General features: G+C 40.6%; 4 protein-coding genes and 1 long non-coding RNA gene across 17 annotated transcripts in view; 3 read left to right on the top strand and 2 right to left on the bottom strand.

The window, feature by feature from the left end:
* Positions 1 to 51424, top strand: part of VPS54 (VPS54 subunit of GARP complex) — a 54439-nt gene extending 3015 nt beyond the window's left edge. For 2 of the 12 annotated variants that reach the window (XM_041125086.1, XM_041125087.1), the window contains exons 3-24: positions 7682 to 7843; positions 8905 to 8949; positions 10474 to 10552; positions 13536 to 13570; positions 14910 to 15041; positions 17716 to 18101; positions 22691 to 22817; positions 23880 to 23987; positions 27184 to 27239; positions 29094 to 29190; positions 29670 to 30007; positions 32511 to 32640; positions 33090 to 33271; positions 34071 to 34183; positions 35515 to 35578; positions 37749 to 37854; positions 41221 to 41308; positions 42980 to 43101; positions 43213 to 43293; positions 46942 to 47049; positions 48013 to 48107; positions 50122 to 51424. In XM_041125086.1, the coding sequence (XP_040981020.1) occupies positions 7682 to 7843; positions 8905 to 8949; positions 10474 to 10552; positions 13536 to 13570; positions 14910 to 15041; positions 17716 to 18101; positions 22691 to 22817; positions 23880 to 23987; positions 27184 to 27239; positions 29094 to 29190; positions 29670 to 30007; positions 32511 to 32640; positions 33090 to 33271; positions 34071 to 34183; positions 35515 to 35578; positions 37749 to 37854; positions 41221 to 41308; positions 42980 to 43101; positions 43213 to 43293; positions 46942 to 47049; positions 48013 to 48107; positions 50122 to 50227 (2760 nt within the window). In that variant the 3' untranslated portion in view covers positions 50228 to 51424. Of the gene's footprint in view, positions 1 to 1513; positions 1590 to 7681; positions 7844 to 8701; positions 8950 to 9453; positions 9535 to 10473; positions 10553 to 10971; positions 10991 to 13535; positions 13571 to 14909; positions 15042 to 17715; positions 18102 to 22690; positions 22818 to 23879; positions 23988 to 27183; positions 27240 to 29093; positions 29191 to 29669; positions 30008 to 32510; positions 32641 to 33089; positions 33272 to 34070; positions 34184 to 35514; positions 35579 to 37748; positions 37855 to 41220; positions 41309 to 42979; positions 43102 to 43212; positions 43294 to 46941; positions 47050 to 48012; positions 48108 to 50121 lie in introns of those variants that run through there. The other 10 variants (XM_030021306.2, XM_041125085.1, XM_041125090.1 and 7 more) reach the window with 9 other exon arrangements.
* A 1-nt stretch (position 51425) lies between these two features.
* UGP2 (UDP-glucose pyrophosphorylase 2) lies at positions 51426 to 72217 on the bottom strand. The gene is made up of 10 exons (XM_030021312.1): positions 71883 to 72217; positions 66058 to 66185; positions 65401 to 65508; positions 58404 to 58589; positions 56805 to 56938; positions 55832 to 56129; positions 54543 to 54740; positions 54113 to 54355; positions 53534 to 53638; positions 51426 to 52538 (listed from the first exon to the last, which is right to left on the bottom strand). The coding sequence occupies exons 1-10, from the start codon at positions 71899 to 71901 to the stop codon at positions 52431 to 52433; spliced, it is 1527 nt and encodes a 508-aa protein (XP_029877172.1). The 5' UTR covers positions 71902 to 72217; the 3' UTR covers positions 51426 to 52430.
* A 737-nt stretch (positions 72218 to 72954) lies between these two features.
* Positions 72955 to 77417, top strand: LOC115344816. The gene is made up of 3 exons (XR_003924656.1): positions 72955 to 73450; positions 75834 to 75972; positions 76965 to 77417. It is a non-coding gene; the product is annotated as an uncharacterized LOC115344816 (long non-coding RNA).
* Positions 77418 to 115126: 37709 nt separating this feature from the next.
* Positions 115127 to 127179, bottom strand: MDH1 (malate dehydrogenase 1). The gene is made up of 9 exons (XM_030022150.2): positions 126974 to 127179; positions 121466 to 121564; positions 121150 to 121246; positions 119990 to 120165; positions 118485 to 118607; positions 118176 to 118352; positions 116431 to 116544; positions 116125 to 116214; positions 115127 to 115762 (listed from the first exon to the last, which is right to left on the bottom strand). Exons 1-9 carry the CDS (start codon positions 126974 to 126976, stop codon positions 115637 to 115639), a joined length of 1005 nt encoding a protein of 334 aa, XP_029878010.1. The 5' UTR covers positions 126977 to 127179; the 3' UTR covers positions 115127 to 115636.
* Positions 127180 to 127265: 86 nt separating this feature from the next.
* Positions 127266 to 287642, top strand: LOC115344590 (WD repeat containing planar cell polarity effector). 2 transcript variants are annotated; one of them, XM_041125277.1, is made up of 20 exons: positions 127266 to 127418; positions 130608 to 130689; positions 180809 to 180893; positions 181130 to 181150; positions 182609 to 182653; positions 183599 to 183649; positions 186155 to 186225; positions 186476 to 186535; positions 195766 to 195880; positions 199533 to 199666; positions 204171 to 204362; positions 213103 to 213712; positions 217898 to 218086; positions 220652 to 220775; positions 239118 to 239181; positions 244977 to 245079; positions 270483 to 270618; positions 278655 to 278755; positions 280302 to 280330; positions 286627 to 287642. In XM_041125277.1, exons 3-20 carry the CDS (start codon positions 180833 to 180835, stop codon positions 286675 to 286677), a joined length of 2157 nt encoding a protein of 718 aa, XP_040981211.1. In that variant the 5' UTR covers positions 127266 to 127418; positions 130608 to 130689; positions 180809 to 180832; the 3' UTR covers positions 286678 to 287642. The 2 variants fall into 2 exon arrangements, with proteins under 2 accessions (XP_040981211.1, XP_040981212.1); XM_041125278.1 differs by lacking the exons at positions 127266 to 127418; positions 181130 to 181150 and adding an exon at positions 127453 to 127533.
* Positions 287643 to 288358: the final 716 nt, after the last annotated feature.

The raw sequence follows: 288358 nt of genomic DNA, 5'->3' as shown, positions 1-288358 counted from the left end.
GCTGTGCCTGCTTTTCGATAATGCCTGGTTTCAGCTTTTTGCATAATGTCAAAACTTAAATATTTTTATTTTGCTCTTTTGTAGCTACTTGCAGTTGTTTGGGGCTTTGGTAAGGCTTTGGAAAGACACGATTCTCATGAAAAATCACATTTTTAGAAAATTAGTTTCAGATTAACAAATTGAGCCTAACCCTGCTGATGACAGCAAATGGAGAGCCTGCACATGGAAACTTGCTCTTGACTCAAATTGCCATGAGCTTCTGTCGAACTCCTTTCATGAAGTTAGGACCTTAGCGTTACAATTTTTGCTCTGGCTGCACAGTTCTTCTGCCTTTCCTCAAAATGTCACTTCTCTGCGGTCTCTGCCTTTGACAGACTTCTAGCTGGAATGCCTGCCGGGGCTCCTTGATCTTTGATCAGCTGCATGTACCTCTGTGGGGCTATATGAGATGCTCATATTTCACCATTTTCCAAGGGGATAATGCACACTGTAATGCTGATGCCTGAAAAAAAAAAAAAGAGCGCAAAAAGATTTCACTCTCATCCTGTGTGATAGTGTGGGCAACTAACCACAAGGCCTTTTCTTCTCTGACGTACATTTTTACTGCTTTGTTAGTTGTTTCTGAATGATACTACCACCCCTGGCATGGAAGAACTTGATGCATAATGACCTACGTAGCTGTAGGAAGGTCTGTTCCTCCAGCCCAGAAGCTGCCTTCTGATTTCAAATTTGTGTTCAGCATTGGGAAGTCAGGTTTCCAGATGAGAGGAAGTGCATTTGGTACATTGAGTATTTCACAGATGTTTCATTTAATTGTTTTATTCAGTATCTGAATAAAAGTGAAATATTACTTTTAAGATAGTTTGTCTATAGAGAGATAAATTCCTTCCCAATTTTTGACAAAATGTTTACACTTGTGTAGTATTCTAAACAACTTGTGCATACATGCATTCAAATAATGTGTTATTCAGTGATGGGGGCTTTTTGGGGTAATTTTTTCAGAGGATCTTATTCTTGTATTTAAAGAACTGAAGCTCAAGTAAAGCTTTTTTGCCCTTTTTTTTTTTTTTTAAAATCTACTGTTCAGGTGACTTCAGCTGGAGAGGGGAAAAGAAACTGGTACAAAATGTAATAATATGAAAGTCAAATGCTGTTTTACCCTGGCCTTGTGGTCTACCCACAGTGCTTTGCAGTGGGGATGCAGCTGTCCTGTTCTTTCTTTGTAGTCAGATTACTTTTTTTCTTGCCTGTTTCCCCATTTGAGGAGAGCATTTTGAGATGACGTTATGAAAGAGACAATTTAAGGGGAGGGTGGTGGCATTACTCTTTAAGCTATTCAAGTGCTCTTGCTTTTCCACAGTTCCCACGATGCAGTTTGCTAAGAAAGTAGTGCAATCTGGCTCAACTCGGCACTGTCCAAGGAATTACAGAATATGCTGGATCATTAACAGTATGTGTGGCTAAGCAGGGCTGATGAGAAATGCAGATAACTCATACATAGCTTCCTTGTCAGGTTGCTTTCATCCCAGAAAGGCTAATCTGGATGGTCATCACTCATGCTAGCTTTGCAGAGAAGGTACACCCTCCAGTTGGGAACATGAGATTTGGGATCCTATTAAAAGATGTGTGGAATGCACTAAAAAACATGTGTGTTTATGAATACAAATGTATGTATATTTATTAGGCTGTCAGAAAGGCTGGGCTGACACAGGCTCCTCTCCAAGTTGTTTAAGGAGATCTGATGTTGGAGTGTGCACCAAATGTAGATGGCTTGCCATGGGGACAAGTCACAGCTCTCCTCTGACTCTAGCCTCGTTGTCCCCCTGACAATCATCTTCTTCCTACTCTAAAATTCCAGGGTGGAAATAGGTGTTCAGAAAGAGCTTGGGTTAGCAGAACAGCTTCTGCATTCTTAACCTCATTCTCTGAAACTGCTTAAACATTTCTGCTGAAAGCTAACCTTCTTGGCTCCCCTGCTGAAAGAGGGATGTCTGTCTTGGGGCACAGGGACAAGCATGGAAATTTGAGCCCGAGGAATTAGCTGGTTGAAAGAAATTGAAAGCTTGCGTTAGTTCAGGCTGGTTCACATTGTCTTACAAAGGTGGTGTGTACTTTGCTCATACCGTGGTTTCCTTGTTACAGGGTTAAATCCTGCTGATTTAGCAAAAAGAGCAGTATAATAATAGAGTGGGAAAGCTAACAGAGTAAATATATTAGACCAGTAACAGGCATGTTGTTGGCTCTTGAGGTCCTGGAAGGAATCCCTTGTGCATTTTTCTCTTGTAGTTAAGTTTCGGGTATCCATTTTCTTTAATAAGTATCTTCGGTATTTATCACTTGTTCTAGAAATGGTGAAATATTTTGATTTGGCGTGACTTGTGGGTGGCTTCTGATGGTTTTCTATTCCAAAGGGTATTGGGTAACCAGAACAGTACTTTCAAATGCTTTGATTTCACTCTGTTGTTGCCAGACAAAGCCATGAAAAGCAGCAGGGACTTTAGCATGCCATTCATGTTCACAGAGAAATTTATCCTTGCCTTACCTTTGGGATGTGGAGTGTACTTCTTGATAATTACCTAGTGGTGTCTGAGTGTGGCTCATCGTGGACAGTGTGGAATACTTAAAGGAGAACTTGCTCAGTGTTGTGTGGTCAGTGGAAGTCCTGGGCACTTAGTGTCTCTTCTCAGATGTCACTGTTTTTGAAGCCAAAATAGAGTTTGGAGAGCAGATTCTATGAATTGTATGAATAAGGGCTGGAGCTAATAAGGTCCATGTTCCTGGGTGCCCCTTGTAGTACCAGGTAACTTATCAAAACTACCAATTTAACTCGAAGGTAATTACTAATATGTTGTAGATTTATTTTCATTTGGGAGGGAGAGCACAGAGACAGGAGAAATATGTGTCTCTAGTGCATAAATTGAGACTTACTTCAGGATTGTGCTGGCTTCATAAATTCTAATTTGTATTGTTAATACAAATTACAGCTTTACAAACCAAAGTGTGCGCACATGAAAATCCCCAGTAAAAATGCTTAACTCATGTAAATCTGTTACCTTAAGTAAGAAATAGAAAATTGGTTGATAATGCTAATGGAAAACTTCCTGAAAATGAGGAAATACAAAGTTAAGATGTACGAATAGGTGAGGTTTAGTTTGCACCTTCTCTAACATTGTGTTTATATAGAGATAATACTGGATGTAGTGAAGACTTATGATCTGAAAAACAAAGTATGCGGCTAACGCTCAGAATACGGAAAGGCAGTTTCTGATGAACTTCATGCAAGTCTTGATACTTACAAAAACAAGCACATGCTCAAGAGTTATAACCGTTCTGTGCAATTACTTCTGAGTAATAAGCTTTGTTGTGTTACTCTTCTAACTGCTAAAACCTTGTTTATGAAACTCAAGAGTCATAGCGTAGTCATCACAGGAGTAACTTCTTAAAATTCATGTGATTAATATGTTACTAACTGTGCAGATCTACTTTGCTGACTGTACAGTATCCAAGCATGTGGTTATTACATTTGTCATCATGGTCATTTCATTCCATGCTGTACCTTGTACAACTGTGTCATATCATAGTTGCTGAGCATGTTACTGAGCAAGAATTTTTTTTTTAAAGATGAAGCTGTAAGACTGTTGAATATGAAATACTAATCTTCATGTGTTCAGACCGTAAGAATACCATAAATTCAAATAATCGAAGCTATATTCACTGTTGTGATGGTTGATTTTTTAAAAAAAATTTTTTTACTGTTTAGCTTCAGTAATATTAAGTCATTACAGTGACAGTGTAATTTAATGTCATTTTTTTTAAACTAAGGAAATTAATAGTGTGTGCAAAATAGATTTAATATATTGAAGGCATGTTGCAAATATAGTTGTAATCCTGTAAGTACTTCTGTCATTACTCTTGTATCTAACCCCTAAAGTTTTTTTCATTGCATTAATTTAATACATGTTGCTAGACAAAATGTGAATAAATTATGGTGATTACTGGAGAGAACAGAGTTAATCTAACCCGGTTTTAATTGTATATCATTTAAATATTGATGTCATTAAGTTACGTAGTTGCATATTCTTATTGCTGCACATATGGTTTTCTAAGTAGGAGGCTCAGGGGACTCACTGTTTCATAATTCATTCTGCACAGCTTGTGCATTTAACTACATTTACCTGCATTTCACTTGCATTTAAAGTTGAATGAGTTAAAATATTCTGTAGCCATTTTGTTCTCCGTTAACACTGAGTTTCATTTTTTTTGCTATGTTTAAATGAGCAAATTTATGCATTGTTGCATATTTAAAAATGCTGACTCAGAAGACTAGTGTTAGATTAATTTGTCTATAAAATATTTAGTAGTGTAGCACGAGGAACGGCTGTTCTATCGGTGAACAAATGAAACCATTTTTCAGTTGTGTGCAGGGTTAGCATACACAGAAGGGCTCAGGTGTAGGGCAGGATTTTTGTCTTCAGATAGACTTGTCACATATTCCTTTGTAATTCGAATTTAATTCAGGTAATTCTGTCCAGTCTTCTTTCTCTCTCTGAAGCTATCCTTACTTGACTAATTTAAGGACTGCAGTTTGAGGAATGCCTGGTTTTGGGCAGATGGGTTTATTCCTGTGCAAATGTGGCTGTTCATTGAGGTTAATTATCCATAAGGTCCTGACTTACAAGGCTACTAGAATAGCTGTTAACTATGAATAATTTAGTACAGCATCATATTGTGTGCCACTTAAGAAGGCCTTTGCCTGAGAATCCTTATATCTTGTTGAAAAACACTCAATAGTATGAAGGTTACTGCTTGCAGTGATATTTTATTGTACTCTTTTCATTCTATTTTAAGATTTGTCAGTGTACAAAGGCAAAGTGAATATTTTATGGTGATAAGTAATAAAAATACCTGTGCAAGTGTAGGTATAGTTTGGTTTTGAAAAGCTGAGGTATTGAGCTAGACTTTAGTGTTAAATTGTCTTTTAAATTTATTTTAAATCTTGGACTGGCATAATGCAGTTAGCATTTTCTTCACTGAGATTTATGTAGAGACAATTCACATCTTAGAATATACTTTTAGGCAATACTTGATTATGGGGAAAGGAGAGAGAGATGTCTTGTACTTATGCTAGCAAGAGTACAAGATTTCAGTGCTTTCTATGAATTGCCTTAGTTGCTCATACATCTGGCTAGAGCAGACTGTCTCATATTACAGAGGCTTTTTCATGAGAAAAACTGCAAATACAGAACTTTGAAGCAGTTCCAAGTGCAGATAAATTTACTGTACACCTTTAGGAGACTTGATCATTATAACTTAGCTCTGGATGTGTTTTTTAAGAATGCTAAAATGATAGTGTTTTGTCATTATCATAAACTAGATTTTTCACAAAAACACCCCAAAACATTAGGGAAGAGCTTTATGAAGAAACAAGTTGCTTTGGAAACGTCAAGGGAAGAATGTAAGAATATGAACATGCAACAGAAGTAGTAGAGAAGAAGTTTTCTTTGGGGCTTTTTGGGGAGACAGACTGATGCTTTACGGCATTTAAGGAAGGTCTGTCAGATGTCTGGAAAGGTTTTTTCCCCTTTCTGACTACTTCCAGATTTCTATTAGTGCTCCCATTCTCTACCCCTACTGTTAAGTTTTTCTAGTATAAGAAAGAAAGGAATCCCCTCCAAAGAAAACCTGGGAGACTGATGTTCAGTCCTTGTGCAACATTTTTAGAAAGGGTTCTGCCAGTCTGTTTTTACCTCTCTTAAAAGTCACTTTTAAAAATACGGTGGAAGCACATTATCCTCCTTGTCTTGCTGTGTTGTCGGATAGAAAGGGAGAGAGGTAAGTGAACATCAGGAATGGTACCCAGTGGGCAGAGTTTTGGCCAGAATACATGTTTGTTAGTCATTGTGGGCCTGTTCATTGGGGTGCTCTGTTATAGCTGTACATATCTTAACTCGTCTTTAGAATTGTTTTGTAGGATACTTCCAACCTCATTTAGGAAGTAGAACTTTTTTTTTCTTTTCCAAATGAGCTTTGCTGTAAACATGTGATGCTGTTAGAAGTTGACGTGGTGACGTACAGTCATCCCTTGGTGCCTGCTTCAGCGATTGAAGATAAAATAGGCCTTTTATCTTTTTGTGTTCCTTCACAGGGTAGTAAGTAATTTAGGTGTCCCTTAAGGGTTGGTAGTTAAACGCTAAGATCTTGCTAGATGTGTTTATTTCTCCTTAAAGGCGAGGATTCAGATCAGTCCCTTTGAACGGGCACTCTTTGAGCTGTACCTTATGGGGATGTTTTAATAAACTCTCAAACCTCTAATAGTTCTGCAGTTTACTACTGACTCAACTGATACTTTGATGGAAATGCAGCTTTGTTTACAGATGGAAAGAACTCATTATGTTGTTCAGCCCTGGCATAAAATTTTTAAGGCTGTTTATTTTCAAATTGGGAGCTTAAAATTCAACTGAAAATTAGTAGGGCTTTCCTTACTCCAGAGCTTTTTGATCTACATTTTAATTGTCTTCTTTCTGCAAATACTTTTTATGCTGAAATAAACTGTAGCTTACTTTAGTAGGCAGACATGAAAAGTTGAATTGTCAATTTTCCTGATTCAAGTGATCAGATGTTCTATGCATAGTATGTGTTCGTGCTTTTCTGGTATGCTCATGCTCTTCAGATTCTGATTTGTCTGAAATCCAATTATTTCAGTTACTATAAATCATTAATGATATATTGTATCTGTGGGTAGCTGTTGCTGGGCTTGTCTGAATCATGAACGTAGGTTGCAGACCTCCTCCTCTGGAAAGGAGCACAACAAAGTGAGGGGACAGAATAGCCTACCTGCACCCATTACCTTTTTCACTGCAGCGTGTAACGCACCGTGATTAAACCTCGCGGAGCGTGGTGTGCCTTTGCAGACATCTCACAGGATGCTCTGCCCATGTCTCGAGTAGAGCAGTTGCAGGAAGCCTCTTGGAGGTGGGCACGGGCAGCTTTTGTGAGCTCCCTCTGCTGTGGTTATGCACCAGTCTTCAGGCTTTCAATCCTGGCCTAAGGCCATCGTGCAGATGGGGTAGTTTTTCTGAGAGTTGTCTTACTGCTACTAGTTGCTGCTTTATGAAGCAGTTCTTTGAAGACTGAGATCATTTGTCTCTCTTTCCTTGCCCTGCCTGGGCTGTCATGGTTGTTGTGGAGTGGCAGCCCCCAGGACAGTAGAAGCACTGTGGGGGCTAGATGCAAAAGGCGATCTGCTCCCTGCAGTCACCAAAGATAGTAGGTAGCAGGGCAGAGGAGGTGGAAGGCTCAGTGTTGGTCTACCAAAGCTTCCTGATGCCTGTGAGGAAGTTCTGCTGAGAATGTATGCACTATGGCTGTGTTAGTTAGGCCATAGAAGGGAAGAAGTGCCTGAAAGACTTCTCTTTTTGTTAAACATATGATTTTATTGGTGCTGTGTGCAAGAACAAGCTATCCTCCAAGCCTAGAGGTGTGGGAGGAAACAGACTATGAAGTTACATTCTGCCTTTTTTTGTGTGTGTTTAAAATAAACTTTCCCCTGTTGCTGTTGAAATGTGTCAGTTAAAATGTTGCAGTTAAAAAAATACTATGTAGCTGATGGAGTGTCATTGTTTTGATACACTCTGTAACCAGAACTTTATTAAAACATTGATATTTATTGTTTTTTACTTAGCTTTCATCAAGTGGTGATTTTATGCAATGGCATCAAGCCACAGTTCTTCACCAGTGCCTCAGTCAAACAGCAGTGATGCTTTCTTTAAAAAGGAAACGGACACCACGAAACGCTTTCGACCTGTGCAGTCACTGCCTGATGTGTGTCCCAAGGAACCTACAGGTAATGTTGGTGTTCCAGGAGAGTGAAAATGCAGTTAGATTTGCCAATCCATTTACAATTGTTCAGTCAAATTTTCTCGTATACTAGATGTAGTGTACTAAGCCATAGTCTTATTTCAAAGTATGCTGTAATTCTGTTTTATACCACCCAGTGTCCCTTTGGAGCAGTGGGAAAGCTCTCCTATTTGCAGCTTGTTTTTAGATGTCTGCATTATAGGTGGGATCTTGCTTGTGTGATTCCACATTATAGCTATGATCCATACCACATGCAAGAAGAGGGTATATTCTGTCAGAGCCTGTAACAGATCTGTCCAGCGTGCTTGCAGTCTAGCTGCATTACTTCTGTGAAACACCCCAGCCCTCTTGCAGTAGGAAGTAAGAGGCCAAGACCTGTCTCTAGCACTGTCATAAGTCTCTAATGCTATCGCAAACCCAGGTTTTGGTCACAGTTATAGCTGCTGTGGTATACTGAAGCTTAGTTTATAAAAAGGAGTAGGTGGGGTGGGACCTTAAGTGTTACGAAATATAATGCTAATGAATTTCAACTGTCATTCCAGTTGAGTTCAGATTATTAAAAATGTTTGTGGTTGGAATTTTTTTCTCTTCAGTAGAAGCTAATGTTGTTGAGCTAAATATATTTAATGAGTGTGAATACACCACTGTGTTCACAACTCGTGTTGGTTACTCTGATAAAAGAAATGCAAGTTAAAATGTTGCAGAAGGAGAATATCATGTGTCTTTTGCATAGATAGTTATGATCCACTATGTAACTGTGAAAACATGGTTTGCTTAAGAACCACATTTTGGGAAAAATGCAACTTTCAGTTTCTCACCTTAACAAACTGTCTTGTCTTTTGTGCTGCAGGCAATCCTAATAATTTATGTGACAGCCCATCTCTAGTTGTGGATCAGCACAGATGGACTATTTATCATTCCAAAGTCAATCTCCCAGCAGCATTAAATGATCCTAGGTTAGCAAAAAGGGAATCTGATTTCTTTACAAAAACATGGGGAGTGGACTTTGTGGACACTGAAGTCACGCCTTCATTCTACCTCCCACAGATCACCAAGGAACATTTTGCATTATACCAACAGGAAATCACTCCGGTAAGAACCCAAAATATGATGCACATAGTACTAGGGGCCAGAAAGAGATTTGCGTTCCTTCTTCTAATTAGAGATTGTCCCTGCTAGTAGTCCATCATACAGTTAGCTGATAATTAATTTGCTCTTCACTGCTTGTTGGCTCTTCATTAGGTATTTCTTGTTTTATAAACTCAGTATTCGCAGTGTGGAAAATGCTGTCTAAATTCTCTCTAGGCAATTTCTTTTTTTTTTTTCATTTGTATTTCTGAATATTGAGCTCTGTACCAGGGCTTACAGTTCATATTTATTCTTTCTGATTATTAATCCTTTTTGTGTAAGGACTGTTTAATGATTGGGCTCTACAGTGCAATATAACATTTTCAGGCCTTTGGATCAAATATCAAACATGACTATGTGCTGCAAGGATTGCAGATATTTTTTTAAGAGTCTCTAATTTAAACATTTGTACATGAAGTTCTTAAACTATAAATAGGCCTATTATCTCAATGATTTCTTTTGTAACAGGAAGGTTTAAGCTACATCTAAGGACACCAGGACCAGTAGGAGACTTCTACAAACTCTTAAAATACAGGTGTCAGTAAGTATGTATGTAGCTTTTTTTTTTGGTTGGTTTTTGGTTTTTTTTTTTGTTTTGTTTTCTTTTTTGACTGAAAGATCATGTAGAAGTCTCCCACTGTTTTCTGCTTCCTTGGTTTGTAACTTTCTTATTTTTTTTGCTGGTACAGAATTGGCTGCAGGAAGTGTTACTTGTGTAAATCATAGTTAAAGTATGTGAAAGTGAATTGTCTGTAACTGAACTATTACCATTAGTTCACACATTAAACATTTAAAACGTTTAAGAGCTTATCTGTTAAAATTAGTGTGTAATGCAGTGACTGCTAAATGAAAGAAGATTTTGGGAAGAGGGAACTGACCTGTGATGAAGCTTCTAGCAGAGATCTAGCTAGCATCTGTGTTCTTTAGAAATGTAATTTCTCACCACTATGGTCTCTGGTGGTGTTTACACCTGTAGATAAAATTTGAAGCTCAGCATGACGAAACAAGATACGTGGTTTCGGCAAGGTACTTGTTAGTAAGATGTGGAAGCAATTTCTAGTTTGATTTGATTTAATTTAGCGATGAAAAAGCATTCATTGCACATTAGTGTAATTTCTGGATTAGACAGCAAATAAATGTTTGGATATGTAATTAGAATTTATCTATGGTTATATCTCATTATGCAGAGAAGTTATTATACCTCTTTAATAACTTTTGTCTTCATTTTCTCTTGAGATGTAAAGATACAGGAAAAAAAATAGCATATCGACTACAGGTTGAAATTTTTGGTACCTTTCACCTGGACAAACATCATCTGAGCTTTTAAGAGGAAAAAAATTCTACTGTGTACTATTGTGAACTTGTCAGAATTATTTAGTGTAACGCAATTATGTTTCACTGAAAATGTTCCAAATGTTCTGTTTCAAAGAAAAAAATTCTTTTTTTTAAGCCTCAGAATAATTCTTTAATATATTTTCTCTTTTACAGAGAGAGAAGGTTCATGAAAGATGCAAGAATGTTTGTACTCCTAAAGATACCTTCGACAAGACTCTATTACACACCCATGGTACAGTCAAAGCCTTCCTTTAGTCGTTAAAAAGTAATTTCTTTTTGTATCAGTATATTCTAGCATTCAATAGCGAATGCTATAACATACTGATCATCTCCTTTACTTGCTTGAGGCTTCATGTGCAATAATAGCTGCTGATGATTTCTTTGTAACAATAATTGAAAACCCAGACATGGTTGACTAGAAGCATTCATGACCACTGCTGATATTTTATAGGCCAAAATGCTTGTGATACCTGCTCTTAAACTTTTCCTTGGCGTGTTTGCATTCATGGCAGGTCATTATGTCCCTGGCAGTGTTTTCTTTAACTTCCTTTTATTTAAGATCTATTGAAACTGTCGCATCAAATTTCTAGCAGCTGTTGACTTTGCAGTGAAGAATGGCAGCACTGTGTCATTCCTGTCACTCTGCCATGAGGATCATGGAATGGCTGAGGTGGGAAGTGACATCTCAGGATGGTCTAGTCCAAACGACCTGCTCAAGCAGGGTCAGCTGTGGGAGGACAGTGTCCGGTTGGGTTTTGAATTTATCCACGGATGGATATTACACAACCTCTCTAGGCAATGTGTTTCAGTGTTTGACCACCCTCAGAGTAAAAGTGTTTCCTCATGTTCAGATGGAATTTTTCATCTATCAGTTTCTGCCCATTGCCTCTTGTCCTGTCACTGGGCACCTCTGAGAAGAGCCTGCTCTGTTTTCTTTATACCCTCTCATCAGATATTTTAAAATATTGATAAGATCCCCCCTGAGCTTTTCCAGGCTAAACAGTCTCAGCTCTCTCAGCCTCTCCTCCTATGAAAAATGCCCTGGTCTCTTAATCATCTTTGTGGCCCTTCACTGGACTCGCTCCAGTATGTCTAGGTCTGTCTTGTACTGGGGAGCTCAGAACGGGACACACTGCTCCAGATTTTCTCACCAGTGCTGAGTGGGGAGGGAGTATCACCTTCCCTGAACCAGCTGGCAGTGCTCTGCTTAATGCAACCCAGGATGCTTTGCCGCAGGAGTGCACTGCTGGCTCATGGTCTGTTATCTGCCAGGACCCCAGGTCCCTCTCTACAGGGGTGCTTTCTAGCCACTATACCCCTAGCGTGTAATGGTGCCTGTTATTCCTGTCCAGGTGCAGGACTTTGCCTTTTCCTGTGTTGAACTTTGTGAAGTTCTGCTCTGGCTAGTTCTCTGCTTAATATTTCTCTGATTACTGTTAGCAAAGACTACCTGACAAACTTTTTTAGTGTCCGCACCTGTAGCAAGGCTGAATTTCAAGATTTTATGGAAATGGTTCAGCTGATATGAAACGGGACAAAGGAAGGTGAGAGGCAAAATGAAAAAGACAAACGAAAGGAAAAGAAATGCTCATAACCTGGAAGAAGCTTTTAATATTTAATTTATTTTAATACATTTTCTCAAAAACGTTAGCATAAAAGGGTTCATTTGCCAATCACTGTTTGATCAGGCTTGTCTGTATTAATGTCTACAGTTAATGCAGCAAGAAGCATTCAGTAGTTTCCTCCTTTTGATTAAGTTCTTTCAATCAGCTTTCTTCCTCCTTTTCCACGCAAAAGGAAGCCCTTCTGTAGGGTTTCTCTGTGATTGGTGTTATTTTGGAATAGCCGTTCCTGAATGAGTCTGTTTGTGGCACATACTGCAAAATAAAAGTTCCTTCTTCAGGCTTAGCTTAATCCATTTTGAAAGCATCTTTTGTTTTTAAAAAGAGAAAATTACTGTCACCAAAGTAACTGGGAGCTTCTTGGGTAGATGGACAGCTCCTGGTAGAAGCACCATTTGGTAAACTGAAAGTATTTTCTATAATTTCTTTTGTTAGCGTTGCCTGTCTTCATCTAACTCCAGCCCGCAAGACTTGGCCTTTCACTTCCATAAGAGTTGGTCTGTCCAAAGATTGAGAACAGCAGGGTGATTCCTAGGTTGCCTTTTGTATTGCAATACAAATAAAGTAAGAACCAAAGAGGGAGAGAAATGTGGGAGGTAATGCTGATGTAGTGCTTACCATGTTTGTCAGGGATGAGTAGACCATCCAGCTGAGGTATGGGCTTGTTGCTTTTAAATTCCTCACCTTTTTTGGCCTCCAACGTACCCTCTCTTCATAATGCACACTAAGTTAATGAGTAGGAGAGGAAAAGGGGGTTTTGGCTGAACCACAAAAGTCTGAATTTGCCTTTTCTTCAAGTTCTGCTGGGGTACAACAATGCACCTCTTTTCCCATCTCAACTCTCTCACCCTCTGCAGTTGTCAGGTCAGCTTACTTCAAGGGAAGGGCTGTTTCTGTGCTACTTGCTCAGTGTTCTTGGGACTTTGTCCTGAGCCCTTGTTTGTCTTTTTTGCCAACCTTTGTGCATCCATCCTCCAAGTGCTGTGCAGAAGTGATTATATGGGCAGCTTCAATTTGGAGCACTAAAATTGGGGTGATGTTAGAGGGATCTTTTACTGGCCTTTACCAGTTGATTGAACAGTGCATTGAGGAATGTGAAGTGCTAAGTAGATTGCTTTGTATGACTAACATTTTCACTGTCAAAGCAGCCAAGTGTGAGCACCTTTGAATACTCTGAGCATAAGACCCAAACTACAAAGGACAACAGAGTGTTTGGAGGAATATTGCAGGTTGGAAGGGACTTTAGAAGGTCTTTACTGCAACTGCTATCTCAAAGCTAGCTCAGCTGTGAGGTCACGCCAAGCTGTTCAGGGCTTTATCCAGTTGGGCCTTGAAAACCTCCAAGGATGGAGAGTACCTAGCCCCTCTGGGCAACCTGCTCCAATGCTTGATTGTCCTCATGGTGAAAAAGGTTTTCCTTGTGTTCAGTCAGGACATTTCATTTCAATTTATAACCGCTGTTCCCTGTCCGCCCCCTGTGAGGAACCTGGCATTGTTGTCTTGAAAACTTCCTCATAGGATTTAATAGCGTTCAAAGTAATTGTTTGCCATTGTTTGCTCATGAATGATTACTTGTATTTTGTTTAATTTTAGATAAATCCAGGACAGATCTGGAACAAGTACCTAAGGTATGGTTCCTGTGCACTCTAAGCTTTTATAAGGATTTCTCACATGTAGTCTTGAATATATGAATGTACTCTCTTCTTTGTAGAGATTTTATGCAAGCTGATTACTTGAACTGATTCTCAAGAGGATCTACAGTGCTCAGAATTTAAAAAGACTTAAGAACAACGTGCTTTTTCTTTTTTTTTTTTTTGTTTGTCATTTCCCATGGTCTTGATTTTTCTCTTACTTAAAGTAGAATACAAATGTCATTACTTTTTTCATCTTTAATAGTTAAAACCTTAGAGCTGGGCAAAATTAGCCACTCAATGTTCTAGGAGGAAAGGGAAACTGAAGAGTTTGATAGAAGGTTGAATATTGCATAGTGTACAATTTAGCATTAGGTTTAACTCCTTGAATCCTTGAGCAAAGCCCTCTTGCATATATGATTGCAGCGTATATGATGTGGGTTTTTTGTGACAGGTTGACAAAAGACACAACTCCAGATTCCATTTCAGTCTGAGTAATTTTTTCTAGGTACATTAAGAAGTCAGAGTGTTAATATGGGTCAGCATCTCTGTGCCAGTCATGTAGGCTGTTACTTGAATAGCTGTCACCACAATGTTTGAAGTCCAGAAAACAAGAATGTTTGAGTGTGGTGTGATGCTATGGTCTATGTTGAACCTTTTAAAATTACACTTCATAAATACCAGGAAAAGGGTACTACTGTCTGCTTGGAAGCTCAAGGTTTGTACCAGTTTTGTCAAGTAAAAATAATGTTATCAGAGAGAATTTTAGATTAGTAGTTCTCTAAGATGTGTAGTTAATGTTGCATGTTACTGACTCTTTCCGTGACCAGCGTGTTTTCTGCATTGTGCTAAAGGAGATCAGCTTGAGGCTCTGTTCCCTCCCAGATAACACTTGCTGCACCCTGATGTCTGGCTGGATCCTCAGTCTGGTAGAAGCTGTGGCCCCAGAGATGAGCAGATCAGCAGTAGGATGCCCCCGCTATTGAAGAATTTTTGCTCTGATCCTTTAGAGGACCCACATGCAGTTTAATGCTACCTATGTTTTCACACACAGGATGTTTAGATCATCTTGGGTGCTTGATAACCTATGTAATTTTGGAGCTGTGCCTTCCACTTTTAGGAAGATAAGACTTTGTCAGATCACAGAAGGTTTTAAAGTGTAAATTGGTTGTAAGGTCTGGAATGAATTTGTTTGCCTGGATAAATGAAAATTTGGTTTTTGAAAATCAACAGATAAGGTCCCTGTCAACTTCATGAGATGGGAGGTATGTTTAACTGGGGAGGAAAATGTAGGGGCAAGGGAGGCGCATTTATTTCTTTTGTTTTTCTGTTTCAGATTTTTATGAAACCAGATTTTGCCTTGGAAGATTCCTTAACGTTTAATGCCGTTTTACCATGGTCTCATTTTAGTACTGCTGGTGGAAAAGGAAATCGTGATGTAGCTTCCTCCAAGTTACTTCAAGAAAAGGTACGACTTTGATACAGGATGTCGTTATCTGTCACAGCTGCTAGTTACTACAAAGAAACTCCATTGCTACTGTTCTGTACTGTTTGTTGAGACATCACTGTTGTGGGCTTTGTTATCTCTCATTTTACATCAGGCTGCAGATTGTTAGTAAGCAATGCAGGAAGCATCTTACTGAAAGATTACTTTTTTCCCTGCTAAATAAATCTATCTATCAAATCTGGAAAAAAGAATCTGTGTATGGCTTAATAACTGGCTGTTCTTGACTGCTAAAACTTACTGAAGCAGGTATATACTGGGAACTTCAGAGATGTGGAGCTGTTAGGGAGGAAGAGCAATTCTATGAGAAGGGAAAGCTAAAGGTTGTACACTGTTTAAGCCTATTGCTTTCTCACATCTCAGGAAAACTCCAGATTCAAGGCACTGTGGTTTCTGTACTAAATACTAAATCCTAAGGTTTTTTTATGTCAGGAGCTTCTTCTTACCTTTTTGTTGTCATGTCATCTGCACTGATCCATTTTTGCATTTCACAAAGGACTTGAGTGCATTGGACAGCATGAAAGCAGAGCTGTTTCTTTCATATTGGAAACAGAAGTCTTTACTTGGTCTTTTTTTGTTGTTGTTAGTTATGTAGTCATACTATAGAAAATCCGATAATGAATCATTTTTGTGGTATGAATACCTGTAAAATGCTTATAGAAAATCTGTATCATTTGGAGTCTGTTTTCTAACTTTAATTTTCCCTCCTGTTTAACCTATTAAAGCTTCTGGGAGCTGGGGGGGTGGGGAGAAGAAAAAAAAATAGTAGTGAGGTGCCTTGACTAAAAATAACATGAGATCCTCTGGAAGGTGTTTCCAAACTTCCAGGAGTTAGTCTTCCTGCTCTCCTGCCAGGTCAGGAGGAAGAGACAGGCTCTGCTGGAGGCCAACTTGATCCTTCATTGGGTTGTCCTCCGCACCTAAAGTTGGAGGAATGCTTCTTTGGAGTTTCTTGTGGCAGTTGCTGTCTGAAGATGAAAAAGCAGTGTCTGGCATATGCTTTAAACTCACAAAGTGTGCCTGGCAGCAGGAGGATGGATGCTCAACATGGACTTTGAGTGAAGGAGACCCAGAGCCCTCTCTGATGCAGTGGAGTGAAAAGGCTTTGAATAGCTGTGAGCCACACTTCTTTGGAGAGGTGATACAAGTACCTAAATAGTATAAAACAGTTCTGTTGCCTCCAAAGCCACATGCCTGACAAATTACTACACTGCTTCATATTACTGAAATGGGCCCAGATTTTTTGTTTTACTTTTTAAAGGCTCTGAACTGCACAAGGTTTACACTTACCATGTGTAAATAGGCACTCTGCTGCCATAATTATCCTTAGCTCCAGGTGCCATTTTTTCAACAGAATTTTGAAAAACCTGCCTTAAGCACACGTACTTAGGCTATTAGTGCTTTTTGAACTGCTGCTGGTCTACTTGAACAGTTTCCCCCTGATGTTTTTCTCTTCCTTACCTCCTTCCATGTCTTGCCCTACATTGGGACTGTAAGCTCTTTGAGGCAGGTACTATCATTTTGTTCTGTTTGTTCTACCTCTCTTAGCATTCTGAAGGGACTTGGGCCATCTGGTTGGTACAATCACATAAATAAATGATCATAATAACCCTTTCTCTGATTCCTATGTCCTAGTCTGTTTCAGCTTTTCCTGTGGGCTAGGTGTGTCAGCTGGCTGGTGGAGGATGTTTTTGATTAAACATATTGCGAAAAAAGATGGGTTTGCATATTGTATAAATCCCCAGTGTTAAATACCTGCAGGATGAAAATAACTATAAGAAGGGAACGTTCTCCAGCTGATTTTCTTTCCATCTCTGGATGGGCCTTTTGAAATTCAGCATGAGGTTTGAGTGCTTGGCACCTCTTAGAAACCAGGTCATCTGAGTATTAGCATTCAGATGAGCATCCTAATGCTTCAGTCCTTTGAGTTTGCATATTCAGCATAAGCCAGAACACAGAGCTTTTACAGCTCAAATAATCAGGCCAACCCAGTGGTCTGGTAACTGGTCGACAGAGAACTTGAATTTCAGATTTGAAACATGTAGGCATACTCCGTCTCTGGGACTCCCACAGTGCCTAATAGGAACTCCAACTGGTTGGCCAAAACCAACTGCAGGCAGAGATACCCTGAGGATTTTTCTACAAAGAAGATGCTACAGCCTTTTAAATGAACAGAGCCATTCCAAAGCCATGTCATCAAGTAAAGTCGGGCCACGTCTTTAGCCACTTTGGTGACCTGAAGTACATAGCGTATTTGCATGTGTATACTGTTCTTACATGCAAGCCAGTATCCAGAGCTGTCTGCTGGTTAATGGCCATATTCTAACAGTGTCAGTGCAACCGTGTGGTACAAAAGCTTGGGTATTTTAAAATTATTTGCTTTTCTGCCTTGTAATTTTCAAGCAGGAGAGGCATCAAGTCAGCCTTCCCAAAGTGATTTGGAGCTCATTTAAAAACAAATGATCAAACCACAACAGGTAGTTATTTGCTCGCTAGTCTGACAAAGGTTTTTAATTTTTATTAGTAAAATTTCCTCATGATACAGTAAGACAAATACCCTGAAAGTGTATTTGCATGGTGATAAACTTGCCAAGTCATAACAACACTGTTTGTTTTTCCTCCTCCCTCCTCTTTCTAGCTAAGCCATTATCTGGACATTGTGGAAGTCAATATTGCTCATCAGATCTCTCTGCGCTCAGAAGCATTTTTTCATGCAATGACCTCTCAGCATGAGTTGCAGGACTACCTCAGGAAAACCTCCCAGGCTGTAAAATTACTTAGAGAGAAAATCTCCAAAATTGATAAAGTAATGTGTGAAGGATCGCTTCGAGTTTTAAGACTGTCACTCACCAGAAATAACTGTATAAAAGCATACAACAAACTGAAGTTAATGGCTACTGTACACCAAACACAGCCCACAGTACAGTTGCTGCTATCCACTTCTGAGTTTGTTGGAGCTTTGGACTTAATAGCAACAACACAGGAGGTGTTACAGCAAGAGCTTCAAGGCATTCACAGTTTCCGGTAGGTAACCATCTAGGAAATTAATAAAAAGCAAGTAGAGCTAGAATGTGTTGAACATATTTTGTTGGCTGAAGGGATTTGTTTTATCTTTGTTAGTTCATTCCAGGAGGACATGGTACAAAATGTAAGTGTGGCATAAGCAGTGTGACTAATGCATATGCCAGAGGTAATTTTTTTTGTGGGGGTGGGGGGTGAGATTCTTTGTACTCCATTCTTGTTTACAGGTGTTTTAGAGGTGCAGAGATGAGAGCCAAGCAATGGCTGGACCTTCGTCTTGCAGGGCTTGTAGCCTGCAGCTGAGAGATGGTTTCCAAGTAGTGGTCTGCAATCCTCATGTATGCAGCACCCCAAAGATACAGTTCTTGCTACACAGCTCCACTCTGGGCCCGTGTCTTTAGTGACTGACCTAGGCTTGTGGTGTACAAGAATATGCATGGACCATGTGTTCAATAGGTAAGCCTCCAGCCTGTGCTTGTGCTGGAAGAAGCTTTGCAACCAAAACCCAGTGCAAAGCTATCAAACTATGGCTCAAAATGTGGCCTGAGGTTGACAGCTGGTCAGATAGGACGTATTCAGCCATGTCTGCTCTTGTAGAGAGCTGTATTTGCAGTGGCCAAGGGGTTCTTCCCCTTGCTCCATCCAACTCAGAAATCCAGTTCTGTGAGCTGCTGAAGTTGGAAAGGGAAGAAACAGTAGGAAGATGCTGCCCAAGCTCCTGTTGCTACTGCTTTTTCACCCATGTTTGCTACAGTGATGGGATTTAGTGAGTCCAAGGTCCTGTGCTGGCTGCTTCTGTTAATAGTGGATGCTTAGAGCTCCGCTTGGGAGATGCTGCTGCACTGGGCAAGGTCCTCTGTGATATGCAAGAGTATTAATACAGTAGAATCCTTTTAGCTAATGTAAAATAAGCTGTCATAACAGTCATATAGAGTTTAAAAGCGGTGTATGCAAAGTTGCCACTGTGGTATGATGCTAGCAGAAGTAGTGTATGTTAAATCATCTCTGAGACTTGAATCAGCCAGTTGAGGAGCTGTATACTTAGTTTTATAAGTTGATACTGAGGGGGGCTGTTTTTTAGAGGTTATGTGGTTCCTGCAACATGGTGGTTCCCAGCTTGCACAATAAAAGCATCATTGTTGCTCAGTAACTGTAAGATGAATGGTCAGAACTTTATACGGTTACTACTCTTGTCCGTCTGTTCTGATGAGCTCCTGTTCTAACACCCCTTCTACCTGGTTTGGAAAAAAAGACTCAAATTTTATGTAGAAAAGATCTCAGAAAAAGTCTTTTAAAAGAATAAATAAAAAAAAGAAATTAAAGAGCTAATAAACTATTGGGAGGAAAGTTGTTAGAAGCTGTTAGTCTTTTTCTTTTAGCTTAAATGGTCCATCTTCAGACACCTTAGTGCAGTTTTTTTCCTCTTTACTGTTCCTGCTCTCAACCACTTGATTATGGTGCACAGCCCTTGACTGAGTCATATTTGTATTTACCTTGATGATAGTGAGTGTACTTCTACAACCCTGTGCCAACACCAATCAGAATTAGTTGTGTTTTGCAATTGAGTAGCCTATGTGCTATGTCAGCAGAGAGTGCAATTCTGCTGTCATTGTGGTTGGTATACGTGATGTCCCAAGAATGTGCTATTATTTTAAAATTAGTCAGATGTAGAACATATTTGCAGATAAATATTCATCTTGCCTGTAAAAAGTAATTTCTATGAATAATGCTTAGTTGGTTGCTTTGGTAGAGTTAAAAATAGTGACGCGAGTGGGAAATGTTCCCTCTGCTTTGGATATTAAAGGTTCAGCAAAGTGATTTAAATGCATCCGAAGTCATCACCCCCAGCAGAGATGCAAGTGCAGTTGAGAAGCCCAGCACAGTTGTTCCCAAGTCTCACAGTGGCCTGTGTGTATAGCATGTCTGGAGAAATAATGTGCAATGAAAAGATGGAGATCTTGATAAAACTTCTCAATAGAATGTTGTGTTTCTAAAAATAAATAAATAAATAAAAATCTAAATTGATGGTATACAGAAATACTTCAGCTTTTCCCAAGAAATACCAAATGGATGTTCTTGCTTTGTTCTGAGCAAGAATGCCGCAATTGTCAAGTAAGTTAAATACCTGATTTATTTTAAGAAGAGATTAACTTCTAAATCAGTATCTCATTTTTCTGAGTAATTAGTATCTCTTTCTTCCTAAATAATTTATCTTATTTTTTAAAAAAAACTTGTTGCTTTAGTGTTGTGCGTGACAGCTTGTAGAATTTGCTTTTGAACAGTTTTAAATTGAGTAATGTCACAGATTGTTCAATATAAAGCAGTAAGAAAACTACTCAGATCATCCATATACAAAAATTTTTCTCTTCTTGTCATGCTATATGCAGAAAAAAATGTAATTTGATTCTAGTTATAGCAAAAAATGAAAGCACCTTAATGGTGCTGTGAAGTAATAAATTGGTGTCTTTAATCTAGGTTAATATCCCCAGTGATTATATGTATCAGTCCTAACTGTATGATTATTGCTTGCTACTTATATAGGATAGAATTAAAGTTTTAGAGCTCTTTAACCTTTTCAAGTTCATCTTTTTAATTTTATAAAAAAAAAAAAACTTAACATTTTAACTAAATTACAAATCTGTACTGCCCGTTTTTACATTGTTTTCACAGCCCTTGTTGGGGTGATGGAGATACGGTGATTTTTTTGCACAGGTATGCTGGCAAACCACACTTTCATACTTTTTTTTTTTAATACAGTAGAACAAAGATACTTGGAAAAATAGTTCTCATCTGTGTATTTTAAAAGAATTTTTACCCTGCAGTCATAATTTTACATCAGAGAATTGTAGTACTTAGTCATTGAAAGGACCTGATGTGCGACTGGTACGTCTTAAGAGATGATTGCCAAGGTGTTTTGCCGGAGTATGAATTAAGGTTTGACTTGTTCCTGCGTGTTTCAGGGTGGAGGGACTTTTTTTGTTGTTAGGGGCTAGAATATCTTGGGCGAAGTGGTGGCAGCAAGCGCTGGGAACTCTTATTGGACATTTCCGTACCTGAGGTTTGAGAGGGTAGGTTACGTTGTGTTTCAGTGTAGTTAAGCACAGTTACAGAAATAACTTGCTGAAGAGCATCTTTGTGCTTACCTAAGTCAGAGTCTTTGTGTTGTGGGTATTAGTCCTGCAGTAAGTTTTGCAACTCCAGTCATTACATTGCAAATAATAATCTTTAGTTTTTTTCTCTTGGGTTTGCTTTGAAATGTCCATGATGCAACTGGCTTGGATTTTCTAGAGGCCATTTTTGCTTAAATTAGATATTTGAAATGTGTCCACTTTATCCATTCCAGCCAATTCTTGACCAACAGTTTCAAAAGCAGGCACATCCCTGGTCATCTTAAGAGTGGAAAAAAAAAAAAACCATTAGTCTGCTTAACTCAGATCCAGCAAGATTCATTCAGTTCAGCTCAGTGCTGGCCATGTGGGCTTCTGCAGGGAGGAGCTACCCTGGCATCGTGCTTCCTCGCACCCTGGCACTGCCTTTGCCCTACAAGGGCTGTGAGGCTGGATCCTGTGGGCTTTGTAATGGTACAGCAGTGCTCCTACCAGGGAATCCTAAGACATTTTTGTTGCTCTACACAATCTAATGGTCCAGCTATGCCAGCACTGAATTAACAGGGGTGAGTTATGCAGGCTCATCCTCCCCATTTTGTATCCACATTTACCTAATATATCACAGCTCCTGTTAATTCTCATTGGCAAAGTGTCTATTTCTTTTTCTTTTTTTTTTTTCTTCCCCCACCAAAGAAAAAGTAGTCTGATTTTTACAGATATTTGGTGCTCCAGCTGTTGGTAGCAGTTGGAAAGCCTGGAGTGTTTGGCATCTCTGAAATTCTCACTTTTAATTTTACTCTGCCAGAAGTTGCTCTAGCTGCACAGCCCTTAAAGACTGGTCGACATTTCTGATGTGAGAAATTCTCTTGTGGTTCTGTATGACAACAGTCTGCAAAACATGGTTTAAAATATGCAATACAGGGAAAAAATATTTTTAATTTAGAGTAGCGTACAAATGGCAAATTTGAAAACTCTTCTGTGTTCTCTGAAAGCCATCCTGTCATGTAAAGCTATTACTGTATCTCAGTCACATGAATTAAATCTGTGACCACATTAAAAGCTCAAATGTTTGAAGTGGAAGAACTTGCAGACTGATGAACTGAGGAACTGGACGAGCAAAAGAAGTACTCCTTTTTAACACTTATACTGACAAGCACTGAGTATTCTTAGTTCTGGTTCACTTCATTGGGAAGGTAGATACTCAGCACCTTCCAAAAAAAAACCCCAAGCCCCCCAAACCCTCACTAATTCCAATTTTTACCCTCCATCAATATTCAAGTCCCTATGTTTTGCTGCAAGGTGGCAGTGCCTCTGAAAAATGCATGGTTTCAGCTGCTCTAAGAAGTGAAAGATTTGAGCCCCCCATTAAGCCAGCACTGATTGCATGGAAATTACCTGCTGGGTGGTTATTTTCTTCAACTGTGAACTAATGATTCATTTTCAGGTTGATTATTTAGCTCATATCTCAATGGCTGTTTTTCTTAGGCATCTTGGCTCACAGCTTTGTGAACTGGAAAAGCTGATAGATAAAATGATGATTGCAGAGTTTTCAACTTATGCTCGCAATGATTTAAATAGACCCCTAGAAGATGATTGCCAAATTCTAGAAGAGGTATGTCTGTTATTGAAATAAACTGTCTGATGAATATGTTTGCATCTTTAATATACTTAATTAGTACCAACTAATTCACTCGGGTCCCTAGTAGCAACATTATAATTTTATACTATTTCTCTTCTCATCCAAACTGCCCCCCCCCCACAACCCCCCTGCTTTTTTTTTTTGGTGCTTGATAAAATTAAATAATTGTAACTAAACTCATGGAACTGCAATCCAGTCCTACTTTATTTTTCAAAATAATCAGTTCTTTTTTCTCTGATTAAATGTATACTGAGTTCACTTCATGAACCTCAACACGTAAGTGAAATGGAAAAGAACATGGATTTTCCTATCTACTTGACTGTAAAATTTCAGTTATGCAATGAAAGCTGATAGTTGCACGTTGTTCTCATTCTGTCTCCCTATGCATTTATGGGTGCTCGTATCAAGCATATGGTTGCCCTGAATACATGCTTCATTTGCAGTGTACGTGTATATATATATATAATTCTTCTGAAGATCATAAATATCTGAAGACTAAACTATTATGGTTGCTTTCTAGACAGGAAAAGATTTTTCTGGATTTTGCCTGTACTGTTCTGCAGTAATTGCTAGACCCTATTAACTGTTTAGTCTTGTTTCATCCATGGGTTTCATGAAATACAGTGAATGGCAATAGCACTTAAATATTCCCATTTCTGCCCTATAGTTTCTTCCCATCTCTGCACTGCAATGTGATAGCCTCTCACTTGTGCTGGTGCAATTGTATTTAGTGTCATTCTTGCCTGGGGTAAGGAAACTCACTAATCTTTAGAAATATCCATGTTTTTAAGCACAGGTAGATGAGCACAACTGAGGAACAGGCATGAAAGGGGCTGGGAGGAAGGGACTTGGTTAGCTGGTATTGCCACAGGGAACTTTGTATAGTTGAAGCATGGCATTAGCCTCAAGGCACTGGACTGATCTAAATACTGTTCACCATGTGTTGCTGTGTAATTTCTTAAAATTGTTTCTTGTCCTCACCTTGATATTTCTAGTGTGGTTTTTTTATTTTCTTTTTTTTTTTCTTCTTGATAGGAGAGACTTGTATCACTAGTATTTGGACTTTTAAAACAAAGAAAGCTAAATTTTTATGAAATATATGGAGATGAAATGATTATTACTGCAAAGAACATAATTAAACAGGTAAGCCAAACACTTCTAACGTATCTGACAAGCTTGCCTCAACCCCTTACAAATTATTTTTTAAGTAGTTAAGAACAGCTCTGATGAAGTTTTTTGATGGCTGATGGTCTCTCATTTAGAGCAGCTGGGCTTGCAGACACTAAGGACTTCCTGAAGCACAGAGGTCTGTTTGCAGAAAAGACCTGGAAGGAGTAGGTAGCATAAGTACAGCAGATCACAGCTTTCTCTGTGTAATTACTATTGTTCTGAATCCCCTGATTTTTTAGCTTAGTTTTCTTCTTTCTTTTAACACATGGCTTTCCCAAATAGTATAGTTGTGTCATAACACTGTTTCAAAAAAAAAAAACCAAAAACCCCCCAAAAAAACCCAAACAAAAAAGCAAAATCCAAAACCACACCAAAAAGGCCCTTCCCAACCCTCTGAAAAATAAAACGCCCAAGTTCTTGGTGTGAATACATAAAAGAGAATTAAAAAACCTTGCAAGTTGAAACAATTGAATTCCCAACAAATGCTACAGAAAACATTGCTTACCTGAATCTTACTTAGCACAGACCTAGCATCGGCACATGATAAAAGGTTGGAAAACATCCTTGCCTTTTTCTGAGAGCAAAGAAGGTAGAAGTGCTTGCCTGTAAAAAATATATTTAAAAAATGAATCCTTGTCCGCATTAGTGTGGTTGTTTGCCATTTAGGGTAGTGTATCTGTCTTTTCAAACAAAAAATCTTTGTAGATAAAACCAGTTAAAGCCAACAAATGAACAAAGTTCAGATGACTATTTTGGCGGAAAACGCATGGACTGGTTTGGACAATGACATGATGGCTTTTGGTTGCAAACAAAAACTTAGACTGAACTTTGAGTGTGTGTTTGGTACTTTTAATTTTACTTATCTTGTTTGTTTGTATGCATATGTGTAAGGGGTGTTTTTCTTCCCTAAAAATAGGTGATTATTTTAAGAGTCATGTTTTGATGTGTTATGAGCTACCTCTGATTTGTATCTCAAAGGCTGGGAGATAAGTCAGGTGGTGGGTTTGCCATCAGATGAAGACAGTCTCTCCTGTCCTCATAATGTCGTATGCTGTTCAGAGCTGTGTTGTGAACCAGGTTGGGAACCCAGCTTCTAAAAGTTTGGATTTTCTTTTATGATTTTTTTTTTTTTTTTTTTATTTTAAGGTTTTTGTTTTAAGCCAGATTGGCTCTGCCAATCCACTTCATGTTGCAGCCCCACAGTTCTCTTGATCTGGTTGTGCAGGGTGGGTATAGATAACGCAGGCCGATATTGCTAGTAAATGTTGTGGCAGAATCAGAAGACAGTCAGTGATATGTGCGACTGCACCACTACTTCTTGTAAGGACTTGGAGATGATGCAAGTCCTTTCTCGCTTGACCCCAATACAATTTAAATTGGGTTAAGCACTCCTGCCCCTAGCTGCTTGTTCTCTCCCTGCCTGAAAGCAGTGGGATGCTCAGCTGGGTCATTGCCCTGCTCCCTGAAAGATCAGCAGAGGGTGTGAGTGAACACTACGTTCTACTCATGCTGTGTTACTGTAAGCCTCGAAAAACGAAGGCATACAGATGTGTGCAGCTGCTCTGGGCCTTTGCATAAGGCTTAACACCAAAAAAAAAAAAAAAAGCATGAATGAATAACACTAGGATAAAACTGTTCATCTGCCTGTCTCCATTGGCATTTCACTTGCCTGTATCAGCAGTAGAAAGGAGACTTTTTTTCCCTTCAGATTCTTTGTTTAGTCACATAATAGGCAGGTAGTGCTTCCTGTTTTCCTGTTCATTCTCAGTCATAAAGTGCTTTTCCCATTCTGCTGGAAATACTTGTCTTTATGTTGGATTTTTCAGGTGTCACCTCTGCTCAGTAATAGACGAAGTTTAATCAACTTCCAGTGTAAGTTTCTGTTGAATAGGGAAAATAAACAAGATCAGAGTACTTCTGTGTGGTTTGTGCAACATATTTGCATTGTGGCCGATTGTCTCAACTCTTAGGAATATTTTTCCTTAATAAAGGAAACTGTTTCCTTCCCACATCTCAAATGTGCTTCCCGTTCAAATGCATTGCTGGGCTGTTTTGGTCAGTACTTTAGTAGCTCCTTATTGCCAGGCAGATGAAAGAGCAGAGGTTTGTAAGCACTGAACACACTACATAGTTGAAGAACAAGGTATATTTTTAAGAAGCTTCTGTACTGACCGCTGTTATTCAAAACACGGGTAAAATCCACATAGCTCGAGATGGCAGACCTCAGTTGCCATCTGGATTGTACATATTCACTTAAAGGCAAGATGAGTTCATATGCTACTGACTCATTTGATCAGGTTATTGATTGGCATTTGGGAGAAACCCCCTAATTCAGTCTGAATTGAGTAGATTTGTACCTATGGCTTACATGTAACGTGAAAAGAGGTCAGTGGAATCGCTGTAAAACAACAGATGTGCTTAGAATGAAAATCAGTTGTTCTGGAGACCTGAAGAAACTGGCCAGTTTTGTGTGTACCAGTTGAAGAGCAAGTGTCCTTTGAGGAAAGGCCACAGAGTAGCTATAAAGATGTGGGGAAATCTAGGGACAGAGGCAGGCAGTGCTGTGGAGGTGAAGAGGATAGACACACAGCAAATACTATGTCTACTAGGAGAGCAGTTGAAACTGGGTCTGCCTTAACAGCTGAAAGCACGGGACTTCAGGTGCGTGCTTCCACATTTCCCTGGTGCTGTTCCTTCCAGTGTAGGTTAGTTCCTAAGTCCTGTATTTAAAGCTGAAAAGTAAGTCAGCCAACATTTTCCAAAGCCAGTCACTTCGGAAGGGGAAAGAATACGGCTTCTATTCTCAAGTACCTGACCTGAGAGACATTTTTGGAACGGTGCTTAGGATCCATGCTCAGAAAAGCAGGTCCCTTCGAAATGGAGCCAGTGTGTCCTCCAGAGCTTAGTACACAGTTGGGAACGTTTTGATCATCTGTATTTTGCAAATAGATGTTTCGGGGGGTGGCTTTTGGGGTTTTGGGGGGGGGGGGGGGGGTTGTTTGTTTTTAGAGAAACAAGTTGTTAAATGATACAGATATGCCTTGCCTTTATTATTTTACTTTCCTTATTTAACTTGAGGATTATTCTGTATGTTGTAAAACTCAGCAGCGGTTAGAAAGAAGCTAAGATCTTTTTTTGTTTTGTTTTTTTTCCCTTTTAAATTTGACAGTGTGTGGTTAATACGGTATCGCAGATAGAAGAAATAGATACAGAAGTGGTTGTTAAGTAAGTATACAGCCAGATCTTTTTTTTGGTGGTGGGTGGGGATAGGAGATGGATGTTTTTTAGCATAGATAAACTTACTATTCTAATTTGTGCTTAAATTGCCCTATAGTTAAGGATTATCCTTCTGTTTCACCTTAAACCTCTGCTTCTGTCCACCTCTGTGAGAATATTGTGTATTCCCCTTCTCATTCAGATTCTAATGTTACCTTAAACTTACCTTTAAAATAAATACTAAAATTCTGTGAATTTCAGTGCATGAAGTGTAAACTACTGTATTTAGGTGTATCTCTCTTAACTACTTGAAGGCATTCCCTGTTGTCATGATCTGGGATTTTGTATTAAAACGTGTCAGTGCTTTCAGTACCTCCCACATGAATGAGAATAGGAGCTATCCAGAGAGGAGACCAGACAACTTCAGACCCAAGAAATGGTCTGGCAGGAACCTCACAAAGCCCAACAAAGGCAAATGCTAAGTTCTGTGTCTAGGGAGGAGCAACCCCTTGCAAGAAGAGAGGCAGGAGCTGGCTGGCTTCAGGACAGCTTTGCAGGGTAGGACCTGGGGGTCCCTGGCGGAGAACTGGTTGGCCATGGATGAGCAGCGTGTCCTTGCAGCCACAGCCTGGGCCATGTTAGCATACTCAGCAGGTCGAGGAACAAGAAAGACACTGAGATCCAGCAGAGGCCACTGGGTTCGTTGGAGGCTGAAGCATGGAGTGTAGAAGGAACAGCCAAGGGAGCTCAGTCCCCCTTCAGCCTGGGGAGGGGAAAACTCTGGGGAGAACTGCCCACAGCTACCCAATGGGAGGGTTATAGCGGAGCTGTAGACAGAACTAGGCTCCTATCAGAGGTGTGCAGGGAAAGGATGAGTGGCAATGGGCACAAGATGAAAGATGAGAAATTATAGTTGAATATTAGGAAAAATGTGTTCCCTATGATGACGGTCAAACACTGAAACAGGGGACCAGAGAAGCTGTGGGATCTCTGTCCTGGGACATAGTCAAGCCTTGACTGGGCAGGGCCCAGGGCAACCCGATCTAGTTGGACCTGCATTGAGCAGGGGTTGGACAAACCACCTCCAGATGTCCCAGCTCTAGAGGCCCCTTCCAGCTTCTGTTTTTCTGTAGCTCCACGATTTGTTTGGCTCAGCAAAGGGTTGCCCCAAGATAAATGAAACCAGACCAGCTGACAAAGCAAAGTGACTGGCAGAATCTGCATGGGATTCATACCCAGATTGGAAAAAGACTGTACACAGGGTCATTTTTAAACATTGGATATTTGGTCGCCATTCTCCAATGTTTACTGTTCTGCTATTGGGTCCTAACTGTGTATTACAGGGTTTAACTTTTGTTCTATCAATGACTTTTCTGCCCTTTGCCCCAAACAGCTGACTTGCACTTTAATAGCAGAAGTGGCCTCATTGCAATGCAACAAAATGAACTTAATAACATGGCTTTTGTAACACTTGTAAAATATTTAATTTAATTTAAAAAAGAATTTTTTTTTTCCCCCCACATGATCTGTGAAAATGTTACCAACAAGGGAGAGGGGTTAATAACACATACTTATTCCAGGGAAAAGAACATTATGCCCTGGAAAAAACTAAATGGTAAATGTGAGGCTTTCATTTTTTCAGTATGATGTATTTTTATATACCTCCTTCCCCATTCCACTTGCATACGTTGTGTTGATCGTGACTGTTGTTCAGGTGAGGTCTGTTGTTCTGCCAGATAAAGACCTACAGAGTTTTCCTTATATTTACAATTCCATTTAAAGCATGGTTTTTTTAATTTATGTGCCAGTAGGCATCACAGCTGGTAAACATTTGCTGTTTACTGAATACTGCTCTTTTTTTAGGCTTGCAGACCAGATGAGGATGATGAATTTTCCTCAGTGGTTTGATTTACTGAAGAATATTTTTTCTAAGTTTACCATCTTCCTTAAGAGAATAAAGGTAAGACATTAATTTACCAAGAGCTTCACATAGTTGAGACATGAAATGGAATGAAGTTACTTTCCATTTGAAATCTTAAGGTGTTGGTTTTGCTTATAGAGTTCAAACTTTGATTGAAAGAAGGATGTGTGAATATCGGCATCCAGGGCAAAAAAATGATTAGTGCTAACAAAGAGAGCAGTGGGAAGGAGATAATACCTCTTGTTGTGTGATTTACATCCATTTCAGGCTGCTAGGGATTAGGACAGAACTTTTGTATGTGTTAGATTGCTCCAAATGAGGTTTCTTTCACTGTTCTCAGAAACTTCTGATATTGATTACCGTCAGATGGATGGGTCTGCCTCTGAATGCTAATTACACAATAGAAAATAAAGCCAGGATTTAGTTCAATTTTGTGGGTAAAAGAAAATATCTTTCTAGCACAAGCTTGTGGCACAGGGTTTTGGTTTTTTTGTAATAAAAGTTATATTTGATTCTAGGCTACGTTAAATACTATCCGTAGCGTGGTTTTCTTGGTTCTAGACAAGAACCAAAAAACCAGAGACTTGGAGGACACCTTACAAAAGAACTCTGCTAAAGACAGTACGGTGGACACAGAAGTGGCTTACCTGACTCATGAAGGCATGTTTATAAGCGATGCATTCAGCGAAGGGGACCTCCTGCCTGTAGCAGCTGACACTACCTCTCAGAGAAACACTTCCCCAAACAGTGAGCCCTGTAGCAGTGATTCAGTCTCTGAACCAGAGTGCACTACCGATTCCTCATCTAGCAAAGAGCAAACATCGTCTTCAGTTACTCCAGGGGGAGTAGAGATGATGTAAGTAAATGTGCTGCCTGTCTCCACTTTGCAACATGTCAGAAGCAAGGTGTTAGGTGCAGGCGGTTGTTTCTGATGATACAGTACAAAAATTACTTTGAAGGAATGCGCTCTTCTAGGTAAGTGAAGTGCAGTGGCTCTCTGCCATCGCCCCTAGAGACTGCCATCAGACTGCACTGTCCCCAGCTCACCTTTGTTTTGTTTATTTGCCTTGTTTTCACCTCGATGTGTAGTGGTACGGGGACTGATTATGTTACTTCTTACAGAAAAGGGGCCCCTCCCCATCTGTTCTGCTCGGGAGCCTGCTTCTGTAGAGAGCAGTAGAGATGCAAGTCTAGCCTACATGAAAGACAGATTGTTTGTCATGCCTTTAGCAGGCAGAAGCATCTCTGTTCCCGGTCTATGTTCTCTATGGCTATTTTTTCTGGTTGTTTTTTTTTTTTTAAGCTGGCTTTCTGGAATACACCTTGATAAATTCTAGAGAAAAATCTGCTGTTCATTGTCAACTATTTGGCTTGCATGGTTAAATAAAACCATCTCAGTGCTTTGGTAACATAGGCAGTGCTGCCCTGTGGTGCTCCAGAGTTGTAACCTTTTTGGCATCCTTTTATGCATACCTTATTTATAGCTGGAAGTCAGAGCTACATTTTTTAAAAGAACCAGGCATAGTGTGTGTGGGACTCGGGCATGAGCCATTTCAAAAGCCAGCATGTCTGGATACAGACTTCTGTGAAGCAAAATTGAAATACCCCTTGTTACCCTGCTGAAAGATGGAAGATAGAAAGTGGCCTGCGTGCTCTAGCTGATTGGTACTCAAGTGTCTATACTTGTGTGTTTAAGCAACTGTCAGTTTTGATAGAGACTTTCCCCCTCAAATCACAATGCTGGCTGAAGGAGATAGATTTAAAATAAATATGCTGTGCATAAATTTAGGCCTCTATATGTCCAAACATCTGTTGTACACTGGAAGAGAAATGCCATGTGAAGAGGGGTCCAGGGTTACAGTGAGGAGCAGGGAAGGAGAAGAGAGTTGGATCTGAACTGGTCTGGAGCACTTTGCCAAGTTTGCTAAAAATATACCACCCAGCTAGAGCTCTTGAGCAATCAAGTTGTTTCTGAGGCTGGTTGCATAACTTTGTTGTAAAATGAACTTGCTTCATCCCTCATCTGTTTTTTTTTGCACCTCTGCTCTGTGTTTGGAGCAGGCTAATAAAATTACAATCTGTCCTGGTTTCAGCTGGGATAGAGTTAATTTTCTTTCTAGTAGCTGGTACAGTGTTATGTTTCGGGTTCAGTACCAGAAGTATGTTGATAACACACTGATGTTTCCAGTTGTTGCCAAGTAGTGTTTGGACTAAGTCAAGGATTTTTCAGCTTCTCGTGCCCAGCCAGCAAGAAGGCTGGAGGGGCACAAGAAGTTGGGAGGGGACACAGCCAGGACAGCTGACCCAAACTGGCCAAAGGGTATTCCATACCATGTGACGTCATGCCCAGTATATAAACTGGGGGGAGTTGGCCTGGGGAGATCGCTGCTCAGGAACTAACTGGGCATCGGTCAGCGAGTGGTGAGCAACTGCATTGTGCATCACTTGTTTTGTATATTCCAATCCTATTATTATTAATGTCATTTTATTATTGTTGTTATTATCATTATTAGTTTCTTCCTTTCTGTTCTGTTAAACTGTTCTTATCTCAACCTGTGAGTTTTACTTTTTTTTTTCCCCAGTTCTCTGCCCTTTCCCACTGGGTTGCGGGGGAGTGAGTGAGCGGCTGCGTGGTGCTTAGTTGATGGCTGGGGTTAAACCGTGACACAGTTACAACAATTTTAGCCCAGTTGCTGCTCTGTAGCATCCAGGGTTTTCTCTCTTCTCTCATACTGTTGGTCCCTTGAGCATCCACACTGGATGAAAAGATTGTTATCCTAACTAATTAGATGAATGGCAGAGCTGTGCTATGGGCTAGCCTCAAAACAGTAGGCAAATCACAAAAGTTTTTTTTAAAAAGCACCAACTTAGGAGCCTGAAGTCTAAAGAGCTAATAGAATGACAGCCTATAGATTAAGGTGATGGGGAGTGCAGAGTAAGTATTTTAGGCCTTACACTTGCAGTGGAAGAAAAATGCTGTGTTTTATCTGTCATATGCTTGTGATGCTCAAGTGTTACAAGAACTGGGTAAACTTTAGCTCACTAAATGTTAATAATATTTATTGTGTTAGTAATGGCTATATTGTATTTTCTCTCAGACCATTAATAGCAATTAGAATGTGGATTTAAAACAAAATATAAGGATGTGCAGCTGTACATTTCCTTGTTACAGGGATTGACATGACATTGACAGCAGCTTAGAAGATTTCATCTGTACAAAGTGACTTTGGTGATTAACTGACTGTCTGCATTTGACAGTTGCTGCAAGGCTCTTTCTTCCTTCAACCTGTGAGCAGAAATATACTGGTTTTTTTTTTTTTATAAATTGATGCTCAACCAACTGGTTCTGTCATTTGTAGGATCAGTGATGACATGAAGCTGACTGACCTGGAGCTGGTCAGGCTGGCAAACAATATTCAAGAGTTACTTTATAATGCCTCTGATATCTGCCATGATCGTTCAGTCAAGTTCCTCATGGCAAGAGCAAAGGTAAGGAGCTTGGGTCAGACTGCTGTTGGTGTCTCATCCTTAAAGAGAATTTACTCCCAAGTCACTGGTTTAATGAGTGAGAGTTCTGAAATGGCATTCTCAATTGAAATTAACTGTTCCTGCTGCCACAGGTGCTTGATGTTAATGCCCAGAGCACACAGGCATTAACATATCATGTCACTGTTAGGCAATGTGGATTTCTGCTACTTTGGGGTTTTTTTCTTCTTTTTAATATTCTGGCTTGCTGTCTTTGAAACTCCATGCAGAGAATGCATATCTATGACAAGGTAGCTGCTTGCACTGCAGTCTGCCTTCTCTGTCCCATGTAGGGTTGAATAATGTGCCTCTTAAAATACTAGTAGACCTCAGACACGCTGATTAGTTATTTCTTTACATCTCTGAATTTTTGTAGTGTTATGTCTCCTTACAATGGTTTTGTTTGTATATAGGATGGCTTCCTAGAGAAGCTGAATTCCAGTGAGTTTGTTGCTCTTTCTCGCTTGATGGAAGGCTTTATCTTAGATACTGAGCAGATCTGCGGCAGGAAAAGTATGTCCTTGCGAGGAGCACTTCAGAGTCAAGCCAATAGATTTGTGAATAGATTCCATGAAGAGAGGAAGACGAAACTAAGGTATCTTTGGGTAGAAGATCTTTGTGTTCTTACATGAATAATTTTATCAATCATATGCCAGGCAAACACAATCTTTTGTTGCCTAGAACACTAGTAAGCCAGTTGTACTTAAGAGCAGGGGGTGAAAAAACTGTATTAAACCCCTATTATTTCCAATTGGTTTAGACTTTTACTGGTTTTGTAACAGTTCTTCAAACTGGATTGTTCTACAGTTACCTAAATAAGGACAGTAATAGCCACAGGAAATACTCAAGACTGACATTGAAGGGCAGGATTGCTCTGTCTCAGGGGTTAAGTAACTTCAGGATAATTCACTTCCAACTTTTTTTTTTTTTTTAAATCCAAACCAACAACAACACCAAAAAAACCCAACCCAAAAAACCTCCAACAAAAACAACAATTAAAAAAACCCCAAACCACTTGGGGAACAGCCTTCCCAGTAACATAGATCAAGTCTTTATGCTCTCATCCATCAAAAAAGCTCTTAGAATTCCAGTATTTGCACATTACTTCAGTGGCAGTGAAGTCATAAGGATCTTTATTGCCTAGTGTAGTCTTTTGTCCTCTATGATAGATTGAATGATCAAATTGTGAGATCTCTATGCCAACACGGTATTTTTCTGTTTTGCTACTGCCAATTGTTGGGCACCTCTTTCTAATGAAGATGAATAACATACCATTTTGGGCCACTGGCTTTTTAAATTACTGTAGTTTTGATTCCATGACATTACAGGCAGGAGAAGCGTCAAGACAAGGCATTTCATTTTCTCAGCCTCCTCTCTTTTGTGCTTATAACTAGCCTACTTTTGGACAACGAGCGCTGGAAGCAAGCTGAAGTTCCTGCCGAGTTTCAGGATCTTGTAGATTCGGTGTCAGATGGCAGAATTTCTCTCCCTGAAAAAAAACCAGCAGGTGTGTATCTTGCAGTCCTACTGTTAACTGAATTTATTATCAGCAAATGCTGCAATTGAATGTTGATGGACATATTCCGATGTCACTCTTGATCTGTTTGCTCGCTGTCTTCTGGGGGGATCAGAAGGAAGGTGATACCTTTTCTTTTTTTTTTTCTTTTTTCTTTTTCTTTTTTTTTTTCCCTTTTACTGGTGTTGAAACTTCTTGTGCTGACCTTTTAAAGTTTTTGTTGGTTTTTTTTTTGAAAACCCATTTAAGTGTTAGCACAGGGAGGGAGCTACTTTTTTTATATACGTATTCCCATTGTAGAGGCTTACAGTCTTTGCACAAGTTCAGTCTTTCCACAGAACGTACCACTGAAGTATTGCAAGGGACTGAGGAGCATGTGTGTGTGCTCGGCCCCCCCTGTGTTAAACAAAGCTTGTTCCTTCCCACTACTTCATCTGCGAGTTGTTCAAATGAAAGGCAGCGTGCTATGTGGCTGCTCATGGAAGTGAAAACTCATGTACATTCAATTATTTACCTTGCTACAGAAACCTCATTTGACCTCAGACAAGTTACTTTTTTCTCCTTGCACTCCATTTACCCATGTGCAAAATGGGAATGCATAACGTGTTCTCACCTTGTGGGGATACTCATCCAATACTGCAGTGATGAATGTGTGTGAACAGCTGGAAGAGGAAGGAAACATACATAGAGGGCAAGGAAAATGCCAGTAGATGAGAAGGAAGAGAATACAGTAATAGAGAAACCCCGACTCCTCAAAAGGAATATAACAGATACAGAGGGCATATTAGGCAATAATCACTCCAACTATGGAACATGACATCAAAATATGCTCATCAACCATTGCTCTTAAAATAGGCTCTTGCAGCTTCCTTCAAGAAGATAGGAAACTGGTGAATCAAATTTAGCATGAAAAGCTGCATCAGTAAGAGCTTCTGCTATGAAGCCTGAGGAAGAAGTGGTTTGACGCTAAAATATTAATATACAGAGCAAATAATTTGAGAATGTATAGTAACTTTTTCTGCTTTTCTTCTTCTATTTGTAACCTGTTGTATTTGAAGTTTCTAAGTCCATAATGACTGTTGGGCTTTGGGGGATTTTTGATCTAAAATCCCAGCAGATTAAAAAGTAACTTTATAGGTTGTAACAATTATGATGGGTCACCAACTATATAATAAATATTGTAAAAGAGAGCGGTGCTCCAAAGGTTGATTGTGGTTTTTTTCAAGCCTTAGCAAGTAAACACTAAATTTTTAGAAACTAGCATTTTTTGTACTTGTTTTTAGTTCAATTCATCCCTTTTCTTTTCTTGCTAAAACGTCTAGCTATTGAAGAAAGAAAGCCAGCTGAATTCCTTATTGTTGAAGGACAAAAATATGCAACAGTTGGGTAAGATGCACTCTCTTTCTCTTAGCAGTGGGTTAGTTGGCAAGAACTTTTGAGTAGAACTGTGATGAATACTAACAGCTTTAACAATCTTATTTAAATAAAAAACCCCCTCTCCTTTCACAGACTGGTTTCTCTCTAGTTCCCAGTTATAAAACATTGCAAGCTCTTCTGTTCATTAAAATGCTGTTTCTTCTCTGAATGACTAGGCTGAAATTTATGGTTTCATTTGAATATGGGGGTTTTTTTCCAGTTATTTCATGAAAACACACAGTCATGAAAATACAGGTTTGTCTTCACAGCACACTGTTATTTCTTGCAATATAGGTTGTCTCTGGGAAAATCATAGAATCATGGAATAGTTTGGGTTGGAAGGGACCTTTTAAAGGTCATCTAGTCCAACCCCCTGCAATGAGCAGGGATATCTTCAACTAGATCAGGTTGCTCAAAGCCCCATCCAACCTGACCTTGAATGTTTCCAGGGATGGAGTATCTACCACCTCTTTGGGCAACCTGTGCCAGTGTTTCAACACCCTCATTGTAAAAAATTTCTTCCTTATATCTAGTCTGAATCTACCCTCCTTTAGTTTGAAACAATTATCCCTTGCCCTGTCGCTACAGGCCCTACTAAAAAGTCTTATAAGCCCCTTTTAAGTACTGAGAGGCCACAATAAGGTCTCCCCGCAGCCTTCTCTTCTCCAGGCTAAACAACCTCAAGATACATGAGTCCAACACTGAATGATTGCTTACCTTATTCAGAATAAGAAATAAGATATGGGCTATCTCACAAGCTGCATGTGCTATTCCTTGGTATCCTGATTGCTTTGGATTGGAAAGTAGTTTCTTAAAGCTGGTTATATCAAAGACATTTTGAAATATATGATACTCACATACTTCTTCCGTTTAAAAGCAAGCTGTATTTCCAAAGACTATGAGGCTTAAGCATTAAATATGCATGAGAGTGGTTTTGGGGAGGGAGTAAAACCTGGAAGATCTCACTCCCCAGAGTCCTAACATCAATTTACCCCAAACTTAAAAGTTCTGATTTACATAATATCTTTGACCAGGTGTCATTTTATGAGTTGCTTCATGATGATGCGTCATTGTTCGATTAGAAACAGAAGCTGATGGCTCAGAACTTCTGTGCCAGCCAACTGATATCACTGCAAAAGAGCATTTCAGGTCGAGTAGGAGCATTTGAACATGCTTTAAAGGATAAAATTTACTTAATAGCTGATGTGTTTGATAATCCATCTCTGCTCATTTGAAATTTGTTATATTTAGCTCTGTGAAGCAATTGTGAGCTTCATGTTGGTCCAAGTATTTGTTTCAGTTCTACAGACTTCTACATAGTTTCATTGTAATTCATCAGATAAAATGTATTCATGAAAAAAAGCCTAGATGTTCTCAAAAAATTCTCCAGGTGTTTATTTTCAGTTGATTGTTCATCATCTTTCTGTACTCTACTGCCTGAAGGAAGAGAGAGATTTAACTTTTTGAAATGTTAGAATATCTACTCTGAACATTTGATCTTGCCTTAGTTTTCCTGCCTTCTGTGTATTTGAATTCAAAGGAACATACCTGCTCTTTGTGGAGCTGCCTTATTTCCATCCGGTAGCTCCCAAATTCTCCAGTGCCTGCTGAATTCAGGCGAAATTAGAGGTGTTGAGCATCTTTCAATATTGCTGCTGTTTGTTCACAGCTGTCTTCTCTGTTTGTGACTCCTTAGCATTCATTACATCCTTTTCAATGGTGGTTGCTGTCTACATTCTGTGGATTTTTATATTTGCTCAAAGTTGGCCGGAATTATACAGTAGTACAAGAAAGGAGCTTTGGATTTTTTGTCCCCTGCCAACATCTATGTGGAGACTTCTAGTTCCACAGTAGCTTTTTTGGAGATGAAAAAGTTGTACCAATGAACTTCAGAGATTTTCTCTCATATATGTTAAGTACTTTTTCCACACGCCGCCCTGTGGAATGGGTATTCTTTATAACCATCTTCATGTATATCTTCTTTTATGTTTTACTTCTACTTCAGATCAGTTAGTGGGTTTATTTAATGCTCTAAACTCTAGCATCAGGTGGCTTTCTATCAACATGATTGGCCTTTGTTTGATTTTTCAGCATTTTCTGTGCACTGAGATGACATATTTGGCTGTTTCCTCTCTTGTAGGACAGTATTGCTGTTAATAAGAATAATCCTTGAGTACTGCCAGTGTGTGGATAACATTCCTTCCATCACCACTGACATGCTTACCCGCCTGTCTGATTTACTGAAGGTATGACTCCAAATGTACCGACTGTGCTCATCAGGGGTATTCAGGGAGGAGAATATGGCTTACTTTCTGCAATGCTTCACTTTTATGATTTCATATCATAAATGATATAATTGTCTTAAAATGATGGCATTTGTTATTGTGCCATAAGGTAGCCTTTTAAGCTAAGGGCATTAAAATGCAATTTGTTGTGTGAATTAACTTCAGGAAGGCTGTTGTTCCTCTTGTTCACCTGGAATACTGGAAATCCCATCTAGTAGTGTTTGTCATAGCTGCCTGTCCTTCAGGCTGGATGTAGGATTAATGCTGCTGAAGAAGCAGCAATTTGATCCCAGATGCCACAGAGATATATCTATATTCAGGAAGGAAATGAGTCCCTTGCTTTTTACAAGTCAGTAGAGGTATAGCCAGTAGAAGCATGAAAAATAGTATGGGATGAAGCTTCTGTTGTAAAATGTAAAGATGATGAAAGACCAGGACCTTTTTGTCATTTATTCCTCACTAAGGAAGAAGAAAGCTGGTAAAGCACAGATACTGCAAGGTAATATAAGTAAACAATAATAAAAAATAATTTTTATATATATATATGTGTGTGTGTGTGTGTATATATTTATAGGCTCCAAAGTCTAACAGTTAATTTATTTCAAGGTTTTCCCTTGTGTCTTTGCCCACAAAGGTTATGTCAGGTATTAGGGTTCTGAACATAAGCATAATCATTGAAAGATGAACAGATTCTACTCTCTAAAAGTATATTTCACATAAGGTGAGGGATGGGGAAGGGAAACACACCCTAGGAGATGGACCTTTAAATAATCTTCCTGTTGGTATTTCTTATCTGAATAACCAGATACAGGAACACTCTTCCCTGCAGTCATCATTCAGATTCATCTACAAACCTGCCCCTTTGAAAGCACCATCTGAGGCAAATCAATCAGTCTGGGACTGGGGATGCCCCACTTCACCTGTCATTCTCCAGCTGCTGCTTCACTCAAGTATTGCAGCACCTTTTGGCAGGCGGAGTAGCAGCAGATGCCTCAAACTCGTCTAGATTTGCATCTCTGTATTACTTCTCTCTCCCTACCATATCTTGTTCTAGCTTTGTCATTTGCGTTTTACTCCTTGGTATTCAAACATTGTGTGCAGTTTAATTATTGTATTTCCTATCTGGCAGAAAGGTGCCATCAATTGGAGACATGACGAGAACAGCTAGCAAAAACAAAAGCTCATTTATTACACTTTGAACAAAATAAGAGCCACTCAAGGTGTCCTTGCTGGTCACTACGCTTCTTGTTTGACAACTGTCAGCTAGCAAGCTTTGAAGGTAGCAAGAGCTAGTCTTTATTGTGATGGAAATTGCAAAGTGTTCCCAGGTAATGAAATTCCAGGCCGTTTTGAACTGTGGCTGCAACCAGAGTGAAATGATGCCTGCGTATAGACAAAAACACGATCATAATTACCGGAGTTCTTTAGTTGGTGCAGATAAGAGAAAGCTTGCAGCCATGGTGCTGGAACACAGAAATGCTTTCCTCCAAGCAGTCACAAGGAGGGGGTATTGCTCTTTTGATGTTTCAGGCATGCTGCTTCCTCTCTGCTTTGTTTGCAACAGGCCATCCGGTAACTGAGTAATATTCACAAAAGGCAGGGGGAGAATGTGAGTGTCTGTCATCCTTTATAGAGCATGTTTTTAATGGGCTGCCACGCAGTCAATGAGTTGATGCTAACCTGAGCTAAATACATCAGAGGAGCTTAGGCTGTGTGGGATATATCTGTTTGTGGCTCAGTGGATCTACTTCTGAAGTCCACCAGGAGGCATAAGAAAAGGTCTTGCTTTTCAGGAGGAGATGAAGTGAGTGTCAGTTTCGGACCCTGACTTCCTTCTGAGAGCAGAGCAGATTATGCCTCTTGGGTCAGCGGTCACATGTAGCTCAGGTTCAGTTGTGGCACTAGGTCTGGGTTGCACTTCTGGCCCCAGATACACCACTCTGGCAGCCTAGATCGGCTGTGTGGAGTTCACGGTGTATCCTCTGGTCCTGGGTTTTGTGACTGATACCAGGCAATAGCCAGAAAAATTGTTTCCTGTTTTCACTCAAGGATGGTTGAAATTTCTGGTTTGTTCTTGCATTATCATGAAGCAAGACCTCTGAAGCAGGGCTGTGGCCCAAAACAGAAGGAGCTCTATGTGAGGGAAATCCTCTGTGTTGCAGACACAAGCTGCAGGCAACCTTGTCACAATTTCTTGTGAATCTTTCTTCAGGTGCATGAGAAAGGATCAGCTCTCTATAGGTTTTGCCTTCCAGTTTCCACCCCAGTGTCAACAGGATAGTTCTGTTCAAACATGAGCCCTGGGACTTCTGCTCTCCATTCAGTGCAGAAATTGGGGACAACAGCCATGGCTCCTCTGTCTCTACTGCAGCACCCAAGCCAGTCTAGAATATCTGGTGTCTCAAGCTGGGTGATGGAGCAGAATTCCAAAATAAGACAGAATATGCTAACAGGAACTGTCTTACTGTCCAGAGACTTTGCTAGCCTGTGTGCATTTAATGATAACTTCTTTTCTCCTTGAACTAAGTTAGGAAGATCAACTCATGAGTTGTCCACTATACCTGGCATTGTTACAGAATTGGTTTTTGATGTGGCTTATCTTCTGTGCATCATTTCTTAATCTGGGTATTTTATAGTGTTACAAACACAGATTCAGCCACCTCAGCAGCAGCGAGTTTCAGTGCTTTCAAGTTTTCTTTAACATCAGCAGTGGGGACGGTCTAGAGCCAGAGCAGAAACTCGTTCTTTTGATATTTTCCATTCTGATATGACACTTGTCTACTCTACTTAGCAAAACTAGTGAGATCCTTACCCTTCACTTATCCAAGGTCCTGGTTTGAGAAGTATGTTTTATAGATTTCTAGTACAAAGCTGTTCTTGTGTATGACTTTCAAAGTAAGGCTGAACATAGCTAGTCTGCAGCAAGTCTGACTTGCTGCTTTTCTTTCACACTGAGAGAAGCGTCACCCAAAGGTCTTGTAGAGAAGCAGAAATTAGTCCCTGAATTGAAATCACTGTGTAACTAACTGTGTTTTTAATAGCAGTATTTCTGCTTCCCTTTACTAAAACGCAGCCTTGAGTGCTTTAGCGTAAGCTGAGTCAAAAAATACTACGGGCCAGTGACTACTGAGAGTGGTGAAAAAGTTCCTTTTGTCTTACTAGTTAATAGTCACGGACTCTTCTGTAGTAAGCCCTATGTGAAACTCTGGTACTGGCCTTCATAATACTGTATTTAATCTTGCAAAATTCTATTGATGGTATTTCTCAACTGTGGTTATGTGTAGTCTTTAAGAGTCAGCATGCATTTTCGTTACCTTTTTCTTACAGTATTTCAACTCTAGAAGTTGCCAACTAGTGCTTGGAGCTGGTGCGTTGCAAGTTGTTGGTTTGAAAACAATCACTACAAAAAACCTAGGTATGGATTTCTATATTTAAAATGTCAAAGCTTGTTCTCCTGCCTGTTTAAAAAATACCAAACACAAAAAACCCCATAGCATTTATGAAAAGCTATGTTTGTGTCGTGGTGCTGTGCATGGAACACAGAGGGTGATAAGACCTTGCTGGTTGGGGGGTAAAGCATGTATAAAAGATAGTGAATTGTCTGATTAAGGGGCGGACTAAAATCCATTGAATTCCTTTGCTCTGTCTACTGGATGACTTTAAATTTAAAGGTTCACTGTGTTACATGAAGGAAGCATAAGAACAAATATACAGGCTAGCAAGTTTTCCATGAAAATATTTTGACTGCGGGAAGGCGTAGTTACTTTTTCAGCATTGACTTTGGCATGCTTGGGAGCTGCTTGGTGGTCAGATCTTGAGACTGGAAGTACGTAGATAGAGGAATGCAGCCAAACCCCTGTTGTCCCCATGCATTTCGCTGAGCTGTGCTGTCCTGTCTGCCCCGTGGTGCTGTATTCTGTAACGCCATGTCCACGTACAGCTCCTGTGGGTTATAACCACATGTCAGTAATGCGTGAAATTATTTCTGTGGGTGGCTCTAAGTCTAATAGTTAGTCTTTATGTGGCTGAATGTCCTGGCACAGTCAGATAACTTAGGGCTCTGTGCCTGTGTTCTGAATCCAGACTATGATTTGGGCTTTAGAGTGTCTCATTTTCGGTGTGCATCTATTTAGCTGAATTGCCAGCCCCAAGTTACCTGCCTGGACTGCTTTAGCTGCTCTGAAAAGCTGGGGAGAACTAGGTACCCAGTTCCATGTTACAGAAAGCCTGACATGCTACTAGAGCCCCCAGTTCTAAACTGTTTTCTGAAATTAAGAGCCTTTGGTTGATGGATAGAAGCAGGTGTTTGAACTGGCAGTTCCCATGTTGCAGGGTGTCCTGATTACCAGTCTGCATTTCCCTTTTAAAAAGGCAATAGCTTGAGGAGGACGAGTTGAGAGGCTTCCCTCACAAGGGGCCATGGGCCGTAGTGTTGGAACAGACACAAGTGAGCAGAGAAAAGCTGGGTCAGGTCTTTGTTCCAGAAGGTTTGGCCAGTGTGGTGACCATGCAGGCACCACCATGTATTCTGCTGTTGGCTTGGGCCCTGTTGGACACAGGAGAAGCTCAGTTTTGGGAATCCTGCTGGATTCCCAATTCAGGCAGGAGCAGGCTCTGGGCAGCTCAGCACTGGCAGGGGAGGGTGTTTATGTACACCTCCTGCAGAAGAAATATTGATGTCTTGAGAATGTGGCTGCTGAGGTTAGGTAGCTGATGAGTCAGGTCTTTTGAGATCTCTCTGATGTCTGTGTGTGCTCAGCGCTCAAAATGTCAAGTAGACACTTAAAGCCTCTTGTAAAATTAGTCCCTTAACCTGTATCTTACAGAAGCTGGGTGTGAATAGCTAGGTACTAATCTGGCATCTTCACTGCGTGGGGTTTCCCAGTGGAAACAAATGCTTACCTCCTTTTTTTTTTTTTTTTTTTTTTTTTTTTTTTTTTTTTTTTTTTTTTTTTTTTTTTTTTTTTAAGTTAAATTGCATCAGATCTGTTATCTGTGTTAAAGGAGATACAGTCTATACAAAATGACTCTTCCTGTGTAATAACGAAATTATTTTTCTTTCCCTCTCTCGCTTCTGGATTTACAGCCCTTTCTTCACGTTGCCTACAGCTAATCGTACACTACATTCCTATTATCAGGGCTCATTTTGAAGCTCGACTGCAGCCGAAGCAGTTTAGCATGCTCAGGCATTTTGACCACATTACGAAGGTAATTCTTTCAGCATTTCCTAATTAAACACAAAGTTCTGCCTTTCAACTGTGCTGTGAAGAATATGAATGCCATTAGATAGTAAATAAAACCTGCTTTCTTCCATTACAGGATTATCACGACCACATAGCTGAAATTTCAGCAAAGCTCGTTGCCATAATGGATAGCTTATTTGACAAACTATTATCCAAGGTAATGATTTATGGAAATAATTATACACTCTCTAAATTGCAATTGGAGGTCTCATTGTATACAGTCTAGATGTTTCAAATGGAGTCTTAAACTTTCCTAATCAGGACTTGTTTGAACTTCTTTGAACTGTATAAACAGAAAGCTCTGTGCTGTGCTTGTGAATGTGTTTTGTCTTAACATTTGCCACCTGGGTGTCATTCACCTTCACCCCCACAAAAAGAAATTGTTTACTCCTTCAGCAGTGACAGAAATGCTTTGGCTGGCACAGATGCTCTGGTGTTTAGAAACTGAAGTGCTCTCCTACCCTCAGCAGTTTTATCCACTGACAGCTCTTGTCTGTAGTCAGGCTGAGCCAGTTCCCGTTTCCTGCTCTTCCTGATGGTGCCTCTTTGGAAGTGGGGAGCGTGTAATTTCCTGCAGCTGAGGAAACAGCAAAAAACTGCGGAGGAGGAAGAGTTTTTGGAGGGGAAGGACCAGCCCATTTATTGGACTGCAGGCCTGGGGACTAGAGGTCTGCTCTTAGCAGTTCCCGCTGTGTAGCAGCGTTAATAGCTGTCCCATGAAGTGCTCTTAGTGTTCTTTGGTTTTTGAACACTCGTCAGTGGAACAGGTTGGTCCTGGGCTGGATCCACTCACTCTGACTCATCTCAAGGCAGAATACACTGACAGAGACTGCCCCAAGATGGGACCTCCTGGGCCCACAGATCTCATAGATAAAGTACATGAGCTTTTAAAGCTTAGTTTTTTGCTTTGGATCTTACGCTCTTTGGAAAAAGAAAAAAAAAAAAGCTATTCTATGAGAGAGAAAAAGTAATTCTTTAGTGACAGATTTGATTGATTGGCCTGGGCCAACCCCTTCCTTTTAGGAGCTCGTGAGAAGCACAGCATCTCCCTGGTGGGGCACAGGTTGGGGACAGGCTGATGGGGGCTGCAGTGAGGCAGCTGTAACATGCAGCATTTCTGTCTTCCTCACTGTTTCTATTGTTTGTTTTATGTTGTGCTTTTTCTTTTCATCTGTTTTTGGGCTATCAAATAGTGTTACCTACACTTAGGGGGGGAAAAAAAGCCAAAGCATTTAAATTAAGACTCCCTGCTTCCTGTTGTGTTTATACTTTTTAAAACATGTTTATGCCCTTTTCTAAAGATCCAAATATTGGTCTGCTGCTTTCTGTGCCCTAACCCCCCCCAAATACCTGTTCTGTGAAGTAACATGGCTTTTTGGTCACTTTACCTCTTATCGCTTGAAAATAAAAGACAAATGCAAGGATTTAGATTATTGATTCCAAGCAAGTTAGCCCACAAACCAGTAACACAGTTTATGTTCTTGATGGTAGTTAGTAAGTATCCATCCCTTACTGTTCTTCCATCTTTAGAGCCCATTCTCCCCTTGTGAGCTGCCACGAGATACAAACTGAGAATATTCCTGTCCTTTAGAGCTCTTAAAGGCTTGACTGAGAGTGCCTGGCTTGCGTGAATGCAACCCACAGAGCACAGGAGAAAAGGAGATCATGTGTTGATTTGCCTCTATTCCTAACGTACCGCATAATTTGGCTCATCTTGTTCCTGAAATAATGAAATCTTGGCGCTGAAGGCTGTGAAGAACATAAAAACAGGAAATTTGCAAATGGGCATGTCAGTGCAACCATGTCAGTGTGTTCTTTGTTTTATATGTCTTTATGAGAGTCCAAATATTTCAGTGCCTTGTGGATAAAGTGGTCACCTGCTTTAAAGTGTGCAAATCTGAATGAGCAAGCAAGCAAGTTTCATAGCAGTGTGTGTCCAGCATGCTTTAAAAACAAGCATTGCATGGTCTAGAAACCTGCTTTGTAGGAGACAAACAGTTTGGTCCAGTAGATGGGACATTGACCTGGCACTTGGGTAACATGGGCAAGTTACTTTTGGATTTTCAGGCTCTGCTTCCCTCTGGGAGCTGCAGGGAACAGGAGCTGTCTTCACACAGTGCCGCTGTGATGAGGCTGTGAGCTCAGCGAGGCATTTCACCACAGCATGGACAGTTCCCAGCATCTGTCTGTTAACATTGGCAGGGAGATAAAACAGGAACAGGGGTATTTAACAACTATAATTAACACGCGAAAAAAGTGTAGGTTTTTAAAAAGCGATAAATGTTCATGGAAAAAATCCAGTGTGAGTTCTTAGCTTCTCTTGGAGCTTGCTGTCTTGTGACTGTTTGGACAGAACAGCAGTAAATTTTTGTCTGATCCCTTGTGGTATTACACGCTGTTGACCTTAGCTGGAGGTAAAAATGGCCGGCACCTTGTAGGGCTGGAGCTCATGTTTCTTTCTGGTGCTGTTGCTTTTCCCCTGTCACGATGCAGGGTGTGATTTGTCTGTAGTCATGCAAGAGCCATTGCTGCAGCTTGCCAGTTCCCTTTGGCTGTACAACATACTGGTAAATTGTAAATCATTTGTTGCCTAACTTTCATGACTTGAGGCACAATCCTGTATGCTGTGCTGTTGTCCCGCGCAGGGAGCAGGGCTTCTGGAGCAGTAAGCACTATTTTTCTGCTGCTTCTGTCAAAATTAAGTCATCAATTTGGCTTTTCTGTAAAGACTTTCTCAAAACTCCTCATTTCTTTTTTTTCTCCCACACTTAGGCAAGCTTTGTTTGCTTTCACAATGCAGGCTAGCATAAGAGAGAGCATCTCCTCCATTGCATTTGTAAATAATTTAGTGATAATGATTCAGCTCTTCCACTGAATTATGCAAGGCTCTGTGGGGATGTATGACCCTACCAAAGGCGACCTACCAGTGTTTAACCCAGGCTTGTGCTAGCACAGCCTCTCCACCAGGAACTGAAGAGCTGGCTTCACTGTTCCTGGGATAGTTTTTCAAAGTGCTTCTGAAATCACATTCAGATCTTCCCTATCCAGGGTGGGGATGTAAGAATTTTGTTCCCTGTGTAGCAAATCTCTTGCCCTCTGGTGGTTTCCAGTGTCTTGGTTCTTGCATTTCAGTCACTGGGAGAAGGGACGTTTTCTACTTTGTTTTCCAAGGTATTTCTGCAATGTTTTTGTGGGGTGGTTTGGGGTTTTTTTTATGGCCAATATTGAGTTTTCAGGAGTTTCCATTTCTTTATGCTTTCCTTTCCTTGTTTCTTCAGAAATTTGGATGTATATGATCTTAGAGAAGTAGTTTTCTCTCATGAAGTACTTGAGGGGTATATTCATCAGAGGTAGAATTTCTTGTCTGTCATTGACGTATACAAATCTGAAGGAGAGGGCCAGCTAGCAGGCCACATGGCATGCATCTGTGTAGCTGGCACAGTGATTATTCTCTCTGCATCTGTAATTCATAGGGTAATGGAAGCCAACAAAAAGTAATGAGCAAAGAGAAGCAATTCAAACTAACAAAGGTGAATAGATCAAATTGGGAAATCCTCAGATTTCATACTGCTTTGAATGTTACTGTGTGCTTATAAAGCAAGAACTGCTAAAAGATTGTAGGATGTGAGCTCTTGGCTGAAACAGATGATGCCCAGCAACCATTTTAATTTGTGATATGCTAAATGAACCTTGATTCTAAGTATGTCATTAGCAATGCAGGGCTTCAGATGGCTGTTGGAAGCTCTCCTATACAAACCGTTTTAAAGTGGTAGAAAGGAGTAACTGGTTGTGTTTTTATTTCCAGTATGAAGTGAAAGCTCCTGTTCCTTCAGCATGCTTCAGGAATATCTGCAAGCAAATGGCAAAGATGCATGAAGCTATATATGATCTGCTTCCTGAGGAGCAAACTCAGGTGAATGTTATTTTTGAGATTCATGTAACAACTCCCTTGCAAATGCACATGAACTCAGTAACAAGAGAGACTTCTGCTTTATCTAGGGGGGGAAATTCTTTTTTGAGCCTTTGTGAAACCCACACATTAAAGGGGTTGGCAGCAGTCACGCAGACAGCTTGGTCTGAGCTGAAGTAAGTGTTTGGATGTGCAGGGAGAATGATAAGACACGCAAGAAGAACTGACCGATTCCAGCATTTTGAGCTGCATTTTAATGTCTAGAGAGGTGAATCTTCAATTCAGGAGTTAATCCTGAAATTCTACACAAATGGCAACACTTTGGGGCTTGAGTACAGCCCTTTTAGGGAATTCTTCTGTAACGTTGCTCAAACTTAGTGGGTTCCAAAGGTCCCTAAATGTATTATGCAGCCAAATTGTACCAGATGTATTATGCAGCCAAATTGTATCAGGTGTGCTTTTTTCAGTATTTTGCTGCAGTTATTGCTACTGCAGAGTTGTAAATCTGAGGACAGAAAGGACTGATCCAGTCACTGAATACACTAAATTGTAGTTTCTCTTTTGCACTAAATTAAATGGTCCCTTCAAACTGTTTTTCACACTTTCTCTTGGAAAAAAGACTTTAAGGGATTATAGTACAGGAAAGAGATTTGTTATCTTCTAGCCTTAATACAAGTGGCTAGATGCTTCAGACAACAGGGAAGAAAAATTCATGCTCCCAAGAACTTGTCCTCTAAGTGCCACACATAACAAATAAGTGAGCGTGTATACTGTCCTGTGTGTTAGAAATTGTGTATGGCCAGAAAGATTAGGAGGCTGAAGGATTGGCAGAAGGGAAAATCACATGAACTGCAAAAACAAACCCAAAGATTAGTGATTTTTAGGTGTTTGCAGTGTATTTCCTTACTGTAGGCAGTGATGCAAGCACGGGGATGGTTCGTTACTCTGGTTCTGTGGTTTCTTTAGATGTTGTTTTTACGAATTAACGCAAGCTACAAACTTCACCTGAAGAGGCAGCTGGCCCACCTAAATGTAGTCAATGACGGAGGACCTCTGAATGGGTACGTTTGGGCACTTTTTTTTTTTACTGCTTTATTTAAATAAGCAGACTTTGTCTTCTGCAAGAAAGTTGTGATTGCAGAATGCAGCCACGCTCCATGTTTTAGTATGTCCCATTTGGAGCTTTCTTACAGTAAAGGACATGACTTGTGCCTTTCCAGGATAACTGGGAATGCAGTCAGCTTGGTAATAGATTGGGAATTGGGCATTGTCCTACTGGAGACCTGCTGTAGGTTTCCTCAGTTTGTGGATTGCTTTTTCTCCTTTTGTGTGACAGCCACAGCTTAATTCGCAAGAATTGTGTGATTCATGAAACAGTTTTGAAATGTGGGTGATGACTCATGGTGCTAGCAAAGTAAAAAAAGGAAAAAGTGGTATTTCATCTGTGCAATGGGGAGCTTCTATAAAGAAATTTGTTTTAGAGCAGAACTAAATTTGAAACAGATAATGCTCACAGAGCTTTTCCCCTTTCCTGCCCCTGCCCAACCCTCCATCACCAAAACAGGTCAGTGGTACCACTCCTGAGAGAGTGTACCTGGCTGTGCCTGGTGTCCCACAGCTCCCAGGAAAGCGTACAGCCTCTTGCAGGCTGAATCCTATTGTAAGTTGGATTGTCACCTGAAACGGTGGGTTTTATAACCATTCTAAATGACCTGGGGGTGCTTATTTGCAGTGTAGTAAGGGTGAAATTAAGTCAGCCTACCCACAGGCAAGAAAGCATTGTCTTAAGTTGAAGAAGTCAGAGAAGGAAGTTTATAAATGTTTCAAACACTGCTGGAATGAAGAAGAGTTTTGTTCCTGTCCAATTTATTCTTACTTGTCCCACTTAAGCTTATTCATCCTTGTACTCTGTTAAAGAGCTTATCTGAAATGGTTTTCTGTACTTGTGGCGTATTTGCAAGATAACATCCAGTTGCCTTTGGTACTTACTAAGTAAGCCAACAAGCTTACTGAGTAGGAGTGAGGCCGCAGCATCCCCAGCTGAAATGAGAGCACCCAGAGTGTGTTCAGGAGTGCTTCATGCTTGGGTTTCTGGTCCTAGACAGTGTGCTGTGCTGTCTTCGTCCTGCTCTTTTGTTTTTGTTTGATGCTTGTGGCTGGATGGCCTAAATGGATCCCTTTTTGATAGGAGGGTCGGGGCAGGTGTTCCTGGTGACATGCTGGTGGTGTATTTCCCATCCTTACTGTCAGCTGGAAACAGGAATGCCCTGAGTCTGTTTCTTTCATGGCAGCAGTTACTTACTTGAGAACACAGCTCTTGGGGAGTGCATCGTTGGGGCTGTTTGAGAAGGGAAACATCAAACGCTGGATTTCACTTGCTGCTGTTCCAGCAGTCTTCACTGACCTAGTTTTTAACATGCTTTTCTGATCCTCATCCTATTTTAAACTGCTTGTTTCTGTAATAATAGTAAAAATACAGATCTGTGAACCCTGGTTAATTTTTTAGTATGAAAATACAACTTTCTTTCCTACATCTTGCCGCTTCCTAACTAGAAACATCATGATCTTGTTTCTATCATCCCCTGATATGTTTCAACAACGTATGAGGGATTTTAACTCTGTATAAACTGTTACAAACAATATTGCTGTTTTGCTGTTTGGTTGCTTTTACATAAACCTTCTAGAATACAGAAATTAATGTTGCAATAATTAATATTCTAAGTTGCAACGGAATTGGGGGTTTAAGTCAAGATAAGCCTGGGATTACAGCAAGAGAATAGAAGTTTTAGATGCTCAATTCCTGCCGAGTTTTCTGAACTTGTCATTTGATCTCCCTTCCGTATAACTAGTTTTACACCTAGCAGTAATCATTTACTGTCACTCCTGTAAAATAAACCACCTCCGCAGCATTGAGTTTTGAACCAATACTTAAAATATCTAATCCAGGCCTAGTACTTGAACATGCATTGCTGTAATTGTGTGCCCAAGTCATAACCAACCCCTGGCTGTTTTTCTGAATGCTCTAGGTGGATGGGACAGGCTCAGGTGCTAATCTTGTTGTCTGTTTCACTGCAGATTGGTTACTTCGGATGTAGCTTTTTACACTGGAAACCTTCAAGCTCTGAAAGGCCTTAACAACTTAGACCTAAACATGGCTGAAATCTGGGAGCAGAAGAGGTGATAACCCACTGGGAGCAGTCACTTGGCTCTGACAACAGACCGACTTTCTTCTAAGCAGCGTGACAACTGTGAGGTGAATACTTAAGACCGGCATCCAAGAAAGGACACTATTGATAGTCGGGGAAGCTAGGCTCAGTGAGCTGCAGGGAGTGATCTTTTCAGTGTCCTTCAGCAAGAAACAAGTGATCAGCTGTCTGTGCAATGTTTTTTCATTCTCTCTGGAAACAGACTCAGGTTTCTTTGGACCAAATCCAAAAGAACACATAGCTGTAACACAGCTGTAGTTGTCTAGAATGCTCTGTATATCTTTATATTAAAAAGATGCTTTGCATTTCTTCTAGTGCAATGAAATTCACATGGTGTCCCACCTTATTTAATGATGGTACAATATAAAAATCTTGCAGTTGGAACTCTGTAGAAAATGTTTTTCTCTATGAAACTATGCTGTTCTAAAATTTATTTTTTTACAGAACTTTATATAAATAAATGTCTTTTGATTGCTTGCATATAGGATTCAGATTTGTTAGGGAGCAGTCCTGTTTCAGGGGATTTCTCACACTGGGCTCTAAACTGCTGTCTGAAGATATGATTTTCTAACAAATTGTCAGTTCACTGAAGCTATTACCTACTGGATAGAGTTGTGAAATGGTTGTCGTTAGCAGTGACAACATCCCAGTGGGCTTCTGGTGGAATTTGAAGGTAGTAAAAAGGCTGGTGTGGGGATGGTTTCCTGCAGCTACCCAACCCTGGAGCAGCCGTGCCCACTGACAGCGGGGTACAGACAGGGTGTCGCAGGACTTACTTTGCCAATTCCTCCACAGTTCTAAGACACAAAGGGGTGTGTATAAAGACAGAGGAGGACACAGAAAACAGGGCAGGAAGAATTTTAAAGTTTTTAGGCTGCTTATAAAAGGTTGCACCATTAAGGAAGGTGCAACTGAAATTAATTTATTTAAGAGTTTTTAATACTACCTTTTAAGACTGGACGCTGCCAGTACTAAGTAAAAGTGCCTGTGTATTTCACCTCACACTTCTTTACCTAACCATAGTCCGAGTGCCTAACCCCGTGACAATTATGTACGATGGAATGGTCTACACAGTGTGTGCGTGTGCCGATGGTTTCTTCAGACAGGCATGCTTATCTGTTAGCATAACAGATGTCATTAATTGTCAGTCAAAATAAAGCTATAAAATCACAGTTGTTTTTAAAGACCAACTTCTTTAATGATACATACCAGTGTTATACTAAGCTTACAAAATAAAGTTGTCTGCATGTAAATACAAGAGAAACATTAAGAAATCAATAGTGATCAGGACAGGGATTTCATTTCCTGTACAAATTTAGAAATTACTCAAGAGAAGATAAATTAACATACATGGCTGTGACAATATGAACACGGGTGTAGTCAACATGATCCATTTATTGAAAAAAGAGGGCAGCTCAAGGATTTAAAGATATTAACAGGAGATCCAGTCTTAAATGGGATGTGAAAGAGCAAACACCACATGTGGATAGCAAGGCATTTTTCTCAAGTATTAGATTCTTTGGGCGAGTTTGGAACACCAATGATTCCCACTCACAATACAGAAATGGAGGTATTGACAGCCTTACCCCAGTATTTGACATACAACTGGGATAGGACATCCCACTTGTAGTTTGTGGGGGTAAAGAGGGCTATAGGTGGGGAGAGTTGTGAGCACATGAAATACAGGGTTTTTAACAGCCTGTTCAGCAGTAGTGAAACTTTTGGTTTTTAACTGTGCCTGCACTTACTTATACTTCATAAAAAGTCACATGAGTAGCTAACCATGTTGTCCCACATGTATTGCTTCACAGCTTTATTTCTGCAGTTACAAGCAATTCAAAACTACTAAATGTTAGAGGCAAGCCTCTTAACTTCTTATCAAAGAAGATCTGTCCATCTTACCGCAAGACAAACAGTATTGCACTTCAAGGTTATATTAACTGAGTTACAGAATCTCTTTAAGGACTGAAGCATTACTTACGCACATCCATTGCGCTATGTGTCTGCTTAAAAAGATAAGCAAGAGAAATTAATTTTAAATTAATACTGCAGGGTACTGTGAAGATGACAAAGCATAGGCCCTCTGTGTACTTATATTTCTAATGCTTAAAAGGTTCTTCCAGTACAAGGCTGGTTTAGCACAGCAGTCTACAGAACCAGCCGTGCCCTTTCCCCGACTCAGTGGTCCAGGATCCGAAGATTGCCAGATACGATTTTGTTCTCTAGTAGGGCTCCAGCTGGGATGTCAATTCTGTCGCCGTGATTTGCAATGATGATAACTGTTCCCTGGATTTACAGAAGAGAAAACAAGCGATTAGAAACTTTGTATTAACTCTTGTCTTGGAATGAGCAAGAGTAGTGTTGTCTGGAGGACCAGTTAGGCATCAGCTGTAATGCAGCCAGATCCTGGATGCATTTAGTGGTATTGTTTCTGCACAGACTTTTTTCCGTGCCCCCCACAACAAAGGTTTTCAACAAGCAATATTAGAAACACTGTAATTACCAGCATACTAGATACTATCAGCTTACAAGCACAGCTGATGCCTTCTTTGAAGATACATGCTTGCTGTAAGTGCTCTTACCACATCTGCTTGCTTTTAGGTGGAAAAATGTTACCCACATCAGTATGTCATGGCACAGCTCACCATTACAGCTGTAAGGCAAATACACAGAAAGAGCTAGGCACGCGTACACGTGTGTGAGTGTGCAGTCCGATAATAGCCTAAGCTGGGTCAAGTGCTGGTTGTTGCAGCCCCACCTTGCACCAATCTGCATCAGCAGCTAAACTGCCCTAGACTTACAGGACCATGACAATGTTCTGCTGGGATTGGCCAGATTCCAAGGAAGAATTTGAGAGAGAAACTAACTTGCTCAGCTTCAATGTTTACTAATAAATCAAGAACACCAAATTGATGAGAAGGGGCCTGTGGCTGTAAAGCCAGCCTGGGAGGTGAGGTGGTACGTGCCTTGTAAAGCTGAAGGACAGAGATGTAAGCATTGTTTTGAACAGAGATTCATGCAGTCTGTGGTGTTTTCAAGGTTTGTGGATAAAGCTCCGCTCTCCCGGGGACTATACAGAGAAGCAGCTATAGCAGTAACACCTTGCACTCCATATGGGTCACTGTTCAGTCTTGGCCTCTGCAGTCCCTGGGCCAGTTACTTAATTCCTAGGAGTGCTTCCATGGACTGTGCATAAAAAGGCACTGACTTAGGCAGGATCAATTACCAAGGAGCAGAGATCAGTCACATTTATTGCAGGAGCATCCCAATTACACACTCACCTTTAATGAAACATTCTTCCCAAATGTAACATCACCTGAAACTGTGAGATGATCCAGCTCCAGCATATCTGGAATACTTTCAAACCGCCGCAGGTAATCTTGAACCTTTTGGAGAGAGGAAAGAATAGAGACAGTTTTAAATCCAGCTGTGGATTAAGACATGTAGGAGCTTCTTGGAAACTCCTTTCAGGGACCTTTCTAGAATCTACATCTGACTTCATGTAAGAGTTGCTACTTTGAAAGCAACATGGTATTGTCATTTCTGTCAATGATAACTACGAGAAACAGTAAGGGCAGTATCCCACCAAAGTTGCACGAGCTCTAGAGAGCACACAACCCAATTCACCTTCTGTTTCCTCAGCTGATGGGGTAAAGGAGCACCCAACAGCAGGATGACATTATGCACGCATGTTAAGTACACAGTTTGTATTCTAACAGCCTAACAGTTCTTTACAAAGAGCAAAAGGGAATACCAGAAGGGCAGAGGTAGATGAAGTAAACCTCACTTTTAACTTATTTATTGCTACGGACTGTATTTTCATTCAGAGATAAAAACAAAGTATAGTTATAGGAGTTTACCTTTGTGAAAGAACTTCCCAGTTTGACAAGAGGCACTGTTGGAAATTCACGCTTCTCGCTCATCGTTAGAGATCCAGCATTAAGGCTATACAAATTAGACATCACAAGCAAGAGATCTGACGTGGTCTTAACAGGCAGAAAACGACTACGAGGTACGTTTATCCCCAGAGAGTTCTCAAAACTCTTAATAGCAGCACCAACTGCAGTCTCCAACTGGATAACATTCAAGCCTCCATCCAGAGTCTGGAAGAGAAAACTCATGTAAACACAACCAGCAGGTAACAGCACTCAGAACTAGAGATGAGCCTAAGTCAGCTCTGCAGTTACCAACAGACCAGCTCCTTTTCGAAGGTAGCAGTCCCTGTTCTGTTACCTAGAATCTAACAGTTCTTTTGAGTCCGTTTCCTCTAAAATCTTCCTAGCTGATTACCTTTGGGTTAACAATGATCTCCATGTCAATAGCATTCTTCTCTTGCAGCCTTTTAATTGCAGACAGAGCAATCCACAAATTGTTGGTATTGAATATTTTGAATTTTGACACGGACTTGAATTCATCCACGTGTGCTTTTGGGACCTGAGCTATCTCCACCAGCCTCAGCTTGTTTTCATATTGCGTAAGCGTGCCACCCTGCAAGGGTCAAAGAAAAAGTTTTAAGTCCTGTTCACGAGATGCCACAGAAACGCCCCGCTCACCCCAAACAGATGCACTGTTTTGTTGGCATTTAAAGTTGAACCTCAGTGAAAACATGTTGCTTGTGTTCAGCTACCAGGTTACTAATTATAGAGTGTGTTTAAAGTACAGTCAGAACTGTCAAACGATCATGTTTCAGCACTCCAAGACAGTTAATTCTTTTAGTGAAAGTTGTTGAGAATCTTTTGCAAGTGCTGCCGTTGTCAAGAATCACCTTCAGCAGTACTTTGCCAGATTACAGAGCAAAATCCAAATTAGATCTAATAGTTCTGTATTTGTGGCACTTACTGGAGGAACAAGTGGTACTTCAGTAACCTGAACTGAATTCTTACAGCACATTTCTGTGGTTTTATAGAACTAAGTCAGAGCTTTCTTAATATCTCTATGAGTACAGAAAATATCACGTTTCCTCCCCATCCTCACATTTAAAAGAATAGAGGCAAAGGACAGGACAAATTACTGCATGCTAGAAGTATTTGATACGTGCCATAAACATCTGACAAGTTGTTAAACCTGGACTTTGTACAAAGTCAAGCAGCTAGGGCAGGAGCAGACTGGCAGCCACCCCAAGCTGAGTTGTGCAATGCACACCTTGACAGCTGGGTAAGTAGCTTAGGCAGTTTTCAGCTAACAGAGATACAACTGCTGTATCCCACCCCTCAGAGCTCTACTTTAACCATCCCCAAACCTTTCCCCTGTGTAAATGACAGTTTGGAGAAGGTACGGGGGTTGTGACCTGCCCCCTGCAGAAATCACTTGTGTTTTCAGCAATCAGTCAAATCCAGGCTGTCCTTGTCTGCTGTTGACCAGAACCTAGATCCAATTTGTTGCATGAATTAGAACTTCATAAACTTGCTGATTTTGTGCATCTCAAATTAGATCACAGCTGATGTATTAAATGGTGCCTAAAATAGCTATAAGAAGATTTAATGTATGTCTGAGTTCATGCATACAGAAGAGAGAAGACACTGAGATTTTCACCAACATGCCAGGCATTCAGACAGACTTGCACAACTATTTCCCTTTACCTTCACATCTGCCCTGGTTTTGTTTGTGACTTCCATGACAAATTCACAACGTTTTCCATTGGGTGGGTTCATAAGATGATTAAGAATGTAAAGGTCCACAGTGGCACCCAAGTTATCTATATTGGATACAAAAATATATTCCTTCCCCTCTCCAATAAGGTTATCCAGCAGACCAGAGTTATAGAAACTGGCATAGATATCTCCGTGGCCTGGGGGATACCAGCACTCTGTATTCTCTCCTGAGTAAGATACATCCTTGGCTATTGGCAGCAGAGTTTCCTTGTTAATTCTAGGATACCTGGAAGACAGTGGGTTTTGTTGAGTTCTCACCAATGTCAGACTAGCATAAAGAAAAACAAAAGTACAACAGTAAAGGTGCAACTACCTGGGCTTTTTCATACAGCTTTTGAAGGTGTGCTTTCTAGGTTAGTGTAAGTACTCTGAATTGAAAGACCCATCCAAACACTGAGCTATCACTAAGAAGCTAGAGCACGCAATCTCTCATTCAAGGATCTAAAGCCACAGTTCTCAGACTGTGCTGTTGAACAGCTTCCCTCTGACATGCAGGTTCAGAGCATGCCAGGCACGCCTCTGACATCATCAGCCACTATAGATTAGAGTTTGTTCTTGATAAGGAAGCCATGTTCTGTCTCCCTCCAGAGCCCAGGTACCCTAAAAGCAAATTCAGGAATCAAGTGACCAGCATTCAGTAAACCATTATTCACACATTTCTTAGAAACTGTGTCCCACCCCCTCCACCCCCCCCCCCCCTAAATTTAATACATTGCCTTTGGCTCTGCTTAACACCCTGATGTTTCAGTCTTTCAAAGAGGCCCAAAATAGAGACTGAACATGGGTACAGAAGACATTATTGCTACCTCAACATCTCAAACTAAAAACCCACACCATTTGGAGTATGGAGAAATGCAAGCTAGTTTTTCACTTCACCCCAAGTAGAGAAGTTTTTTGATACCTGCTTTGATTAAAAGTATATATCTTCACACGGCTGTGACTGTATTTCTGCAAGATTTTCTTTGTGTCATCATCAGTGTTGAAGGAATTCATGAGAACAAGAGGAACATCAGTGTTGTAGGATTTGTTTAAATGCTGAGATTGGAAAGAAATGGTAAATTCAGCATGTATTATTAGCTTTAACGCCTGACACCTGAGATTTTGGGAGAAAGAGATTAGATAAAACAGACTGGAAATAATAAATGCATGAGATAAAAGAGAGATGCACTTATGTTGACAGAAAGAATAATAAATCAGGTAAAGGAAAACAAATCCCTGTAAGTAGTAAAGATAAGGCCCACATTAAGATACAATCAATCTTTGTTTTTAAAGCTGCATCAAGATTTAAAATTTGAAAAGCACGAAACCACAAAATTATTATTTTAAATTTCAGGCTACTGTTGATTACAAAAGGCACGTTTTCCCTCAAATTATTAAAGTCTGTCAGGATGAAGTTTCAAAACCTCTGCACAGTAAGCACTTTTGAGCCTTCTTGGCAGGCTACGAGATGGACAATAGTATCAAGAGTACATAATGAATGAAATGTCACCATGTTAATTATTTGGGAATCTATAGAATGGAGCTGAAATACACAAGAGCATTTCCATGCGCACAGCACAGCAAAGACAAAAATCAGAAAACATGACAGTGTTCCACCAAAAATAGAGTGTGCAGAAAAAAAGATACTTCAGTGAGTTTTAGGCTTTGTGTATCAGATCACCCTCGTCTGCTGGGGAGTGTTTGGGATCATTACCCTCTGGTGGAGTCTGAGACTTCCACAATGACCCTTTTGAGAAAGCGCCCGCAACACTGAAGGATTAGGACTGCATTAGTTGGATATAAATTTAAGTCTGCTATAGAACTAACACACATGGGAGAGTCACTCCAAACAAACACCACACTGAGGCAAAAATTGTTGGAGCTCCAGAAACTATGGAACAGGCACACCCAATTTCCTACTCTAATGACCATCTTAATTATCTGCTGTAAGAGGAATATTCTGCATTAAAAACATAAGCTGAAATGTCCTCTCTCAGCACCACCAGATGTTATTTTATTTTACTTTTCTTTCTTCAGAGGAAAATGCCAGCAATCACTTTCAGCATGAGAGTTTTAATTCAACAAGGAACCTGGAAGTGCTGTGAAGAGCTTTGTTCTAATGCACATAAAAAAACCTTTTAAAAAGCTAAACTTAAGCCTGCACCTGGAGGAGTCAGAAACAAACCCAGGAGTTAGCCATACCAGGCCAGCTCTACAATTTGATTGCTTGTGTTTCAGGACACAATCACCACTGTTTGGGTTGGTGTGCACAGGCTGAGTTACACGTGTGCTAACACGTGTGGAGTGGACAGAGTTCAATTGCCGACTGCACTGTCCCTTTCATGCCTATTCTTTCCAAAACAATTCTCCACTTCACCACTAGCACCGTGACCAGAACTCATTTCCCTCTCCTCTTCCTTTTGGCAAGCCTCCACTGTGATCTCTGTTAAACGGCCGTACAGGAGAAGCTCAGTGTGTCTTGCTTCCTCCAATGTAGAAAGAAAAGCCCACCAAAAGTTACCTCAATCTGCTGAACTGTCAGATCCAAGAAGGTGTTCTCATTCCGCACCCCGATAAGACTTTTGGGGCCTTTACAACCCATGCTTGTGCCCAAGCCGCCATTTAGTTTCACAACCACCAGCTTGTTCAAGACAGAAGCAATGTTATCAGGCAGTCCTCTGGCCTTTATCTTCTCATAAGGCTGGATCTGTAAAAACAAACATAAAAACCAGCAGTCAGATATCTGGAAGGAAATTTCTTTCTCCTAAAAACCTTCAAAACTTAAAATTCAGCAATAAGATCCATTATTTATTTATATGATTTATGACACTAAAGAACATTTGCAAAATGAGTCTACAATAATCTGATTTGTTACAATACAAATAACCCAATTTGTTACTACAAAAAATAACCTCTTTTCTTGAGAACTTCTACAGACTTTGTGACACCAGTCACAATCAGCTTCGTACAGATGAAAAGATGTCCCTGTCTACTCTTCCAGGTAGGGTGAACTGACTCGATGGTGAAGAGGGGTAAGGAAGAAGTCAGGCCAGTTATGCCACTTACCACAACCCTCCTCTTGTCCTGCAGAAAGAAAGGGGGTCTCCTTGTGAGCCATCTAACTCCCTTCCCCAGTAAGATGACCCCCTTCAGTCAGGCCACAATTTAAGAACACAGGCCCTGCATGCAGGACAAAACTTCTCTTCCCTGGGCAGCTTAAACTCACAGCAGATTTTTTTTTTTGATACTTCGCTCTGAGGTTGTCAGAGGCAACATTCCTGGCAAAAGGTTGGTTCTTTGACTCAGTCTAAACCAACTTTTATTCCAACTACTAGTCCAATATAATAATTCATCTCTCCCAATAGCATGCTACAAAGTGGAAGAAAGTTCCTAGTTCTTATCCTGCTATTTTCAGGATGTGTTCATCCAGCTCACATTAAACCTTGCAGAAAGTCTTCTACCTTGCTGACAGCTATATCCTACAAGTTTAAAAACAGAGTATGGGCCACGTTTGGGGCTAGTGATGGAGAGCAAAATCACGCTTGTAATGAAAGTGTGCCTTTCATTAGGCATTGCTCGTCCCCTAATCCAAAGCACCTAAGTAAAAAAAACAAAGGTAACAATGCAATGATAGGTATTGTGCCAAAACTGTTAGAGCAAAATCAATACAATTATTCTTTAGCCTGCCCTTCTAGAGATTTTCTTTTGAAGAAAAGCCTTGGTGTTTCAGTGCTGTGTGTATTCTAGCAGCAAGAAAATTATTTTAGTTCTGTAAGGGGTGTGTATGATCCACAGCTGATTTCCAAAACCAAATATATACAGAGTAGTTTTCGGAACAGTGTTTGCTTTGGGCAAGTCAGGCTGGGGTTCAAATGGAAATTCACATTGCACTGGAACAAGAGTCATATTTCTTACTCGGATGTACAGGGGTAGAGAGGAGAGTTTGCACAATTCCAGCATTCCAGTACACCACAGGCAGCAGATTAGAGCAGATCCCTCACATTAGGGAAATTCTGCCTTACACTGGATCTGGAAAGTTTATGGTATATATTTAAAGATAAGATCACTCCACATGGAGTTATCATGGCTCAGGCAGCAAGCAGTAACACAATCACTGCCATTTCACAGAGGACAGACGTGGGAACTTCTTTCCAAAGTTCCTAGAACTTTTCAGGAACAGAAGTGTGCAAAAAGCAGAATCTTGCTGTGTTTTGTCAACAACAGAGAGCGTGTTCAGGCTGGGTAGACACCTTGAAAAAACACCACTCTTCTCATTAACAAAGAAATGATAAACACTGATTTTAACATACTGAAGGTACATCAGAAAGCTTAATGAGGATTCACTACCAGCAGGATCTACAAAGATTTACACTCAGACATTTACTACCTCCCATCCGCTCTAAGGTCAATACCACTCCATTAGACTGCAAATGGATTTAAAACATTTAGGTTTGAGCTTTAGCTGGGTGGGATGTGAGTCACACCCATGATGTTCAGATGCCATCTAAACAGCCAAAAAAATGATTTCAACTTTCAAGTCTTACTACGTTCTTCTTGCATCACTCACAATATAGTTCTCCAAAAAGAAGAAAGTCTGCCCCTCAGTTCAGGGCCAGACTGCCTCAAAATCATTCGCTTTTGCTGAAGTGCCAACTACCCTTTCATGTCTTCACTACCATGCCTGAAACTAGCTTATGCAGAAAGCTCAGAGTAAAATCCTGATGAAGTTACAGTTCCATCCAGGCCCTCCATCAAGGACTTAGTTCATTGGATGTTGCATCAGCTACAACACAAAATTTATAACTCAGCCTCACTAAATATTTAAGTTTCTTCTGGCACAGGCATTGGAAATGACAACTTGGCAATGAAGCCCTGGATTTTGAAGGGTCTTTAATTCAGAGAATAACAAATGTCAAGAACTCAAATTCAAGCAGGATCGTTGCAGCATCAGGACTGCTGGATGCCAGTGCTATCATCTAGCAGTTCCAGTCATCTGTAGGCACTAATATGCAGAACTACCTCATCACCTATGAGCATATACACAAGTGTAAGAAGTGCTCCACAGTAATAAAAATCAATTCTTGCTCTAAGGATTTGGAACAGTGAACTTGACAAGTAACTGCTGATGGGGAAATACTTCAGGAACAAAAACGGGCAGGAGTGACATGGCTTACAGATGCATGACTACAGCGTTACTCATTTGAGACATCTCAAAACTGTGGTTTGAGCTTGTTCTAAGATGGCATATCTAGCTTCTTTGCAGACAATGTCACAGAAGTGATTTTCATAACAGTTTGCATGAGGCAACATTGGGAGTTTGACTAACAGATTTCAGAAGCATACTCCTACTGCAAGGAAGTTTGCAAGAATTTGTCAGAGACAGACAAAATGAACATCAGGGCTGTCATCGTGGGTAGGATGGAAAGGAATACACCCATATTAGTCAATAGGTACTTACAGAACAACAAGGAAACATTTACTCAGCACCAAGGGACAGTTTTAGAAACAGCACCAAGTGAACCTTTAAAACTTGTTTCCAGAGTTGAAGATAAGGAAGACGTTTTGCTTTTGAGTAAGAGCATGACATTCTTTCTTTTCCTTCATGATATAGTTCATTAAGATGACAACCTGAGCTGCAGACAAGAATCTGACCACTGGGGAAAAAAAAAAACCCAATAGACAAGCTCTTTTCACACTTACATTGCTTTGGATGCTCTCTTTACATCCAAAAATAGGTTTTGCATTGCTATTCTGCGGTTAGCTTGATCACGGCAGTTCTCTCAGAGGCCTCCCAGCAGGACTTTGCTATTGCTTCCAATTCAAACAAACAGATCGCTGCAACCTATATCAACAGGATTAAACTACAGTTGCCATGCCCACATTCTTTACCTCCCCTCCTCGTTAACTGGCACTCTAAGTATACTTTCTTCTCTGAAGACTGGGTCCTAACTATGCTAGCTATCACTGTAAGCCTTTGGACATATGAAAGCAAAGCATCTGGAAGGAAAAAACAAGTCAGAGATTTACCAATATAGAGTGAAATGGGTTCAATCTTCTGTTATCGTCATCTGGAGCCTACAAGTTGCTTACCCATTGGTATTAGTTGTTACACTGAAAACATGGAGGTCAGGGATGAAATCTCCCATTGCAGAGAAAAACAGGGGAACATTACAAGACAATCATTTCTGTTTCAATTTACTGACAGGAGCCTTTACTTGTCAGTAGATGCTTCAGGAAAGAACAGAAAGCTACATTCAAAGAACAAGTACAACAGATAACACATTAGATGATCCATGGAAGTCTGATCAGAAATTCCACTCCTGCATAGTACAGTCCCATGGCATTGGGCAAAAGCCTGAAACACCTTTCCAACCTAAACTGAAAGTCAGAAGTAGCTTACGTAAAATAGAAAATTAAAAGACAAAGCCTATAAATGCAATAAACTATTCATGAACTTTTTAAAGCTGTTAAAAATTAACAAACAAAAAAACCCCAACCACCCCACATTTTGGCACATTTTTGGGGTGCTTTTATTTTTTTTATAGATATACACACATGTGTACATCTGTATGTATACACACACACGCGTACATATATACCTAAACAGATACTTAGAGCTCTACTAGGTATCAGCTGAAGATTACACTTGCCAAAATTCTCAGGGCTTTGGGCCAATCAAGCACCAAACCAATTCTCCAAAACAATCACAGGCAAATAAATTCACACTGGGGAGAATAAGTCGTTGCTTTCTAGGCCATGATACTTGTAGTGCGAGATTCTCAAAAGCAGCCAAGCAGCCCACCACCATCACCACCACCTCATAAAACAAGGTCGTCCGTACGGGCAATTATAAATCACTTGCAAGATTACCAACCAACTTTCCCAATGAGTCTTGTGTGTACCAACCTCTGTGTTGTTCTAACAAGACCAGGAGGAGAGTACACTGTGTGGTTTTATAACTAGGAAAACTCAACTGGAACTGAACAGAAGCACTCAGAGAAAATCTGCATATATTCACAGATGGATACTTGTCCCAAAGAACTCAGTAGTGCAGTCTTTATTCTGAAGCCCTTCTAAAATTGTCACTCTTTACCCCTTCTAAAAGCTCATACTGTTCTTACCTATACTAGCTAGACTAATAATTCTGTAATTCTGGTCTTTAAGAAATCAACTTTTATCTAATAATTCCACAAGTCATACCCCTCAGCAAAGAATAATTTGGGAGGAGTTGCACTACAGGTCACTTGAAAAGGGTTTAACGTAAGACACATTCCTCTTTCCATGGTATGTCCCCTACATGAGTGACATATTAAAAAGGTGGTGGAGGCAGGGTAACTACAAGCAGGGTTTGAGGAGGGTGGGGACATGGAACTCATGATCAGCAATAAAAGAAAAGAAAAAAAAATACTCAAGAACGTTAAGTTTGCTTTCAGTTTTTGAGAGCACTCAACCCACCTCCTGTCAGATCAGGAAGTCTAAGAATCATCCAATAAATCCTAAAGAAAGAGATATTTATTATGAAGTGAATAAGGCATGGAAGGAAGTTTGTTTATGGGTATTTTTCCCTAGTTTTCTTCTGTGACATTTACCAAGTATGATTCTTTGATTTGGAGTACATGCTAGGTAGCAAAATTTCATTTTAAGATCATGCATGCATCTCAGCTGACCCAAAGTGACCTGATTTTGCAGGATTCTTACCTTTCTCTCCCTCTTGTCAAAAGTTGCTACATAGCTAAGGGACACATTTAAGAACGAGACAGTACAGGCCATAAGGAAGAAGAGAGATACTCTTTCTAATCGTGCCCTCCTTTCAGCCCTCTGTGACCTTAAGTTAGACCTTTGCCCAAGCTCTTTTTTAAACAGCTTGCCCTGCCTGGGAATCTCCCATCAGTCTATTTCAGTGTCTTATCATAACCCTCCTGTTTGACATTTCCTCCCAACTTCCTACCTGGTAATTTTCAGTCCTTTACAGAACTTGAAAGTTTTTCCACTGAAGATGTGCACAACTTTAAAAATAGACAATAGCTCTCCCTCTCCACGAAGCAGCCCATTCACTCGCATCAAATTGCTGTAATTTAATCCCAGGCCTTATCTTGACACAGAGAACAGTTTATTCCTTTCATTGTTGTAACTACCTTTTTACATATTTAAAAGACTTATCACTCCCCAGAGTCTCACCCCCTCTAGACTAAAAGTAACCCCCTTTTCTTCAGCCTTCCTTGTAAGTCATGTTATCCAGAACTCCAATTTCTCACCTTGGCCTCTTTATTGAAGGTAGATTTTTCTCCCCAAAGCAACACTGCATTCAGTGTTACAGTACAGAAGACAGAGAGAGACATCACATGTTTTTGACATTAAAAGAAAACACTCAACCTTGGAAAAACCCTATACTTGCTCTAAAACAGCATCATTCTTCAACGCTTTAGAGAGCAGCACTGCATCTGTTCTGGAAGTAACTGAACAGCCTGCCTTTCAGTTAGAAACAGAGCCTCGATTGAATCACCACAGAGAGGCTAAGAGAAACCACAAATGTGTAAGGACACAGAAGTCCTGCAATATGCCAAGATCACTACACTGGGAAAAGCAAGAATTTGTAGTACAACTACACCGTTAGTTACACAAGAGTCAAAAGACAGCCTAAGGCCACAGATGAATCAATAAAATGAGATTAGGTTTAATAGGAAGTATTTATTTCAGTACTAAACAGTGCTGAAAAAAATATTTAGTGCTTTTTCAGCAGTAGCTCAAGTGGCAGGTTATAAGTTATAACAACTTAGATGACATTAGAAAATTACACTCAAAAAAACCCCACAGTCAACTACTTGTTTCAGATTCGCTTCTACTTCAGAGTCGCTTTTACTGAGCTGCTGTAGATTACAGAAGTTGCTAAACGAGCTATATAACCCAGCCCACTTACCATATGTCCCTTTCAAATTATTTAGCAGAATGGATTGCTGGAAACAGTCTCATCCAAGATGTGCAACCTTCTTTCACGGGCAGGAGGGAAATGGGAACAACAAGGGTCCTACCTACTTCCCCTCTAACACCAGTTACCATTTACTCCAGAGAAGGTACCAAATGGTAAGATGGCATCTGTCCCATTTTGTTCCCCTGCTCAAAGAATAGCTAACAAAATAACACCAACAAACTTGACACATACATTAAGCAGGACCTGATGTTCAGGAACACATACAACATATGTCAATAAATAATTATTTTTCAGTTAGAACCCAAAGTGTTGTCCTATGTGATTTTACAGAACCATGGCAGATATATCCATTCTAGGAGCGACTACATAGAATCATAGAATCATTTAGGTTGGAAAAGACCTTCAAGATCGTTGAGTCCAGCCATCATCCATGCCCACTAAACCATGTTATGGAGTACTCCGTCTATGCGCTTTTTGAATACCTCCAGGGATGGTGACTCAACCACTTCCCTGGGCAGCCTATTATTTGCTACAAGTAGCAATTATCAGTTTTATGTTCCTTACAGACTGTCACTTCATTGGAACTTACAGAATCTTCTGGAGGTCTCTGAATCTTCCCCCAGTCCACAGATGGTCCCTTTTCTTGTAGGAATCTATGAAATAGCTTCTTAAATCCTTCCAGGTCCTTTTTAGTGTGCTACAAAGAAGAAATGCATTAGTTAATTCTAGTATTTAATGCATACCTAGTCAATCATGGAAGCGGTTCTACAAACTTGATGTACAATCTATTCACAAGAGTAATTTTATCAGCACTGAAGTAGACATGCTAAAGTTTAAGTAAAATTCTAAAAGGTACCAAAAGCTCATTTCCACTAAAACTCAAGGTACAAAACCAACTTGGATACCTTAAAGACAAGTCTTTAGTCAAAATCATAACCATTAGAATTTGGCCCAATCTTTAGGATAACAGCTTTACCCTCCCTTTCTGTAATCCATTAAAGATTACATAGAACCTTTAATAACTAAAGATGATTAAACACTTAATAACAACTCTGTCACCCAGTTTATATGGAACTGAAAGTCTCCTACTGACATTGTATCCAGGCTACTCTTCCACACAGGGTCAGAGCATGTCCTAAAAATAAGGATCATGGTATTCTGTGATTTGTCTCCATGTATAACATTCGCCTCAATTTCCTGCATCTAGTTTCTATTCTCTGAGTTGCGTCCACATCATGCTCCTTACCTCTAGCTCATTTGAAGGTGCAGTCGCAAGTATCTTATCAAGTTCTACTTTCATTGAATACTCCAGCTCTTGTCGAATGACTTCCTGAAACTGTGAAGTGCCAGCTTGAGACATTGCTTTGCTGAAATCTTAAATAAAAATAAAAACACAGGTTAAAGGAAAAAGAAGAAAACTAGCTTGTTTAGACTACAAATAGCCTTCAATTTTCTTTTAAAAATTAATAAACTCATATAATCTAGTCTTATTTTATTACTGTGCTAGCACTCCAAGAACGTAAAGGTTTTGTTCTTAGTAACTTGGAGAACAGACCTTAAACTGGGGCCACAGAACAACAACCCTTCTCTCAAAACTCAAGAGTCCCAAAAGACCAATGATCCATCTCAAGTAGTGTCCAAAAATCCACAGCAGTACACTTTTTTGCTAGAGAGCCAAAGAATTACATCCTACTGCATCAACACACTTTAGCAAGTAAAAGTGTGAAAAAGCTTTTCACTAAAAAAAATTCTTTTATGTAGAACATTGTGATCGAGGGTATCCTTCTGTTCACACAAGCAAATAAAAACATATGCTTTAATTATTTATACAGTGCGTTTTCACACCATCTTCAGCTTGTTCCAGTAAATATTCCCTTACTTTATCGTATGAGTATTTTCACACTACAGCATGCACTTCAGTTACTAAGCAACCCAGGAAATTCGTCTGTCTATCACTTCAGCATTTGTTTTGTTTTTGAAAGCGATAAGCTCCATAAATGTGAAAAAGAGTAAATATACAAATGTTCTATAAAGTCCACATCACAGAAAGAAACGGGAGATAACTTGACTTTATTTTCCAACTGAAAGTATTTGAAGCGAGTGTGTTCTCAAAAGACATTCTGAGTATGTTCTCTAAAGACCTCAGTTAATTTAATTTCTGCCAAATCTCTTGAGTAATCACTTCTCTGTAATACAGAGAGTGATGTATTGCCAAATATAGCTGGATTTTAGAAACACCCTGAATACTAGTGCAAAAAGGGACAGGCAGAAACTTTGCAAGTGAACAGAGTGATACTGCCAGAAAATATTGTTAGAAGAGGAACCTGCGTTTAAAGTTTACTTATTTAGAACATGCATTAAAGGGCTATTCTATTGAGAATGTCTAAGAAAGCCAGAGGCAGTTCATTTTAATACAATTTTGATTTTATTTTATTTTTTTAAGCAAAGTATTCCACAGCTTCAGACTCAGTGACAGTATCTAATCCTTGCTTTGAAGCCCACAGAAGCCATTTTCCTGACTGCACTGTTTTGCAGGTAGGGGAGGAAAAAAAAAAAAAAAAAAAAAAAAAAAAAAAAGACAGACAAGTGCTGCAGTGCACATACTGTGTGTGGTGCAACACAGGGGAAACGCCAGCTCAAGATGAACAGTAAAATGAACAATACGTTCTTTTTTTTAATCAAATGCTACATTTAGTAGTAAAAACAGGTAATAGTTGAAAGCCTGTTAAGCGTATCTTTGCAGGTCAAATATGTTACAACACGGACAGCTCTTCATTAGGAAGCACTTCCTCCTACAGAAAAATGAGGTCTATACCAGCTTAATACTTTCATTCCAAACTGCTGCAAGTGCTGTCTTTTCACTCACATACTTTAGGTTGATGAGTACTGAAACACTGTTTAAACTTCCAGAGAAAAAACTGCTAGGAGATACTTTCCGATGTTTGTAGTGCTCCCTGCAACATGTTGTAATACATGACTTCGGTTACAGCAACAACAGTGGCCATTTCTCACAGTTCACCGGCCTGTAAAACATCTGAGCTTCCCAATATGATGCAACGCACCTCAGAAGAAACTCTGCAAATATCAAGTATTCAACAGAGACTGTCATTCGTGCTGTTAAACACATTGAGGCTAAGTAAGGCAGAGCCATCTAGCAACCTTCCCAGGCTGCCATGTAAGTAGGAAAATCTTGTTTGCTCATATTAGCCAAAAGACTTGTGTCTACCAGATAAAAGCATTTAGAGATTAAGTAACATCACAAACAAATCAAAAGAAAAAGGCATCATAAAAGTAAATGTGTGATAATGTCCTAGTTTGGTTTGTTGGGTTTTTTTATAATACTATAAACTCTCCACAACTTGATGAGCAAATGCTAAAACACATTTGATCACCAGCGTCCTCACAGAGAAGTGAAGCAAGCCCATTGCTTTTTCCAAACACCAAGTGTCAAGCACGCAGACCAGCCAGCTAGATGGGATATTTCTTACCGAAACCCAGAGCACCAAAGCTACCAGTGCTGTTGGCTGCATCCTTCATTGGCACTAAAGAATATTTAGGCTTCATGTTGACCATTTAACAACTACTGGAACCACTCAGTCTCATCCAGATTCAACATGCCAGGGCACAGTTGCTTGGGGAGAGCATTATTAGTGCTATTAGTACTATTATTATTATTATTTTGGGGAAAGAGAGTGGAAGGACATGGCTGGAGTCCATAAAAACATGTGTTTGCCTGGTGCAGGAAAAGTATCTATTCTGCATACGTAAGAATTTGAATACTGTAACTATGCAGCCAAGAGAAATAGCAACTCGAAGCTTTTCTGCTTTTAATGTGCCATTGCAAGGCAGAGGCTTTTAAGCATTTATCTTAAGAGACATCCACCAGGATTTGGACCAGATGGGGATCCATGGCACTCTGTAAAGGCTCCCCAAAGCAAGACCATGACAGCAGCATCAGTACATCTGCTCCAAACAAACGAACTCAGTACTAGTTGTTCCTGTGTTGCTGCCCCTCAGAGTTTTTGAGAAGAAGCTGGTATTTATGCACCTCAGCCTACTGCTAGCAGAAAGACAACTGCAGTCCTTTAACATGAGCTACTGTTAAATTTAATAGCCAGGGTGAAGGTTGATTTCCCTTTTCACCCTAGCAGCAACAAGGAAGTAGAAAGGCCAGTGCAACTGCCTATCTGAAAGCAGTTACTTCCTACAGGCAAGTAAAATTCCCTAAGGCTATGACGAAAAGCAGTTACTGTGCCTCTAAAAATCTGATGGGAGGCAGGGGTGTCGAATACTTGCAGGAAGAGATTTCCAAGGGTACGTGCGGCCATAAACTCCCAAATTATTTTTAAAAAGAAATGCCTCTTCCAAGCTATTGCACAACCAACGCCTCAGATTTCAGCCTAAGCCCACTTTTATGGGACCAGTATTCTTGAACACTCATCTGAAGGAAGAAAAGGGTGGGATAAGGTAGTGGAAGACTCTTGGGGGACCAGCCCACGCAGGAAATTAGCACAGAACAGAAGAGCATGACTCAATAGTTGAGGCTTCAAAAAACACTGGGCTTTGCAAAAATGACCACCCAGGATATCTTATTTTAATGTCTTCAGTGGAAAGTGCTTCCTCAAGTAGTAGAGAAACAACAACTCTTAATCAAGTTTGCGGTGGTGTCTGACGCGTGGAGAGTTTCACTCAAACCCTCCTGCCCCCACTGTTATTTCTGGCACGCTTTTGTGCTCTGCCCTCACTGCTAACCTGCCCCCTGCCCTCACAGCATAAACTACAGCATATGGCAGAGTATTTGCAGGTTTATGACACATAACTTTATAAATGACATATGAAAAACCAAAATATGATAAATCAGATCAAGCCAATAAAAAGGACATCTTTGTATGCTATCAGAAACAAAATAAAGGACAGATGTCCCCAGGAAAACTGCACAAAACTAGAACAGCAGTGACCCCTTACTTAGGGGTTTGCATGTATTTCCTTTCTGCTGTCCCTCCTCTTATTATGCATTAAAAGTGGAGAAGGTGTTAAGATTGGTTAGTTTTGTTCATCAACGCACTCAGCAGAGAACTTCACTGCCTTGGTACTCGGTATACAAGGACCCAGCACAGGAGGGAGTTGTGGCACAAGTCAAGGAAGAAGTCCCCTTTCTCATGAAAAAATTGGGAATCTTTTGGGCTGAGGGTTATGAATTGCAAATACTTTTGCAATCCAAGTAAGTATACGAAAAGACCTAGGGCAGAAAATTATTTAGGTCTCCTTGGAGCCAGACTACTTGCACAAAAATCAAGAAGGGTGGCCAGGAAGTTAAAACACGCAGCTGAACTTTAAATGTTCTATGCTTGAACTCTATGCTGAGGGTACAGAGTGAATGCCTTAACTTCCACCAACTCTGCTGAAAGTTCAAAGCAATTTTTATCCCTGATGAGGATAAAAATCTCTTTAAATACCCATACTATAATGTGCAATGCTAATAAATATTACTTCGTTTGATTTTTAGAACTGAACATATCCACTCAGCCTTTACAAACGTTTTTCTTTTCCTACTACTAGAGGCAAAATTTGTCAACATATGTTGGACTGAAGCATACGTGAAGTGAAACCTATATGCTCACTCTCCCTCTCTCCTTAACGGATGAGCACATTAGCCTGAGCTAACTCAGAAGTCTGCAACCTAGGAAGCTGTTCTTGCCAGCTGCACGCACCAAGAGTTTAGGTGTTACGGTCAGACACAGCTGGGCAGCTGATCCTCATGCTAAAAATATCACTTGACATTGGCAACGTGTTTTAGTACTATTGGCCTGATAAAAGAGTACTTAAATGGCTGATGCTTTTTTTAAAAAGCTTTTCGGATTGTCAAATCTTTGGTAATATTTTAAAAGTTGGTTATGATCTTTCCATAGGTTTCTCCAGCTCTCAGTTTCATAAATAATGCCACTCCAAGATGGCTACCTTCAGCAGTAGGCTGAGATAAGCCAATTCCATTTAAAAAGAACAATTCAGAATGAATTTTCATAACGTATTTCACAGCAAGAAGGGGCTTATCCCGATAACTTTCAGAGTGGCCAGCTGAGAAACGTGGCTGTAACACTTCCCCCCTTCAGCTCTCTGCGTTTTGCCCAGGTGCCACAGGACATTTGCAGACAGTTGATGCATTTACACAGCAAGTGGTGTACAGTCCTAGACATCCACTGGGTAAGCAACAGCTACTTCCCAAAGCCTGCGAAGGCCCTCAGCTGCCTGCAACGTCCAAGTTCGTATAGCGAAAGACCTACTCGTGTTCTTTCTACAGGCAGCATTACATTTGTTGATAGGCCTGCATGGATTTATATTAAGGAAACCTACAGGCACGGATTTCGTTACAAAAAGCACACACACATCATTAGGAATATCAGAAAGGAGGGAAAGAAAACCACCACAGCAATGCACCAAAGTCATTTTTCTTCCCAAAATGACCTCTTGTGGGCTGGTTCCCTGCTTTGCAATAAAGGAATCTGAAACTCAGACCACGTACACACATGCTCACACATGCAGAGAGTAAAGGAGAGCACCGGAGCCTATATGGATCAGAAAACGCCAAAACACACTCAAGCCTCTGAAAAAAAGTGAAGACATTTGACCTCAGCGCTCTTCCTCCCCCAACTTTAACAGACCGCTTAGTGGAGCAGGGAAGATTTGTGCTTGCAAGATCCCCCTGTGTACTCCAGGTCCTGCCTATGCATCAGCTGTGGAGAGAAGCCCTGCAGCCACAACCGCCCGGTTTCACCGTGCGCCCGTACCGCACGAGAGCCACGCATCTACCGAGGTAAGCGAGCCAAGCAGAACAGAACCGAACCGGTGGAGGCCCTGCTGCCAAATAACGAATAACACTTTGAGGAAGCCCTTGCACGTCACAACTCGGCTGCCGATCGGGCTGCTACACCTACCGCTGCCTGCACTCTACCAGGCTGCTGGAAAGGCGAGAAGGAACAAAATAAAAAATAATAATAATAATAAAAAAGCAGAGATCTATGTATACACAGCTGAAGAGCCAAAGAAAAATAACTACAAAGCACGCCAGCTTACCTTTCGCAAAAGACGACATTTTCGCTCTTTAATAAAATAAATACTGTGCTCTTATAAATAAAGACCGAATTGTTTGGGTGTTTTCTTTACCCCAGGGCTGGGGAGGGAAGGGCCGGGGGGGGAGGCAGGCTGTCTCCCCGCGCCCCTGCGGAGGCTGGCCGCCGCCGGCGATCGAGCAGCTGCGGGGAGGCGGGAGAGACGGCGGCCCCGGTCCCGCTGGGAGCAGCCCGCCCGCCGCGCTGGCCCCTCAGCCGAGCAGTCCCTCCCGGGCCGGCGGGCGGGAGGCAAACCCCGAGGAATTTAAATTTCATCAATGAAAGAGGCGGACCCGCCGCGCCCCGGGTTTCGCCACCCCCGACCCTCCCCTCCTCTCCCCTCCCCGCCGGGCTGGGCCGCCCGCCTCCCCGGGGCTCCCCGCACGGCTCCTCCCCGCTCCCGGACGGGACAGGCCGGGCCGGGCCGGGCCGGGCCGCCACGGCCGCCCCCCGCTCCGCGTGCCCCGGGCGGCCGTTAGGCCCGAGGGCGGCACCGCCTCTCCCTCAGGCGGCGGCAGGGCCGTCGGGGGCCTCCGCCGCCGTCGCCTCCTCCACCTCCTCCTCCTCCTCCTCCTCCTCCTCCCCGCCGCCGCCGGCCCCTCACGCCGCCCCGCGGAAGAGATGTGTGTGTGGGGGGGTGGTTGGGGGGGGCGGCGGTCCCGCCGTACCCACCTCGTCGCTGCCGGCACCGCGGGCGGCGGGGGGCGGGGCGGGGAGGGGCGGGGCGGCGGCGCGGACACCCGCGTGCCGAGCGCGCTGCCCCCGCCCACCCACCCCCTCCCTTCCCCCTCCAGCGAGGGCGGGGTCACCGCCGCCTTCCCGGCGGGCACCTCGCGGCGGCGGAAGTGGGAGGGGGCCGGGCGGGCGACCGGGCTCCGCTCCCCGCCCCGCCCCGCCCCGCCCCGCCGCTGGCGGGAAGGCCGCGCGTGCGCCGGGCCGCGCGTGGGCGGGAGCGCGGAGGGGCGGGGTGGCGGCGCGGCTCCTCGCGCAGAGCGGCCCCGCGCCCTACCCGGGGAGGCGGGGGGGGGGGCGCGAGGGGGCGTGGGGCGCCGGGACACGGGCGCTTCCCGCCCCCGGTGTTCGCAGCGGCCCCACGGGAGGCGACTGGCAGTCAACCGCGATTGCTGTTCTGTCGCGACATCCGCGGTTCGAGGGTGGGAGCTTCGAAAAAGGGGGCTGGAAGGCAAGGTTAAAGAAAACTCAGCGCGAGATGTCTTCACGTTTATTGCGCGTTTACAGGTTTATCGCGATTGAAGCGCCTCCGCCCACGGCTGGAAGGCCCCTCGGCCCGGCTGCCCCGCAGCCTTCAGCGGCAGGAGGTGCCACGCTGGGGGAGCGCATTTAGCAAGCGAGGAGGTGCGGAAGGCAAAGCATCGCTTCACACCTCGGCTGCAACTTCCCTCTTTGCTCACTGTTTCCCCCATTTTTGCTTGAACACGCTTCCCGGCGGTGGCTGGGCTTCCCCCTTCAAGGCGTTGACACCCAGTTATGGCAGAAAAGCATGTGCTCCTGCCCGCCATAAATACTCCCCAGGTAAATAGCGGCACCCTTTTTTCTTTTTTTATCAGTGGGCAGGAGCTGACAGTGCAGAGTCCAGTGGCCCAAAAGGCCTGGGAGCAGATGCCGAGTGACTCTTTTACAGACTCGAAGAAGAGAAAGAGAAACTGGGATCCGGCAAACACCGGGATCGGCGGCTTTGCCGGTGGGGCTTCAGGTGCAATAGGGCCCGTCGCCCCACCGTGGCACCTGCAGAAGGGAAGTGCCACTGCTGCCCCTCTGCAGACCGACGTGTTGGCCCAGGCCCACCTTCGGTGGCGGCGAGGGTCTGTGCGCCCGGCTTTGCCGTGTTTTGGGGAGGCAGGGGCCGTCCTTCCCTCCCTCCGGCTCTATTTGGGCTTACATGTATCTATGCTTGCATATAAAAACATACTTAATACGTGATTGAATCATTCACTGCGGCCCTTTACACCAATAATAAGGACACCAAAACATACCCAAACTGCCCCTTATATCCACACCGAGTTGAACTTGCAAACAAGACCAGGGCCCCACTTCCATGAGGAGAGGGGTGCGGCAATTCCCGGGGTACTGCCGAACCCTGGTTTCAAGAGACGGATGGGGGGAGACGCAGCCTTGCCTGGGATGGGCAGGGTGGGCTTCATCCCTCCTGGCTGCAGGCACCGAGGCTCAGCCAGGTGCTTGAGGCTCCCCGTAGAGTCTGGGGAAAAATGGGCAACCCCCAGGATAAGCCAGTCAGTTCATTTTGGGGCCCCATCTGGATCTGCCCATTTCTGCTTCTCGGCTTTAAAGAAAACCAAAAATGCAAAGACCTGAAGCGCTCCGTGAATTTTATATCTGGATCCACTTGACCTGGGAGCGTCTCTTTGCACTTTGTACCGCCAGATGGGCATCGGGGAAGGCACTCCTCTTCTGTCCCAGATCCACCAGCAGGAAAGTCCTGGATTCACTCCAGGACTTCAGCAAAGTCCTGCTCCTTCTCTCCAGACATTGGTGGGAGTTTGCTGTTACCTTAAATGAAAGAGCAGCCCCACTCCTGTGCTCACACTGTTAATTAAAACACTTTGCTTTAAACGCGGCGCACCATTCTTACAGCTCAGCTCTGCTACCATCCCGCATCCAACACCTGCAAGCCAAACACGCAAGCTGGATGATCTCCAGGTAGTACCAAAACAACTTTTTTACAGCCATCCTTTTACAGGGTAATTACAGGCATAACTTACAGGGTAATAAACGGGGATAACTTTTTATCCGCTTGCAGTAAAACTAATTTCAGTGACCTGTCTCACTGCGGTAGAACCAGGAGAAAACCCTCCCTTCTTCACTGAGTTTTATGGAAGTAAGGGAAAAATCAAGGCTGAGGACCAATGGTGTCGGTCAGGTCATCATGTCACTTAGGATGGAGGTAACCAGAATCAACCCGTCCAAAACTGGCAAATTTTGGTAAAACTCTGGGTGCCCAGAGCTCTGATAGTGTCTTTCTAGGTAGATTGAGGAAATGAAGCTGATGGGACTGATAGGGTCTGTCTGTCTGTCCGCCCCCAGCAATTCCTTCCGACTCCCTCAGCGTCAGCTGAAGGATAGTCAGAGGAGAGGCTGCGCTGCACATATCCATGGCCTTAATTTAAAAAACCTAATTGCCCAGGAGCTAGATTAAAATGAGAGAAAGAGGTTTTCCTTGCAGGATGTATGCATGCAAGCTGATGCATACAGCCTCCTGATGCCGCCGCTCCCAAAAACACCAACCGGGGATAGGCGGGGAGTGACGTGCCGGCAGCCTGTCTGTCTGCGCCGACATTTCGGATTAAGTAAGTAGCCATAGAAACACCGACAACAGGAGGTCGAAATGGCCCGAATAAAAAATGAGCTTTTGCTCCCTCCGTGCCTGATGTCACCGTCTCACCCAGGGAGCTCAGCGTCTTCCAGGAACATCGGGCTGGACAGCATCGCGAACGTAAGAGTAAGCAATAATGGGGAAAAAGGCACCAAACCCAAACCGCCGCCTGGTTTTTATGCCTCATACATAAAATTCCTCGTAAATATGCCTCATTAATAAAATAAATAAATACAGTAATAGTGATTTCCTTTGGTTTCATAAACCAAGAAGCCGACGCCAATGTGAGAGGCTGCCAAAAGAGCTGGTCCTGTCCTCCCCTTGCTCCAGCCCTTCTCCTCATCCCGCTTTTGGCTCAGCACAGGTGTTTTTTGGCTGGGACAGTCGCCTTTCGGATGGGCTTGTTTCTGGCACGCAAGCGGGCGCTGACAAGGGAAGGTGAAAAAGCCCTTCTGGGTACCCAGTAACGTCCCTTCATCTCCCTCCCATTTATTTCTTCCTTAGCTCTCACTATTAAGTTTCCCACCAAGGACATTTATTTTCCCTCTATACTCTGTTTTTCAGCCACTTCATTTACTGCCAATTAACTGACTCACCCGATCTGAGCAGGATCAGCAGATAATGGAAATCTGGGTGTTTATGGGGGAAAAGACACAGTGCAAATGCCAGGGAAATGTGGCCAGGAGGTGCTTGGAAAGCCAAGGTATGAACATTTTAATTTACTGACTAGGGAATAATAGAAAACCCCCTTTATTTTGTTCTTCTCCAAAGAATATAAATAGTAACGCAGACGCTTTATGGCCGTTACTCCGTTAAGCTGAAAGCTGATGTCCCAGCTAAGTTTCTTTTTTTCCCTGCAAGGTGAAGCAGCATCCCCAGCCCCGTCAGGCAGGGCAGGGGGAGACCCCTTCCCCATCATGCCCAAGCCCTACTGCCCAGGAACCCCCCCGGGGCCATTTCAGAGCAGGGGCTTGAGCCTAATTTGTGGCATAAGGGTAGAGGAGGAACAGCCTGAGGGCTTGGCTCTGCCAGGAGAAAGTCCTGGCCACCCTAGCAGGGCCTGGTGTGCACCCGAGACTGAGAAAATAGGGGTAAAGGTTGCAGCATTTAGTATTTTCCTAATTTTATAGGTCTGCCCTCCTCTGAAATGGTCTACTCCGGGTAGCTTTGTTGCCCCGGGTCTTGCACTTCGTAAAAGCACTGTTTAATATTCCTGGATATGTATGTGTGTGTATATATATAAAAAAACATATAATTATATATATTCCATAAACATTATATATTTTTCTGTATTATATAAATAGATTTTTTTTTATCTGTAATATAAATATACATATATACATTCTTGGATTCCAAGAATGTATATATGTATATTTGTATTATATACATATACTCCCAGGAGATGCATCTGGGCATTCAGCAAAGCAGACATGCTATACACATGGATCCCCAAGGGTGTGTGTATATATATTTTTGCATAAACATATGTTATATATTTATCATATAAATATATATTACTTTATATAATTATATATATTCTATATATTTTATAGATTTTGATATGATATAAACATATGTATAATATAAATGTGCATCTATAAAGAAATATGTAACATATATAAATCTATAAGATATATAGACTATATATAATTATATATAGTAATTTATTACTTTTTTAAATCATTTTTTTGGCAGGAAGAGACAGTGAATGGCTGGGAAAAAGTAAAAATCACCCTCTCAGGCCCCTTGGCTGGGACGCATGGGGCACGCTCCGCCCGTGCTCCGCCACCTCCTGTTTGTCCAGCGACTGCAAACACCCGCCTGATGGATTCCTGGGTTGCTCTGGAGACTGGTTTCCCGTGACCAACGCCCATTTGCAATATTTTGTAAGTGAGAAGAGGCTCATCAGCGAGCACCATCGGTCCCACTCCAGTTTTCCCTTCAAACTGCCTCTGCTGGCTGGGGAGCAGCAGAGTTAAAACAATACGTGCTCAGGCATAAGCCCGGGAGGATGTAAAGCATTGCATTAACAAATTTAATAGCCCCAAATAGATCAAAGCTTTCAAATCACATACTTAAAAAAAACCCCTCTTGGGCACCAGTCCGTGACCCCAGGACTCCAACATGGGATGCAGAAACCTGCGACTACATTCTTCTGAAATCTTTGCCAAGCGTTTAAAAAGGTATAAAAATCCACGATCTATGGCCAGCAGCATAAGGCTGCTCCAGCATTGAACCAGGTGGAGTTGAGCGAGGACTGTGCGACCAGGGCGTGGGCAGGGAGATCCCTGTAAACGGGGCTGAGCATCCCAGGCAAACTGTTGAGGTGCTTCAGCCAATCGTTGTGCGGGCTTTTCCTTTCAATTTTTAAAAAAATTAAATTAAAATAATTTTTTTTTTAAATTCTATGGCTTTCTCTCTTTCTTTTACATGTTTAAAGCAAGGACACACAGCACACCTTTGGGGCAACAGCTGAAAGCCACTGGATCAGAAACAAGCCCGGTCGCACCTAAAAATACCCTGTTAATAACCTCAGTGGGGACCGTCTGGAGGTTTCGGGTGCTCCTGCTCAGGGCTGCAGCACTCTTGAATAGTGTTTTTGTAACATAGCAAACCAGGAATTCAACAGAGGCAGTGAGGGCAGGGTCTCCTGCTTTGTATGGGGTTCGGTGGTGGTGGGGATGGCTGGAGCTGTTCCGGGGTCACAAGGTAATGGGGGTTATTTTGTCCACAAATAGGCTGGACAAAAGCTCTGGAATAATTCAGCATCTATTTTTAACTCCCTTCTTGCAGTGACTTTGCATCGCCTGGTGCCTTGTGGCACGTCGGCATGCAAACAGTCCACACCGCACTCCTGATACAAGGCTGTGAGGGGGCTTGGTTTGGAATAACGAAGCCCTTTCAGGTCCGGAGATGTTGGTGTGGCAGAGGGGAAGGCAGGGTTTCTACACGTCCCATCCCGTGAGCTGATTCTCCGCACACTGGAAGTCTATCTGCTGATTTTTTGTAGGAAATAAAGCCCTCGGGACAAGCCCTTATGGCAAACGACAAACGAGTCTTGTCCTCATCACCACTCGGTCGTCCCCCTTTCACATTTGCCCCTGGGCCTATTCCCACCACTGTAATTAAGGGCAAATCAGGTGTCAGCTCGCTCCATTGGACACGGCTGTAGAAATTGTTGGCACGGTGCTCTTCCTTTCGGGGCTGGAAGCCAAGCACTGGAGAGATGGGAGGAAAACAACTCGTTACGGCCGCGGTGGGGTGAGAGCCTTCCCCGTTTTCCCCCACGTGCTCAAGGCTGGACTCAGGACCTAGCTCAGACGAGGTGGCTGTGGCTGGACATCTGTGTGCCCACCTGGAGATCCCAGGTGGGGAGAGCCTCGCAGTGCCGTGCCAGCCTCACCCACCTCCCGGTGTCTGCGCCTACGATCAGGCAGGTCCCCTGCAACCAGGGGCATCGGTGGACCTTGGTGTGGGGATGTCATGCTGGTGCTGCAGGGGCTGACGTGGGTCTGGAGGTGATGGTAATGCTTTGTGTCCGCAAGGGATGGGGCTGAGCCGCTGGATGGTGAGTCTTTCCAATGATCCCTAGCTGCCCCATTGAGGTTGGATGGGGATGCTAACATCAAAATGTCCTGCTCTGGGCTTGGAGGTGAAGCCAGGAGGGCAAGGAGGCTCTATTGAAGAGGCACTGAGACCGGGCTGTTGGTATTTCCATGCCGACGACAGAGGTGCAACAGGGAAGCAAAACAGTGATGTGATGATGCCTTCAAGTGTCAGGATGAGGAGGAGTGGAGGAGGCAGCAACCTCCTTGCCCTGAGTCCACACTTGATGGCTGTAGCTTCTCCCTCCACATCAGCGGACCTGCTCTGGGGGCACAGGAGGTACAGTAAGGAGCACAAACATCAGCACTCATCCAGGATGGGAAATTACACAGCTGTGCTACCAAGCACAGCTCATCCTGGAGCCCCGGGTGGCCTGACCTAGCCCAAGGCTGGGCATGACACCCCGTGGGCCAATGCAACCGCCTCTGTGGGGTCGCAGTGGCCTCACGGGTCCCCTACAGAATGAGTGATTTTATCAGCCCTGGTAGCCTTTCGTCACAACCTACAGCTCGTCCTTTCTAATGATAAACCATCCAGGGCCCTGTTTGGGCCCATTGGCTTAATGAGGTCAGCACAGGAACTTTGATTGAAGTCCTAGCCCAGCGGACTAGGACTAGCCCTGCTGGTGACTCCTCCTGTGGGTTTGGTGAAACATCCCAGGAAGATTTTGGTGACTGACTGGCAGCCGGAGGCAAGGGGAGAGACAGGGTTACCCAGTCCTCTCTTGCTCCACCTGACCAAGCGGAGCATGGAGACATGTTTGACTGGCAAGTAATTAGGTCTTAAATGTTGGACCTACAGAAAGAAAAGACATTCACTGGGGCATGGTGAACCTGGCAATGAAAAAACAAACGTGTTGGTTAAGAACAAGACTAAAGGAGTGACTATAATTTCTCCGGTTTCTCTGCCAATAGACTGTGGGGTTTTCCTGGTGAGTCATAGATCTGCAGAAGAGCAGAGGCCAGCAAGGACCTCTGGAGCTGGGACCTCCGGAGGTCCCTCTGGAGGTCCCTCCTCCAACCCCTGCTATATCAGGTTGCTCAGGGCCAAGGTCTGCGTCTCCCAGGACAGAGATCTCGCAGCCTCGCTGGGCTCCAGTGTTGGATCACCCTCACAGAGAACGCATTTATTCCTAATATCCAGCTGGCATTTCTCATCTTCCACCTCGTGCCTGTTGCGCCTTGTCCTTCCCCTATGCAACCTCTGAGAGGAGCCTGGCTCCGTCTCCATCTCTGCTATGGATTTGCCTTTGCTGGTCTTTGTGAGGTTCCTGCTGGACCATTTCTTGGGTCTGAAGTTGTCTGGTCTCCTCTCTGGATAGCTCCTATTCCCATTCATGCGGGAGGTACTGAAAGCACTGACACGTTTTAATACAAAATCCCAGATTATGACAACAGGGAATGCCTTCAAGTAGTTAAGAGATATACACCTAAATACAGTAGTTTATGCTGCATGCAATGAGGTGCACAGAATTTTTTTGTATTTATTTTAAAGGTAAGTTGAATTTAAGGTAACATTAGAATCTGAATGAGAAGGGGAATACACAATATTCTCACAGAGGCAGACAGAAGCCGAGGCTTAAGGTGAAAGAGAAGGATAATCCTTAGTTATAGGAAAATTTAAGCACAAATTAGAATGGTGAATTTATCTATGCTAAAAACGTCCACCTCCTATCCCCACCCATCACAAAAAAATAATCTGACTGTATGCTTACTTAACAACTACCTCCGTATGTATTTCTTCCATCTGCAATACCGCATTAACCACACACTGTCAAATTTAAAAAGGAATAAAACAAAACAAATCAAAATCTTAGCTTCCTTCTAGCTGCTGCTGAGTTTCATAACACACAAAATAATCCTCAAGGTAAATAAGGAAAAGAAACACACAGCAAAGACCTACTACTCATTGTTGAACAATGTGTTTGTCTAGCAGCGCAAATCTGCGCAGCAGCCCTGCCCTCCAGCGTACCGGGGACCGTGCCCTGGGCTTCTGCGCCAGCCCCAGCTCTGTACAACTGGCTTCCCACCAAATGTCCCATCCGGAGAGGTGACCTTTTTTTTCCAAATCAGCGCATTTTTTAATGTTTTTTTTTTTTGCATGGTTATCCAAGCAGCTAGTTTCTGAGGGAGAATGAAGCTTGTGCTCACAAGCCTGTGCGCAGCAGCACAATGGAGTTTGTCCCAGAGAGGGAACAGTGCTCCTTAGCCAACTCCTAGCCCTGCAGCACTGCAAAACCAACCCCAGTGTATCCAAGTGACTCTTTTTTCCCCTGAAATGCATAAAATAAATCCATTTGAATTTCATGTCTTGCAATGGTTGTGCCAAGCCAGTAGCTTACTGACAGATCACCAGCCTCCTTCCCTGACATGTGCAGGATTATATACACCACTACTGGGGTAAGGAACCAAATGTCACCCATTCTCAAGCATATAGCAAATTCTCCAGGCCATCTGATCTTTTCTGGGCCCCTGTGGTCCGACTGGAGGAAGCGTATCCCATGATGGTGGTGCTGGCAAGCACCTGGGGGATGGAGCAGGCCAAAGGGCCAGTGGTAAGCTCCAGGTTTTCAGCTGGGCCATGTCCTCAGAGCTGCCTTTCGAGGAGCCAGCAGAGAAACCCTGGACCCACTGGTTTGCTTTGTGTTAGTGGGCTGCAGGTTGGAGTGACAGGATTGGGAAGATCCAACAGAAAGACACGACCAAAGCTGCTGCATCCCACAGCTTCATCGGCAACGTGAGGCTTCCTGACAGGCGAATGCCTCTCCACAGCTGCTTCTCATAGACATAACACGTGGTGTAAATACCGCCTTCATGAGGTCATGCTGCTGTAATTTCACAGAGGAGGAATGAGGCATCCTCGCGGAGATTTGGCAAGCTCTCGCTGGACCAAAAGTCAGGACGTCCTCAAGCCTGGAGCCACAGCTCAATGAGAGTGTCCTGCCCCCGGGAGAAATCTGCAAAGAGCTTGTGGTCCCTTTGGGTCCCCAATGTCCCTTCAGGTGCTTATATTTAAGGAGATGTAGGAGGAAGGCAAGAAATGCCAGCTGCTAACCCATTTCAAGTAATAGGATTGTTAACGCTGACTTATTGCTTTCATTTTGTTTTAATTTTAGATCTGCTCGTTTGGGGCACATTCTCTGAAAATGAAGTCTATAATAGAAAGGAGAAGATCACATATTTATTGCTACAAATGAGCATGTTTCTCATCTCTTCCATCACTTGCATTTCTAGCCAAGTCACCCACTGCCAGGCAAGCTCCCTGGAGCCCCTGGGACATGCTCGGGAGGATTTTTGTGGTAGGACAGTGACTCCCCACAAAGCCTGCCCTGCTCTTTTACCCCTTCTCTGGTGGAAATGGCTGGATTTCAGCCTTTTAGTTTTTGCCTGCTCCACTCCGAACTTCCCTGCTCCATCTCTGCTGAAACAATCCTGTTTCACAGACTCTCCCTAGAAAAAGCACTTAGTAAATCCTTTTAATTAAGGCCATGTTTGCATCCCTTAGTTACAGAGGGACAAAAGACTTCAGCTAGAACCCCTGCTAAAATGCTTTCTTCACAGTACTACATAGTCATGGAGAAGCCAGACAGAAGGTCAGAAAACAATTTATTTCTAGAGCCCACACCACTGCATATTTGACACCATAATCTCATTTTGGGGGCAAAGGCAGAGTCTCAGATGCGTTTGGACGACATGTCACAGCTGCTGAGGCTTTGCTGGTGGCAGCGCAAATCACCTCAGAGCACCGTCAGCCACCATCCTTTCCACCCAAGCTCGGGGTGGAGAGGGTTAAAATTTGCCCACAGTGCTGTTCTTTAAGTGTTGGATGATAAATCTATTGGGTGATAAATCTGTCTGTCGATTATAAATCACGTTTACTGTGGTTTAGCCATTTTCAAGGAGATGCTTACTGAAGTACAACCCATGCCTTCGGTGAGGTCCTGGAGGCTTCCTGAGGGCAACTGTGGTCCATCCTGGTGGGCCAGGCGGTGGCTGTAGGACACAGCACCGGCAGAGAAGAGGACTGCAGAGCAGCCAGCGAGCAGCCTCACACCACAGAGGGAGTCTGTTTTCCGAACCAAAGCCATACAGGAGGTCTGCAGCAAAAACGGGTGAGACTGAGCCACAGTTGCACCTCGAAACATCTTGAGAAGACATGATGGCACCTCCCCAGAGAAGGGATTTTCCATTTCTTGATCAGATATAGTGACGCCAAGGCTTGTGAGTCCCTCCCATGCTTGTCTGGGCTGCCTGCATGCTGGGCAGCAAGGGAGGGGATGACATCTGCACCCTGTTTGCCGAGTGGCATCATGTCCTGGGAGGGCATCAGCACTGCTGGAGGAGGCTCGGAGGGGAGTGGTGCAATATTTTTCCCACTAATCATTTACCGCACAGCTATGTTTTCTTTGACAGAAGTGGATGGTCCTGGTGCACACAAGTTTTGGTTTTCCACAGCGCTCCTGAGTGACTTGCTGCTTAACACAGCACGTGAGTAAGTAAGTGGCATTAAAACCCAGCCAGGCACAAATCAGGTTTGCGCTCCAGTCTGTGTCCTCCTTGGTGGGGGAAGCCTGTCTGAGGCAGATCTTCCTCATCTGGCTGCAGCAGACCTCTGGCAGCTTGTAGGAAGCATTGCAAGAGGCTTCTCTAAAGCCATCCATGCTTCCGTCACCCAAATTTGGGAGTGGATGACCATGAGGAAGTCCTTATGGAGGCTGTATTTGCAGGGGGAGCAACGAGGGCTAAATCCCGAGATCCTGGCTAAGCTTCTTACCCAGCAGTGAAATTGTGCTTTGACTGCAGCCGTGAAGAATGAAACATCATAAACATAAAGCCAGACTTTTCTGTCCCAGGTACATTTTCATGTGGGGTCCTAAAATTTTCAATCCTGAGCAAGTTGCTACCGGGGTAGGCACACAACAAGCCCAGAAGAAGTATTCCTTGCCCCAAAAAGCCCCTCGTCAAGGGAAGCACAATGAGTAATTCCTAAGGATCATTGCTCAGCACCTCAGAAATAGAGGGCAGGATAGGAAACCCAGTCTCTGAATGTGTGACTTCTGGACAAGATGGGGCCAGTGAGCAGCCTGAGCGAACGACCTCATGCCAGGCAGCAGAGAGACCCACAGCTACTGAAGGACAGGAGACCTGGGGTGTCTCCGCTGCCTTGGGCTACACTTATTACTGGGAGCATATAATGCCATGTGCTCCAAGAGCTGTATTTTGCCCCATCAACAGCTGCTAAAAGCCAACAGCATTTCTTATTCTGCAGTTGGGTTCTGATCAGATGAAAACTGGTACTTCAAAGCCAGGCTTCCCACCTCAGCCACACCTGATCTGTCCAAGAGCACTTTCCTGGGTTTTTTTGCCCTAGTTTCCTTAAGCTATGGGATGAAACACAAGTGAGTTTAATCTTCTACTACATGACTTTGCTGGAGAAATCCAGAAACACCCAGAAATGTTTTACAAGCTTATCAAGGGCAATAAATGTTCTCTGCTTGAGTGAAGGGGATTTCACAAGAGTTTGGCTATACTGGTGGAGGACTAGCTCTACAACACAGGCAGTTTCTCCCTTCTGGGTCCCTGAGCTTCATCCATAGCTGTGGGAAATGACCTCACATGCCACCAAGATCAGGCTGCAGAGAGACTGCAACGGGACCGCAGCATCGCAGGGTAGTGAGGAGCAGGCAGGAGCGAGAGGCTCTCACTGAATATAAATTGCACGGAGGAGCCAAATCCTGCAGCTTTCAGTAAAAAAGCTTGGAAACCGATTCGTTAGGAAGGGCAAACAGCAGGGGTTGTGGGGTTGCCAGCTGGAAGCCTCAAATAAGGAAAGCAACAAGTTGATTTACTGCGATGGTGAACATGCTGGGCCACATTCCTGTGTTAGCGGTGAGGGGACGATGCTGTTGTCTCTGTCAGCTGCACACATTTGACCTGGTGCTGGCCCAGGCAACAGCTGAAAGTGCTCTGTACGGGCTATATGCATAGTATGACCAAGCTAGCCTGACCTTTGGCATCTCTTGTCTCTGCATCGCCACACTGGGCTTTAAGGCGGGCTTGCCATTCGGGAAGTTTGGGACTGAAAAGAAAGTAAAAAAAATACGGCATTTTTTCATTTAAAGGGAAATAGGCTGAAAAAATCAGAAAGTTTCATGGCTATGCAAGAGGTTAAACTGGCAGGTGCTACCTCTCCAGGGGACGTGCCCTCTTTGCTCAGTGCTGTTCCTGCCGAGCCTGGAGCTCCAGGGGCTGCCCCGCGTCCCACCGGCTCCTCGGCTGGTGGCACCTCCGCCCAGCTCAGCGCAGGTGCCAGCTTGCCCTCCTTGCCCTCTGTCCCCGGAGGCAGTGCAAAGGTGGCTCCGCTCCAGCGGCTGCACGGCATGGCCAAACCCTGCCTCCGGCTGCAGAGCCACCACCCTGCCTCGTCACAGCCACCGGCTCCCTCCTTGCAGGTGGCTCGCCCTTTGCCCGCTCCGACCACGCGGGAACGCAGCGGGGTGCTCTGGTCCCCCACCCTGCAAGGATCCACATGCCAGATCCTTTGGAGAACTCCTCCCTGAGGCAGAGAGGTCCCAAAAGCCGGCATGGCAAAACAAGAGCTGGTTAAAGCAGCCTGCAGGGCTGGTGGAGCACCACCCCGTGCTCCTGTTCGGCCAGGGTCCCTCTTTTAGGGGTCTCCCACGAGGACTGCAGTTATTACAGCAAGCATGTTATTTATGGGAAGTGAGAGCATGCAGCCCCCGCAAGCCCCCCGCAGCCCCGCACAGTCCCCCACGGATGTTTTACGTGGTGCTGCAGGACCGACGCTGCGACATCTGCGCTGCAGGGCTGAGCACAGCAACGTCTTCGCGGCTACGGACCTTTTTTTACCTGCTCAGCACAGGGCCCAGCAGCAGAGGACCTTGTAACAGGGGTTAAAATGCTAAATACCCAAGTGACCAACACCTTGAGGATTGTGCTGTACTTCATCAGCTTCTTGGGTCTCTCCCAGCATCTCCATCAGCACGTGTTGATTGCAACCCTGTGGGACAGCAGATTTCACCCATTCGGCTGGGGGGTGGGGACACAAAGCCACACAGCTGGGAGCACAACAGCTTGTCAGGAAGCAAGCACAGGACTTTTTTCCTGGAGACAAAAGTTTGATGGGATCAGCTCATGAATTCAGCTCAAGGCGCAGAGCAACTTTTGCCTTTTTTAGAGGCCTGGAGGATTGGAAGCTCCCATAAACTTTAATGAGATACTTCTGCAAAACCATTAGTAGAAGCTGCTGAAAAGCCAATTATAGCCATTTATGGGGACTTAAGAAACTCCAGCAGCTATTCACCCAACAAAAGCTGGCAAAGCAGCCTTCCCTTCAAATTTCGTAGTCCCCTTTGTCAAGAACTTCCTCCTTTCTCTTGTCAGGTTTTAATCAAATTTGCCCAGGATGGGCGTATTTTCCTTCCCAAGCCACTTCTCCGTGGATCAGCCTGGAGCTGGATTCAGCTGGGCAGGGAGCCTGGATCACCAACTGGGCACAGGGCACCGGGCACCGTGGTTCCCCAGGGAAAACTCAGCAAACCAAGATCTCACCTGATGTGTCCCAAAGGGCGACGTTAACAGGTGGCCTCCAGAAAGCCCGACCACGCAGCAATTGGATCTTTTAAAACTGATTTAGAGAGACTCCTCATCTGGTCAGAAGAGAGGCAAATATGGCTTTTGAACACATCGAATGGCTTTTTAATACTGTTAATGAAACCTGGGGAGAGGGTAAAAAAGAAAGGCACAATACATCTCAGCCTTTCCCAGATAAGGGAGCAACTCTACAATGTCACCCTTCACCTTCAGGCTTTGTCTACAGGGCTGAGTCATTACTGCAGCTAATTAGAGACTTCAAGCTGATTATGAGGATTGCAGTAAGTGGAGTTACAAAATCTCTTGGCCTGATACTCCTTAATACAAAAGCCACTTTACACTGACCTGGTCTTAAAATACCTCGGGATGATATAAAGTGCTCTTAGAGCAAACGGGATGAGTCCATCTGCATTTGGAGGGACCGGCACACATTACAGACCACCAGCATCCGAGGCTGATGGGACTCTCAAAGGCCCCATCTGCCCCCAAGTGAGATGAAAGCATCTTTTTGTTCACAGTCAGGTCTTTCACAACAAATAAAAATAAAAAAATATAGTCAGGCAACTACCTGAAGAGCTGACTGATATTGATCCAATAAAAAGCAAAACTAAATCTTGCCAAGTCCATTTGCAGGTGCCTCTAGGGGTATCTTAAGACCTTAACAAGTCAGACCCTCCGGGTCGATTCTGCCAGCACTTCCATGGCCAGACACTCCCTAAATTTTAGGCGTATTTTAAACTTGATACAAACCTGAAAAGAGGAGCTCAACTTTTCCATATCAGTGATACAGAGAAAGGAAAAGAGCTTCCCATGTTGTTTTAAAATAACTCAAAGCGATAGATATCAGCCCACAGTCCACAGAACAAGTTTTGAACCGAAAGCCCCAGGATTCGCAACGGTCATGTGGCCTGGAGGTGACTATTTGGGGACAAGGTGCTAGTGCTTGCCCTAGACAGGGCAGAACCACCCTCTCCAAAACGGATAGGACCCTGCCAGCCCCAGCAGCCCAAGAACTGCTCCATCCCCACCTGTAAGGTCCTCCCAGAAGCCACCAGTGGTGCATCCCAGGGCGGAGGACCGCACACACATGGCCATAAGCTTGGCAGAGGAAGGAAGTCGCAAAGGGAAGCCTTATCTCTGGACTAAGTGCAGCTCCAAAAATATGACAATAGTCATGAGACCCATGACCCCAGTCACCCGGTGTAAGGTTACTACCACGGTGACATTTGGAATACAGAATCATCTATCACAGCTTTGAGTCAGCAGATAGGTGCAGCCAAGGGTTAAGGTTTCCCTGTGAGTAAAATAATGCAGTAAAGGCATTTTGCTGGTGAGCGTGCTCCATCCAAACCCAGCGGCTCCCAGAGTCTGTTTAGCTCATGAGTTTGCACTCACGGGAGCAACACCTCTGTTCACCCTAGGCACCGCAAGGTCCTGGGTACCAGCATCAGGGTGCGCAAGGGAGTTTATGCAGAGAAGCCAAAATACGACAGGTTCCCTCCCACTCACTTCCCAGGGCAGATCAGCCCTCTCATGTGCAGAGGCAGCCCTGCTGCTCGAAGGTAACCTGTGATACGTAAAAGAACGTGAAAATCCAGCCAAACCAGTATGCCCAGCTGGTGGTATTGGGGAGAACAGCTAGACCCTGGCTGGTGGAAACTGGGACTCCCTCTCCTTCAGCCCAGGTGTCCTGCCCTTCCCCAGCACCAGTACTTCGGGCAAGGGGGAGCACAGAAAACGTCTGCAGTCACCTTTTCTCCTTAGCAGATTAGAGATCTTAGGAAGGACCTTTCTCCTGCAATGGGAGGTTTTGCTAGGGAATAGGTAGGAGCTGTGGGATAACAGTGGCAGCCCCATACCTAGTGGGTTAGTGGAGGGGCTGGGATCAGTGTGAATCCCTCCATCAAAAAAACTAGAGCTTGGATTGCTGCTGTGGCTCTTTTAGGAGAAATTATGGGTTAGGTAGGAAGAAGAACTGAGAAGCAACCTGTTTCTGCATGGGGAATAGATGCTTGTGTATAAATAAATATATGATGTATGTACATATATAAGCATTTTCTGATTTAAAGAAAAATACATGTTTACATGGCTTTGTGATCTCATATTAAAACAAATAAATTTCTTTATGTCCTGAAAGATTTCTTTATGTCCTGAAACCTTCCTGCTGCCCCCACCTGTCTAATTGTCTGATCCAGAAGAGATGCTGCACTGGGATACAGAGAGGCAGAGTGGGGCAAAGGACTGGCACAGCTGGAGCTCGAAACACTTTTGGATCACGTCCTGATTGCAGCTGATATAGAAGCAGCACATTTACAGACCTTCCTGTGATCACTTCAGTGGCATTTTATTTCCTACTTTCTCTCATTCTTCCCTCACTTTTCCTTCTAGAACTCCTCTCTGCAGACATTTTCCACTCTTAACCTGCTTTTTCCCCAACCACTGTCTTCTGCCATGGTGTTTTTTCTCCCGCTTTCCTTCTCTGTTTCCCCCAGGTAGCTCCATCCTTTTCAGCTGCAATGCCTCTTCCCTCTCTGCTCCCTCTGGACCAGCTAGAAGGAGGACAGTCCTGAACCCATCCCTTGTCCCAGATGCCAGAGGAGCATTTTGGACCATGAGCAGCTCAGGAGGCACTTCCAGACATGTTGTAGCTTTGCTATGAAGGCTGTCCCTAGCAAGCTGGACTTCAGCTCAGGAGATCTGCTTCACTACTTTATGAAAAGCAGTGTGCTTGGCTTTCAATGCCAACCCTCTTGCATCAGTGTGTGGCCTGTGGTCTCCGTGTTTGCCACAGCTATAGTCCTCTGGGAAGCACAATGTTTTTGGGAAGAGCAGAAAAGTCTGCCTCGTTGTCCTTGTGCTGGCTGGATTACACTGCACAGAGGACAGAAGCTACATCAGCCTCTGCAGCAGGGCAGCTGCAAGGTCAGAGAAATACCAGAGATGCAAAGTTGCCATCTAAATTCAAATCCATGCTTTTCCCACGCATGGGATGCTTAGAGCCTTATTTGAGGTTTCTTCTAAAATAAGGACCCAGCTGCTTATTTCTGATCCAGCTCCTTCGATGCTCAGGAGGGTTTAGGTGGTTTGGAGACTCTGCACCAAACCAGAACCAGACACATCTAGCAATGTGTGAGTTAGCAAGCAGAAAACATGGAAACAGAATTTAAAATATCAGGGCTGTATCTGCCACTGTTTTCAATGCTGCAGTTCTGCTTGATTATGTCAGCAGCTCAGGGTATGGATCAGCCATGACTTCATCCCAACCCTTCAGAGCGTCCCAGTCCACAGCTTGGCTGGTGACCTTCCTCCAAGGCAGCTTGGACACGGTTGGGGGGGCAAGGGAGTTTAGGAGTGTGGGTAACAACCTGCTCTTTGCCAGTTGGCCCCCAGTGCCAACAAAACATCTCAAATGCATGTTCCCAGCTTGGACAGGATGGTTGTGAAGCTGTGTCTAACAAAAGCCTTAAGAAAAAAGAGCTACAGAAATGTTCCAGCAGCTTCATGTTACCCAAAGGGAAGAGATGTGGGCTGCCAGCTCCCTCACCAAGAAAATGTGTTTGCAGAAGGAACCGCTCCATCAGCTCAGTCTGGACCCAGAATCCCAGGAGGGAAAGGTCCAAAACCTCTACCCTGGACTCACAGCCTGGTTTTACACCAGCATGTATTAACACTTACTGCATAGGTGGCCAGGGATGTTCCCAAGTGTGGGGTCTTGATCACGTCTGTGGGTAAATAGTTGGCACAGCCCCAACAGTATTGGCCAAGCCAACCAGCCCTGTCCCAAACCATTCCCCAGCACCTCTTCTAGCTCTGCAATGGGCAAAGAGGTGGCTGAGCAGAGTGGGCATCTTACATGCAGAAAAGGTCTCTGGTGCCCTTGGTGGGGACACCTAAAAGAGAAAGGCAGACCTGACCAGGACTGCCATAGAGAGAGAAATGTGCTTTAAAAATACTCACCTGCAAGTGCCAAGGCGGAGCAGAAGCAAAGTGAAAAAAGAGGCATTTTTGTCTGTGGCTCATTTGTATGTTTGCATCTGCTCCTGCAAATGCACCAGCACCTGACTGAGCTGCCACGGAGGAGCCAGTGTGGAGGAAAACCAAGCAAAACACTGCCCTAATAAACCCTGTATATAGCAGAGCTGCCACTATGAATGCACATAAATAATAGTAAACCAGCATGGAAAAAATATCTATGGTTGCTAGGCATATTAATGTTCCAGCATAAACAGCAAATATAAATTAGCTCAGGGTGCACACACGGCAGCACAGATTTGCGGGGGCATGGGATGCTTAAGAGCTAAATGCCGGACAAGGCAGTAATGCTAGGTGGGAAGGGAAGTCAATGCCCTGTTGTTAGAAAAACTGGGCTGGGGGGGAGTGGTGCTGGCTAGGGAGGAGTTTGGCAGTGCATCGTTCCCATTAAATCTTTCCCGTATTTGTTCTGGGGGGAGCTCTGGCTAACTGAGCTTCTCTGTACCTTTTTTCAAGCCTGTAATAAGGTAATGGCTTATAATTCCTCGTGCACGGCTTTCCATGTCTTCCAGGTTGATCCAGCACTCCCATTTTGCTCTCCTGGGACAGACCCCGGCCGTGTCCCCCATGACATTTTGAGGCCAAGCTGGTCACACGACGAGATGGTTACAAGGCACCAAAAATAGCAGGGGCTATTGAAAAGGCAGCTCTGTGCAGGGAAGGCTGCAGACGGACCTCGGGAAGGAAGGGAAAGTCACATTACAATCCCTGCATTGATAGCACCGCACGCTGAGTGCGCTTTTCATCTCTCACTGCTGCAGAGAGAGACAGGGGAGGGTTATTGAGCCATTCCTCATCCCGGTCTCGCCGGCTCCAGTGACGTTGGTCTTCTTGTACCCCTTTCAGATGGGGAGGAGAAGCCAATTCTGTGCTTTTTCCCCCTTAAAAATACATCCTTGTTGGACTCAGCAGCATGCTAGGACTTCAGTGGAATATTTTCAGTCGCTGTGAGTCATCCTGTGATTAAATAATAAACACAGCAATAAAACACTAGTACATTTTCCTAGTACAGGAGACAGAACGTCTATTATCATCAGTTCTTAAGAAGTGCTATTCTTATATGCGGTCCCTGTCCTCCTTTTTTATCCAGTTGTCTGTTCCCCAAATGCTTTATTGGGAGCAGATGCTAATATATGTCATTAATTCTTACCATATATTGTTCTTTTGAGATTCAGCAGTTGTCAACTTTTTGTGAAGTCTTGTTACAGAGAAATTAAAATTAGATGGCCAGTGCTATTCAGTTAGAGATTTTATTTCCTAATCCTCCGAACAAGGGTATAAGCAAGCAACTTTACTCATATGAGCAACTACTTGGACTGAACCTGTGTTCTGCTGTAAAAGTGAATCCTTTGTAATTAATTCTGTCCTTAAGCATTTGCCATCTAAGTGGTAAGTAGCATAACGCAAGGAAAAAATCTGAACGCCAAGAGGAATTTAAGTTTTAAAATGTAGTTTTAAAACTCTTCATTGCTTCTCTGAATTGTATGTTTCCTAGCAATAATTGTACCAGGAATTTTTCCTGCTAAATACAATATTTTTTCCAAGACTGGCTTGTAAATCCAGACTATAATGAGACCCACTGAGAGATCTGCCATTTCCATGGGAAAGTAGGGGGCTAAGCATGTCCAGATTTAGAAGTACCCATAGAAGACTGCAACGGACACTAACCAAAATCTGCTCTGCCGAGGGGCACATCCAGCTTGTATTAGAGAACTGTGCTCTGCTGCTGAGGAGCAGCAATTCCCGCAAAGGCAAATGAATCTGTCCGTGGTGTCCTGGGTGCCGGTTCAACGAAAGCACATGTGTTTGGCTATGCAAAGACAGAATTTGGCCTTCCACTACCATCACATGAAAAACTATTTTAATATGATAAATGTGGTGATGCAAAACCCAGCTGGAGCGTGACTTGTGTTTAATTTTCCTAGTATAACTCAGGAAACCTCTATCCACAAGGCTCCACGTGACTTTTTTCATTAAACTGTACAGCATGTACCAAGCCCCCTGTCTTTAAGGTGACATTTCAAACCCCCGTAGAGGAGGGACAGTTGTCAGGGCTATGATTAAAATAGATCCTTGTTTGTTGGTGTGACTTTTACTCAGCTCCTGGGAGATGCGGCAGTGTTGTGGTTTAACCCCAGCCAACAACTAAGCACCACACAGCCGCTCACTCACTTCCCCCCAACCCAGTGGGATGGGGGACAGAATTGGAAAAAAAAGTAAAACTCACGGGTTGAGATAAAGACAGTTTAATAGGACAGAAAGGAAGAAAATAATAATGATAATAATAATAAAATGACAATAATAATAATAAAAGGATTGGAATATACAAAACAAGTGATGCACAATGCAGTTGCTCACCACTCGCCGACCGATGCCCAGTTAGTTCCTGAGCAGTGATCCCCCCAGGCCAACTCCCCCCAGTTTATATACTGGGCATGACGTCACATAGTATGGAATATGCCTTGGGCCAATTTAGGTCAGCTGTCCTGGCTGTGTCCCCTCCCAACTTCTTGTGCCCCTCCAGCCTTCTTGCTGGCTGGGCACGAGAAGCTGAAAAATCCTTGACTTAGTCCAAACACTACTTGGCAACAACTGAAAACATCAGTGTGTTATCAACATTCTTCTGGTACTGAACCCGAAACATAACACTATACCAGCTACTAGAAGGAAAATTAACTATCCCAGCTGAAACCAGGACAGGCAGTGAGCCCTGCCACCACTCCCAAAATAAGATATGTCCCAGATGGATATGCACATAACATCCCACTGAATGCTGTTAGCTCCCAGCCTGCCCTTTCTTGCACCCACCCTAGTTGGGCTAGTGATCGCCTCCGACCACCTTTCCACCACACAGGCATGAGGACACCTGAGCTGCATGCAAGACTCTCAGATGGGTTGGCACAGTCCTTCTACCTGCCAGGGAGCAAACCCAAAGATCTCCTCATACCACCTCAGGCAAAGCACGGTGGTTTTGCAGGAGAGTCAATAATTGGAGGTCCTAAGGCTGCATTTGCTTGTGCTTACGCAGTTCAATGATTTTGGGGGAACCGCAAGGGTTTGTAAGAAACCTCGAGGGTTGATGTCCCATAGCACTTCCATCACTTCGCACAGCCCTGCAGCCCTGCTGGTGAACTCGGCTAAAAATAGGGCTGAGCCGATGCGGCTGAGCCCATGTAAGCAGCTCTAATGCAACACCTGCTAACCACCAGCTCCCGGGCAAGACAGGCATGCAAAGCTGCCCTACCAGCGTGGGTTTCCAGAGCTAATGCTGGAAAAGAAACTATTTTCTGACATTACTCTCTGAAACGGAGCAAAAAGGATAAGGGACAGCAGCTGTGGCCACGAGTCAGGTTAGACACTGAGACCTTGAAAGATTCTCAATGTGCTGGTAGGGTCAAGGCAGAAAAGACAGGAGCTTTGCAAGGGAAAATGAGACAATAAAATACTTTTGTGACTTTCACCGTCTTCTTGAAAATGCCCTACCAGAAACTCCAGCAGCTATTCACTCAATGAGAGCTAGCAAAACAGCCAAAATCCCCTAAAAGCAACAAGCCAGGGTGCAACAGCTTGTGTCCCACACCATGGAGTGGCTTGTCCCTGGACAGTAAGCTTAAAACACAGACTTCATTGTCACTTTTCTCCAGACATACCTTTTCATTGAATCTTACTTTGACTTTGGTGGCCTCCTGATAGGGATATGACACCTACCATAACCCAGACCTCATTAGCTTGTAGTTGTCCAAGTGTCTCAAATCTCCTCTTCTTTATCTTATCACGTATCCCAGCTGGTTCAACAGCTTCCTTGGGAAAGGAACACGCTATAAAAATACCCTCTCCCTTCTAACAATGTGTCTTCCACCTGCCGACCCCTCCTTCTCTAAATCCTCAAAAGTCAGGCCCAATATTTTTGGCCGGAGTACCGGCAGGCAAGACCCGTGACTCAGTGGCACTTCTCCTCTGAAGGTGAGAGCTGACAAGGGCTGGATGAATGCCAGTGCTGGAAACTGAGACTAGCTCAGCCCTGGCTGATCTGCCTTTCCCAGATGGCCATGGATAACCATGTCTGCCCATCACCTGGCAGCCCAGCAGAGTGAAAGGCCAGATGAAATAAATACAATGCAGCTTAAATATTGCTTTAGAAATACATTAGGTGGTTAGGATGAGTAGGTCTTCTGCTCTTTGTAACCAGGAAAATCCCTGGTTTGTCTTCGAGACCAGCTTGATATCAAGTGGGGCTATTGCAAAAAAAGCAAAACCGGCTTTTGTAATGCTTTTTTGGTGACTAGGTTGACCCAGTTCATCTTATCAAAGGGACTTTGATAAGGCTAAGGTTTCGTTGTTGGTATCAGCGGGGCAGTGTGTGCACACTGTGAATCGAGGACCTGCTCCCAGGCTCCGGTTTCTGCCGTTGCGTGTGCTGGAGGGCTGGCATACTCCAGGTGATTAAATATTAACATTTATTGCAGTGCACCCACTTTGTTCTAGATCCAATGCAAGCTCTTTCTCCCAGGAATGTGGTGGTTATGGTAAGCTGAACGACATGGGACCTCAGTTATTACGCTCAGTACTGGTAGTGAATAAAGCCTCCTGTTAAGTTGATGCCGTACTCCCATTTTGGGTAGGGTGAACAGCTACATAAGTAACATAACAACTTATAATCTATCCCTCCAGCTCTGATTTAACTCTTTGAGATTGATTTGTATCCTGTTTTTAATTACAGTTCTTCTTTTCTGCCTGCTCTTCTGGGAAAAGTTGTTACATGCCCTTGAATGAAACAGTCCAGGGAGATATAGACCTGAACCATTCTTCCTTCCACTGGTGGTGTGATTTCCCTTACAGTATTTATAATGTGCTTCACCAAAGCATCACTTGCAGTTTTATGTATAGCAAAGAAAATTTTGGATCAGCTGTGAAAGTCTCTTCTTAAATGAAGCAGATTTGGGATCAAGTCATAAAAAAATGGAGGAGAAAGAAACACTTAAAAGGGAGGGCTGCACTGACAATACTCAGCACTGATAGATACTGGATGCAATCAGAGCTAAGGCCTTTCTATCTTCTTTATATTTCTCTGCTCTGTTGAAAATTGGTGACTGCTTCAAGAGCTCAAATTTAGTGGCGACTATAGAGCTACACAGGGAGGATGTTAAAATAGTTATTGAGAGAGAACAAACAGAATAGGATTGTGCAAATTCACCTCTCAGCCCCAGCATATCTTCTGTGGCACAGCTAGACAGAGGTGGGTACAGTGGGGATTAATGATTCGCTTTCCCCCCCCCGCACATAAATGTAATAAATCTCTGAAAAACCTGTGCTCATGTACAAAAGCTAACACAACTGTGTTCACCCCAGGGAGTCTGGAAGGGAAACAGTAGTTTCGCCAAACAATTCATCTTTATAATATTGATTCTGTCAAAGTGGCATAAATGGAAGAAAAGCCTTTAAGTCTAAGTACCAAAGTGCTGCCTCCATTTGATATAATGAGCATGCGTTTTCGGGAAATGTGGTAACCTGGGAGCCGCCTGCTTTCCAGACTTCTCCAGGTCAACTCATGGGCTTGAGTGAAACTGTTTAAATGACGGTGGCCTGAAAAATATCACAACCTTTTGCTTTGCGTACCCAATTGCACAGCAGGATATGAGTCAGGAGAAAAGGTGAGGCATGTCCTGATTGCTCTGAGTTACTCAGGTGTTCAAGGACACAAGCTCTGTTAGAAAAGCACTGGTAGAAAATCGTTTGGGAGCAGCATGGATGGCTTGATGCTATTTTCTCCAGCTTGGACTCTTGCCTCCCCTTGCATTGTCCTTTTGCTGAAGGTGGGGGTTCAGCTGAATTTCCAAGCAAGCCACAGCTCCAGGGGTTGCTGCAGGACACACCATGCATTCACTCCTTGGAGAAGGAGCCGGCTGGCTGCTGCTCGCCCTCGGCGCCGCTGCACACCCGGATGAAATTGGCCGTTAGATACGGTCGGCTGACTGTTGAAACTATGCCCAGAAATGGAAGAAATGACTGTCCTCTGCCCCTCCAGACCCTCACCTTGAGCTGTGCTGGATCCCTGTTGCAGGGTTCCCGCTGCAGCAAGGTCTGGGTAGGGACAGGGACAAGAGCCTTCTCCCCCACGGAGGGACCCTACAGACCCCACGTGCTCCTGACTGGACCGAAAGAGTGGCTCACTGGTGATGAGAGAAACATCCTCTTTCTTGGATTTTTTGGAAAATCTCACAAGCCCTGCCCCAGCTCTGCATCCAGAGCCATTTCCAAGCACAGGCTCTCCTGCTGTTGCTGCCTCAGTCTTGATTTTTGACCCGCATGATTTCCCCCTAAGGCTTTCCTGCAACCTCAGTTGCTGGCTTTTGCCCAGACTTCTTCATGGCAGTGACAATCAGAGTTGCCTGAGCAACATTTTTCCCTCTGTCTCTACTCCCACGCTCTACTCCCAGCGGGGCAAGATAACGCACCCCACACACACCCCCCAGCCACGTTGGCTGCCATCTGTACTCTGCTTTTTTCCCAGTTAATCTCATTTGCTTCGCCAACGCCAAAGCAAACACAGCAGAGGCACTGCATGGCACAGACACTTCTCCTGCCACGTGGTCTCACAGCTTTCTCCTCGCGGCCTTTGCTGGAGTTTGGTGGCCCAACAGTTTCCTTCAAAGACGCACCAGGCGTAACGGTGCTGCCGCTCATCTCATGCCTGCCTGAGCAGCGGGTCGGGTTGTAAGATGGATACCATCCACCCAATGTCTCCACATGCCGACCTCTTCTCCATCCTACTTCCACCTCCCACCAGCACCTTCTGTCCCATCTCCTCACCTGCTTTCTCCTTACCGCAGGGCTAATCCATCCTTCCTTCTCCATTGCCCTAAAGTATCTCTATTTCTGCCTGTATTCCCCTTCTCTGAGGCTCGGTAGCTTTTGCCATTATCCCTCAGACAAGCCTGGCTCTCTTCCCACTCCTCTCATTTCCACTTAATCAGCTCCTCCTAAGTTGAGGTGACCTCTTCATCCTCCCAGCCAGGTTGTCTTTCTGCCAGTGTCACACCTTTCCTTTTTGTGTCCCCTCTCTTTGGGGCTCAGCCACTGGTTTTGTGAGCTTCAGGCTACTTGTTCCTTTGACTCATCTGCTCATTTTCTCTTGTCTTTTGAAATTCCTACCGTTAATCGCCATTCCTGACTAACTTCCTTCACTTCGCTTTCAAAAAGTAGGTTAACCTGTGCTAGAGTCAAAAACATACCTTCTGTTGAGAGAAAAAAACAGGAAAGCTCTTTTTATTACTAAGCACACACAAAAAAGACTATTCTCAACTCATTCTAAAATGGAAAAAAAAAAAAGAACAGACCTTTTATCAGAAGTAAACGGAAGATGATAACACAAGATGCAAAAAGGAAAGGAAGGATGCTAAAACTGAAAATGAGGGATCTCATTACAGATAAGTTGTCTGGACAGTACAGTATCTATCTACTGGACAGGCAAAATGTATCTTAAGATGAAGCTTGTGAACTAACCAGGGAAAGACAAAAACTTGTCATGATGAAAAATACCAGGTGCTATCAATAGCATATAATGGACTGAAAATAAGGGTGAGAAGCAGCATTGATTTTGTGCCTGGCCCTGCTTTTATCAAAGTCCGTAACCAAATGCCAGTCAAAATCAATAGCAAAAGTAGTTGGGAAACCACAAGACAGCTTTGATCAGGTTGCATCTCTGTGGCTTTGATTTTCAGTTTGAGGTCAGTCAAACTGCGTTTCTTGACCTTTTTCTGTTCAACCTTCTTAAAAAAATATCCAGGAGCCCCTTTGTGCCATGATACCCCAATGTTTACATTGCCAGAGACATTAAAAAAAAAAAAAAAAGCCATGGTAAACTTTGAGTAATCATTTATTACTTCTTTGACCACTCTTCTGTTTGTTTAACTGTGCGCCTGAGGATATACGTGGATAGATGGCTCTTTTGCAGTCACTTCCCTGACCTCTCCCTCCTGCCTCTGCAGCCCAGTAGTGCTGCCCACGTCACTGGTGGAGAAGCACCACGCAGAAGCACCATGAGTCAGACACCCGTTTATTTGCTCAGGTATCACTCCCATTGCCAAGAGAAATTTTACCCCTGGGTAGGTGTGAGCCTTATCACCTCCTTTGTGGACATAACAGGAACCAGATGGCTCATGACATGAAGAAAAGCCACAGCGTTTTCAGTAAGGGTCCAGAACATAACAGCCCTTCTCTCACTGATGAAATATTTGTGATTGGTATTTGTGATGAAGATACATAATAAAGTAAACTCTGTAGGCAATATTTCTGACTTTTTTTTTCCCCCACAGAATTCAAGCAGTTTGTCCAAGATTATCTGTGTTGATGAACATGTCAATGAAGCATATTGCTTGGGTGCCTCATGAGGGACAAATGTCAGCTCCCAAAGTTTTGGCGGTGTCATTGGTGGCTTGTAACAAGGCAGCTTGGGATTTGGAAGAGGAGCTGCAGTAACCCTTCAGCCATGGGATACCTCTGTCCTCCTTACAGCCAATATGGGAAGGCAGTTACCCTGTGTACACTGTCCAGCTCTCTGCAGTCACTGAACACATCATCGGCAATTTCTGTGCCAAAAGTCAAGATAAGAGGTTACTCCCCACTCATCTCATGACCAGGGTCATTATCCAGGTTAAAAGACCTGGTTGAAAGACCAAGGACTTTCAGTGCAGGTTACTCTGAGCCATGTCTCAAAACAGCTAGCTTGTAGGTTTGGAGAGACCCCTCAGCAGATATTTTTCAGCCAGGTCTTTCCTTCTGTTGACTTCTCTAGTCTGGAAAGGAAAACAATCAGTGCTGATGAGCATCAACATCAGCCAAACCCTGTATTATATTTTAATAACAACCTCATTCAGTTAATAGCAGTAAGGGTGGGAAGCCTGATAGTGAAGTGCAGAAGCATAGAAATGTAAGAGTAGAAACCCTGAGCCACCTTTTTGCGCCCACTCACCCAAAAGAAATGAAATCTCTGGGGTTTTCTTCCATCATCAAAGGTTTCTCTGTGAACCAAAATGAAGCATTTTGTTTCTGTGCTCAGCTTAAAAGGAAAAGAAAGGAAAGGCTAGTTTCACATCATGATGGTACTTTTGGTTCTGTCTATTGAGTAGCCCACAGCTTCACAAAGAGCTATTGCTTCTGCTGTCCTCTTTGCCTGAGAGGATTTGAACTGCTCAAGAAAATGCCCAGACTTCTGCATATTTTGGGACACAAAAGGAACTTCTTCTAATCCCACCTTGTAGCAATAATCATACAGCAGCAGAACTGATATCCTCAAGACCCATTTGCTCTAATCTCCATAAGGAGTTAAATAGACTTAAGCCACCCTTTTACTTTCTGGATCAAAAGACCAGGAACTAGAATGGAAACTTTCTGCACGAAAATGATCATTTTTTGTGAAGTTACTGTTTGGCCAAGAAGCGTAATTTCTTTAGATCACTTCTCTGCCTCCACTTGGCAGGCACCCTGTGATGACAGGGCAGTGGGAATAAGGGAGGACAAGGTAAATGGCACTTCTGTTTTCTCCTGCACCTACTCCAGTTAGGGATCCAAGAGAGACTGGGAAAGATGCGGTCTTTTTCTCTCCAAATGAAAGGGGAGCACCATTTCTACCATAAGCCAAAAAGTAAACATTCACCATTATAAAAAAAAAAAAAAAAGGAAGTACGAAATATCAAGAGGCAGATCTTCATGTCCAGCACTGCAGGGTTGTGTCTTCTCCTGTGGCTTCCCTCCAAGTCCTCCCCAAGCCCATGCAGCTGCCCTGTGGGGACACCTCGTGGTTCAAGTGGCACCTTTGGTTTGGGTGCTGGTGGCTGCCTTCGGGGAAACAGCACCTCTTCATTGCACTATGATCTGTGCAAAATATTTTAACTTCCAGTGTACCAGCTGGGAAGCGAAACATGAAGTCAGATTTGGAGGTGGGAGCTAAAGGGGACAAGTCTAATCTATCATTTCTATCAAATACCCACTTTTCTCCTAATAATTTTTTTAGCAGCTAGTGCCCATTTCAGACAAAACCCAAAATGTTTCACGAGAGATTTGGTCTCCCTGAGTATTTGTCAGTTTTCGATCAAACTAACAGCCAGTAGATTGAGAAAGCAATGGTTTCCCTTTACTTGGCACTCATTAGCCCGCATCTGGATACTGCACCCAGTTTTGGGGCCCCCGGTACAACAGCAATGTCAATAAACTGGAGAGAGCTGAGAGGAGACCACCAACATGGTGTATGAGGAGAGGCTGAGGGACTGAGGCTTGTGCACCATGGAGAAGAGGAGGCTTCAGGGGAGCCTAAATGTGGTCTTCCAACACCTACAAGGAGGCTGCTGCGAAGACAGAGCCAGGCTCTTCACGCTGGTGCACAGCAGATGAGAGATTACAGACATGAATTGAAAGAGGGGAGTGTCTCACTAGGTTATTAGAGGAAAAAAATCACAAGGAACTTAAGTAAGTACCAGAGCATGTTGCCCAGAAAGGCTGTCCAGTGCCCATCCTTGGTTACAAGACCTGACAGGATAAAGCCCTGAGCAACCTGGTCTGATCTTGCTGTCAGCCTTGCTCTGAGCAGGGGTTATGCAAAGGACTTCCTGAGGTCGCTTCCAACATGGGTGATTCTACAGCTACATGGCAAATGGGCCCAGTGCTGGATAATAACGCCATGAACCCATTATTTTCAAATTCCTGAGGTTTTAAAACACACATCTTTGAGAAATGGGCAATTAGGCCAGAGAGAATCAAATCCAGACCAGGACATGGGCTCTTCACTGATGGAAAATTGAAAATGAAGTGAATTACTTCGACACCTGTCTATTAGGCAGTATGGGGAAAGTGTTATTTTTGCTTTCTTTTCCCCTTGCTACAAGTGTTTAAAACTCCTGCCCATCTTGAAGCTATCCTACCGCTCATTTTGTCCTTCTGGAAGAACAGCGCTCAGTATTCTTCCTGCAAAACACATTTCCTTCCTTCAAGGGTTTGCAGGAGGCACTAGTCCCTCCGGCACCAGCGATGTGTGTGCGTGCCTATAGATATTTTTCCTCTCCTGGAGCTGTGCCTGCCATGTGTTTGTGATAAAGGCTGGCCTCTAACACAGTAAGGTCCTGCTCCTAACAGCAGACTCTCTTTTTCCTGAGATGGTAGCAGCAACAGGAGCTATGTTCTGCAGCAATGTCCTGTCTCTGTAAAATACCTGATAGCAACCGCACAAGTGTTTGCTGCTGGCTAGCCGTGGGCAGGGGTATGATACAATCAGGATTAAGACCTGTGAAAGACTCACTGTTGTCATGCTGAGTATGAAGAAAAGGTTGGGATGACCTACAGGAAAGAAAACCTGTTTATTTTTTATACTGGAGAGAGGTGACATGCTATTCATTTTTGGTGTGTTTGTCATGCTGGCCTCCTAGTGGAAAGCCCATCTGTCTGAATTCTTCTTGCTGCTTTCTTTAGCCTTCGAGAGCCTAATCATCTGGGACCACACATTGTTTCTGTGAGATGTCTCTGCTGCCTGCACAAAACCTCTGTAACTGCAAAGCCTTCACAGGCATTTTTCTCATGGGCATAACATTGCGTGATCAAATTAGGTGCAGTGTGAGGCTCCTTACTGGCTTTAGAGGACAGATGGGTCCAAGGTAGATCCCAGGTGTCTGATGAACCTTGGCCTGAGTCAACTAGAAGTGCAGCCTGTGATCAACCAAGGCATCAAGGGACCATCGTGCTCATAAACTAATCTGATGACGGGAACCAGTGCAGTCTGCCCACACATCCACAGCTGATCTGTTGTACACATCAAGAACATCACTGCTAGTTGAGGAGGCAGCCCAGCCAGGTGATGTACATGTAAACTCAGCATTTGCAGGAGAGATCGTTTTCCCTCTCTCTGTATGACCTCAAGGTCTTTCTGTTCCTGTTGTTTCATCCTTGAAGATTTACATTTGCATTTTTATTAAACCATGTTATTTATTTGGGAAAAAAAAGGATTTCTTCTTTCTGTGAAGACCTGTGTGCCTAACAGAGTCTGATTTTCCCAAATGCATCCCTGAGTATAGTAAAAGCTGTCCCTCCCTGCAGATTTTGCGTCGCCTATAGACTTAGATACTGCCTGGACACCCAGACATCCAAATAGAAAAATAGCAACTATTTTTGTCATTGTTTACTTTGGTTCTTACGCATGTTTGTAATGCATAAATAATTTAACTGAGTGCTTCTACAGGAACATCCAGAAATGATGTCCTCACCAGGGTGACCAGGTGGCCTCACGGCAAGAAAGGCACAGTAAAGGCAAAAGCAGGGTGTGACAAGCACTAGCTTCCCTCCCATGTCATAATGCAGACTGAGGGCAAGCAGCTTGTGCCTTTTCTGCCCAGCAAAGACAACTTCCAGCAGATATCTAGTGAAGGCAATAAGACAAGGAGCTCGTCTGTGCCTTGAGCTTCACCACCTTCCCACACTACCCTTGCTGTTTTCCACTTTCTCTCACCATGGGCATAACAGCAGGACAGGTCTGCACCGCATTCAGTGCAGAGACCAGCTGGCAACACACCCACATCGGTGTATCACCCCTGTGGAGAGGGCAGGTGTCTCACCATGGCTGGGCCATGGGGTTCCTCATTCCACAGGAGGTGCCGGCTGCCCGACCTCAGCCTGTGGGTGCTCTCCCATTCTCCTCCTGATTTGTTCCTAGAAACTCTTCAAGCTAATCGGCTTTTCAACTTTCACCATTAGCACGATTCTTTTGTGGCAGAGGTACAGTCAGTGTGGGGAGCTGGAAGTCAACAGCATGGTGCAGCTAAAGCCCATAGATTTCAAGTCTTTATCCATCACATTCAACCTGACAGTGTCCTCTCCACTCAAAGCAACTTCCAGCACTTCTAGATTAGCTAAATAAATCATCAAGGTGCTTGCATGACTGTCTCCGTGCACATTCAAACAGAGAGACACATGCACCACATCAGGGCAGATGCAAAGCTGGAAGCCATGAGGCTCATTCTCTTCCACCTCCCATGCCCTGCAGTCCTTTAGGGCCCCTTGCAGCCCTGCGAAGTTGCCACAAGTTGCCAGCAAGCTAGGAAACCTCCACAGGATTAGTAGAGCACATGATTTCTTCTGATCTACTGCTCACCAGCTGAAAGGAGGGAGACTGAAGAGGGACAGCAGAACAAAAAGAGGGACGTGAGTCATTCAGCTGAGTCCACCTCCCCACATGAGAAAGTGGCACCTAAGAAAGTGGAGGAAATGTGGAAGAGCCCAAATCCAGGCACACTGGCCAAAGTGACATGCCGTTCAAGTGGCAAAACCCCCAAGATGACCCAAAAGCAGGGAGCGAGGAGTGACACCACCCAAGTGAGTCCCAGGATGGCAGAAAGGAGCTGAGGGGGAGAAACTTGGTCTTTGTTGACTCAGTAACTCTACTGGCGTATAATGCAGAAGACCTGAGTGCCAGACCCACATATGTGGTCAGCAATATACCAGAGCCAGGAGCATGTGTGGGATGACTGAAAGACAAACATACAGACAGCACCCTGCTATTAAAGAAAACAAAGCTCTGAGAGCGAGACCTTGGGAATCTGATTGAGAGCAAAGGGATAGGAAGGTGGGGAGGGAAAAGAAGAAAGCCTTGAAAAAGCCATCCTGATGTGCTGCTTTCCCAAGGAGCTGCAAATCAAAGGGATTTCTTCTCAGCAGAAGGAGGTCTAGCGGATAGCCAGCTCCTTATACAAAACCAATAACAGCACATCAGGGGAGTGTTCCCTTCCTGGGGGAGAGGCAAAGGCAACTTCAGCAAGTGACACTTTGTGCAAAATTTTCTATTTTCTCAAGCAGAGAAGCTGAACATGAACAAAATGTGTTGCCTTGTACCACTATTTGCAGGTAAATAGATGCTCCTCATTCATTACAAGATGTTACAGACTAGAAAATAGGGGAAATGTTGCGTGCTGCAGTTGCGGTGAAAACGTTCATTCAGACAACCGCGAACCAGCCCCATCAAATGGGACTCACGATGATGATCTTGCTTGGATGCTGCCAAAAGTCATCCGATACGCTGGTACACTCGTATACATATCTGCTCATATGCTTACACAATCTCAGCAGTGTTGTTGGTAGGCAGCCCCAGGAGCCGGAGTGGGAGGAAGAAACGAGCAGGTAATTAATTATTCAGCAATCAGTGTACACCCAAAACTCTCCGAGCGCTGACAGCTAAGCCTGGGCAGCCCTCAGCCCTGGAGGCTTTCGCTGTCTGCCCCACACCTCCTCCAAGGGCAGCCAGCTCCATTTACAGATTGGCCACTGCAGTTCATGGTCTGCGTTTTAGTGCAAACCTGCCTTAGCTGGCCAAGTGGGCAACAGGATTGGGAAGCTCCAACACAAGCAAAAAACAGATGAAAAGAGGGGGCATAAGATTCTGAAGTGGCAAAGCTTAGTCCACCAGTCTGTCCTAGACACTCACTGTAGTTGCGAGAGCCCAACAATGGCAAGGCACAGCTGCTCAGCATCACCCTACTTGGACATCTGGCCCACCTCAGGCTTGTTAAAAAACACATTAAGCAGGCTAGGAAGACCATTTTGGTTTTGAATATTTTATTAGCAACTTATTTTATATTTTTAATATATTTATATATTAATTTATATTTTATTAGGGCGTGCTCCGCTCTGTCAGGTGAGACTAGTCAGGGCAGGGCTTTGCCAAGGACCTCAGTTGCTTTCTCCTGCTCTGAGCAGGCAGATTGGCATAGCAAGGGCAGGAGCTGTGAAACACTCTCAGGTATCATCCAGCCCTGTCATCCCATGTTTTGTACCTCCTAACTCCATTTAACCCTCACCCTCTCTGCCCAGTATGATGCTGGTCCCCAGGAGATATACAATGTGGTTCATCAATTCCTTTACACGGATCAGCTATCAATACCTTGGAGACCTTTAAGCATCAGTGTCCCCACGGTCGCGGCAACAGGCTTGCCTAAATCCTGCTGCCAGCCATAAACTGGAGCAGTTCAGTGAAGGGCGCATGTGCCTGGGAGACGATGCAATAAGTTTCCTTCCTTTGCCCCACCATGGGAAAAGGGGATATAATGAAGGGAGGAAGGGATGGCATTTTGTAAACTTCTCATTGTACATGTAAAGACGGCAGAGGCAGACGTCAGTTCTGCTCCACAGAAGGACAACGTCCTCTTCACGGCACAGCGCACAACTCTAGGAGTGCTGGGAAGGTACCCACATACTCTGCACTGGACAGAGATGGAGAAACAGAAATAGAAACAAACATGTTATGATTACACATTTGAGTGAACAATTGGCTGCCAACAAGCAAGATGACAAAGCCTTATTGTATTTTTATAATAGAAAGCTCATGCAAGATTTCAGATATATTTCTACAGAGCTCTTTCACCTTCAGGAAACTTGTGATAATCTGGCAGAATAAGATCCCAATCTTTTTTTTTTTTTTTAGGTATTCACATGGATTTGGAGTCGGGAGTACATAAATTTCAGATGCATTCTTCATGGACTTCAGATACGGGATTTAAATCAGAATAAATACAGAATGCACATGTGACAGTAGACTTCCTAGGGAAATTACAAGTGGCTGTGTTAGAAACCCAAAAATTTTCAGATGCCCTTAAACAGCAGTGCTTGGCTGCTGTCCTCTCCTGTCGGCCAGGGCAGGTGAGTCCCATTAACACCAGTCCAGCCCCGGAGAGGAGACAGGGATGGTGCTGGGGAGGTGCTGCCAGGGGTTCGGTATGAGGAGTTGGTTTGTAGCAGCTGAGACCAGACAGTTCCTCAGATTTTACTGTTACCAGCCTGAGCACTAAAGAGAAACTTAATTTATCCCATGTCCAGTTTCGCAGTGATGCAGCTAGATAAGAGTATGGCTTACATGGAGCCTATATTAATTATTTCTGTACTTGTGCAACATGCAGATGAATCGCCCAGCACTTGCCAAAAAAAGCCAACCTCATCTCCTGTGGCTTTGCAGAGAGAAATAGGAATGTCTGGTAACCCTCCAGCCAGCTCACCCCATCCTCCAGGTATTTCCATTCAGTGACATCAAGAAGCCCAAAACCCGCAGAGGTGGCCTCTGGCCAGTCTCCATGTGGCTCGTCTCCTCCGTCTCCCCGCAGGAAGGCAGAGCTTCAAGGGAAGCTCTCACTGTTTCTCAGGAGAGGCAGATGTTTATCGTGGAGCGGGGTGCTCTGCTCTGCAGGCGTCAACACTGGCACCACCTCCAATCCACACTAAAGAGAAGTTACCAAACAACATTTGGGTTTCTTGCGATAAGGTATTTCACAACAAGGAGCGTTGCTAGTCTTTAAGTTTGTGCCTTAAAAGCCCACAAAAGTAGCGTAGCCACCCTCATCTGTATTTAACTTCTCCCGTTAGGAGAGGAGAAGTTAGTAAGTCAAGATTACTTGTTTTGTGGTTTGCTTGTTGATTAAGAGGTGGCTGAGCTTTCCTGCTCTGCTTGCCTCTCATGCCAGTGTCACCTGGTGCACAGCCACCCTGTCTTCTCCAAAGTGCTTGGAAGGAAACTCTGACCATGCCCTTAACAGCATCCTCCAGACGAGGCTTTCAACTCATTTTGCAAAGATCAGCTAAAAGAAGCTGAGGGGCAAAGACGGGTTATCTGGCTGCTGTTGGCCAGGCTGTCTTCTGCAGACCCAGCAGCAGAACTCGTTTCCCAAACTTGTAACTCAACCTCAAGTACTATTCCTGCTTGGGAATGGAAGAGAGGGTCACTGGTAGGGGCAGTGCCAAGTGTCTAACACAATGTGTGTCTGGAGTTTATTCTCCTTGCCATGTTGTGTAGACATGTCCTCCATTGGATGGAGGCAGGTGTCCACCCCGGTGGGGATGAGGGCTAGCCATTACCTTCCTTCTCCTGTCCAAGAGTTTCCTGGGCCCCCAGCCTTGTAACTGCAGAATTGGAAGAAGATTTGTCTATTTTCTCTTGGTCAAGTATTTAAATTCTCCAGGCTCACAGACTGAGGGGGGGAAAAAATCCTCCAAGTGTGACACCCTCTCTACTAGCTCCATCTGGAGGCTCAAAAAAAAATTGCATTGTAAAATTATTTATTTATTTATTTATCTATCTATCTATTTATTTCAGATTTAAGGCTGTCTTGGCATTGAAAACCACTAATGCCAAAAAGCATCAAGGCGGCAGCAGCTATGGGTGCACGAAGCTGTCTCTGCTGCTGTATGACCCACTAAGCAGAGCCAAAAGCACTATTCACCATTCAGCTCAAGGATCCATGTAAAAAACACTTCACTTGACAGTATCCTAGGACAAATACCAGCATCGCAGATTATTCTTACAGTAAAATGCCATCAGGGATGCATGCACTGCCCTCTTCCAAAGGAGCAGTTACGTAGGACAATCCTGGTGTGCACACTTGACAGCTCAAGGTGAAGAAAGCCTCTCCAAAGCTTCTTGCTCCCCAAGTCTAATAATAACTAGGTGTGGAGGGAAGGGGACATACCAGACCCGCATGCTCCCTCTCTGCCTCCACTGGTGAGACAGCCAAGCTGGGAAGCTGCAACCACTCCTCCACCAGCAGACATCCCGGGTAAAAATACCTCGGCACTAGCAATGTCATCTGGAGGCTTAAGATGCATTGTGATTGTTGGCCAGTGATGGTCTGGGGAGAGCGATACAAAGCACGAATTAGGAAGGAACCTCCTGTTAAGGGATAATAATTTTGAATGTGATAATTATTCCAAAATCTGGATGCAACTATCCAGCTACAGCAGCACCCAAGTGATACTTAATGTACCGAGGGTGCTCCAAAGTCAGATGTCATCTTGCCTGATGTATGTGCAGTGCGAAGGCAGGACATTGCCAGATCTATTTTTCCTCCTCTAACTGATAACAAGCCCACACTGGAAGCTCTTGTCAAATCAAGCTGCTGCTCTTGAACTCTGAGTCTGCAAACAGCTGGGCGGTGACATGTCTGTTAGTTTTAACTATTTTAGGAAACAATCTGCCCTTTTTCAGTCATGAAAGACATGAAAGGCCCGATGGCAAAATTTGGATGCGGCAAAATCCAATCTTGAAATCATCCGAACCTGCCTTCTTTATCTTTTCCTATGATGTTGCAATTACGGCGTGTAACCAGGAATGGCACGTCTCTCCCTGGCTACCTGGCCCTTGTTCCAATGCTAACTGCAAGCTGTCCCCTGCTGACCTCCTGCCCCTCCTCGTGGGATTCGAGCTTTCAGCTTGACAGTGAAGCTGGTTGCTGCTTGGGTCGTGCTGGAACTTCCACTTCTTTGTACAGCTGCTATGCAGTTGTCAGCCCTAAGATGTGGTCCCCTCCTGGGCCCCTTACCTCAAGTACATAGGAATCACTGGAATAAGCGTATATCTGTGAGATGAGCACCTTCTGATGGATAAAGTAGAAAATTTGCAGACTCTCACCTTCTGCTTCCTACTGAGCTGTCTTCCCTGGTTTTTAGCCCTAGTAGACCTCTGTATTTTCACTTGTCTAATGTGTGCTGCCCTTCTCCACCCTCAGTCTGGCTGGGAGTGATGGGCATTGCTAATACACATCCCCATGTCCTTGTGGGATACATGCACAACACAGCCTTGCCCATCATGGCTTATGTTTACTTTGGAGTCAATCTCCCTTTTAATATCAGAAAGACATGTTAACATTGCCTTTTAGGAAGGTGGGTTTTTTTTAACTTAGAAAACACAGAGATCCTTTGAGGGGTTAGTTCTCTCCTACGACCTCTTTGCTGAGGAATAATCTTCATTCTTCCCTGTCTTCCTTGACTCTTTGCCTTTTTGGACTCCCTCCGAGTTTAGCTTCATAGAGCTCTTCTAGGAAGAACCTGCTTTCAAGAAAGTGGTTTTTTTCCCCCCAGAACTAGAGGTCTGAGTGGGAATTAACACCACGTGCCCATGTTCGTGGTGCTGAGGAAGTGGCACATCCTCTGTTTGAAATCCTGCTGAACAGCAAGCTTACCTCTGGGGCTTGCATTCAAGCCCGCTGGCATAAGTGGCTCACACTGTGCTTTCCTCGGTCAGGCATCCTCACATCTAAAAAGCGTGTCTGTTGTCAGCTCAGCATGCAGAAGAGATCCAGCTAAAAATACTTATTACTCTTTTCTTCAAAGTGAAAGCCCAAATGTTGTCTTTCCTCCCCTTCTAGGAGCGTGCAAGCGCAAAGGTACGGTTAGGGCTTCTTGTTGCCACCTTCCCAACCAAGAGAAATGCCACTGTCTGCGGGAGAGACCTTGCTGGGCTTGCCATGCAAAGAAGTATTTGCTGTGGCACTAAAAACTTGCAGCTTGCTGTTTTTCCCGAAAACCATCCACTTCTGTTGCTGTGTTTGGTTTCTTATAAAACCAGTTTTCAGCCAGACTATTAAGTCTCCGTCAGTGGGCTTTCAGCAGGGGTTCAAATTGCTCCTGAAATAACTCCCATGCTGGTTTGTTTGTGGCTTCCTAAATCTTCCGTCGCAAGCTTTGAAAGGGTTCTGTTACCACTGGCTTCGGAAATAATCATATAATAACATTTTTTCATTAGGGACACATCAGCCAAGGTGTATTGTTGGTCTCATTTAAAATCGAATCAAGCTGCCTGTGTTTGTTGAGAAACACTCATGAATGAGAAAGCAAAACTGAATATATGAAAACAATCAGGGAAAATTTCACAACAGAGGGCTACGCCAGATCTCCGGAAAGCAAAAATCTGTGGCTTTACAAATGCTGATTTGGTTTAAAAAAATAGAGCGCAAAGTTTAGCAAACTGAAATTTATATTTTCTCAGCCTTTGACTTAGCTTCAGTATTTTGCCTTTGCACATATATGTGTGCGTTGCTGCTGCTCAACACCCCCACACTAAAGGATACACAACTTGGCCACTGGTTAGCAGCTCAGTGAAGCCAACCTGAGCTGCTGGGCTGGAATTACCCACTCAGGTATGTCCTGGCTGCCGTACTGCTGGTAACAAATGAAAGCTCACCTCCATTCCAAGTATTTTTAGTTGCCTGCTACAATAAAATCCTGCATGGTTGATCTGTGCAGCTTAATGATAGCCATGAAGGTCTTGGCTTGTAAGGACAGTCGGGTGGCTCCTTTGAACTCCAGACAGGTTTTCCATCATGGTCTGATCAGGGGCGCGTGTGTGTGCATGCACGTGGATGCACACCGTGTACGTGTTAGTGCCATCTGCCAGGAAGGCAGCGGCCACCTCTTCCCTGCGCTGAGCTGCTCGTCCCAGCTTTGCTCTTCAGCTGCGATACGGAGGGTAAAGAGAGGGAGCGGACGCTGCAGGAGCAGGACAGCCTGAATTTGGGGCTTTTGGCCACAGAAACAGTCATTATGGTGTGAAGTCAATATGACTGAGAAGTCCTGAGTGGCCACAGATTTGTTCATGCAGTGTATTTCATCAGGATTCAACAAACGCTCAGAGCCCCAAACACGAGTTGGCTTGAGTAGAGCTTTTAATGCATTTAAGCAACAAATCACTCCCGGTGTATGATGACCGCTTTTTGAGAGAAAGTAGGCAAAGGTCTCTGTGCAAACCCTTTGTCATTTAGCTACAAACCACTTGATTGTGATTAGCAGACTTGGAAAAAAGCATCTGTGCAATTAAATTTTTGGTAATAAATTAATATGCACGATAAAAAATTCTGTAAAACCAAAACAATGTGCTTATTTCTGGCCAAGCTGAAGACTGCATCTCTACCCATTAATTTCTCTACTTACCTGCAGTTATGGTATATTATTTTAAGCAGCTGACTGCTCAGCTTCTGTTCCGATACAACAGCTTTTGTCAAGCTCCTCTGCAAAGGTGCCACTTAAAAAGCAGTCAGAATGTTTTTCAAAAAAACCTTGGTATTTGAACACAAAATATCAGCACTTTCAGTTGCAAGTAGTTATATTTACATAAGTTCTTCTTTCATTTCAACTGAGCTGTAGCTATCATTTAGGATTTGATATTTGGAATTCAAAATGTGTCTGTAAATGCGAAAAAGTCCCCAAACCACAGGAAACGGTGGGAAAAAATAGAAGAAAAAAAAGAAATAATTCTAGTAAACTCTCCCAGGATGACTTTCCTCTGTTTTGTAAATCTGGTGCTTTGAAACCATGCTGCATCTGTTTTACTTGCCAGAGTAGTTCTCTTTTGCCTTCCCTTGTGCAAAGTGTGATTCAAATCCTATTGATTTGACATGATGTGATACCTTATAAATATGCCCAGGGTGTGAAGGTCTGTGGTGAGCATCAGCATAATGTGGCTTTACATTCATTTGTAAGAGCTAGAGTTTCCAGCTTTACCTGCAGTCACTGTAAAAAATAGCAGGAATAGCTGCAGTAGGAGAACAACAATGTGAGACAAACCTGAAATCAATCTTTTGTTCATTTGGGGAGAAGCTTTATTTCTTCTCTCTCTCATAAGAATTCTTGCTGGGAAGGGAAAGCTGTCATGAAAGGACACAGAGATCAGCTTTGCAGCCTGCCTTGTACAGCTTTCGCTAGCATGAAGGGAGGATTTGGGATCTGCGTTTTCCAGGTGCTCCGTTACAAAGCATGCCAGTCATGCTGAGCAGTTTCCAATCTTCCCTGGGAGCCCTTCTGCTGACACACAGACTCAGCCAGGAGCCCTAACATTCTCAGCTGCTCCATCTAGAAACCATCCAGAAGTGGACCTGACAATTCAAATCTTACTTTCCCCTAGGATTCATTTCTGAAAGAATGCTTGTATGTACTCAGGAGTTGCTGTTTGAAGTCCTAACTTTTGTTCTCTTGGGGAAGTAATTAGCGAGTAAAAAGCGGATATGAAATTCCTTCCTGCACAGAAGGTTTATACACACTGAAAATACACTCATCACTAACCGAAGAATAACTTTTGATACATATGTATTTAGCGTTGTTCAAAAGATGCAGTTGGTGTGAACCTATTCAGTGGCTTTCACTCACAAAGGTCAGAAGTCGTTCAGTGCAAACTCCAGCTCAATGCAGGGCTGACCTATATCTGGTTGCTCAGGGACAGATCCAAGGATGGAGTTTCCACAACCTCTCTGGTTGCTTCAGTATTTGGTCACCCTCAGGTTTGAGAAATCAGTTTCCGCTGTTCCAACTTGTGTCCATTGCCTCTTGACCTTCCACTACGTGCCACTGAGCCTGGCTCTGCTTTCTCTGCACCCTTCCATTAGGTAGTTGTTGACAAGATCTCCTCCAAGTGTTTCTTTTTCCAGGATGAAGAAACCCCGCTCTCTCAGCCTCATCTAGTACCTCATGTACTCCAGCCCATGAACGCTCAAAAAAATCACAGAATAGAAACATTTCAATGAAGAGCAAAGTACTTAATACCCTAAGTTTGGAGTAGCAATGTGCAAGATTCCTCTCGCACTAGAAAACTGTAACAGTCTGAAAGACAGAAGGAAAAGTGGATGGCTACTTCTTTTTGCTTTCATGTGCATATTTTCATATGCCACTCACTACGAGAAGAGCAAAGCAAAACCAGCGCAGACTGTACAATGTAACACAAGCCACAGTAAAAGATAGCTAACCGCAGCAGGAGGGAATCTCCCAGAAATATAAAAACTGGAGAAAGTAGAACAGAGGACAAAACAGTTCAGAAACACGAAGACAAAGAATATGCACCACTTGCTAGTCTGAGAGTTTGTAAGTAATGGGGTAGTAGTTAAGTATGTGGTCAATGAGCAGATGAGAGATTGCCTGTTGAATTGCTTCACAGAAGTCTAGAGGAAATACAAACAGTCCTTAAAACTCATAGTATGAGAGTAGTTAAACATAGATTCAAGTGTTAACTTGAGGAGTTAAATATATCATGAGATAGTCTATCAAATACTGAGGTTAATTATGCAATTGTTCTGACCCACCAAGTGTTATAAGCATCACTTTACAAAAAGTGAGTTGTCTCCTAGAGAAGGCTGCTTTAAAACATCAAAAAAACCTGAAGAGCCAGATCTTCCAGATATTTTTTTTTTAAAGCTTCTTCCCTACATTGTGATGTTTCTTCAGGTATGGCACAAAATATACTGCTCACCAGCAGGATTTATCATCTCTTATTTTTGGTTTTCAGGCACAGATGCGTACTTTTTCCTTTACTTCGCCTGGAGCCTTTTTAAACTGAGTAACTGTGCACTGTGGCTATGTCCTGTAACATTCACTGTAAAACACGTTTGTTTTAAAATAAGCTGTAGCATGGTAATTATTGGAATGAATTCCTTTGGTCCCCAGGTTCATGCTGAAATGAGATTTTACTGACTTTGTATGGAACACCAGAATGCAGTCATCACGTTGACAGCTTCCCTTACCTCCCTAAATTCTGCAGAAGTTCCCAGACTGTTGTGAAAAGACAGATGTATGAAATTTTCTTATCATCTTTCCAAGGCTAAACTCCCAGGGGGTTTAGAGGAAAAACAGCAAAAATACAGTGTATATACTTCTTGTCTATTCCTAAGACTGCAAAAGTGCTTAAGTTCTTACAACAGCTGCTTCATAAACATTCAAGGCATTCACTTACTGTGCCCTCTCTGCAGCTGGCCTGTACTGCAGCAGACATTCCCATTTTCCAAAATTCTTGTTTTCCCTTTCAACTATTTATGTATAGTAAGTCTTTGCTGCATTACTGTCACTGTACTTAAAAGCTACAGTAATGTTATGAGAGCAGACTTATTTTTAAGGATAGGCTTATTGATGTTTGCTGATTTATTTTATATTCTAGTTGATAAATCCTCAAAGAAACCATTCAATTTCCTTAAAATTCAGTTTGAACCTTTTGGTTGTTTTTTTTTTGTCAAAACAGTTCTACTTCTTGAATCCTCATTTAAGGACAACCAACCAAAAAAGGGAAATGAGATGACTCCAGATATGACAGACCCAAGATTTACTTTAGTACAAGGCAGAAACACTTACATTGGAACAGGACAGACAACAACTCAGCACTGACATCGTATATGAGAAAAAAATCCCATTATCATGAGAATTTGCACTCTGCGAACAGGGCAGGAAGTATTTAAGGTGCTTAGAAAACAAACAGAACAGGTAGTAGTACATCTAAGAAATTCCCAGAACAACAAACCTGGTCTAAATCCCCTAAGTCTACATAAGGTGGGTTACTACAGTAGGAACACACAAAGCAGGAGTCTAGGAGAAGAGTTGCAGCAACTTTCACCTGTGCATTTACAAAGAAATAATTACAGTACAATATATTTGAAATAGCTTCCTGATGTTAAAATGTTTCTAAGGCTGCACTAGGAAAATTCTCAAGCAAGTATATTAACTTCACTTGGTCTTAACCAAGTGAGTCCTTGTCTCCTGGGACAAAAAGCTTTGAAGCTACAATCAAATTAATACTGAGCTACAGTACCAACACTGCTTTTGAACGGCAGTGCTGGAATACAAATCTGCCTTGAGGCTTTTTGTGTCTGATGTTGACATAAAGCAATTTTGCCTGGGAAAGACAAATGAAGTGCTAGTCATCAATAAAGCTCCTTAAAACCAGTTTCCCTCAGTTTCTTAAAATAGGCCTCCAGTGGTTTTTTTATGTTGTACTATCAAATTCTGCTAGTTACATAACTAAAACATGCAAATAAAGTGCAACAGACTACTCTTTAGCCATTATGTGATTAAGCATCTTTTAATATTTCTATTGACAAACATTGTAAGCATAAACAGAGTGAACAGTATATACTTGGAGTCGGTCCAGTGATAGACTTGAGTCACTGAACTACTGGTTCAAGGAGAACTACTGGCATTCTAATTTTATTTTCAGTTGAGCCATAGGATGCTGAAGTGATCACGGACTAGAACGTGTTCCAATAGTGCCAAATTCTAATCAAAACTCAGATTGTGCGTTAGTAGCCAAGGCAAACAATTATTCTGTATCATACACAGAAAGCAACTAGTATTGAACAGACAAAAAGTTTGGTCAACAAACTAGTTTTACTTCTTTAATAATCTTTTTACTAATAACTCAATAGGCACAACAGTACCAGTAAGCATATGAACTTTAAAATGCACAATTGTCACAGACAGTTGACTTGAATACAGTAATAGTGTTTGGTAGCAGACTTAGAGACGACTTTTAGATTCTTCCACTCTTAAATGATTTTGTATTTCCTCATCACCTAGTCATGCACTGGAGAGGAATTCCACAGCAGTCTCCTTTTCTTCAGTTAACTCCTTAGCAGTCAGATCCATCTTCTCACGAGAAAAATCATTAATAGGAAGTCCCTCAACAAACTTCCAGGTCTTGTCCTGTTTTAAAACAAACAAAAAACACCGCCATGTTAGAACAAGCTTCATTCAGTCTTCATGAAGGAAACTTTGCAGCATGAGACACAAAGTTTATGGCCTTAAAAAACACATCAGGCAGTAGTTAACTTTGTTTTCAGATAAAGAATGCAACCAGCACCAGCTAGTCATAATCAGATTCTACTTGTCTCTCAGTACTTATTTGATAACTACAAAATGGTTAATAATGGTCCACTCTGTGAAAGACTGCTAAAACCCCTACATCCCAGCAACCGCAGTCCCATACTAAAAGCACTGCTGTTAAGCTCATATGACAGTTTAGCTAGGTCTTGCAGAAGATACGTGGATTTAAATAGTCTAGTTACCTTGATCACAACAGGGAATGAATACAGCAGGTCTTCAGGAACACCATAAGAATTGCCATCAGAAATTACTCCCATGGAAACAAATTCACCCTGAAACCAGAAAATTAAGAGATAAATACATTTCTCACTGCTGGAAGCAAGCAAAAATTTAATTTCCAATATACTGCATCTCCTGTGACACACTTTATTCCAGAAAAAGACAGATTCTTCCCCCTCTGAACACACTTACATACTTGAGGTCAAAGACACTGGCATGTAATCAAAGCCATCAGGCAAACAAGCACTTACTCAAGAGCAACATCTTACCGCTGGAGTGCCAAACCAGATGTCCCTCACATGATCGCAGATAGCTTTGGCAGCTGACATTGCACTGGACAGCTTCCTAGCCTTAATAACAGCTGCTCCACGTTGCTGAACGGTCTGCAATTCAGAAAAAAAAAAAAAAAAAAAAACCCTAAATTGCAAAGCAGCAAAATCATGGCTTGGTCTGAAAGCTGTTAGTAAACGCCATGAGGAAAGACCGCCTTACGTCATTACTTAATTTCATCAGTCAAGACATAGCTCTATCACTAAATGAACATGGCATACAATCCAGAAATGCAGTCTAGAAGAGTTTTGCCAAGACAAGAACATAATGGAGTATTTCAGAGGCTGGCTCATTTCTCAGTACCTGTGTTATAGCTAGCAGCCCACTGACTTCTCTCATACCAACCAGGTATTTCAAGCTTTTACCACCAAGAGACTTCATGTATGTCAATAGTAACAGATGTCTCAGAGCAACACTGGCAGTTAAGGTTTTTTGCTGAATACCAAGGTGAACTACTTGCTGGTCTCGATCCTACAATACTTAATGCATAAAATTCATTTAATTCCTGAAGACAGTTGAACCTACCTCCCTATACTCAAATTTATATTAAGAAATTTTTTACTTAAGAATTGTACTTCTTAGAACTAGCATAGCTTCTTAAACCTCACATACTTTTTTCTTAGTAAGTTTTGGTAAGGCTCTATGCCAACCAGACCCCAGCCTAGAAAGCAAGAATCATGAGATCTCCTTATCTTAGGCAAAGCATTCTAGCATAGACCAGCATTACAATGCACCTAGAAAGCCAAACCAGTATCCTGCCTTGGCCACATGAGATACAGCAGGATCAAGGACAAGGACAGGTTTCTGCTTACCCTCTGGCTCATGAACTTTGGTTGCCAGCATACAATCATTTATTCTGTAGCAACAAGCATGAACTGAAATAAGCTATATCCAAAGACAGGACAGAGCACGGTCATATGACAAAACACATCCTCAGTCCCAAACTAAAGGTGCTTTGGCAAAGATACAGTACCTGGCTGTCAGCATGTCAGTAACGTTGCAATACCAAGCAAAGTACACCTACTTGGAGTCACGTTCATCAAGGGCTTTAGTCATCCTTGTTTCACTTCATATTGCATTTAGGCAGCCTGTGCTTTTAATCAGTTAATACCATTATTTTCTTTTACCAGCCTATATCATTATTTATTGCTACCCTACATTAAGACATTTGCAGGTGTTTTCTAGATTTTTCAGATTACTTTTTAGAAATGCTGCTGACGAGGCCACAGATTTAGATTTGGAAAGTGTGTGCGCAAACGCATGCACGTGCAGGGGGAGAGCTGCTGGGCTTTTTTGTTAGCTGGGGAGCAGCAAATGGAAGATCATCCTACTTGTCATCTACGAAGCCGCCCAAAAAAGTCACTACAGTGAAATGTCAATGGTGTTTGTGTGTCAGATGAGTTGCACCTGAGCTATGATCAAAATTCTTTTTGTTGAATCATTTTAGCACTCCAAATGGATTTTTCTAGTAGTATTTACATCGGTTTTCATAATGCCTTAGATTTTTCAAAAGCAAGTAACTAATAAGAGAGAAGCTATCTGAAGTGACTTATTCTAGTGAGATAGGAAGAGCTGCTTCACCCAGTCAGTCAGTTACATAGTTTATAATTTCACATGAGGTTAGAACAAAGCAGAAGCACAGAATAACCATTTAAAAAACCAACCAAAAACCCCAAGATCTTACCAGGATAAAGTCTCCCTTCAGCCAGCTGTCATCTTTTATAGCTTCATAAACTCCAACTTCCTTTCCTTTCACATTTACCTTTGCATGATTAACATCTGGATATTGAGTGGAGGAGTGGTTGCCCCAGATGATGACATTCTTCACATCATTAGCAGTCACACCAAGTTTCAGAGCAATCTAATCGGAAATTAAAGATGTCCAATGTATTAACTTCAGCTTCTCAATTCACAGGCTTCTTTGAGAGCATTGCTCTGTTTGTATTTAGCAGAGACAACAGAAAGCATTCTACTTTGAATAGGCCCTTTTTACCTGAGATTTAGCTCTGTTGTGATCCAAACGAGTTAAGCAGCTGAAGTTTTCCTTTGGTATTGATGGGGCTGACTTTGATGCAATCAGACAGTTAGTATTTGCTGGATTCCCAACTACCACAACCTAAAAACAAAAAAGGGGAAGAGGAACGTGGGAAGATGAAGAGGCTATTTCTGCAAAACAACTCCCTCAAGTGAAATACATGGCTTCGCCTTCAAAGAAGCTATCAAAAAGTTAAGTTTTCTAGATCTCTGGGTTGTCTTCAACATGGTTGTTTTATATGTGCATTGTTCACAGTCACTGAGTCTTCTATAACTGCACAGGAAAACATTTTCTAGCTAGGTATTTTCTTTATAATTTGACATTCAAACATGAAAGAGAACAAGACTTCTAGGGAGATCTGCACACTGACCCACAGCCTGGCTTCAAACCTCATGCTACTAGATACAGGGAAAGCAAGATACATACACACTGGTCAGCCCACAGTGAATTCACCATCACCTTTCAAATGCTTTCTAGACTGGCTGCCACTGCTTTCTATAATTGCTTTATAATTAAGAAAGCCAGAACAGTTACTTATCTCAATGTTCATAGGCAGCTAGAAGTAAAACATTGCCTGGATTTAGATCAATTTATTACTATGGAAAACTGATTTTTATTCATCCTTCATCTACTAATGTGCCTCAAATGATTAATGTCAAGCTCCATATACTCTCAATCACACAAGCTAATCTGAAAACCTCCCTTTGCATTTCCCCTTTTGAAAATGAGTTCAGTAAATTTTCCATTACTCTGCAATAGTAATATTGATAGTTTTTATACCAATTGTATAAAGAAGCAAACAAGTCTTTAGAAGCAGTAGGAAGTTCATCAGCAGAGGAAGTAGACATTAAAAAGTCAGTTACAAAGCACAGTTGGAGTCTGGGTCTGAGATTAAGAGCAGTAGGAGAGCAGCCACATGATCCCATTAACTGTGCTGAAGGAATCTGAGAGAGAACAATTAAAAGCTTCCAGTGCTCCAAAGACCAAGACGCAAACAACCTAAATAAAGCTGATTTTTTGTGCAACTGTAATTCCATATTGATACTGAAGTTAAGGGTCATTATGTTAAAGCCACAGATGGATATGAAGTAGGCAGCTGCATGTAGATAATTTAGTTCTCCCAGAGAAGAAAGATAACGAGCAGAAGACTGCTTTTTAATTTTTTTATATAGGTTTTTTTTTTTTTTTTTTAAGAATTGCTGGTAACTAGTTCAGAATATGTGTGGACTACAGCAGTACAATATAAGACTTATCTTTTCCACCAAACAAATTAAGGACTAAATCACCTGCATATTTAACATACTGTCTCTCATCTAACCTTGACTGTGGTATATTTTCCAGGGCTTAAGGAAAGGAATGCCTGCACTAAATAGGCTCCTGCTTGCACAATATCATTCTGCAATGTATTTAGATCTCTACAAAACTCAGAGAGTTAACTTTTAAAATTCAGTTTCTATATTCACCTTGACAGTCTTTTTGGCATACTTGTCCAAGGCTGCACCCTGAGACTTGAAAATTTTCACATTTGCTTTGAGTAAATCCTTCCTCTCCATGCCCTCTCTCCTTGGCATGGAGCCAACCAGAATTGCTATGTCAAGGTCTTTGAATGCAACTTCCTCCTTGTCTGTTGGAATGACCTCTAAAAAAAGGAAAGGGGGAAAAAAAAAATAATCTAAGTAAGATAAATACTCATGGCAAAGTGTTAAAGGGCATATTCTTTGGTTCATAGATAGTATATAAACTGATCTGCCAACACCACCACCTTCCCCTTCCAAAAATGTAAGTATAGTCATTTAGCCCTAACTACACAGATTACATACTTGCCAGTGAACAGTTTATATATACAAATATTTATCTAAAGCTTTAGATATAAATTCTGAAAACACAGGAGAAATCTATGTAAAAAGATACCTTTCATGTGTGTGTGTCTAAATATGTACACATACGTACATATGCTGTTCTTCACTTTTACAAAAAAATTTTCAGTGGCAAGCACCAACACATATGAAGTTTTTCTCTCCCTTTAACACTTCAAACTGAAGAAGGTTTGATTTGTACAAGTACAAGAGCTGGCAGCTACATGCCCTTTTTTTTTTAAAGTACTGTAATAATTACAGTAGCATCTACTTGCTCCCTTTCTTCTGCTTGTTTAAACTATCAAAACTTCACTTGTTTACACAACTTGATGAGCAATTTTTCAGTTTGTGTCTATGTAGAAGGTATTTCTAAAGACTAGATTTTTTAAATTTTTTTGTTTTTTTTAATTATTTAGTAAAGGCATCTAGGTGTACCTAAAGATTCAATGCTATTTTACCACTAGGCCAGAATACAATGCATAAATGCACAAGTATCTGACAATTTGTTGTACATGCTGACAACCCAGGTTTAGATGACATAAACCAAAAACCAGGTATCTGCATAGTCAATTCTTTACACAAAACTCATTTGATGACATTCTTCTGAGCTTACAGCCTAAGTTAAATTATCTTCCACAAAATGTAAAACCAAGAAAGGATCACCTAATATTTTCTTCTGCTCAACTTCCTGCCAGCTACAGGAACTCATAAATGCAATAGTTTTACTAGAACATCTTATAGGTATAAGAAAAATTTCTTTTGGCCACCTCTCAGCAGCGGTAGGGCACAGTCCTGCAGCTCCATCACTACACCTTCCAATACAGTCATCATGGGGGTGATATCCAGCAGCACAAGAATAAGAGGCTGTAAAGAAAAAAATGGTTTAGCGCAAGTCAGGCTTAACCTGTTTTGAAAATTAATTTGTCTTGTTATCTGCTAGAAAATGCTATCTTGTGCAAGACTTAAAATCCATTTACAGAAAACTGAAAAACTTCAGCATGACCAACAACTGAAAACTTGCATAACAGCAGGACTCCATTTTCCCCACTTAAAGAATAAGTTACTTGCACATTGGTAACTTACCTGTTCTTTGCCGAAGACATCTCCCTTGGCAATGCTGTACAGCAGCGAGTAAGCAATCTGCCCAGCAGCTCCAGTCACCAGGACTCTGATAGGTTCACCCTTCAAGAAAGTTAGAGAGACTTACACACAGATACACAGTGCAAGCTCATACCATCCGAGAGCAGTAAAAATTAACAGTTACTACAGAAATAAGGTTATGATTATTTAACCTGGATGAAAGCATGTGCCTAAATGTGGATCAGGCCCAGCTCCTGGGATCATCCTTCTGTTCTGCTAGAACCACAAGCAATTTCTCTACTTGCTTTTACAGAAACAGACCACTCTTGCAAAAATATCCTTAAGAATTGCTCCTGGAAAAGCTTCCAAAATGCCAGGAATAACAATCTATTTGAAAATCTTTGTATTCTTTTTAACACCACTGCCTTTTTAACATAAGGCATTACAACTTGTACCCACTCATTAGATTACCCATTCATACTTCAAATTTACTACAGAAGTTTTACGAGCTGTGAGACTTCACCAGTTTTCACATTCTTTCAATTTTGAGGGCTGTTACCATTAAGCATTTTGAACGCTTACTTGCAACCAAAGACTTATTGAATGCCAGAAACCAAGGAATCTAGTGGACTTAAAACTACTGCCTCACTGAACTGTTATGCAGCAGTTCAACAAATCCACAGACGAAAGCTACATTATAGACAAATACAGACACTAATATCCATAATACAACTGTCCATTGTCAAACTGACCCAAAACTCCAAAATGCTGGGAGAAGACTGCCAACATGTTGCTATACTGCAAATAGGGGAAAAAAAATGGCCTACCCTATAGCAAAAGTCCATTTTGTTAATCAGAACCAGGACTTGGGGAACTCCAAAGGTCATTTAATAATGAAAGGGGAAACATGCCAAAGGACATTCATAACCCAGTATTTTGTAAGCCTGTTTTTTGTTTCTCCCTTTTTGCCTAGAAGGAATAGGGCTTGGGCAGATTGTGCTAGGACAGGAAAAAGCAGACTCTGACCAGCCGGTGGGAATCCCATGCCTACTTTTTCACATAATTAAAAGGTGATCATTTGAATTATGGACAAAACGTCTTCCACATTCAATTATGTCTGAAGTGATTTAACTGCATACTGGGATACATTATGAAAAGTGTAGCTTGCAGAGCAAAGGCAGGCATTTTGCTTAGTGCTGGTGGTTGCAACTGGAATACTAAGTCTGGTTTTGGGACTCTTGAGTTTTAGAGGGATGCTGAAAAACTAAAGAGGGTCCAGGCAAGCATTACTCAGATGGTTGGGGCCCAGAGTTCATGTCCTATAAGATGAGGCTGAGGGAGCTGGGCATAGTCTGGAAAGGTAGAAGACAAGGGGTGATTTAACAGCAGCCTACTACTACTTACAGAAAGGTTACAAAAATAACACTGCCGAACACCTTTCAGTAGTGGCAGATGGCAGAATGTGGTGCAACAGCTACAAATGAAGAGAAAAATTCTTGATTAGGGTGGTACTGCTGCACGGCAACAGGGTACCCAGAGAGTCTGTGCAACCTTCATCCTTGGTGGTTTTCAAGGCCCAGATGTAAAAACATGTATGACCTGATTTAGCAGTGGCAAACACCTTGCTATCAGGCTGGACTGGACAACCTCCAGACTCAGATCAAGGAAGGGGTCAGACTGGATGCCCTCTAGAGATCCTTTCCAACCAACATTCCTGTCATCGATATTTATAGGAAAACCATTTTGGGATTTGAGTGTATTCTCTCTGCAGAAGTGACCAGCCAAGCACAACTGCATCAAGCTAGCATTAGATAATCATAAAAATGAGGCCACCTACCCCATTTTACCACGTACTAGATAAAATGAGAGCATAAGTGATGGAAATTAAACTACTGAACTCACAGATTTAGACCTCAACATGATTTTGCCTTCATTATGGGAATGATTCTTTAAATATTTGGTTAAATGGCTACCTGTTATGGTGCTGAACTGCACTATTTTCTTTTGAACGTGTCCTACTACAAGTGTCATCCCTCAAACCTTGTCAAAACTCCATCACGAGGGGGAAGGAGAGCAGACAATCGATTATTGCCATTTTAAATCTCAAAACTAGTTTTGGTACACTATTCTTGAGTAGGGAAGTCATACCGTCCAAATGTACCATAATGTATGAATGAAGATGGGCAGCATAGATTAAGGTGCATATCAGATCTTAAAGCCAACTTTTCAGCATGTTTTTAAGGAGAATCTACATTTTATTTACGTAAAGGGAACAATGAACACACTTTCAAGGCAGCTAATCATATTAATTAGAAAAATAAGTACTGGAAAATTACTGTGCTGCAAAACCTTGGCCTGGCAAAACCCCGTATCAACAGCACATAAAAAGTGATCCTATGCCAAGCTTGCTACTCCTGAACTCACACAGATACCATGTAATTCAAAGAAAATGTGTTCTGCTGTTATCTGAAATCAATTGTGAATTGATTTCTGAATTTCCAGTGAATGGAACAAAGATTTTAAGAAGTTAAGCTCTTTCTCATTTGCAACCTGTGATCCAATCTAAAGTAGTGTTACAAAAGGGGGAAAGTCAATGAGAATTTTCTCCATTATATGCACTTCATATGCTAATCTGATTTAAACAATCAAACAAAAAAAGTCAGTCTATCCACTAGCATTATTTAGCTTAACAAGAGAGGGAAGGAGTGGAAGATAAAAAGGCAAGAGGTAGAACTATTTTTTTTTTATTTATTTTTTTTTTTTACTGAGAGAGACTTAACATTCAGCCTTGTTAAAAAAAAAATTAAAAATCCTTCAGTCATGACTCAGCTCTACCCTCTCAAAAAAATTATGTTTGCTTACTACCATCCTTCCTGTTCTTCCCCCATTTTGGGCTGGAGGAGGGAGGAAGAAACAAACTAAACTAGTGAGGAGTACTGCCTACTTGTTTTTTTCTCTCCATGCCTTCAGTACATTGATTCCCATACGGGCTCTCCCTGCACCCCCTTGCCCCTGCACCAACTGTGAGCAATTACTATCAAAGAAATTTTCATGCTCTCTTGATTCCAGGAGCTAGATTAACAAGCCAAAAATGTTGTGCTTCTTAACAAAATACAGTTAACTCTCCCTGGAAAACTTACATCACATATAAAAATCTGTATCATTGAGCATCTGAGGCTACTTTTGGAGGTTGGATGTTTAGAGAAATGAGTAGCTCCCCAGTGGAAGTTGCAGGCTTCACACATTCATGTTCAGGCACTTTAATCTGTGACTTGGCTCCTGCACTGGACTTCAGTAAGAATACTTTCACGCTGTGGTAACTACAGAGGTGACCTTTACTCACTCACTCTCGGGTATAAAAGAACCAAAGGACAAAGTAAACGACATCTAACTGAACTATTTAGTTTCAAAGCCTTCCCCACTCAACATACAGCCAATGTATAGTTAAAAAGTTTTAGGAAACTGAAAGAGTAGCAAAGGTAATGATAAAAAGGAAGGAAAAAAAAGTGAACATTGCATCCTGAGACAGCCTTCTCCCTCTAATTCAGCAAACATGTAGGATTTCTCCCCCTCCTAAATTATCACAGATAAAAGTGAAGCTTCCAATATCAAATGAGGAAGCTGTGGGCTTAATGCCCCCCCCCCCCCCCCCTTTGGCTTCAGAAGTCAGTGCTTAAATTATCTCTGTGATTACTGCTGATACTAGCAGACCTAAGATATTAGTGCCATACGTGAAAATAGCACTATACTGCAAAACTGATTCAGGAGGTTTCAAAGGTAAGTAAAAGTGTGATATCAAATAACCCACAATCTATCAAATGTAGGAACAAGAAAAAAAATCTGTCCTGTCTACACAAGTGATGGACTTTGCATTACTACTTACAATTATAAAAGACCTCTATAAACATTATTACTGATAAATTTAACTGTGTGTAAAATATCATCAACCTAATGTTATTCCTGAATATTAAAGCCAACTAAGCTACCCCACCTTGCTTGACAAGAATGCCTTAAGCATTAAACTGCATGTCCTCAAAAGTCTAAAGCCTGCCTAACAACCTTTCCCTTTGCTCTTCCCTCTTTAAAGCAGAGTTACAGTAACAGTAAATTTATTTGGAAGTGTGGTAGAAAGTATCAGCAATACAGTTATGCACTTTAGCAACCCCAGCAGCACTGTGGTTCATAGACTGAATTCCAAAGGAACACTTTCCTTAAGAAATGACCTTGACACAGGTGCCCTTAAAAACTTTTTCCATTTCATTTACCTAATAGCCAATGTCCATCTGTCCATAGACAGATGATTTTATTTCAGAAGTTTAAAGCCCCTGCCCAACACAAAATGCATAATTAGAACAATGAAAGTAAGAAAAAAACAGTGACATTCTGAAAAGTCTGGACATCAAAGTAAGTTTCAACTAGCAGTTGGTTCTGTTGGAGACCAGCAAATTCACAGCAGTCAATGTTTTGAAAGCTCAAGTACAAACTAAAACTTGCTGCCTTGTGGTCACTCCTGAGAATCCGTATTTTGAACAGAAATAAGGGTGGAGAACTAGGATAGATCAGATTTACAGATTTCAGTATTTTTTAGTGTACAGCTGAAATAAAAAGCCACATTTCAGAGCACGTAAGCATTTTTTCTATAGCAACGTACTGAAAGAAAAGGTTTTAATAATAGGGTGTAAAGTCTAGAAAAACATGGAGATTTTTCACGATTATGAAGGAAAGCAAGGTCTCTGCGCAAGTTTGTGTGTGTGCATACATATATATGCCACTGAAAAGCAAAGCATTCCAGTTCACCTGTGTAACCTCAGGGCAGAACTAGAAGGGCTCCTCAGCAATTTTAAGAACCTAGGCAAATAGCTGGATTTCTGACAGCAAACGGGGTGAAACAAGAGAGGAAAACATTTCACAGGCACTTCCCCTTGAGCTAACGCAGAATTGCACCCAGAACCTTTAATGCCTCATGAAATCAAGAAGCAAGCATCCCCACTTTCCCGCAGGCCATGCTGCTAACCGCGGGGCTCAGCCAGGCGCCGGCTGCAGGAAAAGTCGCAATTAAACCGCTGAAGGGTCAGCGGCAGGCCGGGCAGGTTCGCTCCGCTCCGCTCCGCCGGGGTGACCCCAGCGGGAGCACAAACTGACACCCCCCCCCGTCGTCAGCCAAGAGGAGGCAGACGCGACGCGAGGCCGGCTCTGCAGGGGCCGACACCGACCCCCAAGTCCCCGGGCTGGATGAAGGTCAACCCGGCGGGGTCTCCCTGGGGGCCGAGGCGGGCCCCGGGTGCCCCCAGCACCTTCAAGTCACCCCCGGGGCCTTGCGGCGGCACCGCGGGCCGCCCGGCGAGGAGCGGGGCGTGGGGAGGCGGGGGAAGCCGGCGCCATTTCGCAGCCACCTCCGCCTGACGGGAGCCCCCTGCCCCAACCGCCCCGGAGAGGGGGCGCAGCCCGCCGTCACCCCGCCCCAACCGCCGCCTAAAGGGAGCGGCCCCCGGCTCGGGGAGCGGTACCGACCATGGCTGAGAGGAGCGACAGGTCCAGCAGCCTCGAGGTCACCTCTACAGCGCGACTGCAGCCGCGACAGCCCTGCGCTAAGGTAGCGCGGAGGGGCGGGGCGCGCCCGCCCCGCGCGGCCTCCTGGGGACTGTAGTCGCGGCTCCGCCGCCCGCGCAGCTCGGGGCCGGGGGAGAACTACAACTCCCAGCGTGCCCCGGGGCACCCGCGCCTCGCCCCCGGGCGCTATTGGCGTCGTGGCAGCGGTTACCCGCCCCCCCCGCCTTGCCCCATTCATTGAAGCGCAGAGCAGCGGCCCGAGAGCAGCTCTGCTGAGAGCCGCTAGGGGGCAACGGGCGGCACTCTTGGTTGCGCATGCGCTCCTGGGAGAGGAGGGCCGGGGGTTGCGGCAGCGGGTTTGCGCATGCGCCGGGCGAAGGGCCGGCGTTGCGCGCCTTCTCCTCAGGTGCGGGCAGAGAGGCGCATGCGCGCGGGCGGAGCCACCGGCTGGGGACGTCGAGCGCCCCGAGACCGCATGGCTGCTGCGCGTGCGCAGGTGGCGGTGCTTCAGTGGTTGCTAGGTGACGGGGGGGCCCGCGGGTCGCGGCGCGCGCGCGGGCGGGCGAGACCCTGGCGCTGGCGGCGGCGGGAACGCTCCCCATCCCCCCCGGTCCCCCCCGCCCCGCCCCGCCCCGTCTCCTCGGAGCGCTCGGTGGGTTCGGGTGCGCGGCCTGGCTGTGCCCTTCCCTGGGGCGGGCATCCCGGCGGGACCGGGCCGTTTCTGGGTGTTACTTGTAGGCTCCCGCCGCCCTGCGCCCGCTGTACCGGCGCTGCGCGGCCGTTGGGCAGCGCCCGTCGCCTCAGTGAGACGGGCGGGGTGGGGGGTGCAGGCAGGGATCTCCTCTCCTGAGGCAAACCCCGGGCGCGGTGAGGGCGGGCAGAGCCTTCTCTTTGCCTTCTCCGCGCCGCAGCCTCTTGCCCGGCTTTCCCTCAGGCCCGGTGTCCTCCTGGGAAGCTGCCTGCGAGCACCCCCGCGTCGCGGGAGCCCAAAACCGCTGCCCTTGGGTGCTGCCTCTGGCTCCCCTGCAGGCTCCGGGTTTCTTGCCTTGCTTCCTCTCTCCCTGCTGCCTGTGGCACCTTTCTTTCGGCCCTTCAGAAGATGCATAGCTATACTTGCACTTTACAAAATCCTGTGAGCTTGTGCTTGGCCGTTTCCTTTTATTTACTTGCAGTAGGGAAAAGTGAGAGTTTAGCTGTGCTCCTCTGCTGTTAAAACAGCAGTGACTAAACTAGTGATCTGTTGTACAAAAATAAAACTATTAATTTAGTTGTATTTTGGATTGTTGACTGAAGTAAACTCTTTTGGTCTGTGCCTGAAGTGAGGCTGATGTTGGCATAAATACATCAGCAAAACCCACAGATTCTTAAACTGTGTTGTTATGCTATAAAAGAGTCTTGGATGGCATAGTTGATCTTTTTTTTTCCCTTAGATCCTGACAGGTTTCCTTATTGGACAAGTTCTGTAATTTAGTTAAGTCTTTAGTGAAGTCTCACTTGACCGAATATTTTTCTGCAGGATTAGTTTTAAATTTTACTCTAGTCCTTGTAGTCGATTGTATTGTTATTTTTTTAAACAATCTAAATAGTGTGTACACTTACGCAATTTCTAGTTCAGCCCTCAGACAGAAATTAGAAGTTAGTCCTTTAGGGCAGTGGGTGTAAAATGTAAACGTTTATGCTTGTCATGCAGTGTTCTCATTTTAGTGAGTCTTGTTGCTAATCGTGCCCATGCCACAGCTCGGAACTTCCTGTGGCTTGAACAAGTCTTTAGCTGAACCTCTGACAGCTTCTGCAGTACAGAAAACTGCAGTGTCAGAGTTGAAAAGGTACAGTCATACTTAGTTTATTTTAAGTGTCAAACTATACTGATTTATATCAGTTAATAACCATACATTTTTAATATGAATGAGGATTGTACCTAGGTTCCCTTCTGGGGATGAATTTGAAAGCCAAATAGCTGCAAGCAAAGCTGAGGTCTGGCTTGCTGTGAAATGTAGAGAAGCTTGGTAAGTAGAAGGGAGCTTGTTTTCCAGTCAGATTATTCCAGAGTATCCTAAAATGCTTTACCCTGGTGACTCTAACCTTTTTCGCACCCACACATTGTACAGACTTAATTAATACTATTTAAGATTACTTAAGATTTAAATGTACACAAAGCCTCATATGGACCTAACGTAATTTCCACTCAGCATAATCGGTTCAGTTTACATTGATTTCTTATCAGTTTTCAGCTAAGTCAATGTTAGCATATGCTGTAAACTGGTTTGTGTGTGTCAGCATAGCAGGTTGTATTGGTTTACTGGATTTCAGTTAAGCTAATCAAACTTTCTTCTATAGGTGAGGCTCGGTTTTCATTCTCGGTCCTTTTTTGCCCAAGCGTGTCCTCCTTTAATTTTTGTTGTTGAAGATAACATATCTTGTGTTGAAAGTGATTTGCAACGAATATGATGCAAAGCATGTGTAAATGCTTTTGTTTGTCAGAGACAAGTATATCAGTTTATTTTAGATCTGTTCCTAGTATAATTAGTCCAAGATAGAGTTAAATTGGTTTAAGACTGTCTGCACTGTCTTTTGTGCTGGTTTAACTAAAGATGCCTTAAAGTTTCGCCTTTTATGAATATGTAATTTTTAAAGTTAGCAAAACTTAACAATTCTACTATTTCCTTCTTACTTGGCTTAAATTTTATTTCTGCTTGTTAAGCTTTAATATCTTCCAAGCAAAATGTAAATATACAAAAATAAATGAGAGATGCTTTTGTCTCCCCATCTGGTTTTTACAACTCTTTTTCCTGGTGTTTTTTAGTTTTTAAAATATATCCTTTGCTTCTGGATAGAAACCTTTCTGGTGTTGTAGGAAGTGTTGGTTCTTGGTAGTGCTTCTCATGCTGTTAAATCATGCCACTGTTTTCAGACTGTTGTCACTGTGGCAATCTATAAACATACAGCGTTCAAGTTTCTGAAGCCCAGTCTTCCAAATCTTCTTCCATCTAATATTTATCTCCAAGACGTGTGGTGTATTTGACTTATTTTTGCTAATTAAATTACTCTTATCACCTTTTCAAAGCTTTGGATATTTTCATTCTAAATTTAATGCTGTTTTTCCTGTGAACTTGGTCACAGTCTTCAGATTTCCTCCAGTTTGTTATTGTCTTATAATTTTCTTGCCACTTTTATCTTTTCTATTAATATTTTTTCGAGATCATAAGGTGTTGTAATTTTAAAATATTTTTAAAGCATCTTTAATGCTTCCTCCATGTTTTATTAGTATGTGTCCTTGCGTAGCGCTTTACGCCAAAGAGCTGCATAAATGGAAACATACTACGTGCAAAAGAACTAATGGAAATTTAGTGTGCATGTGGATTGGGCTCTCAGCTAATTCTTGAAATATGCTTTACAGTTTTTGCACTCAAAAGATATTGAATTACTTGGAAATTGCTGTAATTAAGCAACACAATACTCAGGATGTTTCAATCTCCATTTTGCGGGAATTAAGTATTATTTCTCAAGGCAACTAGTAGTTTTGAAGGGTAGTCTGCCAGATTTCTCTCAATTTTTTTTAAAATATATTTTAAAATGAATTATTCTCTGTCAACAGCTGGCTGTGTTCATTAACTGTATTTTGGATGGGATTTTCTTTTTCTTCATTGCCATCTATAGAAATTGATGAATTTTTTTAGGTAAGTTTTTACACTTAATTTTCAATAATGTGTGAAGTTATCTTTTTATTGTCTCCATGTATAATATATTTTTTCTCTTATCTCATGCATTTACTTACAATTTTTAATACAGAAAGATCTCTTGTAGCTAAGTCTATGTGATATAATTAATGTTCAAAATGTTGAAGACTATGTTAAAAAATTAACTATATAATGGCCGGTTTCAATCCTAGAAATAATAGTAGAAATGGAACAGTTTTGGAAGCCTCTTCTGGGTTATGATCCAAGGGAATAATAATAAGGGATTTTTCAGAAATAAAATAAAGCATTAAAAAAAAATACTGAAATGGGATTAAGAGGATCAAAAGCTATTTTTAAAAGTATGTGAGAAATCTGTAATAGAGTTTAAAAAAGATAAAGATGTAGATATAACCAAGAACAATTAAAATCTTAGTTTAGAAAATGAAAATAGATATGTTTTTGTTAAGAATTTATGTTTTTATACATGATTTATTTTTTTGTATTCCTAGTGCTAATGTCCAAAACTAATTTTTCACTGTTCATTTCTAAAGCTCAGTTATGTGATACTGCATAGACATTAAATGGTATGAAGAAAATGACATATCTAGAAATTCTGCTTATAATCCTGATATTTTTTTTTTCTGTGGTTTAGAAAACTTTCTTAAAGAGAAATTTTACCTTGTATGGAACTGTTTTCATTTTATCCTATGGCTTCATTTTTACTTCTTAATAGTTTCCTTGGGTTTTTACATAATTACAGGTATTTAATAATTCTTTAATTGATTTATACAACCTTTAGTATGTTTTTAATTGCTAGATAGGATGCCATAAAACATTCTGTACTCATGTGCCTACTGACTGTGAAGAGACACAAATGATGTATAACATGCACGTAATATGTATTAGTAATCTTTATGAACTATTCATGAGTCAAAACTTAATAAAAATTGTGACCAGAATGTTCTTTGTTGTTTCTTGTTTCTAAGTCGGTTAATAGCACATATGGCTAATGTACATTTGACAGACGACAGTGTGACGACAACAGTTAAGGCCTCCTTTGCTGTCTGTGCGTAGGTAGATCTGAGGTGGTTGGTCTGATGCTTGTAGGCCTCTGGTGCCTGGAGTGCAGTCCTGGTATTGCAGTGCTCCCATCACTGACTAGGGGTTGTGGTAGCACTTTTGCTTGATATTAGCAACCCCATTGCAGACAAAGCTGAGACACCCTGGAAGATCCATCGTCGTCTACCATCTGTGAACCATTTTTTGACGATTTTCTTCTCACAGTTCTTAAAGGGGTATAGAGGATCCCTGTTAAAAAAAAAAACCAAACCAAAACAAAACCACCAAAATGTGCACGCATACGCACAAAGACTTTGGTATATTGCTGTAAATTCAGCAAAGTTGATATCTGAATTATTACAAAGAGAACAGGAGAATTGTGTTCCTGGCCTATGAGAAATAGTCTTACTGGATTCTCTTTCACCTTAACGCGAATCTATCTTTTTCTTGGTTGAACAGACACTTTGTGACAGCAATGTATGGATTTTCTACTCACTTCTGTCAGTGTGTGGAGGAGGTTGATTGTGACTTGTAACTTCTGAGTAGATTAGGTGCTTCTTCCCATGGTAGGTGAACTGAGGTGGTAGAGGCTTTAGCAAACCCTTGGGACATGGGAAATGGAGAGAGGGGAGGAGTAAAAGCATCCTTTGCAAATAGGAGAATGACATGAGTACTACAAAGGGCTTTTCTGTATTTGCTGTCTGGTTGTTCTGCTAAGTGGGTTTCTAGACCATAGAACCTAAATGGACATTTGTGATGAAAACTGCCAGTCCATAATCTGGACATCATTGATTCAGTTAGTTAACTATTTCAAACACTTGCATTAAAGTGCAGCTAAAGATATTTTTTTTTCCATGCAGAGTGTATAAAAGTAATAAAGCAATTTCCTTGGGAAATGTGACTTCCTAATTAAAATGCAACAAGAATGTCAGATTAGGGATTCATGTAAAAAAGAGTGTCACTTTGATCACAAGAAATGGTATATTTCCTCGGTTCATTTGATTTTTGGAGTGTCGTGAAATTGTTGTGTTGATATGGTGAGTTTCCAGGGCATATCCATGGCATTGCTTCTTTTGAATGAAGGTTATACCAGCCTGTTTTAGTATATTCCTGTTCATTAACAATGCATTAACCTGTTCCTGTAAAACTAGAAGGTTAATGCATTAGCTGTAAGCATATGAGTAATGAAAATCTGCTTTTTTTATGAACATCTAAAAATTATCTTGGTATTATGCAATAGCTTCTTCATTCAGTTTCCTCTTGTTTTATAAAACCATATAAAAGTGTTGATGTGTTTTAAACTCAATCAGAAGAGGCAGGTTGGTATTGTAAAGAAGTGACCTGTGTAACAGCTCAAGTTCTACAAAACCAAACCTTGTAATCTTAAGTTAATTCATTACAACAATTAAAAACACCAAAAAAACCCCCCAAAAAACCAAAACCCACCACAAAAACTAGACTCAAACATTAAGCTGATGTCCTTGTAAGTTTTTTAAAATGAGGTAAGCATTTAGTCAAGTGGCAAAAGACCTTCTACTGAAAATAAATGTTTGCTTTTTCTCTTACATGACTTTCTTTTGCACTTGTTCATTATAACCTGATAATCAAGGAATACATTTTGATACAAGAAGTTACCAGCCATAATGATTACTTTCCCTTTTTTAGACACAGGGCAGGTGGGTGAATCCATCTGCTTCCTTTATGCATTCTTTCCATGTCAGAATGACTGATGAATGCTCTTCCATGGCAAACCTGTTGCGTAACTACAAGTGCTGTTCTCATTAAGGTTACTTCTATGGATTATGATCACACAGTTTGCTTAAAATATTTCAGCTTGTTTTACAGTATCTATTTGTTTCTGTATTTTCACAGAACTAAGTTGTTAATAGCTGCTATTACACAGATTGAATTTTTCTCCCTTTTTTTTCCTGAAGTATTGAATGATATTTTAAAGAAAATATCACTAGAAATACCTGGGGAGGGAGAATGGTGTCTTATGTTGTTGACTTTTTAAAGTTAATTGTTTAAAAACTAACTTTTTACAGAAGGAAAATACTGATAAATTTTTATCTTAATGACATTATTCATATGTGAAACATAACTTTTAAAACATTAATTTATCAATAATAAGCTTAAGAGCCAACTAAATGCTTTGTTTCCTGTATGGAGGTTTTTCTGCTGCTTCACAGATTCATTTTGGTATCTGGCCTGATTTTGGAAACCTTACCCAAATTGATTTTTAAGCAGCAGCAGAGTCTATGGATGGTTTTTGTGTTGCTTATAGTACTGTCCATATTCAGTGTTTTTACTGATCCTTGAGGAAGGAAAGAAGAAATTGTATTTATTCATTGTCCTCACGTAAACAGAAGTACTCAATTTCTGCACATGCTTGTATTCAATGAGTTGCACACTGTAAGGCTAAACTGTCCCCATCTCTTAATGAAAGTGTAGGCTCATGATTCCAGCTGTGTGGACTCTATTAGCCATACCAATGCTACGTAAATTTGAGTGTCCTGCAGCTCCAAAACATGTATACATATATTTTTGTTGGTTTTTCAGTTCACAGTGTCAATGAGGGTTGTGTTGGAACCCATGAGAATGGTTTTCTTACAGTACGATACTGAGGATCAATGTTTAAAACTTTTGGGCCTGTTATGGTGGCATTTAGGGTTGCCTTATCTGGCTGGGATGGTGTTGAAGAATTGCTTCATTTGAACTCACAGTAATAGTGTCTGAAGCAGTGTTCCAAGCCATTTTGAGGGGAATTGGGAGGCTTCCAGTAAGAGAGAGCCAAGGAGTGAGTTTGCATGTGCCCTGTATGAATGATAAGGGAACCATGGCCATGGAACAAAATCAGGAACATGACCACTTATACTGTGGACACAAATGATGGAAAAAAAAGTAGCTGCATCTTTGGATGAAGGAGGGTTCTCCATGAAGTAATCCAGCAAAGGGAATCATGATTATAGTTAGTCTTTTTCTAGTTTGTTTCTAGAGTGATACAACTATGCCTTTTTGTTAGGTATAATTTGCAGTCTATCCTTACCTGTATTGAGTAACCATGGTAATGCACTAACACATGTATGGTGAAGAGGTTGGATCTTAACTGGATAAAAGCCTTTTGAATATTTTGAGTCCTATTGGAAAGGTGTTACTCTTGACTATGTAGTAGAATATATACTTTTAATATAGGCAAAACCACATACATTTATTTCATGACAGGTAATCCCATTTATTTAAAATAATGGGCCAGATACTGTTTTTCAAGTTGCCCGCTGTCTGACTTAGGAGAATATAAAGTACTGCTATGAAATGGCCTTTTCCTTTTATAGCTGACATCCAGGGTCTAGCCTCAGTGTATTAGTCAAGGGAGTGGGAAATACACCACAGTTAAATTATGGGTTTGTATCTCCAGGTGGTGCTTGAATTCATGGTTGAAGACTGTAGAAATTAATTTTGCTAAAGCAAGAAACAACAGGACATTAAGCTACTATGCCAGCTTTAGATGTATGCTTCAAAAATTTTTTGCGGCTCAGCATTATTCAGTAATCTTTAACTCAAATTGCAGGAAATATTTGAAATTCCATTCTAACAATATCCAACAGAGAATATTAAAGAAGCATTAAATTTCAAATGCCTGAGGGAAAATGTTCTCTTGCAACACTGTGGGCATTTGGATCTCACTAGTATATGCAGTATTATAGTCTAATATTATGCTTTACTTGGTCTAAAATGAAAGCCCAATTTTAATTCTATCTCCAAAAACTTGGCATACTGCAGTGAAAAATAATTTATTTGAATGTTGTTTTTTAATACATTGCAACTAACTTTAAAGCTTCCTCATATAAGACTCCCACTATGGCTTTTTGTAATCTGACTCTTTCATTAAAACTTCAAATATACTCCCTAAGACTTATCTCAGTGCTTTCATTGCTAATTTACAAGTTATAAGATCCCAAAGTTACCACAGAAGTTTTTCTCATTCTATGCAATTTTTCTCTTAATAAGACAAAACTTTAGAGTATCTTTGTATATATATAAAACACCAAAACAGAGGATGAATACACTTTTAAGAAACAGGTAATGTGCAAATACAAAATGGGGTTTAATTATATATTTACACAATTCTGGGCTGGTTAATTTGGCAAACCCATCAGTGAACTTAAGTCAAAAAAGTGCTGATTAAACCTGTATGTTTTTATAACCTATATATGCTATATTTGATAGCAAAGCTATTTCAGAAGTGAGTCCCCAGCTTACAAGATTCTGGGAAAAGAGCAGAAGAGTATTTCTAAAAAGTTTAGAAAATCTCTAGCATGAATATATTTCTTATCATACGATTAAGTATCTCAGTATTTGGCAGAGCAAGGGCAAGTGGTATGCTTCTGTTCGAAAATTAAGTTCTACAGTCTTTAGAGAAATAGTAAGGTTCTTTTCTGTCTGTAGCTGACTTTTTTCCTGTTTGCACTTTTGACTGATGTAGACAGAGTAGCATCCAGGAAAATGTCTATTGTGATATTTCATACCTGCTTATAGTTTCATGAGAGCAGTTTTTTTAACAATAGTGGGCCAGTTGCCTGTGAAATTGGACCATTGTGACTTGCCTGACAAATCAGATTGGGGGGGGAGTGTGATTTAAAGACTTAAAAACTGCAGAGAGAATTCAAAAGAGCAGTGTACTCAGGATGGTTTAAGATGCATAATAAATGCAATTTAATAAATGGTTTTGTCTTTCATCGTGTGGTTATCAGGAGTATGAGTATAGGTATACATATATATCATGCATACATTAACCTATTTGTACAGCGTAGCCATATGGGGCATAAATTAGTGAAATTTCATTAACAGTATTGTTAGTTTAACTGCAATGCTGGACTCAGTTCTTGCCAAATAAATGTCATTGATTTCTGTAATGAAAGCTAGTGGAATATTGCAGCCCTACTGCAAGATCTGCTGTCACGGCTGGGAACTCCATTGTAGTACTGGCGGACACCAGCTTGCCTGCTGAGGGCCACTCATGGGCTCTGAATTACCACATAACTTTTAATGGGAGCTGAGGCCTACTGAAGGTTGATAGGCTGACTATTTTTTCCATTACAGTTGGTCTCAGGCAGTTGTACCCAAACTTCTGAGCAAGCAGAGTGAGATACTATCTTGCAGAGCAGTTGTCATTGTATGAAGTCTGAGAGATAACTATTTGAATGCACCTCTTAGAAGGCAAGAGTATCTCCCTCAAGGTAATAACACTGTCTTGTGTAATTTTTGGACAGAAATGGCAAAATTCTTAAGAAATGTGCCTTTAAAGAATATTCTGCATTTTTGGAGGACACTTAAGTGGTTTTGTAAATGTTGAGCCTGTCCTCCTTGAGAAATGGAAGGCTTGTAAAATGCACTGGAAATATATGTTGAAAGAATAAGTCTATATGGCCTTCAAAATCAGTCTTATTACATGGCTCTATTTCCAATTTTATTGTCATAAAAATTTTATGTAATTATATTTCTTTGATAATGGTTATATTAAGTGACTGTTCTTTAAATAGTAGTATAAAGAAAACCAGAAGCAAATGTAAACCTTAATGTGCTATTGTACAAAGCTATATCCACTCTTTCTTACCTGAGCTATGTATTTAAGTAGATGGTTCCCAATCCATTGTTTTGCCAGTTTAACTTGACCAGATGCAGTGAATGTAATGCATTGAGTTGCAATGAGTTGCCTACTGCTTTTATCATAGAATCATAGAATGATTTGGGTTGGAAGAGGCCTTTAAAGATCATCTAGTTCCAACCCCCCTGCTATGGGTAGGGACACCTTCCTTTAGATCGGGTTGCTCAAAGCCCCATCCAACCTGGCCTTGAACACTTCCAGGGGCAGGGAATCCACAACTTCTCTGGGCAACCTGTTCCAGTGTCTCACCCCACTCATACTAAGGAATTTCTTCCTTATATCTAATCTAAATCTACTCTCTTTCAGATTTGAACCATTGCCCTTTGTTCTGTCACTGCAGACCCTCGTGTAAAAAGTCTTTCTCCACCTCTCTTATAAGCCCCCTTTAAGTAATAAGAGGCTCCAATAAGGTCTCCCCAGAGCCTTTTCTTCTCCAGGCTAAAAAAACCCCAACTCTCAGCCTTTCTTAATAGGAGAGCTGTTCCATCCCTCCAGTCTTTTTTGTGGCTCCTCTCTGGACCTGCTCTAACAGGTCCACATCTTTCTTGTGCTGGGCGCCCCACAACTGGATGCAATACTCCTGGTGTGGTCTCAAGAGCGGAGTAGAGGACAAGAATCACCTCCCTCAACCCGCTGGCCATCCTTCATTTTATGCAGCCAAGGATACAGTTGGCTTTCTGGGCTGTGACTGCACATTGCCGACTCATACCTGATTTTTCATCTACCAATATCCCCAAGTCCTTCTCTGCAGGTCTGCTCTCAATACATTCATCCCTCAGTCTGTACTGATACTGGCGATTGCCCCAACCCAGGTGCAGGATCTTGCACTTGGCCTTGTTGAACTCCATGAGGTTCACATGGGCCGGCTTCTCAAGCCTGTCAAGGTCCCTCTGGATGGCATCCCATCCCTCAGGTGTATCAACTGCACCATGCAGCTTGGTGTCATCCGTAGACATGCTGAGAGTGCACTCAATCTGACTGTGTCATTAATAAAGATATTGAGCAGTACCAGTCCTGAAATGGACACCTGAGGAATACCACTTGCTACTGATCTCCATTTGGACATTGAGCTGTTGACTGCAACTTTTTGGATGTGGCCATCCAGCCAATTCCTTATCCATGGAAGGCTCCATCCATAAAATCCGTATCTCTCCAATTTAGCGGCAAAGGTGTGTGGGACCGTATCAAAGGCCTTAGAGAAGTCAAGGTAGATGACATCAGTTGCTCTGCCCTTGTCCACCAATGCAGTCACTATTGTAGAAGGCTGCCAGATTTGCCAGGCACAATTTGCCCTTTGTGAAGCCACATTGGCTGTCCCTGACACCTCCCTATCATCCTTATGCCTTGACGTAGCTTCTGGAGGATCTTTTCCATGATCTTATGGGGCACAAGGTGAGGCTGTCACACAAAGCAGAATGGTGAATAGGCACCTCCTGTGACAGTCTATATAAATCATTACATGTGAGGAAGCAGACAAGTTTTTTAAGTGTTGGTAATTTTTAGAAATTGAAAGAGTTCCTTTGTAAATGTAATTAATACATTCAAATTGAAACAAAATTCTTAATGATATAAAGTCAGTGGATGAGGTGCAGCTTGTGACAGAATTTGTGAAAGCTCAGAATGTTCATTGAACACTGCTGGCAAAGTCCCCTATCTGTTAGGAGTGCTGTTAACTTCATTACTGTTTCATCTGGCTGCAAAGGTCTCTTCATGTGGAATTCAGTGTAAGGTTGATACTGGAAAACTCATAACACAGTGCCATTCTTGTCTTAAAATACAAAATTCAGACAGATAATGAAACACTCGCATTGGTGGCAGTTTCATTTGAGTAAATACTTAGGTAGTAAGCAGACCTTACTCCTCAGGGGACTCTGATTTCAGAATAACTTGATTACTTGAGTTTTCATCAAAGGGCAAATTAAATATCTAGAGTCCATAAAGATCTAGCTGGACTAGCTTCTTTGGCATCTGTCAGTGATGATGTTCAACTTTATCACCTTTCTTCTTTTGCTAAGAGGTTTTTTGCTTTGTTTTCTTTTCTGGGTAGGATTTTTTATATGGGATACTGGGACATCCCCTAAATGGCTTTTTCTGTCACTGTGTTGCAATATATCAAGTTGTATTGCTATTCAGTACATGACTTAATAAATTAAGTGCACTGCTGTCATGCTTGTTTTCTGAACCAGATTGGCAAAACTATGCAACACATTCAATTCTAGTGCATGGCTGAACTTCACTGCAGTGATCTTGAAATTATGCACAATGTGCAAGTGGTTGAACATTCCTTAAAAAGCAGCCTATAAAATATGCCGCCTATAATATCAGTGAATAAATGGCAACTTCGGCATCAGTGTTCTTTTAAAATATGTGCTGTGCTGAGGTTATTAGTCACTCTGAATTCAAGGACATGAGAGTGCAGACGTTGCATAAAACTACAGGAGTGGCATACCTGTGAAGGTGCTGCTGCTTGATTTTCAGAAGATGGCATGCTGTGAATTTTAAAACTCCCTAGTCATGGATGAACTGCAGTAAATGTCATTTTGTAATTGAGGCCATGTAATTTAGTTATTCTACATGTATTTCTAACTTCATTTTTCAAAAATCTCTTTGCTGGGATCAAAGAAATGTTTTCATCATGAAAGGAAATAATGCAGTATTTGCTGAATGGGGCAAGGAAGCAGAAGAATGAAAATTCTGCATCTTTTTCTCACATATATAAAATAATTGTCATCTGTTTCGTGGATTAGTTTGAAGATTATGCTGTTGGCCTGCTGCTTAAAAGTAAAGGAATAATGATAATTGTGAAAATATTGCTGCTTCCCTTAACATATAAAGGTGAATGAAAAGGAAGCATCACACAGAAATGTAACAGCAGCCATGACTTTAATTTGGGCAAGCCCAACTCAGACAAAGATTTTTGGGAAAAGAAATCCACAGATAAAAGTGAGAAGGCCCCTAATATTGTATCAGCCATAAAAAAGACTTCTGTAAAATAAAGGCTTGCATAAAATACAGAAATTACTTAACTCTGCTTCCCCCAGCTGAAGCCATTTACTGGTTTTGTTTTGCACTGCCAATGTGGAAGATGAAACTTGTGTGGATAAGTTAATTTAATCATATCTTTTACAGCTGTGGAAATGGAAAGAGCCAGATGTTGCAGCTAACTAGAATGGTCAGTCACAGCACTCATTTGAGGGAAGATCTTTCCATATTGCTCAGAATTAATACATTTTTAAACAATGTCCTTAACAAGTGATAAATCCTGGATGAAGTTGTGGTGGGTTGACCCTGGCTGGATGCCAGGTGCCCACCAAAGCTGCTCTATCACTCCCCCTCCTCAGCTGGATAGGGGAGAGAAAATATGATGAGAGGCTCGTGGGTCGAGATAAGGACCCAGAGATCACTCACCAATTTCTGTTCACAGGCAAAACAGACTTGACTTGGGGAAATTTAGTTTAATTTATTACCAATCAAATCAGGGTAGGATAATGAGAAAATAAAAATTAAATCTTAAAACACCTTCCTCCCACCCCTCCCATCTTCCCTGGCTCAACTCCATGCCCAAATTCTCTACCTCCTCCCCCCCAGCAGCAGAGGGGACAGGGAATGGGGGTTATGGTCAGTTCATCACACGTTGTCTCTGCCACTCCCTCCTCCTCAGGGGCAGGACTCATCACACTCTTCCCCTGCTCCAGCATGGGGTCCCTCCCATGGGAGACAGTCCTCCACGAACTGCTCCAGCGTGGGTCCCTTCCACAGGGTGCAGTCCTTCAGGCACAGACTGCTCCAGTGTGGGTCCCCCGCGGGGTCACAAGTCCTGCCAGAAAACCTGCTCCACTGTGGGCTCCTCTCTCCACAGATCCGCAGGTCCTGCCAGGATCCTGCTCCAGTGTGGGCTTCCCACGGGATCACAGCCTCCTTCGGGCATCCCCCTGCTCCGGCGTGGGGTCCTGCATGGGCTGCAGGTGGATATCTGCTCCATCATGGATCTTCCTGGGCTGCAGGGGGACAGCCTGCCTCACCATGGTCTTCCCCACAGGCTGCAGGGGAATCTGCTCCGGTGCCTGGAGCATCTCCTCCCCCTCCTTCTTCACTGACTTGGGGGTCTGCAGGGTTGTTTCTCTTACACGTTCTCACTCCTCTGTCCCGCTGCTGTTGCACAGGAGTTTTTTCCCTTCTTAAATGTGTTATCCCAGAGGCGCTACCACTGTCACTGATGGGCTCGGCCTCGGCCAGCGGTGGGTCTGTCTTGGAGCTGGCTGCATTGGCTCTGTTGGACAGGGGGGAAGCTTCCAGCAGCTTCTCACAGAAGCCACTCCTGTAGCCTGCCCGCTACCAAAACCTTTCCACGCAAACCCAATACAGAAGTGTTTAAAAAAAAAGGGGGGGGGGGGGGGGGGATATGATCTTTGTGTGTGAAATCATACTCCAAAATTTGTAAATGTTAAAAATTTCTTTGGAATACATGGAATTACAGAATTACAAACCCAAGGTCAAAGACTTCAACCAGTTATTGATGCCCAAGTTTACATAAAGGAGTCAAAATGTGTGGTTTAAGTGTTGCAGTCTTGCAAATGGACATTAGTTTGATTTTTTCATGGCAGAAGCTGAGCTATAATATACTCACAGCAATAACAGTAGCGGGTAATGTCTATATTTGATTTTTTAAAATTTTTTTCCCATTTTTGTAATTTTTTTTTTTTCATTTTTTTGAAACCCTGTAAAAGCAAGAAATTTGCCAGTGATTGGCTGATGCTGTAAAGGTATCCTTGCATGGCCATCTGCAGAATTATTGTCAAGTAATAGGTTGTTTGCGCAGTACCATTGTTTCCATTATATTGCCATTTACGTTTAGTGTAAATTGGAGTCAAATGAGAAATGGGTTGGTAGAAAGAGTGCGTCAAACTGAAAAGATTGGTAATTAAAAGATATGCACAATGCAAAGAACAAACTTAAAAGACATGAACATACCACATGGAATTTTTTAAATTGTCTGTCTTGATTCCTTTCATTTCAATTTTTTATTTTCGTGTGATACTAAGGTAGAAAGTCAAGCTTCTGTGGGAGCTCAGATCCTCTTTTGGGGAAGGGAATAGAGAGAACATGCACCATTTTAATGGTTGTGGTAATTCGGGGCTGCCAAACCAATGCTATTCACACTGACATCCTGTCTTTTCAGACAATGAAGTAATATATTGAGGTAATTAAAGACAATTGCTTGTAATAGCAGAAAATTACTATAATTGTTTTGTTTTCCAGATAACAAATGCAGATTTATAATTTCTGTGACCGCATCCAGAGTTTTACTACCAGAATTCACAGAGAAACCATAAATAGTTACTGTTCCATTATCCTTAATGTCAGTGGTATGAATTTAACTCTTTTATTTAAAAATCAGTCAGGACAGGTTTCATCCTTATGTTAAACTGGTCCACAACAGTTTAACATAAGCCCATTCTTGGTTTTCAAAAGCTTGTTCATGTTTTGTCACACCTGTTGTTCGCAAATCATATACACCACTTGAACGGTAATGAACACTTTTTGAACGTTTTAAAAGGAGAGTTTAAATTAGTCCTGCAGTGTGAAAAGCAAGCTTCAAATGCTTCCGCCTTGTAGTGATTTCATAAGGTAACTCCAGGCTTATTAGAAAACTTGGTCACTTGTATGCTGTTCCTCATGTTCTATGACATTTACAGGGTGCCTATAATGACATTTTTCCCTCCAAAACTGGGAAGGCCTTTACTGGCAGAAGCTGTTTTAAAATCTATTTTAAAAAAAATAAATCTTTCTTTCAACAATTTCTGTTGAAACAGTCTGGGTGTGATGCAGCTGAGAGGTTTATTGAATTTTCAGTAACCTGGGAAGTTGTAACAAAATGTGCAACTTTGCTTGTACCATTGGGTTGCTATTCAATTAGACTTCCTTTTTCTTTGTTAATTATTGTGGCTGAAAAGATTCATCAGAGTGTAAAGAGCAGTCATTCATATAGAGGACATTCATATCTATGTTTGTTGATCTTTGATGATTTTATCAGTTTAGAGGTCATACATAGTGAAGCTATATATGCTGTGTTGAGAATTAATACAGATTATTCTGGTATTGTTCATACTAATTGTACCATGCCTAGTTTCTTTGTTATGTTATGTTTTGTTATGTTTTTTTTCCCCTGGATTATTGCAAGCTTTGCCAATATCAATTTTGGTTATGTACATAATACTGTCTATTTTAAAAACATTTCACTCATTACTTTAAGTGACATAAAAATATCTGTTTAGATGTAATTGCAGCTTCTTATTTAAAGCATTTTAACCATCTCCAGTTTTGCCTTTTGGAAGGGTCTTTTATATCTTAAGAAACTAAAAGTGAAAGACAAATGGTTTGAGATTAGATGAATAATTACATTAATAATCATGAAATAGAACCTGAGGAATCAAAAAATTTGTGATACAGGAGTATCAAGATGGTTTTCTAAGTGCTGAAGTTTTAGATTGGCTTGGACAGGACAGGCAGCATGGTGACTGAGAGAATTACAGCCTCAGGGTTTTGTTCTCTGGCTCAAGCAGAAGCTGAACATATTTTGAGGATCCAAAATTGTTTACAGTTTCCCACCTATGCCCTGTGTTCGTGTGTGTATGCACCTCATTGTAGTCTTTTGATCTCAAGGGATAGTGCAGATCACTGTCCTCATAAAGGACCTGTATTTGAAGTATTAAGCAGGTTTCATTCCTAAACTTCTACCCCTGGTGAGGAAGCTGTTTCTCTGTCCTCATCTCTCGAGTTTCCTGCTGGGCTTTTGATGGTGATTTTGCAGCGGGTTAGCAGAAGGTGCCATTCATGGGGTTGAGTGCTTGAGTTTAAGTCTTGACAGTAAGTGACAGTACAACTAGAGTGGGTATCACTCAGTCAACTCCTGCTTCTTTTGAGGTTATACAAGCGTGAACAGGGTCCATTTGCAAAAGGCACATGCACAGAGTGGCTGCTCTTTCAGAAGTTTCTTGGTAGAGGAAAACAATGCAAAAAGGACTGGGAATGCAGTGCATTAACATCAAGATGCACTAGAGGGCCCAGCCTGCATATAACCATTTTCCAAGAAGAAAAATGGGTAGTAAGCTGAAGGAACTTCTGAGAAATTACAGCAAAATTAGGAGGAGAAAGAACTGTCTGAAGCCAACAGGGCTCAAAACAGGACTGAATGTGGAGAAAGGTGATAGAGTGACAAATGCATTCAACCTGAAAATGTAATCAGACAAGCATGTTCCCCTGCTGGAGAAGGGATTTAGCAACTTTGAACTCAAAATCATGTGATTTCTTCCTCCTCCTGGCTAGATTAAAAAGGGGAGTGATGTTTTTAATATTATATCATGCTTAACAAACCATTGCGTGCTGTGTCAAGTTCATTTTCACTATCAACTCTGGCTAAAAACCATTGCTATCTGTAGTCTAGCCTGAAGGTGACAAGAGATTTGAATCATTGTAATTAGGCACTCATCATACTGCAAAAAGATACAACTATCTTGATGAATCGGTATAAAAAAAAAAAGCTGTGGGTTTTTTCTTCCTTTAACTGCAGTTGGTGCCTGGGAATGTAAGAGCAGAAATGAGCTCGGCAAGAACTGAGGCGGTTTCCTCAGCATGACAGCTACTGTCCTGTTCTCTAGGCAGAAAAAGTTAAAAGGTTTTTGCCCCTCCAAGTCCTGTTGACACCTTTGGGTGTTCTTGGGCCTCTCCCAGGTTTTACTTGACAAACATTTTCATATATCCTACTTCATTCTGATTTTGAGAAATACATAAGAATTAACTTTCCACACTTAAGCAAGAGCTATGAAATGATTTATTGTTTGCCTTTTAGAATTGTAGCTCCAAGGCACACTTTTGCTATGAAGTATAAGTGATGAAAAGGTGGATCTGCCCAGCAAAGTCAGGATTGTGGTTGGATATGGCAGAAATGGGGTGTAAGGAACTTTACCCCTTTGGGGAAAGGCATTTCCGTACACACCAAAATGTAGGTTTTGTGACCCCTATTACCACTGCCTTGTATTAGTAATTAGGTTTTGTTCTCATTTTTTCCTACATTTTAGAAAATGTGCAGAAAACATTCCTGAAATACATGTGGCTTTCAGCAGGTAGAGGTGCATTACGATTTTTACCTTTTCTTTCCAGGAACAATGAGTTACCCTTCATTCTTTTTCTCTCAAGATATATTACTTTATCACTCATCCGCGCATCTTTCCTCAGAGCTTGGATAACATTCCTTTTGATTATTAAGATGTTAAATTGTTTGAAAATGAAACAGGGAATGGCATTTATTGCCCAGTAGCATGCTTACTGTGCAGTGGAGTCTTGTCATAACCACGAAGTGTTTGAATTCAGGGTCTTAATGCCAATTTGTAAGTGCTCTAGTTTTCAAAAGTGAAATGTGAATATGGATTTACATACGTATTTTAGGGCAGTGGCAGTTAAAATGTGATTATGTACTTTGGGTCGTGTATAGGGCAGTGAGTGACTTACCCTACATGACTACCCTATGAACTATGGATCTTTCAGGGTTTTGAAGAATGGGTATTTTTAATGAATATGTTGTATACTTTTATGGAAAATTAAAACAAACAAACAAAAAACCACGATTTTGCTAGTTAATGTTAAAGCTAAACAGATTTGGAATATACTGAAAATTGATTTCAAGCTGGTTTTTGTAAAAATTTACTCTTCTGGAGTGAGCAAATACTAGTTCTGTTGGTCATGGAAACTTTCTCTTTGTCTCTATTGAGATTAGGGTTTAAATCAGTTAATCTGCAATACTAAAATATTAGAATGAATTTGGGATTGCAACCTTAGATATTTAACAAGAAATATAGCTGAGAGTTTTCCTATCTTCAAATTATGAACTAGAGGTAGAGTTAACACTAAGCTCATAGTAGCAGCCATAATTTCCAGATAGACAACAGATGCATTTATATTCAGAACACTGTTATTTCCCTTTCTTTTTTATCACCTGACTCCTGTAAGCAAAATCTGCTGTGTAAGGGAACAGCATTTTTCTTTGATTACCTGAAGGGACAACTGATCACACAGTCTACCTTTCTGTTCTCACATTCATTTTTTGGAGCTGCTTGGCTGATTTGATGGATAAAGTAGAGGTCTTAAAAGCTGCAAATGTGCATGTGTCTTGTGAAAATCTAAGGACATCCAAATTGGTGTTCCTTTCCCCAGACTCCTCAAGAAAAGGCTGTGACCTGAGCTCAAGGATTTTTTCAGTTTGGCCTTCAGTATCAGTCATTAAATACATACTTACTGATTGCTGAGAAAGCTTGTCGCTCTGGACCAGCCACAGTGTGCTACTTTGTGCTTGGCTGGCATGAGAGTTGCATGTAGTGGCAGAGGAGAGGAAGGAAAAGGGAATTGAACAGCATGGCTAAAAAGAAGTGAATGAGCTGAATGTAATGTAGAAGGAATTTGGGAAACTTGACAGAAAAGCGAGAAACCTAATGTGGAGGTTTGGGAATATAAGGGTGACATAGTAGTGTTGGGCTTGTAGATCACCAATCCATAGAAAATCAGGCAAGTTACAGTGCCCTTCACTGTTTATATGTCCTTTGAATTACAACCTGTATGTGTTGTGGCATACAAGCACAGTGAAAATAAAAATTTAAGTACTGAGTAATTCTTGTTGCCATTTTGTTTTCAGTTTGATCGATTACTCATCATGGACAATGTTTTCTGTGTTTTCTGCTGACAGAAAAATGCTTCCTTGTTCTTACATGTTGATATATTGCTTCGTTTAAGGGAGAATGTTGGTGTTGCCTTTAGCACAAATGATGTATGCATTTGCATTTCTGGAACACTTTCAGAGTTTCCCATTTGCTTTTATCTCCTCCGCAGAATGAGCATCTGTTTTCTAATTTATCTTTTCTGAAGATCAGCATAGATTGTTGATTACAGGCTGCAATAAATTAACTTGTCGACTTTTGCCACATTTCACGTTTATGTTATATATCTGAACAAGGTTGAAGATTTATAGAAGACCGTAAAAATTAATCCGAGACATAAATGTTTGAGAAAAAAAGCTTTTTTTTTTTTTAACTGGCTTTTATTTCTAAAAGCCTGCTACATAAAATTGCATGTCTTTTTCTAAAACAAGCTTTTTAATTTTAATTGTTGAAGGGTTTTTCCAGTGATTTATTAGTCACCTGACTTTGTGCAAAACTGGAAGTATATCATCATAAAACTAAAACCTGTTGTCATCTTTACTTACCTAAACCAGAAAAACAGAGAATTTGAAAACACAGAGTTCATTAAGGTAAAAAATACAGGTTTTGTCATGTTGTGTTCTTTAGTTTGCTTTTAAAGGAATTTACTTTCAAATTACTGTCTTGCAAAATAGACTCAAAAAAATTCTCTGTAGTCACAATCTAATTCTTCATTAATTTGTTATCTGAAATTACTGAATAGGTGGGAGACATTTGTAAATTTTACTTTTTCAGTAGAATCAGCTGAATGACTCTCGTCTACTTGTGGGCAGCATGCTGTTTTGTTTTCCAGTTGCAATATATAGAAACACTTTAGTTCTTACCTCTCTAGTCTATTTCGGTATTCTACCAGAACTAACACTTTGAATGCATCAGTGTTTTGAGCTGGAAATACTACCCAAACTAAACTTTTTACATAAGCATACCCTCAAGTTTGCCTCTTAACATAGTACTTGGTGTGTTCTTGTGAGCTTAAAGTGTAGGAGGCAGAAAGTGATGGAAGTACGCCAGGTGTTTGCACAAGAAGAAAATACCCATTTTCCATTCTCTGTGATATTCCTCCTTCAGTGTTATCCAGACAGTGTTGGCCTACTCAGAAGGTATCTACTGTTTCTCTCTGTTCTGGACCACCAAGAAATATATGACAAATACAGGAAACTTCTTTGTTTCTTTGGGCTTGCTAGAAAATTTTGACTATGGCATATATATGTGTTTCTTGTGGCTATTGTAGTAGTTCAGAGAGTGACATATCTCCAAACAATAAATCTGTCATCACATTTACATTTGTGTTGGGATGTGTGTGATGCATAATATGCAAAACAGTTGCTCAGGTGTATGAACAAACAAGAACAGATCATTCATCTATAAAAACATGTAAGCGTCATATTTGGTTTTTGCCAATGTGATGGTTACATTATTCACACATCAAATCTCTGTCACTTTTGTAGACTGTTGGATGATGCAACATGCTGTGCCACTCAGTCTGCAGTGGAGCACCATCTTTAGGCTTTTCCAAACTGTTTTCTTAGGCTTTGTGTGAAAGGAAAACAGTCCAACCACTATCCTGAAATTTCTGCAAAGCATTCTGTCCCAGTAGTTGACTTGATATTTTGTGGTATGGAATAGTGGGGAAAAAACCCTGAATTACTCTGTAAGTGTTGATAAAAGCAGCTGCATTAAATAGCATACAAGCAAATGTTGATCTTAAATAAAAGACGAAATTATGAGAAAAAAATACTTAGTGGCTTCCTCTGAGAGAGTAGTTTGTGGAGGTATCTTAGGATGAATGCATTGATTTTTGTCTGCAGTTTTTCTGTAAATTATGTAAGTGAAAGTTAAGTACCGTACAAAGTGCGAAGGAATGAGAATGTCTGAAAACACAGCTGTGTAGCTGAGTGTTGCATACGTTGTTGTATTGACTTCATCATTTTAGAACAACAGAGTCTAGGGAGGGATGTTTCTGTCCTAACCACTCTGTCCCCTTGTCAAAACCAGCAGGGCAGAGAGGTCAACTGACCTCATATCCGTGACTTTGTCTGTTGTTTTGGAGGGGCCATTGTGACGTTTTTTAATGTGGCTGGTCTTTTGATGTCCAGGATCACAAGATTTCTGTGAGCACGCAGCAGTTCGTAGTTAGCTTCTGAACTGTCTTCCTTGCAGAGCCTTCTCTGAATTCAGATACATCGACTGAGGCTTAAAGCCACGGGAGGCGATTTTCTGCCCTGCTGTGGAAGGTGGAGCTGGGCAGCCTTTGCGTCATTTTAATCCTGCTGTGAGCTGTGGCAGCATTCAGAGCTGAAGCGCTGGAGGGAGGAGTTACTGGACTTGGTCTGGCAAACCAGGGTGCCTTGCGTCGCCTGTGCTGAGGCACTGATCGTGTCATCAGCGCTTGATGTAACTGGGGCCAGATGCTTGGTGTGCTTTCATGGGCATACTGGTATATATTAAGTTTACAGTGCTAGAGGCACTCCATGTTTAGGAAGACTATTTTAGAGGTATTAATATTTAGCACAATAGGGCTTTGTCTAAAATTAATCAGACTGTATGTTATAAGGTGCTCATCAGTATCATACATCATGACAACAATGGAGCAAACAGATTCTGTTTATTTTTGAAACAGACCTTTAGATTTAAAATAAACAGAAGCATTAGATAATACCTCATGGCAATGTGGAAACAAACTGCCTAAGTCTTTCTCTAAGACCAGCTAGGTAATTTATCTTCTACTTAATTATAAGATATGAATGCCAAGTGTTTCCACAAGTTTTTTGGAGTGAACTCTTGGATTCCATAAGAAGAGAACTAGGCCAAGTACTTTTAGCAGACAAATTTTGTTTCTCATAAGAAATAAACCTTTTCCAGTAAAGCTACCTGTTTCCCCTTTCATCAAATCTCTTGGTCTGAGGGCTCAGAGAAAAATCCAAGGAAATTTTTTCAGGGGTTCAAAGGAGCATAAATTGATTTTAAAAAAATGACCAAACAACAGGCATTTAATTCCTATTTCCTTTTTTTTCCTATGTCAGTTTGTTACATGTACAATTTCATTTATGTCCTTTCAGATTTTAATAGATTTTTCACATTTTCTGCTTGATTCCTGTTAAGTGGCAAAAGACCCTGAAATTCTACCAAAAATCAGACAAGGCCTTTCTGTGTGTGACTTTAACAATTTTCTGAGAGGAAAGGTGGGGTCCCTTCTCCTGTTCTCCCCCTACCCCACCGCCTTCCCCTCCCCCCAAATAGGAGCTTCCTTTTGGCCTTGGGCGCTTTTTTTTCCCCATTCCTTCACCATATAAACTCGATTACATGTCTCTGAATGCAATTTAAGGGATCCCTAGGCAAGGGGTAGGTCAGACCTGAAAAAGGAAGAGGGTTGTTTCTCCCTAGGAATGAATTTGGAAGTTTGCCTGTTTTCTCAAGGTAATTTTTGTCTTTTAAAAGCAGCATGTCATTTTTAATTTGTGTAGTTCTTCCATTTCTCCTGCAATGTTCACCCCCAAGTATCTCATAAGTTTCCTTGGCTGTTGAAATTTAAAGAGCTATTCTAATTGCATTTTCTTTGTCAGTGGTGTTTCTTTCCCTGTGGCTGCTTTTGTCTTAGAATTTGTCTCGAATTCAGACACTTTTTCAGAGACCTCAATTATTATTTTTTTTTCTATGGGTAGGATTGACAGCCTGAGGTTCTCTGCTGTAATTATTTCTTAAGTTGTCCTATAAGCTGGAGTTGTTTTGTGTGTTTTGGTGGGGTGGGGTCATTAGTACCTCTTCTGCAAGTTCTTCGGATTTGATATGTTATAAACTAGCAAAGACCTGAGTTTAGTGCAGTGGTGTTAATGATGCAACCTGAGAATTCAGCCTGTCTTGTTTTGGAACTGTGTCTTTCAAGATTTTTTAAGTGTTTTTAAGGTTTTTTTAAGTGTTGGAAAGTAGAAAAAATGGCCATCACCTTGTAATGGATATTGTGGTCTTCTCCTCGAGGCCCCTGTTTGCACTCAACCTGAGTTACCACATGCCTGGCTCTGGGAGATTGGGAAGAACCAGCAAAATCCTAATGACGGTTGCTATGGGAGCACAGAAGTGCATGAGAACATTGTAATGCATTTAAGAATTGTTTTTTTAAAATCCATAGAAAGTGTCACAAGTTTAATAAGTGGAATGGTAAGATGTTGTCTGAAATGGTGGTGTTTGGTTTTTTTTAAATGGCATATGGTAAATCAGGTTGAGCAAAAACAGGGGCCTGGAAGAGAAAATTACAAAATCCTTTACAATGTAATGGATATTTTTTCTACTTTCCAACATATAAATTCTAAATATTCTCATCTGGTTAGGATTATCCTGATGACAAATAAGCTGCAGTGTTCCCGATTGTTTGGGTTTTTTTCAGTGCTGTTCTCTTGCACTTCTATTGCTTCATGCAGCCCCTCTGTCACTCTTGTGAAAGAATGACCATGATAGGTTTTAGCAAAGTTTGTAAAGTTGTTAAGGGTAGACTCCACTGTTCTCAAGGTAAGAGCCACCATTTATTGCAAGTCCATCATTTGGAATATCCTCTTCAGGACATTGCTTACTAAGTACTATTCTAATTCTTTCTCTTTAAAATGACCATCCATGGCAATCTTTGTTCTCCTAATGTTGCCACATGAGAAGCCTTCCCAAACATAGTGCTATGCCTTTTCCACCAAAGTGGGTTTTTGGTGGGCTTTTCCCCCTTCTATCTGCTGGTCTTCACAATATTTCCTCCCTATTCTACACATGATTACTAAGAAAAAGGAAGAGTTGAGCATTATGGAGAGGGAGTCAAGTCGAATTGACTGGAAATAAGAAGAGGCATTTGCATTTACAGTGTGTGTTTACTGGCTTGGGACAACATCCTGGAAGTTTCCTGTATCCGCATGTTTGCTGGCATAGGTACCGAATTTGCTTAAAAAAATAGTAATAAAATAAAACTTTCTTATGCAGTTCCTTTCACTTAGGTTAAGTTTCAATGACATCTGGATTCTTGCTCTTGTGTTGATGGTAACAACATTAATATCAATGTCATTAATATCAATGGCTACTGAATATTGATTGTGTTGGAATAAATTTTAAAGTTGTCTTTGTGTTGTGAAAAATTTCTATTTAAATTGCATAAAAGTCAGTCTTTCTCTTTACTGTAACTTGAAGACAGGAAAAAAATTTGAGAAAGCTTTGAAAGAACTTCTTGATGCAGGGCCAGCTAAATCAGTTTGTGATTAGTTGAAGTGTCACAAGTTTATTAATGGGACCATTAGGAAGAGTATTGTTATAGCAATATTGAATTTAGTCTTTTATCTCTTTGTTCTCATTGGGCAAATCCTAGCAGATTTGAAAATGGGAATTTCATCCCACAACGTTGTTTTATATAAATATAAAAACATGCATGTATTTACAGGCAAGAGAATAGGTACTACTTGGTCTCCATATAAAATGCTGGTTTATGAGAGATGTATCAAGAACTGAGTAGTATGAACGGGTGCTTTGAGGCTTAAACTGAAACCAAGAAAAATGTGCAGCCTGCCTCTTTTGCCTATAATAGGGTCAACATTGGGATCCATGATCCCTTTGATCTTTACATAAAACAGATGAAAATGCATAAATTGCTTCTAATCAGAGATGAATTAAAGGAAAATAGCCTCCCGGAGGACAAAGCACCCCAGGCACCCATCAACAGCCTTACCAAATGACAGACCTGGAGGAGACTTCAAAGCTGCAAACACAACTGCCAGTGAAATCCACCAAGAATCTAGATGCCATTTAAAAAAAAAAAAAATTTTCACAGTTCACAAGTGCCCAGAACTCTCTCTTTAAGAAAAAGTGACAGAAACACACTACATGGACTTGCTTTTTAAGCTGCTAAATATTCATTTTCTTTTAGAAGAATTGATAAAGGCAAGACTTGCTTGTTTAATTTAGTCCAAAAATGTGTTCAGACATGACAAACATTGGTAATTTTTGTGTCAGGTAGGGTTTACTCAATTTGAGTGGCATATTGTTTTGAAGCTGAAGTATATGTTTTTAGTGGAAGCAGATCAGACATTTATTGTAATTGCTTCCTTGGTTGTCATCCGTATTTGTCATTGTGAACACAAGCACATTTAATGTTCCTCAAACTGCAGAAGAAGAAGGAAATGTAATGAAATATCAGGCTTGATTTTGGAGGTGAGGGAATATTTGAGGCAGTAATTTTATTGTGAGCAGTTTTCTCTTTGTGGAAAAAAGAATAATTTTATCCCGAGTTAAATCAGAATTCAGATCCTCTTCTAGCTCAGGTAACTCATTTAAATACTGTTTAGATACTAATATCAATAACGTTAAATATAAGAAATAGCCTTGAATAAAAAAAATTAAGTGCTGGGTTGTTTCAAAAGAGAGGTAATCTAAACATAAAATTTTTACTTTTTTTTGTTAGCATTCTCTTTATGAGAAGATACAAAAACTGCATTTAGCATTTTTAAGAATAGAGAATAAACACAATTTTATGGAGTACTAAAATACCACTTTTAATAAAGACTGATATAGTTCCTTCAAAATAAATATTGTATAAGGAAGGATTTTACCTGCTGCCAATTGTATATTTTGCTTAGGTGTTGTGTACAGCATAATATTTATATCCAAGCCCACATAAATTTGAGATTCACTTAGACACATATAAAGAACAAATGACATTTCCAAATATGCATATGAAATTGTTCAGTGGACTGAATGATTTGCTGTAGGTGAGGTCAGAAAGGTTGCCTAATTCTTTGTTGTAAGAACATATTTTCAGTTGCTTATGACTTTAATTGCTGTAACTGAAGTATGTGTTATGTGTTTGTCTAGGGCTATTGGTTTTTGGAAGAAGAAAGCAAAAAGATTTTGCCAGTCTGTGTAAGGATGAAGCTAGGAAAAATTGCTGAGGGCTTTCTTTCTCTTAAATTTTTTTTAAGGTTTTTCCCACATCCCGAAGTCACTGATATCTCTATTCTTTAGACCAGACATTTTAAATTAGGTTTTGAAAAATTGGAGTTTGCCTATGTCTTGTGAGACCTTCAAGTTCAACAGTTAGCTTTCCAAAGCTTTCATCCTCACTGAATGCATTTGTCTCACTTTTGGGCCACTGACCAGACTGCACATGAGCCTTCCTCAGAGAGAGAATGAGCAGAGATTGACTCCTGGCACGAGGGACATAGCTGGACTTTCTTCATAAAGACTGATTCTGACTGATCCTATCAATATCTGGAGTGACATGGCATAAGGCTGTAAGGCAGAGCAGGAGGTCTGCCTTGTTCTGTCAGGTCGGATGAGAGCTATGAAAAGAAGAGAGAAAGTGAAGTCTGAAACTGAAGAAAGAAAAATCAAATGTCTTGAATAAAACTTGATGGCCTGTAATAGTCCAGAGCAACAGCCTACCTGATTATGGGCTTTTTCCTAGCATGAAAAAAGAGGTCTTTGCCACAGCTTACACGGAGAATCATCCCCATTCTCTTAGCTTTTGCTCTGACACTGTTTTTCTGCCTAGAAGCAAAATCTCCTGTAATATTGAGTCATACTTCATTGACTGATCAGTATATAAAGCCTAAAAATAAAGTTAGTCACTCTTCCTCTCTGTGAGTACCTGGAAAATTGTTGCAGATAGCATGCTTCAGCACCACTGTTTGCTTCTCCTTTCTTAAACTTTTTATCACCATGGTTCCTTTTAATTAGGCTGGGCCTCGTGCTATTGGGACTTCTGTGTGTGTCACACAGTTGGCGAAGAGAAATCCCAGTTCACTGTGAGTGAAAGTGTGTGGTGGAATACAGCAGTAATGTCTTCCTTCTATATGATATCAAGTAGCACAGGTACAAGTTGATACTGCTAGGCAACACAACAGCTTAACATGCCTTTTTTTTTTTTTTTTTTTTTTTAAGAAGGAGCTCATTTTCTCAAATCCCCTTTCTAGATGCAAGGAAATTTTGGCTATTTACTTAATATTTGCTATGTAAGTCTACTTGGAAAGGAAAGATGATGTATGACCATCTGCATTAAGCAATCAGCATGATGGACTCATCAAACTCTTAGCAGAATCTTCAGGCTCCCCTTAAGGTGGGAGTATGCATTAATCAACCAGACAGAGTGCCAAGTGCTGCTGCTTCTAAACTGGGGCTCACAGGGGCATGAAATGCCTCAGGGATCTGATTCACAATCCGGACAGTTTACCTTGGAATGGTCGTTCTGGTTGTTGCGCTGCCTCTGCTTCAGGGACAATTCAGTTGCTTATGTAGCAGCTCCACAAATTGCAGGTTGGCAAATTAAGGAAAACTGAAATTGGTGCTAGCGTACCATTGGCACTAAGCTGTACCTTGCATCAGTTCAGAACTATGAAATACTCATTTCACAAGTAGCTGAGCCACCCTGCAACAGGGTGAGAACCCCTTCATCCCCAAGAAAAAGAGAATTAGGTGGACAACTGGAATGAGAGCTATTGCATTTGTCCTGTGATAATCTGCCCTGTTCAGGAATTGGTGCCCTCAACTAGATCAATTGTATCCTTTGTCTTCTCCCTTAATCTTTCAGTGTCTGCATTCAAAAGCAATGTAGATAAAGAATAAACAATTTAATGCCATGAGTACTGCAATACATAGCTGTCCAGAGAAGCCCAGTTCACCTTCTGGATACATTCTCCAGCAACAAAGATATTTTTAAAGGGATTTATTTACAGGATTCCTCTACCTGCATGGAAGTCAGGGGTTTTGCAGTTGGGATTTTTCTGCTTATAAAGGACCCAGAGAAAGACTTACAGTTCTCAAAAACTTTTAAACTTCTTCAGATCTGATTAAATTGTTTGTGTTGAACAGGAGTCATAGCTCTGACACGTGCATGCAAATGCAATTGCACTTTGCATGCAATCAATGACGGTTCTCTACAGTTATGATGATTTCATCAGGAATATGCATTTAGTTGTTCTGCTGTTTCATATTTACTTTAGGAATTGGGTAGTGGCAGTCTCATGTGAAAGGCCTTCATCCTAGCAGAGATATCTGTGTAGTCCCTGCCATGCTTCCAGGTTTCATTGTACAAGCCCAATCTTGAACAGCTTTTAGTATATCTGCTTGTCAAAATACCATTATTATTCTACTTTTTCTTCATCATTGCCTTTGTCAACACCATCGCCTTTGTTAGGAATTTGTCACCTTTATGGCCTTTCAGTCCATAGAGATGGAGTTATCCTGTGGCCTTGTGCTCATTTGTGCCTAAATTTGCCTTTTGATTTTCATCTGACACAGTATACCTCATTTTTCTAGGCTGTGACCAAGCAGTGCAGTGAATTTAAATTTTCAGATTACCTATAATCCCATTTTATTCAGGAAGGACAAAAACATTTGTCACAGTCTTCAGTTTGTTTACTCTTTTGTCTTCAGCGGTTGAACTGATAACCTTCATTGCTCTGTCTCCAGCTTCCTTCTCTTCAGAAAGAAAAAAAAGAGGAGAAAAAGCTTCTGTCTACCTGCCTATAACTCAGTGCAAGATATTTGGGGCTTGCTAATGTGCTGCTGCTGTCTTGGCCTCCCAGAGGAGCTAGCATACAGAAGGTTTTTTCCCCTTCCTACCATGTGGAGAACAGAGAATGGGCAGAACACGAGAATAAAGCGTGCAAGCATGGCTCAGTTTGTGAGGAACATCTCACTGTGAGATGCCTCTAGTTGTTCCAGCCTCTGCTGCTTATAAAAACAAGTTGAATCATCCTAGATTGTAGTCTGGGCACATTAATGTAAACTGTGACTGGTTTTGGTTTCTCTTAATATGCCAGGCAGTAGCTTGTGGTTGTTCAGAAGCTCTTATGCAATGCCCGTGGTATTGCAGTCCAGGGGGATGAACAATAGGGGAAAAAACCAAGTACAGATGTCTCGGGATAAACCATCTCTGCCCAGTCAAAGCTTTTAGATAGTCAACAGAAGATAGGCTTGCTTGGTGATACTGCCCACTCAACTTCTGCTGCTCTGCTGAGGAGAAACAGGAGGACTGTTCCAGTCACCTTCTACGGTATCCTCTCCTTGGGGAACTGTTGTGTCCAACTGTCTCCAGCTGAAAACACCTTGCAGATATCAGTGGTTCACATTATATCTCTTCTGAGAATGCAGTTTTAAGAGGCATCTTTTTGGCAGCCCTGCCAGCTGACACAGCTCTTGTTTTGTTCTTGCATCACTACCATAATTGCGCTGGTAAACTATTTGTAGGGTTGCCTGATGAGCTGGTTCAGAGAATTGAGCTGGTCTTAAACTGAACATTTTTCTTTGTATGGCCTTATAAATGGTTGTACCAGCACAACTGAAGGAGGATCAACAGCTTTGGCTTTTTTAAAAGAGGGTCTGTTCTCAGGACCCTCTGTGCTGGGGATCTGGGTGTTGCAGCACAGTTGCTGATGATCAGTTTAGGTTGAGAAGGTTTTGCAATCTAAAGAACGAGTTGGGGTACAGAGTATCCAACTAATTGAACTGTTTTTATTAGGAATCTGTTCTGGAATTTTGGAGGTGCCTGTAATGAACCCCATTACTACCTAGCATCATCTTTTAAGAGTAATATTAGCAATGACGTTGTGCCCTCCTGTATATAAAATGCATCCCTGATTTCCCCCTTTGCCGTGCCTCCCTTAACCCATTAACTTGAACTTCTAGAGCTCCCTTGAAGCTGTAATGTTAAAAAATTTTGGCAAAAGGTTTATAAAGAATGTGTGCAAAAAGACTGCACAAGAAGGTTCTAGAAAACTGGTGTTTTCATTATATTGGTGACTCACAGGGATGTGGGGCCACAAGATCAGGGGCCTCAAATACTATGCAGTGGAATCTGAGAAAAAGTGTAGGTATTTTTTGATAAAATTTGCCTTTATAGATTTTGCCTTTATTTATATTGAGCAAATGTGACTTGAATATAGCCAGCAATTTAAAAGATCTAACTGTTTTTTGAAAATAAATTACATAAATACTTGCAAAAGATAAAGAAGAAATTAGCAGGTGGAAGAGTAGAATAGAGAGAAGTATTGCACCTGAAGCAAGAGTTAGGTTTATGAGGAGGAGCATATGAGATGGAGGAGAAATATTAAACATTTAGATTGGGAAAAGTAGGTGAGATTAATAGGACGGGAATATTTCTGCAGTGCAAGTCCTTCACTATTACAAGAAGGGCAGAAAATTTCTGCGCTATATGTTGAAGGTGAGGTGTTGAAGAATTCTTTCTAATGTGGCTCGGGTTGCTTTAACCACCGTAGAATTTAACTAAGATTCAGGGATAGAGACCATATCTGTGCTTTCTTTGATGAGCACTAAGCATTTCAAAACATACCTGTTACCTAAAACACTGTATATGAGAACTGTACTTGGGATCAGCTGTGCCTGTAATGGAGAGAAAGTAATTGTTGGGCTTGGGAACTCTGGTTGGGGTCCTTGTTCTGCCTCCAACTTCTGAAGCAAGCAAATTGGGAAGGTTATTCTGAATCCCTGTATCCAGTATGCATTGGACTAAAACTGTATGGGAATAACAGGATGTTTTTATTTGAAATGCAGGAGACTGAAAAGCATGATGCATAGTGTCTTAGGAGGGGGCTGAAAGGGTTAGGTACTGCCTAATTAGCATTGAGAACAGGGAGACTGGAGCATCCTAATTAGGAATGGAACTTTTGTGGACCTTATTTGCTAAAACTGATTTTTTTTTTACTGAGCAGTTGTGAAAAACATGGTGGTTTTTCCCACCAAAGGCCAGAGATCTTTTTTTTTTTAAGGTCCAGCCTAGGTAGAGTAGGGGGTGTGTTTCAAAGATAAAGATCCACCCTGCAAAATTTGAAATACTTTTAAAGAAAAATTTAATAGAGTTTTAAGCAACTGAACCATTTTTGCTGCAAAGTTGCCTCACTTTCCACCTCCAGAAAAGAAAACTCAACCTGGTGAAGATTTATTTGTATTTCAGGTCACACAGATGGAAGTTTTGCAAAGTTATTCACAACTTGAAGTACACTTGTAAAATTAGTAAGGTGGTTTGACACTTCTAAATGGCAAGGCTGCCAGCCTGCCCGTGACAATAAAAGACAAGCTTGGGCACTAGGTGACGCATTTTTCTATGATAATGCCTGCCTTTAATCTTTTAAGTAAACATTTTTTCAAGAGTTACATTTTTACAGGAAATTTGCTGTCTTGGATAATGGTTTAAAATACATATATGTGTAGCTTGATTTCCACTTAACCAACCAGTTAAATCCTGCTCTAGAGACAATTTTATTGACTTTCATCACAAAACAGGTCATCCATTGGGACCTAAGCATTTCTTTTAAATGAAAACCAGCTGGTAATTAAATTAAGAATATGCTTGCAGAGTTCGTGCTGTAGGTAATTTGGGGTATGAAAGACACAAATGCAAACTGGCAGAACATGAAATGAGTCTCGTTTGAAAGAAATGTGCTCTCTTTCAAATAGTTAAATTTTTCATCAACTGTGAGTGAAAGTAAAGTAGAGGTCAGTGTAAGGATTGAAAATTGGTATTTTAAACACTAGGTGGTGCCATTGTGTAAAGTTCTATTTCTGTTAAGTTTCTGAAGTCAGTGAAGGTGAAAACAGTGTTTGAAAACTTGGAGAAATGTGTACAGAGAAGTTAGCAGTTGCAAATGAAAGATTTGTAACACAGGATGAATGAGAGTGTGTTTGTAGTTCTAGTTTTGTGATATGCAGAAGGAAAAGGGATATCACAGGAAAGAGCTGTGTGATAAATTGTTATTTTGACTTTAAGTCTGCTTGCAAGTATTTGCCTTTTTTGGTTTCAAAGCAGGAGACAACTTAACTTGCACTGTGTGAATCTAGGAGTCATCTCCTAGTAGCTTTATATTGTGAATATATCAAAACAAGCTTCCCTTGTGTTACTTCAAATACACCCTAAAATGCCTTAGGATTAAAGCAATCATCTGTAATATAATATCTGTGGCTCATCGGTGATTGGCTCAAAACATGAAATACAGCTTTTTTTTTTTTTCTTGGAATAGTCAGTGTGTTTCCTTCGTTGTCTGCTTTACCAAAATTCTGCATTCCTTGTCTAATCCTGAGATATTAAAATAATTAAGTGGGATAGTCACAGTTTCACTAATGAAGCATAATTGAGCTTTGGAATACTTTGATATTAAAATTAAAAAGAAGACATAAAAATGGCTTGCTGAGCATATGCACATTATTTCTATCTATTGCTACCTGTTTTAAGCAGTAAATGGGGAGCTTGCTTGCCTAAGGACAGTTGGACTGTCCTGCTAACAGCTTTTTTAGCTTGCAAGTCTTTATCACAGAGTGTGTGCAACTCTGTTTATTGGATCTGTGAGAAGAGTTAGCTCTAAACAAAGTGATCATTATAACTGTAAGATGCGAAAATTTGCATCAATATTTACTCTTTTAGGTAAAGTGGTCAAAAGAAAGTAAAAGTTTTGCAACAGCCATTCAGGTCTGGTTGTTGTATGTGAATGATACATTTTTAATTAACTTGTTGGAAGAAATGTGTTTGACTTTATTCAGCAAATGCTGTAGAATGATTGTTCCTATTGAGTCAGATAAAATACGATTTCATGTGCTTTCTTATTTAAATATATCGGGTCCTAATAACAATTTATGTGACCTAGAAAACACCAAAGAGTTGGCATCAATTTTTAAATTACTTCTTTCTTTCAGACCAAGAACCCTGTTCTGTAATAATATCTTACACACAGGGTTGCTTATTATAGATGTTGCATGTACTTTAGCTGCTGTGCAAAGCACCTCTCCCATGTAATTACACAAACATATTCTTAATTAATATGACTTGTGTTAGCGTGATCGAGCAATGGAGTATTTTTTAGGTATGTGTTTTGCAATCCTGAAAGAAGGCTGACAAATAAGGAATGTAGTTACTAAATATCACACATCTCATGAAGAAATCCTTGGAAAGGACAAAGGCCAGGACAGCTATGAGACTTCATCACAATTAATTGCCTTAAAAACCCCTGAAAACATGTATTGATGCAGGAATTGCAGTATCCCAGGCTCTCCCTGATCCTTAAGGATCTGTATAGAAAGGTGTTTTCAGATATGAAGAGCACTTGGGGGAACTCGAATAGTTTGTTTACTCCATGTGGAGTAACTTGACTATATCAAACTGAAATACCTCTCTATAACTTCAGTATGCTAGAGTAATGTATTTTGTGTTCCCTACTTTTGTGATTTAGCCACTGAGTATCCTGGAGGTAGGGCCTATAGTGCAACGTTATGCTGCTCAGTTCCATGCTGTGGATCAATCACTTTTTTACATGTTTATGCATTTTCTTCATATGTCAGTGCCTGGAATACTTGCAGAAATTTTAGGATTGGGAGTGAAGCTGGAAAACTTACATGGTTCCTCTCCCTATGTCCATTAATTTTGCCATTCCATTTTGGACTGCTGTAACGCAGCACAGAGCATATACCATAGATCATGATAATCATTAATGCAAGTAAGATTGTGCACGTGCATGTCTAGTCATGCAGAGAAATGGTTTTGGCTCCGTGATTTCATAAAGCTTTTGAAGCTGTGGCCGTGCAGCTAATGAAGGGGGAGGAGTGGGTAGATGAATAGTGTAGTTACTTCCCCAGGACATTTATCTGAAGCAGCTTTATTTGGTGGAGTGCTGCTTTAGGGGTAGATCAGCTAGTTGCTGATATATCGGGGGAAGCAGTGTAATGATGCACAACTTGGATGACCAGTGGTGGAAGCAAAAATTCAGCACACCATAGCCCACTGTCCATCTTTGAACTCACTCCAGAGCTGCCACAGTTAGGGGAGTTCTTGGCAGTGCCAACAGGCATTTTGCCATTACCATCTGAAAGCTCATTACACTCTCTTGATGCCAGTCAGTTGCAGACTAGTTGAATATTGAGAAACAACTGTTGGGACTGTTGTGGAAATTTCTTATGCTTTTAGGGAGGAGGCTGCTGTGAAATGCAGCAGCAGTGGGGACATTTCATAAATAGAGTGCTCAATATATTCAAGTGGTATTGGGAAGACAAAAGTGCCTGTCCTCTCTCCCCTTCCTCCATTACCCTATGCAAAGAAAAATTTTATGGGAAAGAATACTTTATAGGATGCCACAAGCGGACAGCATCAAGTATGGACAAATATACTTAAGCACTCCAGCTGATGCTGCCAAACATATCAATAGGGGAGCAAGTCAGAGGAAAACAGATGTCAGCAATTTAGTTGCTACGAATAAACCCCTGTAAAGTGTGTTGATGATGATGGAGTTTGTTGTCTTGAGGCAGGTTCCCAGGAGATCTTGAAGACTGTGTTCAGAAAACCACTAGACAAACCAAAAAGAGATAGCACTGTTGCCAGGTGTACCAGGGTGGCATCCCTCTCCAGCAGTGGAAAGGGAACACCAACTGTGAACCATTGGAAAGGAAATGCTGGACGTGGCAGTAGGCATGCAGAAATCTCTGCCTTTTATTTTCTCATGATCTGTAGGTGCGAGAAAGGCGTGGCTGCTGTAATGTCTGTGTTTCTCATTGTACTCAAAAGAGACATTCCTGGGTGCCTTACAGCACTTTAAACAGAGCGGTTTCAGCTAGTCCACATAGTCTTGGAACTGTGGAGGGTGCACAGGTATGGATACAAGACCTGCTCAGATGTGAAGCAGTGCAGTGAGGGATGAAACATGACAGGCTACCTGAAGAATAGGTAGGAGTGTGTCTGTAAAACCAGAAAACCAACAAACATTCTCTATAAAATTATTCCTTTTTATTTAGAGTGACATAAACCATCAAAAATTCAGCTCAATTAAAGTATGAGGACATCACTTCGGGGAGGTCAGCTTAAGTGCCCTATCAGTTTGAATGTCTTTTTTTAGACAAACCCTGTGTTCTGGTGATTGCCCTTCCTCCTAGATGTATGGCTTCACTAGAGCCATACTCATTTGGCTGAGTTTTCCCATGACTGCTCAATAATAGTACAGAGGGAAACCCACAGAGAATTAATCCAGTCATGGCTGTGCTAATTTCCAAAGAAGCAAGTGAAAATAAGGGGAGTTTGTAATAAATGCAATATAAAACCTGTTTACATGACTGATTCTCCTCCCCACCCCCACCATCCTGACCTTACCTCATTCCAGATTCCCCAGTTCTAGCTGAAAGCATTTTTGTGAAGAATGTTACCAGGAAAATTCCCTTTTTTATCTTGGCTATGAAAGATTTGTATGAAAGACCTTTCAATGGAAAGAGGGAATCTGTCTAAATGTGTTGCTGTTGAAAGAGGATTGGTTTATAGTTACATAGTTTGATGTTCTTAGGAGGACTATACATTTAATCTTTGATCTAGAAATGATTTTAAGAGTCTGCACATAAGCTAAAAGAAGTTCTATCTAAATGCACCATCTTCAGCTCCAGGTATAACCAGAAGGATTGTGGTTTCTCTAAGTGAATTTTCTCAAATATGGTTTCACTGCATAATTTCAGGGGGTTTCTTCTGTCTTCATTTAGCTGGTATATTATTTTCAGATAAAACACTTTGCACAGGCTCCATGTAAATGATTTTTCGGTTCTGTATTCAGGGAGGAAGTAGACTGTCCTCTTTGAGGTTATAGTGCTAACACTCTAATAAACTATTTCTAGGAAAGATGCAGACAATTCGGTGTTATACCCGACCTATTCCAGTCTGATATCCAAGAATAGTCATTTTAAGGAAGGTAAGGTAAATCTTCATGTATGAAAAGAGTGTTACTGAAGATTTATTTCCCAAATTTTAGCAAGTGAATGTGGTTTGAAGCAGTTCATTGGCTTAATGGATTGAGACATCTCTGAAATGCATCAGAAGCCTGAAAGAGTCTCAGTATAGTAAAAGGTCAACACCATTTTATGTCTTTATGGGCAGTTGCAGCCCTCAGATAAATAAAGCACTTATGCATGTACTTTAATACCAGTGAAGCCAAAAATTTATAAACATGAATTTTAGTGCTTTGCCAAAGCAAAGCATAGCTTTGGCAAAGAAGTTGTTTTGGCACTTTTTTTTTAAGCCGTCATGGAGCTTGAAATGATGTGCTCATCTAGGCAAGTAGGCTTCTAAATTAAAATTGTAAAAATAGTGAGGGTATATTCTTGCAAGTGGGAGTTGAAAAGATGATGGAAATATGCCCCCCCCCCCCCCCCCCCCCTTTTTGAAAACAGAAGGCAGGTTCTGTTTTTGATCTTGGAAGCCCTTCCCAGCTTCATATTTTCCTAGTTGATGTAACAAACATCCTCCACCATCTTTAAACAGTGACTCAGCCACTGCTTGCAGAGGCTTATATTGCCCTAGTTGTATTTTGTCTTTTTGTAGGGATATAGGATACTTTCCAATTCTTTCAGACTAATGACTTTCCTAAATACTGTCTTTTCTTCAGAAATGTAAGTACAAATACGTGCTGTTCTTAACAATACTGAATACTGTTCAACCTGTGCATCGTGTATTTAACTATGAGACAAATCCGATTCAATATATATATTATTTTTGTAAAATATACAATTAACTAAACTCAGCCTTTATGCAGTAAACATGCACTTTGGATAATCTTTTCAGTGAGAATAATGCAGATATTACACCCATTCTGCTATGTAGAATATGATCCATGGGGGAAAAAGATACATGTGCATAAGTCAATTATTTGAGAATAGAGTCCTTAATTTCTTCAGGCTCTATAAAAAGAATTTTGGCATCTGCACATATTTATTTTAGAGATATAGGGGTAAATCTTCAGCACAGAGCATGGGGAGTTAACCATGGAACATTCATTAACGTTAATGGGATTTCTATGGCTAATTCCCCACACACTGGCTGAAAATTTAGCCCAAAGAGATTTGAAAAGTGATGTTGAGAAGCAAGTTGGTCGGTTAGCCTCATTACTTTCATGTTATTAACTGCTCTCTATCTGCCACTGGCTTTGTATGAACACTGAGATATTATACTTAACAGTTAATAATAAAGGACTGTGTGCTAAATACAGATTCTAGGGTAGAGGTAAAATAATGCAGTTAGATGAGCAAATTTTGGGTCTTTTCAGAAAAAAACAACCCACCCTGCAAAGCCATAGAATAGAAGGGGAAAAAAAGATATTAAGGCATAGTTTTAGACAGCAGAAATGGTTTACATTTCCGGTATCTCTAGTACAACTTTAGCAACAAAAGAAAGTATAACTCTTTGGTTTTTTAACTTAGTATTCCACTATTGGGATCTAACTTCAGAGCTGGTCAACTCTGAGTAGGGGGTTGGACCCAATGACTTCCAAGTTCCTTGCAGCCTAAATTATTGTATGATTTGGGCTTAGTATAACATTTTTCTTAAAGCCTTTTTGGACTAGATTTCTTTTGTAAAAGTTAATTGAGATAAGATAGGAAAGTCAGTTTCTGTTTATCTTAAAATTCTGAAGAATTGTTGAAACCTGGGCAAATATAAAAAGCTATTTCATCTGCTGTTGAGAATATTGTTTTAAAAGGAAATACTGGCTCTAATTTTAAAAGTTTATCATATTTATGTTGCTCTTTTTTTTGTGTTAAGGATATGCAACAAAGAATATGTGTGAAATGTGAATATGTGTGTGTGTGCATATGAATTTTCACATTTCTGTTTCTCTTGTATCTTAGCAGTTTCCCTTCCTTTTTAGGGGAGCTATTAAATTGCTTTTCCAGTTGTTATTCAGAGCAGTCAGTAGCCAGCCATTAGAGGGTGCTTCTGCACCAAGGAGCTCTGTTTTCTTAAAACCCAATTTACTTAACTTCAAGTATTGGTAGATTTAATGAAGAATCATTTTATGTTTCCTAGAATTACCCAATTTCTTCTTTAATTTGCATTATTTTGTTGAGTACTGTTCTTGGAATTCAGAGGATTAAAATGTGGATAACTAAAGGTGACTCAGAGAGGGTGGAATGATTCAAAGCAGTAAAATTATTACATTTTGTAATTGTTAATGTAGAAACAAAAAAATGTACATAGACCCCATGCAAGTGAAAAATGGGCCCATCTCTTACCTAATTAATGACAGAGAAGCATCTGTACTTTATAGCACTTGCTTACAATATTACTGCTTCTTTTAGAAATAAATTTGTTCATTATAATTCCACTGCATATATTTGCAGCAAGAATACTAAAACAGATGCAGTTTGTAAATTTCTGCCGTTGCTAGTAAAGATTTAAAAATAAAACTCTCAGTAAAATAATGTTCTTTTTTCCTAGAATCATCATGATTCCTCATTCAGTAGCAAACTTAAAAATGGTATGTCTTTGTTGTAAGAATGTGCAGACAGCAGAGTAGGGAACTGGTTTTATAGCCATTTATCCCAGGAATACGATTTTGGAGTCTGCACTTCTAACCCAGGACATTGGTACAAGGTGAGTGAAGGAGAATGGAAATAGGAAGAAAATTCTGCTGTTACGGAATCAGTTCCTAAGACTGGTTGAATAAAAATCATTACATTTCAAAAGTGGCACATAGTACAAAGCAGTACATTTCAGTTAGATCCCAGTAATGTCTAGATCATCAGTACTCAGCAAAGAAATCTGCCACCTGCAAATCTTTGTCAAAGCCAGCCCGTGGAGATGGTGATTCTGAAAATAACTCCTCCTGGAGAAGTTGGTACACCTTTGCATGAATTTTCAGATTTGGGTTAAGGATTTCTGATATCCAACTGCTTTTGAAAGCTGCCAAAACTTCCAAAGACCTTCTCTAGTAAAATGTCGATTGACAGCTGGAGGAACTGGCACTGAGCTCAGGAAGGGTAGGGATAAAAATCTTCTTCAGGAGGTTCTTAAGAAGCCATATAGCCACCTAAGCCTTAAACAAAAAAAGATAGCAAAATGTCCCTTCAGGCACAAGTATCCATGTTTTTATTGCCCCTGTATATGTTGATGTGCTCGTAGTACCATATTTGTATCAAGGGCTGCTGGTACTGCTGTCTCCAATTTTACATATACATCACTTGGATATCTTTTCTGAGATTGTAAGGGCCCTTCTTCTCCAAAGGCAGTGTTTACGTTGCAAGAAGAACACATGGAATTAAAATCAGTGAATCTCCCTAACATCATGCTCCCCAACAACTTGGGAATTTAGTATTTGCATATATATTTAAGTAATATAAATTTCAACATCAGTGGGTGTGCTTTGTGAAGCTGACATGCATTGTTGTATAACTAATTTGATTCTAATTATTCCAAGAAATTATACGATACTTATTTATGTTTCTTTTAGCTGTTAAAAGGTATATATTTTTTTCTGTAGTACCTGGACTGTCTAGCTGAGACTCAAGTCAATTCTTTTCTAATTTGGGAGCAGAATCTAGGCAAAAATAAAATGTCTTTCTTAAGCATATCAAACAACAGAATAATTGGATATTGTGAACATCTTGTTCTTTCTATATACAATTTGGAGCTTCTGAATGAATACACAGAATGACTGGTAGCATGTGAGTTCTTTGAAGATATTAGGCATTGAAGGTTATGTCATGTGTCATTTTGAAGTTAATTGTTCATAGATTTTCAAAGAGATTTTTAGATTAGACCTATGACAACAATGTAACAAAGTACTAAGGAATTCTGTAATATGACAGTTTATACAATGCCCAGGAAACTTTAGCCCTAATCTGGTAAGTGTGTTTGGTACTACTCTTGTGTAAATCATAGTAGTACTGTAATTTGGAACAGAATATTAATGTACATACTGTGCTCCCTAGGAGCTTGGACCAATCGACCCAGTAGTAGTTCTTCCTCTGAGCTGAATGATAACAAGATCCAATTTTAAGTTACAAACTTTTTTAAAATTAGCTAGATGGATTTTTCTGCTGGTAGCATATTTGAGTAGCTGTTGTAAATCACTGGTTGAGTTCACAACTGGTATTTTAAAATTAGAACCAGACAGGTAACAATGGCTGGTTAAATGAAAACAGGGAATCTGCCTAATCTTATACTTTAGTAAGCTAATTACTCCTTCTGGTATTATACTTTATAATTTTAACAGATTTTGGAGGGTTGATTCCTTCATTAAATAAACATTTCTTATATTAGCAAGAGCTGCTTTGTATTGCTTTTTTTCAACAAGTACCATAAATGCATCAGTTAGTGATGGGACTAGAGCTAATAAGCATGGTCATGAAAAGAAAGGGTAGATGATCAAATATACTGGATATGCTAACTCATGACTAAAGATAGTAAGGATGCACATATCAATCTTGTCTCCTTCAGATCTGTCTAGTAGGAAAACAAACTCAATATACAGCTGCACAAGTAAGACAGTAAGCCTGAGCCAGATAGTACATCACCAGTATTATCTAAAAAAATAGGTGGTTATTTCTATGGCGAACCAATTCACATTTCTCTCCGTAATTCAACTACATGTTGGGAAGATGCTGCAGGCTAACTGGTTTTTTCTAAAGTATTGAGAGTTGAATAAAAGTCCATTTTACATTTAAAGAAAATTATAAAACATAAAATGTACAAATTCCACCAGTGCATTATTTTACAGAAATTAAGAAGGACTACTAGCCTCTGCCGACCAGAAATTAGAGCAATCGCATATAGAATCATAGAATAGAATCATAGAATCATTTAGGTTGGAAAAGACCTTCAAGATCATCAAGTCCAACCATCAACCATGCCCACTAAACCATGTCCTGAAGTACCCCGTCTACTCGCTTTTTGAATACCTCCAGGGATGGTGACTCAACCATTTCCCTGGGCAGCCTATTCCAATGCCTGACAACCCTCTCAGTAAAGAAATTTTTCCTAATATCTAACCTAAATCTCCCTTGCCTCAACTTGAGGCCATTTCCTCTCATCGTATCTCCAGCTACCTGACAGAAGAGACCAGCACCCGCCTCACTACAACACCCTTTCAGGTAGTAGTAGTAGAGAGCGGTAAGGTCTCCCCTCAGCCTCCTCTTCTCCAGACTAAACAACCCCAGTTCCCTCAGCTGCTCCTTGTAAGACTTGTGCTCCAGGCCCCTCCCCAACTTGGTTGCCCTTCTCTGGACACTCTCCAGCACCTCCATGTCTTGTAGTGAGGGGCCCAAAACTGAACACAGTACTCAAGGTGCGGCCTCACCAGTCCCAAGTACAGGGGGACAATCACCTCCCTGCTCCTGCTGGCCACACTATTTCTGATACAAGCCAGGATGCCGTTGGCCTCCTTGGCCACCTTGGGCACACTGCTGGCTCATATTCAGCCGGCTACCAACCAGCACCCCCAGGTCTTTTTCTGCCGGGCAGCTTTCCAGCCACTCTTCTCCAAGCCTGTAGCACTGCATGGGGTTGCTGTGACCGAAGTGCAGGACCCGGCACTTGGCCTTGTTGAACCTCATACAATTGGCCTTGGCCCATCAATCCAGCCTGTCCAGATCTCTCTGTAGAGCCTTCCTACCCTCAAGCAGATCGACCCTGCCTCCCAACTTGGTGTCATCTGCAAACTTGCTGAAGGTGCACTCAATCCCCTCATCCAAATCATTGATAAAGATATTAAACAGAACAGGGCCCAACACCGAGCGCTGGGGAACACCACTTGTGACCTGCCGCCAACTGGATTTCACCCCATTCACCACAACCCTCTGGGCTCGTCCATCCAGCCAGTTTTTCACCCAGTGAAGAGTGCACTTATCCAGGCCACAAGATGCCAGTTTCTCAAGGAGTATGCCATGAGAGACAGTGTCAAAGGCCTTGCTGAAGTCAAGGAAGATAACATCCACAGCCTTTCTCTCATCCACCAGGCGGGTCACCTGCTCATATATTCTTTTAAGAGATGAAACTGGGGTTGGTGAATGAAATTACCTCTACATCAGTGTCAATATCTAGCGTATCAAATAAAGATACTGTAATTTTCTGCTTTTTGAGGCAGATGAAGCTGATAATAAAGTGGCATCTAACAGTTTTCATCCAGTGGTGATGGTAGTATTAGCAAGAGGAAAGTCTTCCTTAAGAAGTGTTGGATGATACCCATTATCTATGTGATCTCTTGCAGATACTGAAACTCAATTTATCTTTACTATGGATACTCAAATTTATAGGGATGGTGCTGGCAGTTACTAAATCTATTGTCTTTCTGTTGTAGGACAGGTTTGAGACCAAATCTGTTTTAAATACTGGTCAAAGGCAACTGCAGGTATCTTATTGACAGCTTGTCTTATGCTGCTCACATAATAGGTAGAATGAAGCTGGACTGAGCTTTTGTCCCTTGAAATGCTTGTATTAGTACTGTAGTCAGTTTGGGTCCCCTGCATAGTCAATGGAAAGAGATTCAGCCCATCAAATTTTTCTTTTATGGTTATGTTCTTGGACAGCACTTAATCACTGTGGTAGCTGAACACTGTCATGTGGCCGTCCATTTTACAGACAGCAGTCTGGCAACCTGGACAAAAGGCAGGGTTACCTTGGATTCTTCATCAGCGGATTCAGAAAGACCACATCCCGTTCAGCCACATTCAGATTGGTATCACTGCCAGAGACATGAATGCTTAAAAAGAGAAGTTGCGTGTCATGAGTACACTAATGAATTAACTGAGCATCTCAAGTTAATTCTGTTTGGCAGGAAAAGTTTCTTTTGGTTTTGATAACTGTTGCTTAAATCATAATTTTTTGTTGTAAAAAATACTCAGTTTTGGCTTGATCTTTCTTCTCTCTTTCTCTCTGCCTCTCCCCAACCCCCTGCCCTAACTTGCTGTTTGTCTCATGCTGTGGACTGGACCTATTTTGTTTGCATTTTTTAATAAGGTAGATTTTTGAAACTAGCTGTATTATAGACCAAGTATTTTACTCTCATGGATCTCCTAAGAATAGTAGAGTAGTTTGTAGTTCAGTATTAAAATCTGTGTACATTTTGTTTTATATATGACCCCACCGCTCAACAGTTTCAAATGTGATTATGAAAATGTTTAAAGAAATGCATTTTTTTCTTCAAAGTTATTTTCCCTAATGCATATCTACGTAATTAGAACATAACATAAACTATACTGTAGCATTACAATCAGGAATTAATTATTGTACCATGAAATTTTCATTTTTTGTCTTTCCTAACTGCAAAGGTGAGTATGGCTTAAAATTGAAAAAATATTAGTCCTTTTCATAGAAACCTGTTTGAAGATCATAAAGAAGTACAAAAGAAGAAAAGCTTTTTGTTTGTGTTTGCAATCAAATCTTTCTTAAAAGGAATTCTGACACACAGGCATTGTAGGTTTTTTTAATATTACATTGAAGAAAGCAAGATACAAGTCTCACTGGATTAACTGGAATTCAAGTATAGCAGAAAAAAAACGTATTTAAAAATAAATGCTCGCAAACAAGAAGCTCAATGAGCCTTGCAAATGGCTATTCAAAGGTGATTTTCAAGTATTAGTGAAGCTTAATTTATTGCTTGCCTAATTTATTGCCTGCATCAAAACAAAACAGAAGAAAATAGGTCAACGTAAAGAGGCTACTGAAAATTATTTAAATGGCAAAACATTCTGGAAAAGAATACAAAAAAACATATTTAAAGATGTTGTAGATCTAAAAGTAATCAATCTGTTTGTTCTAGTAAATTTATTCAGCACGTACAATGTACTCAGAAATATATTTGTTTTTAAAGACCGCTTGCAAATTTGCAAGATTTGTAAATCAAATCAACATGTTTGCCAACATGCTTTTGAAAATTCTTTAATCAAGTACTCAGTTAACATGCATAGTATAAAATATTAAAGGCAAGAGCTGTACAGTTCAGTGAGACATTTGTTGGTACAGCACGTAAACAAAAGGAAAACTAAATAGATGTTCATGCTATATTTTCAGTGCTGCACTTCAAAAAATCAACTGACATGACATTCTTAGAGATCTGGTTAGTACTTTGATAGCTAAATCTGAAATACTGCATAAAAATATAGAAGAGTCTTATTTGTTTAGGTGCAAGTATAGTTAAAATTCAGATTGAACTATGGTTAACTCATTGTTTTGGACTTAACTATTGTTCTGACTGCTGTTTATTTAATAGTAGCAGCCCATGCTGCAAGGCCAGTTGATGAACTAAAACGCCTATGCATAGAAGCGTAAGTGGAAAGAAACAATTCAGATCTGTTGCTGTCAATAGTACAGCTGTAAATTCACACATTTACATAATTAATTTCCAATGTGAACTGGTGTTCTCAGTTTAAAGACCTGCTGATATAAACCTCCTTCCTTGCAAACAGGAGTTGTAACAATGGTAGGGCAATGGAGCAAGGACTTTTCCTGTGCTTGAATAATTTGCAGGTCCTTTCACCTTTTGATGCTTGTTTCTGCTTAGCTTAAAAAAGAGACATTTTGTTATCTTCTCTTTTGTCTGACGGTAAGAAATCACTGTTATGAAATTTTATGACCTACTGACCTTTAGTACTGAAAAATTGGTTTATTTACAACAACAATCACTATCTAAAAGAATAGCATAAAACAGTTTGACATTTAGTACTTCTGTAATTACCTTATGTCATGTGTCAGCACTGGATATCTGTAGTTTGGATCACTTATCTACTCTCTGGTTTATATAAAGGCCTTCAGGTTCTTTATCAAAATGTGTATATGAACTTTTCACTCTGTGAAGTAAAAACACGGGTCAATTATATCTATTTTCTGCAACCTTCTTAACTTTTCACACCCACTCTGCCAGAGTGTTGTTATAGATTGTGTTACTTGCCTGCAGTATCAACTGGAGAATGATTCCTAGCTTCATTAATGTTGTCAGAGGTGTGGCTGCTACATAAACTAAGTATCTTCTTGACAAATGGCATTAGCTCCCTCAAATTCATTCTGCTTCACTATTGTTAACCTTATTATCTGTTCAGTTAATCAACAGCTGTCTTTCAAAAGAGTGTACCAATAATAGGTATTGGAAATATGTTTCTGAAGGTAGTGGAGATGGTAGTGTGGTTTGGGCAGTAGGCAAGAATTTAGTTTCTGATCCTGTCATCTACTTGGGTGACAACGCAGCAAAAATTGTGCCTCACCTCAGTTTTAACACAGGAACACGCAATTAGGTGGCAACAAGTTACCCCCAATGGATTTCCTGTAGTGTTTCTGCACGTGTCCTTGAACTTCAGCACCCTCTATCTAGTAGATAGAGTTTTAGTTTGGAACTCAGAGTATGAACTGGACAGCTGTGTCTCAGCCAGCAATTCACATCCTGAACAATGGCCTGCATGGCTTTTTGCCCACATACAACTAATCTGTTTTAAAATAATATATCAAATGCTGGTGCTTAATAATATAAATTAAATCTGGTGGCAGTTTTTTATGGTTACTGTTTAATGATATGATCCTACTATGAGCTTTGCCATGGTGGTAAGGAGACCATCACTGCAGAACCAGTTGCAAGATCAGGGCCTCAACATTTTGAATGCAGTTAAAATAGTTGAGTATAAATATATTAAGCCCAAGATAATTGTGCAAGAAGTCATCTTAATTGATATCAACTGGAGATAAAATGTTTGTTCTGTTTTACAGCATTTACAGAATTTCGGTGTTCTTAGTATGTGTCAAATAGTCTTAGTGTTCTTAAGGATCTATATGTATATTTTACAGTTAAATATGTAAATATCTTAAACTATGAAAACTCGGTAAATATAACTGTCATTGCAAAAAAAGGATTATTTTCAAACTCACAAAACAATAAAACAAACCTCACTAATTCAATGGAGCATGATACAACTTCACAGCATATGGGAATAAATTTACAATGTATAATTTTCATGCCAGAATTCTTGAGTTATCAGATAATGTATTTCCTTTCAGTGATTATTCTGCAAGCCATATTTAGGCCTTTCTTACAATAGAAGCTTCACTGTGTATTTCAATACAGAGTGCTCTTGTGTGTTGTTCACCCATCTACAAAATAGTTTTCCTATTTAGATTGGGGAAGTTAGAATAAGGAAAAGAATGTGCTTCATTCATGTGTTTGGCAAAAATATTCTGAGTCATCGAAGTCTGAAGAGAAAGAAAGTAGCATTGAAGAGAAAGAAAGTAGCAACAGTAAATATTTGTCTAGAATAAATATAGCAACAGTAAATATTTGCCTAGAACTTGAGGTTTATGATAATTGAACAACTTGTTACTTGTGTTAGCTGAAAATATTCTTAAAACCAATATTATAATATGAATTATTATGCACTGAGTAGATTTATAAGAGCATGCCTGTATTTCTACTTAAAATCAGAGGTTGGTCTTAATGGACAGGGGACCTGATTTTCATTTATACTACAAAATCTACACGTCTTTTCTCAGTGGAAAAGGGACTTAAAAGAGAAGTGAATAAAGCCCGCTGTGCTATTAAAGAGAGCAAAGACCTTAGGCAAGGAGTTTCAGTCCCAGGAGTAGTAGCTGTGAGGAGGGGCTGGCCTAGGCTCAGAAAAAGTAGCTGCAGGTGAGGAGGGGTCTCAGTTCACCAAGCATCTAAGAAAAAGAGAAAAAAAAAGAAAAAGAAGATGAGCCCAAGCCTGCTTATGAAGGGAGAGGTGACATACTGCAATGATGATCTGGAAGCAGAGGTATCGGGGAGCAGAGGGGGGTTGGTGGGATACCAATGGGTCAGCTGCAAGAGGTCTAGTCATGGGTGCCAACAAAGCAGAAAGAATGGGCACTACCAAAGCCAGCTTGCATTTGCCATTACAGAAGAATTAGTAACCCATTTGATGCAAATTTTATCAGCTCAGTCTTTTGCTTTTTGTAGCCACAGCATTTTTGATCTGATCTTGAATGACAGAACAGTGTTCACTGTTGTGGTTAACCACAGTCTTACTGTAAATGGGACTCCAACCCTGACTGCCATTTTTTGTGCACTGCAGAGCTTCTATTTACAATACATGCATCTCAGACTTTGCCAATGCAAAGTGAAAGATGAAGACTAGAACCTCTACTTATCAGAAAATTAAGTTAAATTTCCACAATTAAATGAATGAAACATTTAAGAATGAAGTGAGAATAGCTTATTTTCTGCATAGGTGGTAGAATTGCTAACCTGTGCAATGCAAAGAAAGGATTGCACAGTGGGAGGGTAAATCAGAATGCTATCTTTGCACTCATTTAACTTCTAACCAAATCAAAACTATGCCATTCTGTGTTATTTCTACAATGTCTTAAATCGAAACATTTGTGAAATTTAAAAGTATTGTGGCTAAAAATTCAGAGCTGATCTTACCAATGGACCCATTGAGCCAAGGCCTTAAAACCTGATCGGACTTCTATAGTCACTAGATTTCTACACAGGAGCAAGAAGCTATTCACACATACCTATTTGCGTGATTTGCTCTAAACATTTGGGCCAGTGTCACAGATGAGAAGTAGCCTGCTTACTCACTTGTATCCATTAGTGAGAAACAAGTACGTTCGGCGATGTCTATATGGCAATTCATTCACCAAGCAGCAGAACTAAAGAATTTCCAATGATCTTCCTCTGCCCAGCTGACGTGTGCTTTGTGCTTGCCTCTTACATGGTAGTGGTATAGCCAATATATACAATATACGCTCTTCACAATCCCCACATCTGTGTCCTTTCCCCCATACACTGCAGTCTCAGACGCCCCGCACTTTTCCCTACAACCTGCCACCCTTTCTTTCCCCTCTCCTGTCCAGTTCCTCCCCATGTCTGCAGCACTCATGGCCACCATGCCACCACTGTCTTCCATAGGCTATACCCTCTTTGTTAGGTCTTCCAGCCTAGCAAGAAACAACATGTTCCAACTGGGCTAGATCTACAGATTTCACCAAGAAATGTGATTAGGGCCTGAGCTATCTCTACATGTCCCTCAGTTCTAGTACTAAGACAATCTTTCCTTGTGTCCACCTGCAGATTTGCACAGCATTTGCAGGAATTACTTGTTTTTGAGAATTTCTTTTCTGAGAAAACAAATCGGAAGATTAGATTTAGCTTGATCAATGGATTAAAAATGTAAAAAGGTTAGACTGACACACAGACATAAGCATCATTTTCTTAAGAAACCAAATTAAAACTATTAATATACATACAGAAATTTAGCAGTATCCTTTAATTGCTGTGCTGCTGACTTTTGGTGGAATAAATTGTACAAGTGAAGGAAGAATCTGGATTGTTTCTGCTTAATGCCAGAATACAAAATGAAATTTTACAAATTCTCATGATTTTACTGACTTTATTTCTGTATGTGTTTATTATGTATCAAACAGGCTATACATACAACTGTAAAAAGTAGAAGCCTATCTTGTAAGATTGGGAGAATATTTTGCAATTATTATCTATGGGAGCATGACTGAGAAATTTTTACTGGTCTATTTTTAAATGAATAATTACAATAAATTTTAAGTTGATGTAGCTAAAAATGTAAAAGATAGTATCTTTAAAATTTTATTTTACATGCTTTACACAAAGAAATTTTATCAACTTAAAGCATACAGCAAGTAGCTACTGATCTAATGCACATAGTTCGATCTAAACTTTATCTTACAGAGTCAAATATTACATTTGTGAAGCATATCTGTGCTGCAGGGAGTTTCTCTCCTTGGTGAAGGAGAAATTGGTCATGAAGAGGAAGAAAAAACAGCCAATGATTTCTGCTTCAAATATTATATCACAGAAACATACAATAAGTTGTAGGATGACTTGATGTCTTACCTTGTTTGTTGAACATTTGATGTCTGAGTTACAAATCAGACATTGGGAATGACCTGTAGTGATGCCAGAGATAGGTTGTTAACATTGGACGGGTGGAGGAAGGGAGACAGAACTAAGGTCGAGGGTGATCTGTTCTGGAATCTATAGCTAGTAGAGCTATTGTGTAATTAATCCAAAGTCAAACAAAAAATTACATATTTTTCTGAATTAGAGTCCATTGTGGCTATTATGTTTTTCTTTTTTTAAAAAAAAATTAGACCTGTAGATCATGAAAGCAGTCTGGAGTAGGAGAAGACAGAAGGGTGGCCTGTGCTGATTCTTATAGAATAGTTCCCGGTATAGTATTTTTTGCCAAGAAAGTCTGATACCATGTGAGTAGTGAAAATGGATTCTGCAGCATTTTCTTTTATTTGGGCATTTTGTCCTACAATGTCTGCCCAAACCCACATCTGAAGCACCTCATCTAGTACGTGTATACATGTTATTGCAGTAGCTTTGTAACTTTGCTGTGGCATAGAGGTACCTGCTTTCAGACTAGCTTTGTATTTTACGTTGTTTCTGCTCCTAGGAGTGTCCCCCAAACTACAGCGATATTTTGGAGGGCATCCCCCTTGTTTATTGCTCTTTCGCTAGGAATGCTGGATTTCTGGGAGCGCGCTGGCCGACCTTCAATGGAATAGGCAGATGGTTGTCAAATGCTGTCCTGTAGCCTGGCAGTTAAAGGATTTACTCTTAGAGGGGCGCTTGGGATAGTGTTGTGACACCAAGCCATGCCTCTGGCATGTAAACTACAAAGTTCAGATGCTCTGTTGTAGTCAGCATTTCCTATTCTCTAGCTCTACATTGCTCCTAACACATTTTCAGAGGTCCGTGTTCTTGGGATGCACGGACCTCAGGAGCTGGGCATTGCCTTTCACAAGCACCCCACTCTCCCAGGTAACTGTATGGAAAGAGAAGAAATACAATATCAGTGCCCTGAATCACTCATGCAGTGCATAGTTCCTAATTATTTGGCATGACAGCGGCTATATTGAAGGTGTTGGAGTGGACCCTAGAAATCAGTTTCAGCATTTGTTGATGTTACGAAGTGGCCAGATAGTTATTTTCTCTATTAGTAGTTAAGCAAAGATTTACTAAACTGAGAATTTTTTTTAAACAAAGCACTTCTAACATAGATACTGGAGCCGGCTAACCATTGCAGAACATCTTCATTTGTCAGTAAGCCTTTACAACCATCAAAATATCCCTGCCTATTGTTTGTGGAGATATTGTGAAAGCAGACAATCAGTGTTGCATGAGCCAGAAGAAGAACCAGCTATTAAATTGAATGCCAGTTTTACCTTAACAGTAGAGGTATTTTATCCCATTTTTGCCAAATCCTAATCAATTTTAAAGAGGGAGGGATGGAGTCCTTAAAGCTCAATGGGAGGAATTTTTATATTTTTTCATACCTACCTCTTTGCAATAGCAGGGCCTAGCTCATGTAGTTAAAGGAACATTGTAAATACTGAGAGGTACTTTTCAAATACAGAGAGATCCCTTTTTTGTCATCATCTTCATCATCCTCATCACCATTGTGCTGGAATATAATCATGTGGTAAATGGTGAGATGTAGCTGCATAACTCTTAAAGTTGGTTTGTATTCCTTCAAAAGGAACAAGAAAGAATAATTCCTCTGAACAAAATATTCAGACTTTACAATGCCATATTTAGTTACAGAAGCAAATATTCTCTCTCTCTTTTTTTTTTTCTCCTGTAGACTATTAACTAATCAGAAGGTATTTCAGATTAGAGTATTGTTAGACTGGACCAGTATTTTTGGGGCAGATGTCCTTTCTCACTGACACAACAGTAACCAGCATTCAAATAATTAGCTGGTTTGTGAGTGTTCAGAGTCCAAAGAAAGGGAGAAGCAAAAAGCTAAACTCAAGATTAGAATAATTGACAAAATCTCTATTCTCTTTTTAGGTACGTGGAGAATTTTGCTTCACCTAGGTCATTCAGTGCAGAACTGAACTGCAGTTCTTTAGAAGTCTGGGTTTTTAATATTTTCTTACAAACTTTCTCTCATTTTTGAGGGCAGATTTTTTAAAAGAATGTCTCTTGGACACTGAGTATTTAGTGCTCATTTGAAAGCTTGCTTCTGTTTTTTGGAGAGTTCCCTCTGTGTCTCTGACACTCAACGAAAAAATAAGGACTTGAAAGTCTTCTCTGATCTGTCAGTTTGGAAGGCACACAGCAGCATTAAAACATGATCGGATAGCTTTATATTCAATAGGAGGACACAACTAAAAAGGCCCATGGAGCCTACATACAGGAGCTTTGCTGTAATTTGGGGAACTTATGTTAGATTATTTGTCATGCCAAAGTCTCCTAGTCTTACATTGTCTTCTGGGCAGATGTGCCTTCTCTCCAGCTGAACAGATCATCTGCCAATCAAAGGTTTGTGGGTTTTTTTTTAGTCAAACCATGATAGGATTTTGAGAAGTTCACTCAATTCAATGACTTCCTATTAGTGAGAGATTCTAATCTAGGATCTATGGGCCTTGGGGAATGCAAGTTTTGTTTCACTTGCTAAAGTAAGAAAGTAAAAAAAGAGAAAACAAATAAAATTATAATGTACAATCTCCTTTTAGTGTAGTCCACATGGAAAATGAGGGGCTGCCCTCATCCATATTTATACAAAAAATGGTTCCCATGTTCAACAGACCACCATGCTACTAATCTCCTTGCATTTTTTTCCAAACCTCATTCTCGCCCAAGATGAAAGTATATTTCATTTACTAGATGTGAGTTGTGAGCTTTTACTTTTTGCTTTTTTTTGTTAGAACTATGGGATTTAGTAAGTCAGCAAGACTTTTTGTACATTTGGGGATCAGTGTAAAGAAAATGCTATTTCCACTTGGTGCTATTTCAGTGGATTAGGCAGTGCATCAAAACATACATATTAGCTTGAATGATAATACCTCAAGGTCTCATACCTCTGCTAGGACTATGATAGCTTCCTTGATGCTACCTGAGATTCTTGCACATATTTTTCATCATAGCACTCTTGACGTAAATGCCTGGTACTCTGTGTGATAGGAATTCTGCAATCATCTTGTAATTGATTCATTATCTAGGTGGCACTAATGGAAAGGAAATGAAGAGTCCACTTCAAAAAAAGAAAAAAAGTTCAAGTACAGTACCATACCAACAGTGGTTCTTAAGGGTGCTGTGTTTGTGTAAACTCCCCTTCCGAGTCCAGCTTTCAGTGGATTCTTGGGTTTAGTGAAATAAGTGAAAGTAATTGATCTGATGGCCCACTTATAACTACACCACTGCAGGAAATAACCTAGGGAAGTCTGTTGGTTACTGTGTCTCAGAAGATTCCCAATGCTCCTTTGAAACCCAACACATCCTCTAGTGGGAATATTCAGATGGATTGTTCAAAAACCCACAGAAAACAGCTTATAACTGTAGTCGAGGTACATAATATTTCAATTGATATATTTTATATGCTTCACATCTGTTGTTTTGTCCAGTTTAATTGATTTAGTGTAAGTGCTCATTTTTATTTAGAAAGACATCTTTTTTTTATATTTAGCACTATAACTAATGTCTGCAAATATCATGTGTTCAAACCTATTTCTTCCCAATGTACAGTGTTTAAAAAATTTGGCCTAAAAGTCAAATTCTCCTAAGCCAGATCTTTAAGTAGTGGCTTCACTTTTGTATGTGTCAAGGTAATAACCTTATAGTAAAAATAGATTATAACGTGTATATGAGAAGCATCAAGCACAAAGTTATTTACTTTAGTGAGAGCAACTGTAAATTTAAACAAATGTTGATCTGTCTCTGTATATGATGTATCTATAGACATATATACATTTCTTGTCCTATTCTTTTCCATTCGTTATTCATTTTATTGTGCTCGAAAACTACAACTTACATATAACAAAATATCATCAGTGCTAGGTTCTTCTAGCACTTAGTTTCCAAAATACTTGCAGTTTCACTGGTGATAGAGGGTAATTAATTTGCTCATGCAATGTCTTTCCTTCTTTTGATAGTGCTAAGGCTCCATCTGCCACCAGATGTCTTTCTGCCTGACTGAGATGTTTCTGTGGTCTTTGAGGACTAACTTACATATTAAAGGTGAGCTGTTACATATTACTAAAACAAAACAGCAAAGCTTGTTGATGAATATTAAACTGATACAAAATTCTGAATACCCAAATGAAGTGCTTTTATACTTAGGAGAAAGAAAACTAGGCAGCAATACAATGTTTGAACTTGGTCAGCTTCTTTGCTTATCTCGTCATAGAACTGGAGCATCCTTTCAAGTAAAAAATGTTAAGATTATATTTAATTGGATGCATTTTCCTTTTCAGGAAGCTGTGGCCTACTTGACTGTAAGCTTCAGTTTAATGCCTAGTTTGGGTGAATGAAGATCTATAGTCTAGTGATATGCAGAGGCATTGTGATTTGTACTTGGCATGAAAATAAAAAATTACTGCATGTTCTGGGTATTTTGCATGATTACTTGAAATTTTATACTTACAAGGATATATTTATCTTATTAATTGATTGTTCCAGGAGACACATAACTAATTACTAGCCATGTAGAAATTACCTTCATTCATCTTGCCTTGCTATTGCTAAAATATAATACTAAAAAAAACCCCACTGGTTTTTAAGTGGGCCATATCAAAATATTATTTATGCCAATTGTAGTGTACAATACTTTTGTTGAAATATTATTTTGAATATTATTGACAATTCAACTGAATGCGAATGAATATTCAGTTGAATGTTATTATTCAAATACAGTCTCAATATGTCTTGGCATACCACCTTCGTGTGAGAACTGTTCTGTAACAACAATAATACAAAAAAGTCAAACGCTGTATTTCCTAGAAAACTCTGATGGTTTAAGTAAACACACAGTTGTGATTTATTGTAATTAAAGGTGTACTGTGGCCTACTGTGCCTAGTTTCCACCTTTGACCTTCTTGCTTCCTCTTTGTCCATTTATTCATTGCCTACAAACCTCATTCTGAAATTCTGAGGCAGAAGGGAGGACTGCTGTCTTGTTTTAAAAGCTGCCTGCTCATTGCAGTGCCTTCCTGCCTTCTTCCATGTAAGGAATTTCTCCCCATGGTATATCCCTGTCTGAGTTCAGAAGGAGACAGATGCGGTGTCAAACTGATTATTTTAAAACAGTGCAACTTAAAGCCATACTTAGATCTACTTGGTGGAGCTTGCCATGGCACACCTAAGTATTTACCAGTCAGCCACATCAGGAGCTGGCTGGTATGGCTTGCAGTCCCAATGTACCTGAAACATCCACATTTCTGTGCCATGGAAACCAGGTAGACAATAATACCTATAGATTAAGAATATTGGATCCTTTGAAAGGGCAACTTTGTGAGTTCATGAATCTTAAAAAAATCCTGTTGTCTTTAGCTCAGCTGTGTCAGTCATCAGAAAACATTTTAAGTTATTCTAAGGTACGCTTTTCACCGTGATCCTTACCTTTCCTTGTGAAAGAACACAAAAGATGCTCATTAGGAAGGTGGTAAAAATACTTTTGCATGTTGTCAGCTGGAAGAGAATGAAAGTGTATGTGAAGGACATGAGAGCTCCAAATAAATGTAAGACCTGTCCCATTCTCCTTCAGCCCTTGCTTGCTGGCTTTTGAAAGTCCTACCGGTACTCAGACTACATGTGTAGTTTTTCCACCATCGCATGTGTTTTAGCACCTAACACTCTGCTCCAGCTAGCAAAAATTGAGATGCTGAACTTTGCTTGCTAGGTTGTGTTTTGTTTCCAGTGTCACATTCCTAATTAAATATGTTTACATTGTACAGATGAAGATATTGGGATCCACCAGTACTATGACAAGAAAGAGCCAGGTAAAGTATAAATAACCATAACTGAAACTGAACAAAACTTCCAAACGTTCGATCTTTGACACCGGCTGCTTGCTCTGAAAAGTGCAACTTCGAATTTCTTCTTAATACATGCCCCTGTATTTCTGTAGAGCAAGGAAGCACAGAACGAGAGTCTCTCTCCCGAGTCTCATCAGCGCGTTTGAAAACTTTTTATTCCACAGAGGAAAAAAATTTGAAAGATATTTACGTAAAAGCAGCCTTTACGCCGCTGGAAACCCCAGTGGGATTTCATACTCTGAATTCCTACACGTGGACATCCTGCCGCAGCGCACCGGCGCCGCGGTGAGGCTCGGTGGGGCCGGAGGGTCGGGCCGCCGCGGCCGCCGCCGCCGCCGTAGGCGGGTGTTTGCCGGAGCCCCAGCAGGGGGCAGCGCGAGCGCGCGGGAGTGCCCGCCCCGGCCTGCCGCCTCCCCGCCGGGCGTCTGAAATGGCCATTTCAGAGTGAACGATCAATTTTCTTTATCTGATTAATCCTGTTAATCCCAGAAGTTTCACGATGGGCCAAGAGGTCTGCTCGGCTAGAGTTACTTCCTCTTTGCGGCCAGGTTGGAGCGGAGGCTTGTGCGGGCATCCCGTGGGCTGAGTTTCGTGGTTAACGCGCTGCCTCCGCGCAGCCTCTGCTGACAGACGGACTCCGCTTCTCTGCTGGGCTCGGTTGCAGCTCGCTTCGCTATCTGATGAGATCGGAGGCTCAGTAACGCCGGCCCACCTGTTGGGCTGCATAAGCCTTTCTTTCACTGCAAATTTAAGATATCTGACTTACGAGGTGAAAACATCAGGGCTGTCTTAATGTTTTGTAAATTTCTGTGTTTTGTCAAACTGTATGAATCTTCTCTCTAATATTAATATTTGCTGACAGCAGTCGTAAGGATTATCATTCATCTTTTCACCCTTTCTTTCCTTTAGCATCACAGATGAAGCACGGTTACTTAGAAGAGAAGCAAAAGCTAGCAGAGTGTAAGGACGTTTTCTGAATATCTTGTTACAGTAAGACCAAATTATTAATTTGGATTGGTGATGCCCCAGGAAAAGCATTAAAATAACCTCAGACTGCTTTCAGTGTAACTTTCTGGATATGCCATCCAAGACAGTCGGTCACAGAACTACATAGCACAAAACCATTGAAAAGTTGTAATTACTCCTTCCTGGTATATTTGCAATCTGGCTTTTTCTGTGCCACTAAGCATGGTAGTGTGTATTGCTTCTCAAATTCATTGCCAAGAGAAATCACAAAAATAATCACAATCCAGATTTTTCCGTATGAAATTTACTCAGCAGATGAGCAATAAACATTTTCCTGATCAGCTCTTGAATTGAAATACCAACTGCCTCAAAACTGAAAATTATAACTAAAATACTTTCAGCCAAAATAAAATTCCAGGTTAATAATCAGCTGCCTTCATAGAACGCTTTTAGCTTTGAAACATTTACGCTGTTCCTGCATTATCTGGTTAAAAACAATTTCAGTTTATGCTACCACAGAGCAGTACTGTGACAGGTAAAGATTTTTATATTAGTACAACTTTTCTTTAGCTCAAGTTTTACAACTCCTGCATAGTTATTATTGCTCAGAGCATTCATTAATGAATGACAACTCTGAAAAATCTAATTGATTTTTAGACGACTTCACAAAGTTATATGTATGCTGTAAGAATTGCCTTAACGTTTTATCTTATCATAATGAAAATTCATGTGGAATTGTGCGTGCGTTTGAAGGCAAAATGTGTTCCAAAAGGATAAGTTATTTTCAACACCATAAGGTGTGTTTGGAGCAGGTTGAAGCCCCTCTGGGGATGGATATAAAGGTGCACACAGCCATGTGGTAAATCTACACACACTGTGGAGAGTTGTGTGTCAGGCAGAATCAATACAGCTCTGTAAAGGTGGGGAGGTGAGAAAGGGTTATAAGCAGGGAGGAGCATAATGGATTAAAATCCCTTGTGCTCTGCGTAGCATTATCTTACAGGCACTGCCTGTATGAAAAGAGAAGCAGGCCCAGATAAACCCCGTTATACAGAAGCCCCAACTGTTATCTTTTATACGTGTGACATGTAAAAGGAACGCAAGCTACTGCATCTTGTTGCTGTAAATACAGGGGTGGCCTAGGCACAAAGCACTGTATGGCACATTTCTTAAAGAGGACTACTGGGTAACTTTATTCACAGCTGCTGATTTGTATATGTAGTTTGGTATCTGTACAGGCAATTTCCCATTTTGCATATGTGGGTAAATATTCCAGTATTTATGAAGGCTCCCATTGAAAATGTGATCTTACATGCCTAATTAATATTATCATAACAGTTCCACCAACATTGGCTTCAGTCCAAGAAAATACAAAGAGAAGTTGTATGTTGGTGTGCTCTTTTGTTGATATATGAAATCCTTCATTTTTTCACTCTATAGCACTTCTATTGTAAGCTCCTTTTTGCAGGAAGGTTTAAACACAACTGTTAAGTCATTCAGTCTGGAAGTTGGCATACAAACTGACAGCTTGGAGCTCAAAACTTTTCATCAGGTTTCCTTTAAATAGGCTAGATTTTAAAAAGACAATGTGTTCTAGTTTCTCATGGTTTTTATTGTATACTTATGAACAGAAAACGCCTCACTCTTAAATGATAAAATTTCACAAGTTATTACGGCCTGATTCTCAGCGATGAAACAATCAAATTGCTAGCAATTCCAGAGGAAGCTTTGCCTCCTGGTTTCAGGATTAATGTATTAGGCCAGAATTTTCAAAATAGTTTGCTGAACATTAATAAATTTGTTAAAGGACTGTAGCAGTCATGCAGTTTCTTGTTTGCTTGACTTGGCAGATTCTTCAGACCAAATTTTCAAGAACAAATCCTATAAATAACTATACTCCATAACATAAGTTATGGCGTTCACAATTACCTGTTGTTAATACCTCTATATATGCATATATTCATGCATATATGTTCTGCAGACACGTTAGTGCCTGCTTTTTGAAATTAGGCAATGAAATGCTAGTTCAAAAGAATAGTATCTGTTTAGGGTTTGATAACTTGAATCTGAGTTAACATACTGAATGTGAGATGCTTTCTCATTGCAAGTGCTTAGCAGCTGGCTAAGATGCTACATCCTGAGAGCTTTGTACACAATTGCCATGGTGAAGTCATAGTCAGTGTGGATATTTCATGCTAACTGTTCCTATGACAGAACCTTTCAAAAGGATATCATTTGACAATAGAAACCAATAGAAACCATAGCCATTTCCTTTCAGTTATAGGTAAATTTTACGTTTAAGGTAACTCCTAGAAATCTTAGTTTTGTGTTTGCACAGAAAAGGAAGCTCAACTTGAAGAACTTTTTTTTTATTGTATATAAACGTATGTTTGTACACACACACACACACACGCATATATATATATGCATACATACATATATAGTTGCCTATGTATACACATTTCTCTACCTTTTTTGGTTTTTACTTTTATTTGCCAGCTCGAGATTATCCTTGGATACTGAAAAACAAGCGACCAGACAAACTGCGAGATACACTCAAGGAGGTAGAGGTAAGTTTCAGAAAGTTTCAAGTACAGCAACATATAATCCGGTTTTCAAACCTCTTTCAACAGCTTTAATTTTCATAAAGATCCAACTCTCCCAGTGATGATAAATGTGCTTTTGTCTGGTGGGCTGTTCTAAAACAGCTGCATCTTTGTGTGGCATACTTCATCTATAAACTTGAAAATCAGAAGTATGTTAACTGATAGTGACAATGTATACTGCCAACTCCACTCTCTCTTTTCTGTTGTCCTTTAGGACTTAATGCAAAACAGTCAATGTATGCTGAGCAAATGGAAGAACAAACATATCTGTCAGGTAAAATGTTTTGACAAGCTTTTGCAATGTTCAGCCAGTGGAGTTGAACAGCCATTCAGTGATTGATGCAATAGTGTTAAAAAGTTAACTAACACAGAAAATAATTGGGTTTTTTTTTAATGTACGGGCTCTTATTACCTAGATTGTGTTTATTTAAATTTCTAACATGAAATAGATGCTACAAAACAAAAAAATGTTTTTTATCAACAAGAAAAATTACATTAAAGGACCCCAATTCTGTGAGATTATTATTATTTGGGAAAACTGAAAGCATCCTGTACTTCAAAATAGCAAGCTAAGGGAGCAGTTAAAATATATAGACAGGTCTGGAATCTATGTTATATTACATTTTTATATCTTAATTATTTACATGTCTGTCACAAATCTTTTTACTTTGTACTTGTGTAATATAGGAGGGAAGCTATAATTCTAAACCAGCTAGGTCGTTAATCAAGTTATGGTACAAAAGATGTTGTGACATGTGGCACATGTAGCTATGTTCTCTGTCTATGTAAGTTCCACATATTGTGTACAAGAAACAGCTTGTCACATCCTTGTTAACACAGAACGGTAGGGTAGGTGGGAGATCTGAACATGTTACGTGCTCTAGCTCCTTAATCATGAGTTTGTTCTGAAAAACATATGTATTTTACAAGTTTCTGCAGTCTTCATTTTTCATGAGGAATGTGCATCATATTTGAAACTGCTTTGGCCTGGGGAATACTTATAAATATTACTAATACCATTCCTGAAAAGAAATTTTTGTCTTCTAACTTTTACGTTTTTTCAGAGTCATAATTTTTTTCTTCTAATTCAAGGAGTTCCAAATGTGTGTCAGCAGGAATAATATTAAATATTCAAATGTTATACAGCTGAAATTCCAGAAATGTCTTTAAGAATAGCAAAATTTTTAAATACCTGACTTGCCAAGTAGTATATAGTCTTTTTGTATCAATAATAAAGATATTATTGTCTAAGCTACATTTGCCTATCAGATCTTACAGGTAGGAAATTTATATTATTCATGTACAGGTTACATAGTATATATCTGTGAATGTTGATCTCCTATCACTGATTTAAATATTAATTGTATACTAATTTAAACGACTCATTTTTTTCTGTTATTATTCTGATTAGGAAAGGAATTTGGTTAAGAAATCCTGAGTCAATTAGCCATGAGTGTATTCATCTGCTTCCCAGTTTGCTGTCTCTTCGTTTGCTTTCCCTGTCCATTCTCTCTCTATCATTTTCCTTCCCCTCCCATCTATCTGCATCCACCTGCATTCCTTACCAATACATCCTGTGGAACAGTGAACTTCTTGCCAAAATTTGATTGTCCTGCCCTTATAATTTAACACCTTTGGTTGATTATCAACTCTGTATAAAAGTCTTTTTTTTTGACTTAGCATTCTCTAAGTAGTTTCAGGCTTACATAAACAAAAAGGAGACAAATACAATTTTACTTATTTCTTGTAGAAGATGGGAGAGAAAAGAGATGGATGTTTTTATCTTAGTATATTAGGTCTGGCTCTATATTGGATTGAATCATGTAAAGGGGTAGCTTGATAAATTGAGTATTTTTTTTAGGGCTTTTTAGATGGCTTGTGTAGTCAGAGCATAAGTGATAGTACTTAGCTTATAACATAGCTAGAGTTAAAGTTATAGATAAAAATCATAGCAATTTCTCTCTCCTTAAATTCTGCTTTTGGTTTCTCAATCACAAAACAAAATGGTTTTTTATATAATAATAGCTGATAATTGAAGTCACCAACAGGGTTTAGAATGTTCTGCTAAAACAATTGTATTATTCCACTTTCTGTCTTCCTGAAAATATAAGCTCTCCAACAAATGAAAATAAAACAGAGAAAAATGAATAATTTGGGAGAGTCTAGAACAGAAAAGCCATCTTCTATCAATTTTTATGTCAAACGGTTTGTTTTTCTTTGAGCATTTTGCAGGAATATCTGGACTCTCCCTTTTTGGTACAAATGTTCTGAAGCTTCTGGAAAAGATGTTTTACATTTAATTTTTAGTTCTAAGTAGGAGACTAATGAACTGTTTCAGCAGAAAGTGCTTATCACATAATGGTGTGATCTATGTCATAGCACTACTGTATTCACATGCTACTTTGGATGGATACCAGAGCAGCTGCTAGTGGAAAAAGAAGAGTCCATGTTTGCATTAACTTTCAAGTGTGATAGAAAGCAACATGTCAGAAAAACAGCATGGAGAGCATGTAGTGAATTACTCTGACTGTCATAATTTTCAGTGATTTGGGATAAATCTGAGTATATTGTTTAATTATAGTAAATTTTTTTTAGCTCTTTGTTTTTTTAGTAGCAATACAATGTCAGATAAATTCATTTATAGAAATTAAAATATTTAACTCAACAGCCATCGTGTTTTTCAATAAATGTTCTATGTATTTGAATCTGCCATATCTTTAGCTGAGCCAGGAAGAGTTCCCTTTGTATTGTAATAACAATGTGCTATCCAAAACCTCTGTGGCTCTTGTACCTTTAGCAAGACAGAAAACTGGAAAAAAATCTGAAAGGTGATACAATGATAACAAGACTATCATTTAAGAGAGTAGTATGATTTCCCTCTGATTTTGTGAAAAACAAGCATAGTACTGCTGCTAGTGTACCTTCTGGAACCTAAACATTGCTGTTCCTAATCCCTCACTGCTTCCTTGAGCACTTCCAGCTTCTAACTAGCCCACAGGCAAAAATCGGGGGCTATAAATTTAAGCATGCATGTGCTAAAAATGAGTGTGCTGTCATGTTAACTCTTTGTGTGTAAATGACCAATTAGACTTCATGCATATGCCTCAATGAAAAATCTAGTTAGTTTGCATGCAGATTATCTTACCCGTTGTATGAATGTATTTCTCAGAATTGGCTCTTCTATATGAGTTTCCCTAGAACTACTACAATGCTGGCCCAGCTTTCTACCTTTCTTAATGTTTCATTTTATGCATCACAATTTCCCCTATTACTTGTTTTTATACAATCAGTGCATTAGAAGTTTCATCTTTACTTCCTTGTCCATTGCCAAGAAAAATCCATTGACCTTTATTTTTGCAGTCCTAAGTACACATTCTAGTACTGCTCAGAGCTTCTGAAATAGATGATGTGCCAGTTCATGGAAACATAACCTAGACTGTACAGGGATTTTTGTCAAGGAGCTTGCTCTCCTATTTAAAAGAGCTTAGTTGAGCCCTAAAGGACTTGAGGTCTTTTCTTTAGTTCTGTTCCTACTTGTTCCAATAGGATCTGAACGTACATCATTTCTGTATGGTACTTCTGAGCCCCAACTTTAATGACCTGTGATGAGTTGCTGAAACAATCCTGTAATCTTCAGTTAGCTGATGTCAAAGGAAAATAAATAGACCATAAAAGAAGGATGACAGAAAAAAAGAAGTCTTTACAATAAGATGCCACTGTATTGTTTGTAATTGAATAAACAATTTACTCCTCGGCTTTCCTTGCCAAGGAGTAATAACCTAAGGAATTAATTTTATCAATATTGTTGAGTTTACTCAACTCAGCTCTGGCTGCTTCCCTTCCTCTTGGTCTCCTTCTCTAATTCTTTGGAATGCTTTTAAGTTTTGCCACAAAACCACGAAATCAATCCTATGAAATGATGCCATTGGTTCAGGTTTGGTTTTACAATATAAGGTAGTAAAAATCAATGAGATCTAGCCGAAACATTTGATTTCCAACTTTTTTTAGTTTTACATTTGCATTACGATGTAGATTTAAACACATGCCAACACTGAATTATTTTATTGTATAAAAGCCAAGCACTAGCTGTGAATCATATCTGTTGCCTGCTAATGAAAAAGATTTATATATTCTTTGCTAAATTACTTTGATTTGATTTAATTTGATTTGTGTTGCAATTTACATATGTATATGGATGGTTTTTGTGTTACCATCATTGACATACTTAGAACTGGATTCTGAATTGAGATACACAACAATATTTGCTGACATGGCTTGTTGTATCAACTACAGTGCCCATAGGCAAACTGATTTAGCAAGATATGTGGTGACATACAGCAGCACATCTGATATCAAAATCAAGACATTCTGGCTAGAATACATGAGAAGCTACTACCCATCACCAGTTACTAAGAGGAACACTACCCTCATTAAATTCTTTTGGTTGCTTTTGATCACAACTATTAATGTGTTGTGTGGTTTTAGAGATTTGGAGCTAGAAGTACAAATGCATTGATTATTGTGAAACAGTAACGTGTAACAACAGTAACTTCATCTGTAATAAGGCATGCAACAGAGTAATTACGGTAGGGTGGCTAAGAAAGCAATCTGGAATGAAGAGGTGGGGAAAAACCCTGGGAACCTGCTTGAACAAGAAATGCTTTGCAATGCTCCTCTCCTTTTGCATATTCCTTTGTCAGTTGGGTTCTGTAAGGGAAAACAGTTTGCAGCAATATTTTTTACAGGCATATTTTCCTTCTCTTCCAATTTTAATCAGATAGAAGCAAATCCTGGCTTTGCTCTGCAGGTATCTTTTTAGGTAGAAGGGCTGATAAGCAGCTAAGCTGCATGAATGAGAAGTCAAGGGCTAAGGCTTCCAAGGATAAAGGAATCCACTTAAGTACATGCTTAAGTTCTACTGAAGTCCATAAGTCATGAGCCTGTACTGAAGTCCTTTGCTTAATAAAAGGTAACTCAAATACATATTGGAGCACTTTGCGGTTGGGGAAAGGAAGGCCTAAGTCTTCCCCTGAGTATCCTCTGCTCCTTCTTATGTTTTTCTTGCTCGTTGGAGAACCATTTTTGGCACATAAAGTGCATAATTCCTTCTATCAAAGTCTTCACACTGAACTCCTCAGTAACACAGAAATTAAGTGGCCCTTTCTTCCCAGAGTGTAGAATGACCAAATGCCCAAACGTTTTACTCGGACTACATTCAAGTACAAAGGCTACGCCTATTCTTCCAATAGGTATGAAGTCATGCTGTCATATTTTGTTTAGGAACACCTTGAGACTGTTAGAGCTGTAGAGATGACCCTTCTAATTTCTGTTTTTCACATTGCAGTACTTCAGTCTGAAAAATTTGTGATGTGTTTCATGATTGTGAGTTTCTTTCCCTAATTTGATATCTGTTAGATGGAGTGACTTCGTACCTTGTGTAAATAATGCCTCTTACATTTGCTTTTATTCCTTAGCAATGATGGGCAATTCCCTTGAGCAGTACTTTTGGGAGTTGGATCGCTGTGTATCTGTGTTCAAGCCAAGTTTGCAATCTTCCCCATTTGCTTTATATTAATTTGTGCTTATGATTGGACTGCTCCCATCCACCAAAATATGAGCTTAACTATGCAAGCTTATGTATAACAGCACCTAAATTTTATTATCATGTAACAGTCTTTGCACAGACTACACAGTGGGAAGGAATTGAAATAGTGAAGTTTCAATTTGACCGTACAAATATTTTCTCTTTTGCAGAATATTTTTGATAAAAGATAATACAGAATCATAGAATCATAGAATCATTTAGGTTGGAAAAGACCGTACTATCATTGAGTCCAACCATTAACCTAACTTTACCAAGTCCACCACTAAACCATGTCCCTAAGTGCCACATCTATGCGTCTTTTAAATACCTCCAGGGATGGTGACTCAGTCACTTCCCTGCTTTATTTAAATAACTGCTTGTATTTAATGGTAAACTTTAAGAACTATTTTTAAAAAAGCCTCCATTCTAATCCAAGGGATTTTTAGAGGGAGGTGGAAGAAATACTGACCTTACATGGCCATATAGTGTGTAAGGTCTCTGACTTACTTTTTAAATTTAGATTCTAAAATTCCTAGAGGGAAGGACTTAAACCTGTGGAGCACAGGTATCTTACCAACCATGGTAAGTTATTATAGCAAAAATTTGTTAAATTAAAATTTAAGTTTTGCCCAAATATCTCAAACTTCTGTGGAGAATAATAGGAAAGAATATTTTACTGTAAAAATAAAGGAGGAGGGAGCACAATGGGAGAAACAATAAAAGCCATGGAAATTATATTATTTTTACCTACTTTCTGTCATTCTATCATGCCATACAGATAGCATAGAGAGAGATCTATGCAATATTGAAAATATATAGCATTGGTTTAATAACTAGTTTCATAGATGTAAAGCAAAGTACACCCATTAGCACAATATTTTATATTTATATAAATGTCTTGTCATCATACACTGGAGCAGTTTTCATAGATTTCTATTCTAGCTCTGTAACAGGTGTGATTTATGCCATTACCAGGAAATGAATATATAGACATAAAGTGAATTTACACCCTGTAACATTTAAGAGTTAAAGAATCCTAACCGTATTTGTTCCTCTCAAGCCAAGAGTTGGCAAGCATGTCTCTATACAGCACAGAGTGGATGGACATATTGGATGTTGGCAGAATGACAAGCATGTGGCCCCATTCCATAATGCAGTCATTAAAGATCATTGACCATCTACAGATCAAAACACATTTTTTCCTGCGTTTTGCCTCTCCTCTTTACCTGAATGGGTGATACATATCCCTACTCTGTCAGGTAAACTTAAGAGGCTGCAAACACACTTCTGATTCACTTAGGTTTTTCTCCCAGGTGAGCTCCAGCTTGTTATTCTCACTCCCTGCAGGGAAAGGAAGCATGGGAACAACCTACCATTACAGTAACATTTTCTGAGGGAAGAACATAGCTCCCAAGCAACGGTGTTGTGGAAGACACAAGTTGGAGAGTTTATTTATATGACTGCACCACCTCTCTTGTTGGCACATAACAATGAAGGATTTGGGGTGTTTTACTTTTCTCTGGCAGGCTGATATTCATTCAGTAATTTAGAACTAATCTTTCTAGAGTATTTATGTAATTTTGATTGATCATTGCTTGCATCATAGTTTGTCAGCTTCTGGGTTTCAACCCTCACTTTTTCAATTAGGTTCTTTGGACAATTATAGCTAACCGTAGTCAAACCTTGCTGAACTTAACATTATCAAATTGGAAATAAATTGTGATTTTATCTAATCTAACTTCAACATAAGGATAAATTGAAGTTTTGAAAGATCGTAATAAAAGCTGCATGAGTATAACTGTGTCTAACATTTTTACTAGAAGAAAACCTTAAAGGACATCTGTCATGACAGGGAATATTGAAACATTGACTATATGTATATTTATCAAACGAATGCATGGTTAGACTTTGGCAGGATGGGAAATGATCATTTGTTCTTAAAAAATCCATTTCACATCACAGATATTTTTTGTTTCTATTTCAGATGTCATTAGAATTTATTTTCAAACTACTGTGAAGTGACAGGAAGATAGATTGGAAAAATGTTGGTTAAAGATGTTAGTCAGGGCAAGAAGGTAGTTTATTTAAATATACTTGTCCTGTTCTTTGCTACAGAGAGCACAGAGCTATAGTAATACAGCAATGTATGTATAACTGAGAGTTTTCATAGCTAAATTATTGGGAGCAGAGCATTGCACAAGAGGCAAGCTCAATTAGATCACACCATTCCTGTCCCTACTTTTTATTTATTATACAATCCAGTAGATCTCACTGCAAGAAAGTTTGCCTGGTATTTATGTACCAGTGTGTTGTTCTAAAAAGTATATTGCAACCATGTTTGTCTCACAGCTCTAGCATAAAACAAACAGGGATTTTTCTGCCAAATTCTACTACAAGAGCAAGAATTTCTCTAGTAGTAAGTTTTTTAAAAGCAGAGAGATTTCTTTAAAAATCTGCTGCTAGGTAGAAGTAAGAGCTGGAGTCCCAGATTTCTGGCCTTTGGTAAGCCCTCTGTACTTTTCTGCAATGGTCTTTCCACCAAGGATTCTTTTGGCAGAAAAGATTGTTCAGCAAGTTTAGGGCTAGTATAGCCTCTGCTGAACAAATAATGATTTTATTTATTTTTTTTTACTGATTAGAGGGAGATGAACCTAGCTGCCAGAATGAGTCCTTCAGAACTGCTGCCATGTAGCAGGAATGAGAGCTGGCCTGAAACTTCTTTAATTTATACACTGAGGTCATCTAATCCAGCAGTTTGCAGGATCAGAGGTGGCACTGGAAGATGAATTAAAATACTCTTGTGTTTTCAGTACTGCATGAGAAGATCAAAGTCACAGTAGTGATTTTTTCACTGTTTTTACATCAAGGTTTCTTCAGAAGTCAAGTTTGGCAATGAATTAAACAATTAATATGGTCAGAAATTTTTTTATAAGTCCCTGACTTTGTCTTTTACCATGTTATTAAGAAAACAATATCTCTCTAATAAAGCTTTTTGTATACTCCTGCTACTGGCGTAACTTGGCAAACTGAGGTCAACTCACAATGGAGCAGGGAATTTTATGGGTTTTATTTCCTGAATTTCTTTGCTGTAGTAGTTGCATTCAGAAAATTACTAAGTTTAGTCGTTTCATTATGCAAAAAGAAATGGTTTTCATAACTCCTCCCACTGAACATTCTCTCATACAAGATACGTATCTGAAGGAGCTGATAAATACTGGGACTTAGTCTTCAAGATGATATGTATCATTTAATTGAGATTAATTAGGCAGAAATATTGTTAACTCTGAAATAAGCCTCTGACTATTCTGTCCAATGGTTTAACTTCCTTCTTTCTAAGAGAGACATCTATAACCTTATGCCAAGGAGTATATGTATTTATTAGGAGCTCACTGTGGTAGGGCACCATTATTTAAGTTAAGCAATATATGATTGATCAGAAATAACAAGGATAGCAAAAAGGTGCTGGTTTTAACCTGTGATAATAATATAAAATTACATGAAGCCTAACTTTATATGTTTTTTCATGCAGGCTATGCAGTTATTTTATACAGAAAAAATCAGGTCCATGCATGATAGAGTGATCAGCATCATCCCTTTACTCATTCAGTACAGAATTTTGATCTCTGTTTTTGACAAACTAATTAGTACATTTTATGCAACATTTGGGGACTTAGCATGCATCTTCTTCAAGTGTTCAGCAATTGTAATTCTTGTACCCATGTTATTCAGTGTCATATTACATCTCTTTCATTGAAAAAGCTTTCAAAGTCATCGTAAGACATCTTCACATCAACGATAAGTCCTTTTTGTAATTTTGAAAATTAGATTACTATGTAATGGACAGCTGCTAATATGTACCTTGGAACATTTCACTTTATTAATGATTCTTGATGTCTTGTTTTCTCGCTATTTGGATGTAGCTCCTCTTTCACTCAGGTATATTGGTGTCCCTAAGCCTTTCTGGGCCACAGCTGGAGAAAGTGGTGATTGACAGGACCCTGGTGGGGAAGCTCATCTCCGACACCATCAGTGATGGTAATTACACCCACGTGCAAATCAATTGCCTACATTAACAATAGAGTAGAGAAACAGTATGTCAACAGGTAGACTAATTATTGCCACTGGGGACTTGCAAACACAACAAGTAATTGCATGTAATGCCATAGTTACAACCCTCAGGACTAAGAACACTTTAAGAATAATATTTAACATCAAAGTTTTCAGGCTTGTCAAATACTGAATGGGTTTCTAAAATTCAGTTTCTTACAAGTTTTAATCACTGTGAACACGCCATTTGAACTTGTCATGTTTATTTCATAAGTGGGAAAATGGGACAGAACTAAACATTAGCCGACTGATTAATTACATGGGATAGTTATTATTAAAATATTTACTTATTAGAAAAGGCTGGATAACATTAGTTATGTGGAAGTGTTCTGATTTAGTTTCTAGATTTCCACAATCTCACTATTGTTATTAAGTAGTGACTGCTAAAAATGAAGTTTTAGTTTAATTCAGAAGAAAATTTATGAAAATGTACCTCTTTTCAACAGCTTTATAATACGACTATAGCTTTTTCAGTGTGTTTCTACAGAGCTCCACTGAGAACTCAACCAGGTATCTTGGCATTTGCATGATATGGAATTTTGGTGTGAGCCAAATTACATGTGCATTATCTTCCAAATTCTTAAAAAGTAGACCCAAATCATATCCTTTTAATAAGAATATATGCTAGATTTAGCTTTGATCTTTAATGATGTATTTTCTTCCATACCCAAGCATCTATTGAATATTGGCCTGGTTCTTTAAGAAACCTGCAATACTGTGTCGCTCTGATCCTTATCAATATATTGTAGTTTAGTCTTGAAAAATAACGTTAATATAACTATGTTAGTAGAATCTTCAGTATCAAAAAATTTAACCCTAACCTAATTTTTTTTCAATCAGACAGAGAGCATAGAACACATTTAATGTCTTGACTCCTTTTTTTCACTCTTGACTTAAGTTACTAGACTACTAATTCCATCTCAGATTTTTCTGCCCTCTGTTTCCAGAGGGAAGATTTCATACTTTCAGTGACAAAAAGTAGGAAAGCATGGAAGCTAAGGTTATACCCAAATTGAAGTTGTTTGTAGAACTTATATAGAATACTCTGTCTTTTAAAAAAAATAAATACGTATATATATAATTAAATTATACGTATCTTGCCTTACATTGGCTTCATATGTCATAGAAATACAAATTTTTTTTTAAAAATACTGCTAACTAGAAAAGCTTACAACTAAAGCAATAATCAAGCAACTGTTTTCCTACAGTTATACCACTCAAACTGCTATAAATAACATTATATAATGGTTTGTCCTTCTTTTCACTTATTCAAGTATTTCTTAAACCTCCATGTTTGGTAATACCCACGTCTGAAGGTGAAATAGGACTGCTTCTGTTCACTAAAAGCAAAACCCTCAATACCTGTCATTGCAATACATTTATTATCTTCATGAACAACAAAAGAAGATACTTTTGTTACTCACGCAAATACTGTTCAAAATACAAATTTTTATACTGAACTATCCTCATGTGAGAACCACAACATAATGTTGTCCTAGAATAAATTAACTTTAATCCAACATTATTGCACATCTTTCTAAATCTAGGTTGGAATTAGGTTTGTGTTTATAAAGTTGGCCAAAAGAAATTTGATATTTAATAGAAGAAGTCTGTATAAAAATAATAGTTCTTATTTTAACAATTGTGTATATGTAGAAATGGATAAGGATTACAATCTGCCAAAATTACTTATGAAATGTTCTAATTCTAACACAGAGTAGCATATCCTCTTAACATTTGGAATAAAGGTCAGATTGTGTGTACAAAATACAGAATTAATGTATCCTTCTGCCTCTAATAAAGTCCTCCCAATTTTTATTATTTATTGCCAATATCTAAAAATTAGTTCAATTAGAAATTTTAGAAAAAATTGCTTTCCTAAAAGAAAACAGTATTTTCATTTTCTAAATTATTTTGTGGCACTGAGATCTTGTGGTACTAGTATATAGAATATTTACTACACTGCCTGCCTTTTTAGGGTAATCTGACTCTGCAGCATATGGGTCTTCTCTGAATAATGGTCTAACTATGCCCATAGTTGCTTTCATGTCGATCTAGTCTCCACTCCTGCCCAGGACAACCACGGATGCTGAAAATCAAGGGACTGCTAGTCTCATTCACACCTGCCCAGGGATCTTTGAATCCTGCTTTCTTTCCTTCAATGAAAACAAATTTCAGAAGCATCTGAGGTGTGCTGTAGGTCATCTTTAATGTAAACTATGTCTGTGAGGATATAAAAATATTTTAACTGTGTACATATTGAGGATAACATACTCAGTTCCTTTGAATTTTCATGTATGTTTAGGATCTCAGTTATAGCTTCTAACTCACCATGTCAGATTCTTTATCACCATTTCTTTTTTTTTTTTTTTTTTCAAAAGCTAGTGTTAATATTACATTTCAAAGGCAATTATTTGGCTTTAAACTTTACCCTTTAGCATTTGCATACCAGATACTTAAGAGCTGTGCCAGTACATGACTATTGGAAAATGCAACTTGTTGTCAATCAGACTAAATCAAAGCAAAGCTGAGTAGCCAGTTTTCAATGCTTATATGTAAGACTAAACTGCCAATCTACTTAAGAATATATAAAATACATTTAAGAATCTAGGATATTAGTCACAAATGCTTTTTTTTGTTGTTTTTCAGGGGTTGTTCTGAGGGTTTCGTTTGTTTGTTTTTAAATCCGGTTCCACTTTACTTGGCATTTTCCTTTTAGCAGAGGTTTCTCAGTTTACTTTCTGAAAACAGCTTGCTAGCTATACTTTAATCCTGATTTTCATTAACAATGATCTGGTACTAGTTACCCTGATGACTCACTTCATTCTCAGACGTCTCTTTAAATGTGGGCACTGCTTGAATAACTGGATAACACTTGGGAAAATTCCTAGATACTATTGTCTAATTAATTTTTATTATCAAATTAGTTAGTCACTTCTATTTAGAACTATTTTGGTCTAACACCCCCTTATGACAACAGCGGGGATTCCACTGCATTTTTCCAGACTCCAAGGGAGTCTGTTCCATCTTGGTTACCTGTATTCTTTGGGTACCCCCATGTGAAGCTTTCAACAAATTCATAACCCCTCTAAAGCATAATCCTGTATGGAGCAGCCTCCTTGGTGTCTGCAGCAGCACCCAGAACCCTATAATGTCAAAATACCAGATACACCTCAAGTACTAATTTGCATTTATCATCTTTAACACAAGATATGCTGTATTAGGTGCATTTCCAAAATGGATGTTACCATAAGAAAAAAAATTGAAGGCTGAACCGAGATGAAAATTAATGTGGGAGGGCATAAAACATATATCTGAATGTAGTGGTAACTTGATATGAGATAATTTATTCACGTTTATGTAATCAGAGTACTCCCTAGGCTTTATTTCTTATTTCCAAGAAGGTCCTGGCAGGATGACACATTGATGTCTTTTAGGAGATTATAGAGGCTTCAATGTAATATTTAAGACACTGTCTTGAAAAAATTGCTTTTTGCAATGTCTCAGTGGATGGTTCAGTAATTTGTTTTGTTACTAGAAACAGGTATTACAGTGATGACAATTTTTATTTGTTTTTCAGCTGTTCTTACAGACAATTTCATCATCTTGTCATTTGAGGACCATAACCAACTCTGCTTTATTCAGTTTACAAAGAAGATGGATTCTCCCGATGTAAACAAAAAACTGGAAAAACTCTCTTGTTTGGACTTCAAGGTATAGCTGTCAATGGTGACTGTAAATACTGCAGTAACTTTACATTTTGAATCACTGGTACTTGCTGATACCATATAGCAGTATAAATTGCAAAGCTTTATATAACTGACCAGAACAGCTCAAATTCTAAAAATGGTAGTTATTAAAAAGTCAAAAAAAATTACATGGCATTCTGAGTTAATGAGTTAAAATACGGTGCCAAAAGGGATCCAATTTTCTACCGCATTTAGGTTAAGGGCTCAGACACACAGTTGAGTTACCCCTGCTTAACAGATTACCTTGTGTCAGTTGAGCAGCAGTAACTGACCCTTTGCACATTCTCAGCATCTAACAAGCATGAAACAAAATCTGTAATGGTAAACCTCAGTGTAAAAGGTTTAAGCTCATGTGTTTTACCTCTTGTTTGCTGTGGGCTAAAAACACACACATGGTCAATTACTATGGCTCAGCTGATATACACGAATTCATGAAGCTATGATAATTCGGTCATCTGTCTGAGCTCCAAGGTTGTTGTAATTCTTTGCAGAAATCTTTATTTTCCCTCTAGTTACAGTAATGGTATTGTTGGGAGAGTTGGTTTTACAATTAAGCCACTGAGCTAGAACTCGATACAGACGCTGAGTTTCTCACCACTGACAAACTATGTATGTGACCTTAGGCAAGTGAATTGGTACCTCTGTTTCTCAATTCACTACTTACATAGTGAAGATTAAAATACTCCTTTTTTTCCAGCCTTTTATGTATGGGTGTGTCTATACAACAGTCACAGCAGTAGCTGAAAGGTAGTCTACAGGTAGCTGAGGTAGCTTTAAACTAGCCGGTTTGGATGTCAGTAGAAACCAGCTCATCTCAAGCTGAATTACACTGTGTCTTGGATGTATTGGGCTGTGTAGGCATAACTTATTTTGACCATAAGCTCTTTGGCATCAGGGCAGTGGCTGACCTTAGGTGAAAGTGCTTGGCACTACATTATGAAAAAATAATCAGCCAAAGCAATTAACTTTGAACAGGCAGAGTAGGAAAGGGACTGCATCCAATTCACTGCAAGAATGAAGAAGAGACAAGCCTTTGCCCAAGAAAGGTAGAAAGATGTAGTGAGCAAAAGAGAGAGTTTGTATTTATTTCAGACGGGATAAATGTTAAGGAAAACAATCTTGTGCTAGCAAATATTTTCCCCTTGACAACCCCTCAGTAATTTGCTTCCTCACATAGGGAGTTTGCATCTGCAAGGCAAGCTTTTTAAGGATGTGTTTAATTTAAGTTTTCCCATAATACATTTTAACTTGCTTCGTAGAAATACTTTCTGCTAGGATGAATATCTAATACATTTTCCAGGCTGTTTCAGTTCAGGGCCTCTTTTCAGCAATGACTTGTGTTTGCGAGATTGATCCAACCTCTATAACGTGGATTTGAGACAGTTCACTGTTCACCAGGAACTGAGCTGATACGTAGTTTACTTTAAAATGATGTGCGCTTATGCCTGGCCTATGGTGTTTGTTAGGGTTGTGCTTTAGAAGCAACTGTGGTGTGTGGTGTGGTTTTTTGGTAATGGCGCTAAACTTTAATGAGGAAGCTGTGGTGAGCTGAAGACTGCCTTCATTTTATTGTGAGCGCCATAGCTCCTTACTTAATTTATGCTTTGGAAAATATATTTTCATTCTGAGTATTGCTGGGCCCATTTTGGATCTAATGGTTATGGCATTTTTTTCTTGGGAAAGAAGGAAAGCCTAATCCATAGAAAACTCTCTCTGCCCTAGGAAACCAGAAATATCTGCTGCACTCCTTAATAGGGTTGTTACGTTCAGTTCTTTGCTGACACAGCTGAGCTTCTAGAAATGCCTCCATGTTCAATGTTAACTTTGCTTTCTCTTGAAATCAGTGGGAATCACTACGGATTATTTCTTTGCCAGCCAAAAAAAGGCATTTGCATTTTTTAATTGAATGTTCTTTTGTGTGGGGCTTGCTAGTTAGGCAGCTAAATATAATTTTTATTATCTTCAAAATTGCACCAGCATGAGCCAGCAGAAAGTATTATTCACTACTGCAATAATATTATGTCAGCTCTCTGCATTGAATTAGAGTTCTTTATGGCTGATTTTGGTCAAACTTACAAAAGCTAAAAGATCACAGACACAGTCAACACTAGCGTCGCTATCAGTAGTAATGAAACAAAAGATGGTCCTCAATTGCAAACGTGCAAACTTGTTAGTAACAATACACGCTTTAGAAAAAAACAGTTGCTTAGTGCTGATTTTTTTTTTTCCCAAGAAAAATTGAATTAAAAGGTAGCTTGCACTGGTATAGAACTACCATGGGATTAAAATATGGAGCTAAGATTCAGGAAATTTGAGTGAAGCCTTCATTTCTGCCTCTGACATTCTGTGTAGCCTTGAGAAATGTACATAGTATTTATGTTTAAATTCCCACTTTTAAAATGAGGAAAATGCTTGCTTACAATCATATGTAATGATATAATTAAATTTCTGTCATATTAACATTGTAATTTCTTTGGTACCTGGACAGAAGCAACTCCACATTCATTGTTCAGTGTCCAGCCTCATGATGGGCAAAATTGGCAGGGAACACTAGGCAGTACTGGACTGCCAGAGTGCTATTAATAATAAGAACAAGTCAGCCATGCTTTCTTCCTCACAGTTTGATATTTATCCAAAAGTTGGGGTTTTTAAACCATACCTAAATGGGAGAACTACTTTCTTTATCCTCTTCCTTTCTAAATGATACCACCTTGGATTTTATTTACAATTTTAAAAAATAAAGGAAGGCTTATTGTATGAATCACTACAGTCTTGAAGACCAGCAAAATATAAAAACAACTGTTATCATTTGCCTTTTCTTCATGGCATTAGTCCATGTTTGAGAGTGCCATGTCTAATGCAAGACATAAAGGTTTACAAAAGATTTGTGGCTGTTATTACATGTAAAATTGTTATGAACAGTTAAAGCTACAATACAGGACTAATTAATATCAATGAAAGTATTTGTGGTTTTCCATCCTAATAAATGTGTTGTCACCAAATTAACTATTTACATATACTTTTAATTCAAGTAGCAGCTACCTGTTAACTTTTTATATGTTTTATCTTTACACTTCTAAGTATTTTGACAAGTAAAACACAGGATATTCTGAAAATATTGACCTTTTGCAAGTTTTTCCCATCTGTGGTTTTTTAATCCATTTCAATTTACTGAAGGAGGAGACAGTACAAGGAGTTAAATGTTTACCATGAGAGAACAACATTGGTAATTACTTTGATTTCAGTTCCTTTTGATGTGTATTCAGGGGATGAAGAGGTCAATAATATTATGACCATGCAAATAGAAAAGGGTTCTTTTTGACCATATAAAAAACAGCAAAGGATTATTAAAGCATTAACCTTGATTTTAATGGCCTTGGTTGAGTGGTGAGATCACAATTTGGATGAGCCTGATTATTTACTAAATACAATACATAAATGCAACGGGTTCTTAACACCCATTGCACTCTGGCATTATCGCATTACTGCCATCCTTTGTTGCCTTGCAGACAGGAATATGAAAGCAATCTGTCATGTAGTGAGACTGGCTCCAGAAGCATTTCTCTGATAAGAAGACCCCCTGCCCTTTGCTAGTGTCTGGTCCAGTAGGCTTAGCCATGCGCTTAATCCCCAGAAAGTGGTTCGATTATTGCTGACCAGCAATGGCAAGATAGTTTTTTTTTCCCCTAGCTATCAACCTTCCATTAATTCCTTAAGCAGAAATGCGGTGCAATCTATATTTCCTTGGCATGTGTCACCCAGATGGTGCACTGCTCATGTTTTCAAATAACCATGCTCCAAAATAACAGAGTTTGAATAATAAATTCCACAAATCCTTCCTGAGAAAGAGGCACAATTCTCAAGAGCTGCATAAACTTTACGCATGATGCTGTAGCTCATCCACATTATGCAGAAAAGTATATATTCTCTTGCAAAGCAGATGTTTGTATGTGGATTCCTTAATTTAGGGAGGAAAAAGAAAGATATAGGTTTGCTCAAACACTGTAGAATATATTTAATATTTTATTATGTCTTAAACACTAGCCTTAGCTCCCTGGTCAGCTTTGCAGAACTTGTCATTTAATATGGCTAAGCTTAAATCCTGTGTGTAGGTCGATGCTGTCAAGCAACCATGACTGTACATTTTGGTATTGATTGGAGTCATTGCAGTAAATTCCTTCTTAACTCACATTCCTTTCCTTCCCAATCCCCTCCCCGTAGATAAAAGTGTGAGCATGCCTTTTTCTGTCTGAGGAGATATTTTTTACATTTACAGACAGTGTGAGCATGCCTTTTTCTGTCTGAGGAGATATTTTTTACATTTACAGACAGCCTATATGAAGATATATGTACGCAGTCCTCTGCGTATATATACATTCTCTTTCACACATCCAAAGTAAATGCTCCCAGTTGCTCCTACTATGCTATTTTATCACCTCAAATATTTCCTGCATTTTTTCTTCCATCAGATTTCTTATACTGATATACTTGGACCAGAAGGTAGAAGGATGAAACGTCACCTGGCAATAAACTGTATGCAAGATATGGTCATTTGCTGGTGGTCAGCAACTAGTGATGGAGCATGGCCTTGGTCTCCTATTTCCTGTGAGAGGGACAGAGCCAACCTATTGCTATTAGGCTGTGCACATGGCAAATTGGAGGTAAAGTGCTGAACTCTCATTACATGATTTTTTGGATTTGCTAAAGAAATAACGATTCAGCTTAAATGCATATTCAGGTAGGTATAAAGAGCAGATATGATAAAAACATAAGAAAGGAAGATCAGCCATTCTAATCTTAAAAACAAAGGTTCATTATTTAATGAAAAAAGCACCTTATTTAGTGTATTTACTATTTTCACATCAAAACTGGCATCTGAGAACTGTAGCAAGGAAGTTAGGTTTTTATAATGGAATAGCTTTGGAGCTGCTAACACTGAAAATAGAAGTAGTACCTATTCTAGAGTATGTGGTATTTCTAGAGTACCACTAGAAAACTCTAATCCGAGTTAGAAACCGTAGCTGTTGCATGCTTGTCTAATGCAATTATTTTATGTTGTCTGCAATGGTAACTGATAGGCATTTTACATCTAAGTGTTTTATTATAAAATATTAGCTACCCAGATGCTGCTTAAATTGTTGCTATGAGTATTGATCAAATCAGAGACCAATTTTTTTCTTAAAGAAAAAGTCAAAATTCCCCATCTACAGGTGGGAATGTAAGCTACAAGTCAGAACGCGGCTACAAGCTGACCCTCTTCCTGACACTTGCTTAGCTTACCTCTTTGGGCAGATGTTTCCATTTCATCTATTTCATTTTTATTTCATCTATTTAAGAATATTTGATTCCAGTTTCTTATGTTAGGTAAAAAATTAAAAATGAAGCTATCTGGGCATACTCTGAAAAGAACTGGCGCCTGAATTTAAAATGTAAAAGCTGTTCTGGACTAGCATCTTGTATAGATGCTCCTGTATTTGGAGTTTTATTTTCAGTTTAGCTTATGCCACTACTAGTATGGACTAAAAAGGCACTGACTCTGGGAGAGGAGCACAAACCTGAGGATCAGCTGTGGAACAGCTGTTCTGGAGTTGGTATTACAGGCTATTTCCCCGTAGGGAAAAACCCTAAGTAACACTTCAGAATAAGCTGCTCTTATAAAAAACATCCTGTTCTCTTTAATTAGGGAAGATGTAAATGTTTTAATGTCTTGGAATTATTATTTTGATAACTAATATTAATTTCAGTGAGGTTTTTTCCCCCTTGGGATTTTCTATATATTGAAAGCAAAAGAGAAAAGGTAGTTGAGACAGTTTTTCTTTCTTATTTCAGTCGTTAGTCACTGCAGAATTTAAGTTTAAATTACCTGCAGTTCTGCCTCCTTTACTTCTTTTCAGTTGACCTCTCTCAACTAGCAGTCATCTTTGACTCCTCTCTCTCCTCTGCCTGATATACACCTGCAGTTCTCAATTCCCCTGCAGCTATGCCCAATCATATATATAAAAATTACTCTGGTAGCTAAAACGTGCATCTGTTCTTTGTAAGCTTTTTCAGCCTAGTCCCTGTGCCAGTTTGATATTATGAAACTTCATCCTACTAACATTTCAGATCTTATTTCTTACCATGACTTCTGTATGTCCAGGTTCTAACAGCGACATTCCCATGCCTTTTGTTTCCTTCCCACATCTTCCAGGAAGCTCCTTAATGCCAACATAGCAGTTCGCAATCTCTATTTTCTGAGATGTTTTTTAGAGACTCATTTCTTCTAAGAAATTCACAGAAACCACCCTGTCAGTTTAAAGCTTTGTCCATTTCATTTTATATATTATAAGGAGATTTCCAAATTACAGCATGCTCTGCATCTTTCAATACACCTTGTTTTATCCTTTTCTGGTTTAGACTATAAATTGCTCAGGGCTGAGGCTGTCTAGTATAGTCCCAAGCACATCACTGGTGCTTAACACAATAATGATAATAAGCATTCACTGACCCTTTAGGCCTAAAGTCATAATCCTTTTAATTTAGCCCATATTGTAATATAAATATAAGAAAATTATTTTTAAAAGGAGAACTGCCAAATTTAACTGTTCAGTTGCTTTCCCTTTTCTGATTCTTTGCCTGTACTTGTCTGTTTTAATTCTAAGATCTTCGGATGAAATTTCTTTTCCTGTATTTGTCAATAAAATACCAAGCAGTATTCCAGGGCTATGGAAAACTTAGTCATATATAGATAACAAACTGTCTTTCTGGTTGTCAATTAGTCTGTTCATGTACTTATCTCTTGGATGCTCAGTGGGCTGCTGTGTAAGGCTCAAGACACTCTGCCTATATGCTTCCCCTATGTATCCATGCCATGTAACCTATGGTACTGTTTGGTTTTTGTTTGTTTGTTTGTTTGTTTTCTTGATTTCTCTAGCACTCCTTATGGGCAGTAGTTAAATCCCCATGCATGGATGGGGGATGTCATAACCCAGCAGCTCTAGAAGTAGCGTCAACCCCTAGTCTGCAATTAACTGAGGTACATTTTTCCCCTACAGAGTCTTGGAGGGGAACTTTATCTTAACACCTTTAACTTCTGAGGGTCGTTTGATAGCTTAAACATAAGCAAAAATGTAGTTAGCATTTCTAGACAGCTTCTAAACAGTTACTCTCTAGGTCACATACCACAAAAATACAGTGTTTCTGTAACCATGCTTATTTGCCTCTCTTTGCCTCTACTCCCTTACCATTTGTAGTGTTCCTCAGGTATAGACCTGGAATAAAAACATGACATGCCATTGTTATGCATGAAAGTAAATCCATATTTATCATATTTGACCAATAATACATATTTTCTCCCAGTAAATGATTATTGTCAACAGAAGAAGAATGAGAAGCATGAATTGATTCAGTTTGGAGCATTTATAAAAAAGAAGTGTATTAAAATAATACCACCAACATTTTACTTGAAAATAGTAGTATTGCTTGGATAAAACATTATTATCTAGAATTAAGAGAAAAGCATGAATTGCTCAATGTCTAGCCAGTAAAGAGCTGTTTGGCATATTGGGTTTATGAAGAAGTAAACCAAGCCCAAGGAAATGAATGGCTGCTAGCCATAGCCATTCTACAGCACCTTGGTGCTGACCTACGAAAACCACAAAAAGATCTGCCAGCTACCGACACTCTTATTGTTGTGGCAGAGCAAAGGTAAATGGGGCACTTAGGTGATACTGCTTCCTCCCTGGAAGAATTTTCTGACTGATATTTGCTGCCCACCAGAAGAGTGCTTATTAGGATGAGGACAGGAATAGCTCTGGGACAAGGCAACTCAGGCCATAATAATGATACTGTCTTGTAACTACACGTTCTGGATTGGGATGATTCACATTGCACATACAGTGTTTGGGGTATTGTGTACCTAAGCAGCTTTTCAACTTAATGGAGGAAATACATTTTACATTTTAAATACGCTATAAATTTGATTTGAGTTGTGCTGTGTGGCTTTATGTTTTAACATTTGCTACTATTAAGGCTAAAGGTAGACATTATTCCTCTAAATACAGAAAGAACTTTTTCCTTGCAAATCTTGACTTGTTTTACTCCCTTCATTTTTTTTCTGAGATCAGTGTTTACTATGTTGAATGCTGTAAGTTTTGCTGAGGAATTGTCCCCTGAAGAAATAAAGGGGTTTTCCTCTTCAACATATGACTTTGCTTTGGTGTGCTATGTACATTTATATACATGCATGCATGTTGCTGCAAGAGTATTTGTCTGTTGAACCTTTGTCTGCTTTCTTGCGTGCATTGGTTTCCTCCAGCAAACTCATCCATTCTTCAACTTATTTATTTAATTATTTGGCTTTTGTTTGTTTCTTGTTTGTTAAAGTACCAATGATCAAGAATGTTAATTTAATTGTCTCCCTGAGGAGATAATGCTGGTATTTTGATTTTAGAACCAGAAGAGGAATCTTCCAGAAATCATTTCAAACAATTTGCTATGAGTAAATAGGTTCTGATGTGGAATCATCCTTGGATTAAATGCTTTGAGAGAAAGTCATGTTAAAATCAACATGAACTTTATTCTGCAAACATAAATTAACAGGAGGTGATGATGCCAGGGCTCAGTTACTGTACCACTTTGCATTTGTCTTTGCCATGTTTATTTTCACTCCATTTAGTGCTACTGCAAATCACTGAAATTATACTTCAATCTTGTGGAAAAAATAATTTGCCTGAGAGAGAATATTATTTTTTTTTTCTCCCAAGAGATAATATTTAATAGTTATTGCTTCCACATTGTGCCTCAAACTTGTGAAATAAACACAGCAGATTTTTTATGAGTAAGCTATCCTACAATTACTGTAGCACTCAGAAAAAATCTACCATGTGTGACTGAATAGCTGAAATACCTCTCGCACACATATAGCAAAGAATGTAAAATCCTTGATGTCACATTGGGTTAAAAGTTCAATGAATAATATGGGATAAAGATGATGATGATAAATTTTGAAAGAAAATAAGAATAAATGTCGGCTGAAGATCTAAATAATAAGATTGCATGAGGGACTGTAAATACAATGCAGCCAAATAAGTAACCTAGAGTAGGAGCCTTGCATTTTTATTTTAGAAATGTTTAAAAATAGGTTGGGGGGGATGGTGGTGTCCATCTTCACAGTGCTGTATTTAAAACTATTTTACTCTAGTGTGCGCTACACTTCCCACTCTACATTTCTAATTAAAGTGTTATTGTTATTTGGAGCCTCACTGTGTGAAATTAAATAAGCATTTTTTTAACATCCATAAAATAAATCAAACATTTTTCTCATCTGAAAGGCACACAATTCAGTCACAGCAAGCTTATTTCTCTGTTTCTTTTGTTTTCTTTTTTTATCTGCCTGGTAAGCCAATTTTCTGCTTAAGAACTACTGGTTAAAACTCTTATTTGTTTTGATATGTGGACTTTATCCTTTCCCAGCACTCTATGCAAAATACTTCAATTTTAAGTGTTCAAAGATTTGCACTGAGTGATACTGCCCACACAAGCTAGTGCTATTATTTCTTTCAAACATAAAATGAAAGAAAGTATTTTAGCTAGCATAATTCAGGCCCTTTATTTACAAAGATTAACAGATTCCTTTACTTGGATTGTTACGATTTCTGACTTTAGGATTTAAGAACTTGACTTGTATAGTATCCCTCATACTGCTGATTAGCTGATGCAGAGCACAGGCCAGTACTGCAAGAGGAAAACAATATAAATGTGCAGTAGTGGTGCATGACTGCCATGTTAGTCAGGGCAATATGCATAAATTATGTGGACTATATTTAAATTCATTTACTGTGTTTTTGTAGTGTACATGTCACACAACTAAAAGGGACTTTTTAGATATTTTTTTTTTTTTTTTTTTTTTTTACAGAATGTAATTGGTTTTACTTTACTTCATGCAAAGTACTTCCAGAAATCTTCCCTTGAAATCCAAGGCTAAGTGCTTAGCCCAAGATTTATGGAAAGCACTTAACGTTGAATGGATTATACACCCCGCCATGTGATATTACGGCTCTGTCTTTTTAGATCCACTGCCCTGTCCCCTCCTCTGCAAATCCTACAGTTGTCCTACCCACTTCTGAGGGAACTCCTCCAGCTTTTGCCTTCCCATTCCCCAAGCAAATGTTTTGTTAACTTAAAGATACATTGCTATTGTAATATTTCCCTTTAGGGTTCCGGAGAATTACTGCTCACTGGGAAGGAATCCCAGCGGATTCCTTTAAATAGACTGCTAAAGCACTATGTGCACTACATTTACTAGCATGTGGCTACTTACCAGATAGAAAAACAATTGGCAGGTAATGGAGTACCATCTTCTTGAAAATAAAAGATGTTTTGATTGTTAGACTTCGTATCTTTCAAAAGCATTATCTTAGCCTTATTAACCTGTTTCTGTAGTTGTATGTCTCTCTGCTTTAGTTTTCCAGTTAGCAGCATGAAGAATTAATAATAAAAGTCAATTCTGACAGAGAAACTCAAATCTTCCCTCTCAGATGAAAGAGAATATCCATTTTTTTTCCTCTTCAGAGTGCCAAATACCAGTTACATTCAGCAAAACTGGAAACCAGAACAAAGAGGTCTCTCGGCTTGGTACTCTTCCTCCAAGAGGCACAAGAGGCCAAGAGGCACAAGAGGCCACTGATGCATGAGAAGCAGCTTATCTGTTCCAATCTAAGGAGAAATATTTCTCTTGTTTTCAGCCAGAATATGAACAGTAGTGTCTAGAAAAGTTTCCTTTAAGCCTAATTTGTTTAAACATTATGTCAAAGCTTCTGTTTTGAAATGCAGCAAATAGTCTTTCCTTGCAGGAACTTTTTCCTAGTTTAGAACTGTTATATACAGCAATCAGCCCTACCCTACACTTCATTTCAAGGATTTGCTCTCAAAATTATGTGAAGCAAAGAAGCTTCTCATCTCAAGGCTCATTAAATTAGCCTTCCAAAATATAAGATTTTACTTTCTTTTAAATTCAACATAGTGAGCAACATTTTGCCCCACTTTTGCTCTAACAAGGCAGAACAAAATTATTAATTGGATTCAGTTTGCTTGCTGACTCTGAAGCGATCAGATGACAACATTTATTTTTCAGTTACTATTTCCATTGCTGTTTTCCAGCAGTCACTCTTACAGAGTTGTAAAATCCATGTTTCACATATTTTCTTCTCTATTGTCTTAACCTTCAAGGCCAGTCCATCTTCAGAATTTAATAGTGCTCTCAGACTTTCATCTCTCATAGGCTTGATTATTGTGTGGATTTTCATGACTTTCTTGTAGCTTGTGAGGAGATGTCCAGAGAGGAACGCTGGTTTGGATCAAAATATGTAGATGAATAATGCGGTGCACTGAAACCTGCCACAGGAAGACAGAAATCTGAGTCCCAGAGGGCCTCAAGGCTCATTTCACTGAAGTTATGGAAGCTTTGAAGACTTGCTTGGGCAAGATTTCTGTTTCACATATTTGAAAGGCAGCTACCTGGGTCTCTATACATACTCTTAGGGAAAACTGCAGAACAAACAACACTTCACCTTGCCTTTATTTGGGGTTAGAGAGCTCTCTGGTCACAGTAATCCTTTGTCCACAATAACCTCTTTTACGGGTTTCCTTGCTATGCAATTTAACACCCTGGTAAGCTACACATTTCAGCAGTTCTAACATCTGCACGGTAGCAACTGCACATTTTGTGGGCATAAATGACTAGTTGCAGAGGCTAAGTCATTGGTGAGGGAATGGTGGAGGCGAGAAAATGTTCTTCAGGCTATATAAGTAATTTAATCTTTTATTTCCTCTTTGGTATATATTTTCATTGGTCACTACTCTGTTGAAATGGGTTTACCTGATTTTCACAAGTTGGATGCATTGGCTTCTGTATTAGATGCTTTTGCATTAAGTGGTTCTTTGCATGTCCCTAACTACTCACCTTAAAGTAGCTAAGACTTGTATTAACCAGCAGCTGGTTTGCAGCCACAGAACTGCAATAATCCTTTTTTCTTTCTTTTGAATGAGAAACCCTTTTGCTGACAAAATAGTAAACTCTCAGAACAAAACATCCTAATCAGTCTGATCAACATCCCCAATAACTTGTTTATAAATTCATCAGTTGCTTCTGAAGTAATGGGTGGTATGCCAAAAAAATCTTAATTTCTTATTCTCCTCCTTTGCAGGATGAAAGGCTAAATTATGTGTTCAGTTTGCCTTGTGATCTGTGGAAATAAAACTTAAACTGCTTTAACATTATGTGTGCATTTCTGTTTTCAACCTGAAATGTCCATATTTCCTCCCTTGCCCTCTCTCTGCCTTTTAATCACATTTGTTACCCCTTTGTGTGTAAATGGTACTTGCATACCACCTGCACTCAAAAGAAGGGGCTTCCAAAATTAGTGGCAGGTCAGCAGCTTTAGTTTATAGTGTGAAGAATGCTATGGGTATACCTGAGGGTGGGGTTTGGCTCAGTTTGACATTTTCCTTTCACTCTTTATTTCTGCATGAAAAAACACCAGCAAGTTTCTGACTGATTTTGACTACTCTCATTCTTCTAGAGACATTGGTTTTCTCTCTCTTTCAGAGAAATAGCTTTTCATAAGCTAATTTGTAATTTATTTACAGCTGGTATTTCTCCCACAGTTTCCCTGCTTGAGTCCTGTACAACACCTCTCGCTCAAACCCATATATTATAGGACATGAATCTTCATTGGTCTCCACTGTTGCCTCCATCACTTTATGGTACTTCCCATGTTTCCACACTACAAATTCTTGCTCTTTGCAACCTGCTGTCTTTGTATCATATTCTGCCTTTGTGTTCTTCTTCCAGTTCATTCAATCTTCAAGCAGCCCTAAACGGTCCCCCTTTTCTGCTATCACAAATTCATTTATTCTGCATCTAAAGCTATATGGCACCAAAGAACATCTACCACCTACTCATTTGGCAATGTATAGTATACATTGTTTAAACATGCCATTGTTTCTACCACTACAGTGTAACATGTTCTGTTACCATGGCCCAGAGCAAATGATCAAAAATCCTGTATGTGTGATGCTCAGAGTAACCTGTTATGAATTTTTCCAGCAATTTGGGGATTTCTCCCTGACCCCACTTGTGAATAATCAGTTATTCTTTTATATCCCTTCTTTTATCTTCTACTAACCTATTATATACTCTGGACAAATAGGGCTCAAACTATATTGCAGGATTTTTTAATCAAAGGAATTAACCTTTTAAAAGTTAAACCAGTAGATTTTACAACTCCATTTCTAAAAACTGTATTTGTTTTAGCTTACTGACCCATGAGAAAGCATATATGCAGCAGTCTATTTTTTAAATCATCAAAGTAAGAAGAAATTGTTACAAATGACTACCAAAATGTTTTGGATTTTTTTCAGGTTCTTAGTTACGTCCGTACAGAGTGGGATCCACTCAATGCTAGCTTCAGCACTAATCAGCCTTATCAGGTTTACACAGTAGAGCACTCCACCTCCGCAGACAAAAAGCCCATGGCTGACAGCTGCGTCTACAAGTGTGTTAGGAACAAAATTCAGTGTGCAGCAGTCACCAGAATACCACTACGATCCAAGGCCATCAGCTGTTGCAGAGATGTTACAGAAGACAAACTAGTCCTGGGTTGTGAAGATTCATCAATAATTCTCTATGAAGCCTACAACCAAGTGACTGTGTTAGCCCAAGCAGAACTGCTGCCTGCTTTAATAACCTACCACCCTTCCGGAGCCATATTCATGGTTGGCAGCTCTCAAGGGGAGCTGCAACTTTTTGACACGGCACTGTCCCCAATTAAAATTCAGCTCTTGGCACAAGACTATTCACCTGAGGCAACTCTGCAATTCAGTAAACACTTTGACGTGCCTAGCAGCCTCATCCAGATCCAGTGGGCTGCTCCTCAAGTTGCATCTGCCAGCACTGACAGCACAGATATTCATGATCTTTTGTTGGTTAGATTTGACAAAGGACCCTTAGGAGTACTTCACTTTAAACTTGGTAAGTTACTGAGCACATCTATTGAACCTTGAGCGCTCAAGGAAACATCTGTACCTCACAAGTTTTTTGTAGTTTGAAACACCCTAATTTTAGATATATGGGACCATAGCCTTAAGAGCATGTAGTTCCAATGATATCTGAAGATGTGAACCAAGGAGTTCATTTATGTTTAACCAAGGAGTCCATTATGTTTCACAATTACTTAGTATCTTTTCATATGGGGTCTGACAGTATAGGACCCCGATCTCTTGCAGGATCAGGGTCCCATTATGTTCCCTGCTACTCTAATGAAGCATAACAATTTCTCATATGGAAAATTCTTTTAATCTGTAGTGTATCATTTTAGGAATTGTATTCATTCTGTAGTAATACCCCTAAGAAGCTAAAATAAACTATATTTAATAATAGAATAGTAAAGCTATTTTCTTTTCTAAATTATTTTTGTGTGTGTATGATGCAACTGTCCTTTCCATTACAATGTAAATTTGTCCCAGTACTCTATTCTTCCTGACTTCAGTACACAAAGTTACACTGTTTCTTTCCTTGAAGACTTTTCACACAAGAATGAAGGTTTTCATAAACTTCGGAGAAGTTTGGTCTCTCAATTAATTTGCCAGGAGTTGTGAATAAAAGAAGAAGTAACAATACTAATTTTAGAATTTATATACCACTTCTTATTTTAGGTGTAAGGAGTCTTTAAGAGCATAAAACCGTAACATTCATTTTACAAACAGAATAACAAGAAGCAGTAAAGGAAAGCTAAAAGGCTTTCCAAGAGTTACACAATGAGTCAGTGGCTGAACTAAGAATAAAACCCCTGCAGTTGCTCATCACTGAGAACTGTATTCATTCCATTCAAGTCAGGCAAGTTACAGTGGTGCAAACCCACTGTGAGAGCTAAAAAAACAATCATGCTTAAATCTTCTGACTACCAAGCCAGTGTTTCAGCAGGGCAGACAGCCATGTCGAATATACTCATCCTGGAAAATTTCAGCATTTTGCCCATTGTCTGCCCAAGGAAACAGGATTGCCTTTGTAGATCTTTACAGGAGTTTTCTATGATTCTTTTGTATAAAGCTATTGAGATTAGGAAGAAGCCTTTTTTTAAAAAACACTAGGTGACAGTAAGGTTTGAAAATCTACTTTATTTCTTTATTTATTGAGATGCGCATGTGCTTTTGTGGGGGAAAATCCTGTCTAAAAGTACTGCAGACCTAAACATTTGAAAGACTGAATTTAAAAAACTTAACTAAGTATGCCACTGCAAAAGGTAAATTAATATAATAGGATGTTAGCAACAAAAATGTTGGATTGACTTATAGTTTTAAAAGAGCTGATCCAGATTATTACTGTTATTAAAAAAAAATTTAGAAACTATTTACAAGTTACTATTTATTTTGAGATAATTCAGATGCATTATGTTCAATGACAGGTTTAATAGTTGCAGAGTACCCCAGAACACTAATTATAACAGCTATTTGATGTTTTTGTGCATGTTGGCCATTAAAAAAAACCCTCTAAATTACGTCTTACCTGTCAAGCAGAAGGCACTCTACCCACATCTACCTTGCTTTTCTTCAGTCCTCCCTTGTGGGGTTTTCTCACAACAGCTTTCCAGAAAGTACAGCTTTCCCTTTGCTATCTTTAGCACATTTATGTTCTTACGAAGGCAAGCAGGCTCTCAGTGCAGGGATTTAGAGGCCTTTCCTGCTAATTGCCAGCTTGTAAACTTAATTGGACTGTCTCCCTGGGCACCGTTCCTAAATCAATTAGGCAGTGAGTTGGCTGTCACCTCTTTTTCCCAAGCAGGTTGCCTGGAAGCGCACCACCCAGGAGAAGTCAAGCATCCAAATGGGAAGATGTTGACCTCTACAGCTGAAAGTTATCACATTTTAAAATTCATTCTGTATAATTACTGTAAAATCTCTTCTAGGAAGAAGGCAAGGCTCTGTCCCTCCCTCCCTCCCTCCCTCCCTTTGTCTTTGTAGTCCACTGTGCAAAAACATGCTGTTCTCTATTGCATCCTGGTTTTCAGCTTTACCACTCTTCTTCTCAGTTCACCACACTACCAAGGTAATGCTGTGTTGATTAGTCAGTCCCTCTTCCCAACCTCAGCAGTTTTTAGGTCTCTGCTATTTAAGAAATAATGCAAATATATATTATATGGAAAATTTAGAGGTCCATGACAGCAAAACCCAGACAGGCATTCAGGACTGAAATAAAATCCATAATTAACTCATGGCTTGGGATTGTTTCCCATAAAAGTCTGTTAAGAAACTACGTCAATGAGAATAGGCAAATATGTCTTTAACTTCCAGCTGACATATTATGATTTTGGACAAGTTCTGTGAATTCTCCATTGTGCTGTGTAGCCAGATTTATTTCAGGAAAAGATTCATATAAAATTTACCCTCAAACATTAATGGCAAATATTTTTGGTGTCTAATGCCAAATTCATTTTCAAAAGTATTGCAGCTTCTTGTCGTTGATGTCAACACAGATCTTGGATAATGCCAAACTTGGTACTGGTGCCAGTGGTTCAGCATTGCTGGCCTCGAAAGACATGTTAAATATAATATTGTATTTCATTAGCATGCAAATAAGTATTTTCATCTTCACTTAGCAATTAATGTGAAGATTGCCCAACTTATGTAATACTTTAAAAACACTAAACATTTAGGAAGAATAAAGTCTACCGTAACAATTAGATATTATCACACATACATAGGTTAAACATGGCTATTACACAGTATAATGTCCATAGGCTTTAATACATGCAAATGTAAAGTGAAATATAATAGACAACCATATCTTTAATGACACTAAAGACCTAAAGTATTTCTCTGTTACACAAAATAAATATGTAAGCTTTTTTTGCCCAAAGCGTCAGATCTGTGTATGCAAGTTCTCAGCAGGTTACTTGTCCTCGAGGTATAGTCAGATGTTTTTCTCTACTTTTTTTTTCTCAATTCTTATTTTACATCACAAACAATATTCACAACTACATTTATGAAAATTTTGTGAGGTTTGTTTCCTATATATCAGGTCTGCTTTTCTCTGTTATCAGACCTTTTTCCCCAGCCATCCTATGGCTTTAATATCAGTATTGAAATTCAGCTTGTTCCCTTTCTCATCAGAATTTTTTTCTTACAATTAGTTCTGACAAACAACATCAGAATATAAATTGAGAAAATAAAAAAATAACATTATGTTTTTATTTAACAAGAGGGGAACAGTAAATTTATTCTTGTCTCTTTCTAATATCTGGAACCGTAGTGATAAAGAATACTCTAGTAAGTGACCCAAAGCAAGCAAGAATTGCTAAAATGCCATGTGTGGCCTATGTCACACGAACATTTGCCTAGTCAGAGACAATAAAAAACATTACTTTCTGCAGCCTTTCAGTCACCTTTTCTGTTCAGAAGCTGAGATCTACAAGTCAAGAAACACTGACAGTCTTTTAATTTCTATTTTTTCAGAGATAAGAGTGCTGTAGATAAATCATGCTCTCATGGAGCGAGCAATGCGTCGCTCATTTTTTTCCCTTATGGCAAGCTTGTTCTTGGTTTCATGTGCAACTGTTAATTCCAGGGTCCCTAGATGTTGGTATCTTTCATGATATCCCCTCACAGAAGAAATGCTTCACTTAGAGAATTTTGCCAAGCTAGAAATAAGTTCTAGAGCAATTGCAATATGGAGAGTAATCGAGTAACTGTTGCTTTGAAGTTTGAGCTGCTGTAAACTTGCATATATAGGTACATTTGTTTGAGACAAATGCTATTTTTTAGTGTTGTCCAGCAGGTTTTCTCTACAGGAAGGAGATGCTATGAACGTGAATTTATTACCTCCAATACAGTAATAATAAACTGGGAAAAAGCTTTTTCTACTGTGTTTAAAAAAAACTTCATTACATGATGTTGTCACCAGTGGGTATTGGCTACATTCGCTCAACCTCAGTGTGTGAAGTTCACTGATGTTTCTTTCTCTGCTGTCCAAAGCACCCTCAGTCTAAATCTACCAAGATAATAAGGAGCTATCTCACATAAAAATTCAATACTGAAAACCATTAACTTAAACTTTCTAATTTTAACCAACAGCAGTTATTTTTAGCTGTTCTGAAAAGTAGTCAGCTACTGTTTTACATATTCATAACACTATCTTTGGCTTTAATATTTCCTGTAAAAGGTGTGATCACAAGAGGACAGCTGGGCCTTGTGGAAATCATCCACCAGTACATTTGTTACGATGAGATACATGAGGCAATTAATGTCCTGAACACCATGAACTGGAACACGATGGGTCGTCAGTGCTATATATGCTTGAGTGCCATTGTCAATCATCTTCTTAAACAAAAGCTTACACCAGACAGGGAAGGTAAGAGACTGATTATATTTTTAATGTATTTTTGTGGTGTCTTTGTAATTCATATGTGGATAATGACAATATATTTATTGACTATATAAAGGAGACAATAGTGAGAATCCAGTCAGCCAGAGTATGGTACTTCATAGTCAAATGTTGTATGTAGACAAATAATTTCAATAAAATCTAAATCAATGTGTTGATTGCATTTTAGTTCATTTGTATCAATAGTGATGATAAAATAATTCATATTTTAATATATATATGGTACAGGCATGACTTAACATATATAACACTATCATATATATGCTGTAACTTTATTACATTACATAAATTTAGCTTATGTTACAGAACAATGTTAGTTAATATAGAATTGAAATGTTTGTTATACATTCATGCTGAGACAGCATCAAATTAAGGAGGGACGTTTTCCTGCAACAGGGACAGGAGATTTTAGTATGGTTTTTAAGGTGCTTTTGAAGGGTCATTCTTTCATTACAAGATCCAAAGGCTTTGAATACACTATCCTCTGCTGCCTCCTTTAGGATTATAGCATTTGTCCTCAGTGTAATCTGGCCTCCTGCAGTAGTAGCTGGGGTCCCTCACAAGAAATGATGCATTTTAGGTTCAGCCTCGTCTCTGCTGAAGCCTGGTGTGATGCCTTCCTCTTGATTTGCTGCCTATCTTGAAACTCAATAGACTTCAAGATTTGAAGTGCCTTGATTTAGCGAAGGTGTTATCCTCCAGTCTAGCAGGCAGACAGCTGGGGACCAGGCATCTTTTGTGGCAAAAAAGAATACTTAGGATTCTGGTGTGTTTGATGATAGAAAAACTCCAAGGTGTCCTACATTGCTGCCAAGGCATCAGCTATCCCATTTTGGGGGATCTGATTAAAAAAATCTCTGCATTGCAAACATAGTGCATCAATTCTAAATAAAACATGCTTTTAAAAGGATACATGAAAAGGACTGGTTTTGAAACTCTTGTAAAAATATGCATGTTATAAATAGATGTCTGTGTGTTTCCCCCCATGCAGCTCCCTGTTTACAACACATGGAATTTTATTCTGTTCAGGAGTTATTCTATGTGAATCTAACAAATTTGGCATGGTAATTTGTTTTCTTTTTTATTAGCAAAACCCAGTAGGGCCTTTTATTTATAGCGGTGGGGCAGTTATCTTTGAGATCTTTATTCTGCCTTCAACATCAAGCTGGGCTATCTAATGAATCTATAACTGTGCTAGTAGTTACTAGTATTCCATATACATTGAAATATTTCAGAAGTACAAAACATGCTGTCAAGAAAACAGCAATGGCAAGAGAGTATGGCTTGTTTTTGCAAAGGTACTGCTGTATTCAATTTTAATCTAAATTTCTGCTTTGAAAGAAAATGTGTTTAAAGTTCAACTTATCTTACTGTCTAGATTTAAAATAATGCAAAACCGAATTTACTAACAGTTTGCCTGTGTTCCTAACACAGTACTATTAGCACATTTAGTGCTATTGAGCCTAATAAAATAAAATGTAACTATGCTTGGAAATAAAGAATCATTATCACTAAATACAGAAATGGCTAGTTCAAACAAACATTAATAACAGCAAATTAATGAGATTTTGTCTGTCTAACAAGACAGTAGGTTATATTGTGCTTTTAAAGCCCCCACAAAATTCTGATTAGCAGTAGCAGTTTGCACATTCACTCTGAAAGGAGAACCTATATGGCAAATATATAGCAAATTCTCCCTGTTCTGCCTATAAGGACTTGTACTACATGTTAACTCTCAAGCAGAAGTCACAAACATAAATATTATTGATCATTAAATTTCCTTTCAGCTAAGCATGTGGGACACAAACGTATACCATGTATTTTCTTGTATTATTTATAATTTTTTTTTTTGAAAACATGTAGAAAAATGCCTAAGAGCTCCAGCTGTGGAGTATAGCAGTCAGAAAGTATTTAAAGCGGAGAGAACTTCTGCAACAAAAGGGCTTTATTTTATTGATTACAAGAGAGGTTATCCTGTTTCCTACCACTACATGCTGTAGGAGAGAGAGTCAAACCCTTAGGGTTTCTAGACCCTTTTATTTAAAGTTTTTAAATATCTGTGGGCTGAAGGAGGTTCCTTAGACCTCAAGGCCATCACAAGAAGGGTTCTGTCACCTGCTGACCTAACACAATAATCCCTGAAAAACTGAACTTCTTTGTTGTTTGTCTAAGAGGACAAAGGTGATTTATGCTAATTGAGAGTTGATCTCTACTGGACAAACTTGTTCAAACTGTATTACTCTTATGAGTCACTTTTAATTGTACACTGCTGGTAAGAACTTGATGTGTTATAGACTTCTTCATCCTTTTGATAGCTTTTGTTGCTCAAAGTCCTTGTCAACTCTGCCTCAAAGTGAAAGTTTATATGCACATTTGTGTTTGTACAATCTGTCATATTTTAATTTCATTTGTCCTACAACAACATCACATTTCATCAGTGTTTGAGGAATTTGACTGACTGCAAACATGAGCAACCTCTTGTAATTGAAACAGTTTCACTTGTTTCATTGCTGCTGTGTTTGAACTCCACAGCACAGCTTGAGGCAAGCCTTGGAACCTTTTATGCTCCAACAAGACCTCTCTTGGATACAACTGTGCTGGAGTACAGGGACCAAATCAGCAGATATGCAAGAAGGTTCTTCCACCACCTGCTCAGGTGAATGACAGTTTCAACTTCTATCAACTTAAAATTAATTGCATATTTCAATAACTGCCTACTTTAATGTGGTTAACATTTTCCAAGAGGACCACCCCTGAAAGAAATGCATTCATTGTTACTGTTTGTTTAACTTGCACTTCGTTCCTTTCAAGTAGAGTATTGCAGATAAAATCCTATTCAGAGCTCTTCTATCATCAATACACTTAAAATGAATCATCCTTTCCCTTTTAGCTTGATAGAAAAAAGATAGCATGCTTCTGAGAGATTTATATTCACCAACTGCTTGCAGATTAACTATTGAAACAGCTTACAAACTTGGAGAAAACACCGAGTTTAAATAGACGCTAAAGTGCAAATGAACAGTACATGGTCCGAGACATTTTTGTCTTTGCATTATTGAAATTTGAGCATTTTGTTATTCTCACCCTCAAAGTTCTCATATAGAAATTCATATTCCAGTAATTTTCAGTGAATTTTCAGTGCCATTAAAATAAGAGGAGAAAATGAAATGTTGAATTTGTCTGTAAATTATATGACATTAGAAGAGTCATAATACCAAATTCAGCTAGAATTTGTAGTACATTGCCTTATTGCTATATTTTTCCTTCAAAATAAATCAATAGCCTAAATTTCAATCAGTTATAAATAGCAATATACAGCAGTTTAACCTGTTCATGTGTTCAACCACAAATATAGCTGAACCATTCCCTCTGAGAATTATCCAGTGGGTGAAAATAAGGAGAAATTACCTTCTGAATGATATAATGTTTGTAACACGTTGTTGAGGAGGAGTGTAGATGGACACAGAAGACTTACAATGCACCCTTTTTTGGTGATTATCCGGGTTATATACATTGTCTGCATATGCAAAACTAGAAACTGCAAGCTACTTTGATAGTACAGTATGTGCTTCTTTCAAATCTTAAAGAAAAATATTTTATAGTGTCTTCTACGTTTTAAGTCTGAATAGGATCATCTTTCTGGTAAACACGTTCATTCCAATGGGGAAATTATTCTAAGTAGAAGAATGCTCCAAATACCTGCATAATATGCACCAGCCTTTCACTGGAGTTTTCTTAATAGATGTGGCCATGATAGCGGGTACAAACTCTCCTTTTGCCTTTCTCCTAGAAACCAGCAGGGAAGATCTGTAGCTGCAATGGCCAACTGTAGCGGCTGTGGGCCAGTTGCCTGCAGAGGACAGATGCGGAAAGAATGCCTCAGAGATTGCTGAGACGTGTAACTATAGTGCTTTTACGTCTAAGAGAGAAAGGTGTATTCCCTCTGACTCAGGATTTGCTTCCAAATGCTAGCAGGCATGCAGAGGCATGGGGCCCTGGCTAAGCATTCAGCCCTTGGGGCTGCTGAACACAGCTGAAACACTGACTCAATTGCCCTAGCAAACAAGAAGCTTCAGTGTCAGAATGCTGCCTGGACAGTATGGGGCACAGACAGGAGGTGTGTAGAAGAGTCTTCCTGTGTCTTTTACCTCCACTATGAAGCAGCTCTTGAACAATCTACGGTTGTGGCAGTTTTTGGAACAAATGTGTGTTATTTTGCTGTTTCCCTATTGTCAAAGGGATTTGTATTCAACTGAATCAAAGTGATAGGATCATGTGATTGCTGCAGAACAGATGGTAATGCTTAAAGCTTATCTGAGAAGACATAATCTAAGTACAAAATGAAATGTTCAAAAATGGGAGATTTATCTGATAGAAAGCAAAGAAATGATGTTCAGAGCTGATCTTTATTGTATTAAAGTGGCTGTGCCTTAATTGGTGTTTATTTCCTTTTAGATGTTTTCTTAAATGACTAGAATTATTTAAATGTAGGCTAAGCAGAGAGTACTACAGATTTGGTGGAGGAATGGTAAACCATGGTTCTGGGTGAGAGAATACCATCTAGACGTGATGCAATGTCTAGGAGAATCATAGGGTGGCACAATGCTCACTAATTCTTTCAGGCACGCAAAAGTTGCAGCCGCTGCTATTACATCTGTTTGTGAGGAGCCAGAAAGGCAAGCCACTTCTGCCAGCCTGCATTTACAATTGTAGGTTCAGAACAGGAAGGAAAGTGAGGAGAGAATTATGCTCTTGCCTTTTCAGGTCACCATATTATGCCCGTGAAGACACTGAGAAAGGAGTAGTTCTCCCACTACCTGTTTGCCAGAGACAGCAACTGTATCTGGGTGTCAGGAAGAGTACATTTCAAGTCAGTTATATGCTCTCTGTCTCAACCGTTGTTATTTGATTTATTCACTTTTTTTACCCTTATTCATTTAGCACTAAATATTGCAGGCTAGTTACAAATAGTTAATGAATCTCTTCAGAGTGAATTTTTGTAACTGCAGATGTGTCTGCATGACCAAACAAGAAGACTTGAATGCAGAAGCACTGTAAACTGTCAATGCCAACTTGATGCAGCACTAAGGGACATTTGTTAATCTCTTGTGAGCTTGAGGAGACAAAAGCAAAGTGATTACTTTGTACCCTATTGCAGCAAGAAGTGGAGCAAACATAGTGCTTCCTAAATTACGTACGCTAGAAGTATGGCTGATACTCAAAAAGAGTTTCTTGTAATAGGGTAGGGCCTTTGGCAATTCCTTTGGGCTTCAGAGAAAGCAAGCAGCAGATGCACAGAAGTTAAATCTAGAGCATAAGGAGCTAAAACACACAGGGAGAAACTCAGAAGTGGGGTAGGAAGAGCGAGGAAAGTGGGGTTAGGAGCATGAGTAGAAGACAAGGAATTGGGGTTGAAGGCCTGCAGAGATGGATGGGGATATAGAGAGTCCTGCAAAAGGGCAGAGTGGGAGTACAGAGTGAAATGGGGGAAGAGAGCTTAGGATGTGTGTGGTGGGCTGTAGAGGAGACCAGACACATAAGGGATGGACAGGGAAGGGTGGAGTCTTTCATACAGGATTAAACCATTAAAACCCTTAAATATTTCTAGATTTAAATCTGAGAAATGTTCATATAAACAAAAGTTTTCACCCCCCCTCTCCAGCTTTACTTTGAATGCCCCACCAATCTGCCTTAAGCCTTTTCTAGAAGGACCCACTGTTGGGAGAGAAATATTAATTCATTCTACATGCTGAGACAATCTTTGACCTGCCTGCTGAGTCTGCCAAAAAGGTGCCAGTTATTGTTGTACTTTTAAAGATGTGAGTGTCTGTATTTACTAGAATTGAGAAATACAGTTACCTTTTCAGAAAGGCTATCCTCACCTAGTAATAATCATGTGCCAATGATTTTAATCTTTACTGTAGGTGGAAAGGTTGTATATCCAGTTGCAAATAACTGGAGACATCCATTTTCACATTATCAGTGAGATTATAGGCTAACTATTTTTATACCATCAAAGAGATCAGTTTCTAGAAAATGCTGAATGCTGTGATGGTAGGTTCCCTCTTTTAGCTATTGGGCACTTTAGAAAGAAGATGCTCCGTCATTACTGGCTGTATTGCAAGTATGAGTTAGAAAATGGTGCTCCAACCCGAGATGGGCCAAGGAACACTGACAGCGTGACTGAAACGGATCGCAGTTAGAAGGAAGGAAAATGCCTTGCAACATGTTTGATGCAGCCATGTTATTTGTATCCGTCGTTATAAAAGCTAAGTTCTTAAATTTGCAAACCATGCAGCATCTTCAGCTTCCACTAAAATAGAAGCTTAGAGCTTTGCAGGTATAGGCCCTGAATATAGACTATGGAATACCTCCAAAAACAGGCGTTCAGTATATGAAATTAAAATTAAAGGCCTCTTAATTATATGCCAGGGATCCATTACAACAGTATTTATGGAATGAATAATTATTTTCACTTTAAATTCTTATCTATAATTAAAAAATACAGGAACTGAATTACAAGTATAGAAATATATCTTAGGTGTTCATTGCCACTTGAGTAGCACTCCGGTATTTTATTATGATGTCACTGCTTATAATAATATAATGCATTATATCATTATGTAAAATGTTGAGCAGAGGTGGATTTATTAGGAAGCCTTGGGGAGCTGTAACCTTCTTGCCCCCACCCTTTTGTTGAGCACTGCCTAGTAAGTGTATTTGTGTAATGGGGGAGTGGCTGCACAACCTCCTGCCTCTGTATAACAGCCTCATCTAGCTGTGTACAGAACATGGAATGGGATGAAATAGTTTTTCACTCGTTAACTATGGCATCGCTGACTCATGGCTTTGCTTCACTCTGATCAAGCATTCGTAAATTGTACTTGTCATATTTTCTAATGCATGAAATTATCTTGTTTGTTTGACACACACACACAAGCACAAACACACGCCTGCTCTGTTTTGTTTAAATTTTTCTGTGTCTCTCAGAAAGACAGTGAGAAAGTAACTTAGCATGAGCTGGAGGTGAAGGCTGGGCTGGAAAATAAAGTCTGAAATGCAGCTCAGGAGTTGTAGAATTAGAATGCAGCCACAGCTCTGTGTTTCTGCTGTGCCCTTTCCTCCTTTGTAATTCTCTTCCTGTGTTTGTGAACATGCATTTTAAAGGATCTTTTTTCTTTTTTTTACATGGAAAAAACCTAAGATTCAAAACCATTTGTACCTTTCCGTCTGATAATTCCATTAAGAGAATGTCATTGGGTTTTTTTCCCATAGTACAAATATATTTCCGCAAAGCAAAACTCTGTTGTAAATAACAAGATAGTGCATTTGCTTCTTTCAAGAGCAAAGCGCAGCTCTGATCATGTTCACTGGTAGAATTTTGGATGGATTCATGAAAGATTCTCCTTTGTCTGAATCCAAAAATGAAAACCTCCACCACATTTTTACTGTTACTGTTTTTATTCCTTCGCAAATCTTCTCAGAAGTGTTGTGTACTCTTCCCAGTGTTCAATGTAAGATGCTACTGGTTAAATGCAAAGAATAATTTAGCTACATGTTGGGCAGAACATTCATAAAGTGGTATGAATTTACACACAGAACTTGATAGAGCTCCTTTGTAAATAAACACTCATAAAGGAGATGAGAAAGTAGGTGGTCATTAGCATCAGGGGAGATCTGCTTCCAGCCAATACTGATTTTTATGAATCACTTCACTGTTCAAGAGTTCTGAAGTGTACTGCTATACTACCTGACATGATGCCTTGACACAGTCAGTTATCACTTAAATCCAAGACAGCCTTTGAAAAGCTAAAATAAAGCTCTTCCGCCCTGCAGGTGCATCACTTATGCAGTACTAACTACCCCTTGGTAAGCAGGTTCCCGTATCACTACACTGCAATCTGCAAAGTAGATATTCACTGTGAGTATTCCATCCTAAATAGGACCCTAAATCAAAGGTGAAAAAATGCCTCAACTCCATAGGAATAGTTTCCAATCCCATCTGCTGCCAACTGTATGGAACTGAGGGACAGAGTGAGCAAAGAGCTTTTATGATCCTTTTTAAGGGCACCCTAAAAGTAGAATCTATAATTATATTGGTACATAGTGTGTCACAAAATATGTATAAACATTAATGATGACATGGTTCAGGACTAGGAATGTCTTTTATATTCATAAGGTAACCTATTAGGCATTAAATTATGCCTTCAGATAAAATGACCACTGATGTCAGTCAGATTCTCTATGGTGGCCACATGAACAGAATTCATCTCTATGGGAGTAAGTTCAGTAGCAGCATTCTGACTAAAGCAGCACCTTCTGGAGAGGACTTTGAAGAGTCATTTTTTTGTCATTTTGTGAAAACGATCAAAACCAAAGGTTTTCATATTACCATGGCACTGATAAATGAGAATTTCAATTGCTGTGATGGAACTGCACATGAAAAGATTCCCCTGGTCATGGTTCTTGACCTGTTTTAGAAACAAGAAATAAAGGCACCTATTTAATGGAACTAGATTATTTTTGCAGTTAAAAAGGTTAAATATCTCAGGAAAAGTTTAGAATGTCTTTGCTTCAGTCCTATGTTGCTAATGATTTTTTTTCTTAAACCAATTCCACAACAGTTTTCAATTTCAGTCAGATGCTTTGATGCCACAGGAATGGCTCCAGGATTTAATTCTCTAGTGGTGATTACAATGTAAGAAATATTGAGCAAAATATTGGGGTGGGGGGGGAAACAAATGACATGACATAATTGCTTCAGAATAAAATCCCATGAAGATAAACCACAAGAAATCTCTGTCAGAGATTTGGGCAGGATTTTCTGCTGAACCTAATGAGAGACATTGCTTGGAGCATGGGAAAAATGGCCCATCCCACACACTTAGAGCAGTCCCAGAGCTACTCTAATATGGAGCCATTTCCCACAGCCACCAACAGATGGGTGTTTGGTGGCCCAGAATGCCATAAGTCCTCCAGTTCTCTGCTACGTCCCCACCCATGGGGCTGCACTAGAAAAAAGGAATGCAGAATATCTATGCTGGACTAATGTTCCTTGTGCCAAGGCTATTCCCACATGCTGGCTAATCTGACTTTGATATTGCTGCTTTTAGAAGCTGAGCCCACATGGAGACCATTGTTTTGTTGTGTTGTGTAACTGATAATCTGCCCTCATAAGGTGGCTTATTCCTGCTGTACCAGCTGTGCAATTCCCCTGAAATCTGAGGGGCTTTGGGCATACATCGAGTGCAGAAACAATGCAAATATACCATAATCATGGACAAAAACTCAAGAATAAGTTTGTAACAACACTTCTCCACCCTTGAGCAGTTGCAGTAAGTCAGCCTCAGCTTTCCTTTGGAGGTCATCAATTACTCCCTTCCCATCAACTCTACCTAGTCACTAATGGTATCTCCTTTTGGAGTGACACTCAAAAATCTCTTCTTGAGGTCCTGACCAAGAACTGAATTTAAGATGGTTGGGTTTTTTCCTTGCAGTCTTTCCAGATTTATTCATGTCTCATCTCTTTACCAAGATACTTTTTCTCCATTCATCTTCAGAGTCTTCCTGAGCCCCACCATTACACTTCTCTTTTCTGTATATGGACCATCTGACAATATTCTGTCTTGAGCTCAGCTCATCAGATCAGAACAGAACATGGGTTGGCAATCTGTAATCCATTTGTTGTGTGCAAAAAATTGTTTGTTTTCCTCCCTAAAGAGCTTTGTTTTTCTGACTTTTCTCCCATTTCCATCCAGTACCCTCCAGGAAGAGCTAATTGAACAGTCAAGCAGCCCTAGGCCTCCTATCTTCAAATGCAGAGCTCCCTTTTATGGTTCTTCAGAACTGAAGAGCCTGCTAAGGAAAGGATACTGTAAGTAAAATTTAGAACAAAAGTCAGCAATAGTCAATTGTCCAATAACTCGATGTAGTGTCTTGGGGGTGCACCTCACCTCTCCTGACTTAATGATGTAGAATTTAGATGTCCTACACACTCATCTGGGCTTCCTCTGTAGTTAGTATAAAGACATGGGCACTCAAAGGATGAGTAATCCCGTCGAAGGGAGATGTCTAAGATAAGCGTGAAGAATCAAACATCAGTGCCTATCCCTATCAATTAACTATAAAGGGAGCCTACCTGATTAGCTTAAATTAGCCATGTAAAGGTGAGCTGTTTGAAGATAAATGGAATGATTTGCACTGTAAATGTCTAGCTCCTGTATCACATTATTACTGGCCAGTTAACAGAAAGATCTTAGATGCTCAGATATAGTTTCTGTAATAGAAGGAGAGAGGCACAAAGACTAGCAAAAATATCTGAAGAAAGGTTTACAGAAAGACACAAAAAGCAGATAGGCATGCAGACCTCTTTAAAAATCCCCTTTTGACCAGTTGGCCAGGACAGCAGAGGATGGGGATGTTTGTTTCTTACTTTACACTGGTAAGTGTTGAAGTATCAGTAAAAGAGATTATACTATAGATAGATAAAGAGTAATACATGACCAGCACTAGATAAAATTCATCCAGAATTTCTAAAGGTAGTCAAGCATAAAATAGCTGAAATACACACTGTGGTGTATAACCTCTTATTTAGAAGGACCTTAGCACCTAAGGACAGGAACATGGAAAATAAGATGTCAGTTTCAAAACACAGTCTGGAGAGACCTTGAAGAACTATAGCCCTGTAAGTCCAACCTCTGTACCAGTGAAATTAGCAGAAACTATATTAAGAAAAAAATTGTGAACATACAGACAAATACATTGTATTAGGGGAGAGTCAGCAGGATTTCTGTAAAGGCAAGTCATGTCTCAAAACTCTGAATTCTTTGATGTCAGCAATCATGTCAGTAATGGATATCTAGCTGCTACTGATGAAAGTTTGACCACTGAAGACCTTTTTGGAAGGTCTCCCACCAAAATGTCTTGAAGAAACTGAGCTGCCACAGGATAAGAGGGAGGCTCCCCTTTCATAGATAAGTAATTCATTAAAACATAAGAAACAGAGTAAGAGTAAATGGTCAGTTGTCAATGGAGGTCACCAATGGATATTATAAGTATAGCAAATCTATACTCATAAGTAGCCTGGCAAAGGAGCAAATAGGGAGGTGCCAGCATTTGCTAATAATACTAAATTATTAAGACTAGTAAAGATAGGGCCTGCTGTGAAGAACAGCAAAAGGGCTTCACAGGACCCAGTGACATAGTGTCAAAATTGAAGATGAAGTTAAATGTAAATAAATTCAAAGTGAAGCACACGGCGGGGAGTGACTCCTAACTTCATGTATAAAATGATGGAGTCTGATCTCACCATTATTCTGGAAGAAGAATGTGGTCTTATAACTCTACAGCTATAAAATAGTCAGTTCAGTGCTCAGCACAAGTACAAAAAGAAAATTGGATGCCAGACATTCTTAGAAAAGGAGTAGGCAACAGAACAGTGAACTTCAGCTCACCTTAATTTTATGTGTAGTTTTGGAGTCCCATAATCTGTAAGAGGATATAGTAGAACTCAAAAAGCTTTAGGAAGGGCAGCCAGGATGATTAAAGGCATGAAACAGCTTTAATGAAACAAATGACTAAATAGACTAGAACTCCTCAACCTATTGAGGAGGCAACTGAGATAGAGATCTATTAAATTGTGAGTGTTAGGGAGAAAGAGCACAGTAAATGACTGCTCACTGCTTCTTCTAATACAAAAACTAGGGGTCATCAAGTGAAGTTAACACGTGGCAGTTTCAAAATATGGTGATTCTTCACATAACATGTAATTAAAATATGAAGCTCCTTACCACAGGATGTTGTGGATGATAAAATTGTATATGAGTTGAAAGGCAAGGTTCAGGGAAGAGAAATTCACTGAGGAGTACCAACATAGAAACATTTGCTCAGCAAATCCCTGAACCACAAATTGTTGGAGACTAGGGGACTACTTAGGAAAATATCACCATATGCTTGCCGTGTTCTTATATTCTTTCCTAGGCATCTAGTTTTTGGCAAGGTATTAGGTTAGATGTACCTTCAGTCTGAGCAAGTGGTCGTTCTTATGTTTTATGTTCTTGTACATGATGCTGTGCAGAAAAACCATAAAATACTCATTATTTTTCCATTTGCTCCCTCAAAAATGTGCCAAAATTTGTATGATCAAAGTTCTAGAGAATTTCTTGTCTGGCTCTCCTGTGGCTATTTTTGTTGTAATGGAGTTCTTATATATGGGAATTTTATGAGCATTACCACTGCATTATTTTATTATAAAGAAATACTATTGTCTATTGACAAACCTAGATAGAAAAAGTAAATACACTGTGATGGACCTGTAACTCAACAAGTGAGTCAAAATTTGGCCCTGCACCATGACTTTGTAATTAGATATTTATATTTAGGTAGCCAGCTTTAGAAAATATTGAGCTAATATATTTCCTCTGAGAAGTCTTAGCACTAAAAAGATGCATTTTATCCAATGTCAGGCATGAGGGAGAATTGGCCCTCTACCTCATGGAAAGTCAAGGAGGAGAAGGGCCTGTTCATCTTAACTTTAATACCAAATTTTCATCTGCTGCAGTTTGAAATTGCAGAGATATCACACATATACAATAGGGATTTATTATAGAGGCAGCAACTCATGCTTAACCATAGCGATGATACTGGGCCTCTGTTATAGAGCTGTCTTTAGTGTGTAGACATGCTGATATGTTTGCTCAATAAAATCCAGCTTTCGAGACATACTGTTAAGTTTACATGATCACCGGAGTGAGAGGGATAAAGCTGGAAAAGAAGAAAAGCAGAAGCAAATTAATGCAATAAAGGCTAGGATTTAACAGACAGGGTTGAGTAAAATAAATGTGAAACAACAGGTGTCACTGACTCTTATCAGCATTTTTAATTAACACCTGTTTTTAGCTCAGAGTACTTTGGAAGAGTATGTTGGAGTGTGTCTGTATTTAAAGATAAAGATAGACTGTTGAGAAGTTACTACGTAGTAAGAGGTTGGGGGAACAGAGAGGTTTGGGGGTAGGGGGAGGCTGTGTTTGCTGTGTGGGTGTTAGTTGCAGCTTAGAGAAACCTGAAGGAAAGCCACTATGATAAAATTGCAAGGTAGGGAAATATTGCTATAGCAACAAAATATATTATCTTGAAGCAAAATGAGTATGAAAAAGGAAATACAGACTATGGGAAATTCAAAGGAAGTACACATTACAAGAAAAGACTGAATCTAGTTTAAAAAGAAATAAACCATCATAGTTTGAATTCATATAATAATAATTTATAACAGTAATAAATTGCTGTTATCCAGACTTTCATAGCACCTACTACTGAAAATCTCAGAGCACTTGACAGACATGAAAGAATTATGCTACACAGTAAGAAAACGTTGCTGTTGCTCCCAACAGTCATCCTCTTCAGTGGCCCATTCTAGAGGAACGCAGGCTGACATGATTGACCAACATCACATGGAAAGTGTGTGACATAAATGTTCATAGAATCAGGATCTTTAATATTTCTTTGGTGTAGATATAAGACAATTCTATAGTGTTAAACTAGTGCTGTTTTATAGTTAATTTGAGCAAAGGTCAACAAATAAATGACAGCTTTCTTTATATCTAAAACTACTACTTTTTCTAGAATAGTTCATACATCTATACTATTTATTACTAAATATGTATTTCAAAAGTTTAAATGATGCCTTCTTAATAAACTACTTCACTGAAAAATTAACTTGGTTCTCTTGAAAATCTGACTCAAAAATGCCTGAACAACTTTTCTTTGAACATAGAAAGTCTGTCCTGAGAAGAAGCATGTATGTTTATCATAGAGTCATCTGAACTATTTCACACAAGAATACATTTAGGTTTCCTAGAGCAGAATATCATCCTAGAAGATAGGAATCACATGGTAAGATTATTATTTTTTTTTTCAGGTTGGGAACATCTTCAAGATTCACAGCCAGTTACAGCCCTCAAGGGCTTTCTCTGGCCAGGGAGCCATACTGTCTGGCTCCCCTTATTAGCTTTCTCTTTCCTCCCATTTTTTTAATTTGGTTGGTTGGTTTGTTTTCTTGCTTCATACCAGAGGGTACCCTTTGATGTGAAGGGCATTCGGTTTTATGCCCAACAATCTATGAAGTTATAGGTGGACTTCCTTTAGTTCAGAGATATGTAATTTGGCAGTGTATTTCAAGTAACAGAAATATTGGGTGGCTTGAGATATTTGTGCCCATTTCAAATTTTCTCATGGTTATTCACTAACTTTTACTTGAGACCTATTTGTGTATGACCTTTGAAATGTTCCATAAGGGATTTCTTTTTAAACAAGTCACTGAGGCCCCAAACCCAGCACTTCACTTAACATGCCCATATTTAGGGCCCATAGAAAATTATAGGTCATAAACCCATACATTAATGCTTTGCTAAATTTGGGCCTGAAGGGATGTATAGATTATACCTGGACAACCTTTAAAGCTTCTGCATCTAAAATACAATTTAGAAGATTATCCCCTTGACTCACATACATATGGACCTGGTGGCTGTTTCTCCATTAGCCTTTTGTGTACTCTGTAGCACTTTCTCTTCATCAGTACGAGAGTATCTTAGAAGGCAACAAGGTTGTGGACCGTCCTCAGAGGTTTATGTGTCCTGTACAAAAGATCTCATAATCTAAAAAACTAGTAGCATAATAGCAGGGGATTGGCAAAATAACACAATTAGCATCTCAGAGGTCATAACTTACCAATGCATCCATTGATTCTTCCATCAGTTCCCTACTAACTTACAGAATCATTGGTGAATCTCAACCAGCTTTACAGAGGGTAGAAGAAATAAGCAAATGCCTGCCAGTTTTGTAAAAATCAGCAACCAGTTAGGGTTAAATAGGATGCAGGAGGTTATCTCCGTCCCAAACAGCTACAGCAAAAGTTCAGCAGATACGTGTTCCGCCAATCAAGACACGCACTGCTTAACAGCAAACACAGTCTAGCTTGCCTCTTGCTCAAACCATTGTTGGGAGGGAGCTGAGTATACCCTGCTGGGAGAAAGACAGTATATTGTCTGGAGCCTATTTTGGCAGGGCACATAGGGAACAGGTAGAGTTACTGTGCTGAGGCCTGTGTAGGAGGAAGCATAGGAAACTAATCAGCAGTACTCTTTGTTGCTCACAGAATATTTTCTTTTAAAAAACAGCAGGTATGGTTTAAATTTCTGATTGTGATATGTGAAACTTTTGGTATGTCTTTGCACATATATTCGTGTTGAAATAGGCTAGCTGCAATAAACTAATACCCACCAATTAATTGATTTTTGCCAAAGGAGATCAGTAGTATTGGGGATAGTCTGTTTTCCAGACAGTTCATTATCCAAATGAATAATAAGAGAACATGAAGTAAATTCAAAAATTTTGAGACTGAGTCCCCCAAATCATGAGATCCTGAAACACAAACCTACAGTTTGGAGAGAGCGGGAAAGAGAGGTTCTTTGGAGAGTTCCTGGTCTTCAGGCTGCATTCAGTGGTCTGATTTTCTCTGCAACTGTCTTACTTAAAATAGGATGTCCTACTGAACTCGTTAGGGTAAAATCGTACCAGGTTTTGGTTGACTTTTGTTTAAAGTTTTTTGATTTTTTTAATGAAATGTGAGATCTTGATGTATTTATTCCTCTCTAGGAACTCAAAGTAACAGTAGTTCAGCATTCACTATAAAATACAGGATATAAGTCTTTGACTAATACTATATTTTATATATGAAAGGTTACATAGCAATCTAAGTCTTCAGAATTTACTGAAATTTTACTTTAAAATATTTACTTGAAGGTCAATAGAATTTCAGGGTTGTCATCTTACAGATGCGCTGAAGTTACACCATCTATACCTGACTTCATTACGCATCAATATTTTTCATGTGAAATATGTAAGACCTTGAGCCCTGGACAAAGGTTTTTTAAACAGGCTCTGAAGCTGTATTCTGAAATACAGCTACATGCCTAAATCAGTGGTGTTATGTTCAACAGTTGGTTGAAAACTAATCTGTCCTCATTTAAATCAACCACTTAGCAACCTAGCCACACACTTTTTACATTCTTTAACCTGATAATCTCTAATTATTCTGGCTCAGAATTCCATTGAAACAGGGTGCAGTCATTTTACAGATGTCATTCTTTATTTTAATATTGTCTAATTTAAAAGGAAAATATTTCAGATAATAACATGTTTTGAGGAAAAAAAAAATCATGAAAACGATTTCTGTTCCAAAAATTGCTGATATGAGAATTTACGGGAAACAGCTCCTTTTATGAATAATTATTATTATTGTGTTTAAGAAATGGGCAAGATGCCTAGAAATTGAATGAAAGAATGAGCTATTAAATTGAAATATTAAATGAAATAACTGAATTAAAAGTGATCATGTAAACCCTGCAGTAAATGTTGGGAGCTGTAGCTGATTGAACATATTTTCATGATCTGTTTTGTATGCTTAAATACAATTGCTTGATGTAAGTAAACACTTGATTGATATTCTGAATACTTTAAAATCTGCATATGCATCGTAGAATACTGAACAATTAAAACTTAATTTCAGTGTAGTTTGATTACATGTAAATTATTTCAATATTCATTTTTTCCTGTTCTGTTTGCTCAGTGCATATTTAATACTCACTTTTTGAATGCATATCACCCTTGATTGGACTGTGAGATGAGGAGGACTCTGAAATTTCTTCCATTAAAAAGGATTGCCTTATAAATATTATTTGTGCCACAGCTCTTCCCCTGCAGATTATTTTCTAAATGTTGTGTACCCTTATTGAAGACAAGGAAAAAAACTGCTGCAGCCCTTCTTTATCAGCCCAGCACAAGGAATATGCTTACATGGTCAATGGGCATGTCTAAGAAGGCTTGTTGGTTGTAACTAGTCCCTAAAGAAATGTTTCCATCTTTTCGGCACTATATTTCTCTCTTGCTTGCATGAGCTCTCTCTCCCTTCCCTTCCTCCTCCCTCCACATGATTTTTTTTTCTGGTTCCTGGACTTGTTATGAGATGTTTTAATATTATGGGTAAATATTACAAATATTTTCAAGCTGACTATTTTCAGTCTGAAAAATGTATCTCTATCTTTAAGTGACTGCATTTGATTTAGGTGTTGTGTAATACAGATGACAAAATTCTGCCTTTCGATATATTTGTAGAACCTCTTATAAAAACTGAAGAGACTTCCTATCCCTTCTCTGCAGCCTGCAATCCACGCACATTGTTTTGATCTACAGTATTTAAAATCACCTTATTTCTGAACATCCAACAGGAGGAAAGCCTGGGCACTTGATTCTCTTTTTATTTATGCCGCTAAAAAGAATAGCCTCTCTGAAGTTAATAGATAACATTATATTTTTTTATTACTTCCATATTTTATTTAAAAATAAAATGTTTCCTGGCATCTTTTCAGTTAAGTCACATTCTCAAAATACAAGCAGGCAGCAGGTCTGCCACTCCACCATGGAAGGCAGGTCTGGATTCTTCTCTGCCTTGGCCATTTTTGACCCACATGACCCTTGTCATATCATTCACATTTCCCCTTTGTTTCCTTGTCCACACAGCAGATGTACTAATAGCCATCTTTTTAAATTTTTATAGGATATGCAAAAAGGTTGTGTAAGTGCATATAACAACAGTATTATTTTATTATATGAGAATTTGAACTTAATATTATATGTGCTAAACAGCTTGCAGGGAAATGTTTTCCTATCTGTCCTATATAGTTAATCACAGTTTGAGAGTTTTAGTCTTGAAGGTCATATTTCTGTTGGCTGTCACTTTGACCAAACAAGTGGGTGAACTTCATGGTTTACAGGCAGATTTCCTTATCTCTCTTTTTCAAGAGACATGTAGGTCTTGATTGCTGGAGTTATTGTGAAGCAAGCAATAAGTAACAAGGTGTAGGGAGGGGTGGGAAGACACTCACTTCAAGACCAGTAGCCTGTCGATGCCATTTTAGAAAGCAAATATTGTACCTTGTAATTGTAGTGCAAGAACAAAAGGGAGGGTGTTTTGCTTGGGGTTTTTTGTTTGGTTTTTTGAGGAGCTGATAAACTGTAAGTGAAATGTGCTAGCAATAGCAAGAGGTCTTCCCATGACAAAACACACTTATAAAGCAGACAGTATTAGTTTGAGGTCGGTCTCATGCTGTACAGAACTATCTCTAATTGTTCCTGTAGAATAAAAACAACACAACTTCCAAAGAGCCAAAGAGACTCAAAATAACAAGTATCTTCTAGTAAAGCTAGTTTAGAAAACCCCTGGACATTCTTGACTGATTTAATACTGTTTGCCTATGTAATGCAAACTTGTCACTCTTGTTTGAAACCTCCACCTTATTTTAAAGCAATTCAATCTATAATAATTTATGAAGTATTTGTGATTTTTATTTCCAGCTCTCTTGGTTTGTGAAGAGCATTTCTTGGATAGTCTTCCCCCCCCCCCCTTTTTTTCCCTCAGTACAGATCTGAAAATAATGAGCTATCTTCATAGTTTTATGAATAGGGGCCATAATGAGACTGAAGTATGTATGTTGATTAAAGGGGAAAAAAATGAAATCTTTGTGAAACAGCAAAGAAATGACAGCTTTAAGGCCATGTTTCCATTCTGCAGGTCAATCAAACAAAAAAATTACTTTACAATTTTTGGTTGCAGGCATTTTTGCCTTGGCTAAAGCAAATGTCATTCAAATAGTCTGTATCGTAATAACTTTGGAAAAACAAAATAATGCTGCAGACATTCTTTTTAGCTAGTTGTATAGCTGGTTTCTGCTCGGTTTCCAATTTCCCCTCTAAGTACTAAGAATGTATATTTAATCCATAATTGAAAAGAAAAATGTGCCAGAAAAAGATATACATGATAGCTATCCAAGATACACATATTTTAACATGTACTTATTTGTCTTAATTAAAGTATAGCTTCAAAAGCAGCATTACAACACAATGTATTTTAATGGAAAATCCTTCATAGAAAGCATGTTGAAAAGCTTCAGATACATAGATGTGCGTGATAAAACGGTGGTGCACTGCCTGTTCCCCAGTGATCAAGAGGTTAACCTTGATTCATCTCTTCCCCTCCCTTAAACAGGTTCTGTGAGGAGGGCTGCAAATTAGTGCTTGGGAGACACAGCAGGGAGATTAGCTTTAGGGAGGAAAGGAGTCCCCACTCCAGCTCTTAGGAACCTCACCTGGAGAGTGCATTTCCTTTTCTACTTAAGCTAACATATTATGCCTTCTTGTCACAAATGTTATTCCTTGAGGAAAAGTCCCTGCCGGCTCTATCTCACAATCTGCTGAATAATTCCAAGTGTGCAGCAGAAGAGAGCAATAAGGCTGTAGCAAGAGGGAGGCAGAAAACTGCTTAGGCTTTGGCCAGAAACAGGAATCCCAGTACAGTACATCATATGGGACTCTGTCACCAAGGGGAAGGAGGATTCCCATGTTTCCTCTTGTTCATGCTGGCCTGAGGAAGAGCTACAGCATTGCCCGCTGTTTCCTAAGATACCCTCAAGGTACAGAACTGTATAAATACTGGCATCCATATGATGCTGTCTGACAATATTCATTGGGCAAACACAAACTACATCTTTCTAACACAAAGAAATCATAATTGTTGAAATTGTTAACAGGTGAAAAGGGGGAAACTTTACCAGTAATGGGAAAAATACAGAAATCATTCTATATGGAGTCAATCTTTTACTTCACAACTGAAATAGAATTGGGGTATTTTGTTGTTTTGCATATCTAAAAATAATCACCAAATCTATTTTTGTAGGTATTTTTAAACAGTTTAAAACATGCAGTAGAAGAAAATGTGGACAAATAGAATCACTTTCTCACAGTACAGAGTGATTGTCACATAGTGGTTATCTACATCTAGTATAAGAGAGGCAATAGCCCAATGCAGAATTTCCCATTGTGATTAGTGTTTGCCAGTGCAATGTTGTATATATTCTCAGAAAGCTTCTGGTGGATGGCTTGTTTCCTCCCGCTTCTGTGGAGTTCCTAAGGATTGCAAACAAGAGGATATATACAGCCTTCCACAGCATCTCCATCCCATGTAGGTATTTGCTGTAACTGCCAGGAGATGGTGTATGGTCTCTGGGTAGGAAGAAGGTGGCAGTCTGTGTCATTATAAATGGAAGGAGCTGTTGTTCAGCAAGCCCTCAACCCACCAAAGTAATGGTCTCAGTGTGCCATGGTACAGCCCTCCTGGGTTAACGATAAAGGTGAAGTTCCACATTCACACTGCTCCCTTCCTACTCCACCGCATCTTTAGGTAATACTCAGGTGGTGCCTTCTACAGCACATTTAGAGGTAATTTTTGCTTGTGAATTTTCTCTTTTTCCCCTTACTGTACCTCATTGACACAATCTTCGTCACCATAGGATCTTCAGAAAACTCTCAGGAGTCTGTGCTAATACTGGGCTGAGGGCTTTAGGCAGCAAAGCAGTGTCATCCCCTACCTTTTTCAGTCTCTGGGGATTCATGACTGTTTAGCATGACTAGGCTGCATTATCATCTTCAGAGAGCTGTATTGAGGGGTCTGTGAGGACAAAACTCAATGCAAACTTCTACAAAGACCTCTGAAATCTAGTGAGATTTAGTATTAGTCTTTTCTGTAGGGGATTTTGAGGTCCTACCAATGTTATTGGGGCTAGCATTTTTCTATGTTGTGGCTGGTATCTTTCAAGGGATCGATTTGTTATGATCTACAGTACCTTCAGCTCCCTTCAGATTCAACTAGATCTGATGGGACTCAACACTGAACATAACACTTGCTGAAGGTTTTAAATGATGGAGAAGGTTAAGGGTAGTCACTGTCCTACCTCATAGTTCTGCAATCTGAGTATAAGTGTATTGTTTCCCCAATAAAGCTTTGGCATCACTTTTGATCAGAATTGAAGGACTTCATCTGCCCATTAACAAAATCTGATGCAGCTCTTAAATTATCTTCAGCAAGTGACATGTTTCCTTTTTCTTGCAGGTATCAGAGATTCGAAAAAGCATTTCTGCTAGCTGTTGACATAGGTGCTCGGGACCTGTTTATGGTGAGTCATTTCCGGAGACAGAGGCTGTTGTCAGGATGTTAGTTGTCAGCTTTTGTACACGTTAAAATGGATCTGTGTCATTTGCAGTCTTAGACTCATACTGAAGCCAGAACTATTCTACCTGGTTTGCCCTTTGCCATCATGAAACTCATCAACAGGAACTGAGTATCTTTAGAGTCATTGACATTTTCCCTAGCATGGCCTAAAGACTCTTCTTTATTTTCCAGGAATTAATGTATATGTTTTTGAACTTTCCCCTTCTTCATCTGTCCTGATGTGGGTGAATGTCATCTCTCACTCTAATTAGCTTATACGTTTCTAATCTGTTCCTTTAAGAAGTACAACTGCTGAGTCCTGGCCATATCCTGGGGATCCTGAATGCTCTTAGTTTGTCTCATAGGGTTTTGTGAAAAGTGACAAATTATGAACGCTTCTACAGGTACTTTTAAAACAACAAAGCTCAGCAGCATCAACACAAGGGTTTTTACATTTCATGCACTCTCTGCCCCCTCCCATTTAATTAGCTACAAAAGTAAAATTAACCAGCTCTTAAAAGGTCCTCTGTGTGAGCTCTGCAGGAGGGTCTTGTTTTATAAGATCTTGCACCACAATGTCACAGTGAGGTCAGATGGACAAAGGCAATCGTGCTTTCCTAGTATCTCAGCATGTTGCTGCTCCACAGCTGATTTCATTGTTTTCAAAGAAACAATAGGAAAGGGGCTTGTTGAAAAAAAGGCCCTTTGAATGATTCGTTTGCTTGACTCTTTTGCATAATGAAGACATTCTGTTGTTTAAATTAAGCTTTGACACTAGATGTTAATATCATTTATCCCATTAAGTCACTTGCCCTGCTAGTTCGATCTTGATATTTAAATTGTATGTTAAATTACACAATTAAATCCTGCTTTTATGGGTTATGAAAATTCCCTTCTAATTATATAAAAAGTTGTGTGAACCTTTTGATGTTTTTTTCACAGCTCTAATCATCTGGCTTGTTCCATCTAATTAGAAAGATGTGAAAACGGCGATAAACTTTTCTAAGTATGCATCAAAAGAACGTTATGGAAATGTCAGACTTTTAGGAAATTCATTACATGTTTTATGTTTACTCTCCTTGATTTTTCCTCTTTTTAGCTCATCTTTTTCCTTTTCTCTTTTTATTGAATATAACTTCTTCAATACAAATTTTATACCTAATCAAGCTAAGCACTGCTGCAGCCCCATACAAGATTGAGACTGTAACATGTCCGCGGCAGGTTACAGCTTTTCGTCAGGGGCTCTCCCACCATACAGATAGTAAATTCTCCCTGAGTAATTTCAGCCATTCTGGAAGAACAAATGACCCAGCATTTGGCCTGCCATCTCAAGGGCCCTCTCTCATTTGGCTGAAAGCATTTCCTACATGATCTTTTTCTCTTTCCTTCCCTTCACTGACCACAGGACTGAGGGAGCACCTCTGTCCCAGGGTGGGGAACACCAGTGTTAGGTCAAGAGATGGGTGCAAAGCTGCTAACAAGAGGGAGGGACTGTCAGTACCTGGCTCCACAAGCGATAATGTTCTTCTCTCAACAAAAAGTTTCTCCAACGTTCTTCAAGAGGAGTTTCAATGTTCACGGAGAAATTAGCTCCATCCTTTCCCACTTTTTGTTTTCTGTCTCCTCTCTCAACACCTACTCTCCATTTCCCATCTCACCAATGCTCTTAAACATAGATATGTATTTCCACATAGTTCCTCCTGGCTTACATTACTGTGAGATCAAAACCAGTTCTATGTTGTCCTCATTCTGCTTGCATTACCTTTGAGATTCCACAGTTTCCCCTAAATTATGCAATGAGCAGCACACATACCTGCCTTTTCAAGCCCCCTATTCACTCACTGCCTCCTCTGGGGAAATGTCCTTTTACTAATTCATCTCTTAAGTAAGGTACTAATGAACAAACTTTACAATAAGCTAACAGTGGCACTGCTACAAGACTACTAAGTACAGGACTCAAGAAGTTTAAAGTTGCATAGGTCACAAAAAGTATTTATTTGTGCCACAGTAATTTCTAGGGAATTGGGCTTCATTGCATTAAATACTGTGTGAAAATTAGATAACCTGTTCCCTGAAAGCTTACAGTCCTTCTAGGTATTAGTATAACAATACTATTGCTAAGCAAGGTTTATGCATCCTTCACTTCTGCGTAACACTGAATAATTTGTATATATTGTTTATATAGGTCAAAATGCAATTAATAACATACAACTTGTCTTTACCTATATTTAAAGCATTTATAATTGTGTGCAGTATGAATAACTAATATATAGGTCAATTATTTGTACTGTTGTTTTACAGACCAACCAAATCCATTTATAAAACCTCAGATGTCTCTAGGAGTCACACCACCTTATTCTGAGTTAATTTAATGGGATTTCAAGAAGAAATATTAGACTAAAGAAATATACCTGATGACATAAGCGAAATGAGAAAGAAAAGATCTATTTATTAAAGGGGAACAGAGAAGGAACAAAAAAGGAAAGGATAGAGAGGAGCAGGTATAACAGAGGCTGAGGAGGATCCAAACGTTGAATACCCATCTTCTGAGACTTCTAAGGAAATGTCCTATGTCTTGGAGAATTTATCCTCAGCATCTCTTTCACCAAACAGGGCTCTGCAGCATTCTTGTTACTTGTTTTGAGATTGTAAAGAAGTTTGAGAGAATGCTATCTGAGGGCTAATTTCTTTCATAGAAGTAAAAAAGAAAAAAAAAAAGGCTTAAAAGTTAGTCCTATAGCTATAGCGTCACTAGTATGATGCCATAACAAGACACACATACACTGCTGTGTCTCTCCATAAGCTTTACCCTCACGTCACATCTAAGTCCATCAATTATTATCATCTCCTACAAAGTTCAATAAAAAAATAAAACTGAAAAGGACATAATATCGTGAACAACAGCTACATTTATTGGACAGTGACTGATCCAATCTGTGACAGAAAAGATCAAGCAATAGACGGGTTGTTAGCTTGAAATCCTTTTGTAGTATGCTCCAGGTCTCAGCTGCTGAAAATTCAAAAGGCCATCCCACGTACCAAAGGTAGCAAAAAATGCAAGGAAAAGACACTTTAATAAAACTGTCAGATCTTGGGTGATACACTGATGAGGAAAGTGCATGTTTCGAAGAAACGTTGGAATTTTGCCCAGAAATATCCTATAGACAAATGCACATCAGTGTTTCAAATGACTTCTGCTCACTGAGGGCCAGCTCTGTGAGTCACAAAGATGAGGGTAAAAAGGAAGTAGTCCAAAAAGTAATCAAACTGTTAAATGATAAAATACAGCCCTTTCAGCAAACTCCTGATGAGCGGCTGGAAATTGTTTTTATTGTCACCATTGTTTTTGAGAGGGGTGTGATCTTTGGACTGATAAATTCTTAGATAATTGTATGAAAAAAACTGTAATGAATACTCAGCTAATTTAATTTTTTTTTTCTGTCATTCTTTAAGGCACTCTGTAAACCAGTGTTTCTTCTTTCCCTTTTATTTATTTTCTACTTTTATTCTACTCAGAGTGTTATAAATTCTTAGAAAAATCCAATTTTGCGGGCTTATTTGAATGAGGAACACCTAAATTTGATCTGAAATTGTGTAATTAGGAGTTTTTATATCTGTAATCTTTTCTTTCTAAAGCTTGTTTAGAGATAGAGACCAGAGCTACTTTTTTTTTTTTTTAATTCTTTATGACAGCAACTTGAAGATCCACAAAGCAAGCCACTTACCAGCCTACTGCTATATCTTTATTTCTTACAAGGCCCCTGTTAGTTAGTGATGGATATGTAGCATCTTTACATTTCTTTACCCAAAACAGAAAACGTGGGCAAAACTGAGATCTGAAAGCAACAGATGTTTTGATACAGACAGCATGCACAACCTCTTAACTGAAAGAACTTTGTCATTTTCTGCAGTTGTTTCCATTCCCTCCCCAAGTTTATTATTTAAAATTGCATTGAAGTATACAATACTTCTCTTAGCTTAAACTACAAAAAGACCATCATTAAGCATAGTCAGAATGTATTTTAAGTTAGTGAACACAATCTGCCTATACGTTCAAATCTGTGTAAGTTCAGACTTGTTCAAGAGCCCTTAGGTTTTCTATTGTTATCTAAATAAGCTGACAATATCTACTGTTTAATCTTCATAGAAATCATACCTTGCTACTCAGGCCCTTTTCTCTTGACAACCCTGTTAGACCTACAAAGAGAGGAAGTACAGAGTTCGCAACAAGTTTGCAACTCATTACTTTGCTCCAAGACACTTGCGCATTTTTTAAGTCACACCTGTGTTTGTAATTAGAAAATGTTGCCGTCTCCTGCAGACTTTTGGGATCCTGCAAGTCAGTACCAGGTTTTCCTGCGTAATCAGTCTCAGTTTCCCTAACATTCTCATTTTGCTTCTTTTTTTTGTTTCAATTGTTTTATTATTATTATTAAATGAGGGGATAATAAAAACAGCATCTTTTTCTCCTAACACTATTACTCTCTACTTTTTTCATCTAGCTTCTCTTTCTAGAGTAGGGTCACTTTTTCCTGTAAGAATTTCTGTCATATTGATGAAGGTGGCATTAAACCCACACTGAGAAAGACAGTTTCACCTGAAATCTTCTGCATTAGTGAGAATGTAGTTGCTTTTATGCTATGCAGAGGTCAGTATTTCCAGCAAATACTCCTTTTCCCTTTAAATTCCTGCATGCAGATAGATTGCAGGACAATGGCCAGGAATGACTTACATCTTTGGATACCAAATGGCACCTTCAGGAAATAAGTGGTGAAAAAAACCTTTTGCCAACTGCGCTTGGGCTTCCCTCACTTCATATGTCTCAGTTCGTGCACAGAGCATCCTGTGGCCGTGACGCCAAAGGAGAAGGGGGTTAATTGTCTCTTTATTAATGGTCAAGGATGAAACTTTACTTCAAGGGCCAAAACCAAGGGCAGTGAGACTGTAATTTGTCAGCAGGAGCATATTCTCCCACAAATCGTGCTGTATGTATTACAGGTGGTTTTCATCTCAAAGGTTGACACAGTAAAAAGCCTCGCAATTCAGCATGTAATGATATGCCCTTGCTGCAGCCCTCTGATTTTTAACCCTAGATTAAGGACTCGATCCAGAGTATTGGCAACTATTCATGCTAGACAACAACATTTTTGGAAAGCCCCTTGTGGTCCAAGAGTGACTCAGGAATCGTCACCTGTGTGGATGTTAAAGCCATTGAGCAACCATTGTTGCTCTTATTACCTCCAATATCAGCGCAAGGAGGACTACCATCACCTTACTCAAAGAACAGTAAGTGTGACCTCCAAGCAAAAATTCATCCCAAAAGAGCTTTGCCCCAAAACTCATGGGTTAAGGTGGAAACCTTAACACACTTCAAATAGGGGCTGTCAGCCAGAAGAATTCCAGTATTTCAGATCTGGTTTACACAGAGCCACCTCCTATCAACCCTCTTTTAATTCATGTTGCACCAACAGAAGTTACCTTAAAAGCAGACAGATTGGTTTCTTTCATACACTGAGTCAATAGCTTCACTTTTATAAGTGCATGATTGGTCAGTGTTTTATTCATTGCTGTATTCAACAGCACAAGTGAGATAATAAATTTGCATTGGGAGGGAATTAAAATGTAATGGTAGGTTCATCAGTTCCATCTGTGTTTGTGATCTAAATAATAAAAGAACCTCTTTCTTTCAAAATCCCTTTTGTTACTCCTATGAGATTCATTTTAGATTAATCTTTTTTTTTTTCTCTCTTATTTCCAAAGGACATCCATTACCTTGCGCTAGATAAGGGTGAATTGGCACTAGCTGAAGTAGCAAAGAAAAAGGCTAATGACATTGATGCAGAATCAATAACTACTAGAATTGGTAAGAATTAATGGTGTTTAAAAAGCTCTTTTTGTTTTAATCAATACTTGTCCTGTACAACATGCTGTTATATTTGTAAGGGGGGTTATTGTTTCAGTTACATTGTTTTCTTTCAAGGCAAGACAGTATTTTTATTCATAATTAGAGAGGCTTATAAAAATAACATAGCTTTGCCTTTCAGTACCCATGTGAGGATTGTGTCGATGCAATAGCTATGAAGCAAAAAAGATTTATACTATGGCTATATAGAAAAGTTCAGGCTGTACAAACTGAACTGAGTGCAAGAGGTAAGGGACTGAATCTGAAAATCTTTGTTCATACCAGCATTAAAGGCCAGGTATGGCAGTCTCATTCACCTCTAAATATTTGCTCATGCACTCTGTGCCAATAACTGGAGTCACATCATGAATGCTTTGGCAGCACTCGGATGAAACATTTACTGATGTGAACACAGGCTCCAATCCTTGCTTTAAAGTAACAACTTTGCATGCAGTGGGATTCTTGCCATTCCATAAGGAATCTTGATGCAAAAATTGCAGGGTTAGACTAATAGCTCAAACACAGACAACTTTTTGGGCAGGGAAACTCATAATTCATTCACTTTCTCCTTGTATTTCCTCTGAATTGTCATGAAGAGATGTATGCAAATATGTAGACCGTTCTGATTTCAGGCCTATAGCATGAACCAAGCAGAAGGGGTCTAAGTCTAGGTAGCTGACCTCCAGCAGTGAGAAAGCAGACAAAGGGAAAAAAAAGAACACAAAATGATTGTATAAAATATGCACAGTGCTGTTTTTCTTATTCTACTGCATCCTTGAATATTAGAGGAAATCATTGAGCTTTTGTCCTTGTCCCATGCCAAGATGTAGAATGTGATTAAAACTCAGAAGGAGTCGCAAAACCTTTGAGCTCTTGGGTAACATAGGATTCTTTTAGAACTCAACAGCTCAGTGTCTACTCAAACATACAAGCAAATGCTATTCAAATATATAGAAATGCAGAGAGGCGGTATGTGCATTTATGTGGCTATTTCTATATATTGTATAAATCCATGACTTTCAAGCCTATGCAATCCAGTATCACCTCCTTCCCTCTCCAGCAGAGTAGAAATCAGACAGTGCCTGTCCTGAACTCTTTTGTTCAGGGTCTTTCATTTTCAAGCCTAAGTCACTTCGAGCATTTTTTACACCACAACAGGGCCTTTGGGCAAGCCCTTTCACCACAAGAATTGCCAAAAACGACACTTGATTAGGTCATCTGTTACTGGGCACACTTTAAAATGTACAGTTACATCTCCCTTGCTTTCTCTTCTCTTACTTCTTAGGTAGTTGTCCTTTGCACCTAATATAGCTAAGATACCTAAGACTTTTATCTGATCATTATCTATTCTCTTACACTTAATCCAGAAAATTTAAGCTTTAATCTGTGTCTTCATTTAATTCCTTGCAAACTAATGCTATTACTAGATTTCTGAAGTTAGGCTATTTTTAAGTTTACTGAGAGCCTTATATAGTATTATAGACATATACACCAAGAGAGAGAGAGGGAAGAAACCTGAGGTGATCACAAATGTCTTACTTGCATATCAGATGTAATACATGTGTTACTACAATTCAGTGATAAATGTGCAGGCACACAGTCTTCCCCTCCTTCAGAGCACTCCTACAGTTACCTCTGTAATGCCCCATAAGCATAAATTATTAAAGTCATTTTATATGATAAGTCTTTAAACTGTTCTCATTTGCTGAATAATTAACTATCAGAATGATTTAAAATACTTCTCAATGCCCCGGGACAAACTGTCACTAAGATTCAGCCTATAAACAGTAATGAATTTGCATCCAATTCATATTATATGAAAATAAACATGAATCTTCCATGAGCTTTTTTCACTGCAGATTGGATCTCACCTTAAACACGTGAACTCTCAGCCACAGGTTTTGTTTTACTGTACTTTATTTCAATGTCCTTTCCTGATGATATTTTTATTTCATAAACTGTTGTTAGCAAAAAAGGTGTCATGGCATGAACTTTGTGGACCCAGTGAAAACAAAAGGTAACAAGCGCTTTATATGTAAATTACTGTATTTATCTAACATTTTGAGAGGGGGAGAAAAACTCATGCCAGAGCCAAAAGCTTTGAAATGCAGTTTCAAACAAGTCTCTGTCCCATAACCATCTTCTAAGCCCAGTCCTCTTCATCTCGTCCCTGCTTTCTGGGGCTTTCAGCCACTCAGTTCACCAGTGGTCACACTTCCCAGATCAAACCCCAAATTTCTTGAGCACCCACTTCAGGCTTCTACAAGAAGGCAGCAACCTAGGCAAACAGAGGAAACAAGGTGCAATCAGTGCTACTGATCCCAAGTTATACTGAAAACCTCCCTAGATAATATCTGGCCTCTCTACAGCATATTTCATATATATTACAGTATAATATTTGGTCCTAAACAGTACAAATGTGAACCATTCTCATATATAAACATCTGATGATATTTCCTGAGCTAGCCCATCCCCAAAACTCAGCTCAACACTACTTGAAAACAGCATGTGTCAGTGCTCCTGGCTGATTCCCAAGCCCTTGAGAGTGCTCCATCTTGCCCCAGATATATTTAATTTGTCAAGATATTTCTATGTACAGGGCTCACTTCAAATATAATATATTTCAAACTCAGACTTTTGGAAAAGTTTCAAGCTCCTACAAATAATGTAGAATGACAATATAATTCAGCTGAAATTTACAGATGTCATCCAGATTTCTATAATCATTGGTATATTCCTCTATATCAAGATTTGTGTTGAGATAAAACTAAAAATAGATTGATTATTTTAAAATTTTCTGAATTTTAGCACTTCTCAGTTTTTCACATGATTGCGGTTTACTATACACCGTTTTGAAGAAGCTACCCTCAAAGCTAAGAATGTCTGGGTGCATGTGGTAAAAATACCTGTAGACCTTCAGAGCATAGTAGTTTGGTGATAATATTGTTGAGCAAGATCAAGTGTCAAGTGAGCTTGCTGCTATTCCCTGCTATGGTTTTGGCAGAATCAAATACTTTGTTCAACTGATTAAAATCTTCTAAAGAAAACTATTCTCATAAGATTTTATGTTTGACAGCCTGTGAAAATGCATCTTGAGGCATGAGAAGATTGAAGTAATGGTACTGTACGTCTCAGAGACTGCATTAGCTGTCTCCTCTTTCCCCACTCCCATTTGATCAGCAGACCAGTGGCCATAGATACTGTAGTTTCCTCTGCCAAAGATTTTCTGTCGAATTTTTTCTGTAGTAGATCTATGGGTTCCTTTACAAGGTCAGGGAGTTCTCATTTAGCCTTGCCTAAAATATATGCTGTGCACCTCATTTCACTTGATTAAAACAGAGAGGACTTTCTTTAATATTGACAATATTTGTAGGTTACTAATAAATTCTCTTTATGGGTGTAACCTCGCATATATGCTCGTGGAACAATATTGTCTGTGGTGGAAGAGTGCGTCTGTTCAGTGCTGTAAACTGTAGGTTGCTAATGTAGAACTTGAGTTGCAAAGAACTGACATGGCACAGCCTGTTGAGAAATGCCATAACTAATAAAGATCACAGAGGTGAAGAACTCAGCCTTTCAGACATCATTGCTCAATGAATAACCAACGAAGAGCATATGTAGTCAGTGTCAGAAAGTTTCCCAAGGCCAACTTCCAACAAATTACATTAGGGCCTAGCAAGATGATTTTAACCTTCAAATCAATAGCTTTCACCCAAAAGGGATTCATGTTGTGACAAGACAGATAACTGCTGCATAGTTGAAAGGCAAATTGGGAAACCTTGTATTTCTACTTAGAATTAAATTCAGAAAATTAGTAACACTAAGGTTTAGGCAACATTTCTAACAGAGGTATCTTAATAAAAACACTGATGTTGAGATAATTGCATTGTTCTGAAATGCTAGATGGGTCTGACTAAGAGTTTGGTGGTTCAGTAATGTCTCATGAAAGTGTTTGAGGTTTTTCGACTTAAAATAGATTTTTATAACATTTCTGGAAATATTCCATAATGTTTGCAAGTGAGATAGGAAATCTTATCAGTTCTCACAGAGACTGAGTTCTAATTTCCCACACTGTTCATAAAATGACATTCAAAATGTAGGGGCCCTAAATGTTTCACCTTACTGGCAAGGAATGTCACCAGTTTGAACCTTAAGTGGAGAATTTATTCATTTCTTCTTAGTTCTGTGATAGTATTTTATATTGAATGGCTTACATATTCTTTGTGATAATTAATAATGACACACGCTGTAGTGCTTTCTCTTCCATACAGTGTGTCTGAGATACCAGTCTGGTCTTGCATACACTCTGCAATCTCCAAATCACTTGTAGTTTACTCAGATCTTCCCCTATTCCTGACAGTCCTGGTGAGCCTGCGTGCACTTCAAGACCATGTTTAGAATTGTCCCCCTGTTTTTGTAACCTTCTCTGGCCCTGCATTAGCCTAGTTGATAACATTTGTTCCTCTTCTGATCCACAATGACGTCTTTCATCTATCAAGCAACAGTCCTTACCCTCATGTGTCCTCTCTGATGCTGATGACAAAGCCTTCTTCATTTCCTGCTCTTCCTTGGCACATGCACCTTTCTCTTGCTATCGAGTTTCAAGTTAACTGAGAATCCTAGTCTTTTATTTCATGGCATGATTTTTATTTCACGGCATGATTTTTATTTCACTGTGTAACATGTTTATGGCATGCTTAAAAGGTATTATCTGATACACAGATGAACTGTGATCTGGAAAGACTCAGGAGACACCTGTTTATGCTACAGTTTTTTGGAGCTCTGCTCCCTTCAGTGTAAGGGTTAGATCTCCTATTTATTTATTTACATTTTCAGTTTAAGTCAATCAAAACGTCTGGAATCAAATCCTTTGCTTTTATTTTTCTAATAATGTGACTTTTTCCCCAGAGAGCCAGAAAAACATTTTTAATGAAAAATGTCGTTCAAGTATGATTGGCAGTTAACCTGTGGCAAGAAATTAGTTTCCACAAGCACTTTTTAAATTTTGTGCCACACAAGATGAGTGTCTTTGAAGATCCATAGTAATTTGAAATGATTTAACTATGCTTATGTATACACTGTCTTGCACATATCAAGCCACACACAACATTTGATACAGAGAGCACTAAACACAGTGAAAAGATTTCCACCATCCTCAGTGGGCTTTGGATGGGGATTTTAGCAACTAACAAAGTCATGTGTAGGCCTGGCATTACCAGAATTCCTGCCCTCTACAAAAAAAAATGACAAAGAGCCTGGTCTGGAAGGATGCTCTACTTGATGTAGACTGCTTGAGTCCCCTGGTTTCAAGAGGAGCTAGTGGCACCAAGTGCTCATGGCATGGAAGCCTATTGCAGTGGTAGTTCTGAATTCGTGGCCTGGCATACCTGCCTCATTGGGAATGTAGCGATATGTTCCTATATAACTAAGTGGATCTGCTGAACCTTCTTTATTCTGATGTTTACCTTTTTGTTAATTACATTTTTAATTTTCCAAGTAGTAGTGAGGATTTTACTCTATTGAGAGGTTCCAGGCACTAATTGCTCCCCTCCTTGTGTTCTTTTCGAGAAGTGGAGTCATTTGTTTTACTTAAGGTCTACAGCAATGCCAAACTATTTTTGGCTCCACCTCATCTCACCTCTCCGCTTGCTTGTGTCATGATGTCAGTTTTGATCTATACCTTCTCACTGCTAGACAGCTTTGCCTAAAGACATAATCCTCAGCCCCTAATAATTGTAAGTACATCAAAGGCTAGCTGGTTTGCTTAGCTGCAGAGGTCTACACAAAGATCTGTGTATCATCACTTGAAAGAGATTTATAGTTTTGTGTCAAGCTTTAGAATAATCATGGCATTCCATTTTTTTCCCTTCTTTATCGTGACATATTCTTGCCCACTACAGAACCTGATTAAAAAGCACCACTATATGCCTGAAAGGAAGACACTGTTCTCCTTAATATTTTAATTTTAATCATCCTCATATTTTGTAATATCTGTCAGCAGTAAAATTATGCCCTACTTAATATGAAAAAGTCTTACCAAGAAGTAATAGATTAACCATTTTTTGCCTTCATTTTAAATGATGTCTTGAGTAGAAAAAAAGAAAAATCAGTAACTGGAAGAGCCAGCTTTAAGGAGTTAAATTTTTTGTATCTATAGCCACGTACTATGTCTGGTTTATAAACAAAAAAATTACAGTATTTCCAAATTCTAGAAATTGAAAGGAGTTGTCTGTGTCTGACCTGTATTTATTCTACTAATAATTAGGTTATTGCAAGGTATGTGAGGCCTCTCATCTCAGATCTTTTCAGTATATTTCCATCTTATCCCTATAACCTCCAGCAAAGTTGGTGCACATAAACAATAGAGAATGGATGACACTAATTACTGAGTAACCAACTTATTTTCCATGGCAGCATATCAAGAAGTAAGTTACAAAAGTAAAAACAATTCACAGAGATATTCCTTGGGTGAGGATGTTACATGATAGAGATAGTTCAGCATAAAAGATCTCAAAGGGATGCCCATGGCATGGCATTGAAGTAAAGAGAAGCAAGTCAGTACTCAAGTATCCATTAACATTGTAGCTAGGAATTTAAGTAGGAATTTGACTTCTCAGCACTGACTCCACAGACTGAAGTCAATTTAAATAAAAAGCACACATAGTTAAAATAACTGTTGAAACAAACTATCAAAGAAATTGATGCATGGAAAGTGTCTTTGCACAGAGACTAAATGAGTACCTTTCTGGGAAATAGTTTTTAACCAAATACAATTTATGCATTAGTCAAACACAAGTTTTTCTGGCTCGGTGTAGGATACCTGGATGAAATTTAATGGCCTCTAATTCACTGTAGGTCAAACTAGATGATTTACACTATATCATTACAGTATAATATTCATATGTTCTGGATTCCAGTCTTGCCTACAGCTCTGTGAAAAAGCCCCTGGTAAATCTCCCATTAGCTTCAAAAGGCCCACATGTAGGCTAAAAGACTGCAGTTAAAAGCCACATAATGTATATTCACACATCTCATAGTACGCACGTGTGTGTCTACATAAGTGGGTGTTATATTTACACATACACAGCCAAAATCTGGCCAGTCATAAAAATAGCTCCAAATCTGAAAACATGCGCTAGATTAATTACTATGTATTTATGTTTTGCTTCATGACATAAGCAGCCACAGAATCCGTTGCTGCTTTTTTTCTGAAAGGACAAGAAATAATCACAGCAGGAGGTGCTTTCATAATTGCCATAGCTGGCTGAGAGCTGCGTATCTGTATGTTCACAGTGTGTCAGAGGCATGTTTGTCTCACACACCCTAGAGCCATCCTTGAGCCTCTAGTTTTCCAATAGGGATTTCACCGGCTGCATTTCTATGCACCGAAAAGAGTTGGCAAACGCATATTTGCGTGGCAGTTGGTATGTGTTTTGTCCTGTTTGTTCTGCGTAGCATAATGTGATGTGACAGGCTGCAATTCATCACATCAGTGGCATGACAGCAGAGGAATTGGAAAAGAGGAATAAGGGTGGGCTGATGTGAGGTGTCAATTTAACATTCGATTGTAATATTTCAACATTAAGTCTTTTTATAATGGCCTACTGAAGAATTATCACCAAATATTCCCCATGCGGGTGAGTTTTAGAGGTAGTGATCAGATATAGCATAGTCAACATCAAGAGAAGTCTGTAGATTCCTGTGCTCAGAAGGACCAACTCTTGTAAATGTAAGAATCTTTGCACATCTGATTTCTGATCAAACAAACAAACAAAAACATTGAAGGAGTATTTATTTATTGCCTCCTCTTTCACTACACTCCCCAGCCATACCACAGGCCCTTAAGTGGGGATACCATGGAATTGCCCACAGCAAAATCAGAGTCTGAGGCTGTTTTCCTCCAAAGACTCCTGCACAAGAGACTGCTTGACAGTTCACCCCTGAAAAACTCCCGCAACAAAAGTGAAGTTGTTTGATGACCTGATGTTAGTTCTTGTTGAATGCTTTCAGCCTAACAAAACCAAGTTCCCTGTTAAAATCCTGTCTCAGGGCTGGTGACATTCTAATCGGGATATCACTGGTGAAAGCCATAGGGAAAAGCTCAGCAGGGCCCAAGAGTAAGCTTTGCAACCATCGGTGTTGTCAGCCTTGCACTTTCTAAAGTGCCAAACTTGGCCAAAAGAAGAAAAGAAATGGGCTGTTTAAGAAAAAGCGTTGGTGAAAAACTGATCAACAGTGCCTAATACAAGGCAGTAAGTACATCCAGAATTAATGACTTTTTTCTTCCCTCAACATACACTCTGTATTTCATTTCAGCTATTTGAAATATCTTTTCCCTAAATATCCTTCCTGTTGGTTAGTCTGCACCAAGATTTCTTTTTACTTTAAATCTCAGTGCCATGAGACTACTGCAACTCCTGAACTTGTGCTTGAATAATATCTGCCCTTCAATAACATTTTTCACAGCATTCAAGATACCAAAAGTCCTGAATCATGCTAGATTTCAAACTGTAAAATTCAATCTTAAAAATAGATTGTGAGGTAGCATTGGTTATCTCTGCAACATTGATATTATGAAATGGCAAAATATTATAATATGATGAAAAGAAATAATTAATAATAGCTTATAAGCATGTATGGTGATCATTATAGTTACTTACCGCAGGTACGCTGCCAGTGTCCCACCTTTTCATATTTATGATAGCCAACGACGCAACAGCCACTTGATTTCTGCCTCCTGCCCTCCCAGCCCAGGGCCTGGCCGTAACACCCACCTTCCCCGGGAGCTTTATGGGCTGCCCAGCACCGTGTCCCTTCTTATCCACTGCCCGCTGGGAGGGCACAGCTTCGCCCCCTGCTCTTGCCCATGTTTAAAGTGATCCTTTCAAATGTGTCTGCAAGGCCGTGTTTAATGGCAGCCCAAAGGCTTGCCATGCCTGACTCCAGCAGCCCCGTCTGGATGGTGCTCAGGGCTCAGCCTGACTTCTCGTGAGGAACCAGTGGCAGGAAGTACAAGGACTTTCTTGTTATCCTTCACCGGTGATGGCTCTGAGCACAGCTTTGAGTCCTTGCGTACCACGAGATCAGTAAGAAGTCAGGGTATGGTTCTCCCATAAATTAAATACCATGGATTAACCACTTAATTTATAGTTTAAAAATTTCCACTGTAAAGGAACATGGAAGGCAATATTCTTTCCTGTAGAATTGTGTTAAAAACCTATGAATGACTTCTAGTTCTTCCAAAAACATAACATTGTTTCATAACAACTGCTAGCTTATATTTTTTGCTTGATGTAACCTACCTTCTGCTACATCATTTACTTTGCTTATGTTCTTACTGCTGAAAATCCCCCCTGGAGATATCCAAATATGCCTGAAGTGCACCAGGTGAAGAGCAGATTCTGGGCCTGTCCCAGAGACCTTGCAGAATAACCCCAGGACGTGATCTTACATCACCTGGGAGCGTTGCTGCTCATAAACCATCAGGAGCCTTACATGAGCTCACCTTCTGACTGTGCCAGATAACCAACCCATGGAAGGAAGGATTTGGGACCTGGTCTAAACTTCTCCTGAATCATCATTTGAAGTCCATTGCTAAATTTCACCACACCTTTGCCTAAATAATACAAACTTTTATTAACCAGATGAAAGATTATGGCTACAATTAATTATTTCTTTTACTACATAGGATGCACTGTGGCCAAAGAAAAACAGCTACAAAGTGCTTATTTAGGCCCTTGCTTTTAGCCACCGAGTAGCGAGTTGTTTAGCTCACAGCCGTGGATATGAAGCCTGTGTGGGCATAGTCTGCTGCAATGTAAGCCTAGATTGTCCTGCTGACTGTGCTGCTGTTGCCTCTTAGGTATGTAAGGGAAGAATTAGAATGACATCACTCCACTCTGATAACCATAATAAACAGAATTTTAACAGTAAAACATTCCGGAAAAATTCCTGATTTCCTCAAAAATTCCTGAAGGAAGCATGAGCTTTGGTCAATGCCTTGTTTTCATATATTATCATCAACTACACTGTCCCAACCTATTCCTTTGTGTGTTTGAGAGCTTTGCTGCCCACTTGCTAGGATGAGAAACACCACAGCAGGTCAGGGACTGGATGAGATTAGACCTTTCCAGCCATCACCAACGTACTGGATGACTTTGGCCAGCTCATTTCAGCCTTCAGTGCTTTTGTTTTCCTTTGGGGACTGTGTGAGCTCTCTGTGACAGGCTGTACATCCTTTCGGCAGCATCTGCGTCCCATGCCACAGCCCTTCCCTCATGTCATGCTAACTCGGCACTGCGCACTCAGCTTCTCACCACTGGTGTTGCGTTTCCAGCGCTGCCTTCCCAGAGGTTAACCACCTCTGTGGTAAAGTGAAGTCCATTTTCTAAGCTCACTTATTTTCTATAATTTGAAGGAATTTTTACAACATAGGGTAAAATTCACCCCTGGGAAAATCAGCCTAACACTCTCGTTCATATCTGCCATTAGGTGTCAGTGTGACAACAACCATGATACACAACGGCTATTTTGGGACATGCAGAGATGCCACCCCATCCTAAACTTCTCATTTTCGACTCAGGGAAAATACAATATGCAACTGAGAGGAAGGTTGACGAAAGCAAGAAACATTTTTTTTTCCCATGTTTTTCCATCACCTGATTGAAGTTATTTACTAACAGATAAGTCCGTCTGCATTTCATTCAGTGTGTCCCAGGTTCCAGGTGCTGTTGTCAAAGTGTAATATTTACAAAACCAGGACAAGAGCTTCAGCACACACTGATATGACACCTTATTTGGGGGCAAAAGAAACAGTCAATACTATTAGTAATTTGCAGTCCGCAGGATGTAAACTACTTTGCCCATATGTAAATGTTAAATTACTCATGTAAGTTGATGCCTGCCAATGTTAATGCTTATAGATGGTTAAAATACTGTGTTAGGAAAACAACTAAGAGTTCCACTCATTCAGAAGAAAAAGATATAAAACCTTAAAAACTAGTTTTAAAGCAATTTTTTGTGTCTGAAATATTACCTTATTTTGGTGTATCCGTGGTATGCATGATGAAGAAATAGTAAAAGCATGACATATATTAAGGAGTTTGCAATTGTTTTTAAACAAAGTTTCAGGTGCTTCCCAAAATGAGATGGCAGAGGTAACAAACAGGTTTTGGTTCCTTGGGAGTTTTGAAAGTTAGTACAGATTTAAAATAAAAATCAGGTTTTGGGAAAAAAAGTATTTTCAGAAGAAAATTAATTTAAAAAAATATTCTCCAGTTCCCTCTAGTACTGAGAATACCTCAAGTACTTGTAGGATAGCATTTTTTTGCCTTATGTTTGCACTGGAAATGTTTCCACCATTAACTTTAATCAGATGTAGATCAGGTCAGCATAATGGCTAAATCAGCTTGGCCTTCACCAGGATCAGGCAATCTGTAGTGCAAGAAGATCATTTGGATTCAACTTTGCCTTCCTCTTTTCTCCTTTGAGATGGAAGAGATTGTGAGCATTGCTTAAATTTGGTGGGGGTTTTTTATATTGATAGATTAAATCTTGAGTAGCACCATGCTGCTGTGATGACCATCTGAACATGCTGGCTTTTCTTTTAGCTACTTCCAGTTTTCTAGTAACTGCATGACACAGGAGTGGTTAGTTCTGAGCATGAGCTGCAGAGCCCAGAGTAATCCTAGCCAAAGCAAGGATCCTCAGGTACCAAGTTGGATAGCTGCAGTTCTTTCTAAGACAGCAAAGACTTCCAAAATTTGGTAGCCCTGCCCCCCTTCAAGTTGGGGGTGGGGAAAGAAAAACTCATGTGCCAATTTGACCTTGTCCCTATAACAGATAGTTATAGGCATTAGGAATAGAAAAGATGCCTGATTAAATGGCTCCAGCCACCTGCTAATACAAGATTGTGAAGTAATCCTTGACCATTTTCATATTAAGAGTTGTCACGATGATGTTCCTCCACTCCTTATGATACTCAGCTTGCCTAGAAAGCTGTGTCCTATACTTCAGCTTCCTTGCACCCTCTCTCTCTTTTGCTTTGTACTGTCTTAAATAGCAGTGATTAAACCTTTCTTTATATTGGTACTGGTGGGTGCTTGAGAGATCCTGCTATCCTACACATCTATTTTGACTTCAGAAATATGAATTTAAGAGCTCCTTATTTTTACATGTGGTTTCAGACCAGTTTGTTCTTCTTGTATGTGGTATAAAGGGAGCAGATGAAAATGCCAGCTGGGCTAGCAGTTCGAGAAACCTGGAGCACTGGCCATTGTAGCTGGCTGTACCCCTGGTGCCATCAGGGCCCCAGGGTAGGTATAAGTAGAGGCTCCAGGGCCAGGCACGACCTGCTCACATGGCACTCTCACCCAGAGTTAGTTTAGGTGAGTCCAAAGGTAATTTTGCTAATTTTGAAGCAAAATCATTAGTAAAATAGACCTGAAAGCAGCAGAGAGCTGTAAGCCTGCTTTAAACCGAGCACTATTCTTGTAGAGAGAGAGAGTTGCTTCAAGCCGCTCTTTACAGATCAGAAAGGATCGTGGTGACAGTTTCCCTCTGACTGATCTTTTCTCCCTGCAATGGAGAACTGGTTCAAAAATGTCCCACAAAACGTGAATTGCAAGGAAGAGTTTCCACCCAAAGTCAGAGAAGAGGCAGAGGGAGCAGAGTCAGGCTGTAAAGAAGGGCTAGAAGGACACAGTAGTAACCAGGTAGATAGTAAACATCTCTGGATGATGCACATCTGTGTGAGAAGGACTGGTGGTGGCATGTGAGGAAAGAAAAAACCGCTGGGGCAATGCAGGAATGTGGAAAGATGCTGTGTAATGGCAAACTTTCCCTATTGAACATTAATTGCTTTCCATGGATACAAAATGCACTTTAAGTGATGAAAGGAGTGGCTGACAAGCAATGCTGTATTCAACAGATATCAGAGAATGCAGTTAAGGTTAATTACCTTCTCTTTAAAAAAAAAGTAATGTTTTTTCCTGAAAAGGTGAGCATCTGTCTGAGACAGAATCTTATCTCCAAACTCCTGTTGTCTACTTCAATGAGAAGAGGAGCAAGAAAGGGAATGAAATGGGGCAGTGAGGGGACTTCAGCAGGAGCCATGGTGATTTTTTTTTTTTCCTGGCATCAGGCGTCAGCTCTTTGCATCGCTTCCCATGGACTTTCCTCCTGGTTACCTTCAGAAGCACAAGCAATGCCAGGAGCTGCCCACAGCTCCCTCCGGGGCTCTGAGCTTCCCAAGCAGCATCCACAGCCGCTGCTCCTGCTGACGGAGTTTATTTAAATAGGCAGGGAGAAAGTATTTGTGTTCGTGTTGTCCTAAAATTTTTAGGACAACATTTGCAGAAGGCAGCATGTAGTGTAAACTACCTCCATGAGGTTTTAAAAAAACCCAAACCTCTGGTATTCATGCCACTCTGTAATTGAGGGATACCAATCAGATGAAGGTCTTCCCAGGGAGTGCAAGGAACAGCCTGGGAAGGAAAAACCTGCTGTTTCTACAAGGTTACATTTCCCCTTCGAAAGGGCATACGAAGTGTGGTGTGTCCCCTTTCCAAAACTTTACATTTTCCCTCTAAATTAGTCTCTTCTAATGGTAACGGGTGAAAAGGAAAAGTGCGAGCCTGTCGGTCGGGGTTTTCAGATGCTGATACAGTCACATCGGCTTTTAAGGCCTTTGGGCACCCTCGCCACAGAATGTGCTGGTGGTTATCAGCAAGTCTGTGCAGCAAAGCACTGGAGAGGGTGAGTGACGGGCCGTAAATGCCTATCAGGGAGGACCTGCCCTTATATCTGCTTCAGTGGCTTTATTAGCCACACCTTTCTTGTAAATTGTAAAATGTCAGTCAGGGTGCTCTGGAGATGGTTAAAACAAGATGTGCTCTAATACCCCAACTTCTTTTATGTCCTAGTGCCTTGAGGTGCATTTAGAAAACGCATGGTTTTATCTCATATTGTAGGATTTAGCCAAGAGACATTGAACAGAGCACCGTATAAGTGTCATTAAGAGAGCTCAGCAACAGGATGTCAGTATGCATATTGTGTGTGTATATGTATGTGTGCCCGTGTGTGCAAACCCACAACTTGCATATATATCTACACATCACAATAAAGTTTTAGACTTTGTAGGTTTAAAATAATCTGTTGGTACCTACTGTGTAGCATGTTTTCTATACATTGCACCAGTGTTGCTAATTTTCTATGCAGATGCACATATGCACAGACCCCATAAAAACTTGGCCCTCATTTTATGAAAACTTATCCAAGAAATTCCCAACTTAGTATCCTAATTCTTAAAGCACAAAAAGTATTCTAGAAAGTCAGTATTTTTAAAGGGACTGAAAAAAATATATAAACATTTTCAATTTTGGTACATGGAAAGCTAGCTCTTGTTAAACTCTGCAGGTATTAAGCTCATTAGTATCTGAGTGAGTTTAGTCTATACAACCTTCCGGTATGAGTAACATTTTTTTTCCATGAAACCCACGGACTATGAGCACATTAGTCTGGCAGAGGCCAGAAAGCAATACTGTTTTGTAATTTGGGCTTTATTTACAGGTAGTATTCCCATTTTTCCATTATTTGGATTAGGCAACTAACTGGTCCCAAGTTTTTCTTCATTAAAAGAAAAAGAAAAAAACCTTCTTTTAATAAGTGTGTGCTTCACACTTTCAAACTTCAATAGCATAGAATTTTTCACTTGATCAGAAAGCTGATTTAATTTGCTGCTAGGTGAAATGTTAAAGGTTTCAGTCTTATGACCATGAATTCTCAAATTAAATTCAGTGCATTGCTTAAATTTCTAGCTGCAGTGCATTTAGCCTAATTGCTTTGCTAAGTTGGGTGCTTAGTAACTTCTACTCTTCTGAATTTTCATCTTTAAAGGCAAGCAATGAAATAAGCCTGAGGGGCACAGGTGGGCTAGCCTGCTCTTTGGGATTCACCTGTGGGGTCTTTGGATATCTCTTCCAGTCTGACCACATCCTCAGACCATGTCTGATGAGGCTGTTCTGCTGACAAGGGAGAGCATTTAAACACCTGTAGGTTTTAGCTATTTAAGCCCAAATCAGTTTTGAAGCAACAAGAAAGGCTGAGCAAAATGGTTCAGATTTCAGTCAGTTGTCAACTAAATGTGTGCACTGGGCCTTTAAGTATTTGGCCAGACACATCTTGATTGCTTAGCTTTTGTTTTCGCCCTTGGAAAGTCAGCTGGATAATACCCTGTAGCCAAAGTCTATTCTGTTATGCTATAAGCAGGCTGGGCTGGGGGGTGAGAGGGAGAATTAACCAAAAAAAAGAGTTATATTTATGTATTTCCCGATTTTTGTGAGCCAAGCTATTTGCAGTCATTTTCAGTTTCCTTGCAATGTTAAATATAAAAACCATAGGGACTTAAAATGATCCCACTGATGCAATCTTTAAGGTGGGCTCCTCGCCTTGGGGCTGAGTCGCAATGCAAACAGGGGGGTGATGGAAGCAATAGAGGAAACTTCCACCAACTGCAGCCGGCAGGGGCAAGCCCCGAGTGTGTAGTTTTTTCCTCTTTGTTTACAGCATTTTTAAGGCTTTGAGTTCTCACGCAACATATATGTCATTAAATGGCTGATGCCTCTTTGCACACGTTGTTGTGATGGCCTGCAGCAACCTGAATTAATTGTTTCAGTAGTTGATGGTGGTTACTAGCCATAATTATTATAATTTGCATTTATAAAAACATCTTTCATCTAAGGATCTCAAAATGCTTTTGCACACATTTAATTAAGCTTCACAACATCCTGTGAGGTAAGTGTCAAGAGTGTTGTTATATCCATTTTTACACAGGTTTCTCCAAGAAAACAAGGTCAGTCTCTAACATGACTGGTATTTGGTTCACATCACACTTGTACAGGACGGAGCAACTAGCACAGCTGCAGGACTTAGGGGTGCTGATCTAGGTCACTTTGCATCTCCCACATAGCTCTTGCTGCTGCCATGCTGTGTGGACACATGCACTAAGCCACCGCAAACACAGTCAGAGCAACCTCAGCCTCGATTTCCAGTCTGAGATGGCCCTTTCTTTCCCAGGAGCACTGCAGCAGCAGAAGAGTCTTGGGAAGAAAAACAGATAAGCACCCTACATAGTGCACAAGATGACATAACCCATCCTGCAAAGATCTGTTCTTTCTATAATTTTCTACCTTAACATTTAAGCCTCTCTTTGCAATCTGCGCACAGCAAAATATTTCTACTGCAGCCAAAGCCAAGAAACTAGCTGCAAGCAACATAAAGTTACCCTTTATCAGTCAGAAGTGCACGCACTTCATCTCCAGCCCCTACCAGCCTTAGATCCAAACTTATGGGCAATCAACACTTCTGAGATCTATTAAATCATAGATTACCACTCGACTGTGGTATTTAAAAGTGAGGATCAACTCAAGCAAGATGGACTTGGAACTTGAGGGGGCAATGGGAGGAGACAGTTTTCAAAAGCTCATTTCTTTTTCAGACATATGACTATGTTGTTTAAATTGAGCCTCACTCTCTGTAAGCTCTGTTGATCACCATATTAGCCCTAAGGAAGATAGGTCTAAGTGCTTGCAAATTGAGTAAGAAGTCCTGGGCCATACCTCCATGAGTTCTTTACCATCCCCATCAGTTTATAAGGGCTTGTTTACATGTGGCAATGACCAGATTAGCTATTTTGAAAGAACTCTGCCTGTGGATGCACTTATTCCAAAATAAAAGCCACTTTGCTTTTCTAAATTAAGTGGACTTACAGGTAGAGCGTAATTATTCTGAATAACATGAGAAAGAAAGTAATTTCATTCCTAAGTAGACCATTCAGCAGGAATATTCTGAAATGAGCTGTCTGGCTAATTTCTCATGTTGATGCTTTTTGAGGCACTGACATAGTTGCACAGCCATCAACAACCAATTTTGTTTTCGGTGCATCCTTTTCCCAGAAAGGGTGTGCCAATGCAAGGCAGGAGTTAGGTTATCTTTGTCAAAGGTCTTGCATACTTCTCTGTCTTTACCTGACGTTATTTCTGCTTAACCTAACAGCATGAAATAATTTCTGAAAACATTCCTGCTTTTTCTAACACCAAAAAGCACTGCTGGAGCACAGATGGAAGAGACTTCAATGTGTCCTACTCCACTCATAGGAGATACCAGCAGAAACAGCAGAGGCTTTGTCCTAGCTGCTTTGGAGGAACACCCCAGTGAGGCCCAGGGAAAGTGGGTCCTGCTCCCCAACTTAAGTATATCTGGAGCATCCTTCAGGGACGGTATTGCTCATCCCTGATTCTTTTCAGTTCCCCTGAGTCAATGTACACGATTTATTCTGGTCCGTGTTTCTCTTGTGGGGGAAGGAACACCTGGCAGCCAGAGGAGAAGGTCTGGCACAAGAACATACATCAGAAGTGAAAATGTTACCTAAAGCTGTCTACTTCACTTTCAGCAGAAATAGAGGACAGTCATTGGACTAAGCCTGCATTTTCACTGAAGCTTTCTTCTGCTTTTCCTCTCCTCCAAACTTGTTCATGTCTACTGCTGCACAGAAAAGAAAAATGCGGTAGCAACCTGGGGCTTGGGAGGATACAGGGCCATGGGAATCACAGCATCAGGCCCACAGAGGGTTTTTTCTTGCGGCTACCAGAAAACCTTCAATAACTTCAAATCAGTACTTCTGGGGTCTGTTTCTTTTTTTGGAAGGGGGGAGGTAAAAACTGTGGTTGTGTTATCTCATATTGCAGAAATCAAGACTCGATGGGTATTATATTATGCTTTTTGGACCTCAGTCACTCCCAAAGATTCAGGATGAACTCTGCCTGCCCAGGCACCAGAGTCAGTGCCCCAGGGAATTTCTTCATATCTAAGGGATATGCAGGATGTGTACTCGCATGCCCTTGCTGCCTCTCAACTCCAGCTGTACATGCAGTTTCGCTTTAGGAACCTGTACCTCCAGTATTGCAATATCTTTTTCAGTCTCTGTCATCAAGAGTTTAAATACAGTTCAGATCAGTGTTAGTGGCCCAGCTCCAAACAAGGAGAATTGCTGCAATTCGTTATCTTGACAAATTAACTGGTCTGAGGCAATTCCTTTTTGAGAGAGATACAATTAGCTAGCTCTTGAACTCTAGCCTTGCTCCAGTGCTATGGCATAGTTATGCACCTGCTCAAAAAATGTTGATACTACAGCTAAGACTTTCCCACCTGTAAATGTAATTTCTGCACTAAGAGCCTTAGTGTTATGCAGCCATGCCTTGCTGTCCTCATGCCACTCTTGTACTCTGCTGTAGCGTGGGATAACAATGCAGACCTCATTTGTAAAGGACTCTGACCTCAGCTGATTAAAAAAAAAGGCTGTCTGAAGACCAAGGTGGTCATCTTGTATAGCCAGGGTCCTTGTCAGAAAACCACCGGAAGGGCCCGGCACAGAGAGTGTTATATCAGAGAGACACATCACCATTTGTCCCCTCCTCTGTTTTGAGTACAACTTCCTGGTCCAGTGGAAAAATGCGGCTTTCCTACCCCCAATCCACTGCGTAGAAAACAGTAGCCCATGCAGACCTGAAACAGAGATTTTCTTTGGAAAAGAAAGCATCCTTCTAATGGTGTTTTCTCCCTGGGATTTAGGCAGGAGTTTCTAGTTGCAATCCCTCAGCCCTTATATACCTGGTGAAAACTGGGTTGACATCAGGTACAGTACCCCCTCCTGATGTGGACAGGAGCTGATGCTCCAGGGAAGGCAGAGTGACCGCCAGCCTTGCCCTGGTTTCCCACACCTCCTGGCCTGGAGGAGCAGCTTTCTTCTGCCTCTTTCTACCAAGGAATGAAAATACATCCACAGCTGTACATTATTCTTCCAGCCCAATATAGGAAGATGCACTTCTCATCCATTTCCCTGTGGAAAGCAACTCCTTCTACCCCTCAGCCATAGCTCACCTGTGGGCATCGTCTTCCCTTGCACAAGATCTCCCAGGTGCTAAAAGATATCCCTTAACCATTTGTCCGAACTATTCCCTTTTGGAAACTGTTTGGGATAAAGCTGTCCTGCAGAAGGCTTGTGTTTGCCTAGAGCGTCTTTCTATGGACTTGGTGGCTGGGAGTTTCCTTGAGCTCCTCTTTGAACTCCAAGCCTTCAGCATCCAAAACATTTAACCCTCAATTTCTTTCCTGCTTTATCAGTTTGGCCAGCTTCCAGCTGGCAGCATTTATTTGCAGGCTTCCTTTCTGCATCTTGTGTTTGCAGATGTATTTCTCTTTCAATTAACCCCCTGAAATGGTTTTCTTCTCCCCTGAGCCTACCTGCCTCCGGTCTGGCCGGCAGATCTCCCTGCTCTGGATGCCTGGGGGGCGGCAGCCGGGAGCGGAGACGCTTGGTCCTTGGGCTGGAGGTGCCAAGCAGAGGGTGTGCCCAGTACACGGGCGTCAAGCAGAGCAGCTGAAGGAACACGCAAGCTCAGCAGCGCTTGCTTTGCCCGTTGTGGGTTGGGGCTTGCAATGCCAGAGGCACTTTTGCCTCTGTGGAGTCTCTAGAGCATCGCTTAAGAATAATCAGGTCTTCCCTGAATGCTTTCACTGAGATGCTCTGGAGCACGCACCCACATTTCCACTGCTGCAGCCTTCACCCCAAACAATGGGAATGTCTCTGCTCACCAGCAGCTTTTGCCCAGCTTTCCTTTAGAACAGGTATTTCTAGATAGTCACTTAAAATGAAAAAAAAAAAAAAAAAAAGAAAAGAAAAGAAAAGAAAAAAACAAAGACGTGGTCTAAAATACCACTTACCAAACAAAGAAAATGCCTAGTCACCAGGAATGTCCTCCCTCCTGTGCCTGCTGTAATTGCTGAGCAGTAGCAGCCTTAGGTTGCTCATCTTGTCTCTTGGCACTCCAGCTTGTTAACATGCATCGGCAACCGAGAGGAGAGCTGCTTGCCCGCTGCCAAGATTATGAGGCAAACTTCACATAGTTTGGGAAACCCGATAAAATCTAGAGGTGCAATATCTCTATTGCTGGAACACTATTCAAGCCTTTGAAGTGAAAGAGCCTGGAATTGAAGCAAATCCTTGGTTATTCAGTCTCTCTCAGCTGTCAACCCATCACAGCTTGGTACTACCACATCTGGATCACCCTGTAAGACACGCCTTATTTTTTTTTAAATTAAATAAGATTGACACTGCTAGGGTAGTTCCTAAGGAACCTGATTACTTAGGCTCCAGGGAGATATAAAATGAACTATTCATCCTATATAGTAGTTAGCTTAATTTTGTGTATGATTCTAGCAGAGCAAATAAGTAGTAGAGATTGAAATCTCAGCCGGAGCTAGTAAAGACTTGGCATTTCCATTTGCAGAAAGTTTTAAAGCCAGGTTTCACTGCAAGCTGCAGAAGACTGCTAAGTGAAATGTAACTGTCTAGGCTACAAAAAAAAAAAAAAAAAAAAAAAAAAGAGTTGTTTATAAATGTTAACTACTTCTTTAGTTTTATCACATAAATTTATTTTAATTCTTAAATTTCCTGGCACACCCACTGAAACAGTTTTGCTGCTGCTAATATGCCTAGTATCCAACTAGTGAAATAATGACATGTTATCCTACCATTAATGGTTGCTTCTACTTAGTAGTGATTGAAGTGCCTTATCTTCTCAGGTATCAAATTGTTAAATTACAACACAAATGGGAGATATTCTGATTTACATACCTTTTCCAGCTCTCTCCACAGTAACAGCTGTTCTCAATGAGTTTTAAAAGTACTATAAAAACAGTATTTTGACAGTTTATATTTGTCAAATGAAAACATGTCAGCAGCGGGAATTAACAAAACAACAAAAAAAAAATCTAAAAATAAGAAGTCATGGAAAACTAGACCAAAAGAAGCAGAGGAGTTTAGACTTATATTTTTACACACACACACACACACACGCATGCACACAAGCAAAGCTGTGTGGTTTCCCTGCAGGAATTTGTTGAAACTGAATGATTTTATTAGAATCTGTTTATTTAGAAAGACGTTTTCAGGAAAACAATTGTAACCAGAAAAAAGAGCTGACCACACTCAAGTCAGCAATGGAAGTTCCCACTAGTATTGATACCAAAAGAATCTTACCCAGTCGCTTTAGAAATACTTTCATATAATTTGAGAAAACCTGGGGCAGAGTTAAGGTGGAGCAACTTGATAATGCATGAGATCATGCTCAATCTCACAGTCATTTGCCTTAAAAAAAACCAAACCAAACCAAACCAAACCAAACAAAAATCACAAAAAATTAAAATAAAAAAAAAAGTTAATGCATAATAAAAGGAGATATGAACTTATTCACTATGAACTTATGGAAATAGCTATTCAGGTAAAAAAAGAATTTGTTTAAATGCCTGAAAAAAAGATCATTTGTGTTATTACTAAACTATAATGTTTTACAGCACTCGCTGTTCTTAACCATTTGCATTTCTTCACACCCTTGCTTTGTTTCTTTCAGAAAAACTACTGTTTACTTCTTTTTTTTAAAAAAGAGCAGTATGTCTGAAGTCTGTGTGGTTCACTGGGAGTTCAATGGGATATATTTGCAACTCCTGAAGCAAAAAACTGGTATTTTATCTTTAGAAGGAGTTACATTTTTTGAACTTATTGAATTTTTCAAAGATCAGCATGAAGAGTTCTGATTAAATGCTTGCTTCAGCGTTTTAAAGGCTTCTTGTGTCCCTGTTGCCTAAGGAGGTCGTACGTTACGATTGCTCTGTAAACATCAGATTGTACAGAATTGGCTCTGCATACCATGCCGGGCACACAAAGAAGAAGTAAAATGGCTTATCTCTCGGTTATCAACTAGTTTATTTTTCATGCCCAAAAAAGGCTATATTTTTACAAGAGCAGCTGCTACTTTGTAAATAATTTAATGGCTTCTGTTAAGTAGAGCTGTCAATTTTGCAAACAATATTAAAAGAAGATTTTCATTTTGCCACAGGATTGCACGTTTTAAAATGCATTTTTTTCCCTGAAAGTCCAGTGGACGATACTGGAGAATGGAAACAGCTTCTGATTTGCAAACACAAATCCAAAAGAGAATAGATATGGTTAAATAGTGACACATATATGAGCAGGGAAGGCATGAGAGCTCATCAGGTGCCTATGATGTTCAGAGAGCATCCTGCTCATTAAAGCGTAGGAAAAATTTTAGTGGACTTGTAAAGAAACGTATGTGGCTATTTCAGACAGGCACTAGACGTAGCAATAGCGGCTATCAGCAAATTTTGGAAATGCAGAATGTGCATTGTACGGCTGTGTGTGGACAACATTATCCTAATATTTATCATGACAAATGGGATTTTGTAGATAAAGATTTTTGGCACAATATAATTCATATTATTGTATCTGATAAATGACTTCAATGATCAAACAACAATGTTAGCTGCGATACCAACTCTCAGGTTTTTAAAATTCAAATTCAGATTCACATCCCCAGCTTCTAACATGATAAGCAAATACTAGGTTAGAATTAAAACCAGCAAGAGTTTATTGTGCAATAACCCAAAGGAAGATCCCAGATTACCTGAATATGAAATCTTGGGTGCAACTTGTGATACCTCCAATGCTAGCATAAAGTCAAGTCTTTATTAAGCACCAAAGCCTAGCCAGAGCCCTCATCTAGATGTGAGGACCACCACCCTCTCCCAGCTGTATGCCATTGTTGCCAAAATCCTTCCCTTTATAATTAAATGTGGGATATGTTGCCTCTGATTTGGGAAGGGCTGTGTTGTTTAAACAGTGTTCCTTGTGCATTTGTTTTTCCTGCTGTAGGACTCCTCACAGGCAACACAGTCCAATGTCCCACAACAAAAACGTTTATTTCTTTACTCTAGAGCTCCTATCTGATGGTTTTGTGGCTTTAAACCACTCCTGGCATCTGATCCTATCTAATGTTCTTCTGCAACACCGCAGCTGTATACCCAGACTAGAATAGGTTCAATCCTTGTAACTTGAGGTCAGTTTCAGATATTTAATTTAGATATGAAAGTGCAAAGAAATCTTTTTGCACTCCCATGGGTAAGAACCCCCCTCATCCCCCAATATTGGCTACAAGTGTGCTTGCATATGACAGACTGCTCTGTTTTCCATGAGGTTCCTATGGATCAGTAGCATTATTTAACAAGGTGTAGCTTTGCTGCATCCACAGCGCAAAAATATCAAAGTCAACAGCCATAGTTATAATTGCTCATAGTGTTCATGTATTCGAAATATGCCACACGAGGACTGAATACATCCAGATTGTAGCCCACTCTACATTACAAAACTGCTAGGTCCCACTGAGAGCACGTGCGTGAGTTACACTGAAGTGATTGACGTGAGAGGACTGTGATTTATTCAGGTCTGGTTCTCAGCAGGTACGAGAAAATGCAAATTAATAGCATGATGGAAAGAGATCAAGACAAAGCTGACCCAATCCTATTTTGTTTCCTTTCTCAATAAACACTCCTCTCTGGGCATCTCTCAGGGTTTTATGTTTTGAAATGCCACTGCTCCTTGGAGCTAGGTCAGCCTCAGGAGTGACGTCTAAAGATCATCATATATTGGTGAAAAGTTGTAACTTTAGGTTACGTAGACCTTAGACATTACTGAGTAGGTGAAAAAAGAAAAAAGAGAAAAAAAAGATTGATTACACCAGCTTGACCTCACACTGTAAGTCTTAGCTTTGAGATTTAGCAAACTAAAAGGTTAAACATTTCCCTCAAAAGCTAAGACCAAGTGAAGAGGGAAGCTCTTCAGGACCAAAGACTCCATTCGCAGGTGGAATCATGGCAGTGAGAGCTGTGTTCCCAAGCAGAGGCTCTCAAAGTTTGTCCCACGAGAGGCGTGGTGGATTTTGCCTCCACACACATCAACAGGAATTTTGTTTAAGCCCTTTCCCAGAGTTCTTCACGTATATCAAAAGCAGTTTCTCCTGTGCCTTTGTGAGTTCTCCGTATTGCTCCCCTCCTTCTCTTGGCTGCTCATTCTGCAACAAGCTCCAAGAAGAGATCTCCAGAGAAACCTACTTTACTTGCCCTTGAGTCGCGTTTCCTAGACGTAGAGCATTGCTTGAACACCTTTTTTCTCCCCTCCTTTTTTTTTCTTTGGATTTTTTATTCCAGGTAGAGGAGAAATTGCACGAGGGCCAGTTTAGCTCCTTTATTTATTGTAACATGGTGTGCGTGCTTGGAGGTGTGTTGCCCCTGACTGAATTGGTTGTTTTCGGTGATTCCCCACGTTGCTCCGTGTGTGGCAAACGGCAGCCCAGACGGAGAATATCAGTTACCTGAAAAAGCCAAATTGGTTGCCACACTTCACCCTCTCTCGCACTGCAGATGCTAATAATATTTAGGTAGCATGAAGAGTAGAAATAGTCTGCAGCAATCTTAACAGCATTCGCTTTTTAGGACTCGGAGATTCAGAAATGCTTACAAGTAGATTTGCCCTCCTAAGCTGGTGAGCATTCTGGGTCTCTGGCCAAAATGTAAACTAGCAGTATGGCAACGCTCGCAAGAGCATTATATTCTTCGCACTGCCCATGGTGTTGCCATGGGTATCGTGCAGATTAGCTTATACAGGAGCCGGGAAGGCAGAGAACAAGGGGAGAAAAACAGGATTAAAAAAGAAAAAACGCAAAAGGGTCTTACGATTTTGAGAAAAATCTTTTAAAGTCTTTATCTGTAACAGGATTTTTTTTCCTTAATCCAGACTCTGCTAGCCTGGGGTTTGATTATATTTTTTATTTATTTATTTTAAGTCTCACATGTACAATATGCAATTCCTCCTCTATATTTTTTGGTGGCTCAGGTATTTTCAAACAATTTCCTTCCCCAAAGGGCTCAGACTGGAACTTGGGAATTGGAAGCCTCTCCTTCACCTACCTGAAGACTTCAGGTCTTGGTGGTGAACCAAAATATTTTGAAACAAAGCTAAGGAAAGTCTTTATTTTTAAAGGAAGGAGTTGCACATACCCTTGTGGGGGAAGAGTCCAACTGGTAAGACTTGGATCCGTATGGCAACAGTGAAATACGCACACACATCAGCCTTTGGCAGCCAGCTAGACCTTCTGTAGCTGACAATTTAGAGAAGGCATTTCCTCCTTGCTAACTAAAGCCAACACACATTCACTCCCTCCCTTCCAAAAACACTTGGACGTGTTATTGTTGCTGGTTGTTAGCTACTTGGCCTCCTTTTCAAGGGGAAAAGTCAAGGGTGAAAGCTGTATAAGCATATGGTTTTCCATTCAACTTGATCCATTACAAGAGAGGACACCCTTGTCCTTATTGACATCTAAGGCAAATAGTTGGCAACTTGTTTGGTACTTTGACATTAACTAAGCCCGATATCTTATCTTGATTCATCTTAACAGAACTTCTGGGGCCGTCAGACGAAGAAGACCCATCTCAGGAAGCTTTCATTGACCGAACTTCAGAACAGGGAGGAGAGCGTGACCTGCCTGCTCCTGGTCCAGCCGTCGGACCGTCAGCACAGAGCTGGTCCTGCAGGTGAGCGGCACAGGAAAGGGCACCCGGGCAACTTCTGTGTCTGTCAAAGATGTTTCGTAAGGCCAAGGAAAATCCTGTATTTCCATAACAGAAAATGGAAGGGAAGGGAGAAAAATTAACTAAAATACTTCTGAAATGTATGTTTGATATTCTGACCTTTCCTGACAACCTCAGTTGTCATCTGCATCGTGACTGTAAACACAATAAAACATTAAGACACAAAGCAGGAACTAAGTAAAACTTGGAAGCCAAAAGGACATGGCATGGACACAAAGCAATCTCCAGAAACATAGACAGTTTTTGAGCATTTAATAGGCATTAGCACAACCATTTTCGAATTAAACCATTTGGGCAAATGCAGCCTTCCTTGATGAATGTGCAGAAGAGAGAAATACAGCAATGAAAATGCAGCAAATTAACAGTTACAGGTGGCAAACAGAACTTTTAAAAACCTAACATGATCTTTACATATTTCTGTAAGCTCATCACTAGCCTGTGATCAAAATCCCTGGGATGATCTTTTGAGAGTGCCCTTCTTCCAAAGTTGATTAAAACCTGAAACTTACCCATTATGAGAGAAACAACAGGTCTGATGACTGGGGTTTTTTTCAATGCTTTTGTTGCTAGTGAAGCAGCACACCACCTTGCAACGGATGAAATTAGAATGAAACAGCTCTTCTGCAAGGATTAAAAAAAATTTATTTCTCTTATTTTTCTTCATGCATTCTTGGTAGAAAAGAAACAATTGCTTGTTCCCAGTGAGTCTACAGATGCACTTATTTTTATTTTCTATGCCTACTGTATGTGGGAACATTTTTAGTAAATCTAGTGTGAGTACATCATTGAACTTCCACATTGACAAACCATCCCAACCATTTGTATATAACTATGCTGAACACTCTTCATGTGGGCAAGAAACACATTTCTTTCTCCTTCTGGAAATCTGTATATTACCTAGTTTTCTGTCTTTCCTCACATAAAGAGATTGGGCTTTTGCAGTATTGGATATAATATCTATTATACCAGCTGCACACCACTAGTGAAATATTTATTTTGTACATAGCCTACAACTTTTAGGATACAGAACACTGCCTAAAGCTTTCAGAGCTATCTAATGGATTTGGAGATGGGGCCTGCTTTTAAAAATACAGTGCATAATTATTCTGTCCTAACTTTCAGGATGGAAATAGCACCGTATTGATATGGCCAAATAATAAAGACAGTAAGATCATGCTGGAGACTATATTTACAGAGGACTTTCCAAGTGCTCCAATAAAAGGAGCTCCTTTAACAGAGCGCTAGAGCAGAGACTAATCCCAACATGCCTCTGATCCAAGGTATAAACACGCTATCCTCCCTTCAGCTCACCTTTTCCCTTTTGGAGGTTGATATGACTCACACGTCTCTGGCAGTCCCACGTCTGCCTTCATCAGGCATCTTGGGAGAGAGACTGCAGAGTTCAACTTTACTCCTACTCCTGGGCTCCCTGGCTTGACCATGTTCGCCTGCACCTGCCCAGGTGGGCCACCAAAAGTTGCTGAGCCTTACAAGTGGCTCCTTGCAATCGCCAGAGCTGCATAAACTGCTGGGATTTCCTGAGGCTTTTGTTTGCCTCTTGCCGGGTTGGTGAGTATAAAGCAAGCTCCCCACCCACGCGATCAGCTCCTCCGTCTGCTGACACCCAGTGCTTGCAGCTGACCTCCTCCAAGAGAGGCTGGAGGTTTTGGTGGCCTCTTGCAGAGCTGTGGAAGAAAACTTCTCACAGCCCCCCCCCCGACTAGCCACAGCAGCTTGAAGCCTGCCAACACGAATTTGAGTTTTAAAGGCACTTCCTGTGACAATGCCAGCTGGCTGGGAAGGTCACCTGCTGAGGCACAGGTGACTCCAACAACCTCTTCTCTGTGCTTAAAAAAACCCACAGATGGTTACAAGCACGTAACTGTGGCTTGCATTTTGCCTCCAGTTTCACAGAGTTTGTTTTCTATAATATGTCTGCTGCCAAGTCTGCATCAGACTTCTTCATGTGAAGAGATTTGTATAAAGAAAGAAAGCTTTTCAGTGTTAGGAGCCTACATAAACACGGACATTCTCAGTTCTGCAGTCATTGTAATGTTTCATCTCTCTGGCCAAGATACTCCAGCATTACTAGAGATTTGGCTGCCTAATCTGAGACATGAGCAGAGGACACAGTTTATAATGGGTAGATGGTTACACAACACGTGAGGAAATTTCTTTAAATCAATCCAACATGTGAACCCAAAATTAAATCATATTTGCTTTCTGCTGCCTCAGTGAATTCACTCGAAAAATGGCAACAACACCTTACTAAAACGCAGTGAAGTTTATGAAATTGCAGCTGTATAGTGCTTGCAGCTGAGCGTCTTAGTAGTGCACAGCAACATTATTATTCTAACTGATTTCCACATCACAAATTCATATCTGACATTTCCACTGTCCACTTCTTCCCTGCCTCCAACCACTACCTGCAGTTTCAAAATCAATAATCAGGACACATTCTCTCTCCTGTAAAGGCCCTTTGTCATTCGTTAGCTTGGTCATTTTTTGTTTCATTATTGACTTTCTCCATTTCTCATGCTGTTTAACACTAGTCTTCAGTGTTTATGTATTCTGCTCACCAGTGAGATAAATGTACGTCTTGAATCATTTCCTATTTACTTCTGAAGTCTTTCCCCTCAAGAAAAACAGAAGAAGAAAATTCCATTTTTGTAATAGATTTACTACTCTTCTTCTCTGTTCCCTAACCCCATGCACAATACAGCCTCCTGTCTTGGCCAAGTCACTTCAGCCATGCTTTATATGTATTACTGTAGGCAACTTGTTGATTTATCTCCTCAGCATCATTTAAATCCTTGAGATACTGTCTCTGAAGACTTGATTGTAGTCTGGGGAACAAGGTTAGCCTTTAACTTTTGTTTGCTGCATCCCCTGTATGTTGGCATACCATGACTTCCTACAGCAAGTGGCCTTGCTGGTGATAGGACAAGAGTCAGCTCAGATCTGGGCTCTGGAGTGTTGCTCCAAGTTTAATGTGAGGCAATGTACTGCTGCTCTCTTTCTGACCTTCCAAATGCTCGCCAGTGCCGATGGTTCATTTCTGTTGTTATCCTGCACAAGTCCTCGCTGGGTCACAGAGCTGAGCTGAAGCAAACTTGAAGTTGGATCTAACTGAACAGTTGAATCTGGTTCGAGAAGAGCATTGGGCCAGATCACCTCCAGAGCTCCCTTCCAACCTGAAATCAATCTGTTCTTTGCAAGTTGAGCATCAGTGTTCAGTGTCATTAATATTGCAATAAAACCCCCATAACCTCATCTGTACAAGTTAATTGAAAGTCACACAAAGCCAATAGCACCGCTCGTGCACTTGGCCTGCATGAATTCAAGTATTCCCAGGCTCTGCTATCTTCTGGGTAGCAGTGGTTCCCTTAATCTTTGTAAGACACCATGATGGGACTTTGCAGATGTTCAGCAAGAGTATTCACGACTGCTCTTTCTTCTTTCCCAGAGTCTTTTGTTGTCTGCCTTGGCTTTACATCTTTGTACCAACTAGTCACACCAAACCCATGAAATCAATTAACCTACATATTACTGCATTTCTAACACTACCACCCCTGTCAGACCCAGATAATGTTCCAAATCTGCATCTCACCCAAGTTTCTGGAAGCTTATCTCCAGCACATACCCAGACTTCTTTCTTTCTTGTATTTCGACTTTGACAGAACCTTTGTTTTGGGACAGCTGAGGCATATTTCATGAATTACACCTAGGCAGAAGCCCTGGGCAAGGGCCCTGTGAAGACTAGCAGAAAACGTTTCTGTTTAACTTACTTAATAAACCTTGTTACTGACGCCCTTCAGGGACCCTGACATCTGCATATATGTAACAGAAGCCCAGTTTTCAGGCTGCATGATTAACAAATCACTTCAATTAACTCTTCACGTCATCATCTCCTTTGCCTAGAAACAAAAGCCATAGCCTGGGATGGAGAAAGGGACAGAAAAGCTTGGAACCAAAATAATCATTCATAAAATAGTCTCAAGGGTTTATTTCTTGGAGAACTTATTCTAGGCAAAGTCTGGCTTTTCTTCTTGGGTTGACAGTCAGAAAGCAGAGAACTTAGTTTGAAACTAAAATATGTTTTACAGACAGAGAAAATTGGTTTACCTCCATGACATTTTATGAAAGTAGCAATAGTGTGGCTGTCAGAGGACAACTGCAGTCAACTTTCCAAACTATGTACACACACACAGAGTAAGTTATGGGCAATAAAGATTTCAGGACAACACTCCAGACAGAGTCATTTTGTTTGCTGCATGATTTCTTTCACTCTAACATGAACAGGACAGTTAAATACCACCAACAATACACAGTCCAGTCCATAATTTTACAAGACAAAGCTGTCATCTCTGGCTTACATTTGCTATTGGCCATTGCCATTCTCTCCTTCCAAGTGTCAGATATGTTATAATCTAGCAGTTCTTGTCCTCTCATTATTCTTGTTATCTATTTATGGAAATGTTTTGATCAGCATAACCTTTTTGCTGCCTGTAAATGAGGAAAATATTTTCAGAAGGTATGGACGCTGTTGTTCAGAGGACCAAGGTAGCATACTGATCCTCTTGGCAACGCGTTAAAGGAACTGACTGGGTCCCTGTGGGACAGCTTTTTTCTGGATGAGTCAACTAGTGAGTGCCTGTGACCATGCCAGAGTTTGGCACATAAGAGTCAGCACAGAGCTATGGCTGCACTCGCTCCCCTGCCATTGGCATTGGTAACTGCAGTGTGGGTTTCCTCCTCATCAGTGTGTCATTCTGTTTCCTTACCATAATGCAGTGTGGGTTTAAATATCTTGCATTTTTTGGTAGAGTCAGGATGTGTGTGAAGCTGGGTTGGAGTTTTTTTTAGCTTATTATCCATCTAACTTGTGTCCATCCCCCAAACCAGAACTATTCCTATTTTAATTAGGATATCTCTTATTTTAATACCAGTGATTAGGATAGAAGGCAAAAGTATATGTCATCACAGTGGTTTTTATCATAAAACTTTCCTGTTGCTTATGTACTTAAAAATACACACTTTTCTACTTCTCAACAAGGCTTTTATTTAAGCTCAGAAGCATGTTTGTGTATTTTGAATTTGTAGCATCACTGATCAAACCTCAGGAAGCGTTAAGAGAAAACTGCATGACAGTCTTTCATATCTGTATATGTTGGTTATTAAATCAGTGTAAAGAGAGAATTAGAGTTATCCCACTTCATCCCCTTTTGTGTGTCACATAATAAAAAAAACATTAAATGGATTTCCTACTCTTACTCCACTGTTTCATGCAATTAAACAAAATAAGCATTCATCACTATTACGGCACTTCTGTTTGTTCTTCCACCATCAATTATCTTTTTCAAAAGTCCTCTTTAACCAGGAAGCAAACCTGGTCTTAAAATAGCAGGAATATAGGCTGAGAAATACTGTCTGCCACAGGTCCGGCGTAATCCTACAAGCTGCTCTATCTGTCCTAGCAATTTTCAGTTCCAAAGTAACTCTAAGAGGCGTGCTGCAGGGATGTGGCGATGTGGTGTAGGAAATCCATCGCAGAAGTGGGATCTGGCAGTTCAGCAGTGCCAATCCTGCCCCGTTGCTACAGCTTCCCTTCTCATTCTTTGCCATTGCTTAGCCCCAGTGAACGCAACAGGAGCTTCACGTGCATCGAGAATGTGACAGTGGGCAAATATGTGTGGCTCTGTGCAAAGCTGCACTCTCAATTTCTACATCAGTAAAACGGAGATAATATGTTACCAACTTCAAAGGGGTGTTGGGCAAATTAATTAGTCAGTGTGCGTACAGCACCTTGAAAATAAAAAATTAACTCTTATTAGCCCATAAGTACTCGAGATGCATCGAGGTGTGCTCTGTGGCCTCTTGATTCCAGACAAAGGTCCTCTTGATTAAATTAGATTGCTAACGTATTAACACGTTAGCACACTTGAAGAAAGAAAAGTTTGAAAAAGCAATTTGGCTTCGTCACATGAACAGCGTGTATACTTAATGGAAATTTCTCCAGCATTCACAAAACAAAGAAAAATCAATAAAATGTCTGCCAACTGTTCCACTGAAAACATTTTATAATCTATAGCGCTGAGAATCCCCAGCCAAGATAAACCAGTGTTGCTGACAGAAAATACTGACAATTATTTTACATTGATTCAACTTGGCCCAGCCCAGACTGACCTTGTTTATTCATTTCAGTCTCTTAATTCATATTAACTTGGCATCAAATTAGGACATGTGGCATGTGGGCTGAAGACCCATTTCTGTATCTTAGACTCAGATAAATGTAGTGCATTGAGTACTTCCAGTGCCTTGAGCTCTTAGGTAGATTTATATGCATTAGACAGAACTGGTTAAGTTCCTTTTATCCCCGCTGGGCTTTTCATGTCTGTTGACTGTAAAACTAGAAGCTCGGTAGAGGTAACATCTTCTTCTAAGCCTTTGGATATACATGAAATCCTCCCAGTACTGGTCAATTTTAAAGACACATCCAAAGAGGATGGAGGGTTTTAAGCTCTTTTAAAACATAAAAATAGAAGGGTTATGGCAATTTGGCAGCCAAAAAAGCAATTTGCAGGTCTCAGCAGAATCCGAGGCTGTGTGTAAGAAAGCTGATCAAGACACTACAGAGGAGATAATGGGGTCGAAGAGCAGAAGAATCCCTCCGTTTTTGCAGCCAGCATAATCTGGTCTCCAATGAAGTTTCTTAGTTTCTTTTGCTGAACCAATAAAGCTTAGCGTGATGGGAGAGTTGCATTACTGCAGCTTAAAAATGTCTCGGGAAAGCTGATGAGGAGAGTTGCTTTTAGTTGCCTTACAGATGCCCAGCTGCTTGCATAGCTATTGCCCAACTGGTAGTGTGAAGACAAAGGTACAGGGAAAATCTGAGCTTTTTCTTTAACTATTTAGGTTCTCATCAGTAATAAAGGGCTTTTTATGCCTGGAATGTATTATTTGTAATATCAAAGCCAAGCGAGATTTCGCACTGTGGCAGTTAACAAATTGGGTACCACGCAAAAACGTTCACATTTTCATTCTCACAACTACACTGCTGTCATATCTGAAAGCCACCCTTGAGTAAAACACTACTTGAGTCAAACATGACTACATCCACAGAGGAGGAAAAGCCACCCAAGTGAGGACCATCCCCCCAAAGGGGTTCCCAGTTGGCCTGGCATGAGAGGCTTGGTTTATTTTCCCTGTTTGACTCATTCTTGCTGAAGGCAACGCTCCCTTGGACTTCGCTGGGCACTTGGCAGTTAGCGTACAGCGGGACGAGCAGTGAGTCGGCAAGCCAGGATAGCACAAGATAGCCTCCAAATTTCCAGTTCCACTGCCTTGGGAATGGATTGCCTTGCCACACACCTATGTAAGCAGAGATTAATGATGAGTGAATAAACTGAGACTAGCAAAACCAAAAAAAAAAAGAAAAAAATATCCATCTGCATTTTCCGTAACACATAGCTGGTGTTCTCCTCCCTGCAGCTCCTTCACAGCTTGGATTTCAGTGATGGAAGTGGTGTGGGAACAGGGTTTAACTGCAAAAATCACAGAAAATCAGCACTGCCTTTTGGGTCTGACATCCTCCTCTCCCGGCATCCGCCTGACTACCTCTGTGCAGGGCTGCCACAGTGCCAGGCACCTGCTACATGTGTTGCGCATCCCCAGCCTGTCCTGCTTAACAAAACTTTAATTGCTCCAGAAAACACCAGCTTTACACCGCATCTTTGAATGACAGGATGGTGCTGGAGCGACTGCACGGCCAAATGAGTGATCCTAGTGATGCTCAGTCAACAAACGTACTGGCATCTGATAAAAAAGAGCTACAGTTTGTAGCCAGGGGATTACGCAGGCTGCTGTGTACTTGAAAAGATAGAAAACAAATGAAACAGCTTTGCTCTGCTATGCAGTGTCTCCCCAACTCTTCAGTCCTTGCTCCTTCCCCTCCTATCACTTCTGTTTTGTTCTCAAAGACCCACCAGCCGCAGACTGGCAGAGGACACCGAGCATAAGCCAGGAGTGGATCGTCACCCTGCCTCCCTAACAGGGAAACCCTTGTCCAGTAGTCATGAAGGTAAGTGAATGAGTCTCTCTTTCAAATATGCACAAGGGGATGAGGCTAGAAATAATAGTGATTGGTATCTTGAAAAAGAACCTGGATCTAGGAAGAAAAATAAGGCAGTGGCATTGCAGCGTGAGCTTGGTTTTGCATATACCTAGCAGGGAGAGGCATGAGGACTCGGCTACCAGCTCTCGCAATGTAGAATAAATCAACTGATCGTATGAATCTCCTTATCTTGCAGCGCTATTCATCATTTAACTAAGACAGGCAAAGTGTTTATTAGTTTCAGTCATTGTTGCTCTGTTATTTGGTGTGCAATAGCAGCAGCAGAGCCTCACCAGTTACATGGCTTGTGAAGCAGCATTTTACACTACTTCTGCAGGGTGTTCTGGTGTAAACGGACGCGGCCATCTTCCTTCAGCAGTGTTTGGTATCTCCATGATAGAAAAAGCATAGTGCTGCAACAGTATAATAGAGTAGTAGTCTAGCATGAGAAAGTCATGGTTAAAGAGTCGTCCTGTAAAGTCAGGCAGGCAGGGATATGTAAGAGTATTTGTACAAGGGGTGAGACGAGGACTTTTATCTTCTGCCTCGTCCGGCTGTCCCATCACTGTACTGACAGGTATGTAGGAATTGAGCCAGTCTCCAGGCGCAGTGACACAGAAAGTCGAGGCGTAACTGCGGTTCCTATAGCCACAACTGAAATAAATAGATAGTTTCAAACAAGCCAGCTATGGATGCGCTTCCATGTTACAGTGAAGCTGAACTAGCAGCTTGCCACCATCAAAACAAGAAGGTCCTGCTTCCCCCTCACCGCCGCCTTCTGCCCATGTTCATGGGTTCACACAGGGAGCCGCCAGCATATTAACCCAACCAAAAAAATTGTTTTCTTTCCCATGGGCTTTTGTCCATCCCCTGAACCAAACTGCTTTGCCTGGGGATCAGAGGACATCACAGACAACACCAAGTGAGGGGCAGAAGCACACTGCCTGCAGCTGGACTTCTTTTTGATGTTGACAGCTGTTAATTCAGCTCAAGCTGTAACACGAAGCCTCATCCTTAAGCACCTCCAGCAGCAACCTCACAGCATACGGGCTACAAAACCCTCCTGAGACACAAGACGAGCACTCAGGCAGGCAGCCTGTAGTGAGTTCCACCACCCCGCAGCTACCCCGCTGCAGGTAGAGAGGTGTGCTGCAGCCACAGCTCTGTCACAACGTGCGCATCCCACGCCTGCAACAGTTCCCCACCGAGCTGGGATGATGTGGGAACCCCGATCCATCGCTGGCCACGCGTCTCCACAGGGCCCTATCTGCAAAAATCATGGTTGCTTTAACTTGGTGTAGTGTTTGAGGGAATACACATATCCTACATGTATAGACTTGAATAAGCAATATATTAAATATTTTAATTCATCCATTGAATAACAGGATATAAAATAGCTGTGTCCCATCAAAAAAGTGAAAGAGTTACCTAATACCATACCATTGTTTGTTTGGGTTTTTCAGCAAGTTAAACGGAGTGTAAATAACATGGTGATCTTCTCTTTTTTTTAAAGGAAATTTGAGAGCAGTTCCTTCAGAGAAGGTAACCCATTTCTGATTTATTTTTTTATTTCTGCTTATTATTATTTACTCTATTTTGCAGCTTCCTGAAACTCCCCAAGCCTGTCCCTGCAAGCTGTCTGCCTGCAGGGCTCTTGCTGAAATTGGTAGAAATGCTCCTATAACACACTGCTAGAGCAGGGCTTCGTCTACAGCTTTGAATTGAGCACAGTGCATAAAAGTCAAAAATTATTATTATCCAATGCCTGTTGGATGGGACCTAAGAAAGAACTTATTGTCCTGTATCCACATTCATCTTACACAAACTAGCCGGCGCTCGTATTGGCACTTTCAAGAGTGAGACCACAGTAAAGAGGAGTGAAATACTACCCTATGGTTTCATGATCGCTTTAAGCTGATTTAACTGCAAGGTGCTGCCAAAAAAGGTGGACTATCCCCTCCCCCACCGCCAGCCTCCAGTCCTATGTCCTCCTCCCTCTCCCGAGCTGGCTTGGGCGCTTGCGCGCTTCCAGCCCACGAGAAGCTCACTGGGGCAGGAGAGGAGGAAAAGACCTCCACGTGGGCAGGGAGACCCTACCCCCTCCCCCAGATCCTTCAGCTACCCCCATCTCCTGTAGGGACATTCCTTCTCAGCCTAGTTTGGTGCCCCAGGTGGTTGGGTGTCAGTGGGGGTGCGTATAGAGCATATACATAGGGCAATCTTGTCTGCAGAGCTGATGAGTCAGCAGCGTGCAGCACCAACGCGCTCCTTCAGTTCTACTTTAAAGGAAAAAATAAAATAAAATAAAATAAAATAAAACTAAAATAAATAAAAGCTGTCTCGCAGCAGCATGGATGAAAGCACAAGAATGCCTGTATTTTAGCCTCCTCCCAATTACAGTTCTTGTTGAAACTTTTATTTTGAGGCTGAAGTATTCAATGTTTGGCCTCGGTACAAACAGATCATTAAAAAAAAAAAAAAGGAAAGGAAATGCTTCAACCTCCCAGTGGAGCAGGATGGCACTTATTTATTTCTTTCATTACAAAACCAGCCCGTGCCAAGTAAAATCGTGCTCTGAGAGCTGTTCTACCAGTCCCAAAGCATTGGAGAACAACACACGCCAGCCCCACCTCTGCAGCCTCCTGCGGGCCCCTGCACATTTTCACTGGGTGGAGGATGGGGAAAGGCTGGGGAGCAGGTGACAGAGTTCGCCTCACCGGGGTCGCGCTGGCAGGAAATCCCTGTACTCAAAGGATGTCCCCAGCAGCCTTTTGATGGCTTTGCTGGCCTCAGGATACAGAGTAAAGTAAAATATAGCAGCAGTGACTGTCTGGAGACATTGGTGGGACTCCTGGGTTTGCAGCTGGATTATTCAGCAGTTAACTGCTCCTTCCCTGAGCTACATGTAAGATGCTCCTTGCCCTCACGTAAGCAGTTGAATTAATAAACTGAGAAGTTCATTTGAAAGCTCTGGACTATCACAATAAAATCCACAAGCGCAAACATACAGGCTGTATAATGAGTGAAACAGAGAAGAAAGCTTTGCCATCACATCATTAAGGACTTAACACAAGGGAGCGGTTAAAGCATCCTTTGGTTCCAATAAGTTACTGCAGCTGAGCGGTCACCATTGCTAAAAGCTGGTGGGTCAAAGTGTGACCTCTGCGACCCCAGTGGAGGTGCCCTGATTTCAACACACATCACAGAGCTGCTTGTGCACAGGAAAGTGGGGCACCTCCATCCTCGCTGAGCTGCTCTGGTTCTCACGGGACCGAGGGAAGGCAGGCAGGAGCTCTGATGTGTGCTTGGACTGCAGAGGCAAATGACTTTCTGGGTAAGGGGGAGCCTGTTGTGCACACCAGGTTTTTTTGAGTAGAAAAACCATCCACGCACTAACTTTGGATTTCTGGGAATACATTTCCAACACTGTTCTGTCCTGACTTTTAATGGCATGTGGAAATTCAGAACTTCTGCAGCAGTTGGGTACCAATGCAGGAACCAGCACCCAGCAAATCAGAGCAGCTCCTTCTAGCTGGACTGACTTCTGGCTTTATTTCAACCCATCCCAAATCCAGCTCAAACCCACCGTCAGCGAGCTCTACACCTGGACACCGCCACAAGCCTGCTGCATCAGTGCCAGCATTTGATGGACAGCCTGTCCCTGAGGTCCCACTTTCACCCTTCTGCTCCCCCAGGCTGGCATCCCTCCACCACCACTTCCCGCACGTTGCTTCAGAGGGAGCCCTCACAATACCGGGCTTGGTGCCACGCAAGGGAAGCACACCCAAAACCCAGCCCTTCTTGCACAGTCAATTCTGCAGGAAGATCTCTGCAGCTGTGAGATGGAGGATTTGCTTTGCCCCGCTCTGCCAGTTTGTTGGTGAAAGGCTGGAGCCAGAAGTGACCTATCCCCAGTGCAAATGGCCATGGAGGCTTCAGTGGGAATGTATCCGACACGGACCCTATCTTTTGTAGGTGCATCATAACACAAGTCTTCCTTGCTTGCTGCCACTTTCAGCTATGAGGAAGCTTCTCCTCCCTGAAACTGTAAAGATCATGCAACAAAATGTTCCCAGTCACCTGCCAGAGCAGCTGGCTGTCACACAGCCAAACAACGCTCAAGTAGTTGAACAAGATTTGTTTTCTAGAGGAAAGCATTAGCCCTACAGCATGTAAGAGGTGGCTCAGAGGCAAGACTGTGCTACCGCGGGGGCCGCCTGCATCCCCCCCAGCAGTGCCAGTGGCCTTATGTTAGCACAGGGCACGTGTTCCCCACTGCAGCCCCTTGGTGTATGGGCAATGGTGAGCGAGGGCTGCTGTGGCCACCTCAGCTCGCAGGTAGGACAAATGCAGGCTACGTGGCTTTGCCAAGCTGGTTTGGGATCAGTGCTGGCCAGAGGATCCCATCACTGGGGACGAAGGTGGGGACAGCGTAGGTAGTTGCTGGAGGAGCGAGGATAAGCTGCAGCTTTTCTTGCCCTGTGTGTGGCTTGTTTGGGTACGGCTCTTCAAGCAACAGGGGTGAAGCAGATGAGAAGCGTGCATCCCATCCGCAGTAGTTGGTGGGGTCAGGATTTGGTGTTCATGTTCAGTCCTGTCTTCCAGGAAAGGCTGGAAATGGGATGAGGGTAGCCTTGAGGGACATGCTGCTCAAGACCCAGCCTACTCTTGCTGCTTTGAGCAGGGTGATCTCCAGAGGTCCTTCCTGGCCTGCGTTATTCTGGGATTTGATAATCTTGAGCAAACTATGTAGGTTGGTTCAAAGAGTCTCTATTTAGCAGCACCCAGCCTTAGATAAGCAAAACTGAGTCTCCAAACACCCTGATCACCAACCTCGGTACAAACGAGACCCTTTGGAAAATGTGAATCTCAACTGTTCTCTCCTTTCTGGACTGGAGACTGATCTTATTTATGGCAATTTGATATGCTGAAGCCAGTGGTGCCTTATGGCTACCAAACGGTTGTTTTAATGTATTATCACTCAGCTAAATACCTGTCGGCCATAAAGGTCTGATATGATGCTATCCAAGGGAAACAAGGCATTTCCAGTGAAAGGGAGCAGTACCTATGGATCCTAACAACAGGCATGTCCTTCCACACAGCCATTCCTGCAGCCTGGAATCAGGCAGTCTCCACCTGAATAAACAGGCGTTTAAAATACTTCCCCATGGCTCTTCCATTTATTCCTCTCTGTCCCACTCTCATCCTTTCCCACCTTCATCATGCCCTTGAGAATAATCCCCAGGAGAAAAAGCGTAGCCTCCTGGGATTGATATGGCAGCGCGGGGAAGAGGTTTCTCTGTATTTCCTGCTCCAGGAGACTAAAGGGATCCTCTGTTCTGCCTCAGACCTGGGGAGACCGAGCAAAACCACTGCCTCCATCCACTGCTATCCCTGCAGGTCCAAGATGGCTTAGTGGCTTTTCAATTACAGGGTGTGCCTTCCCATACCGCTCTTCCCTTTGCCTGCCAGAGCGGGACCACATCATTACCATGCAAAGCCCCACGATCCGAACTCTCCAGGGCACAAGTGGATGCTCTCCTGTCAGGATATTCATGTTTTCCTTCTCTGGATGACTAGCTGCTCATTACCATAGGCAGCAGCACTGCAGTGCTGGCTTCCCCTGTTCCTGGACAGCCCTCTTCCTGTGCTATGAAAATCAACTCTTGTCAAATTATTACAGCTGCTTTTATTGCCAGGGTGCTACATCAGAAAAGATCCAGATGTCAGAAGAGGGTTCCAGTCATTATCGCCCTTCAGTCTTTGATTAACATTAAACACCTTTACAAGCTTGATGCCACATCACAGACTTCCCACGCGACACCGCCAAGTCTGCTGTGGTGTGACCAGAGAGGTTTGCAAATATTTTTTTTTTAAAAAGTATTAAAAAAAAAAAAAAAAGCAACTAGGTAGGTCTACAGAGCTGGGTTGGTGTGGGATGAGAGTTCTTGTTAACCTCTCCCCAGACAGAGGCACAAATCGTGAATCTAAGAACCTGGGTCAGGTATCTATCTGATGCACTCAGGACCCTGAGCCTTGAGCAAAAGGGACCTACCCAAACAGCTTTGAACTCTAAATGGTCAAACATGAGGCATTTTTCCTCCAGCCTGCCTTCACCTTCCCACCTATTCCCTCGGTCTCCAGAGCAAGCACCAGCAGAAACCCCCTCTGCATCGGGCACTGACACAGCTCTAGGGAAAAGAGAGCCACCCCTTACCTTCGGCTGCTGCTGCACCTCAAGGCTTTACTGCTGTGGCTCCCCTGCAAAAAAAATCTTTCGTATTTTTTGGAGCCTCTAACAAGTGCCATTTGGAGAGCAAGGAGAGCCCACAGAAAGCTTGCAGCCACCCAAAACCCAAGGCACATACACACAGCCCCCCCCAAGAGGGCTGCTACTGAGTAAGGCAACTCATAACCTCCTTGAAGACACCTGCTGCCTAAGCAGCAGTCTTGGCGGTGAAGCCATGCCTTGAGTTTTCAGCACTGGAATAACCCTGTGGGGTCTGGAATGCAAGCGTTGGTTCAGATGGGCCGTTGGGGATGCATTCTCATAATCTTCAAACCACCTGGGAGAATGAACAGGGGGTCATATTGTGGCAGAGACACCTCCCGCTATCTCCCTGCAAGGGAAGTGCCAAGCGCTGGGCTGGAAACAAAACTTGATGTCCACAGAGTGCTCGTTTTGAGCCATCACACTGTTACTGCTCCCTCCGTGCTGAGGTAGGGAGGTTGTACGCAGGAATGCTGTTTCAGAGGGTGATCTTTATCTCTGTGGTGAAATGCACATGCCATGAGATGGAGCTGCTGCTCTGTAAAGGTTCCTTATGAAGCTGCAAGAGTTGTTAGGGCAATTTTTTTTCCTTTTTCCTGCAGTCAAGGAGCAGCGAGTCACTCACGAGTCCTGTCTGCCCGCGCCAGCGCTCCCGCAGCCTGACACAGCCCTGACAGCCACCTCCTGGGGCCGAGCCCACCCCCCTTCCCATGCCAGCCAGCATGTCTTGCCCTCTGAGACAGGACAAACACACGTTTCCCTTTGTTTTCAGCTCCACACCTAGTTTTTTCTTTGCATCGTGAAAGGCTGGCTACTCATCTGTAATTCAAAAGAAAGCAATGACTCACTAGACTACAGCACTTTCCAAGGCAAAGTATTTCATGCATTTTGCAGGCACGCTAGCCTGCGTTATGAAATAACCTCTATTTGTGGCACATCTTCTCCCCATCCTCAAGTCCTTCGCAAAACCAGAGGGCTGGGGTTTCCACCCTGCACAGGCACCGAGCGCAGGAAGAGGAGCACAAATTTGTGCTTATATCACGTGTCATGCTTTGTGTGAGGAATGCAAAATGCTATCCCCACGTAACTTTGAAAACCTGGCTTGCTACCCGCTGGCGTTAACCCAGCCTTGTGGTGTTCACAGTACGTTTTAATTAAAAGGTAACAAAAATCTAAAGTTTCACTTTTGCCCATAAGCTTCAAGGTGCCAAAAAGGGGCTCAAAGGCACGCGGAGCCTCGGCTCCCAGCCCCTTGCATCCCAACCCCGTGTCCACCGCAGAGGACACCAAGAGCGGTCGCTGGAGCTGCAGCCCCTGGTTTCCCCAAGAGCAGCAGGGGAGGAGGGTTGCAAAGGGGCTTAAAAAAGGGGGAGAGGTGCCTTACCTTGAACCACAAGGCAGCCTCCACCGCTTTCGGGCTGCATCCTCCATTCCCAGGCCACATGGGGAGAGTGTCTGCAATTGTCTCTTCTCCCTGGGTTGGGATGGTGTTTCCGATACCTGTGTTTCCATCCTTTGTTGTCTGTCCCTGCAGCCTGCCTGATCCTGCCTGTCTTTCCCCCTGCAGGAGACGGGAGACAGTGGGTCTCTCAAGGTCGTGCACTTCGGGCTGGTGTGACTGAACTGCTAAAGAGAAGTAGGGGAAACCTCACAGAGGTGGTGAAGTTCACAGAAAGTCTCTCAGCAAACTTCCAGCCAGCCCTGGATCCGACCACTAGAAGAAGACAAAACACCAGGCTTAGAAAATATGCTGCCCTTAGACCTCCGAATTATTTCTGAGTTAGCACAACATGTCCATGCACAAACTGCCCCATGTCTGCTTATGGAGGGCAGTTTGGTGACATTTTCATCGTGTCATTCAAAGACTTCAAAAAAGCGAGTAATTGGGGATCCCCATTTACTGTACAAATGCAATGCTGAAAAATTTGGGGGGTGGAGATCTTGGATGAATCCATAAACTTCTCAGGAGAAAGTCTGTAATTCTCTATGCATTATATATTTTAACAATCTTCACTTGGAGGCAGATTTGAATTTCCACTTAAGGCTCTGAAAACCGTCCTATTGAGATACCAGCAGATAAAATCTTCACTCAGGATACCTCTGTGAAAGAGCAGCCTTTCACAGTCGGCAGCATTTTTCGAAGAATGCTCTCAATTTTCATATCTAGATATATCATCTTAGTTGAATAACCATTATTTTGCCTTGAAAAAAAGACGCGGAGCCTCTTAAACATCATTCCATTGGAGTCCAGATTTTAATCTGCCTCCTCTAACCACGAAGAGAAAATGCACTGAGAAGGTAACGTAACCTGTTTCAGCCCTCTAGTTTTTTTCTGACGGTGAAGAGAGGGGCGAGCATCGTCCAGGTCTTTCTTCCCCCCATTTGATTGGGCGCAGCATGTACAAACACAGATTTTTGTACTCTATCATAGGCATGTGCGTGGGTTAAGCTTGAGCTTTCTGGGGCACATTGGGTAGTTCCAAAGCCATTCCACCCAAAAACGGCAAGCTTCTTGAAATCGGTTTTGTACAACGAACAAATTTGTACGATGAATGGACTGAAAATAAAAGCACAATGTAAAAAAAAAAAAAAAAAAAAAACAACACAAGCTATTAGAAGTATTTTTTTAACAAAAATTCTGCATTTACCCAAATGAAATATTTGTGCTCACTGTTGGTCAGCCATTTTCCCCTACAAGCCAAAATCCTGCTAAATTTCTGCTGCACGACAGGCGATTTTGATCGCACCAGAAGAACTCCCAACCCATTTCAGCACTTTATCCGAATCGGCACCTTTCCATGAATATGTTCAAAGGAGACTTTTTGCTTTGCAGGTTGAAGGGAGCAAATGGGCTGCAATGCATAGGGTTTTGTACACTCAACAGGGAAAAATTAATAAAGAGAGCTTTGAAACAGAGCAGGCTGCTGCATCGCCTCCCCACGCAGAGCTGTGCCTGTAATGGCTGTGCTGTGCGCAGCACCTCGAGGGGAGCGCACCTTTATTGTCCTATAGATTTAAATTTAATTTCTGAAATGCACACGCCGCAACAACAGACTGCGGCGATCGCACGCTTGTTCTGCATAAGACGCTGCCATGCGTTGCTTCGCCGTACAGCTATTTTGCTGAATTGCAGCCATATTTCTGTCAGTACAAGTGATGGTCTATATGAGGGATTAATCTGACACCAGACAGTGATTCTTAATCCTTCAGTATATCATAATCTATTTACTTTGCATGCTAAGAGGATTTCAGCTTAAAAATATACAGGAAGTGATACTAGAAATGTACATAAGATCCAG

This window comes from Aquila chrysaetos, chromosome 8, assembly GCF_900496995.4.
Source record: "Aquila chrysaetos chrysaetos chromosome 8, bAquChr1.4, whole genome shotgun sequence".
NCBI classification, from domain to species: domain Eukaryota; kingdom Metazoa; phylum Chordata; class Aves; order Accipitriformes; family Accipitridae; genus Aquila; species Aquila chrysaetos.
The sequence above is the reverse complement of the archived record's forward strand: the minus strand, read 5'-3'. Positions and strand labels throughout refer to the sequence as shown.

Bases quoted from the DNA above. Each gene is read 5' to 3' on its own strand.
- UGP2 (XM_030021312.1), bottom strand. The intron at 65,509-66,057 runs GTAAGGAGCATG...TCTTCTTTGTAG, and splicing joins CACCTTCAAATGAGCTAGAG to CACACTAAAAAGGACCTGGA. The intron at 58,590-65,400 runs GTAAGTTCCAAT...TTGTTTTTACAG, and splicing joins AGAGACCTCCAGAAGATTCT to ATCCAGCCTTATGAGAAGAT.
- LOC115344590 (XM_041125277.1), top strand. From the start codon at position 180,833: ATGTCTTTCTGCCTGACTGAGATGTTTCTGTGGTCTTTGAGGACTAAC. The intron at 186,536-195,765 runs GTAAAATGTTTT...ATTTGGATGTAG, and splicing joins AGAACAAACATATCTGTCAG to CTCCTCTTTCACTCAGGTAT. The intron at 195,881-199,532 runs GTAATTACACCC...TTTGTTTTTCAG, and splicing joins CTCCGACACCATCAGTGATG to CTGTTCTTACAGACAATTTC.
- MDH1 (XM_030022150.2), bottom strand. The intron at 120,166-121,149 runs GTGGCCAAAAGA...TCCTTTTTTTAG, and splicing joins TGCCCTACCGCTGCTGAGAG to AGGTCATTCCAACAGACAAG. The intron at 115,763-116,124 runs GTAACTAGACTA...GTTTTAAAACAG, and splicing joins CATTCCCTGTTGTGATCAAG to GACAAGACCTGGAAGTTTGT.